Source organism: Zalophus californianus, chromosome 6, assembly GCF_009762305.2.
Source record: "Zalophus californianus isolate mZalCal1 chromosome 6, mZalCal1.pri.v2, whole genome shotgun sequence".
NCBI lineage: Eukaryota > Metazoa > Chordata > Mammalia > Carnivora > Otariidae > Zalophus > Zalophus californianus.
Window position 1 is genome coordinate 60,099,025 of NC_045600.1, and position 288,358 is coordinate 60,387,382.

The 288,358-nt window shown below is 38.5% G+C and overlaps 1 protein-coding gene and 1 long non-coding RNA gene across 17 annotated transcripts; one reads left to right on the top strand and one right to left on the bottom strand.

Annotated features, from left to right (window-relative positions):
- Positions 1-611: 611 nt before the first annotated feature.
- On the bottom strand, positions 612-223,566 carry LOC113909497. Of its 3 annotated transcripts, XR_004820133.1 has the most exons (8): positions 223,399-223,566; positions 222,022-222,103; positions 218,965-219,103; positions 119,655-119,736; positions 116,680-116,771; positions 113,004-113,174; positions 111,869-111,917; positions 612-708 (listed from the first exon to the last, which is right to left on the bottom strand). It is a non-coding gene; the product is annotated as an uncharacterized LOC113909497 (long non-coding RNA). The 3 variants fall into 3 exon arrangements; XR_004820135.1 differs by lacking the exon at positions 222,022-222,103; XR_004820134.1 differs by lacking the exons at positions 218,965-219,103; positions 222,022-222,103; positions 223,399-223,566 and adding exons at positions 128,330-128,396; positions 131,053-131,115.
- Positions 131,259-154,174, top strand: LOC113909496 (MAP3K12 binding inhibitory protein 1). 14 transcript variants are annotated; one of them, XM_027570742.2, is made up of 11 exons: positions 131,327-131,446; positions 133,059-133,165; positions 135,138-135,257; positions 135,881-135,944; positions 137,029-137,253; positions 137,334-137,430; positions 140,146-140,211; positions 140,455-140,607; positions 145,533-145,630; positions 151,596-151,634; positions 153,563-154,174. In XM_027570742.2, the coding sequence occupies exons 3-11, from the start codon at positions 135,241-135,243 to the stop codon at positions 153,668-153,670; spliced, it is 867 nt and encodes a 288-aa protein (XP_027426543.1). In that variant the 5' UTR covers positions 131,327-131,446; positions 133,059-133,165; positions 135,138-135,240; the 3' UTR covers positions 153,671-154,174. The 14 variants fall into 14 exon arrangements, with proteins under 14 accessions (XP_027426540.1, XP_027426535.1, XP_027426536.1 ...); XM_027570739.2 differs by lacking the exon at positions 133,059-133,165 and having other exon boundaries at positions 131,259-131,446; XM_027570740.2 differs by lacking the exon at positions 133,059-133,165 and having other exon boundaries at positions 131,264-131,401.
- Positions 223,567-288,358: the final 64,792 nt, after the last annotated feature.

Consider the following 288,358-nt stretch of genomic DNA (forward strand, 5'->3'; position numbering starts at 1 on the left):
GCCCAGGCCCCCTAGTCTTCAATACATTACTTTCACAAAGGTTGAACATTTGTGTTATGCCTTCAACAGAGCAGTTACCTACAGAGTCCATTATTCACCTATTTATCCTAGATTTAGAACTATTTCTAATATTTGCTGATGTCTGAGAGGGCTATGGCTTACTCCATTCATACCTAAGTCGGTATCCGGATTCACTCACTCACTCACTCGTTTGTTCATTCATTCACACATTTATTCATTCATGCATTTGTTCTATGCGGCACACAGGCTCACATGTAGCTCCCAGTGAGTCCTGCTTTCTACCCATGAGTGGGGGCAGGACCTATGACTTGCTTCGAACAGTAGAATATAGTAGAGGTGATGCAATGTCCCTTCTGTGATTGTGTTACATAATAAAGACTCTGTCTTGCTGGAAGACTCAACCTGGAGACTGACCTTGCCGGCGTGATGAAGTAAGCAGCCATGTTGGAGAAGCCCACATGGTGAGGGACTATGGGCAGCTTCCAGCCAACAGCCAGGAAGAAGCTGGGATCCTTGGTCTTAGAGCTGCAAGGAAATGAATTCTGCCAAGAATGTGAGTGAGCTTGGAAGGGGTTCCTTCCCCAATTGAGCCTCCAGATGGGAGCACAGTCCAGATGACACCTTGATTGCAGTCTTGTGACACTGTAAGTAGAGGGGCCATCTAAGCCATGCCTTGACCTGAAGAAACTGTGAGATAATAAATGGGTATTGTTTTTTAGCTACTACATACATGGTAATTTGTTGTGCAGCAATAGAAAATGAATACCTTGTGCTATGCTAAATACCATACAGGCATTCTCTCACTTAGTGCCTGAAGTAACCTCATGAGCCTGACATTAATATTATTCCCATTTTACAGATGAAGACACCGAGGCTCAGGAATTGAACTCCAGAACATTCTACTCTTAACCACTGAACTCTCACAGCATATTTCATTTTACTGTATTGCATTATTTCATAAATTCAAGTTTATCATGGTTTAAAACTTATTTCCTGATAACACCGACTATATTTAGGAAAAGCTCTACTAGGCACACCTAGTACACAAAGAAACGTTTTTATAAACTCAACATTACCAGGAACTTTCCTCTAACTCTTTTGTGCTATATTTATACCATGTATCTCACAGAAATATTAATAGATTCAAGAATAGGAAAGTTTCTCTTTTGTGTTAAAGCAGTGATAGACTGTAAACTATTTAGGAGGGAGAACAATTATGGCTGATATGAGCCACATTCCTGGGAACTGATCCGGAATTAAAACACCCAAGTAAACATCCATTAGAATGTGCTAGATCTTGGATTGTGTCTCTAAATTTGCTGCAAGACAAAAACACTTCATCTTGTGTCCTAACTTTCCCATTTTGGGTCAGGTATAGAGAAAAGTTAGGAAGTAGGGAGATTTAGACTTGCTTTTTTTCTTTTTTTTTTAACAACTATTTGGTTCAGTGTTCTGAGAAGCTGAGATAGGATTATGACCCCACTACTGTGTCTTCTAATGAGACTTCTTCCTATTCTGCATTTATCAGATGTTAATTATACATACTGCATGATTGAGGATTTTGGAGTCAGAGATTCACCTGCAATATTTGGAATACCAGTGGAGGCCTACATCAACACAGAATTTATAAAGCAGCTGGTGCTAGTCAAAGCTAATGATGGAATTTCAGTTTAATAAAAAGACCCCCAACTGAGCACACCATCTTGAAAAAAGTATACTTATCAAACGGCTTTCAATCAGTTCAAGAGAGACACCTTAATTGGGAAGAGGAAGATTTGCACAGTAGTTTGTCATTGTGCCAATTCCAGATCAATAACTGCATGTCTGCTCTTTGGTAGACATAGCTTTTGCTTTCTATGAAGTAACCACATCTATTTCATCTCCATTTGGGTAAACTCTGTTTCATTTCATAATGTTAAATAAAATGTCTTCTCTTCCCCCCCCCCAGATTTTTATTTATTTATTTGTCAGATAGAGAGAGCACAAGCAGGGGGAGGGGCAGAGGGGGAAGCAGGCCCCCTGCTGAACAAGAAGCCCCATATGGGACTCAATCCCAGGTCCGAGCTGAAGGCAGGTGCTTAACTGACTGAGCCACCCAGCGGTCCCAATAATGTCTTCTTTTAATTCACCTCTGTGTCTTCATAATAAATACAACCAAAATTAGATTTGTGATTATAAAAGTCATTTTTTTAAGTTTTAAAATAAACTTTGTATTTTGCAACAAGAAAGCAATGCTTATGGAATTCTAGCATTTTCAAAATTGTTTTGTTGAAAAAATTATATGGGTAGAACTAAATTATGGTGGTTTAACTATAAGAAGAATATGTTGAGCAATGATAATCTGGATTCATATAAAATTGTTTGGAGAAGACTGTACAGAATCATCTACTAATAAGAAACAAAAATAAAATGGGTTTACGTCTGGAGGGAAGGGTTTGGAACACTAAAGAATGTGACTCAGTCACCAGGTCTTAGTTTCCTTATTTGTTAAAAGGAGATACTCATTCAAAGTGGTGACTTTCAAACTGGTCTCAGTGGTACATTAGAGGGCATTATGGACCAGACAGGGCAGGAGGAGGCAGAGAAGGTGATGGAGCAGGGGCCCAATGTGGAGATCAAGGCAAAGCTTGGGGGTTGGGGGAGGGCTCTAGTTCCCTTTCTCACTTCAACCAGGGACGATCTTTTCTTTCCCTCCCTCGCTCCCTCCCTCCTTCCCTCCCTCCCTTGCTCCCTCCCTCCCACCCTTTCTTCCTTCCTCCCTCCATTCCTTCCTTCCCTCCCTTCTTTCTTTCTTTTTCTTCCTTCTTCTTTGGTTTTTCTCTGTCTTCCTCTCTCTCTTCTGCTTCCTTCCTTCCTTTTTTCCTCCCTCCCTCCCAAAAGCTATACCTAGTTATAAAGATCTAAATTAACATATAGAAATAGCAAGTTTCTGCCTAAGATTTCTTTTTGAAAAACAGGGTTCTACTGCTAAAATACAGTTTGGGAAAATCAGTGGACTATACAATTCTAAGTCCTTTTCCTTCTCTGAATTTCTTCCTTCTAGTAATTTTTCAATTACTGTTCGGATTCCAAGATCCAGGAACAAAATAGCAAGGGAGATTGAAAATATTTTAGAATCCACAACAAATATCTATCTTACATGAACTATAGTTCTACTAAAAGCTATGGATGAAATGGCATCTTACAGACCCCTACAGAGATATGGGATTATGACTAAAAGGTTTAGTTTATTGCAGAGTAACTACACGGAACAGAGCCATGCTCTCTTAGGCATTTCATCTACTGGACGATGTGTAGGCAGAGTGACAGAATTATGGCCTAATTTAAAAAATCAAAAGTTTCTTGCATTTAGAGAATTACATATACAAAAGTCACTGTGGGATAGTCAGTGGGGTACTCTGAGATCATTTCTCTCGTTTTATATATTCATTTATCCATTAAATTAATAAGTTTTTATTGAAACTTAGTGTGTCAGCCACTATGTTAGGTGTTGAGGTTATAGTATATTGTCCCTATCCATACAGAAATTATGTTTTAGTGGAGGAAAGAGCAATTAAACCATAATCATACACTTAAGCGTATATTACATATTTTTATGAGTGTTGTTAAGTAAAAGAGCAGGGTTCTCTGACATCACGTGTCAGAGAATACACGAGAACACTAGGCTGTAGAGGGTGAAAGTGAGTTACCTCAAGTCACTGAGTGGAGCACCACAGAGCTGGCATAGACTCAGTCACGCGTTCTCTGTCTCACCAACTTGACTGTGAAAGTTTAGGCTGAGTGATGGAAATCCAAAATCCATGAGCTCCTTTCCTGGCTTCTCCACTACTTTAAAATGTTGGGCAGCCTTGAGAGACACCTAAATATCTGCACCAAGAATGGACGCTTCAAATTTTTGAAAATTGTTTTCTTCTTTGGTTAAGATCGCTCTCTGCTTACAGTGTGGTTGACTAGAGGCTGAAAATAGTTGGCAGAGGTAACACGTCCATGATTAAAGAAAAGAAATTCCTTAGTAGCCATAGAAAGACTACTAATTATTAAAACTCCCAGGGTGCAACCACGTTCAACAGCCTCTTTGAGTCTACTTTGTTGTGAAGCAAGTGGTTTTTTTTCTTTCGAAGTTCCGGTCAAAATGTACACCAATTTCCACTACAAAGTTTTTTTAAAAAGACTTTATTTTTAAGTAATCTCTACACCCAATGTGGTGGGGCTCAGACCCATGACCCTGAGATCAAGAGTCACAGCTCTTCTGACAAAGCCAGCCAGGTGCCCCTCCATTACAAACTTTTGCCCAGATAAGTTTACCAGACCTATCAATTAGAAGAAAATCCAAGTAAAATCATCATTATTAAAATTACTAGCTAACAGCAACCGAAATGAGCCCATCCTCCTCTTTGGAAACTGAAGCAATTGGGATATGGATAGCAGCCCATACAGATAGCAGAGTTTGAGGTTATTTTCTCTTGTAAGAACCTGAAGAGCAGGGATAGGATTGTTGGTGGCAAATCCATATACTTTGGAGATCCAACAAACACACAGCCATAAAGCCTCCTTTCGGGAACACTGAGGAGCTCTGCCTGCCTACATGGATGCCATCTACCTCTGGGAAGCACCAGCCATCAGGTGGTATAGTTAAAGTCCTTTCTCGTGTTTAATGGGATAAGTGATTGACTTTCCTCAATCTAGAGCCTCAATCATAGTAAAGTGCAATTCCTTTGAACTGTTTTGTTTGTTTTTACATCTTTTTATTATAGCCAGAAATTATTTGCACATATATACTATATGTAAATCTTTGCATTAATGAGTAAATGGGATTATAGCATACATGTTGGGGGTTTTGGGGTGCACACTAATTTTTTTCCTTTTCCCTTTGCAAATCTCCTCCCTCCTCTTCTGTTTTCCTGTTACTCTGAACCCCACCACAACCCATGTCCTCACACTAGCTTGTATCTTTGCATATTTTTTCTTTTTTAAAGATTTATTTATTTATTTTAGTGAGAGAGAGCGTGAGCAGGGGGAGGGGGCAAAGGGAGAGAGAGAATCCTCAAGCAGACTCCCCGCTGAGTACAGACCCTGATTTAGGCTCCCAGGACCCTGAGACCATGACCTGAAGCCTAAATCAAGAGTTGGCCACTCAACCGAAGGAGCCACCCAGGTGCTCCATCTTTGCATATTTTTTATCCATGCTCATACAATCTTATGTAAGCATATATATGTACATAAAAGTATATATAGTCCCACATATGGGTTTTGGGCACCATTTTTTAGAAATCATTATATGCCCTTTTGACATCATATTATATACCCTTGTCCTACATTTGTCTTCTCACTAGGAAATACCTCAGGAGAATGTCTCCAAGTCAACTAATGTAGCTCTGCTTCATTTCCTGCTACTTCTGTGGTGTGCCATGTACCATGACTTATTTTGTTTTCAGTTTTCTGCTATGTTGAACAATGCTGTGATTAACTCTCTTGTACATTTGTCCCGTGTACCAGGGCTCTTATTTTTATAGAAGAGCTTTCTAGAAGTGAGAATTCTGAGTCAAAGGATGTGGCTACTTAATTTTAATAAATGTTATCAGATTGTTTTCAAAAAAAATATTATAATAATTCCCATTTCTGCCAGGAATAATGACAACATCATTTCTCCCTGCATTCATACCAGAATGTATGTTATTACTCTTTTTTAAATTTTATTTTATTATGTTACGTTAATCACCTTTTTTTTTTTTTTTTTTTGGCCAGACTAATGGGTTTAAACCTCACTGTTACTTTATTTTCACCCTAACTACTGGTGATTTAAATCTTTTCATAAATCTGGAAGCTATCTGGTTTTGCTCCTCTGCAAGTGGGCTATTTTCTTTTTATTTTGGGTTGTATGTTGGAAGAACTCATTGTATATTATATTTTTCATTTGTGTAAATTTTTTCTAGATTTCTCATTTGCCCATTTTTGTTATCATTTGAAATACATATTTTAATATACTTAAAAGTGTATATCTTCTCTTTTACAGCTTCTAGGTTTACTGTCTTAGTTACGAAAATGTCCCAAAACATGGACATTCTTGAAGCATTTTTATTCTTTTATTGTTAAGCTTTTAACCCATCTAAAATCATTTTTGTATAGTTCAACTTAATTTTTCTATACCATTTAAAAATAACCCACCCTTTTCTCACTGGATTGGTCTAACATCTTCATCATATATTAAATTCTCATATATATCAGGATCTATTTCTGGATTCTATGTCCTGTTCTAGTGATTTATCTATTCTTATGCAAATACTTGATTTGTTTTTAATGCCTTTATGAGTTCTTCTGATATTTGATAATGCATGTTACTCCTAACTATTCTTCTCTTCCTTCTATTTAAAATACGATTGCAGGGGCACCTGGGTGGCTCAGTTGTTAAGCGTCTGCCTTCAGCTCAGGTCATGATTCCAGGGTCCTGGGATCGAGCCCCACGTCGGGCTCTCTGCTCCGTGGGAAGCCTGCTTCTCCCTCTCCTACTCCCCCTGCTTGTGTTCCCTCTCTCACTGTGTCTCTCTCTGTCAAATAAATAAATAAAATCTTTAAAAAAATAAAATAAAATATGATTGGACTGTCTTGGGCACTGTTGGTGGGAATGCAAACTGGTGTAGCCACTGTGGAAAACAGTGTGGAGTTTCCTCAAAAAGTTAAAAATAGAACTCCTATGATCCAGTAATTCCACTACTGAGGATTTACCCTAAGAATACAAAAACACTACTTCAAAAAGATATGTGTACCCCTATGTTTACTGCAGCATTATTTACAATAGTCAAATTATGGAAGTAGCCCAGTGTCCTAGGAGATGAATGGATAAAGAAGATGTGACACACACACACACACACACACACACACACACACACACACACACACAGGAATATTACTCAGCCATAAAAAGAATTAAATCTTGCCATTTGCAACAACATGGATGGATCTAGAGAGTATAATGCTAAGTGAAATAAATCAGTAAAAGACAAATCCCATATGATTTTAGTCATATGTGGAATTTAAGAAACAAAACAAATGAGCAAAGGAAAAAAAGAGAGAGAGGCAAACCAAGAAACAGATTCTTCACTACAGAGAACAAACAGATGGTTACCAGAGGGGAGGCAGGTGAGGGATGGGTGAAATAAGTGATGGGGATTAAGAGCACACTTATCATGATGGGTGCTGAGTAATGTATAGCATTGTTGAGTCACTGTATTATATACCTGTAACAAATATAACACTGTATGTTAACTGTACTGGAATTAAATTTTAAAAAATACAATTCTGTTATGTTTTCAAGTATTTGTCCCTCTAAGTAAACTTTAAGGCCAATAAGTGTAAGCAAAAGCTGTGTTTCCTGGACAGAAGCTTTAGGAGCCAGAATATGATGTGCCTCATCTTCTTTTCCTATCTGGGTGATGGCAGAAGCACTGATTGAGATGAAGTTTCTTTCAGCCTGGGTTCCTAAGTAACAACGGTGAGCAGAGTCACCCTCATGATCCATGTTGGACATGTAGAATCAGTGAGAAATAAAGTTTGGTTATGTTAAATCACAGAAGCTGTGGGGTTGTTACTGCATATCACCTAGCTTGTTTTAACTCGTGGGACTGTTGTGAGGGTTGGGTCAGATAACACACGTACAAACACATATTCTAAAATGACTTGGAACTAAGTTACAGATCAATAAATGTTAGACAGTATAATTAAAATTACTAGCTAATAGAAACGAGAATGAAGCTACTCTCAAGTCTGGAGACAAGGCTTTCCGGCCATAGGGTTTCATTTCAAGTGATTATGAAGATACATGTACCAGAAGAAATACCTGACTTGCCTGCTAAATACTGTAGTTAAAAGTTTAATGCCTATAAAAATGCAAAGCATTTCACAATGATAAGATGATAGTCCATTACTATAAGGAAGGAAACTTAGAACACATTTGAAGATGGTGAGTTATATCAGCGATTGCAAACTGATGGCCCATTGCTCCAAACCTAGGCCATTAGATGTATTTACTTTGATCACAATGTTTTAAAATCAGGGAAACACACACACACACACACACACACACACACACACACACACACACACACACACACACATCTGGCTTCTCTTGGAAAAACTGGAAGATCTTGCCACTGTGAGATTATATTTCTGCATGACCCAAATCTCCAGAGCTGAGTAACGGCATTTTTGGCATTTTCTAATTTCCCAGTGCCCCCACCCAACTGTTCCCTTATACCCAGTGCACTTTACCCATTTACATTTCCTACTGGTCCAGGGTTGTGTATGAAGGTGTGACCCCTGGCTGTAGTGAATGAAAATTTGATGATTTCTCGAGTAGTGGGGTACAGTGAGGTCACTACGTATAGTGAGGTCACATAGTAACTCACTATGAAGGAAGGAAAAGTGAGGTATTGGTGCCTAAGCCCTTTGGTATCTTTTTGATAAAACTGGTTCATGGAAGAAGAGACATTTTTCTTCCTGCAGAAAAGAATAAAAATAGGTCTTTGATACCTCAGCAGCAATTTTCATCATCAACTCAGTTCCAGACCACATGGGATAATTAATTCTCTCAGCCCCCTCAGAGAGTGAGAATTTCACAAATACCATTAGTCAGAAAATGAATTTAGGGAAACATGTGCAAAATCTTGTCACCTTGGAAGAATCTTAATACAAGATACTGAATTGTCAATAAAACCTTCGAACTGAACTTCCTCCGTCTTGTTCATTTGGGAAGCAGTATCTAACGCAGAAAAGGGGTTGGACAGAAAGGTCTAGAGTCCAGATTGTTCAGTGTATAACTCCTATGCAATTGTTTCAGCATTATCTAAACTCCTTCACATTCATGTCCCTTAGAATCCCTCTAATGTTAATCACATTCATCATTTTGGCTCCATTTTCATTAAAAGAGAAAACATCTTCATATCACTACCACCTTGCAATCTGCTAATTGGCCTAGTTTTCAAAGGCAGAATCTCCCAGTAAAACTATGCCTCTTGTTACATGTGCAACCAATAAAACAAAAACAGCCTGATCAATTTTTTATTTATTTGAGGCGGGAGGGGCAGGGGGAGAGGTAAAGACAGTCTTATGCAGATTCTGTGTGGAGCGCAGAGCCTGAAGCCTGACATGGGGCTCAATCTCATGACGCTGAGACCATGACCTGAACTGAAACCAAGAGTCGGACGCTTAACCGACTGTGCCACCAGGTGCCCCTAAAAATAGCCTGTACAATTTAATGTAACCTTACTGTAGATTTCCACAATATCAGTAACTATTTTATTAATGTCCTAATTGATTCAATGTATTGGAATTTAATTTAATTTAATTCAATGCATTGGAAGCCAAGGTGAGATCAGATATTGCTCCAAAGTAATGACTGTGTTTTCTGAATTATCTGGAACTCACGCTGGGTTTGAAGGTGGGGCCTCCTTGGATCTTTAATGAGATACTTCTTTCTGTTTGCTGATATTTTAAAGGTCATGAAGAGTTCATTGAGAAAGAAGGGAACATGGAATATCTGATTTTAGATCACACAAAATTCCAATTTATCTCATCAATAAAATGCCATTCAGTTCTGCTTTTTTGTCGGACAGGAAAAGGTGGAAATTTAAAAAAGGCCTGAAGTAACCTCGTGGACTGAAGAGTGAGAGACCTCAAATCAGAGAAGAGGACTTTTCCATCTGATTTTTTCAAACACAGACTTTTTAAAAAATTACTTTAACTTTTAATTTCAATGGCTTGAGTACCTTAGAAAATTGCATTCACACTGATAAATTTCATTTATTTATTTATTTAAACACCGATACATTCAAAAATATCTTTTCTTCTTAAGACAAAATAAGGATCATTTTCATAAATCTGTTGTATAGCCTCAGATGAAATAAATACACTGGAGAAATGAGCTGTTTCCTATCTTCATTCTCATAGTGAAAAAGTTTTTCTGGATTCGGATGTTAGTAGTTTCCTTTAAAAAAATACTCTGGAAACCCCACCACAAATGAAAGGAATGTGTATAGTATGCAAATTCAAAGTGTGCTGTCCTCATTTACCCAGTGGAATTCAAAATAAGCCCCAACTTGTGAACATATTAAAGCAGATTGAAATGGATATTAGCAGGATTTGTAAGGAGAAGCACTCCAGTCAGTCAAACATGCTACGCACGAGAACTTTGATAATGTTGTTTTACTGATAATTACCTGCTGGCTGTCACCTCCAAGTGGGGATTCATGCAGGTTCCAGTATTTAAATATTACATCCAGAGCCAAGCCTGCAAAGACACTTATGCTGATCTGGCCATGTCCATTTTATTTCACAATTATCTGTGTCTTTCTTCATGAAAAGCAATGCAGTTAACTCTTTTAATTGTGTGTGATCTGTGTGGGCCAGAGCACATCATAGCACACCCCCACTTCCGCGGTCCAAGCAAGCCACTTCTACTTTCTCTCCCTCCCAGATGCCAGTGCCAGTGGGCACCCCAGAATTAATGGAAAGCAGCACGTCCGGACTGAGCAGGGATATTCATCTGATCTCAGCAACTCATCGCTGGGGCAAAGCAAACGCCGCACACTTCCATTAACTAAAGGTGGTTTAAATGGAAAGGACCAACTGACGTGGTTATCCTGGGCAGCTAGTGCCTGGGGTCTCCAGGCCTGCAGGGAACTTCCTTTTCTCTGCGCTCCCCCCCGCCCCCCGGCTGCCCCATCCCACACAAACACACCTCCCTCCCCCCACATACTGAACTCCTAATTAAATTTAACAGTTTCAAGAGTTTAAACTGTATATCTTTTTAATTGTGTCCTACTTTGTATTGGCTGATGCGCAAGTCTGAACATGGATATCACAGCTTTTTATGATATAATATCACCCTAATTGGTGCTTCATAGGCCGTGGTTGAATTCTTTTCAATTAAGCTCTAACATACAGTAACTGTTTCTCTCTGCAAATGCTGGAAAGCCATTCACAAGAGAGGACTGGTACTGCACAATTCCGAAGTACCTTAATGTGTCAAAAATGTTTTGTGAAGAAAGCTACACTGTAAATGCAATCACCTACATTGGTGTTCCCATTGTTAACTGGGAGTAAAAGTATTGCTAATTGTCCTGCGTTTTAGCTGGGTTTTTAAAGCATTATGTAGCAAGTACACCGGAGGGTCAATTTGTGAAGTGAAATACTTAGCATGCAAAGCGTAATACAAGATGCTGTGTAATACTTGACCTCTCAGCATAATAAATGTAGCAGTGAAACGCTGTGCATTCAGTATTCACTGAATAGAGCCTTCGCAGTGGAACAAAACCAGAAAATGTTCTCTTCATTCCTTTTTTTTTCACTAAGCGAAAATTATTCTTTATAATGGCCATTGCAGCAATTAGCTGGCATTTGGTAGAATAAATGTGCAGAAATAGCAATTTCTTATTTTAAATGAGATTTTGTATGGAGCCTGCAAATTACTTGAGGTATATGAATAATTGTGCCTTAGCTTTATGCTACAGAATAGGGTGTGGGTGGGTATAAAGATTTCCTATTTGCAGTTAAATGTTTAGACATTTTATTATTTTAATTTCACTCACAGTCTGCCTGGATTGACCCTGCTTTCCCATTGATCATTTTATGTGCGCCTGGAAGCAAGTGTGCAGATGGCGGGAGACTCCCAATTAGTGCACTATGTTTTTTATGAATGTGACATGTGAGTGCAATCAGGTCTCCTCTGGAGGCAAGGGTGGTATTTAGACTTTGGGATCCTAAATCGATACAGCTTAATAATCTGCATGGAATGAACATTTATCAATATTCTCTGTAGTCAAATGCAATTAGAAACTTCATTAAATTTTTATCCAAAGTTTTTCACCTTATTGAAATGCATTCTTCCAGGCATTCATGATTCATCTAATTAGCCTTAAGTAGGGTATTTTTTCCTCTCTCAAAGTGATTCAGTTAATTATGTCCATATATTCATAATTATAAGGTGGATGAGTTGGGTAAAAACTGAAATTATGAAATCTGCAGAGAGATTCTATGAGGTTCAGAATGTAGAATATAAAAGAGAGATGAGTAAAAGTCAGAGCAATGAAATACTTTGTTTTAATCCCCCTCAGCCTACTGCACCCCAACTGCCTTCTCACGGAGTTTTGTGTATTTATTTATTCACTTATCATTTGTAATCCAACAATTTCCAAAAACTGATTTGAGGCAAGTGCATAGCACTTTTTATATATATAAAAAGTAAACACTACAAATACCAAGAACTGACTAATTAATGTCTTGGAAGTTATTTTTAATTAAGAAAACTAAAGAGAATATACAGTCATGTAAAGTTTAACTCTTCAAACAGTTCCCTTCACTCACTGACCACTATCCAGATACTATCACTTAAAAAAAAATTTTGTTTATTTATTTGAGAGAGAGAAGGAGAGACAGAGATAGCAAGAGAGAGAATGAGCAGGGGGGAGAGGGAGAAGCATGCTCTCCGCTGAGCTGGGAACCTGACACAGGACTCAATCCCAGGACCCTGGGATCATGACCTGAGCTGATTGCAGATGCTTAACCGACTGAGCCACCCGGGCACGTGCAGATACTGTCACTTTAACCAGTTTCTTACATGTTGTCCTTCCACATTTTTAAGTCCTTTCTTCTAATTCTAGTCCTTCACATACTTTGCTTGCATATTATAATCATACATCTTCTATATAGTATCTTAAATTTCAAGAATTTTTGTTTTTCCCTATGCAACTTGTCTAGTTCAAGAAAAGTTGTCTTTAAAATTATATTTTTGAATTATTGTTTAGCTAAATGAAAGGACAGTCTACCTTAATTTTTATTTTACCTAAGGCCTAAGCACATACAACATTTTACTCAAACTAATTTTCTTTCTGTCATTGAGTGATGCCAAAAATTCTTCTGCCAATGTTATAATGAAGGCAACCCATTATCAAATGACATAACTCATCTGTTAATGCCAACCCGTGATACTACAAAATTGGAAATAGCCCCGATTATTTATCGTTCCTCTAATCTGGGTAAAATGATGTTCTCACCCAGCAAGCAGCTACGAATCCATCGCTCTGCAGACAAGTTGTGTCCGCCATCCTCCTTCACAACAAGCCCCAGAGAGAGTGCTGGGTCATTATATTGCTGTCTCTGCCTGACGGTCACGCTCAAGATCTTTAACGAATTGCATAGCCACCGACCAGAGAGAATTGTACAATTTCTGTCTTATTTTAACTCCTCGTGATTTTTTTCCAGTGGGGCAAATAACAAGTCACAATCATAGTTTTCACATTTGAAAATGATCTATAGTAAACTCAGGTAGCTGTCTACCAGGGAAAATCTAATTTTTAAAATTGTATATATGAAATGAAAGAATGTGAGTTATAACATTTTTCTAATTATTCCTTTCTTGAAATATTCCTCTTGAAACTTTCCAAAGGGGAAGAATGTGGTGGACTAAGGGTACAAATTTTATCCACATCTTTGTGGGGTATATGCAAGTGCTGTATATAACCATATGAGTAAAGGTACTGGTATGTTAAAACAGAAAGAGAGAAATCTTAACTGTGTTTTCATATTGCTGTTATTAAAGAATAATGCCCTGGCTATGGTGATCACTTGGATAATTCTTTTCATAAGATATTTCACGTCATTACGATCCTCTGACAAATCTTCACCATATCCCCAGAGGTGAACAGGGAGCTTTACAGTTCATTAAAAAAAAAAAAAAAAAATGACACAAATAGTGAAAATCTGCCATATATTGAACTGTTAGTCTCAGCATCATTGGAAGTTTTATTATATCCCTGCCATAACATCTAATAACAATATTTTCACCTGGAACATGCACTAAGGTACAAACTTTCTCTTCCAAAAATGGAATACAGTAGCTTTGTAGGGGCTACTTCCTGTTTTGAGTGTCTACACCGAGAAAGAACCTTTCTTTTCCTGTTAGCCAAGGGAAGTCCCAAGAGAATTCCTAGAGTTTCCTTGGGAAACGTCAATAACGCAGAGGGCTCGCCCTATATGACTGCCCACTTCCCGTATCTATTCTTGCTCTCCTTTATCCTGCCTTCAGTTGAGATGAGCCTCTTCCTTCGGGATCTTCTCCTCACTCCCACTTCTGGTTGTCCCATTCCCTTCCCTCTTTCAAGGTCTAGTTCAAACGTTCTCTCCTCCATGAAGCTTTCTCTGCTGTCCTACTTATAAGGAATCCCTTCCTCTTCTGTACCATGAGAGCAGTTTACCTTTATACCTCATGGTTATTTATGTACACTTTATCATTCCTGCTTCACTGTAGGCTTCCTGGGATTAGGATCCATGTCTGAACCAATTCCAGGGCCTTACACATTGTAAGCATTCAATAAATATCTCTTGAGTGAACAGCTTTTACCAGCAAATTCTGGTCAGCGATCCATGATTATATATGGCAAAGAGTTACAAACAACCAAAGAAATGTAAACATCCTAGGAATGACCTAATCTGTTAGCTGGAACACAGCATTGAGCTTTCCTGATATTCTTGTAAGTTTCCAGGTAGGCAATTTCTGGTGCCTTTGCTTTGTCTGAATCGGAGACAAACTAGTTTGCAACTCAGCTGGGATCTTTTGCTATCCCCAGGGCTACTGTGTAAAAAGCAATCTGGAATGTGAATTCGTTTTTAACCAGCTCTCAGTCATGAACATTGCATATATGGAGCTTTGTGAAATTAAACAAGTTGTGTAATCTTTCTAAGCCTCAGTTTCCCCATCTGTAAGTAGGGGAAAATGATGCCTTCCTCACACAATTAATCCTTAAGATTAAATGATTAAGTGCCTAATGGATAGAAAAATGGTACCATTGTAGCATGACTGTCAAGAGCCACGTGATGCCCTTTGTGTTTATTAGAAAAAAGCATCCTTTTCCCATCTAAAATTATCTAATAAATGTACAAATCAATCAACGATGTCTACAAAGTGACCAGTGCCCCTTAGAATGTGGTAATCTTTTATACTCAACTGTGCATAATGGCTCAGTATCTTGCTGATAACAATGATGATGATGTATCCTTATTTTTAACTATCTGAGAAAGTTCTCGCATTATTCCTATAACACTTCAAAGTTCTGAGGAATCAGCCTACTTTTGTTAATACATATCTCACTGTACTATAATGACTGGAAAACACTTCTGCCTTCATCACTAGACAGTGTACAAGATAAGGGCAGGAGCCAAGATCTTCTTTATCTGTGTATCCCCAGGGCCTAACTGGGGCCTGGCACATAGTAAGTGATCAATGAAAGCTGGTTAAATGAATGAATAGTTGAGTACGTATCTCTACCACACTTTAACTACTTGTTTCTTCTCAACACACCCAAGAGCTGACAGGTTGAGATGTGGTATCAGAAGATACATCACATCCACATGTGTATCCACCACAGTAAGAGCTCATCCACACACTTAGGAAATACAGTTTACTCTATTTTAACCTTGGATTATTGAGATATGGTGTCATCGATGAAAATCAGTTTCTCCTATATTGAGTATACATTAGTGTGACTAAAGTTTTTTTTACTTTAGAAAGAGAGAGTGTAGTGGGGAGGGGCAGAGGGAGTGGGGGAGAGAGTCTGAAGCAGACTCCCCACTGAGTGCAGGGCCCACACAGGGCTCCATCTCATGACCCTGAGATCACGACCTGAGCAGAAACCAAGAGTCGGTCACTTAACTGACTCCGTCACCCAGGCACCCCTAAAGTATTTTTTAAATGTACTAAGGGCTGTGAATCTTTGAGAGGTAAAAAGAAAGTCTGCATAGTACCCTGAAAGGATGGGGCTTGCTGCCTCCTTGTCCTGAGGAGACAAGGATGATTCTCTTATTTGTGGCATTCTGGACACTTCCCTGGTGTAGGACTCCTGGAAAGATACCAGAACAAACTTTTATAACATATTAAGAATGAAGCTGTGAACACATGCAGAGGAGACTTGTCAAATGGTCTCCCCACTTGGATCAGCGTCCTAGGCTTTGAAATTGTTTTTCCTTCCTTCAACATTTTTTTAAAAGATTTTATTTATTTATTTGACAGAGAGAGACACAGCGAGAGAGGGAACACAAGCAGGGGGAGTGGGAGAGGGAGAAGCATGCTTCTCGTGGAGCAGGGAGCCCGATGTGGGGCTCGATCCCAGGACCCTGGGATCATGACCTGAGCTGAAGGCAGACGCTTAACGACTGAGCCACCCAGGCACCCCTCCTTCCTTCAACATTTTAAACATTAACAAAACCCCAATTCCTTTATATTGAGTAACTACAATATAAATTTAAACTTCCCCCCAGTTCTTTCTTGATGCTTATGCTCTGTTGAGCCTGATTTTTCACATTTGTTCAGAGTCCCAAAACTTAAAGGTTCACGTAAAGTTCACTGGGTTTTCCTTGTGCCTCATTGTTGTGCCTGGAGACATGGCCAGGTTCTAACAGTGCCCCTCCTCCTATGGCAAAAGAGTTGGTGCGCCATATGGGGTACCATCGTGGGATTTCTTACTTTGTCCCATATCTGGTTAAAGGTAGATAAGCTCTAACCGACCACAGCTTCTTTCAGGAACGTTTATTTGCCATTCTCTTATCTGGCAGAAAAAGTTTATTAAAAATACATTTTAAAAACCTACCACAATAAAAGGTAACCAATACTTCTTTTGAGGGTTTTGTGCCGGGAGCTGTGCTGAAGAGTTTGCAAACATTGTCTTGTTTGATCCTTACAACACCACATGAGGGAGAAACTATTACTACCCCACATCACTGGGAGGGAACTGAGCTGAGGGATCTGCCCCCTTAGAATGTTAGGCGGCTTTCCTAAATTACATTACACTTCTGGGAAAGAGCAAAATCAGGACTTAGGTCTGTTTAGAACCATAAGCTGAGCTCTGAATCTTATTCCTTCTTTCCGGCTTCACAGTTTCCTCAGTGAACTTCCCATGGCATTGTTGAACTGCAGTGGTTTTGACACCTTTATGGGAGCTGTTTACCAAGAGCAAACCAAACCTGAGGGCCTATGGGCAATGATGCACAGGGTGTCCACAAAAACCACCATTTTCAACCAAAACTAACTGACCGAGATCACATTTCTATCTAATTTTATGTAGTGTGGATTGTGTGGGCAACAATGATGGGAATGAAAAGAGGCTGACTGAAGGCACAAATGTTTCTCTTCTCTTCTGACGGAGGGCGTTCCCCCACAACTAAGCAACAAAATGGGCTTACGCCAGGGAGGTGGACTGAGGGGTGAAAGACAGGATCTCCCCAGCCCACCTGGGAGTTGTGACTCTGGACCTGAAGCCCCAAATACCCCAAGCTCCAGGGTGTGCAAGGTGAATCCATGCTGATATTTGGAGTCCAGAACCCAGGTCCTGGAGAAGCTTTCTGCCTGGTGTTAGGAGAGAGAGAACAGTGATGCCCCTCACCCTGACATACATGTCCCAAAATACGGGAGAGAGTAAGACTAAACAACTTACTCAAAAAACAGGAAAACCCCATCTGATAAACCCACCACCGTATTCTCTTCAAGTTTTATTTATTCGGCACTTGTGCTAGCAGTTCTCAAATTCAGGGTGTCAAATAATGGGAGGAGAGGAGTTGTTAAAATGCATATAGCCAGGGGCACCTTGCTGGCTCAGTTGGAAGAGCGTGTGACTCTTGATCTTGGGGTCATGAGTTCAAGCCCCACACTGGGGGTAGAGTTTACTAAAATAAAGAAAGAAAGAAACAAATAACTTTAAAAAAATAAATAAAATGCATATACCCAGATATACCTAGATCTCCTCTCCTAAAATTCTGATTCTGTAGGTTTGGGGTGAGTTCCTAGACTCTGTATTTTAGACAACACCCAGAGACATCCTCATGTCCCCGATCAGAGAAGTAAGCTCTGAGAAAATAAGCCTGGAGTGAGGCAAGTGCTCAGAGAGCTGACGTAGTGTTGGGTTATTTAGGACGGAGCTCACCGAGGACTGTACGTCTTTGGAGAGCTGGTGATGGCTGACAATGCCTGCAGCTACTGCCAAAAAGTTACCTGTACTCCTTCAACACCTGCTTCTAGGAAAAGGACAGGACTGAGGGTGGGATGAAGGGCAGAGAAGCTTTCTCGGGTGCGTGGGTGAGAGGGTGCACCAATGAGCTCCCTGCTGGTCTTAGCTGAACGGGCCTTCCAGGCACACTCTGCGGGAGGCCGGTAGAAGGACCCCTAGGCTTCAAGGAGGGCCATCTTTTGCGGGAGAGCTCGGAGTATCTGAAGGCTCTTACAACAGATCATTCATTCATTTAATAGTTGTAGAGGCCTCATGTATCTGCTTTAGGCCCTGGGCCACGCACAGACTTTTCTCACTTTCTGGAAGGCCGCTATCCCCCAACTTCACTTAGTTAACTTTACTCTTCAACACCTGGCCTCCCTAATGAGCTCAGTTCCCCCAGATATGCTCTCATGGCATCATTAACCTATGAAATGGAGTTCCTGGATTAATGCCTGTTGCCCTCACTTGTGAGCTCCATGGAAGCAGGGACCATGTTTTGGGGTTTTTGTTTTTGTTTTAGCACTGAGTCACTTATAAAAATAATTTCCTGAAACTCAGTTTTCTGAATGACATTTTGCCACATTTAGCAATGTACCAGTTAACAGAGTGGATTATTTTTCTGTTTATAAATTATATGGCAAATTGTGTTAGATAGGATGTTTTAACAGCTTTGGATGATTTCTGTGAAGCTTTAATTTTGTCCTCAAAATAACACTTTTTTGATTAACAGCTAAAGGACACAGTATGGTTTAGCCTTTTAGAGTATATATTTATTTAATTTTTTAAAAAACATAATGACTATGTTTATTATTATTTTTTTAAGATTTTATTTGTTTGAGAGAGAGAGAGAGAGCACAAGCGGGGTGAGGGTCAGAGGGAGAAGCAGACTCCCCGCTGAGCAGGGAGCCCAATGTGGGACTCAATCCCAGGGCTCCGGGGTCATAACCTGAGTCGAAGGCAGACACGAAAGGACTGAGCCACCCAGGCACCCTTAGAGTATATATTTAATATTCAGAAAAGGGTCTTTAATAATCAGTAACCCAACTTTAGTTAAGATTAGTACCTCGATTCTAACATTTATTCCTTTAAGTATGAAACTGCTATGCAGAGATTTTAGACATTAATCGCTAGTCATATAAAATCAAGGCTGATAAGCCATTGGAGGCACTGGTAAAAGAATGAAATAATGCTTATAGAGAAATTCTAAATGACATGAAGAAAGATGGGGAAAAACTACATCAACTGAAACAATCTCATCCCATGTGTAACATGGAAATTTAAAAATTGCTAGAAACAACAATTAAGTCCACCAAGTCCATCAAGCAATTGTAAAAAGAAACCTAATTATGTTTATAATTTGAAAACAACTATAAAATTACAGAAATCACAAGTAGGTGCAGATGAAATGCTCAATTTTTATTTCCTAGCAAGGAGAAATTGAGATATTTTTACCTGGTTGTATGCAGGTAGAGGATCTGAAATGAAAGGGCAAACATGTTCAAAGATCTATAAGGGAAGTAAAGAGGCTCAGAAGGGATTGGCATAATTAACTGGATGATAAAATTTCAAATTTGATTTATATATTACCATAAAACTAAAATTTGCAAAAAAGGATTTAAAAGATGAGCTAAAAATTCTAAAGATGCTAAAAGATAGCTACAATAAAAAATTAACTAGGAAATAATGAAGCAACAACATCATATACTAAGGTCAGTATTTCTCTTAGAAATTAGACAATCCTATGGAAGCTAACTAGTTGACAAAACTGTAAGTCGCTTAAAAAAATAAATCTGTAGAAGATTGAACATTTCTAAGGAAAATAACTAAAATTTGGGGTAGAATATGAAATATTTTATGGACATAGAACGTATATATGAGAGGAGTAAACTACCTTTAGCTTTGACAAATTAAAATGTCCCAGAATGCTGTTATAAAAAGCAAAAGAAAACTGATCAATGAAGACCATATTAACAAACTGTTGTATATTGTATAGTTGAAAGAAACATGTATTTGGTAAATTTGACAAATCAGTGACTCAATAAATTGATTATTTGATGAGTTAATTTGGCAGGGTTGATTTTTGGCCAATTGGCCAGTTTCTTCTATTTGGGGTTTCTTTTATTTACCACTGTATCTTCAAAACCTGTTGCAGTGCTGAGCATGCAGAAGGTACTCAATAAATAGTTGATGAATAAATGAATGAATGAATTGTGCTGGGTGAGGGGAACTGAAAGGAAACGAGGCCATCGGGGGCTCCTGGCTTCATGGAGTTTACATTCTAAGGTGAGTTGTAGTTCAACAATTTTCGATTATTGGTTATACAACTATAGTGTGACTTTATCTACGGTGTACTTGCTCTTAAATTCATAGGAATGGGTCTCTTTTACTGTTGTGCTATATATGGAAATACAACTTTATTCCACAGACAGGTGAAAAAGCATTTTTAAATAGGCCAGAGTGAGGCAATATAACACAGAGCTGTTTAATGGTAAAGTTTCTAAGAGGTTAAAACTCTAAAGGTAAGTTCTTGTATACATGACATTCACGTGGTATTTCATCCTGTAGTGACTGTCAAACAGACGTGAGTGAGAAAAGCAGAGAGGAAGGAAGAACCAGGCCCACTCTACTCTCTACTCCGGTGAATCAAGGAGGAAATGATCATGCAAATACCATCCCCAGGAAGTCACAGCTGGGCTGAAGTCTCCCCACCCCAAGCCCCTACCCCACCCTTCACCTTGTCTCCTTGTCCCTGATCAGAAATGAAAGGAAATGAGGTAAAGGTAAACTTAGCCCAAGCTTCACAGAGTTGACGAGAGGCAGGTAGGACGTGTGAATGGAAAGCCCGGCACCTTGGGGGCCGTGCATGTTATTCTAAGCTTGTGTGGACCCGGTACAGTAAGAGCTAGAGGCTTTTCCTGTGCAGTGAGTTGGAATTAAACATGCTAATTTGAGGTCTCTTTCAAGTATTTTGTTTAACTCCATTGGCCTTTAATTCCTTTATATTGCATCATTTAAGGTAATGTTATTTATATATGAAGCATGTTATGCTTATTAACCAATGTGCAAAAATCCAAAGTACAGATTTTCTGTAATGGGCTAATTACAGGACTTTAAAGCCACCTACTGAGTTTTGCTGAGCTTCACAACAGGTTCACTGAACTGGATAAATTTATTCAAACGTGTGGAAATGAACCCCATTCTATGTGCAACGGTACTGGGAAAACACACAAATTATACCTCAATACCGGTTTAATGGGTCAAACAGTGAACCTGAATACTGAACTTATCTACATCTTAAAATAGTGGGGAAGCCTGTGGTAAGAAAGGAAGTGCCCATTCAAGGGGGTTTCTCCCTGTTTGTAAACAGTGGTAATAAAACAATAAGCCTGGCGATGAGGAGCAAGTTCTCCACACTCAGAAAACAGAGGTGTGTTGCCTTCCAGTGACCTCTGAAAATACACAACTTTCATAACTGAACCTAAGAGTGGGACAGAGTGACGAAAGCTCGGCAAACACACAGCTCCAGCACAGCCCTTTAATCTTTCCTGTTGAGAACAAGAGGCACATTTTCTCATGTTATGGTTTAGGAAGAATTCAGCACAGAGTGTTCAGAGTTAGAAATACAAATAAGGTATAAATATGTGGTGGAATTGAACACTCTCTTCAAACAAGCTTTTTTCCCCTGAGCTTAATCAAGACAATAGGGATATGCTGATCCTGTTAATATTAATTCTTCATCGATCCATTCTCAAATGCTGTTTTTTCATTTGAGAGTTCCAGAGAACTTTAGACTCAAGCTCCATAGCACCATATTTAGAACTATTATCCCATTATAAAAATACAAAGATTGTGTTGGTTTGTTGTGGGGGCGGGGGGAAGAAAATGGAGGCAGAGAGAGGTTTGAGAACCTTGCCAGAAACAAAGTTGAAAGAAAAGACCCTATTTCTTGCATTACATCATTGCCAATGGAAGCAATGTTTTCCAGTAAACACACACACACACACACACACACACACACACACACACACACACACACACACACACACACACCCCTACCCATATACGATCATTCATATGTCTGAGAGGAAGACAGACGTTGCTTTTATTCTTTGATAGGTTCCTGGGATAGATCTATTAATTGTGTCATGAAAGGGAAAAGAATGTCATTTCCAAGTCTAAAAGAGTTCCAGACTTGTCTTCAGGGCAACGTATTTACAATGTACAATCTACCCAGTGGCTGACAGTTGGGTGTTGATAACCTAATTCATGCTCATCAGGGAGACACTGGTGTGCCCAGCTCTCAAAGCAACGAAGCCTAGATTTTTCGAGCACTCTTTGCAAGTGCCATGTATACCAATAAAAAGAGAGTTCTCCAGGAAATGAGGTGTGACGCAGGCCAGCTTCACCAAGACTCTCGGACCAAGAAATAAGAATTTAAATATGAAATACTAAAATTTAATACATGACTGAAACAAAATAAATGGTGTACCATTGAAAGCATTTGAGGTAATTAATCAATGCTGTGTTTGTACATATCATTAAATATATTATACTCAGTTTAGATTTGATTTCTATGCTCCTTTTATAAAGAGTTAAAAGAAAATACATTTGAATTCACGCTGATACCGAAAACATGCTCCTAGCTTCTAGTTTTTTGGATTTCAAATCATTTCCATTAACAAACAGCTATTTGCCCTCTAATAAAATATGTCATTATGCTTTATTCATATCACACAAAAGAATCACTGAAAAATCGCCCCAATGATGGCCAATAATTACACATTTTGCTCCTGTGCTAGCGAAGAAGAAATCTGTTCATTGGAGAAAGCAGGTGCCGGGGCATCAAGCTAATAGTCAATGTGTGCCGTGGTAATTAGCCACTGCGATTGCTAAAATTAACAATTAGCTAACATGCAATTCTCTTTTTTGCAGGCTGCAGTTTACTTTGTATAATCCTTGCATGTTCTTAGTAATTATTCTGACAGCTTATTATTTTTATTTTTTCTGGTTTGAACACAGCTTTAACACTTGCATCGGGTGACCCAAATGTTCAACAGGCAGGGGTGAGACAACTGCCTGACGAGGCATTTTTCTGAGGCACACATGTGGTTGTTTTCTTAACTTTTCGTCACTGGGGAGCGCAGTGGTGGGGGTGAGATCTCTGAGTCTTTCAGAGCTATTGTCTTCTTTCCCAGGGCAGCACACTCGGTCATCCTAAAGCTTTTAGAAGGAAAACTGCCCAGTCAGCGGCAATTTAGACTCAAGGGAACAACTCCAGGGATGAAGTGCTACAGTCAAGCTGGTCAAAACATCTTCTTTTCATTCTTCTTCCCTGGAGCGTGTTCTTTGGTTAATGCATTCGCTGCCCCCGCACACAGCCCTCCACCCTGTCCGCCTTACCGCGCGAGAAAATGTAGCATCCTGTGAGGAGTGTTCTTGTCTGGGGCTATATGCTGAGATAATATTGCTAGAGCCTTTCAGTGATATAAGCCTGAATAAGCCTCAGCCTACATGTGACAGAAAAAAAAAAATTAAAAGGCAAAGGAGTCATTTGTTTCCAGAAAACCTCTGGGAGAGGGAGATGTGATGAAAGCTCTTAAAGCATTCAAATAAGATAAATTGTAGCAACAAATTTAACAAACTGCTATTCCGGACCATATTTGTTCCTGTGGCAGCCAACAAGTTACCACAAACATGGTGGTGTAAACAATACATGTTTATGATCTTACAGTTCTGGAGGTGAGAAATCCAAAACGGGTCTCACAGGGCTAGAATCCAGGAGTCGCTAGAGCTGCGTTCATTTCCGGAGCCTCTATGTCCTTGCCTTTTCCAGCTTCTAGAGGCTGCCCGCACTCCTTGGCTCGTGGTCCCTTCAAAACCGGCAACATTGCCTCTCTGTCACCATTGTTCTGTACTTAATGTCTCCCTCTGATCATAGCTGGGAAAGACTCCCCCTCTGTAAGGACTTATGTGATACGTCGGGCCCACCTGGATAATCCAGGATAATCTATCTCAAGGCCCTTACTTGAATCACATCTGCAACATCTCTTCTGCCATGGAAGGTAACGTATTCACAGGTTCCAGGGATTAGGATGTGGACATCTTTGGAAGACCATTATTCTGCCTATCAGACAAACCAATGCAAAATACACATACAGCGAATGTGTTTCTACAGTTGTGAATGAGTCCTCGCACATGTAATGTCAGGGAATTAGATTCTTTAGGAGTGGTGGGGGCCAGGATGGGGTTAATGGACTTCCGTGGCCTCCATAGACAATGACTCCTTACGGCCCTCCCCCACCAGGTTTCTTAACGTGCCCCACGGTGCCAATGTAGGCCATCCTTTGTCCTGTCGCTCTCAGGCTTCTGAGTTTGGAGGGCCTTTCCACCCTCTTGATGTGAGAGCTGCCTTCTCGAGTGCAGGCTTAGCCCGGCTAACAGCTACGGGCATGTGGACGGTGCCTTCTTATGGTGCTGGCTTGCGGGATGCTGCCTGCTGTGTGAACAAGCCACATGGACGGCTGTCCACAGAAACTCTCAACTACACAAAGGAACACTGTGCACTGCAGCCCCGACTTCTAAAATGCGGTGATGGGGGAGGCAAAATGCTAGATTCTTGAGAAGTGCTGAGCCCTTATCTGCACGTCAGTGTGAGCTGAGCGTCGGGGCTCAGCAGCCATGATGGTATGCCCAGGGAGCTGGGCCCTAGAACCGGCTGACCAGCTGCAGGCTGCAAGAGGCTGAGCAGGGCCTGGCTGACTTAGCAGCAGAGGTCAGGGAACTGAGCTGTGGCAGAGGTTGGGGCCAGGCTAGTGGCAGTACATATAGCAACATGTTCTGTTTGTTTAAGTGAGAGGAAACTGGATGAGCAGAGTCTACCCAGAATAGTTAGGAAGGCAGGAGTCTAACATCCAGAGAACAATTCACCACTGAGTTTAACTAAGGTGGATCTCACATGGTCTCAGAGGCCCCTTGCCAAGCGGCAAGAAGAGATGGGTTGTTGAGGTATGACTTGTCTTAAGAAAATCTACTCTTCTAAATAGAAATGTATTGGATTTTTTGCTTTATAAAATAATTCATCAAATAGGTTGTTGATATAGTGAGCTCTTCTTATGTGTTTAAAATGGAATTCTATCCACAAAAAAATGTACTGTCCTCCCCCAACAGCATATCTGTTGTATAAAGTAAGCCCTCCACTCAAGCCAAGCCTCTTAAAAAACAGTAGACCAAGAAAACTTTTGGGAAACATGGAGCCAAAACTTAAAAATGCTTTGCTAAAATCTCAAGGTGTTGGCCTCAACTCAAGAGGCTGGCCAAGATGTGGGGATGAAGTTTGGGAAAGACTGAACCTCTCTAGTTGTAAGGCAAGATCATTAGAATGAAGGCAATAAAGTTGGGCAATACACTTAAGGAAAAATGTGTTCCAATAAGGAGACATCTCACCAGAGGACTTCCCTTGGTTCACATAAGAACAACTGAGGCTTACAGAGAGGAACTCTGTTGGCTTAGGGCATGCATATGGCCTTCATTATCCGTGACCTGGCACTCTTTTTTCACTGCTGGCTTCTCACATTCAGGTCATTATTTTTCTGATTTACAGATGCCAAGATGCAGTGTGTCAGAAAATAGTTTGGTTTCTCAGAGGCAGGCCTGGTGGAGTTGAGAATAGAGCCTGGAATACCCGACTGTACTCTGATGTTGGTCTCCTTGGTTTGCATGTTCACAATATGGGGTAGGAGTAAAATGAGGAAGTTGGAGGGGGTGTGGACATGGAATGTGTCAGAGTGAGCAGTGGGGGAGTGACAGGGGAGAGAAAGAGACATCTGTTAGGAAACAGTAAATCATATATGCTCCTTACAGGGCAGGGGACCATGCAACCCAGGTCTTGAGCATCATGGACAATTCTCAAAGACAGGCTTCAATGAATAAAAATTATTAAACCAAAGGCTACCTTGTGGTCAGGGGTGACTAATTAATGAGAAGCTGTCAAAAGTCATTATAAAGGAAATGGAAGGACAAGCAGCTAAGTAGCCAGGGAAGGGATGACTGTCCTCATTCTAGTTTGTGTAAGTGGGGCAATAAGGGGTCAAGTTTATTCATGTTAAAATTACTTAATCAGCCTACTTGTCAAGTGCAGCACAGGATAGAAAGTATATTCCTAAAGTTCTCCAGCATAAGAAATTTTACACCCAGCCTAGAGCATTTTGTTGGGGAATGCCATGCCTCACAGGTATGCAACTAGAACCATTCCCACCTTTGCCCCCCACGTCCAAGATCCTCTGCTGTCATCCTTTAGCCTCAACAGCTCACCCCTCTATACCAGAAGATAGTTCACTATTAGAAGACACAGTGGCATTGGGAGTTGGGTATGTCACTTTAGGGAAAGAGGGCAGTATAAATGTATTATGGGTCCATTTGGATCAATGGTAGCCAGTCCACGGCAAAATATCAAATAGAAAGAACAAGAACATGGAGGAGAAGGGGTGTGTGTGTGTGTGTGTGTGTGTGTATGTGTGTGTGTGTGTGTGTGTTCTGGGGACCTTCAGAAATGCTTGCTCTCTTGATTCTTTTTCATTTGGTGTCAATCCCACTTTTTATGGGAGCTTAGTTTCCTCTGCCTCCATCTGGAACTTAGGTTGGTAAAGTTTCATTTACTCCTTGGTTTAAGCCAGGATGACAGAACAATGTCTTGTCTATGGATTCCACTTTTCCAGTGTGCTCATGCCACCTTCTTCTTTTCCTCCCAACGACTACTTTCAGAACAAGACATCCAGCACTATGCCATATTCTTAGGAAGATTTTCTGCATCTTGAGGTTACCTGGGGGTGGAATCAAGGTCAGTGAGCTCACTGGTTTCTGATCTGGCCCATGGCTTCTTCGTCTGTGACTGATGGACTTTTTCTGGTACATCAATTGTCCAAATAGCGTTCAAGAATCCCAGATTCAAATGAAGATACATTAGCGTCACAATAAAGCCATATTCGAAGGAAGACCACCACAAAATTTGACTACTGTAGGAATGGGAAATACGATTTCTATTAGATTTTGTGATAAAGAATTTAAGCTTGGATGCACTAAATCCATAGGTCCTCATTCAGGTACTATATAGGCAGCATTGATCCCAGGCTACATAACCTTGGCTTTGCAGTAGCTTGGTGAGAAGCACAGTCCCGCCACATAGTCAAATCCTACTGATTTCGTGTCTCCCTTTAAAAACTTTAGGCTGTCAGGGTATTTTAATGACACTTCTAAATGTAGAAATCTAATTTTAAATCTTACCATTAAATGTCTCCACACTAGTGTTTTGGATGATTTGGATGATTTAATGAGCGGCACCATTTATAGGACACAAGGTTATAATCTGAATTTATGAACTGTAAAGAAAGTACCAGTATGCTGACTAACTAATGAGCTTTTTAATGATGAGAAATAGATAAAGCTTAAAATGCAGAATGCTTATCAAGGACCTCAGACAATAGCAAAGTGGAGCAATTTAGAAGTACTTAGCAGGGCTACTGCTGTGACAGCGAGGAGTGAACTATTTTCTTTCATTTTAAAGCACTGCTTTTCATACATGGGAATAATTTCTATATTTTCTTAACTAAAATTAAATGTCCTGGTATAATCTTCTTTTCAATAGAGTTCAAAATATAAATAACCTATTGATACCACTTGTGATAAAGCAAGAGAAAATGCCTCTACAAAGGGGGAACATATCTGAATACCAACATGGGGTGATGGGATCCCGTGTTAAGAGGAGGTCTGTTGGGTGAGACTTCAGTCAGGGAGGCTTTCCCTTGGAGCAGCTTTAAACACAGGCGGGACTCCTGCAGAGGCCAACAGGCCCTGGTTGAGCTGACATAAGCATGACCATCTGCAGAGATTTCTAGCAAGTCTGGACTTCCAAAGAGAGAGTGTGAAGTTCACTGGCGGTTGCCTGTGTCCTTGGGCCCTGAGGCATAAGAAGTCTTAGACTAACACTTTCCCTTGCGGTAAGGGCTCTTCATCTTGGGGCTTCTAGAACATGGTTCCCCAGACATTTCCGAAATGCAGCATCATCATGGGAGACATGGGCCATTTCACAGGTCAACAGACAGCTATTGAGATCTGAAGTTGCCCTCCTCAATTTTAAAACTCCAAATCTAAATTTCCTGGACCCAGGAATAAAGGAAAGGCTGGGATATGATGTCGTGATGGGACTTTTGCTCTGTTGTTGTTAAGAAGGAACTAGATTGAGCTTGCTTTTTCCCACTCAGGAAGTGAGCTTTCCAGCTGATTAATTTAATTGCTCTCCCTTGGACAATGGAAAGGCCTCTGGAGAGTGGGGCTTTCATAGTTTTTGACATACAACACAAACTTACCAGCCCTGACGGTTTCAGTCCTCTTCAGTAAGTAGGCAATGTAAGGCATAGGGAGAAGAAAATCCTGAGTATTAATTGCTGGAGAGCTACAGATGTATGGTGGCAAGCCTGAAGTCTTTGGTGTTTATGGTTAATTGCTTAACTTCCCTGAGCCGTGGTTCCTTTATGTATTGTGAGGATGAAGCAGAAGCCTGAGCAGCCTTGGATCTCTCCATTTCAAAAGACTCATGGCAGAGTACATGTCCAGAGAGAGAGGAGGTCACTTAGTAGGTCCCCCCGAAGCTGACTTGCCCGAGAATCTCAAGCAGGGTAACTTTCTGTGCTTGTCTTTAGCCATTCTCCCTCCTGCCTTTTGACTCACCTCATTTCTCCTCCTCACCTCTTAACTCCTGCTCATCTCTTTACTTCCCTTTTGATCCTGAAAATCCTTTTTGATTTTAGGACCAATCACGAAAAACCAAACCTGCCACTTCTGAGTTCAGTTCAAATTATTTGGCCAGTGAAACAAAAGTCCTCTCACATCACTTAATTATAATTTACACTGAGATTTACTTGCCTTTTACAATACGTTAATTTAGGATTTTCAGATCAGATATAGAATAAGCACTTAAATCTGAATTCCAGGTAACAAGAACTAATTTTTAGTAGAAGTCTGCTCCATGAAATATTTGTATTTTTATTTGCTAAATCTGCCAACCCTAGTTAACTAAATGTGAGCTGAGTTCTCCTTGATGATATCTTTGTTACTTTCACCAATCCCCAGAAAGATTTTATTTCTTAATTGTATGTCTTGTCAATTTGTATGTCTTGCAACTAGACTCATATAATGAAAAGATGCACAATTCATGTGCTTGTTCTATTTTGCTTTTGCCAGGTTCTCCTCTCTCCATGTGTCCATGGTGTATGGCCTTGACTTCAACAGACCCGAGTTTTATAGATGGGGGACACTGGGAGGAGCGGAAGTTTAGGAAGGCATGGAGAACATTAATGATCCATGAAATTCTGCATACTCATATGGTGGAGGGCTCAGATCCGGGGCATCACCTGTTGGGCCTCTCCAGGGCTCATTTCCTCTCTCTTTCCCCTTTCTAGAACTGTAATGACAGGTTGCGGGGCACCTGATTGAACATTGGAAGAGGCCATTACTGTAGATGACAGGGGTCCTGTGGGTTTGTGGGTGGAATTTAGGAAGTCCATGAATTTGTATGGAAAAAATATATATCTTTTTTTAAAGTTTTTATTTATTTATTTGAAAGAGAGAGAGAGCGAGTGAGAGTGCACAGGCAGGGGGAGCAGGAGAGGGAGAAGCAGGCTCCCTGCTGAGCAGAGAGCCCAATCTGGGATTCGATCCCAGGACCCCAAGATCACCACCTGAGCCGAAGGCAAATGCTTAATAGACTGAGCCACCCAGGTGCCCTATATATCTTTACTTTTATAATCCCTTTCAATGATAGGTTCGGCAACAAAAAACAGTAACTATCAGTACCTGTGAGTGTATCATCAAGAGAAATCACAGATTTTTAAAAATAACATATTAAAGTTATTATAGATATTCAAAATTTAATTCTCACTATTACTTCAAAATTATAGGAGTGGCTAGACCTATCCATAGATCTTATTATTTAAAGCAACTAATTAATTAAATTAATTAATCTTATTATTTAAAGCAATTATTAATTAATTATTTGAAGCAATTAGTTAATAATAATAAAGAAACTGCTATATATAAATTGGGGTTTTCTAAATATTTTGATAACTTTATTTCAGTATAATTGGCTTTCTTTATAATCCTGGGTATTTTATTTTATGAATTAAAGAATCTTTTTTTTAAGAGAGAGAGAGCACACACGCAAGTGGGGGTCAGGGGGACAGAGGGAGAGGGAGAGAGAGAGAGAATCCCAAGCAGGCTCCACGCCCAGCACAGAGCCCAACGCGGGGCTCGATCTCACAACCTTGAGATCATGACCTGAGCCAAAATCAAGAGTCAGATGCTTAACTATCTGAGCCACTCAGGAGCCACTAAAGAATCAATCTGAGAAGAGGTCCACAAGCTTCATCAGATTGCCAGAGGATTCCATGGCACAGACGAGGAAAAGTTAACTCAGATTAAAGGAAGACCTGAACTCATGTATATATAATTTACTTCCCCAAATCAACTGTCTTCAAAGCAAAACAGGCAGAACTATCCACATTTTCTCTTCTAAATGCACACTTAAAACTGCAGACTACCCTGTCATGACTTCCAAGTTGCCTTTATTATTCCTTTTAACTTGAATGTTACCTGCTTAAAAATTTGGTGGAGGGCAGAGAGATTTCTGGAGAAGAAGACACTGGCTTCAGGAAGACTCACAGGAGCAAAAACAGTTAAAAGAGGAGCAAAAACAGTAAGAGAAGAAGAACTAAGAACCAGAGCCCAGGTTTACCTGCTTGGCTTCAAACCCTTGCAATCAGGATTGCTATAAAATCCATTATGCACAAAAAACTGTATTAAATAAAGACATTAAATCTATACATGCCTTGGGTAGTATGGCAAACTGTGCTTATTTGAAAAGTTTGGAGGCAATCCCTGGGCATTTGCTACTCTGAATGTAACTCCTCTCTATAACCCTGTTGATGATGTTGGGGGCTCAGGAAGAGAGGGGCTCTGGGTTAGGAAGGAGGTAACTGATACAGAGAAAGGGGAAACTTTTACTGCCCACACCCCTTTGTCATCTGTGAGCTTCCAAGGGCTCTGGGAAGGTTGTGGTTAGGCAAGGGGCCTAGAGATGGGGAACTGTGTGCTGGAAAATGGGTTGCTTGCTGGGTGGGAAGTGGGGGTGCCTGATCCTGCCTTGGAGGCAAGGGCGACTCGAATGAATGCCTGGGGGTTGGACTGGGAGAATAAAGCCACGAAGGGACCTGTCTCATTAAAGAATCCATTTCCCATTTTCAGCAGTTGGCTACATTAACAAGCTGAGCCGTGAAAGGATTAGATCCGCTAAGTGAGTGCCCGTTCCTTGCACCATTGCAAAACACATTTCAGAAAGCAGTGGATTCGCCTTAAATGAGTATCTGCTGGAGGAGCAAAGCCCTAGGAAAACAAAGGGGCACGCCAGGGTAAGCTAATAATTCCTGCTGTGCTTTGAGGGCAATGAAATGACTGCAACCCTGAGAACTTTTTCTCCCTCCCCTGCAGTTGGTATAAACATAAGGGCCATTTTGATGATCATATCGACACCTCAGCAACAAGTGCTTCCCAGGTGCCAACAAAATGTCACTTTCCAAAGGGTTAAATGAACCACAAGGCCTCGGCCTCAAATATTCTTTTTCTGCACCCATTTAGTATGCATACCTATTAAACAAAACAATGGGCACAGATTCATATCCTGTCTCCAAATAATCGAATGATACAAGAACAAATCTACCACCAGCTGCTTCGTCCCATGCTATGCTTTGACTGGGAGGGGAAAGCCAAGTTTCGAGCCAGGTCTAGCCTGACTCAGGCCCTAACTTGTGAGTCCTGCTATTCTAACCCTTTCTCTTGATCTGCTTTTCAGCCTGTCTCAGAGCACACAGCTCAGAACAGCAGGGAAGTTGCTTAGCAAAGGGCCACCCACTTGCCTATTATTCCTTCCTTGCCTGTGACATGACACAAGAACAAAGTAGACATTAACCGCTACATTAAACCCAGAAAGAAAGTAATCAGTAACCTGTTATTCCCTTAATAAAGGGAAACACATGCAGTGTGAAATCCAGAAGACTAATCAATAGCTGTGGACAATGCAACGTGCCAAACAAATTGCAAATCAATTAGAATCCTTGTTTTCTTTGAAATGGTTCACTATATCTAAAGCAATTACTCCTTCATTAGACCTAATTTAACAGCAGGACTGCCCTGGCTACAACTGGCAGCGTCTGGCTATCAAATAGAAGAATGGCAGCTTATTTCTGTCTGTCTGTGAGTCTAGCACCAATCAAAAAAAAAAAATTGAATTCCTTTATAGGAGAGAAACTTTTAATGAATATGTGGATATTTGTCGTGATCAAAATATCGATACCAGAATGAAGATGTCACCCTCCCCAGGGAAATCAGAAGAGAAGAGAACTGCAAGAATTATAGAATAAAAATCTGTGATTGAAAAAATGTATTTATTTTCTTCTTTTTATGCTAGCTTCAAAGAGATAAAAATGGCATTTAAGTAGGTAAAGTCCTTTCCGCTTTTCAATCTAACGCATGGCTTGATAACTAGTTTGAGGACTTTTGAAAAGAGAATCCTCCTGATTGTTATAAAATTTACAATATTCACATACATGATCACCCAGAAAGTACTAGTTTACTTTATGTTTAAAGCTATTGAAAAAATAGATTTATTGAGGCATGATTTAATAAAATTCACCCATTTTAAGTGTATGCTGATGAATTTTGACAAATGTATACAGTCATGTAACCACCACCTCAGCCAAGATATATTTCTATCACCCCAACAAGTTCCCAGGTACCCCTTTCCAGTTGGTCCGCTCCCCCATCCCTGGCCCCAGGCAACACGGATCCTCTGTCAGCCCATTTCGCTTTTAAGAACAGTTTTCCATCCTGTGGGGGGACTGGAAAAACTACTGAAATAAGATTTTTCTAGCCAGTTTGGGGGTAAATGGTTTCGTCCTTGTTTGAGGCGGCAAGTGACAATCTCTTAGAACTGAAGTAGGAGATTACAAACTTTCTTGAAAGTAGGTATGTTTAAAGAGATCAAAGCATTTCTGGAAGCTGAGGTAAATATTCCTAAATGAATTGAAAAAATTTTAACAGTCACAACTTATTATTGAATCGCTAACCCTCAGAGGCTGACATTTCTCTTTTTTTCTATTGGTAAACAGTCACAGCTCCAAAAGTTGTTTCTTAGTTTAATGTTGCTTCATTATTTTTTTTCTGACTATAAAATCAGTCCATTTTAATTATATGGAATTTCAACATTACACAATTACAAAAAGTAGCAAGGAAGGCCCTTATAGTTCCCTTTCTCCCAATAATTTTCAAAAGGACACAAAGCTATATGCATAAGGATGTTCTTTAATAGCATTGTGGTAATAGCAAAAAATTGGAAGCTCCGGGAGATTGAGCTTTAAATTAAGTCACACATGTTCCTGCTTCCCTTCTTCCTTCCTTTGCTTCCCTTTTAACAGCTTTTACTCCCCCTCCCCTCCCCCTAATCCTCCCTCTTCACCTCACATCAAATGGCTTTTCATTCTCTGCATCCTTTGCCTTTCTTCTTTTTTTCTTTAGAGCTCAGTGCAAGAAAATTCTTGCAGTGAGGATACTGGTATCTTTTGCAGGCCAACCAACCCATTTCCCATCTCCTTCTCCTCCAAAGAAAATTACTCTACCAAAGCTTTCACATTCTTAACATAAATCTGCACTACCCCACAGCACATCCCATCTTGCTCCCTTTATCCTTTCTCTGGTAACTCACTCAAATTATTTTTTTTTCTCTTGGTTAGACTAACAGTCATAATTTACCATAGTCAATCAATCAATGACTCAAGGAGCATTCAATGAAGGCCTGCTTCCCAGTAAAACCTGATTGGCTGGGTCTGGGAGTTGATTCGCAGCTCCAGTGAAAAGCATGTGTGATGGTGGGGGATGGCATGAGGACGTTAAGAAGTTTAATCACCTCCCAAAGGTGACTTAGTTTGGTGCTTAGACTAAGCAAAAGCGGAGGTGAAAGTAGGCAAGAAAGAGTGCATTACTCCTTTCAGCTCTCTCTACACACTAACCTTAGAGTGGACACGGCAGCTGCTTCAGTCCCACGGCTTGGGTAAAAGTGGAGTGGCCTTCGGAAGGAAGGTGCTATAACTATTTGAAGAGTATTTATTATTACGTAGGTAAAACCCTCCTTAACCCATGGATGTTTATGCTCTCCAAATTTGTGTGCAGAGAATGTAAAGACACTGTTGTCTTGACTATTCACGTGCACCCCCTCCTGGTGCTTTCCCATGGCTCCAAGACAATTATCAGCCGACCAGTAGGTGAACACTTGGGCCAGCCCCGGGGGTCGGGGGCTGGTAGTTTAGGAAGAGATGAGGGTTGGTCTCTGACCAACAACATGGTGACCACAACCTAATTAAATACTGAATAAATCAATGTGAGCACTCCTAAGGAGAGGAATGGCAAATTTTATCCTTCGGAGGCAAAAAGGCAAGGCACTTTTGAGTTTTCAGGCAGTTTCCTAAGGAAGATAAAAATAAATTGGATTTTAAAAGTTCCCACTAGAGAGTCTTGACAGAAAGCCCTTCAGTCATAATTTTATCCTGCCATATTCACTGGTTAAGTCACTGCTGGCAATTTCTGAATTGTTCATAGTCATTTAAATGTTTTGTTTTGTTTTGTTTTTTTGCAAAGCAATGTCAGACCAAAATGAACTATCTGATGGTCCTGGTTCATATGCTTTGCCTCATTTCTGCACGTGGCATGGAGACCTGATTTTCGCTGATGTGCAGAGCAAAGCCATAACAGAATGGAGACGGAAGCCCGTCCTTCAAAGTGAGCTCAGCCCTTTTGTTTGTTCTGCTATAGAAAAAATGAATAGACGGATCTTTTGCAAACTTTCCGGGTACCAACTTTTTATCCCCTACCCCTGCTCCTGGGAATACTCATTTTGGTTATTGAGGGTTTTTTTTCCTTGAATTTCATATTGACTATTAATATGAGAATTTTATCCATATGGATGAATGTTAACGAATACAGTTCTTCATACAAATGCAAACTTCCTCTTTACCAGCCTCTGGTGACTCCGCGTCTCCCACCAGTGTGGTATCATTCAGCTTCAGTTGCTATAGCATTTTCAAGAACCTCTCTGTTCTTGTCATAAATTATCTTTAAGTGAAAAAAGCTCAAAGGAGGTCTGCAGCAAACTGTATCAAATAATGAATTTGTAAGCGGTAGAAGAAAAACACTTATCTTACTTATGCTCTTCTCCCATCGATTGTTCAGTGACCCTTCTTTGGGATACAGATGAGCATAACCCTGAAAAATGTTTGTGTTGTCTTTCTTTAACTGGCAGCCTGCGGGCTGCATGATCTAATAAATATTGGCAGGGCCAAATGAAATAATATAGAAGAGCTTCTCTTCTTTAAAGTCCACAGACCAAGAGACTCTTGTCACTTGTTAATATCTCCATCAAACACTGAAGTGTTAACATATGTGATACGACCACGCAATCAAGTAAGGACCGATTTGTTGACTAATTAAACCAACACAACAAGCTCTTTAGCACCTACAAGTGACAAGTTTAGAGCAGGCAAGTGGAAACTCTCAATTGAGCCCCCTTTTATGAGACTATCATGCCAAATTCAATTCTGACTGAGTAGTATTTGAATGTACTTGACTTCCACCATGTGCTGACATGCTTACAATAATTCATCATGGGTGACAATAGCCCAATATTGGAGATTTATGATATAGACAAAACAGTTACAAATGAAATGTAGCCCTAACGTGGGTCTGCTTTCCTTACCCACTGCCTATTGATATTATAATTAATGGTCAATTACTCAGGGAAAAGAAAATAGAAAATAGTCATTACTGGTTTCAGTTACCATTGGATTTTTTTTGGCAAATTTTGGAGGTAAATGAAACCATTTCCACAGCATTTGGCGGTTGCTTCAAAAAAAAAAAAAAAATGGACAGAGAAGCCTGATGTTCATGACTCATTTTAGCAGTGAGAATGAGCTAGTGGTAATATTTTAAAGGAAACTGAATGTAAATTAAGTTGCCTGAGGAGGGGAAAACATCCCAAGGTGTATCTTTGTGTAAGTAGACAACACATATGTGTTATGTCTGTGTGCATATGTGCACCTTCCTCCCCCTACCACACATATTTTATATTTACTTTCCTTGTTTGTAAATTGAAGCAGTTCCACCAATTTATATCTAATGTCCTTCCGATCCCTAAAATTTCACAGCCTCTGATCTGACCTCTCCATACTGGGGTTAGTGAAAGAGGCAGAACACTTTCAGAACAGTTTTTGGCACGGAGTCAATCCCTCTCCCTGTCTCCTTCTTCCTCTAAACACTCACTTTTTTTATTCTTTCCATGCACATATTCAAATCTTCTGTACCAGCCCCAACCCTCTTTTGACTGACCCTGTCCTTGCCAGCTGGACAATTCTATTTGTGGAAAACCATCGAGTGTATCCATATTAACATAACACATATGCCTACAGATACATGAGTCACATTTTCCAGTCCTTTCATGCCTATAACCACATTACCACATAAAGCACATTAGCAGAGGTAATTCCTCCATGGGCTGCTGAATTAGCAGGGGAAGATACAGGTCAGAGCTATGTAATCTAGAACTGGCCTGTTTCCTGGGCCCAGCTCTGGGTGTCCTGCTATAGACAGACCCCAGGTCCTAAGCATTGCAGAGCTGCAGGTCAGTGGTCTGTATCCCAGGTACTGAACGCCTCATTGGGTCCTACTAGTGAAGAATCACTTCTCGGCCTTTTGGCTAAGATCAAGTGTGTCCTACTAGTGAAGGAGTAGCTCTGGGCCCAAATACCTGGCTGGGAGTAAGGGTGAGAACCTGGTAAGATACCAAATAGGTTCTCATCAAACTTTGAGGTTGAACCTCCACACCCTATGTGGCCACAGCCCATCGTCAAAAGAGTTGTCTGATAATTCCTCCACCTTGTGATGAAAATGACTGACACTAAGCTACCTGCCAAGTCCTCCCGTCCCCCGTCCCCTGTCCCCCATCCCCTCAAAGAGACACTCTTCTTATTATTCCCTTAATCTCTGGCTGGATTTTACCCATTTTGAATAGACGATATAGTCACATAGTTCAAAAATCAAAATGACATAAAAATAGATTCACTGAGAAGACCTGCTCATAGCTCCGTCTCTGTCCGCCCTGTTTCCCATCTCCCTTTTAGTCAATTCTTTTATTGGTTTTATGTATATCCTTCCCACGTTACTTGAGGGAAATGCAAGCAAATATATTTCTAATTTTATTTTTTCCTCCCTTGCTTAACCAAAATGTAGCATACTGTATGTTGTTCTGCCTGTTGCTTTTCTTCTTTAACAACATACACGGGAGAGATTTCCAAATCAGTATAGAGACTTCGGCATCAAAGATAAAATCTTTATTCCTCAATAGGGCTTCTTTTAGGAATCCTGGACTTACTTTCTCAGGGAACTGCGTGGAGCATAGTAAAGGGAAACTGGAATCTCTTCCTTAAGCCCGGTACAAGTGTGTAAGCCCTTCTTAAGCCCTTGAGAAGCCCTCTCCTGTTTCTGGGCCCCTAGCTCTCCATCTGCCTTCTCTCTTTTAAGAGACCACAGGACTTTCTGAAAGGTCACTACAGGAGAGGATGGTGTAGGTCAAGGTATCACAGAAGGCATGAGGGGGAGTCCAGGTCTTTAAAGTAGTCTGACATTCTCAGGATTTCCTCTGGCAATGATAACCTGTTCTTCTGAAGGTCATTTTTCCCCTCAAAACATGTCACTAAGTTCAGGGGCTGGGCTCCCCCAGGCTTGAATTTTCTCTATCTGGTTCCTGTATCCTGGACTATTCTGAGCTACTCGGGGCTTTAGTTTCTCCAAATCTACCCCCACTCTAGTTATTTTTAAAATAATACTGCTTGTTTAATTTTCTTCTTTGGATTTTGAAATTACTAAATAGTTGTCATCTGGAAATTTGGAGAACGAAGAAATGTATAAAGAAGAAAGTTAACATCACTCATAATACTGAAAAATTATGATAGAAATATATATATATTTTATATATATATTTATATATATATAAATATATAAATATAATAGAAAACTATTATGAATATTTTGGTATATGGTCTTTTGGTTTTATAAATAGGGATTATAAAAAACATACTGCTTTGTAATGTTTGATTATTTATAGTTCATATAGTTTTTTAAAAATCAACTTAATTTTGTAGAGCAGCTTTAGGTTTATAGCAAGATAAGTGGGAAGTACAGTGTTCCTATATGACCCCATAGCCTTTATTTTTCATTTAACTATGTCATGAACATTTTTGCAAGTCCTATAATTTGATTTCTTAAATATCTTCATAATATTCCATGACATGTATGTATACCACTTTAATCAATCTCCTATAGTTTAGATTGTGTTTCATATTCCTTATGTTCATTATTATAAATAATGCTACAGTCAAAATCCCTGTAAATTAATCTTTGTCCAAGTCTCTGATTATTTCCTAGGGTAGAGACTTAGAAGTAGAATTGCTAGGTCAAGGACATATGTATTTTTAAGGCTTTTGACACATATCTCCAGGTTAGTCCAGATCTATTTTAAAAGAAATATAAGGTAGTTACAGACACTGGGAAAAGCAGGCCACTCAAGTTTTCTATCTTACAACTCAGAGACCCAAAGTCACCATAAGAAAGTGAGACCCTTAACCAAGTGAGTGGGAATCCCTATCCTGGGCAATGAGAAAATGCAGGTAGGGAGAGCTGCTGGTTGCAGACCCACTCTGGGAATGCTGGGAAATATGGTCCTTTACACCAAGAACTCCGTGTGGGGCTTCAGCCTAGGAGACTGTGGACTGAATTGCAGCCCTTAATGTAGTTGGAAGGTGGGGGACAAGGCTTATTCACAGACTCCACATGCAAACAAGAAGACTCATGTGACACTTAAAAAATGGGCAATGAAATTGTATGAGCGTTCTCCAGAGAAAAACAATCAATAGGAATGAATACAGATATTATATACATTCTATTCATTCATATTATATAAAATATGTATTACTGAAAGTAGAAAATGTTCTCAAGTTAAATTGCTTTAAAACTTTTAGAGAAGGTAATTAATTTAAAAAACCTATATGATTATTCTTTTGTAACTTGGGTCATCACCATAATATAATCTCACTTTATTGTAAATGTCCCCAAATCTTATGTTTTGGCTTCAAGATGCTTCAAGAGAACGACATACATATTCCAGTTGAGAACCCTAACATAGGGTTGGAGGGATACCTCATGAGTTTCTGCACATCAAAAGCACGGAAGGCACATTATATTCCTTTTTTTTAAATTATGCACTTTTTCTTAAAGTTTATGCAGTTTGAAGAACTTTGGGTTTATGGGTTGATAAGATATTTCAAAGAAAATTTTAGCATATTTGAAAATATAGTAATTCTCTTTAGTAAATAGAGAAATCAGAAAGTTCAGCACAAGAGTGAAGTATTAGGTTTTTTTATATGTACAGACACGCACACTTTCACTTTTGTTTTTAGATGTAAATTACTGGGAGAAGGGATCTTTTCATGTTCAAAAAACTGAGAGCTTAGATTTTTAAAAAATCCATTAATTTTAGTTTCTTTCAAGGTCCAGAGGATATTTTACAGACTGCTGTTGAGATCAGATGGTCTCCAAAGAAATCAATCCAATTTCAATAGAAGAGCTATGCTGTGTTGGGATTTTTCATATAATCCAATTGCTAAATGATATCAGGGAGACTTTGATTTAAAAGAAGAAACAGAGACAACTCACTGTTCTCAATCCTCTACATTCCCACAAGATCAGCTGACCAAAAATGCTTCCCTAAAGAGAAAGAATGCATTTTTTCCAAATAAAGGAAAATCAACATTAATGAAATAATATCTGTACTGATCTAGGATGTTATTTATTTGATAATATCCAACACAGTGCTAATGCCGTAACTGAAAGCCACAAGAGTAAGGATGAAGCATTTGAAACATTTCTGCATTTTTCCTGAAATGTGACTCAATTCCTGAGACCTACAGGTGCTTCTTTAGCCTCTTGACTCAGAGGAGCCCATAACGATACTCTCCAGATTTGGCAGATAGCAAGAGAACAAGGTCATGAATAGAGAGGGTCGTCAGTCAATTTAAATCTAAGAATGCACTTCTATTGCAAAGGCAGGGGAAGTGAATTTTTATTATTACAAATCCTCCTAAACAAAAAGTTTAGAGTTCAATCTAGCAGATGCAACCAAATCTTTTATTGACAAGTTACACTGCTTTACAAGATAAAAGAACAAAAAAGAAATGGGTTTCTCTTCTCAAGTTGCTCACTTGTAATTTCCATTAAATATTCTTCACCTCCTTCACCTGTCTGTCCTTCCCTGCCCACTCCAATATATTTAATTAGTTGTCATGAAAAAGCACTTTCTAGAAGCCTCTAAATGATCGCTGTGATTTGTAATTTTGAAAATGTTTAGATTGGGTTTCATAAATTGGATTTTTTGGAACACCAGTCCTTTATGATGTTAATTGGTGTTCCATGAGAAAGGGTTCAATGTGAGACCTAGGATGGGCAAAAGGCATCCCTCAAACCCCTGACAGATGCATAGTTGAAGGAACAACTTGGAGGGATCTCAGGCTGCCTTTTGCTTAAACGCATCTTGCCTGATGAACCAAAGTTAGGATGTAACTATCTGGTGTAAAAAATAATTTTGCCATATTTTTGTCCCCTTTAATTTGTGTGTCAAGTAGTAAAAACTAAACAACACATGTTAATTACACACAAATAGAAAATATAGGTATATTTTTAGAATAAAAACCCTATATTTAACACCTAGAAATAACAACTTTAAAAATTTTTGTCTATGTTATTCTTGTTTTTTCCTAAGCACATATATATACACACATGCACACACACGTGCACATGCATGCATTTTAAAAAATGTAATCATGTCATGTCTGTGATTTTACAATTTAAGTTTGTTCATTCAATAAACGTTTTACAATATCTTCAATGACTTTATTGTATTCCATTTACAAATGACCCATAATATATAAACTTATCTCTGACTGTTAGATATTTATGGCCTTTGAAAGTTTTAGTAGCTTGAAAAAAATGTCATCAAGTTAATGAATCTAATAGGTTACAGAAGAGTTCAAAGTTAAAAAGAGGAAAACTGTTTTCTCCCTCTTTTCTGCCCTGTGATACCAAAAATATGTAACTAAAAAATCAGAAATACAGGACATTATTATTTATAACTTATGCCCCATCCAGGTCCAGAAAGAATTATATTAAAAGACCTAAATCTTCCATTATTACTTTTAAAGTAAAAGCAATCAACGTACACTCTGCCTATGGACACCGTGGTGTTTTTTTCTTTTCTTTTTTTTTAATTTAAATTCAATTAATTAACATATAATGTATTATCAGTTTCAGAGGTAGAGGTCAGTGATTCATCAGTCTTATATAATACCCAGCGCTCATTACATTACATGCCCTCCTTAATGTCCACCACCCAGTTACCCCATCCCCCTAACCCCCCACCCCTCCAGCAACCCTCAGTTTGTTTCCTATGATTAAGAGTCTCTTATGGTTTGTCTCCCTCTCTGATTTCATCTTTTTTTTTTCCTCTCCTTCCCCTATGATCCTCTGTTTTGTTTCTTAAATTCCACATATGAGTGAGATCATATGATAATTGTCTTTCTCTGATTGACTTACTTCGCTGAGCATAATACCCTCTAGTTCCATGGTATTATGGATACCATGTTTTGAAAGTGCCTATATACCAGACAAATAGCATTTAGTAAGTGTTGGCACAATTTCCATTTGAACATTAAGTCAAGTTTTCATCAATAACCAGTGGTTACCAGGGTTGCATAATAATATAAAATAATAATCTACAATGTGAAAAAGCAACGAAGTTAAGAAAGGATAGTTAAGCACTGTTTGTTATCATGTAACCATAATTGTGTTTGCCACACAATCACAGGTCCCTGTGAAATGCTCTCTCTGCAGTGACTGCCCAGCCTGTAGGTCTGGTAACACAACCAAGTGGCCCAGTCACATCCCAGAAATGCCTACGTTGCCAGTGACAGTCAAGCCAACATTCTTATCCATCTGATCTAACCAAGGTTTCCAAAAGGAAAAAGTGCTATGTAATACCTACCAAAAGCAAAGAAGCTTAATATTTTAAACTTTCTGAAATAGTGACTTAGCTCATAGACTGAAACTAGTCCCCACTTCCCATCCTCCTTTACTTCCTTTGTGGATGATAAGAAATCCTGGATCCCAATTTGGAGGAACCCACTACTACACCAACCCACCCTTGGCATTCCAGATCTTTTACAAACTGGCTCCACACTATCTTCTGAGCCTATTCTCTTCCTTCTCTTCCCTTCTACTCTCGATCTTGACCTGGTTGGTCTAGTCAAAACAGTTAGAGCGATCCTTACTGAATATGTAAGTTAAACTGCCATTCTTCTGTTCAACACCCCGCAGTGGCCCCCTCTTTTGACTGACTAAAAGCCAAAGGCCTTAAAACCCACAGCTCCCCATTATCACTTTGAGTTCATCTGCTCCTACTCTCCATATTGCTCATTCCACATTAGCCATGCTAGCCTCCTCCCTCCTGCTGCCTGAGTTTCTGGCTTCTTCCACCTCAGGATCTTTAGAAGTATTCCCTCTGTTTGGATTGTTCTTTCCCAGGATATATACATGGCTTGTTACCTGAGCCCCTCAGATCTTTATATAAATAACATCTTTTCAGTGAGGCCTTCTCTGGCCACCCTACCTATAGTAGCTTGAAAAAATAGGGTCACAACATTTTGCAGCTCCTCTCATCAAAAGCTGGAATCTGTTTCCCCATGCCTTGAATCTGAGTTGGCCTCGTGGCTAGCCTGGACCAACAGAATGTGGTGGTACTGATGTTGGTGAGTTTCAGAGCCTAGGCCTCCACAAGCTTTGCAGGCCTGCCTTCTCTGTCTTGGGATGCCCCCACTGCCATGTAGAGAAGCCTGGGCTACACACTGAAGGATGAGAGCCCACGTCAAGGGAGAGGGCTGACAGGCAGCCTGCATTCTGGCCCAGACACATGAGTGAGACAATCTTAGGTATTCTAGCCCCAGGTAAGCTGCCAGATAACTGCTGTCACATGAGTGACCCCAGGCAAGATCAGCAGAAGAACCTCCCAGATGAGCTCAGGTCTAATGGTTGACCCACTGAATTGTGAAAAATAACAAATGCTTCTTGTTTTAAGCCACTAAGTTTGGGGTGGGGGTTGTTATATAATAATAAATAAGTGAAGTACTACTTAAGATTTTACTACCTTCCCAGATACTTCTATTATTTGTATGTCCGCCTCTATTAGCTAGGCTGTATGAGGGCAGGGTTTGTTTTTTTTTGTTTGTTTGTTTTTTCTACTTTGTTCACTTTTGTATCTCCACTGCCTAGTACAGTGCCAGTTAGTAGTCTCTCACCAAATATTTGTTAAATGAATGAATGAATAATTGGATAAATGGATGAATTAAATGTAGATTTGGAAAGGGCCTTACAGATCCTCCAATAGAGTTTTGTTTTGTTTTGTTTTGTTTTTTTAAATAAGAAAACTGAAACCTAGAGATTCAGTGACAATATCAGGACTGGAATCTGGAATCTAGTACAAAAAAAAAAAAGCTCTGTTTTTTTCACCACATTTTTGCATATTAAGCTCCTCTGTGTATTAAGTGGAACTGCTAGAATTGCAAGTGACAGAAACCAGCTCAATCCAGCTTTATTTTTTTTAAAGGATAGATTTATGAATTCATGAAACTAGCAAGCCCAGAGGTGTATTTAACTTCAGACGTGGCTGTATCCAGGGGCTCCAATGACATCTTTGAAGCTCTGCCATTTTTCTCTCCATTTCTTGGGCAGACTCTACCCACTACCCGATTAGTAACTCCAGAGAGGAAAGATGGTCTTCCCTGACAGCGATTCCAGACAACTCCCAGGGTCATGTCTGGTACCCATTTCTGAACTGATCACGGGACCAGGGGCATGGCTATCCTCTCACAGGCCAGGCCTGGGTTAAGGGCCTATCCCTTTGGATGGAATTGAAAGTAGGGTCAACTCTATGTTCATCAGATGGAATGGGTTTCCCTGGGCAAGAAGGGTTCTGTGACCAGGAGAGTGGAGGTAATGTGTTCCAAACATGATTAAACTCTCGATGTCCACTTACATTCTATTAGTAGCTCTAGGTAACTAACTGTAGAGAAATCCTCCCAGATAATAGAAAATATAGATAGTGTGGATTTTCCCTTACAAAGAAGGACTTCCTTTAAAAAGACATAGATACTATTGATTTTTCCTTATGAAGCAAGAGACATTTCACGTTGGATGGGAAAGCAGATAGAAATGAATGCCAAGCTCGTTTTGGTTCTCTTGCCTGGCTCCAACCGGTTTTCCACATGGCACGTGTAGAATTCAAAGATGGGGGTGGGGAGAAGGCCACCGTGTTTGCACTCCACATCAAATAAGCCTCCATAGCAACATCTACAACCTGGAATCAAAGTGAAGTGTTTCAGAAAACCTTGCCTTGAGGAAAGAGATGGTGGGGAAAGGCACTCCATTTTATCAGGAAAAATCATCATGTTTAACAAAGATTTTGAGAACAAGCTAAAATGAGAATATACAATGTCCATTATAGGGCAGAACTGAGATGAGAGAAGGGAATCAATATGCCTCAGCAATACTTAAGAGATGTTTTTCATCTGGAAAATGATCTTAGGACCACTTTTGCTATTTTGAAATCCAGCCCAAGCACTTGTGAGAAGATGACCTTTCATATATCACATTTTGCAGAGAACTATATATAGTTGGATACAGTACCTTGACCTAAAGGGGAAAAATGAAATAGAGAGAAAAGCAGTGTTTCCGGGTTTTCAACCAGAAAGCAGTGCATAGCAGAAGAGAGGGAGCAGGGGTTGCGAACTTGGCCCCAAAGAGTACGCTGGCTAAAATGTCATTATCTGAAGGATTCTAGACATCTGCATTATTTTGCATGAGGCTCCCTCAGTAAGTGACTTAGGGCAGGGGATGGAGAGCATTGTTTTTTCATTTCTTAAAACCAGCTTGTTTCCAATTCTTGGCTTCACACGGCTTTGGGGTGGGGGTGGGGAGGTGCTGCGAAGGAGAAAAGGTCACTGATTTCCAAAAGTTAAAGATCCATTTTGTCCTTTAAAGAACAACATTTCAGCTTGATATTATGTTAGTATTTGCCACTCTGTATTGTCTTAGACCTCATCTTGGCAAAGGGCTCAGAAACAACTGCCACTTTCCGCCTTGCTGCCAAAAGGCGCCTTTTCACAATAAAGCATGCTGTGCTTTGGCAGGAAATCAATAAAGTGAAAATCTGTTCTCATCATCCATACATTTACCATCACAATCAACAATCAAAGGCAAGACCTGGGTTCTTTATCCACAGGCTCCAGCCTCCCAATTTTCTGCTATGAAAGGCAGCATAAATTAGAACCCTTGGTTCCTGTTAGCTGGGCTTAATGGGTATGATTTATGAACCATTAAATGAGGTTATGTAAATTGATCCTTAGCAAAATGCTAGCGCCCAGGTGACAGGTGCAGCGTGCTCGTCCACAAGGGTTCTGCACAAATCAGATTTCAGTGACATTCAGTTTGAGGAAAGAGAAATATGTTGTCAACAAGGAAGTGATTTAAATAGTGCCCTGGGTTTGTCAGCAATTAGGCCTTTCTTCTTAATTGCTGCAAACTATATAAATTCTAATAGGAAATAAATTAGTAATTTACCATTTAATGACAAGGGGTATAAAGGAGAAGAGCTTATATTTTAAAAGCCATATTACCAGTGAGGCCATACACTTGGGTGATTTCACTTATGCTGTTAAAGTTGAAGAGATGCTTTAGAACAGGAGTATAAACTTTGACACATGACAACTAAAATTACATTCATTGCAACAGAAAAGAAAACTGGATCCACATAGAAAATGCCCTTGCAGAGCAGCTTCATGTGTTCCATAGAAATGGAGATGTCACCAGGGTTTCATATTTTTCATCATTAATGCTCTAACTTGAAACTAATGGTCTTTTTAACCCAGGTGCAAAAAAACATGCTTTATCTTTAAAAACTTTTTGGAAACCTGGCATCTGATCGACCAACTCAAAAACACGCAATTTTAACTATATTATGAGAGCGAAGGTGAGTGATGTGGCTCGCGTGGTGGGGCTTTTAGCTCGCCTGCCTTGTTTAGACAATAGGTAGCAATAACATACTTTCTGTTCTACTCTGCAGTGAAAGGTACAGGCTTGGTGCGTAACGATGATCCCCTCACTTTGAGTCTGCAAACTGGAGGCCCAGTTAAAAAAATAAAATAACAATAATAATAATAATAATAATGAGAGCCCAGTGGAGCATATACAAATTAATTTCATTAGCTTTGAAAATGAAAAAAAAAAATCTCAAATCCATTCCTCCTCTTGGGCTTGCTGCCCCTCATCAAGAATGTGGTGGCCTCTGAGAAAGGTTTCTCCTGGGAAAGTGAGTTCAATATTATCCCCGGCTTTTGTCTGGAGCTATTATTGTGCCTGTTTCCGTGAGGCTGACCTTGTAAGAGGACACATATGGACGTGATAGTAATGTTCCCTGGTCTTTGGCTGAGCCTATTAGAGGTCCCAACAGGGAGTCTCTACCACTCTTTTTAATAGTCATTTCTGCTTCACGAGTGCAGTTGTTTATGGACAGGGGAGATGATTTGAACCACTGTGTGCCAAATGAGAGAGTGACGATGGGGCAAAGGTCGTACATTTAAAGAGCGCTGTAACTGCGGCCCACTAGGAGAGGCTCTCCCTAGGAAAGAAAAATATCAGGATGTCCTTTGTGAACTTAGAAAAGAGGCCGAGAGGCCACAAGTGAAGAATTACATGACCACTGACGTCTGCAGATGACTTTAGTGCTGCTGGGTAAAAATAATTTGGGGGTGGAGAAGGGTGATGAAAAGTAGTTTTATACCTAGTACAGGAAAAAAACACTTGGTGACCCGTGCCAGCAGTAAAGGCCCACCAGCTGTTTCAAATACTCACACCACAATTCATTAAGCATGTGGCTATGAGCAAGTTCCTTTAGATTCTAGGGTTCTGGACAACGACCCTTTCTCATAGGATTCTGTTGTGAAGATGAAATACAACAATGCATGGAAAAGTACCAACATGCAGAAGGCAGTAAGTGCTCAACATATGATAGTTTGGGGTTTATGGTGTATGTATGTATATATATATGGAGGTAGAGAGAATGAGAGAGAGAGAGAATCTCAGATTTCTCTGCTCTAGAGCCCTGAGCTACCTGCTCTCTAAATGTCTGACCATGTAAACATGCCCTTTAAAGCCAGGTCTCATGTTCCTCTCACCCAAACCAACCAAGCCTTCCCCACAACACCCCCCACTTTGGTCCTCCCTTGCCTCCTATCCTGCACTTTTGCAGAAGTGGTATGTTGATCCAAGGCATTCGTTCTGAATCAGATAATTGGCATTTACCTCACAACTTCCCTACTTAACTCTGTGACCTCGGACAAGTTACTTCATCAGTCTGGGCCTCAGATTCCTTCCCTGTAAAATGGAGATAAAAAAAAAAATAGTACCTACTGCATGCAGTTGTTCTGAAGATTGAGTGAGTTAATATACGTCATGTGCCAAGCACAGAACGTGCCACATAAGTGCCACATGCAATTATTATCGATATTATTGTCTTCATGTTCAAATATTCAATTGCTTGCACAGAAGAGAGCACTAAAATATACCGAGCCCAGACCACACGCCAGGCACTTTCCATGCACTGCTAAGATCTAAAATGTGCATCTTATCACCATTCAATAAAGCGGAGGCTCGGTGAGGTTAAATCATTTGTCAGGAATAGAAGGTAAAAAAGTAGAGAGCTGCATTCAGACCCAGGTTTGTCTGACCCCAAGCTCATGCTCTTTTCACTGCACCTCCCTGACAACACCCACATAGGATGCATGGAAACAAATGGACAGGAATACCTCTAGCAGGACTCCCCTTGTTACATGGAAAGAGCACTTGGCTCTGTCTGCCACAGCCTTTGAGTTTTAGTTTCCTCACCTATAAAAACAGAGGTGCTAGACTGGAGGCTTCCAAACCATGCTCCCCCAAGCACTTGAGTTTCTTCGAGATTGCTTAGGGGCCACTGCATAGGGAAGGCGTGGCAATTCGAACTGCACCCTTCATAAGGTGATGCTCATCTCATCTCAACAGAGTAGGCACTGAGACCCTGGAGAAGATATCTGTGAGACAATATCAAGGTCCTCTTCAGCTCTGCTATTCTGAGTATCTTTTTCAAATTATAAAGAGTGAAAAATATCCCCATCTGTACTAAAATAACATTCAATTCAATTAACATTCTCTGGTTCTATGACATGCAAAACACCGGGTTGGATGTTGAATAAGCAACCTCCCTTTCCCCTCAAATTGTCTCCTAAGAACTCCTGGCTCTACGCTGAGTGCACTCTCAAGATGCATTTCTTTCACGAATTGTGTTTTCAATTCACTTAAAAGCCAGAATGTGAAATGTTCCCCTAAATATGTTAAACTTTGTACTTTAGACCCCCATTTCCCTGAAGAATATTTTTATCCCTTCCCTTCCTCCATGTTTTATCAGTGTTTTTTTGCCTTGGGAACAGAACCCTGTGTCCTGAAGAGCCTAACACGTAGCTAATTTTTCAGTAATAATGATGATAAAATGAACAACCACTGATCTTTGGTTGCCAATATTTTTTCTGTTTGTAGAAACTCCAAGCATTGCCAATATTTTTTCTGTTTGCAGTCCAGGCACCAGTCCTTGGAGGTCCCCCCCACCCTTACTAGTGGGAGAAGTTTATTCTAGAAGGCATCACTTGCTAATTGAATTAGCCTCCCTCTTTGTGTTTTGATTCAATGGAGATTACCTCAGGGAATTCAGCGGCTCCACTGTGACTTTGTTCCTTAGAGCTAATTCTTCCCCAATGGCTCCAGAAACTATCACCCCTCCACCCCCACTTATTTTGGGGAAGGGATCAACAAGGAATGTGGATTTCAGCAACTAGTGCTTGGGGGACGACAGAATGCAAATGAAGAGCTAGCTTTAAAATGAGGACTGCAAGAAAAAGTTTCCAGTTATCCCACAAGGCAGTGAGTGAGGGCTCATCTTCGCTTAGGAAACCTGCTTTTTAAGAATGTCATGGTATTTGAGTATTTGGGAAAGATGTTATAGCGCATTAGTACTCAGCTTTAAGAAAACCCAGGAGACTCATCTTATTATGGATTAAAGAATTTAGGGATTCTGAGAGCCTGATAATCCCAGAATATCTGTGAACACTTCTGTTTGTAAGAAAAAAAAGGGCAACCTTGACGGGCTATTGCAGAAATATGTGTGTGTGTGTGTGTGTGTGTGTGTGTGTGTGTTTGCGTGTATGTGTACACACGTACACTCGTGTGTGTGGGTGTGCACCTGTTTTGTGTGAGACCATTTCAGCTTTACCATCTAAGCTAGTGGTTCACAGCTCCAGCTATGTGCCAAAGCATCTGGGGGACCTTAAAAAAAAAAGGTGACTTAGGCATAGATAAAGTTAGGCTGCATTCTTCAAGATTCAGATTCTGTGAGAGCCCTGGTAGCCCCTATCTTTGAGAAGCTCCCCAGGAGATTAGGATGCCCAACTCAGAATCACTAGTCTAAGCAAGAACAGGTGCTGGAGGCTGTCATCATGATGTCTTGGGCTCCACTTGTGGTTTTGGGCCCTGCCGAGTGTCAGTCAGGCCCATGCCACACGGTAGTGACCAGGTGTCGGACAGACTGATGCATACACAGAATATGGTCATCACTTCCTCTGGTCTGTAAATTCACTGCTCAGGGTTTATTCCTAAAATAATGTTATTTTTGGCCGAAACACTGCTAACTCCAGCAAAGGTAGAACGCTGTCTTAATTAACGCAACTGATCTCTCTTGTGAGGTCACTCCTCCCCTTGAATAACCATCAGGGCACTTGTTGGGGCCAGAGGGGAGAGTAATAACATGCATTTTGTCTCTCATACCTTCTACATCTCAGCCTTGATTTTAAAACCAAATTATTCTGTGAAATCATCTCAAACCAATATTCAAATACCCTGCACTCATCATATACTAAAAAAATAAGAGGAATATGTTCTTTTTTGTGACTTGACTTAAAAACATTTTTAATAAACAAGGTCCACTTTTCTGTTATTTCGAATTCAATCAGGTAAATTGGGAGGCTGTGATTTTAAAGGAAAGCAGTCAACAGCTTTCACTAACTTGCAAAAATCTTTGATGTATTTCTCAACCTTGCCATCCTTTCTCTACTAACTCTCCCTCTTCGTCCCCCTTTTTAAACATGCAGGCTGACCACTGTTAATGTAAGGATATAGAGCAGGACATGGGGAAAATGTCTGTCTTCCGAGCCACTCAGACAAGGCTTCCCTAGGCTGGGTGTTAAACACCCCCAGATGAAGTCCACGGAGACTCACAGGGCCCCCTTAGCTCACTGAACCAAATCATACAATCCAAGACAGTTCCCCTGAGACCTAGCTGCTGCCTCATGGCTCTTAATGTTGGTAGGGAAGGGGACGAAAGAGGGGGCAACATCTTTCTTTTCACCTTCCCGATACAGAAGAATAACTACTTTCATGACTTCCCCTTGTTCTGTCTTCATATTTTTATGTAATACTATTCACATCAGACACCATTCTCAGACACACTGCTAATATCCTCATGCAATTTTCCATGGTTTCTGAGATACTGCTTCCTAGTTCCATGGCCATGAGGACTCCACCTTCCCGGGTCACACACAGACTGCTTGCTGGTCTTTACCCCAACTGACCCTCCTGACCACAGTTCTAGCACAGGAGAAATAGATCTGCGTAATGCCCCTTCTCATTTCAAATATGTTTGCTCTTTCAGGGTAACTGGTGAGACTGTGCCAATGTGCCCTTTCAAAGAAGTCTCTTTGTAAGAGAAAACAACAACAAGCGTATCTGGAAGATGCAGTGACAAAAAATCAGAACAAATACTTAATTTAAAGCTGTTGTACATTGGAGGGGATCACTTAGGCTGAGAGAACAAAGGTCTTGTGAATTAAGGAAAAAAAATCCCTTTTATCTAGTGGCTTCCTAGGATATTATCATTATGGTGTTTCAAACCCGGCCACAATTTTGAGCCTCGGCTGGTTGGGTAGCAAGTGAAGCTACACTGTGGGTGGCACAGAGACATTTCTTTCTGCAGAAGGCCGATGCCCACTTGTCAGGAATTGTGAGCTGGCGGGTTTTGTTGGGAGAAGCAAACTCTTTGACTGACAGTATCACATTACTTTCACCCTTCCCAGGGAATGTCATTCAGGTCATTGAGAATAGTATCAATGCTAAATTTATTGGTTGTATTTATTAAATATGGGAGAATTTAAAAGGATATTGACTCCTAATGGACCAGATGCTAGTAGAACCAGCTAGGGTTTACTTTTAGGAGCTTATAAACAAAGTTAGGGAAAATAGGGATAAGTTCTAGAAAAAAAAATTTTGTTTTGTTTTGTTTTTAAATGAGGGTATACATGGTATGGAAATAGTAACAAGTCTTCCTAACACACATAAAAATTGCCTTCCGGCAAAGGACACTGAAACTGAAGACTTTGGAAACAATGTAATCTCTCACTCCCAGCTTCAGAATTCTACCTTCTGTTACCCCTTTCCCTCTACTTCCATATTTCACTTTCCATCTGATTGCATTATGTACATAGATCATCTCAAATTCTTGGGATTCAAAAGTAGGGTGTACATGAAATAAACAGGGCTCGTACCATTGATAACTTTAGGACTAGTATAAGAAGTTTTAAATATATTTCAGTGGGAATATCCTTCACAAGCCCCTCTGGAATTTAACACTGAAGTGGTTTCCCACCTCAGTGAAGAGAAGCAGGCTTCTCAGATCATGTGAGTAACCTATGGCAGCTACTATATTACACTCTTCTTTGGTCTTTTCTGCATATGCTAAATAGCAAAGTGCTCAGGCATGAGGTACCTGTTGACGAATAAATCACTAATTTGCATTTGATTACTTCATGGCATTTCTGCTCAGAACCATAAACATTTATTATTATTTTAAGGTTTGGTCTCAAGAAATCTATAAGCATATAAGTTAAAAAAAAAAAAACAGGGGCGCCTGGGTGGCTCAGATGGTTAAGCGTCTGCCTTTGGTCATGATCCCAGGGTCCTGGGATTGAGCCCCATGTTGGGCTCCCTGCTCAGTAAAGAGCCTGCTTCTCCTTCTCCCTCTGTCTCATCCCCTGCTCATGCTCTCTCTCTCTTTCTCTCTGTATCTCAGTGTCTCAAATGAATAAATAAAATCTTAAAAAAGAAGATATGCTTTAAAAAAAACATGTAAGTATACAAATATGTTGTCGTGTTGCTGCAAACCAGTTACTTTAGGAGGGGCCTGGTTACATACAAATTTTAGTGGAAGGAAGATGATAGAAAGCATTAGTTCACTCTAGCAGGGTATTAAGCATCTTAGATCCATTTCCCCAACTTTGGATTCTATCTGTAAAAGGTTGCTATCAAAGGTGAATGTCCTAATTTTTTTTTCTCTGTGCTTAGCTTGGGAATGGGGTCTCAGGAAGTTGGATTCAGTTCTTTTGCTTATACTGCTTGCAAACTCCAAATAGACTTCGCTAATGTTAAGACATTCTAGCCATACTTCACTTTGTCTTGGAGTTTACTTAAGGAGGGTGGTCTTTTGATACATCTGTAACCACTTTGAATAAGAGCCTTGACAAAGCCATCATTCTTAATATTGTAATGGCAAGGTACAGAGTACTTCATCCATGCATGCAAGAAGAGTTTTAAAAGATAATGAGTCCATTATGGACAGTTTGAGATCCTCAGCCAAAAAATAGTTGATGGATATACTATTGACCACACCAACAGTAGTCATCAAAGGCACCCTGAACTGCCTTCCTAGAGGTCTGAAGTGAGAGCAGTGACTGGAATTAGGCACACAGGAGCTAAGGGGCAGTGTGAATGACAGCAAAGTTCTCAGACACAGGCTTTGAGAGGCTTCGTCAGAGGAACTGATGTTTAAGCTGAGGCTGCAAAGGTGAGGAAGGACTGATGGAGTAATGGGAAGGGGAAGGATGTTCCAGTTGGCAGGACAGAGAGGGAAGTCTTGCACACAAAAAAGCATGGTGCATTCAAGGAACCACAAGAAGGTCAGTGCAGAATGAGAACAGTGGGAACAGGGGAAGTAGGTAGAGGCCTGAGTGTGGAGGTTCTTATAAATCATGTACAAATTAAGATATTTGAACACTGAAGGATAGTGGGAAATCATGAAGCTCTTTAACGACCAAATCGTACTTATATTATAGAAAGGGCATTCATGCACCTAGGTGGGGTGACTTATTCTTATTTCCACATATTTGCTCTATGTCCTTGAGGGTAGAGGGGCACTGACTGCCTGTGGTTATGGGGAATGACTCAGCTACACTGGTATTATGGATTCTCAGATACTTCTTTCCTTCTAAGGCCTCTACATCTGCCCAGCATGCTCTTTCTCCTCTCTTGGTTGGCTCATTCCTATCCTTGGCAGTCACCTCCTCAGAGGGGTCCTCCCTGACAATCTCTTATACTTACAAAGCTCCTCCCGCTCTATTCTCTAGTTTAGGTTTTTGCTTACTTCTCTATGTAGCACTCATCGCAAGTTGCAAATTGCGGTTATCTTGAGGACCATTTTTTTGGGGGGGCCTTTATCCCACTAATTTAAAAACTCCACAGCATTGGACTATTATACCTTGCCTGGGTTACTCACTGAAGTATCCACAGCACCCGCCTGGGAAACCAGGGAGCAGGCATTCAGGTGAGAGATACCAGTGGTCTGGACTTGGATAATGACAGTGGACTAATTCTAGCAATATTTATGAAATAGACAAAACAAGTCAACAATTGATTGGATAGTTCAAAAGAAAAAGATTAAGAATAATGCCCGGGTTTCAGGGACTCTCAGAGTTCTAGGTGCCCAAAAGGATTAAAAAAAAAAAATCAATTGTTACTAATGGAAATCATATAATAAACAATCTCAGAAAAAATGTTCCATAGCTATATAAGGGTTTTTAAAGCTATTATTTATAGCTAAACTAAAACAGTGGGTAGTATGCAGGGAAAAAGCATTGATTTATAGCCCGCAGAAGGATTTCAAACTGTTGTGATAAAAAGCGAATGATAAATGGTTTTTAGAAATATAGCAATCCCTTAGTGACTAAGATCACTGAACTTAAATGATAATCTTCAGTTACAAAATTGTGTAAAAGTGGGTTTACAATTTAAGTAATACTGTATCAGTAGAATTGAGTAAAGTTTTAGAAAAATATTAATGAATATGATTTACCTATGTGTATAACTATAAATACCAATAAAAATGTCTCTGTGAGGGGTGCCTGGGTGATGCAGTTGGTTGAGCATGAGGCTCTTGGTCTCAGCTCAAGTTGTGATCTCAGGGATGCGAGATCGAACCCCGTGTCAAAGCTCTGCACTAGGTGTGGAGCCTGCTTGGGATTTTCCCTCTCCCTCTGCCTTTCCTTCCCCCATATACGCACACTCTCTCTCTAAAATAAATAAATAATTTTTTTTAAAAAAATGTCTTCTGTGATACTTTCAAGTCTTGGAAAAAGAAATAATAATAATAACTTTATAGATATATATGGCAACAATCAGTTTACAAACCACTTACGACATAACATTATCTATTCCGACTATTGCATCCTCTTTATAGTAATTTGTGTAATGGGTTTTACTGATCCTATTTTAAAATTGGGCAGCTAGGTTCATAGAGATCAAATGACTTGCATAATGTCATACAGTTAATGAATCATTCAGTAGGACTACAGGCAGGGCAGATACTAAAACATTTTACAGATGAGAAAAAGTGCTCCAGAAACACTTGCCCAAGGCTACAGGGATTGTGATCAGTGGAAGCAGAACTAGGAAATAGCTTTTTCCTTCAGCTTGCTCTACCCTCTGTGGATCAGCACAGTGCAAAAAAGCAAGATCTGTCACAATGGGGTTTGGGAGGCTCTCTGGAGGCAGGTCAGAGCCCAGTATTTCCTCTGCCCACAGAGGCCACTCTCTGTTGCTCAGCAATCCTCATGCCCTGCTTTCTCTCTGTTCTTCTCGGAGGTCCCCCAATACTATTACCAGTCTGCCTGGAACTGGTGGGACAACAATAGAGAGGAGTCCAGGCCATGGGCTACCTGGGTGACACCTCTGGTCTCCCCATCTCTCTCATGTCCACACAGACTTTGACTCATCACCTTTTCCTTATGGCATCTCTACCCTATCACGTTTTAGCAACAGCAGCTCCTGACAAATGGCTCATTCTATTTGTAGTTCTTATTATAAATGAGAGAGACAGAGACAGAGGATCTAATGAGCCTAATTCATCTTTTTTTTTAAAAGATTTTATTTATTTGCTTGAGAGAGAGAGAGTGAGGGGGGAGAGAGAGAGCACGAGCAGTGGGAGAGGCAAAGGGAGATGGAGAAGCAGACTCCCCGCTGAGCAGGGAGCCGGATGCAGGCTTCATCCCAGGACTCCAGGATCATGACCTGAGCTGAAGGCAGATGCTTAACCGAATGAGTCACCCAGGAGCCCCTAATTCATCTTTTTAAATGAGGACATATCATGGATTACTGGTCTATGGGTGGGCTGCCCGTGTATCATGTGCTGCTCCTGGGCCAACAGTTGTGTGGTGATCACAGGATCTATGAATGGCAGAGCTATGGGGAGGGCAGTTTTCCTCAAAGTGGGATGTAGGCATGGCAGGTATTTTGAGGCTTGGTCAGTCTAGAACTGTCCAAAGGGGAGATACTTACAGTAAGTACCACCTAACTTTACAGGGATGAAGGGTTACTGTGTTTGGGGGAAGGCTAGGAAACTTCACAGGGAGAAAGGAGTTTGAGTTGGATCTTGAGGTGTAGACTTTTGACTGGCCCAGTAAGGAGAGGACTGAAAGGACAGTGCTGTAGACAGAGGAAATAGCAAGTGCAAAGGCAGAGGTTTGGCTTGAGAGAGCACAGCATGCACAGGGCAAGCAAATCATTCTGTATGGCTGGAATGCTGAGTCTGTGGAGGAGCTTAGTGGGAGATGGGGCTGGAAAGGAAGGTAAGGTTGGACTTGTGATTCTCAGCTAAAGGCAGTATTACTCCACCAGGAGCATTAGGAAATGTGAAGGGTCTTTTTTGGTTTTTGGTTGTCAGGTGACTAGGGCTTTCGTAGGTGGAACTAGGAAGAAGAAGGGCAATTCTGCACAGAGGAGAAAATTGTGACCCAGCTGTCAACAGGACCTCTACTGGGAAACACGGAGGCTAGACTATGAAGGCCCTTCAAAGCCATGCCAAAGAATTTAGATTTTAGTCTCGGAAAGTTGGTGGTGAGAATAAGAAGTCTAGAGTGGCTTCCTGGTTTGAGGTTGAGCAGTTGGGTGGGAGGTGGTTCTAACGACTGAGGTTGGGATTGTGGGGAGAGGGGAGCAGAAGTGAAACAGGGTAGGAGAGATGAGCTCTCACACTGCACATGTCACATATAGAGTCAGCTCAGATGCACTGCATAGTTCGGGAGAGAGGCTGGAGGAGAAATATTGATTTGGAAGTCCTCAGAGCATCAGGGGTAGGCGAAGTCATGAGCACAGATGAGGTCATTCCAGAGTAAGTGTGAATTTTGGATTGTTCAAGGTCAATTTTTAATTTCAGGCAGATTTTTCTGCTTCTTATTCAGTGTGTTCACAGGAAATACCAATTAAAATTAATTTCAACCTAAGTAAAACATAATTAGGAAGATAAATTTTCTGCCAAAAGTATAATGAACTCCAGAATGAAATGTAAAATTGATTTTAGCTCACTTATCTGATATGTTTAAATGAAGCTTTATCTTTCATGATTCTACAAAAACCTAGTAAGTTAGGGCAGGAAATACTTTAGAAATTTCAAGGAGATTAGGAACAGAAAGAAAACAAAACAGAAGTGAGCTGCTGCTCTTCCTTCTTAGGGCTCTCTTCCATTTTGCTGGGTGATTTGCACCATCAGTGTCTCTGATCCCTCATTTAGCTAATGGTCTTCTGACATATTACAGAGGGAAGTCTCCACTTGGTTAGAAGTTGGGAATATACCAGGACACAAACTTCACTTCTCCTTCTTCCCATGGAAATTATATTTACCCACTATTGTTAGTATGAAGCATACCTGCTTAGACAGAAGGGGCTGCATTGTGTCAATTCTTTTATGATCTAGTGATTTAAATCTTAGGTTTCAGTGGAGAAAAGTGGCCTGAATTATTGGTCCATTAACCTATAAAGAATAGCCATTGGTTAAGATCATCGATAGATGTTATTTTCAATAAGAGTAGCCATGTGTCTCACCACTTCCAGAAGCACTTAGAAGTTCTTGGGAAGAAATCCACTACTGCAGTTCAGACTAACTTAAGATTTTCAGATTGATTTCAACTGAATTGATTCAGATGGTATCACTGGGTTTAACTAGACTGGAGTTGAGATCGTTTCCCAGCACAATATTTGGCCTGCTTTTGGGTCCTCCCTGGAGAAGGTGTGGGCACAAGACTGATTAGGAGGTTTTACTTTCCTTAGATGACCTGTTATTCAATTGATCGTCACAGCAAAAGGCCCATTTTTAACTGACAGCACAGAATATTTGCACTCCCAAATTCTTGCCAGAGGGAATAAAATGGAACACTCTGTGGACAATTCTTATCAAGAACTTGGTTCTCGGAGACAATATTCACATAGAACCCTATGCCTGAAGATATACAGTCCATAATTTCCCTAGATGACTGTTTCCTAAACTAAAATTAGTTTAAAATTTCCCTGAAATGTAAACAGATACTATATTATAAGCGGATCAAATTATTTTGGTAAAACTCTGGGTTAGATAAAGTTTCTTTACTGAAAGATTTCTTAGAGCATTTAATATATGTCAGTGTGCATGCAAATATCCTAAAAGACAAATCTGATATGAATATGCAATAGTTTCTAAATACACTTGGCCACAGAAATCTTTGTTTTAGGTCATACCATAGGGAATAATCATGTTCCTCAGAACACATCTTGTTTTAGATATTCTAAATTTTATCCTTGGATCAAGCAAGGTCATCAGAATTCTGGGCACTTAGTTACATTGCCCTGGTCTCCCTGTCATAGAATTACTTTAAATTGAAGGTATGTGGTTAATCTATATTGAAGGACATTGTAAAAAATAGCCCTACAGCGTTCACTATTGTATCTAATATAGAGATACCCCGGAACACACTGTCTATAACCCAGACAGTAATTCTTTGTGAGAATCCATGGAGACATTTCTCTAAGTCAACATAGGAATAAGCTGTGTTTTACCTGAGCAACTTTTCTTTTTAAATTCAATAGGCACTATAAATTTTGTAACCGATTTTTTTTCTTTGCTTTGACGGCTACGAAGTTCATGATGCAATCTGTAGCCCACCTCTAACAGAGCTACATCACTGTATGGCAGGCACTTGGTACAAATTTTGTCTTGGTTTACATATGATTCCTTTCTCATACTTTCCACTTATTTGACTTCCAAATGTAAAAATCTGGTTCATTCATTCTTTCAACTAATATTTCTTTAGCCTCTTCTATGGGACAAGCCCTGGTCTTGGTGTTAGAAATTAAATGGTAAAAAAGATATATATGGTCTTTACTCTCCATATCTTATAGTCTAGAGTTGAATATAGACTAGCAAATATACAATACACCATATCCAGGGTGATAAGGACTTGATGGGGAAGTACAAAGGGATATCTAAACCATGTGGAGAGGGGCACCTGGGCCGTGCAGTGGCTTAAGCGGTCAACTTTTGGTTTCGGCTCAGGGCCCTGATCTCAGGGTCGTGGGGTCGACCCCCAGTTTGGGCTCCATGCTCAGCCCCAAGTCTGCTTAAGACTCTCTCTCCCTCTGCCCCTCCCTGCTCTCTCTCTCTCAAATAGATAAAAATAAATCTTAAAAAAGAAATAAAATAAACCCTGTGGAGAAATCAGGAACACTATTAAAACTGCTACCTAGAGCCATCAGAAATAAGCTTCTTCAAGTGCGTTGGCCTACAGATTGCTTTGGACCCCTCCCCTTTATCTTATTGTTTAGCACCTTGGTATCCATCCCTATGCCGCAGCCAACCATAGCATTGCTATGCTGGTTCCTCCTGCTTGGGTGCTTGGGCTCTCATTTTCTGGTAGGAGATTCCACAAAGTCCCATGGCTGAACATACCTAGCCTTGGACATTCTGTGTTTCCCACAACACACTGTCTCATCCAGTTAACTAGACAGGGAGAGGGCATAGGAGGGAGGAGAAGGGCAAGCAGACACACCCTCTGGGCAGACCTGCATTTAGGGGGAAGAAGGAAGATTAGCTAAAGAAGGATCAAGAGGAGCTGCTGTCAGAGAGACAGGAAGCCTAGAGGGGTTCACGGTCCTGGAAGCCTTGGGAGGAGAGGAATGTAATGCTTCCATTGCTACAGAGAAGTCAGGAACGTTAAAGTCTGCTATGCAGCCTTGGATTTGGTGATGCAACGGGTAACGACAAGCTCCAAAGAGCAATTTTAGCTGCATGATAAGGACGCAAAGAGTAAGGACTATATAACCCAATGTGATCGTGAGTGGTGAGGCAATGAAAACAAGTACAGACTTGCTTCCGGACAATTTGGGGAGTAGAGGGAAAGTGAGAGACCGGGTGGTACCTTAAGAGAACAGCAGGGTCAGGAGGTTGATGCTTTTTTGAATGACCAAATGCTTCACTTACATACATCGCTCATCACAAAAGACTGATGAATGTGGCTACGCCACGGTTGCTGGGCACTGAGATAATGCATACAGCCAACATTCTGAAATGCTTCTTAAAAGAGCACTTGAATCATAACCTAAATTTTTAGGAGGGGCAGTGATTTCTTATCCACCATATCTTGATCAAACGTCAGATAGCCTTAACCTAATATTTGAAAAGTGAATAGTTTAAACTCATTTGTTGAGTTGTTCTTTTGCAGTGGGGTAATAGCCAACCAGAGGATTTTGCAAGCGGAGCGCTTCCGCTGGCAACAGCAGCCCAGGGTGGCAGCTGCTCTGGATGAAAGACCTGGGTTTGAGATTGAGAGAGCAGGAAGGCTTGAAGGGTGAGGATGAGGATGGGCCACAAAATCTTCTTAGACTAAGTATATAACATAGAATAGTACTTTAGGTAAAAGGGCAATGGAGCAAAACCCCTGTGACTTGTACACACACACACACACACACACACACACACACACACACACACACAACCTGTACTACTGGTCTACCTCCATGTGTGCCTGCTGAGGCTCAAGCTTGCCCACACTCTGAGATCATTCTTCTTCCAGGGAAAAAGCAGAACTATTTCCCCAGATTCTTTGTCTCATTCTAAGGGTCTGCTGCCCAGATGGTTCCTGAACATTTGTTGCCTTCTCATTTACTCCTTCATTTCTGAGTCTGGGCTTCCTCTCATTCCCCACTGTTGATGCTTGCCCTACTGAGACTTGTTTCCTTCATTGCTCATCCTTGGGGCCTCTCCTCACCCTGCCACTTCACCCATCACCCTTGTCCTGCCTGCCTCTCTGGTAATAATGTCGGCTAACTAGTGTCTACTATGTGCCAGGCATAGTTCTAACTGCTTCATATGAATTATATCATTTTATCATCTCAACAACTCTTTGAGGTGAGGGGTTTACAGACGAGGAAACAGGAACCCCAACTTTAAGCAACTTGTCCAGGTCACACATCTAGGGAAGTTTCAGAGCTGAGAGTCTGGCTTCAGAGCCCATGTTCTTAACCCTTATATTATATTGCTTCATCCACAAGTTTAGATGAAAAGGACCAGAAACACAGACAATTTGTCTATACCACGAGGGATCAGAAGCCTAGGCAGATGCTGGGTATCAGAAGCATAGAAATCCAGGCCTAGAATTTGGGTAGCAGATCTAAAGCCTCACTAGACAGAAAGAAGCTCCACGCCATAATAGGCCAAGAGGGACCTTCCTTCAGAAAAGCCCTGCCCAGATATGGCTGAATGAGGCAGGGGAGGAATGGAGAATGGAGGAATGGAGAATGGGGAGGAATGGAGAATGAGGCAACATCTCATGGGGTGGGAAAACAGGGTGATTAGGGCTGTATCTGCCTGGTCCAGTGGGTCCCAATGTCTTTCTTGGACCCACATTAGAAGCTCTGTTGTGGACTGAATAATGTCCCTCCCAAAAGATGTTAAAGTCCTAGCCCCCAGTACCTGTGAATGTGACCTTATTTGGAAATAGGGTCTTTGCATATCAGACAGACACACGAACAGGAAGAACTCCATGTGAAGATAAAGGCAGAGGTTGGGGTGATGCATCTACAAGCCAAGGAAAACCAAAGATAGCCAGAAATCCACCAGAAGCTAAGAGAGGCTTGGAACAGTTTCTCCTTCATAGCCCTCAGAAGGAACCAATCCTGCGGACACCTTAATATTGGACTTCTAGCCTCAAGAACTGTAAGACAATAACTTTCGGCTATTTGAGCCACCCAGCATGTGATACTTGGTTATGACAGCCTTGGTTAACTAATGCCAAGATCTCGATTCCATGGAACCTTTCCATGAGACGTCTGGGCTATGGTTCACACTTATAAGTCATAAGGCTTTCTCAGGGACCCCTCTTTCCCATGACGGAAACCCTGGAATAAAATAGAAGGGAAGGGAAAAGGAAGGATATTTGTAAGGAACTGCAGCCTTCCAGAAGATAGACACACATTGAGGCAGTATTTTTAGGCTTAACATGAACTCAACTGGTACTCTGCCAGGTTTCAGCTGGTAGATCCTGTCATCTGTCCCCAGCAACACAAATCTGCAACACCCTCACTTGAAGAAATAAACACACTGCTTACAAATCAGCATGTATCAACATCCTGCACTGCAGAGTAGGATGGGCTGTGTGTCATTCTAGAGAACATGCCTTATCTTCATGTATACTTCCACCTCCCAAACTGGACTTTTCAAGACATATAGAGAAGTGGAAAATACATTTACATCTCTAGGAATTAGCAGCCATGGAAAAACCCTGTGAAATAATAGTAAGAAAGGTTGGTGTTTTATTTTAAAACTCTCTATACCACTTGAATGGCTACGCTTGTAAAGACGGGAGATTTTTTACACAAGTGACCTACATTCTGACCTCTCTAGTTTCTCCCCTCCCACCCCCACTCTTCTAGGACATTGAAGTATGCAGAGCCAGACCTATAGGGTTAGCCTTAGCAGAACACAATTCAGCTCTTCTTAGTAGAAAAATGTATCCACGCCATCAGTTTGTGAGTGTGTGTCATTATGTGGGAATCTGGGGGCGGGGGGGGGGGGGGGAAGGGACGTTGGGATCTATAAGCATATTGGTATCTTTTAAGACTTTTAGAAGCCTTGGGATGCCTGGGTGGCTCAGATTGGTTAAGCATCTGCCTTCGGCTCAGGTCATGATCTCAGGGTCCTGGGATTGAGCCCCGCATCGGACTCCCCGCTCAGTGGGAAGTCTGCTTCTCCCTCTCCCTCTGCTGCTCCCCCCGCTGGTGTTCTCGCTCTCGCTCTGTTTCTCTCACTCTCTCAATTAAGTAAATAAAATCTTTTTTTTAAAAAAAGAAGTCTCACTGGGTGCTGCAGTCATAACCACTCTCTAAGGTCTGTGAGGATTCTGGCCACAATGATGTGAAAGCCAGCAATGCTGAAACTCCCAGCCTGAGCAGTCACACAGTGATAAGCTTCATCAGAGTCCAGGTTAAGTAATCACCTGGGCCTGAGACTCAAATTAAGTTTGAGTTTGGTTTTCTCTAGGGCATAAGAAATAATCCTGGATATGGTCTGGTCAAAAGCTATCTAGACTTTCCTTTTCTTTTAGTCAAAAAAATGTGCCACCAACATATATGGACAATATTAATACTAAGAGCCTGTGTTTCTTCTAGTGGAAAGAAGACTGCCAGAAAACCAGGAGACCTGGATCCTTGTCCTGAATGTAATACCATGGGCAATTCCAGTTCTCTGGGACTCTTTTTTCATTTGTAAAAGTTGGACTTGTACCCAGTAACTTCAAAAGTAAACTCTAATTCTAAAATTTCACAGTTTTGTCTCTAACTCCAAAATATTCATATGATTGAACAAATAATGTGTGATTTTTTTAGCATATTCTCAAGTAATCATTTCAGAAATCAGAAAGAACAAAATTATTGTTGTCACAATGGAAAACACTTCACTTTTTCCTTCCATCACTTTGTGACCTAATTTAGATTATGAACATCTTATTATAAATTATCTAAGTGACTAGTAATATTGAATAAAAATTCTAGTAATAATAATACAAGGATAGAACGTTTTTCAATATCCTACTAATCCCATAAACATCTGTTTGCCAGCTATCAGTGGATGTGAATTGGGAGTAGAACGAGAGGGGAGAGCATACTTACCAAGGTTGGGGCCAATCCTTTGTTTCAATTGTTCTTGTAATTTCAATAGAGCTTTTGTAATATTCCTGCCCAGAACTACTATGTCATTTTCTTGGGTATTGTCAAAATGGCTGCCTCACTCCATCCCAGAAGACAAAATGTTTTACCAAAGTTCAAAACATCGATTTTTAATCTACAAAGTCTATGGTAGCATTTTCTCTATCATCATCATCATCACAATCATCACTATCGAAAATGAAATGTGCAATATTCAATATATATTTTCAGTGGTGTAAGCTATAGGAATTTTTACCTTATGACAAAGAGGGGAGCACAATATGGCTCCGATTACCTGCTTCCAGCATGGGAGAGCCAAGGCTTTCAGTGAATGGACTTTGTGCTGACAAGCTCTTAAAAGGTTGTATGCTTGGCCCTTAGCCTTTGAGCCTGGTGAACATTTGCCATGGATAGCAGCCTTGAAAACCCTAGGGCCCACAACAAAAGGATACTTCCCCCTTTTACAGGGTCAGGCCTATGCTGCATACTTCCCTATCAGCCCTGGCACCGCACATAGTACGGCATATGCATAAAGCCTATAATTATCAGCTGCAGGTAGTGGCCACCTGCTCATGGAATACACAGAAATGGAAAAAAAATGGAAAAATTTGTAGCAAGAATTCTCTTTTTGAATTAGCCCTGAGAGGCCCTGCCTCTGAGAGTTTGAGAATAGATACGGCTTTTAATCAGCCTCCTTTCGCTTACTGAACTGGCAATGTCAGAGTCAGAAGGTAACCATACACAGACAATTATGGCTTCAAGAACTTTCCTAACATATTCAGCCAGAGTATGGTTCCATCAAATTTCATACTACCGTATTCTCTGGGCTAACTGCATGCTACTTTCAGAGCTATGATGCATTTGCTGGTATTCATTTAGGTGTTTGATTATGTAGTAGATGCTATTGTGTGCTGCCCAGATGCCCTTTGTAAATTAAAGTAGTTATTCTCTCAGCTACCAAGAGTGTTTTCTGCTGAAGATCCATAACGGAGTCCTCCCCAGGAATTGCCTTTAGTCCAAGGGAGCTGTCTCAGACAGGTTGCACCCCCTTCCTGTGGTAGCCCAAATCCAAAGGTGGGTCTATGCAGGAATAGAAGACCCACTCCTTTATCTCAATTCTGGAAAGCTCCCAAGAGCCACCCCAGGTTCAGAGCTCCCCAAGGGATCAACTGAAGTCTCTGTTGTGACTGAATTAAATTCAAACTCTCCTTTTGCCCCATCCTGCCTCCCTTATTCCCTTAAATCTTAAAATACTTTCTGGATGAAATCACATCTGCTACAAGAATAATATGACAGAAACCAAGCTGCCATTTATCCCGTTTTCAGGATGCTAGAGAGATAAATCTGAACATAGAGAGGGCCTAATGTCATGTCCAATCTATTCCCATCTTGGGGTGAGCAGTTGGGGGTGTCAACCCTTGGTCATCTCCAAGCCAAAGAAAACTGAGAAAACCAGTCACTTCTAGGGATGACCTTGGAGATTTATTCTACCTTAGGACGTGCTCAGGAATACTTAGAAAGTAACAAATTGAGGCCAGCAAAGTTCTCAGATCCCGTGAGAACTGGTCCTAGCTTCCTCAAGTCACTTGTATTATGAACTACGTGGAAGTAGGCTAGGGTAGGTTATCCATTCTCCAGGGCTTGGGTTAGAAATGTGAATGAGGGCACAGCTGCTTACTTAACTGCCCTCTATTTTATGCTATTAAGTAGAGTTGGAGTTGATGTCAACTAAACTGTGCCCCCAAAGGTTCTGTTGTCTTTTTAGGACTCAACAAATCACACCAAAATGGCTTCTTGCTCCTCTTAGGGATTCTGTGTGGCAATCTTTTCCTATTACTACTAGACATCTATTGAGTTCTAGTTGTATGAGAGAGAAAGCCCCTGACCCCTAGGCATGTGTAGTTTGCAAGAAACAGGACACATAAAGCTCTATCAGTACTTTCCGCTACCAACTGATTGCTTACAGACCATTGCCCAAATTGCCTGTAATGCTGGGTGTCTGGGATTACCAGATTTATGTGAAATACTCATTGACCTAAACATTCCTCTGGAACAGGTTCTTTGCCTTTCTGTTCTTTCGCAAAACTATTTTATTATTTATTATTTTTTTATGATTGTTTACCAACTATTGTTGCAAAACACCCCCTCCTGCCCATCAGGAAGGTTACTCATATTTCTTTTTTTAAAAATCACTCATCCAGGGGCGCCTGGGTGGCTCAGTCATTAAGCGTCTACCTTCTGCTCAGGTCATGGTCCCAGGATCCTGGGATCGAGCCCCGCATCGGGCTCCCTGCTCCGCGGGAAGCCTGCTTCTCCCTCTCCCACTCCCCCTGCTTGTGTTCCCAATCTCTGTCAAATAAATAAATAAATTCTTTTTAAAAAATCACTCATCTGTTTTTAAAATTGACAATATAGTAGTATAGTCCAAACATCAAAAATTACAAAAATATATATAATGAAATCTCCTCTTGTCGCTATTTCTCATCTACCTAGCCAAAATCTTCATTTCACCTCAAAACTACCAAAATGAGTTAGTTTTTCTATCCTTTTGACATAACATATCATATCCACTTCTCTGCACTTTGCCTTTTTCATCTAATAATACAACATAGAGACCTTTTCTGAGTTACTGAACATTTGACAAAAGTTATGTTCTTTAAGAGTAAGAATATGCACTGAGGGACCTTTAGGAGTTGCTGAGACCTTTCAAAGATGGCATAATAAGGAAAAATTAAGAAGTTTCTTGGGGTTGGGTTGGATGCGGATGGAGTGTGGCATCTTATTTTTCTCAGTAGAGATTTAGTAGGAATACTGAAGAGGAAGAAAAAAGATAACAGCAAATCAGCCAAGGACACAGCATGAAAAAAAACCCCAAAAAACAAACAAACAAACAAACAAAAAAAAAAAAAAAAAGGAGAAGAGGGATCTAGAGCCAACTGTGCCCATGGCTGTATGGAAGCCACATAGTTTGGGTTACGAGCAAGATAGTTGACCAGGGCCAAGTTGGCCTGTAGAGCAAAGGTAAGGTCACAGCCTCTGAGTAGCTCTAGACCAACATGTTATAGAAAAGAAGAAGGGAATGTTCAGATTGCCCCAGATGCAAGGAGATAATGCTCGATCTATATTCAGAGAGAGTGGGATCAAAGCACACATATAAACTTGGAAATGAAAGTTGCATTTAAACCCCACGTGAGTTAAGCACTTTTAGGCAAATTACTTCATTTCCCCTAACCTGAGTTTTCTTATCTGTGGAATGAGAATAAGAATAATAACCATTTACAGGGTTAGCCTAGAGATTAAACAGGGTAAGGTGGCACTGTTTGAAATGTAAATTATTCTTGGAACATTTTCAGTGGGAGTTGCACTGCCCCTTTAGTGCCTTAATTTGAAAGAATTATTTTACTGCCATGATGAAATATATAAGTTTCAAAAGAACATTTATTTTTAAAAATTTATTTATTTGAGAGAGAGAGAACATGAGCAGGAGCAAGGGCAGAGAGAGAGGGAGAGAAAGTCTCAGTCAGACTCCCTGCTGAGCGTGGAGCCCAACTCGGGGCTTGATCTCATAATCCTGAGGCATTCAACTGACTGAGCCAGCCAGGTGCCCCCCAAAGAACATATTTTTGAAAAATTATGTGTCAGTGGGTTTTTCATTGATAATTGGTTTAATTTAAAATATTCAAGGTTTGTTGGACTTTCATAAATTGAGTACAATCTTTGCATTAAACTACCTGCTACAATAATGAACGACTTTATAAAATTCTGAAAAATATGAAGGTTACATCAACATAAAAGAAAATCATGGCAATGCATCTGTGATGTTTTCCAGTTAACATAGGAATTACCAGACAAATACTGTTATACTCTTGTGCAATAGCAAGATTTGATTCATGTGGGCGGTATGATTTATTGTTTATTATTTAACCAAATACCTCCTCAGTAATTTACAATGGCTTTCCAGTAATGTGTATCAAATAAGAAGCACTGGAGAACTCAGTCTTCTCTAGGATGACATGCATGTTTCAAGTGGCATTGAAAGCCACACTGATGGATATGTAATAATAAACATATCGGTTATTAATATGCTAATGACTCTGTGTTCATTTAATGAGAAATAAAAGTAATTTATGGATGGATACCTTTAAAAAACTTAAGTAAATAGGGTGATGTGTAAAAAGTGCTTAGCACAGTGCCTGGCTCACAGTAATGGATCAGTAAATTTGCACTTGTATTTTAAGTGTTAAAGTGAATAAGGGAGAAGAATATTTCCTAGAGGTCAGACAGGAGACACCAACCATCAGGTGAAAAACATTTCTGCCTCGGCTAGTGTGGTGACATCAGGGCCTTGTATGAAGAGGTCCCTTCTTCAAGGGCTAAAAACCATGAGGCACCAAGAAGCGATGGAGTGAGAACAGCCTGAGGGCCAAGCACAAAGGATCTTACTTGACCCCTAAGATGAAAGTCACCAACTAGAGATAACCAAGTCTTCCTTGGACTGGAGAGCTAGAGGATAACTTTAAAAATGGGGTGCCTGGAAGAAGCAAGATTTTTTGCTTACATTAGATTGCTTAAAGCCATTTGAAAATCTAATTTAAGTACTAATAGCTGCAAATGCTGATGTAATAGGGAAAAATGCTATTTTTAAAACATCCCCCCACTATCTTTGAAAGGTCGGGGTCTGCTGTGGGCTTTAATAGGTGTGGGCATGGAAGTCTGGAGAAAGAAGCTGGGGGAGGACTGAACCGTTCTGTATAATAGAGGGAGGAAGCTTATGAGGTTAAGGCACAATGGGCAAGAAGGGACGTCAGGGAACACATGAGTCTGATGATCAAGGCTTTTAAGTAAGTTTACCCTTCCCTGATATCCCTACAAAATCTTCAATGAAATCAACCTTGTTCACTAATGCTTATGCTGTGAATGGATCCTTTCTGGGGGAATGTAAAGTGCTGAGCTCTGTGTTAATATGCGTGAAGGATGAAAACAGAGACTGCACTTGGGGAAAGCTGCCATCAAATTTCCTGACTTTATGTTGTGACTGTATATCTATCACTTAAATCAGGCCACCTCAGGAGTTTGCTTCTTTGACTGAAGGTTTAGGAGAAATAATGCTCCTGAAAATATTCATTCAAGCAACAAATATTTATTGAGCACTGATCATGTGCTATGTGCTATGCTCTGAACCCAGGGCACAATGATAACAGAGCAGTGGTCTTTGTTATCAAGAAACTCTCAGTATGATGAGGAAGGATGAGAAATAGTGAGACAAGGGATGTGGTAGAGGTATGCAGAGGCTATGGGAGCACATAAGAGAGGTGCCAAGAAAAACCCGAGAACAAAACAAAACCCAGTGCTGATGAGCAAATCATATGAGTAAATCCTTTTCAGGGTTTTAAAAATATACGTGTTTACACATTTTTTAGCAGAAATGGGACACACTGGGGCAGCCGGGTGGCTCAGTCGGTTAAGCGTCTCCCTTCAGCTCAGGTCCTGATCCCAGGGTCCTGGGATCAAGCCCTGCGTCGGGTTCCCTGCCCAGCAGGGAGTCTGCTTCTCCCTCTCCCTCTACCCCTCCCCCCTGCTCGTGATCTCTCTCTCTCTCAAATAAATAAAATCTTCAAGAAAAAAAAAACCTGGAAAGATACACCCCAAACTATTAACAGTATTTTGTGGGGGGAGGGAGATGATCATGGGAGACTTTCATTTTTTAAATTGTATATTTGTGTAATACTGAACTGTTAGCATGAGTATGTACACGTATTACTTTTGTAGTTAGAAAACAAGAGAAAAAGAAAGGGGGGAAATATTACCTCCTCATTCTGAAGAAAATGCCAGTAAAAGGAGATTCTAAAATGTTTTAGGCAGGGGCTACATTCAGAAGTAGTTAGTGTACATTGGGAGTCTAATGCTCCTTTGGAGAGCATAGGGATCCTGGTATATTGTGAAAGAATCAGGCCTGTCAATTTAGAGCCACACCCAATGTTATGACTACTCCACAAACTCTGGTTTCATACTGTACCTGTATATGCAATCCATACATATTATAGACATACTATAGTTATTCCTTCCAGGTAAGACACAGACAGTGGTATGTGATTTAGGAGTCCCTGAGAAGGTCTCCCTGCAACAGCTCCCTTACTAGCTTGTTAGGATACCTGAAATTCCATTATTAATGAGTTTCATTTCTTCAGCTTAAGGAATTCTCTGATATTAAAATTCTGCACTAAGGGTTCTTCTTGTGTGTTCTGTCAGCATGCTGTATGCCTCTGCAAGAGAGTGTATATAGATTTTAATTGTCTGTTTTCTATTCCCACAAGACTCAGCTCCTCCCAGAAAGAACTATGTTTTGATAGCTCTGTTCCCCAGTGCATTCCACAAGGCCAGGCACACAGAGGGTCTCAGTACTTTTGCCAATTGAATGAATGCTTCTAGAGAGATTCACATGAATACTGAATACTATTCATCAGGAATATTCATATGAATACTGAACCTGTTATTCCTACTCCAACTATTGTGAAGTTCAATTGAGGAAATATATGTGAAGGTATTTTGTAAACTACGAACCATGATACAAATGCACATTATTATTAGTATTATTGGAATGTAATTTTTTCCTCACATAATTTCCAGGGGGTGTACTTCTATGGATGGAGGTATACTATGGAGTTCCTCTCCACCTGACAATGGCAACAATTCCTGACCTGTCCTCCAACTGCTTGCGTTCCAAAGAGTTCAACTTCTTGCAGGAAGGAGGACCACAGTGAAAAGTAACTACGAAGGAAATGTTTCATTTCTGTAAAAACAGGCAAGAGTGAATGGAGGGCATGGATTATATGGGAGTAAGATATAGGAAAATACAGAAAGCATGTTCTGAGAGCCTCAAATAGCACTTTTCATCTATTCCAGAATCTTTGGTCAATGACACTTTTTGACATGAGATGGAGTTCTTTGGCTCAGGGCTTTTGTCCTTGTGAAAGGCATGGCTTTCCTCTCTAGGTTGCAAAGAAAATATTTTAAAACTGGGATTTTTATCATGAGTTTCCCAGGAAACCATTTTGGTTCTGATGCTAATTTGGGTACCTGACTGTTTAATTGAAAATGAGGTGGGGGAAAGGAGGGAGCAGAGGGAAAGACTGCTTTGGGTTCCTGCCCAGCAAGAGGGGGCCAGGCAGGGAGTGCCAAGTGGACAGCAGGCTCCACCCCACACTTAGTGCCAGTTGGCACCAGGCTTCTTAACTGAGGTCACCAGAGTATGGGGCAAGGAGTTGGAGATTTATTTTCTTTTCTTAGTGCTGACCTGAGAGGCTGAGTAGAGGTTGAGCCCAGCACTCACTGAGGTTGAGATCGAAGGAGCCAGCAGACAGGCCTGAGCAAGACAAACAGCTCAGGTCTTGGAAGTGTTCTAAGTTTCCTGCTTAAGACATTTTTTAAATCTCCTCCCTCAGATGGAATGATGTCCGTAGAGGGTGTGGATACCTGGAGCTTACCTCTACCAAGGCATCTACAAATGAACTGTATTTACATTTCTGTGGCTTTTTCTTTTGGTGACTAGAGCCTCTGTAATGATGGCATTAGAGGGTGAGGCTCTGCACACCAAAGAATGCAGCCTTCTTACTTAAAGCCTTTAATGTTCCCTAAAGAGGCAGTGTATCTGAACATTTCAGCTCCAAATGCCTGGAAGAGAAGGAGGCTCAGTAGCTGCTAAGTCCTGAAGGTTCTTCGCTGGCTGTGGACAGCCGGGATGCAGGACCTTCACCATCAGACCTGCACTCACAGCTCTGCGCAGTGAATGAGACCAAGGTTAACAGTCTTGGTAAAAACCATTCCAGTGCCATCTAACCAGCAAGGGTGAACCCTGACCTAGACTGCATCTTTTCTCATGGGCAAAAGTTCTCGCATACACCTCAGTCGCATCCTCTCTCGTCTTGAATCCCGCTGTCTAATGCAGTGACCACTAGGCACATGTGGCTATGGAGCCCTTGAGATACGCTAGTCTGGTGTGCAATGTGTTAAGCATAAAATACACACTGGCGTTTTGAAGACTTAGTACGAGAAAAGAATGTAAACCATCTCAATAGTTTTTGATGTGGATTATATGTTGACATGACTATTTTGGATACACTGGGTCAAATAAAAACATATCATGAGAATTCATTTCACTTGTTTCTTGTTACTCTTTTTACTATGGCTACCAGAAAAATTTAAATTACATAATGCTCGCATTATATTTTGATTGGACAGTGCTGGTCAGAGTGAGTACCGTAACACTCATTCATTCCCTCTGTCAATGCTTACTGAGCACTCCAATGTGCTGAAATAAATAAGACCCAGGCCCTGCTCTCAGCAGGTCCCATACAGGAGAGGGGCGGGTATTTACAGAGTGATAGCCTGAGGTGAGTGCTGGAACAGAATACCATGCACCATACTGTGGGAGCCCCAAGGAAAGAAAGACACTCTCATGGAGAGCATCATCCGGGCAGGCTTCAAGGAGGAGGTGAGTTTTAGGATCCACAGGGGTTTTAGCAGTCAGAGGAAAAGAAGGCAATGATGTATCAAGAGGCAGAGATACGGGACATGCCTGGCATGTTTCAACAAAACACAAGTCGTTCTTTTGGGTGCAGCTTTTAGGACATATGGGGAGTGACTGGTTGAGATGAGGCCAATGTCCCAGGTTCTGAAGGATCTCTCGTGCCACAAGGAGTTTGCACTGACAGTGGATGAGGGGTTGTCCAATTGTAATGTGCCAAAGAATCACCTGCAGAGCTTTTTAAAGTTCCACACATCCAGAGATTTTCATCTTGATGAGTTAGGCCTCAGAATTAGCATTTTAAAATCAGCATTTCAGATGATTCTAAATCGCCACTTTGGAAAATGCTACTGCAGGTAAGGCGGTTTAGTTAAGCAGTGACGTGATCATGCCTGCATTGAAGGAAGATACTCTGAGAACAGAAGGCAGGTGGGTGGGGAAAGTTCTCCTGGGTCTGCTTCAATTATCTAGGTGAAAAGTGATGAGGGTAGGGCAGTGTAAATTCAAATGGGAATGGGAGAGGACTACCAGAGACACTTAGATAGTCAAACTGTCAAGTCTTACTGGCTAACTTGGTCTTTGCTTATACCCTTGTTCCTATCCCCTGTATCACACTGGAGTACTGGTTTTCTTGTTTATTTTCCCCAAACATTTTAGAACACAAATATCTTCTTAATGAGGCCTTCCAAGGTAAAGTTGATACAGGATTCAGTTTCTGAGAGGGCCTTCCTATTATAAAGGCATTTTTAGGGGATCTAAAGTAAACCTTCCTCTGATGCGTTTTCTAAGTTGCCCCTGGCATTCCTGATCACAGCTGCATAAAATGGATAGAACCAGAGTGGACGTGTCCCCACCTTCCCAGAGCTTCTTGGCTGCCTTTGATTCCTTACCAAGTGAAAAAAAGACTTGGCTGGCTTACATTTTTAATAGAAGAGGGAATAAGGATACTTGCTTACCTTATAAACATAACAGATTTTAATGTTTGTTTGTTTGTTTGTTTTAGAAATGCCATATAACCCTATCATAGAAAGAGACAAGCTTATTAAGTACTGGCATACAATATAAATGGCAAATGGACTGCTGTCAAGATAATAAAGACCTGAGTTTCAAATGGGCTTTTCAACTAAGGAAGGGTTAGTAATGCCCACATAGATCTTATCTACTTTGTTTACCTGAAAGTCTACTTTTTATTTACTATTTCCTTGAGAGGGCTGTCTTTAATCTCAATTTCTAAGATAGTTGATTTTCTCCAAGCAGTGGGCTCTAAGAAAAAGGAGAGGAACTGGAGCTTTGAAGCTTAGTTATTTGGGGAGTTAAACTACATGTGTCTGCTGTAAGTGAAGCATCATTTAATGGCCTGATAAACACACTCAGAGTCCACTATCTCTGGTGCCCCTTTTCTGGCCTAGGGACCCAATGTACTTCCAACTTGGCTGTTTTTCTGTATGTCTGTCTGTGGCCATTCCTGTCTGCATCTCTTGGAGTTTCTTTGCCCTCGAACAGGAACATAGTGGATTTCTCTATCCCTCCCAAGCGTGTGTTCTTGCTAGCGTTCAGGTTGGAGTGCATGTACTTTCATATTGGGAAGTTTCTACCTAGTAGGCATTTGAGAAAGACAGGAAGGTAATTAATTTCCCAAAGTAATGCTCTGTATACTTCTACCCTCAGATGACTGACACTCTGCCAGCCACCTTCTAGTCAATAATTAATTTATTAATATCTCAGTGGCAACTGATGAAATTCAACATTCATTCTTATTAAAAACCCTAATAAACTAATAAACCTTTAATAAGCTAGAAACAGAAGATGGGGCCCCTGGCTGGCTCAGTCAGTAGAGCATGCGGCTCTTGATGTCAGGGTCATGAGTTCCAGCCCCCCACTGGGTGTAGAGCTCACACACACAAAAAAAGAAAATGTTTATAAAATAATATAAAATATTTATCGGAAAAGAACCACAAACATCAAACGTAATGGTAACAAACTTCGGACGCCTTCCTTTTAAAAGGCACTCTTCTGGGGAGCCTGGGTGGCTGGTCGGTTAAGTATCTGACTCCTGATTTCGGCTCAGGTCATCTCAGGGTTGTAAGAGCTAGCCCTGAGTCCGGCATGGGGCCAGCTTAGGTTTCTTTCTCTCCCTCTCCCTCTGCCCCTCCCCACATCTCTCTCTAAAAATGAATAAATAAATAAATAAATAAATGCAATCAGACTAGTAAAATTCAGTAAAAGTAACAAACAATAAAAACATAAATAATCAATCATTTTCTAATAAAATGTCAAAAATAGAGAAAAATTCATACACAATAGCCTTCCTCCCACATGTGTAAATGTACCTCACAATCTATATCAAAGAAAACTACAGAATGTTTCTGAAGTACAAAAAATGAAAATTTGGATAATTGGAGAGAAATATCAAGTTCCTAGAGGGGAAAACTTCATGTCGTAAAGACAGCACCAGTCTCTGAATTACCCTATAAATTTAATGCAATTTTAATAAACATTCAAATCCTCACTTTTGGAGATTAGGGGATTTATAAGTTCACTTTGTTTTATCTGGAAGAATAAATGGGTGATAATCATCAAGTAGTTCTGAGGAAGAACAATACCTACATCGAAAAATAACTTCATAATTTCAAAATAGCAGGGTATTGATATCAAAATAGACATGTGGATCTTCAGAACTTAATGGGAAGTCCAAAAACAGATCCATGTGGGGGCCCCTGGGTGGCTCAGTTGGTTAAGCATCTGCATTTGGCTCAGGTCATGATCCCGGGGTCCTGGGATTTAGCCCCGCATTGAGGCCCACATTGAGTCCTGCATTGAGCTCTGCATCGAGCGCTGTGCTCAGTGGGGGAGTCTGCTTGTCCCTCTCCCTCTCGTTCTGCTCTTCACTTTTGCTTGAGCTCTCTCTCTCTCTCTCTCTCTCAAATAAATAAATCTTAAAAACAACAACAGACCCATGTGTATACTGGTATACTGGAAATTATAGTATGACAGAGAGGCATTTCAAGGTAGCAAGGAAATAAATGATGGCCTATTCAATTAAAAATATTAGATAATTAATTGTAACTTTTGAAAAAATGAGAGTCCTACTTCATATCATCCCTAAAATAAATGCCAAATGGATTGAAGATTCCAGTATAAAAGTACCGAAAACGGGGCACCTGGGTGGCTCAGTCGTTGTGTCTGCCTTCGGCTCAGGTCATGATCCCAGGGTCCTGGGATTGAGCCTGGCATCGGGTTCCCTGCTCAGCGGGAAGCCTGCTTCTCCCTCTCCCCCTGCCCCTGCTTGTGTTTCCTCTCTCGCTGTGTCTCTCTCTGTCAGATAAATAAATAAAATCTTTAAAAAAATAAAAATAAAAAAATAAAAGTATTGAAAGCTTGCATTATTTGAAGTATATATATTTTCCTCCTCCATTTATTTAGTAGCTGACGTCACAGAGGACATGTGCTAGATGCTGCGGCGTACTGCCTGGGTTCCTGCTTCAGGGCCCGGGCACTGTTCCCTCCGCTTTCAGGGGTGTTGACAGCTAATGGCTCAAAGCTACATTCTTTGTGTGAAATGCCCTCAGCTCAGTGGCTCTCAAATGGGGACAATTATGTCCCCAGAAGATATTTGGCAATATTGGGAGGCATCTTGATTGGGGGAGGGCGGGTGGGGAGGAGAGTGCTACTGAAATTTAGTAGGTAGAGGCCGGACTGCTGCTGAACATCCTAAAATGCAGGACCACCTCTCTCCCCCAGCAAGGGATTACCCAGTCCAAAATAGCAATAGAACCACTGTGAAGAAATCCTGACAGCCAGAGGAAGCTGTCTTGCCCAATGTGACACCCCCTCCTGAGTGCTATGGTACGAAAACCTGGCCCCTTTGCCTCAATTCGGGATCACTCAGAAGGACCATCTCAGCAACAGCACTTTTTATGGGATTGCCTGAAGTCTCTATTGCAACTACATTCACTGCAGTTCTATTTGTCCTTCTGCCTATTTCTGCTTCCTGTACTTTTTACAGGTGTTATTTCAAGAAATCCCCCCAGTAAATATCTTGCAAGCAAATCTGTGTCTCAGTGCGGTTCTCAGGAACCTGACCTAAGACAGGTGGCAAGGAATGATCCTAGGAAATGGATTGTAAAATAGGACTGTGAGGCTGGCTTCTGCACTGTCCAACTGGCAGACCCCACAACTGGTAGTATGTGGAGAACGGATAAGCCCTGGCACGCCATGTCAATACAGTTATAAGAACTCTTACAGGTAGTGAACCAGGCGAGATGCCAGTAGAAGGGAATGTACTGACAGGTACAATACCTCAGGTGTCTGAGAGGACCAGGAAAAGTACTCATAAGGACTATGGAATTGATTGACTGTTGCTGGGTATTATCAATATATATTTGACAAAGACAATGAAAGGCAAAGGGATAACTAACCACCAATTTAAGGTGAAGTATGAAAGTCACAGGGCCTGCATGGTTGTATATAGTTTCTCATTTCTATAGCTACAGGACAGAAAATGTTGAGAGTCAGGCCAGGACTTCATTTTAAGAGTAGAAGAGTCAGAGACAGGGTTCATTTCTTAACCCTAGCAAGTCTCCTTTACCAAGATCAGGGCCCTGACTGAGGAGTGGGATTCTGGGATTTGACACCTGTACCATTGCACTCAAGAATTTTAAAAACACAGATGAGTCTGAATCCTCTAGATCTTCAGAAGGGAACCACTCCTCCCTGCCAAAGGCTAGTGCCCTTGCACCTTACCCGAAGATGATGCAGAGGCCTCTGCTAGCTAAATCAAACGGGTCCTCCTTGGGATCGATGCCCACCTCCCTCCTGGCTACCAGATCAACAACCAGGATCAAGTCACAACACAACCCAGCTAGGGAAGTGCTTGGGACTGTAAGGGAGGAAAGGGTTATATGCTGAAGGAATTTGTGGACTGACCTACAAATGTATTGGCAGAAGCCAGGACAGTGTTATGGGATTGGATCCTAAAGATTCTGGATGAAAGGAGGTGAAATGGAAAGTTAGATAAAGGAGAGTTTATTAGTATAAGAATACTTGCCTGCACAGGATTTAATTCCTGGCAACAATCCCAGGTGTCAGTGCTAATAGGCTGTAGGAAGCTTGGAGAAAGTGATATCCCACATTAGAGGAAAGAAGTCCATCACAGATGGAATCAAAAGTCACAGAGTAATGGGTTTGTCAAAACAGATATACTACATAAGACTAGAAATCAGCACTGATAGACAGGGCCTGGGGGACACTGCGTTTGCCAAAGTGATAAGGAATGTGCTCATGAGGAGGCCACCAGCATTGTTGAGAAGCCCAGCAATGGCTGTCCTCTGTAGGCCATAGCTCATGGTAAGAAATTTATTACAACACTGGTGATAGTAGAATGGGGCTAATTATATCCTGAAAATACAGAGGCTAGATGGTGGCACTTAACTGTCAAAAGTAAGGTAAACACAAAACTAATGATGTCAGAGTGGCAGCCAGCAGAGTGTGACCTTCAGAAAAGTCTGGAGATGGTTAATAGAACACGGTGTTCCCAGGGGCAGGATAGATGTCAGCTACAAGGGAATTACTTAATTTATATACTCAAAAGAAATCAAAATGAATGACAGCAGCCATTCCAATAAAACCAAACCAAACCATGATCCTCTGCCTAGTTTCTGGACCTGAGCCAGTTCCCAGATCCTAAATCCATTCACTGAATGAAAGCTTATGACCCTGCAGTGTCACGGCTGGTAGATGTAGTAATGATCCCCATCATCCTTCCCCAGCAAGACCTATGGCCCTTTACTAACGTAACAGTAGAGTGGATGATGAGGAACACACAGATATTTCAGGGACAAGAATAGAATCCTGACCAGCTCAACCTAGGACCAATGGAACTGTCATCTAGCTAGTGGTCATTTTGCTAGTCACTGAATGTTTATTTGTAATGAACATATTTGGGAGTTGGAAGAAACTTGACTTTGGTTCATTCTTTTGTGGAGTAAGATCCATCATAGTTGGAAAGGCCAAGTGGAAGCCTCTAACCTGCTTCCCCACCTGCCAAGCTATTAATCAACCACATTATCACATCCTGGGGGAGAGGGAATGGCAGAGATTAGTGTCACCCTTAAAGACATAAAGGATGCAGGGGCAGTGATCCCCATCATATCCCCAAGTCTGGCTCAATATAAAAAAAAAAAGTGAATTCTAGAAGATGACAGTGGACTATGGCAAACTCAACCAAATAGCAGTCTCAACTGCAGCTACTATGTCAGATATGGTATCTTTGCTGGGAGAGACTAACACAGCTTTGGGTACATGGTATGAAGCCAGTGATCTGGCTAGAGGGATCAAAGTAGTGTGCATTCTTGTGGGACAAATAATGGTGTCATTTAAATTCATGGCCCTGAGTTATGTTAACTCTCCCACCCTCTCCAATAATCTGAAAGCACCTGGAAAATCAGGATAGTCCACAGAACATCATAATGATTTACTACGTTAATGGCATCCTATTAACAAGACCATTTGAGTAAAAAGTGGCACATAATTATAGAATTAGTTAAGACAAATGCAACCCAGAGGGTGAGAAATAAACCCTATGAAAATTCAGGGGCCCACCCAATTAGTGATGTTTTTAGGGGCCCAGTGGTCTGGAGTATGCCACTATATCCCTTCCAAAATAAAGGACAGATCATAGCATCTTGCACCTTCCATCACTGAAAAGGAAGCAAAACATTTGATAGGCTTCTTTGGGTTCTGGAGGCAGGATATTGCATATGTGGGAATACTGCAACAGTCACATACTGGATGACATAGAAGGTTGCCAGTTTTGAGTGAGGCCCAGAGGGGTAAAGGCTCCAAAACAGTTCTGGGTTGAGATGCAAGCAACTCTGCCATTTGGGCCAAACAACATGGTAGACCCTATGGTATTTATAGTTGGAAAAGACACCATGTGGAGTTTATGGCAACCACCAATAGAATATTTATAATGTAGAGCTCTAGGACTATAGAGCAAGGACATGCCATCTATAGTACAGAACTCCATACCATTTAAAACTAGGTCCTGGTGTGCAACAAGGTCCTGGTAGAGATGAAAACCATGAGATATAAACTGACCATACGGCAAGAGTTAAACTGGATTTTGTCAGAACCACCAAATCATAAGGACCCAGAAGAACTCTATCATAAGATGGAAGTGGTATATCTGAGATTGGGTATGAGCAGGGCTAGAGAGCATATGGTAAGCTTTTAACAGCAGTTGACCCAGAACCCAGGTCATTCACCACTGTTGCACCAGAACTTCTCCCTCAGCTCATACCTATGTCAACATGGAGGGGCTCCCTTATGACCAGGTCACAGAAGAGGAAAAAACGGACAAGCTTGGTTCATGGATGTATCACCTAGTATATGGGTACAAGCCAAAAAATGATGGCTTCTATAGATTCCTACTCACATATGGTCCTAAAAGAGAGTGCTCAGGGTAAATCCTCCCAATATACAGAACTTTGGGCCTCTACTGTGTGTGGAAAGAGAAGTGGCTTAATATAAGAATATTAATAGACTCACGGGAAGTAGCAAATGGCTTGCCTGGTTGGTCAAGAGCTTAGAAAGAAAGATTTTTAAGATTTTTAAGATCTGGGATAAGGAGATCTGGGAAAAAACATTTGGATGAACTATGGGAGGGCATGTGTCTTAGCTTGGGCTGCATGACAAAATACCATAGATTAGGTGGCTTACACAATGGAAACTTATATTCTCACAGTTCTGGAGGCTGGAATACTGAGTTCAGGGTGCCAGCATTGATCCAGAGTGGGTTCTGGTGAGAACTCTCCTTTTGGCTTGCAGATAGCCACCTCCTTGCTGTGTGCTCTTCTTCGTATGTGCAGAGAGAGTAAGAGTAAGCTCTCTGGATGTCTCTTCCCATCAGACCAGGTAGGGCCCCATCCTTGTGACTTCATCTAATCCTAATCACCTCTCAAATGTCCTGTCTCCAAATACCATCACAGTGGGAATTAGGGCTTCCCCAAGAAGTTACAAACATTCAGACCACAACAGCATGAGTGTGAAGATATTTGTATCTCAAGTTAATACCCACTAGTGAGCATCAGTAATGGAGGGCACTAAGCACCCAGAGATAAAGACTCAACAATGAAATCAGTTAATTTCTGTTATCCTGATGCTGGTACAATGGGCTTATGGGTAGTGTAGCTTTGGGGGCACAACTGGAGATGTTATGGGCCTACCAGCATGGCCTCCCCCTCACAATTCAGACCAGTTATTTCTGTTGCTGAATGTCCAACTGATAACAGAGACCAGAGCTGAGTCTCAAATAGGGCATATCACATGAGGAAACTGCACTGTGGGAACCTGAGTACACTGGCCATTTCTACCCCAGAAAGGGCAGCAATTCATCTTGATTGGAAACAATATCTATTCCAGGCACAGATTTGCCTTTCCTGCCTATGAGGCCTTGGGACGTACTTCTATCTGAGGGCTAAGAGTGATCTACCAACATGGGGTCTCACATAACATTGCCTTGCACCAAGGGTCTGTCTTTACAGTGAAGGAGAGATATCAGTAGGCAAATACTACACCGTTCATAAGATGCTGCCTGTAAAGAGTAAAGTAAAACAATAGGTAGAGAAGCCTTTTCAAGGCTGGCTGAAGTCAGCTTCTTTTGAGGCCAGTTTAGCCTCGATGTCCTGCAACTATGGGGCAGCATCCCCTAGGACAGGGTATACACCAGAAATCAATCATCATCATGTAGTTATATGTCCTTAATGGATAGAAAATATTGAACTGGGAATGAAGAAATAAAACTAGGGGTGGTTCTGCTTGCCAACACTCCCAGTGATCTGCTCTGGTTCTATGAAAATAAGAGTCCTAATTCCTAGAGGGGAATACTTCTACCAGGGGACACAATAAGAGTCACTTCAAGCTTGAAGAAATAGCTTCTGCTTGGTCACTTTGGGCATCTCATAAGAGACCAGTAAGCAAAGAAAGTCACCATCCGGACAAAGACAATTGACTTTAACCATCAGGAGAAAGCAGAACTGCTATTCTACAATGGGACTTTTAGAAGTTTGTTACTCAGATGAGTCAACAGGATTTGTTTTTGTCTTCTCCTGCCCAATTTTGACAATAAGAAGACATATGCAGTAGCCATGGTCTAAAAAGTGCATGGTAACCAGAAGTTCATACCCCTCAGGGTTGAGGGTCTAAATTACCCTGCCAGTTAAGTGATCTAGACCAGCAGAGGTGCTACCCAAGAGTAAAGGAAATCTAGAATGGGTAATACAGGAGGAAGACATGAGTATCAGATATGGTCCTTGAGACCAGTGACAGCAGCAGGGGTTGTTGTGTTTTTTTCTACTAATATTCCCCTTGGAAATGTAGCCAAGAAGCAACACCAACCAGAAACCTGGAGAAGCTGTTTCCAGATGGAGTGAACTTACTGTAAAAAGCAAATGGTTCCAAGAAGCACACAGCTGAGACTACTGTGGATACTATAGTATATTACCCAGATTCCTCCCTTCAGGACCAAGATACTCATCCCCCAATCTCCCCCCACTCCATTCCTTTCTGGAAGTTTCCCTGGGCCAAAGAGAGCTGCCTTACCCAAGGCTATGCTCCTTCCATGGAGGCAGCCTGCATCCAATGACTGGTCAATGCAGGGACATAAAAGCCAGATCCCTTGCCTCAATTTGGGGCAATTCTTAAAAACTATCCTCATCCCAGAGCACCCCAGAGGATTAGCCAAGACCTCTATTACAATTGCGTCACAGCTCAACTTCTTCCTCTGCCAAGTCTTCCTTCTCCCACTTCCTCACACTCCCCAAAAAGTCGCTTGCGTACAATCTCCAAATCAGAGTCTGTTTCTAGAGAAAATGACTTTAGCCAGCATTGAAGGCACTTACATAATAGCAGGGTGGTGTTTTCTTCCAGACTTAGACCTGCTAGACTGTATGCTCCAAGATTACAATATTTTATTTTCCATTTATTTTTTTAAGCTTCTTATCACCTGCCACATTACATTACACTCAACAGGTACTGCATAGATGATTCACAATAAGTTAGCTCACTAATTAGTCAACTCTGTTTGGTTCTCAATGGGATGTATGGAATCTATGCATTTTCCTGGATATCTCTGGAAATCTCCACTGTCCTTCAAATGCCTCTAAAAGTTTCAGCTTTATAGAAGCTTTTAAGTGTCAGACATAAAGCACTGTTAACCTGGAGGGAAGGAGAAGAGAATAGGATACTTCTTTTTTTTCTCTTCTGCCAGCTTAACCACTTAGAAGAAGGCTTTAAAGAAAGCAGAGAGTCAATCTCATAACTGAGAAAACAATCTTAAATGAAAAGGTAAGCATATTTGTTATCTGGAATAGAGAAAGAGTAGGTATTTTATAATCCTTCCTACCACACTCATTAAGCCATGGAAATTATTGAGATACCTCAGATTTGACAGACATATCCCTCCAAAATTTATTCTGATCCATAATCAAGACTGATTAAAGTTTCCTCACAGACATGGTATTGTGCTGAGGGCTGTACTATGTGAGTCAAGCAAGTGTGAATATAGTAACAAGGAAAAATCCAAGGGTAAAAATGCAGTCAATGAAAATCGCTCTTTCCTATTTGCTCACAGCAGACCTGCCTCTAGGCTAGAGTCTAGACCAGCACTGTCTATCAGCCCTGCCAAACGCCAGAGGTTGGCCCCACTGCTGCCCTCACCAAGTCTGCAAATAAGCTACAGGTGATCTCCACAGGCTTCCAACAGGCTATCGGGTCACACACAGTACTTTGCTCGGAAAAACTCACTTATGTATCTCATTGCTGATCAAATTCAAGTACTTCATATTTACAGTTTAAAAGCCTAAAATGGGTTAGTTTATCATAGCCCAGCTTCATGACACTGATGCATGTGCTTGTACAGAGTGGCTATGAGCTTGGTGCTCTTTGATTTAGGTGCAGGAAGCTTTTATTTTTGAATCTCTGCCTACTCATGGCAATACATCAAACAATCAGTTTTAATATCTTTAGGGTTAAGTGCACTCATGTAATTTAGAATTAAATGATTTTTATTAAGCACTTTTATAGACTATCTACATGCTATACAACTCCACTGATTAAGGATCATGGTGACTGGTAAAACAGCAGTCCCTATGAATTAGGGAAGCATTAGTGAAATGCATTTTCTGAATGCATTCAGTACTAAGTAACTCAAATGTCACATGAGAGTCCGAATGAAAATTTCCCTCCACAAAGCAAATACACAGGTGAACCAACTGGGCTATATTCAATTCTAATAGTGACATATCACTGGTGTGTGGTCTTTCTGCTTCTCCTGTCCTATATTCTCCCCTAATGCACTCTCACTTCAGCCCCACCCCCTTCAACTTCTAAGTTTAGTTGATTATTTCTCTTTGAGGCTGCTAGGAATGGGGCTGGAAGTGGGGTAGTAGTCAACCTACCCAGGCCCCCTTCCCCTTGTAAAAAATTTGCAGGTGAGCTGCTCACCAGCAGAGGGCAGCATAAATCTTTTGCCATGCACATGCTCAGAGAGGCTCTGGACTTGACAGCCTCTAGAGGGAAACTGGGACCTGGGGTTGTCTGGTAGGTGCCATGGGGTCACCATGTGATTCTTTGTGCTGTTGAACCCAATCACATTTCCAGTTCATGGCTACTTGATCAAAACTAATGGAAGCTTCTCTTGTCTACTCTTTCAATTGGGCATGGTTGCAGAGGCCATGGGGAGACACCTGGGTTTACTCTACAATTCTCTGAAGAATCACAGAATTTCATTTTTGACTCAGTTTTTTGTTTGTTTTCTCTTTGTTTTTGTTTCTGGGGTGTGTGGATGGGAGGAGCTTCCTCCTGAAATAGGCAAACCACACAAATTCTTGAAAGAGAAATTCAACTAGTGGCTATATAAACTGGCAAACCTTTTTCCTTACCTACATCAGAAGGATATCTGAGTCAAAGGGATCTTATTAGATATTATTGTAACTTATTATTCCAACTAGCTCAAGTGGTTGCTTTTGTAAAGCTGTCAGGTCTCAGTTGGAAGAGGAAAATGTCTCTCAGCACAGTGCTAGTTGGGGTTGATGATAGCAGTAGTCCCTAAAGGTCAAGACCAAACCAGGCAAATAGGACAAATATTCTTTCCTTTATGGAGAATTAATCTGATAAGGTGAATGATTGTTGTTACACTTACTTTACCAGTGACACATCTTTCACCAATGGGGATGACTATACTCTCATTACATTCTCTTTAAGGAAGGAAAGTATTCCTCCTCCTGATGCTATGGACTGAGTTGAGAACTTCAGCTCATATCTAGATCAAACCTGAGGCCTTGCTTGAGTTTGGAAGTGCTGGAAGGAGCCAGAAGAAGCTTCCTCCCAAGGGGTGAAGCACAGTTACACCCAGAGAGAGCAGTGGGGATCACCTACCTGGAAGTCTTGAAGAAAGATTTGAGATGGGGGCTCGGGTAGGGAGACCAGAGCAGGGAGAGGGAACTAGATTGGGAGGACACCTTTGGCAGAAGTGAGCAGTTCAGAGAGCTGGGGAGGCACTATCCTTTTGTACTCCTAATTCTGGAAGGCCGTGGCCCTTGGTTGGTACAAGGGAACATCTAAATTAAACTTTTATTTCTCCCTACAGCACCATTTAGAGAACTGCCAGACTCTTCAGTAAAGAACTTTATTTTCTGTATTATAGCCCGAAGGGCTTGGCTTCATGAAGACTGATAGGCTTGGGGCAGCAGAAAAACTACACCCTTGAAAGCTTTCAGGGCTAAAGGGCAGGAGGAACACTGTCTCTTTTCTGTGGATTGCCTTTGACTATCAGAGGCATGGAGACCAATGACTCAAAATGGTCACAAGCATGAGAAGTGCCAAGACTAATCTTTCTCAACTCTCTGCTGCTCCCTGCCTACTTCTTTGGGGTCACTCCAAGTTAAAATCATATTTTGTTTCTGACTTTCCTTCCAACTCAACCACTTCTCCCTGAAGGTTTGCCTTTTTTGGGTAGGTGCCCCTTCTCTGCACTTCCACGCCCTGTACTCACACTTGCCATAGCACTTATCAACAGTATGGAAATTTCCTTTCTAGACTGTAAGCTGCGTGAGGGCAGGGATGCTGTCGGTTTTTTCGGCTCTAGCCCTACTGCATATCATTGTGCCTGTACAAAATAGGTAACCAAGAACTACATATTAGATAAATGCGTGAGTAGATTTACTTGCCTTATCACATTTAATCCTTACAACTTTTATTATTACCACCCATTTAACAGACATGAAAGCCAAGGCTGAGGCAGTTACATAAATTTCTCAAGATTACCCAGCAAGTATATAATACAGGAGGAGGTGGTATGTGAATTGAATTGGACCTTGGAGGGTAGGTAGAATTTTAACTGGTAAAGATGTAAAAGGGACTTTCTAAGAGGAGGTAAGCACATGAATATTAAGTATGGAAACAGCAAAACAAAGAGCATATTTGGAGACTGGTTATGATTCACTTTGGGTTGCAAAAAGGTATGGAGGTTGGAGTAACAGTAGAATCACAATATAAGTGGATAACATTGAGCATTTAATACATGTCAACACAATTCTAAGCACGTATATGTAAAATATACATTTGTGAATAGTAAAAAAAAAAAAAAACTTCAGAGAAACAGAGGGTACAGTGAAGAGTAAGACTCCCTCCTCTGCCTGTATCTTCTTCTACCTCATTTCCCCTCTCCTGAAGCACCCACTGCTGATGGTTTTTTGTATATCTTTCTACAGATTCCTATTCTATGCATATGGAAACATCTGGATATATTTTTTTACACAGTCAGGTACTAATCTACTTTTCTACTCCCTTTTTGTTTCACATTTAATGCATTAGAAATCAACTCATATTATGGAGCTGCCTCTTAGTATTTCATTATATGGACATGCTATAATCTATTTAACCAATTCCTTCCTAATAGACATTTAGGATGTTGCAAATCTTTTGCTATTACGAACAACTACATCAAATATCTTTATATGTTTTGCTTTGAACTCATGTGTGAATATATCTGTAGGCAAATTCCTAAAAGTAGTATTGATGGGTTACAAGGAACATACACTTCAACTTTGCACGGATATTATAAAACTGCTCTCCAAGTATACTACCTTATACTCTTACCCACAGCAAACTTTTTGATCTTTGCCAATTCGACAGGTCAAAAATGGTTTTTCACTAGTGTTTCTAATTTGTATTTTCTCCTACTATGAATAAAATGAGCATTACTTGATATATTTTAAATATAATGAAATCTTATTTTGTAAAAATACAAATAGGACTTATAAAGTATATATAAATTTAAATATTTAAATTAATTAAAATGTAATATAAAGTTTAAATATACACAATATTTTATAAAAATAAGCATTACGTGATATATTTTTCCTTTTTTCTGTAATTGTGTTCATTTTCTGTTTTTGAAATGTTGCTTTGTTGGTCTTTTTTATTGATTTGTATGGCCTCTTTATATATTTGGGGAAATTAGCCCCTTAGTATTATATGTCTTGCATATATTTTTTCCGTTAATTTGTCATTATTCTTTCAATACTGTCCACGGTATTTTTGTGTTTTTATTTTTAAAAATGCTTTATTTCAGAAATTTTCAAACACATACAAAAATAAAGAGAATAGATTAATACATTTGTATGGACTAAATACCCAGCATTATCAATATACATACAAACTGAATTCATTTATTGCCATGCCTCCCTGTACTACCTCTCTTCCTCTGCCCTGCTGGATTATTTTAAAATAAAATATATCATTTTATGTTATTTTTTATCTATGGTAATTATAGTCCTGTAGTGACTTTAATTTTTGTGTAGTCAAACTTACTAGTCTTTCATTCTGTGGTTCTGCTATTTAGATCACCAGAAACTCCCTGAGAATATATATAGTCACAACAGATTTCTCAGGTGAATATTTTAAGATGAGTAAAACCAAGCCACAGAGAAGTTAGGGTACCTTGCCTAAGGGGACATAGCTTCTAAAGGGTAGGACTTGGGACCAAATCCTGGCCACCTAAACCAGGGTTCCATCTCTTGACCATAACACCATATCCCTGCCCAGTGAAGGTGTAATGGCCACGCTGAATGAGACAGAGACCTTGCACTGGCATTCCTGTTCATTCATGGCTGAACCTTCATGACAATCACACGTGGGCAGTCTGCTCCACATTGGCTTCTTCCATATGAGCTTTCGAAGGCGGTGCACTTTGGAGGGGAGGTGGGTGTCCCAGATCCCCCTTGAGAATCTCATGAAAGGAAGTTCCAGGACTCTGGTCATAGGAAGCATGCATATTTACACACATAGACACAAACACATGTGCGTGTGGGCGCACACACACACACACACACACACACAACCACGCACCAGCTGTAAGCACAGCCTCCAGGGATCTGCTTATCTTCATTCTGTCATCTCTGCATTAGGCAAGGAAACAGGCTCTTAATTATCATGAATCTGGATTGGATACTTACCAAGGTTTTTTGCCATTCAGTTCCCTAGAGAACAGTGCAGTTTGATTATATTTGTATTTATGGGCAGGTGAGGATGACCTATTTAATCAATACATCTAAAGGCTAAGAGGTAAGCTATATTATTCAGACTCAGTAACAAAGCTTATGCTAATTTAACCTGACATGTAGCATGTTAGGTTAATATGATTTGGATTACATGTATCATTTTTAGAAATTGATGTTTTTGTTGCTGGTTTCTCCTGACATTTTTGAACTATAATATGGAATGTAATACTCCTCCAACAAAGAAGGTAATTCTCACTAGTGAAGGTAATTAATGGTTATTTGATCATATTACAGCATAGAAATGATGTTTTTGCTACACAATAGGTTTTCTAATTGGTGATCCAAAAATGACCATGTTCATTTTCTGCCGATAGAGATTTCCTACTGTGCATGGCATTATCTCTTAATACTGTGATAGCAGCAAATGATGGTCATAGCCAGTAAGAAAATTAATTTACAATGTTTCAACAATCATTATAAAAGACCTAATAATGCTAATTTACATGTAGGATGAGTCATCTAATTAGTTAATTAAATAGGACCTTGCTGCCAGTTTCCTACAATGGAGCATACTGTGTTACAGGTGTTTGATAGAGCTGAACAATGCCAAGGGAAGGTAAATGAACACATGCTGACCCCACTAATGCATGCGATGTTTATAGTTATGAAAGCATGAGCAAAAGCAATTGCTTTACTCAAGGGAAGAACCAAACAACCAAATTTTAAATATTGTTATTTTGCTTCTATTTTATGAGAAAAAGCTTCGCCGGCTTATTTCCTAGCTTTACAACTTCCAAAATGTCTTTAAATCTTGATTTGATTTCTGAAGTTCAAAATGCTCTCACAGGTTGATTACCCTTTGGATTTCCTTAAAGAAAATAATAAAATCATTGCCATCTATTGAAAACTACCACTATCACCCTCTCTTTAATTACTCTTAGTTGTAGTACTTGTATCTAATTTATAGTATGCTCATGGAGGCCATAAACAAAAATGGGTTGCTAATTTTAATTAGCTTGTCTAGCTGGTGGTCCCACATAGCTGGGGATTCAGAAGTCCCAGTTACTTCTCCCCTTTCAGCCTTTGTTATTTCACACTAATAGGTTTTTGTATTTTTAGTCTGCCTTCATGTGAGAAGTACCCTGTCCCTTCAGTAAGTTTAGCTGCTTTTCCCTAGGCCCTGCCAGATGTCCTGATTCTTTATTTTTTGACAGGGGGAGGGGGAGGACGAGCATTGGGACAACCAAAACATCACATATGTCTCATTTGAATGCAACATAATTGCTCAGAAAGAACATCTATCTTTACCAATAATGTGAAATACTCCTTTCTAACTGACAGACTGGAGTAACTAATTTTAAGTATTTTGTATTATAGAGTTGGAATGGTTTCTTTTCTAAAAAAAGGCATTGAACATGATTACAATAAAAGCTATCTAATGACTAAATGGAAATTCAACATTTTCTTAAAGAGTTTACAAAACCACAATAGATTTTCTTTCCATCAATTCAGATATTCATAGTTCATCCAGTCTGGCCTTCTGTCACAGTGCACCTATAATTCCTTATTTTAAGATATTAATTAACTTTTAAACGTAAGTCTTTTAGCTCTGGATACAGTACTGCCTATATGAAGGAAATAACATACTGAGGTAAAGAATGGTGTTTCTTGGAATAGGTATTGTTTGCCAAGCTGTATCCAAGAGCCCTACAGAAAGTAGAAAAAGACATTATAGAAGAGTGAGCAGACATTTTTACAAGGTCACTTCATTCAGACTGGAAAGTGGCCAGCACAATGTCATTATTTACAACAGGATCTGGGAACACTTGAGGAAATTACAGACCATTTAGTTTTGATTCCATTGTGGGGGGCAAAGTCTTAGGAAGTATTTTAGGAGATTAAATGGGGAACACTGAGAAAAGCACAGCTTGATTAAAGACAGCCAATGCAGTCTCCGGAATGAAAAAGTCATGCTTCGATAATTTTTTGACTTCTTTAAGGAAGTAAATGCCAAGAAAAGCAAATGAATGCTTCAAAATTCTGTATTCTAAATTTCCAGAAGTTGTTTATTAAAGTTTTGCTTGACAAATTAGCACAAAGAAGTGGTTCTTAAAATTGGAGAAATGCAGAGACAAAGATTGATAGTGCATTAAGTTGTTTTTAAAGTGAAAAGAAATCAGGCAATTATACCTTAGGACCAAAAGAATTTTACTGGAATAAGGACAATATAATAGTCTAAGTCGACTCCATTGTATTTACTACCAACATCAGCATCATATTGTTTTGGCATTTATTATGTAGTTGTGCAGGTTTTTCCCTAAGACAGTAGGAAAACATGAAAACTCCTTTCAGGAATATACAGTCTAACAGAGACAACACTGATTCAGATAAGTAGACAAAAAACTAGAAAAACATATAATGAAAACTTAGTAAGGCTGACTCTTAGATTGCTAGTAGTGAGGAAAACATGTTGGTTTTTAAAATTCAGGACAAGCAGGGCGCCTGGGTGCCTCAGTTGGTTAAGCGACTGCCTTCGGCTCAGGTCATGATCCCAGAGTCCTGGGATTGAGTCCCACATCGGGCTCCCGGCTCAGCGGGGAGCCTGCTTCTCCCTCTGACCCTCTCCCTCTCATAAATAAATAAAATCTTAAAAAAATTTAAAAAAAATAAAATTCAGGACAAGCATTCATAGAGTTTCTTTGGGCAGCACAGGGCTACCATGAAAAGATGTTTGGTGGAAGGGTAAATCTTATAACCATCAAAGGAACAAGCACACCAGGACATTTTCTGGATGTGAGAGGGATCCTCGAACCATCTGGGAGGTCATCCAGGTTGCCCAGTCTAAAAAGAAAGTAGGAGGCAGATGGTCCCAGAAGGGTAATATACAACTATACATGAATAGGGAGCTAACTGAAAATGAATAAGAAAGACTCCAAAAATAAGAAAATGACATTAGGATATTCGACTATATACCCTTAAGTCCTTTTCAAATCTAAAACACTGTGATTTCCTAGGAGAGACACGGCAGGTTTAGTAAGGACAGGACTTCAGAGAATCTCTTTTAGTTAGCAAAGATTTCCTGGAAAAAGTGACCTAGAGATATACAACAACCTCTACAAGGCAAGACTGCAGATATAAATAAAAGGGGAAAAGAGTTCACTATACAGCTGTTGTTTACCGAGGGCTATGTCCCAGATACTATGCTAAGCATTTAACATACTTTATCATTTACTTTAACCCTCTCTAAAATTCTAATAGTTGTATATTGTAATTATCCTTATTTTACATTTGAGGACACTAAGTTAAGATTCACATAGCCAGTAAGTGAAAGGTACTAGAGCCAGTTATTTTAAACCACTATGAAAGTGTCCCAGTTCACCTGATCATAAGGTTTAATCAGAGGTGCTTGGTATAAAAACAGATATTCTAGCCCCTCCCCTGAAGCTTTTAGGAAGTAGATTCTAGGATAGGGCCTGAGAATAAAATTTTTTTACAAAGACCCTGAGTCAATTTTATGATCAGCCTTGTTTGTGAAACAGTGCTCTAATACCATAAAGCTTCTTAGGAAACCAGGTTTACTATATTCCAAAGCCTAGAAAATGCTGGAAGCTGGAAGGCTATGTGATGGAAGGTATGGAATATCTACCCTTATCAAAGGCTGGAAGCCTAGAGCCCCCACAACAGCATTAATCTATGAGGCTGTAGCCATATATTTGCCTGCAAGACGCACTCACCCTCCTGGCTCCAACCCGTGTAGGCACACAAGCACACTCTCCCTGGCTTAAAACAGGTCCTCTTATAAACCGCAGTTCAGAGAAATCCAGCATTCTTTTAAAAATGCTTACATGAAGTAAAAACACAAGAAAAATAGAACCGTGTGGAATTACCTAGGAAGGTATCCTTTCTGACCAAAAGCAGGGAAAAGGGAATATGAAATGGAACAGAGAAGATCTTAAAATATTTAATTTTAGGGAGAATGGAATTGGTTAATACTTTGAACCCAGTTATTTCTCTTCTTTGTTGTCTTTGTTAACTGAATACTGAAATAGATAAAAAGGTCTTTTTTTTCTGAATGAATGAACACATTATAATATGCAATCTATCTTCTTGATACAAGAACTCTGAAAAGATTGCACAATTAATTAGATGCATCAAACTTCAAAGAGCTGCTAAGGTATCAACACACTCTTCAAGGGATCCATGGGGAAACTACCAATTACACGTTCAAATAAACATACCTATAGCAGACTAGGGCTTATTAGTGTTCATACTTCAATCAATTCAGCAAACATTCATTGAGCCCCTACTATGCGTCAGGCACTAGGACTATGCTCTAATGGGGAACACAAAGATGAATACAATAGCCTCTACTTTAAAGAAACTTGTGATCAAATAAATAAGATAAAGTATAGACAAATGACTCTAATATAAACTGTAAATATCATGAAAAACTATAAAAAGTGTTCAAGGAGCTCAGATTTCTTCTACGCTCTAACAAGTCCTCAGGGAGAAGAAAACGTTCAAGCTAAGACTAGAGGATGGGCAAACTTTGTAAAGAGAGCTTATAAAATTCTTTTTGTACCTCAATGTTCTTATCTATAAAATAGGGATAATAATAGTTCTCACAGGTTATTCTGCAATAATTATTACACGGTCAACCTAACTTCATGGATAGTTCAGAAGCAATAGTTACTTGTCAAGGAATGTATACCCTTGCCACTGCCTATTACTAATGCATTGTTTGGATTTCCAGGATCACTTTTCAAAACACTTCAGAGTGATAAAGCATAAGCCTTAGAGCAGAAAGGTTACCTTTGGCAAACTCCACAAAAGTGTACCATAAGGATGAGTGCACAGTATAGCTGTGTACAAATCGCTGGCTCTTTGTATATTGGCTGCTATGTTGAGGTGAACCAGTTAGGTAAGCTCTTTTCTATGGGTAAAGTGTAAAGAACATATCATCCTCTTGACTTGTTCAACAAAATGCCTCTCACATCTGTCTTGACTTTTCTGGGTCTACGGCCATACCTTGGTTAAGGCCCTTATCCCTTCACTACTTGAGTACTAGATCATTTCTTCCAAATAATCTCTTGGTATCTAAACTTCCCTCTTCTGTGCTTTTACACGAACCACTATCAGACTAACTTTCCTAACACAGTGCTCTGTTCACATCACTGCTTAAAAGTCCATCAGAGGCTCTCTCCTGCTGTCCAGAGAGAATCCAGACTCCATGGATTGCCATTCTGGACTCTTCACAACCTGGGCCCAACATACTTGTCTAGTCTTAAATCCCACAACACTCTTAGGTCTGTGGATTTGCTTATGCATCTCTGACTAAAGCACTTAATCCTCATTTTCATATATCAAAATAGAAACCATCCTTCAGTGCCTGCCCAGTTCAACTCCAACCCTCCCCCAACATTCTGTGCATACTTCTTGGTACTGCACATATTTGAATACATGACTATATCCATCAGGGTAAGTAACATTAGCTGCTTACAATTATTTACAATAGCCAAATTATGGAAACAGCTCAAATGTCCATTGACTGATAAATGGATAAAGAAAATGTGATGTATACACACACACACACACACACACACACACACACGTGCGCACACACACACACACACATTGGAATATTACTCAGCCATAAAAAAGAATGAAATCTTGCCACTTGCAATGACATGGATGGAGCTAGAGAGTATAATGCTAAGTGAAATAAGTCAATCGGGAGAAAGAAAAATACCATATAATTTCACTCATGTGGAATTTAAGAAACAAAACAAACGAGAATAGGGAAGAAAAGAGAGAGGTAAACCATGAAACAGACTCTTAACTATAGAGAACAAACCGAGGGTTACCAGAGGAGAGGTGGGTGAGGGGATGGGTTAAATAGATAGTAGGGATTAAGGAGGGCACTTGTGATGAGCACCGGGTGTTCTATGTGAGTGCTGAATCACTAAATTGTACACCTGAAACCAATATTACACTGAATGTTAACTAACTGGAACTTAAATAAAAACTTTAAAAAATTAGCTGCTTACAATAAATTACAATAATACAATATTGTTTCCTGTGTAGAGCTTTGCTTATTTTATGCACTCAATAATTTAATTATATAAATATTTAGAAATAATACGATTTAACATTTATTAACTACTATGTTGCAAGTGCTGTTTAAATTCTTTGCATGTATTACATCATTCTGTCTTCTCAAGAACTCTCTGAAGTAGGTATTATTATTACCCCTATTAAGGGATGAAGAAACTGAGGTACAAAGAGTAATTTGCCCAAGGTTACACAACTAATAAGCTGGACTCAGCTGATACTCTTAATGAATATACTATGCTGGCTCTAATGTTAAGGTGTTTTACAATTTATAAAGCACTTTTACTTACATGATTTTCATCTCAGATATGGAAACTGAGGCTTAGTGGCAGGCCCAAAGTTATCCAGTGAGTTACAGAGTGAGGATCTGAGCACTAGAGGCCATTCCTTCTTTCTGCTGCAGGGAGTCACAGCAATATATTCTCACAATAAAAACAAAGGTAAGCAGATACCAAAAAACTGGAAATGTAGATGAGGAGATTTTCAAGATCAGTGTGTGAAACTGGTGCATTCCTGGTGCCAAATGGCCATCTGGCAACATGACCCAAGTAACAAAATAGAGGAGTCACACCCACTGAGCTTGCCTTTCCAATACCCCTGCCATATTCAAACTCATATTGGTTTGGGGAAGAGTATTTGCTCTTCAGTTTCTGGGAAATGCCTCTTAGTTTGGGTTACCCCCAAATAAGACAAGAATTTGGGTGAAGGTAGTTTACCTTGGAGATGATTCTAGGAAGCAGGAGTAAATGAATTGTGAGAGTGGGACAGGGAAGAAGGAGATAGCAATAAAACATGCGTTATCAAGATGGTTGCTGGGTAAAGGTAGCTCCATTATACCTGGATCATTAAGAAATATACAGAATTGCCCAACCCAAAAAGAGAAGGCTAGAGCATTTAGCCACTGCCCTTGCCCCAACTGGTTGAGAGTGCCCTGGAGGCATTAACTTCTCCCACGTCTGGACAGCCTTTGAAAGTAGGTCCAACAAGTATCTTTGGAGAAGATGCTGAGGCAGAAAGATGAACCACACAGTGCATGCTTAAAGTGAGTCACTATCAGCCTGAGTCTGCACTTGCATCTATTGTCCACCAAAACTGTGGTTGTAATCAGAAGTAGGCTGAGAGGATGCAACACAGGGCACCAGAGACCTCTGTTATACCAACTGAATTTTTACCACTGAAGAATTTTTAAATCCCTACAAGTGACCTTTGGGTTTATTTCTTCGGATTGTAACTCTTCGGCATATACTAAAAAATCCTAGGGGATGCCTGGGTGGCTCAGTTGGTTAAGCGTCTGACCTCAGTTCAGGTCATGATCTCAGGGTCCTGGAATTGAGTCCCACATGGGGCTCTGTGCTCAGCAGGGAGTCTGTTTCTTCCCCTCCGCTGCCCCTCCCCCCACTTGTGTGCTCTCTCTCTCAAATAAATAAAACCTTTAAAAAAATCCTAAACAATCAAAATATATATCCTAATCATAAAATCATACCTTCAATTACATATCCTAATCTTTTAAAGACTTCTGACTTAAAGACTGTGACCAATATAGCCTATACCAAGATAGCTCAGAACTAAAGCTACCAGTTTAGATATATCAAGTTTATTAGATTTTATGATAAATGCCTGAGGATACTATTAAGAGATGAGGGTTTAAAAATAAAAATTTATAATGTAGGAAGCAAAAATAAATTTATCAAGACACTTTGAAAAGATTTCAATTAACACTAGTTTTTTTTTTCCTTGTGAATATAGTTGAGTTATAGTAGTATGATAAAAATAAAGAGTATAAATTTTAGAATCAGATAAACCAATTAAATAAGTGGATGAATTTGAGCCCGTGTATCAGTCAGCTATTGTTGTAATAATGTTATGTAACAAATAACCCCAAAATTTCAGGGGCTTATGACAATAACCAAGTCTTTGGGCAGACTGTGATTCTGTTCAGTCAAGATTGGCTTGGATTGGCTCCAGGCTTTGAATTAGGTTCAGATCTATTTTAAGTTTCTCCTTATTCTCTTCAGAATAGGAGCTATACAGGCAGGTTCTTTTCATGGTGAACAGCAGAAGCACAAGAAAGAAACCAATTCACATAAACACATTTAATCTTTGATACACATCACTTCTGCCCACATATACTTGGTCAAAGTAAGCTGCAAGACTAACATCAACATCAATAAGATGAGGAAATATACTCTGCCCATTCTTGTGGGAAGTAATGAAAAGTCATATGGCAGAAGGAAGTAGTGCAGAATTGGGAATGACAATGCAATCTACCTGATCTATAAAGTAGGGATAATGATATTTACTTTAGCATGTGTTAGAAGGATTAAATGTAAATAAATCATGTGAAGTGGATATTATAGTTCTGGCACATAGTAATTGATTACCAAATATTAATTCCCTCTATTTTATCCCCTTCCCTACCCATTAGGGGAAAGGCAGAAGGAAGCAATGTTTCCTTTCTTTAATTAAGTAGAAAAGTAATCAATCTTGTTAGGCAAAGTGAAAAAAATACCTTTATGAATTTTTATTTCATCCTTGAATTTTTGATGTTTATTTCCTACTAGATTTCCTCCTACTTAACTGCAAAGTAATCATCAAAATCAGGAAAATAACACTGACACATTGCTACTGCCTAATTCTCAGACATTGTTCTAGTTTTCCAAAGAATTGTCTAAAGGATCCAGTTTAGAATCATGCAATGCAGGGGTGCCTGGCTGGCTGAGTCAGTGAAACATGTGACTCTTGATCTCAGGTTGTGAGTTCAAGCCCACATTGGGTGTAGAGATTACTTAGAAAAATAAAATGAAATGAAATAAAAAGAAGCATGTATTTCGTTGTCCAACACATTAATATGCTTTAATCTTGAAAGTTTCTTAGTCTTTGGCTCTCATAACTATATGAGTTTTATACACTGTATAACAATTGCTATAAACTTAGCAGTTTAAAACAATACACATTTATAATTTAAAAGTTCCTGTGGATCAGGAATCCAGGCCTAGCTTAGCTGGGTTCTATGCCTCAGGGTCTCAACAGGCTGAACTGCATTTGTCAGCCAATGCTGTGGTCTCATCAGAGGCTATACTGGGCAAATATCTGCTTCCAAGCTCCCTCAGGTTGTTAGCAGAATTCATTTTCTGCTGCTTCAGGACTGAGGCTTTAATTTCTTACTGGAAGCCACCTTTACCTCCCAGAGGCAGTCCACAGTTTCTGCCATGTGAGCTTCTCCAACATGGCCACTTACTTCATGGCAGCTTACCTCAAGGACAGTAAGTGGGAGTGTTTCTGGCACCTCTGCTAATAAGATGGAGTCTTATATACATTATATATAATTATGGAGCAACATCCCATCACCTCTGTCATATTGTATTGGTTAAAAGCAAGTTGCAATCCTGCTCAAACTGAGGGGAGGACATTACAGAGAAGTGTGAAGACCAAAGGACAGGGATCCTTTGTATGTGTGGAGTGGTCACCTTAGGTTCTGTCCACCAAAGTGACCTTGACACTTTTGAAAATTACTTTGTAGAATATTTCTCATTTTGGGGTTTTATAAGATGTTCTTCAATTTGGATTTGTTTCATGTTTCCTTATGATTCCATCATGATTAGGTAAATAATCTTTTTCTAAAATATTACAGAGATGTTGAACTCTTCACATTGCTTGGTGTCTCATGATTTCAATTTGCCCTATTACTGATATTCACATTGATAATTTGAATTAAGTGATATCTGCCATGGCATCCTCACTATAAAGTTACTCTCTTCCCTTATGTAATTAGTGTTTTGTGGAAAGATACTTTAAAACTATGTAACTATCCCCTTTCACATCTTACTTTGAATCAATTTAGGTATTTAATAACTAAATTAAAAAACTTAGTTACTTATTTAATCAGAATGGACTTATGGTTTACTGTTTGATTAAATGTGCTATAAATAATTACTAAAATTATTTATCTTGGTGCCCATTTGTCCCAGATTTAGCCATGGAGTTTCCTTCAAGTTGGCTTATGTGTTCTTTTAACATGACACCATCATTCTTAGAGTACTTCCTTACTTTCTGACATAATAAGATATCCAGGCTCATGCACTTTTCTTGCCCTAGTGGTGACATCAGCCATTACTCTAAGGAGCCCTTTACCAGTGCTCTTCGTGCAGATTCAAATTACTGCCTGGGATCACTTACTCTCAGCTTCCTTTAGTATTTCTTGTAAGTTTTTGTTTATTTGGGGGTCTTTATTTTGCCTTCATTTTTGAAAGATAGCATTGCTGAATACAGAATTCTTGGTTGAACTTTTTTTTTTAATCTTTGAATATTTTAAATATTTTAACCCACTGCCTTCTGGCCTTCATTGTTTCTGCTGAAAAGCCAGCTTATAATGTTATTGAGATTCCCTATAATTGACTAATCTCTTTTATCTTGCTGCTTTCAAGATTTCTCCGACTTTCATCATTTTTACTATGCTGTGTCTGTGGTTTTCTTTGAGTTTATCTTATTTGGATTTTGTTGAGCTTTCTGAATATGTAGGTTATTGTTTTTCAGTATATTTGACAAATTTTTGGCCATTACTTCTTCGAATATTTTTTCTTCTTATTCTCCTTTCCTTCTGATACTTCCATTACTTGTATGTTGGTGTATCTAATGGTGTCCTGATATCTCTGAGGCTCTGTTCATTTTTCTTCATTCTTTTCTTTCTCTGTTCTTCAGCTCGTATGATCCCTATCTATCTTCAAGTTCACTAATTCTTTCTTTTGCTAATTCAAATCTGTTGAGACCCTCTAGTGAGTATTTTATTTCACTTATTGTACTTTTCAACTTCAGAATTTCCATTTAGTTCATTTTTATAATTCCTCTTTATTGATATTTCCTATCTGATGTGACATTGTCATCATACCTTCCTTTGCTTCTTTAACCATTCTTTCCTTTAGTTCTGTGAATACATATATAAAGCCTACTTTGAAATATTCTTCTATTAATATTTATTAAAATATTTTTAAAATATTAATGTTTTTTATTAATTTGACATCTGGTTGCTCCCACAGGTAGTCTATGGTGACTGATTTTTTTTCCCCTGATGTATGAATCACATTCTCTTATTTTTTTTGTATGCCTCATAATTTTTTATTGGAAACTGAACATTTTGGATAATATATTGTAGCAGCTCTGGGTACTGCTACCCCCTCCCCCACAGTGAGCTTGTTATTTCATTATTTGTATACTGACAGGCTGGATTATTTTAGTGAAGTCTATTTTTCTCCCACATTGTTACACTCCTCAAGGAGGCACAACTTTGGGAATGCTCATATTTGCTCTCTCTCTGACCACACCCAGCTGTTAAACTCCACTAATTGCAGGCTGATTGCTCTATTGTTTTCAATAATGCCATAAGGGATTAATTCCTGTACAAACAAATCTAATCAAACTGTGGCTCTTTTGAAGGAATAGTTTTTGATGTCAGCATTTAATATTTGTTCTAACCCCAGAGGGTTCCTCCCACTGTCTTATTCTCCTTTCTCTCCTGCAAACTAACCATCCTCAGTCTTGGCTATATCTTCATTAGATTCATAAATCAAGTTTCTTCCCAGCTGCCTTTTACTGCACATCTACTATTTTAAAGAGCATCCTTAGGCTTAAATTTTTCCACTCTCTGTTGCAAATGAAGACAGTTACTTTGGGAAGAGATTAGGAGGTATATGTTTCATGGCCTGCCTCTTTCTTGAGACAAACTCTCTGAGGCAGGGCTCAGGAGCTGAGAGTAGGGACAACAAGGTCCTCTTAATTTGCATCTTTTGGTGAGGAACTACCATGTCAGGAGCTGGGGGAAGGGTTATCAGGACCTCAGTACTTCTAGTATGCTACCCCCAAGGTAGAGACTCTGGGCTACAAGCAGGGATTGGGCAGAAGGGATCCCCTATATCTTCCTGCACTCACTCAGGAATCAGCCTAGGCAAGAGGCAGTTGGGGACAAGGTGAGAAATGCTAGGGTCCTGCTAGTCTGAGAAAGAAAGCCCTCTAGCTGGGAGCTAGGAGGGCAAGGGTGTGGAATCTGCCTGCCTGATTTGGGATAGGAAAGAGAAGGAGTGGTTCAAATACCATAGATTTGCTTTTCCTAGGTTGTTTTTCTTTTTTTAACCTAGGTTTTCTTGAGTGGATTTTTTTTTTCATTTGCCATTTGCCTTAGGATCATTTCCAGAAGTTTTGAATGATCTATTTTTGTTTGTTTTGTTATTTTGACAAGTTTTTTAAAAAAAATTTGACCAGTTTTGACCAGTTTCAGGGGAGCAAGTCAGAAGAACTCCTCATGTTGTCATGCCAGGAATTAATCACACAGCATTTAAAAAAGTTTTAAATTAAATTTTTAATTTAACTGTGTCATTTTAGTGTAGGCATGACCCACAGCCCATATACATTTCAGAGTTTCTACATGTCAGAATTCTTTACATTATCCATAACTGCAACTTTCCCCAGACCTCTGCATTGTCTGTTCTCTCCCTAGAACTCCCTTTCTCCAGATATTTGCAAGCCTTACTCCCTCTCCTCCTTCAAATGATTGCTTGAGAATCATCTTTTTAGCAAGGCTTTCTTTCACCATCCTATTTAATGTTGAATTTTCCCCCATAAAACTTAGGGAGGCATGCTTACCCCTTTTGCATTTTTTTTCTTTTTTGGTCAGAGACTTTATTTTTATTTATTATTATTATTTTATTTATTTATTTATTTATTTATTTATTTTAGAGAGGGAGAGAGCAAATCTCAAGCAGGTTCCATGCCCAGCACAGAGCCTGCCTCAGGGCTTGATCTCACAACCCTGAGATCATGACCTAAGCCAAAATCAAGAGTCAGATGCTTAACCAACTGAGCCACCCAGGTACCCCCAGAGACTTTATTTTTAAATTTTTTTGTTCACTGCCGAATCCTCAGCATCTTAAAGTGTCCTGCACATAGTAGGCACTAAAAAAAAAGAAAGTTGTTAAAACAATATTCTTAACATTTTACATGTATTAACTCATCTAAAGCAGACCAATGATTGTAAACTGTGATAATAATTGATAGATAATAATAATGCTCCCTACTCTCCAGACATGGAAACAGAGGTACAGAGAATGAATACAATGAGGCCATGGTAAAGGCAGGATTTGAACCCATGACACATGACTATTAGATTAAACTTCCATTCAGTCTCATTCTCCTCACTCCCAGATACTGGTTTCCTTTCCAGAGCACTAACTCAACTAATTCCAGTTAACATGTTAAAAAGATACTGCTTGAAGGGGAATTCTATCAGACATTTAAAGAAGAATTAATACCTATTCTCCTGAAACTCTTCCAAAAAATAGAAATGGAAGGAAAACTTCCGAACTCATTTTATGAGGCCAGCATTACCTTGATCCCAAAACCAGACAAAGACCCCATCAAAAAGGAGAATTACAGACCAATATCCTTGATGAACATGGATGCAAAAATTCTCACCAAAATACTAGCCAATAGGATCCAACAGTACATTAAAAGGATTATTCACCACGACCAAGTGGGATTCATCCCTGGGCTGCAAGGTTGGTTCAACATCTGCAAATCAATCAACGTGATACAATACATTAAGAAAAGAAAGAACAAGAATCATATGATCCTCTCAATAGATGCAGAAAAAGCATTTGACAAAGTACAGCATCCTTTCTTGATCAAAACTCTTCAGAGTATAGGGTTAGAGGGTACATACCTCAATATCATAAAAGCCATCTATGAAAAACCTACACCGAATATCATTCTCAATGGGGAAAGGCTGAGAGCTTTTCCCCTAAGGTCAGGAACGCGGCAGGGATGTCCACTCTCACCACTGCTATTCAACATAGTATTAGAAGTCCTAGCCCCAGCAATCAGACAACAAAAAAAATCAAACGGCATCCAAATCGGCAAAGAGGAAGTCAAACTCTCACTCTTTGCAGATGATATGATACTGTATGTGGAAAACCCAAAAGACTCCACCCCAAAACTGCTAGAACTCATACAGGAATTCAGTCAAGTAGCAGGATATAAAATCAATGCACAGAAATCAGTGGCATTCCTATACACCAACAACAAGACAGAAGAGAGACAAATCAAGGAGTCGATCCCATTTACAATTGCACCCAAAACCATTAGATACCTAGGAATAAATTTAACCAAAGAGGCAAAGGATCTGTACTCAGAAAACTATAAAATACTCAGGAAAGAAATTGAAGAAGACACAAAGAAATGGAAAAACGTTCCATGCTCATGGATTGGGAGAATCAACATTGTGAAGATGTCAATGCTACCTAGAGCAATCTACACATTCAATGCAATCCCCATCCAAATACCATCCACTTTTTTCAAAGAAATGGAACAAATAATCCTAAAATTTGTATGGAACCAGAAGAGACCCTGAATAGCCAGAGGAATGTTGAAAAAGAAAAGCAAAGCTGGCGGCATCACAATTCCGGACTTCCAGCTCTATTACAAAGCTATCATCATCAAGACAGTATGGTACTGGCACAAAAACAGACACATAGATCAATGGAACAGAATCGAGAGCCCAGAAAGGGACCCTCAACTCTATGGGCAACTTATCTTTGACAAAGCAGGAAAGAATGTCCAATGGAAAAAAGACAGTCTCTTCAACAAATGGTGTTGGGAAAATTGGACAGCCACATGCAGAAGAATGAAACTGGACCATTTCCTTACACCACACACAAAAATAGACTCAAATGGTTGAAAGACCTAAACGTGAGACAGGAGTCCATCAAAATCCTAAAGGAGAACACAGGTAGCAACCTCTTCGACCTCAGCCGCAGCAACTTCTTCCTAGAAACATCGTCAAAGGCACGGGAAGCCAGGGCAAAAATGAACTATTGGGATTTCATCAAGATAAAAAGCTTTTGCACAGCAAAAGAAACAGTCCACAAAACCAAAAGACAACCGACAGAATGGGAGAAAATATTTGCAAATGACATATCAGATAAAGGGCTAGTATCCAAAATCTATAAAGAACTTATCAAACTCAACACCCAAAGAACAAATAATCCAATCAAGAAATGGGCAGAAGACATGAACAGACATTTTTCCAAAGAAGACATCCAAATGGCCAACAGGCACATGAAAAAGTGCTCAACATCGCTCGGCATCAGGGAAATCCAAATCAAAACCTCAATGAGATACCACCTCACACCCGTCAGAATGGCTAAAATTAACAAGTCAGGGAACGACAGATGTTGGCGGGGATGTGGAGAAAGGGGAATCCTCCTATACTGTTGGTGGGAATGCAAGCTGGTGCAACCACTCTGGAAAACAGTATGGAGGTTCCTCAAACAGTTGAAATTAGAGCTACCATTCGATCCAGCAATTGCACTACTGGGTATTTACCCCAAAGATACAAATGTAGGGACCCGAAGGGGTATGTGCACCCCAATGTTTATAGCAGCAATGTCCACAATAGCCAAACTGTGGAAAGAACCAAGATGTCCATCGACAGATGAATGGATAAAGAAGATGTGGTATATATACACAATGGAATATTATGCAGCCATCAAAAAGAATGAGATCTTGCCATTTGCAACAACATGGATGGAACTGGAGGGTGTTATGCTTAGTGAAATAAGTCAATCAGAGAAAGACATGTATCATATGACCTCACTGATATGAGGAATTCTTAATCTCAGGAAACAAACTGAGTGTTACTGGAGTGGTTGGGGGTGGGAGGGATGGGGTGGCTGGGTGATAGATATTGGGGAGGGTATGTGCTATGGTGAGCGCTGTGAATTGTGCAAGACTGTTGAATCACAGATCTGTACTTCTGAAACAAATAATGCAACATATTTTAAGAAAAAAGAAAAAGATAACAGAAGAGGAAGAATGAAGGGGAGTAAGTCAGAGGGGGAGAGGAACCATTAGAGACGATGGACTCTGAAAAACAAACTGAGAGTTCTAGAGGGGAGGAGGGTAAGGGGATGGGTTAGCCTGGTGATGGGTATTAAAGAGGGCACATTCTGCATGGAGCACTGGGTGTTATGAACAAACAATGAATCATGGAACACTACATCAAAAACTAACGATGTAATATATGGTGATTAACTTAACAATAAAAAATTTTTTAAAAAGAAAGAAAAAAAAGATACTGGTTGATACTAGTTAGGATTAAGATTCCATAATATTCACATTTTAATGATGAAATCTTAAAAATCAAATGCCTTCAGGGTTTTTCAAGGTAATAATTCCAACAGGAGGTAGACAGAATTATTTCTTCAAAAAAAGAAATTTGATTGGTGCTTCTCAAACAAGGAGTGGCATATCTGCCCTGTTTACGAGTATCCAGCAACATGCACTAAATTAAATGAGGTATAACAGCTGTGAAATGTATAGTTAGTACACACTCTTAATTTCTAGGAATCATGTTAATGCAGCTGCGTGTTATATCAACCAATCTCAATATAAGTGATCAAAAACCCAATATGAACAATAAAAAAATTAAAAAAAAAAACCCAATATGAAAAGCATCCCCATAAAGCTAAAGTGGAGTAGAAACTTAAAAAGATGTGTTAAAATCAACATTCTCATACTTAGCAAAATGGAGAAATAGGACTTACTGATACTACTGTTCTACTAAACAGAAATAAAAATTGTAAGATTATACCATAAACTAAATAATAAATATTATCAATAGGTATATATTGATAGTGCAATTATGGACGATTTAATTTTTTCTGTATTTTCTACATATTCAAAATAAATGTATCCTTTTTGAAACCAGCAAAAAAAGTTGGTTAAATGTTAGAAAACACTAAAGAAGCTTGTGTTCATAAGGAGACACTTTAATTGCTAAACCTGTAACTAAATCTATTTATCTCCACGTTGTGTGTGTTTTTTTTTTAAGATTTATTTATTTATTTGACAGAGAGAGACACAGCGAGAGAGGGAACACAAGCAGGGGGAGAGGGAGAAGCAGGCTTCCTGCAGAGCGGGGAGCCCGATGCGGGACTCGATCCCAGGATCCCAGGATCATGACCTGAGCCGAAGGCAGACGCTTAAGGACTGAGCCACCCCTCCATATTGTGTTTTTCTATGTGCAAGGGATAATACGGATGTTTCTACATATGTAAATACTTTAACAATTTATAGATTCATTCTATACAGGTACAGTTAAGATCTACTACTTCTGAAACATACTATATAAATAACACAAAGATATGACTATACCTTTTAAAAAATTTTATTTTATTTAAATTCAACTAATTAACATATAGGGTATTAGTTTCAGAGGCATAGTTCAGTGATTCATCACTTGCATATAGCACCCAGTACTCACCACATCACGTGCCCTCCTTAATGCCCATCACCCAGTTATCCCTTCCCCCCACCCACCTCCACTCCAGCAACCCTCAGTTTGTTTCCCATAGTTAAGAGTTTCTTATGGTTTGTCTCCCTCTCTGATTTCATCTTATTTTTTTATGTAAAGACTTCTTGGTTTAAAGTGTTAGTCTTTACTACCAGAAGTGGCAGTAGAACAGAGGTTAAGAGCTCAGGCTCCAGACCACACAGCTCAGGTGCAAACCTCAGCTCCATCACTTAGTAGCTGTGGGACAGTGAACAAGCTACTTATAGCCTCTGTGATTCAGTCTCTTCAACCATAAAATGGAGGCAATACTAACTCCTGTTTTATAGGGTTGTGGTAAGGATTAAATATGTCAAGCACTTAGAACAATGCCCAGATATGCATTTGCTATTATCAACATTACCAAGTTGGCAGGCTCTTCAAGGCAGAGGAGCTATTTTATTTACTCCTCTGTCGTACTTACTATTATCCCTTGCATATAGAAAAAAATCAATAAATGATTCTAGAATGAACGACAGGTTTAATTAATCTGAGAACTGAAATTAAAATGCTTGCTACATAGTCACTAAAACAAAAATTAGAAGGTTTCATGGACTGTCATGTGTGAACTCTCTAGTGTGAACTCTCAATATTTCTCTTTGGTTCCCTAGTAAAAGCTCTGAGAAGAGGAACCTACTTCTAATTTTTAACTGTAACTCTAGAGATTTTACTGGACACACAAACAGGAAATTTAGAATGTTAGCCAGGACTCTATATAAAAAATAACAGAACCCCAATTCTAAGTAGTTCACGTAAAAGAAGAAAAGGAGAAGCAGGTGGCTTATTTAGCCTTAACACAGGGAGAGGTGCTGAAATTGGCCTTTGGGATACCTAGAATCAGATGGGTCAGTCTGTCTGCCCAGCTGTTTCTGGATGTATTCTCTCTTAGTCTCTCTCCTCACTTTGCTTCTTGTTCTATTTCTCTCTTCCATGTTGCCTTTGTTCTCTTCCACTACAGGCAGTTTCTGTGTAGGATAGGTGACGTGGCTGCCAGCAGTCCTAAACACACATCCTCAGATCTTTTCAGAGAGGAGAGAAATCTTACCCAACATCTCCCATTATAAAATATGCCATGGAAGGCTTTCTTGGGCTGTTTAGGTATTGTGCCCATCCCTAGAGAGAAGGATTATATAAAACAGGCACTGGTCTCCCAACTCCAAGGTTTGTTATTGTTATTTGCTTGTTTATTCAGACTGTTAGGATTACTTTAGTGAATTCTTTATTCCCCCAGTGTTAAGCCTCTGATTTTATATCTCAGAGGATGTGTATACTTTTTCCATGACCACACCCAGCTGTTAAAATCCACTAATGTCTAGACGTGGAAAAGAAGTGGTTCCTGCCAAACCATGTAGACAGATAGCCCAGACAGACTTTAGGAATGCCAAATATCAGGCAACTATCTTAATTTGTGTCTACTATATGAAATAATTCAAGGGACTGTATTAAATTATGGAATGCATTACTAAGGTAGGACATAGACACTTAACTGAAAATATTCCAAAGCAGGAATATCTTAGCTCTCTATGAGGGTTATATGCAGTATTAATGTAATCAGCTAACCTCTCCCACTTCTTTAAGTTCAATGATTACGTTATGGTACTCTACCTGGAAAAAGGTAAAGCCCAACAATATTTCCAAGATTTTCTATTAAAGGAAAATGTACATGATTCTACTACCAAGGCAAAACGTAGAAATTAGTGCCTTAAATCTCTCCTCTGGGGGAGGATGAGGAAAGCTTGGAATAATTATCATGTGAAGCATGGTAAGAACTGAGGTACCAAAAGATTTCTAAGACACAGTGAACTCAAGCCAAAGGCATCCCTAGACTGGCTCACTAACACCACAGTAACCAAACACTGCCCACAACAGGCAAAGAGAGCCACTATAGACAACGGGACTGAAGGAAAAAGCAACTCAGCTACAAGAGCAGGGCATGCACATCACACATGGGAGACATCCCTGAAGTGCCAGGTTCTGATGAACAGGGAACACTGCACAGCAGCATAGGCCTCTCTTGTCTGATGAACAGGGAACACTGCACAGCATGGCACTATAGGACCTCTTCTTCATAAGGCCATTACTTTCAAGTATAGGAGATGTAGTTGTCTTTCCTAATACACAGAAACAGACCTAAAGAGACAGAGGAATTCTTCCCAAATGAAAGAACAAGACAAAACCATAGAAAGAGACCTAAGCAAAATGGAGATAAGTAACACACCTGATAGAGAATTTAAAGTAATGATCATAAAGATCTCACTGGACTTGAGAAAAGAGTGGAGTACATCAGTGAGACCCTTAACAATGAGATAAAAAAGAACCAGAGATGAAGAAGATAAAAATGAAATTTAAAAATACACTAGATGAAATAAATGGTAGACCAGAAGCAACAGAAGAACAAATCAGTGATCTGGAGGACAGAGTAATGGAAAGTCATCAAGCTGAGCAGCTGAGAGAAAAAAATAATTATGGAAAATGAGAACAGACTTAGAGAACTCAGCAATACCATCAAGTATAATAACATTCACAGTATAGGGATCCCAAAAGGAGAAGAGAAAGAAAAGGGGGCAGAAAATTTATTTGAAGAAATAATAGCTGAAAATTTCCCTAATCTGGGCAAAGAAATAGAAATCTAAATCTAGGAAGTAAGGAGATTCCCCCCCCCAAATCAACCCAAGAAGGTCCACACCAAGAAACATTGTAATTTAGATGGCAAGAAGTAGTGATAAAGAGAGAATTTTAAAAGCAGCAAAAGAAAAGAAAGCAGTTACATAGAAGGGGACACTCCATAAGGTGATCAGCTGATTTTTCAACAGAAACTTTGCAGGCCAGAAGAGAGTGGCATGATATATTCAAAGTGCTGAAAGGAAAAAATCTGCAGCCAAGAACACTATATCCAGCAAGGCTATCATTCAGAATAGAAGGAGAGATGAAGAGTTTTCCAAACAAAAGTTAAAGGAATTCATGACCACTAAATCAGCCCTCCAAGAAATGTTAAAGGGAACTCTTTGAGTGGAAAGGAAAGACCATAAGTAGGGGTAAGGAAAGTAGGAAGCACAAAAGCAGTAAAAATAAGTATATCTGTAAAAATCAATCAAGGGACTCAAAAAATAAAAGGATGTAAAGTATAACATCATATACTTAAAAGGTGGGGAGGAGAGGAATAAAGAATGGGTTAAAGCTTAAGCAATCATAAGCTTAATACTGACTGCTGTATACAAAAGATGTTATATACAAACCAAATGGTAATCACAAATAAAAAAAACAGTAATAGAGATGCAAAAAAATAAAGAGAAAGGAATCCAAGTATGCCGCTAAAGAAAGTCAACTAATCATGAGAGATCAAGAGAAGAAAGGAATGGAGAAGAACTACAAAAATAACTGTAAAACAAGTAACAACATGGCAATAAATACATACCTATCAGTAATTACTTTGAATGTAAATGGACTAAATGCTCCAATCAAAAGACATACGGTGACAGAATGGATAAAAAAACAAGACCCATCTATACACTGCCTACAAGAGATTCATTTCAGACCTAAAGACACATGCGATTGAAGTGACCAGATGGAGAAGCATTTTTCATGCAAATGAAAGTGAAAAGAAAGCTGGGTTAACAATACTTACATTTGACAAAATATACTTTAAAACTAAGATTGGAAAAAAAAACTAAGATTGGAAATAATCTAAATGTACAGTAATAGCAAATTTAAAAAGAAAGTATGGCATATCCGTGTACTAGAATATTATATAATCAGTAAAAATTGTGTTATGAAAGAATATACAATAATATATTCTCAGTATATCATAAGGTTTGTTTTAAAAGATAGTTATAAAATATTCAAATCCCATTATTTAAAATTCCATTATTTAAAATGCACATACACATTTTATATGCATATAAATGCAGAATGAAGAGTAAACATGATACAAACCAAAATACTAATAATGCTTTCGGAGTCACTGTAGTAGAATTGTGGATTATTTTGTTTTCTGTATCTTATATGTGTTTTCTAAATTTTCTATAGTAAAGAAATATTACATTTATGGAAGAAAAAATAAAATTATTATTCACTTAAAGTGAATACTGAGGCTTAAGTATTAAAAACACTTGAACATTATTGAGGATTGTAAGGAAACAATTGCCATTAGCAGACTACTTGTTCTCCTTTGTGGTGATTTCTCTGAAACATTTCATACTATTTCACAATTTGGTCCTGGACTTTTTCAAAATCCATGAAAATATATGATCTGAATAAAAATTAACAGAAATCTTCAAAAGAGGGTGCCTCAGTAGCTCAGTTGGTTAAGTGTCCATTGGCTCGGGTCATGATCTCAGGGTTGAGAAATCAAGCTCTGTGTGGGCTCCATGCTGGTCGTGGCGCCTGCTTAAGATTCTCTCTCTCCCTCTCCCTCTGCCCCTCTCCACTCACACTCTCTCTCTCTTGAAAAGAAGGAAGGAAGGAAGAAAGGAAGGAAGGAAGGAAGGAAGGAAGGAAGGAAGGAAGGAAGGAAGGAAGGAAGGAAAGAGAGAGAGAGAGAAAGAAAGAAAGAAAGAAAGAAAGAAAGAAAGAAAGAAAGAAAGAAAGAAAGAAAGAAAGAAAGATCTTCAAAACAGCTATGAGGGATATTGCTTTTGTGAACTGATGGTCAGCTCTCTGGGGACAATGTGTCCACTTTTTTTTTTTTTTAAGATTTTATTTATTTAATGGAGAGAGAAAGAACATGAGCAGGAGAGAGAAGCAGACTCCCTGCTGAGCAGGGAGCCCAATGCGGGGCTCGATCCCAGGACCCTGAGATCATGACCTGAGTGGAAGGCAGATGCTTAGCTGACTGAGCCACCCAGGCGCCCCAATGTGTCCTCTTTCTTATCTTAGATTTACTGCAGGGCTTAACAGTGCTGTGCTCCTGCCAGTGTTCATTCATTCACTGAATCAATGTTAAACGAATATTAAACTCCTGAAGTCCTCTGTAATTGCTGACAGCACCCTACAGAATTTGCTGTGAGATGTACATAAACTGTAACCTGCCAAAATAAACCCCAAAGCTGATTTGGGAGATATAATTAAGGACAACTGCCTTTGCTTTTTAGCTCTGAATTAGATTTAAAATAAACAGTGTTGATTCCAGAATGGAATGTGTATAAAGAGTTTATATTTGTCTTATTTGGTATTTTATAACAAGATTTTAATAGGTCTTCCATTTTGATCTCATTTGCTGTGATCCAATGTGACTACAATAGGTTGGACAAACTGCAAAACTCCTAAAAGAATGGAGCAGTGTGGAACAACTGTCGTGATTTCAAGTGACATCCCTTTTGCCTAGTCCATTGTCTAATTGTATTTCAGCTGCAGACATATTTTCTTAGATTTATTTTTCATCCGCAGGATATGCACAGGAGCCCTTATCTTCAGGCACGCTTTTTGCCCTATCACTTTGGCAATCTGAATCACCCACACAAGTTCAAGGAAAGTCCTGCGAACATAACAAGTCCTTATCCAAGTCCAGAGTATTTTGTTCACCTAGTTTACTGCCTTACCATCTGCCCTTCACTTCTGAAGGACTTGCAATAAAGCAGGAGCCAAAGTAAAAGCAGATACCCCACTGCTATCTATTTAACTTTCATTAAGTGAGTTGGTGCAGTGCTCAGGCGCCTTCTCAAAACCAGCCCATCATCTAAGAGTATTTACATAAGACTCTTTGCATTATATTCCGACCTCTGCAACATTAGTATTAACTACTGACATCTGCCAAGTCTGACTGGTAAGTGCTTTACAGTATCAATTCATCCCAAGCAAAAAGCATTTCTGAGTGCTGCAGTGCTCTTGTTAATGCCAATAAGAAGTATCAAGGCTCATATGACACCTAGCAGAAATTAGTACCCACATTCAAAGAAAAGTCTTTGTTATTTCCCAGAGTATTATGTGGACTTTATTGAGATGACTGCATCTGACACCTGCTGTAATATAAAATGCAGCTATAATTAGCCAACTGATGCTCACTGCAGTTTAGGTCGAATCCCTTCTGTGGGAATTATGCTTTAAAATATTCAGAACTCCAAGTGGCTCTCATTACATTTAATTTTAACTTAGAATTAGGTGGTCTAGAAAAAAAAATTTAGGATTGTAATAGCCCCCTGCTGAATGCCACACAGCAATGTGAAAACCCATAGGGTTTTTCCCCCCTCTAAATTAAAAAAAAAAAAATGAGAACAGCAGACTACACTAGAGCCTCCATTGAAGTCTGGCTTTGCTTAATTGTACTTTTTGCACTCATGAGTCTCTCCTCTTCAGAGCAAGCTACAAAAATTGCCTGAATAGCCAAAGAAAAGTTTCCCACAGTCACTGGCCACAGAAAAACACTATTGTCCTTCCTCACAGTTTGATGGACAACATTTCTATAAATGAGTAGCCAGGCTGTCAATGGTACCCTTGCTGAAAAGGCAAAAGAAGAGAACAGATTCTGCCAATATCTGACAAAGCATGTTAACGCATAATCAGGCATTCACTAGTCAGGCAGCTGCCCCTGGGACCTTCATCATACAGGTGCCTTTAAGCCATTTCCTATTCACAGATAAAGGAAACAAGCAGGAGATACCTGGGAAAGGAGCAGTCCATTATGGCTTGCCAAATGTCCATCTTCTAGGCTGTGTGTATAAAAGTAGAAAGAAGAAAAAAGGAAACTGTGGTTTCCATTGAAAAACTGTAAAACAGCAGAACATTTACAAAACCTATCATTTAAGCTGTGCTGTTTTTCCCCTTTCCTTTTCTCTTTATTTTATTTTTTTAGAAGGGGTGGATGTGTTTGTTTGTTTGTTTGTACAGCATAGAGCACTCGTGTCTAATAACAGAGGTCTGTTTTCCTCAGTGGTTTGTCAGATGCATTTGTCCAAATGTCCCTTCACATGCAGGCTGAAATACTTACCTGGTCTAATTGAGCAACAAAGTATCTACTTTGTCACCTTAAGTGATTTTTTTTTCTACACACACACACACACACACACACACACACACACACACACACACACACCACACTCACACAAACATACACACTCCATTTTAAGGTCTGACATCAGTGATGCCAAAGTGGTAATGGGGTAGATGATTCTCCAGTAAAGCAGAAACTCTGGACGATCTCTTGAGGGGTCACCAAAATAAATATTCAGGAGAATGATTACCACTGTTCATTTCTTCATAACTGCTTAGACTAAGAACATTAGTATCATACTGCTCTGATCTACCCAGTTAGAGAAAGTATCAGACCTTAATACTTCATTAAGCCAAAGGCCCTATCAGCCTATATATAGCACATTTAATAAGACAATTTCAGATTAAAATTGCATGATTACCACCTTAAGGCTGTTAAATATGAATTTCTATTTTATTTCTTCATTTTCATTTTATTTATTACCATACTTTCAGATTTCTTATACTCAATGTATGGTACAGATATGGGAAAGAACCAGGAGTACAATTTTGGGAAGTGATTAGATCCTCAGGGACCTTAGATTGACTAAATGTGGTCCTTGTGATACAATTTTAAGATCTGACACACTCATAACCATATTTTCCTCTAAGAGGCAAAGTACTATAAAACCACTGGGGAACAACAAAGTCAACACAGTGATATAAACCAAATGTCATGAATTAAAGTACTGCTTTTTCAACTAACTTCTTGAGTGTACTTATTTTCTATAGCTTCCTCATCTGAAAAATAGGAGTGCACTGCTTACCACAAACAGTTTTGGGGAGTAGTCACTGATGAAAGTTTCTGCCTTTGGTGTAGGAAGAGAGAACATCTGCTAAGTGGAACAAACCCATCAAGGATCACGAACGCTTTAGAAATATAACATTGCATTCTCTGACCTAAATTTATTTTCTTCTATTTCTTCTTTTTACTTATTCTAGAATAAAAATAATAATGAAGTAAAGTTTAGTTAATAAATCATTAATAAATTAAGATTTATTAATTTTATAATTTTTACAAATACGTGAAGACAGGAAATTTTCCTTAAATTTAACTCAATTCAATAATATTTATATTTGCTTATAATCATTGCCATTACTGCTACCATACCTATTACATGCTAGGTAATTTATATATGTTTCATTATTTAATGACAACTCTGAGGTAGATATAATTATTATTGCCATTTTATTTATTAAAAAAATTTTCAGGGACGCCTGGGTGGCTCAGTTGGTTAAGCATCTGCCTTCAGCTCAAGTGATGATCCCAGGGTCCCAGGATCGAGTCCCACATCGGGCTCCTTGCTCAGCAGGGAGCCTGCTTCTCCCTCTGCCTGCCGCTCCCCCTGCTTGTGCACTCTCTCAATCTGACAAATAAATAAATAAAATCTTTAAAAAAAATTTTTTTAGGGGTGCCTGGGTGGCTCAGTCATTAAGTGTCTGCATTTGGCTCGGGTCATGGTCCCGGGATCCTGGGATCGAGTCCCGCATCAGGCTCCCTCCCTGCTCAGTGGGAAGCCTGCTTCTCCCTCTCCGACTCCCCCTGCTTGTGTTCCCTCTCTTGCTGTCTCTTTCTGTCAAATAAATAAATAAAATCTTAAAAAATTAAAAAAATTAAAAAATTAAAAAAAATTTTTAAAAAGTAAACTCTACCCACACATGGGGCTCAAACTCACAACCCCAAATCAAGAATCGCATGCTCTACCAACTAAGCCAGATAGGTACCCTTATTATTGCCATTTTATAGTTGGGGAAATTGAGGCTCTAGAAGATAGAGTAGTTTAACCTTCTCTACTTCTCTATCAAGTTGTAGACTTTGGATATGACTCCTTCCAAAGACCATGCTTTCTCTATGAAACCATGGTTCATGTTTTAATTAATAGGACAAAATGAATTTTTGTTTTTTCATGATTTGAAAACACAATATGCTCTCTTATTAGGTAGCAATATGTACATATTTATATTTTATATATGTGTGGGTTTCTTAATCATTGTAACATAAATTAAATCAACCTCTTATCTCCAGGTAGAATAACCAAAAATTTTTCGATAATTGAAATCAAGTTTATTTTTCTTAACTATTTCTAGGGAAAGCATTTTCATCAGTGACTAAATTTATACGTGAAAATTTTAACCAAAGACTACTTTTATCTCAAAGGCATGGTCTATCTCACCAACCAAATCTTTTTCTAAAAGAAACCCAGTCTTCAGCTTTCTCAAAAATTTTTTTGTAATAAAACATAATCTCTTAGGAATTTCTTCTTCAGGTGTGTCCTTAAAACTCCTATAACTTAAAACACTCTTTTATTCTGGTTTTGGTTGAATCCACAGTTTCTTACTATTTCCCACCAGGTCAAATATAAATATTTTGGACTGGTGTTCAAGTTCACAGAAAACTAACCCTAATGGGCCACTTCAACTTTTAATTTTACCCTTTACTCCAGTTGAGCAAATCTCATCTCTGCTTCTTCCTTGCTCATTCCCATTTCTGACTTCTTAGTTGCTATGTTTCTTATTAGAAATACCTTCTTCCTTCCTTCCTCCCTCCCTCCCTCTCTCCCTCCCTCCCTCTCTCTCTCTCTCTTTCTTTCTTTCTTTTTTTCTTTCTTTCTACCTAAACCTAATATTTCATGTCCATCTAATGGTATACCTTCTTCAAGGAAATTTTAACTCACTCAACACTGATCTTTCACTTAATTTCATCAACCCTTTTGATTTTATTATATGGCCTATCACCATTCACTGGAATGATATGATAGTCTGCCTCATCCTCAGTTGTTTCACAGGACCTAGACCTATGTTCCTCACCAAATTATGGCTTCCTTGGGGGCAAAAGACCACAAGTCCATAAACAAATGAGAGAAGAATAAAAGAGTTTACCCTAATCCTTCATATAACATTCCCTTATATTTCATCCTTGAAGAAAGTTATCATCCATTGATATCCTTCTAGTTCTGCAACTAGAAAAGGAAGCAACACTCAAATCTGGCTTGAACAGAGAATGAGTTAAAAGAGTTGCCATCTCTAACCCTTTCTAGGTGGATGTGGAACTTATCAGTGCACAGAATATTTCTGGCTTTTCTCCTTCTGAGCACATGAGGGGAATATCATTCTTGACCCCATCTGAAGTTAGCACAGCCATATCCTTTGCATTAGTCAATTAATGTGATCAGAAGTAACAAGTATCACTTAGGGAGAAGCTTTAATATTTTGTGCTATTTTCCATTTTACTTTTTCCTTCCTGCAGTAATTGTGAAAGAATGGAGGTAGACCCCCTTTCTCAGCCAAGGTCTCTAAATGAGGATAATGTACAGCAGAGTCCCCAGCCAACTAATGATGTACATGTAACAGGAGCAAGAAACAAACTTGTTTTAAGCCACTAAGTGGCTTAAACCACTAAGGTTTATCACTGCAGCATAGCCTATGCTGCCTCATGTAATAGCTTTCTTAGGTCAATATGGGACTCAGAATGTCAAGATATGAGAAGACTGAAAAACTGAATGACTAAATTAAAGCATCTTAAAATATAATCCATAAATATATAAGATTAGGCATTTCATTTTTTAATCTGGTGGGTGAAGAATCAAGCTCAAAAGATCCTTCAAACATCTTACTGAGTTGTTTACAATTTCTTTTCTTTCTCCTCTTTGACATCCATCATACTTTCAAACTGTGTACATTATTTTGAAATTTTTACTGACCATAGACTCCACTAAAAATCTCAACCATCACAAAATTTAGTGTTAGAGTTCTTTAACTTCTATATATGTAATATTTCTGATCGAATATTAAATACCATTTGTGTCCTTGTAGCTACAGCTACAAAATGATATGCATATTTTGGGCATTATTTTGCTATTGACTGCTATTTGCAGTCAAAATAAGAAATCACAGATCTAGCTTTTTCATCTAGATAAAAGTTTCTTTTACCTAGTTACGGCATAAATGTACACTTTAAAAATTTTATTTATTGTTTTCTTAGATTTGTTTCAAAAAGGAAAAGCCAAAATTTCCAATATGATATATGAGGACCTACTGAATATGCTTCTTTTGTTTTTACTTTTATTCTTTTTTATATACTAATATGCTGACAAATACATTCCCCTATGACTACATTCTTCACCACACGTAAGTACTATATATTACGAATAATGAAATTTAAAAAGCACAATGAAAGAACAGAACAACTGTTTTTTTATTTCTCACTCTTGAGGACTCATTGCAATATTTCCTGCTCCATATTTAGTTTGAGAGCTTCTGAGAAGTATTCTTAGAATTCGGATCTTTTGGAAAGAATAATGATTCAATTAGAGTTTTTTTAATCATGATGATTACTTTATGATAATGATCTCATATGGCTAAGATGTTGTACTTATATCACACTTAGATGCAACATTTCATTTTAGCAAATACCAAGAATCATCCATGACTTTATTATTGTACCTGATTTTTACAAGTTCTTTATCCAAGAACCTCTTCATTCTCAATTTAAATGGGGATACTATTTGATAAAGTGCAGTGATAACCAGTACCAGCTGAAAAACATGACAAAATGAAGAATGTCAGAACCATTTGAGAGCAAACCAGAAATTCCCATTTGTAGTCTTAAAAATCCAGCTTGGAATTGGTTCAGAAACCAGTCTTTCAAAGGTGGCTCACAATTCCCTTTAAGTTTCATTGGAGGAATCTAGACTTCAGTAATACACATGATATAAGGCATTAGTTTCCTCCCACAATAAAGGCAGGGAACCAAGAATATATCACCATCACCATTTCTAATAACATCCTGCTAGCTAAAAACTGAAACTAGCCAAATTGCTGACAACTTCATTCATGGGAGTGGCAAGACATGGATAGAAAGAGCATTTAAAAGGAATTATTAGAGTGATTAAAGAAAAAAGTTTATTTTGTAAAAAGATTAACCATTTTTTTTCTTTTGCCATCCCCATTTAAGGTATTCAATTTACCAATGCTCATTCAACCAATATCTACTGAGCCCTGACTATGTTAGAGAAATGAAACCCGTGGCATTGCATAGAAGCAGGAGGTGGGTCAGGATATATGTCATAGGAGCTGCACACACAATGCTGGCCCTCTCAAGAAAGCTTCCAGTGACAGGGCCAGGGAAAGCTTAGTGTGAGAGGTGAGTCTTAAAAAATAGGTGAGACTAAAAAAAAAAAAAATAGGTGAGATTTTAGTTGGTATAGATGAGAATAATAAAACAGAGAAAATGAATGAAGAGGCCAATAGAGGTGACAAGGAAATGAGTATACTGTAGTAATTGCAGAGCACTTAAGGAAAAGGGAAGTATGAAAATGGGATGGTTACAGTCAGCAGGGTCAGAATTTTAGTTGTTGATGATGGTGATGGGTTTCGGGGTGGTGTGTTTCAATATAGCGAAGTTGTCCTCCTTTGAGGGAGTTGAATCACTTTCATAGAAGAAGAAAGGAATGGTATGAAGAGTCTAGCCCTGGAAATAAAAAAACACCTCTTTCTTTGAGATAGGAAACCATCCTTCTTTACTAAGAAAAAACATCTAGGGTCACAATATCTAATGTGCTCTCCCTTTCTTTCCTTCTCCTCTACAGTAAAGTACCTCAGCCTCTAAACCTATCTTTTCATCAACACATACATTCATTTTAACACTTATTGAGCACCTACTATGTGCCAGGAATAAGCACAAGAGCCTGTCACATGGTTGATACTCAAAGTTTGCTGCTTTAAAGTAGAGAAAAGGAAAAATGAAAGAGCACTAGGTATCTGTAAATTTCTCAGTAAAGTAGGATGGATATTATCTGGTGAGAATGGAAAGGGTAAGTAGTGAATTAGATGTGTGAGCAGAAAGATCTGAAGCACCTGCTGAGGGAAGTGTGCTGGGGAATAAATGGGAGATCAATATCAAGATTGTGAAGCAGCAATGAGAACCCAGTTGGAGTAGGTTAGATTGATTTTGCATTGGACCAGAGGAACAGATAGTGGAATGACCTTCTCCAAGAATACTATTTGAACAAAATTCTCCAAAGAACAGGAAAAGGATGAGTGAAACATATAAGGGTAGGGTGGTGACTAAAGGTCAGGTTTGGCATGGCAGAAAGATAAGGTTTAATAAATGCAAAATGGAGTTTCTCACTTTCCAAAAAGCAAGCCTTCTCTCCTCCAAATAATGTAGTGTTACATGACATTTCTCTCATATTCTTAACCCATAAAAAATGAATTAGAATTATATTCTAAACTTTCCTATTCTAAAATCACATTCTAACATGACTTCTGAAATAGTTGTATAATTAGTAAACCTGTTTTAGAATGATTTTATGTCAAAATGTCCACAGAAGTGTCCTCTTACGATAAACTTCTGTCCTAATTTTCATAAAACTATACAAATATTAAATGTAAGATGTTATAAAATTGATATTACATAAATAACATTTACTTTTCCATTGTGAGATTTTGTATGTGAGAAATCCCATACTATAAGCCTTATAAGTTATTTTTAAAAAATAAATGGGAGATCCTTTCGGATGACATTAAATCTACACAAATTAAAGAACAGCCTCTACTGATTTACCTATTATCACATTCATTTATGCTGCTCATTAGCTAGTCAGAATTTGTATATCCCATATGTCTGCATATCTGAAATGACCATAAGAAGATATGGCACAACAGTATTAGCTTATTCAAAAATGATATGATTGAATACAACACAATTCTAAAACTCTATGGCAAAATTAGTATCTTTTATTTTAAATCAATCTTCTGACACCTGGATTTTCCTCACTTTAGATGGGTTCCTAGTCTTAGATGAAAATAAGCCGACTGACTCTTGTTATTCTCAATTCTTCTCTTTCAGAAGTCAGGTAAAGTCAAAATAAGCTATTATGTAGCAGTCAGGAAAATACCATGCTAGAGGGTGAGAATTCAAAAGTTCTTCAGTGTATATATAGAGTATCTTTTCCTTTGGGAACCCTAAAATTCTCAGGATAGGGTTGGGTACACACTAGACACTAAATACTTGTGTGACTAGACTCCATACAACCCAAGGATGGATCTGTATCTGGCCTATTCATAGCTGGATCTCCATTGTCTACCAAAGCATCAGTCACATTACTGATACTAAGGAGGAAGGAAGCCGGGAGGCCCCAAAATAGTTCAATTGTAAGTAATAACATTCTCCTAGGCAGTATCTTGAAAGGGTCAGACACTAAACATCTGCATTTTAACAACTGTCTTATAATAGCACATGTTATTAAACACCAAAGGACTTTTGAAACTACTCACATTAAAAAAATTTAGAAAATTGCATTCAAATTATAGATAATCTACATATGAAATCACTTGCAGTTAATGTGTTGCTTAATAAGCATACATTTGTTCTTGTAAATTTGGTACTTTCTTTGCTGGTGATTTAACTAACTCACCTTTTAGAGGAAGTTGTAGATTTTAAATGTCAATAGTTTTATCTTTTCTTCTTCTTCTTCTTTAGGGAGATACTGCTGCTGCCTGGTAAAGAGCAGGAGGTAAAACAAGCTTAAAGAGTTTTGTTTATTATTATCACAGTAACAGTTCAAAGCAATAACAAAAAAATATATAGTTTATTATCCTTAGGGAGATTTTCCAAGTGTTTTGGAACCCCATTTGTATTGACAAAAATAAATTAGACGAAATTGGCTGAAAAGAGAGCTCTCCATAAGAAGAGTTCAAAAGATGAATTATATTACTCTTCAGTTATTGATAATAACAATAATTTAGCTTACTACTTCAGTTTATAGTTTACAACATGCTTTCACATACTCTATCTCAATTGATTTGAACAACTTGTAAGTTAAGTCATGCAGCTAATATTAGACCATTGATTTTTTTTCCTATTTCCTTGATTTTTCAAGCAATTTGGTCATTGTAGAAAATTATAGGAAAAATTGTTAGGAAAGTATACAGAAAAAGATCACTCTAAACCAATCATGGTTAATATTCTGGTGAATTTCCTTTCAGTCTTTTTTCTGTGCATTATTCTAGTGTTTGAGTTAACAATCTTTACAATTTACTATATTACATTTTTCTTTTGACATTATAACAAGCACGTTCCCATTTTGTTTGAGTCTTTAAGTATCATCTGAATAAATTCACAAGATACTTCTATAGTTTTTAAACACGTATAAATAAAAAGTATTTTGGGGAAAAAAAAGGTATTTTGGATATCTTTATGCTCAAAACTTTGTGTGTTTTAGAATAATTTCTTAGAATAGATGACAAGATTACATTTACCAAATACTAGAAGCAGCCACAGGATCAGAAGGGATTTGATTTTATGTAGTCAATATTACTGCCTTTGGGAACAATCCTATTTTTATAATCCTTAAAAGTTATAAAAAATTTTCCTTGCATCTCCCTTAAATGTTAAAGACAGAAGTCCTCAAATCAGTTTTCATTTTGTCTTATTATGTTCTCTGGTGAAGAAAGAAAACAGTTAGTTGCTATCTTAGTATAAGATACTTAAAGAATATCACCAATTTTAATTATCATTCTCTTTTCAAAAAGATAAAGAAGTTAAAATAATGATCACTAACTTTACTGAGAACTCACTATGTGCATGGCACAGTGTGCTAGCCTTTCACATGCATTAATTTAATAAAGATAATTACACAATTGAGAAAGGAAATGAAGAGTAATCACTTCAACAACTAGGTTTGGTGAGCCAATTTATCAACACAGGAAGTAGGTTTAGGCTTCCCTTAAATAAATGTAGAATATAAGAAAAACTGCTGCTAGTCAGCCAGGAGATATACCAAGAGACACTTTCTGATCTTGGGGGATATTATAGAATCTCCAATTAGGGAAGATCAAATGGAAGAAGAAAACAATTGGGAGAAGGAATGTATGACATGTGTACTTTTAATTTCTTTCTTTTTAAAGTAATAGATGGTTGAAAATAGAAGAGGTAAGGATGGGAATATCAACAAGAATCAAAGAACAGAATATAGTCAAGTGATGAAAAAAGTGCTACCACTGTCCTGTGAATTTTTTTATATTATCTAATTTCATCCAACTCTATGAAGTCAGTGGGATTATCCCCACACAATCCAAGGAAGAAATTGATCAGCAAATGCTTGACAGAATATAGAAATCTGGGTTAGAAATATTAAATGAATACACTTTATATTTTCAAAGAGATAAAAGAGGAAATCAAAAAACAAATAAAAATAGGTGATGAAACACACACAATAACCTAGTAGTTAAGAAAAATAACCAGTCAGACAACTTAGAAATAAAAACTGTATTTTATATTTTAAAAACTCAGAGAATGGGCTAAATGGCAGGGAAAATACAGATGAAAGGAAATTAATGAGTAGGAAGATAGAACTGGGGAAAGCTCCCAGCACCAAGATAAAAGAGAAATGTAATATATATAAGAGAAATGACACTAGAGTACATATTTTCAGGAGGGAAGAACAGAGAGAATGGTAGGTGGGCAATGTCTTAAAATAAAATGACTAACAATTTGGCAGAATTCTTTTAAAAAGACCCATGTGTACAGATTTAAAATAATTATCAAATGTTGATCAAAATTAAGTTTAAAAAACTTGTATCTAGGGGTGCCTGGGTGGCTCAGTCATTAAGCATCTGCCTCCGGCTCAGGTCATGATCGCAGGGTCCTGGGGTCAAGCTCTACATCGGGCTCCCTGCTCAGCGGGAAGCTTGCTTCTCCCTCTCCCACTCCCCCTGTTTGTGTTCCCTCTCTCACTGTGTCTCTCTGTCAAATAAATTTTAAAAAATCTTAAAAACAAAACAAAATAATAAAAACATATCTAAATTCATGGTGAAACTTGTGAAAAGTAAAGTATATTGTCAAGCTTCCAAAGAAAAAATACTAAATACTATAAAAAATGAGAAAATATTGTCATTATATTTCTCATCAGTAATATTAGTAGTAGGAAAAAAACAAAACCTGGAAAAATACTTGCAAGGTACTGAGGAAAAATAATAAAAACAACTTTGAACCTAGAAACCTTTGACAAGTCAAACTATCACTCAAGAGTGATGACAAAATAAAGATTTTTCAGACATATGAGAATATAGAAAGTTTAACACCCACAGATCTTTAAGATGTTTAGAGAAGTGGACTTGTAATTGTAGTTCTTTTTTTTTTTTTTTTTTTTTTTTTTTTTTTTAAAGATTTTATTTATTTATTTGAGAGAGAGAGAATGAAAGATAGCATGAGAGGGAAGAGGGTCAGAGGGAGAAGCAGACTCCCTGCTGAGCAGGGAGCCCGATGCGGGACTTGATCCCGGGACTCCAGGATCATGACCTGAGCCGAAGGCAGTCGCTTAACCAACTGAGCCACCCAGGCGCCCTGTAATTGTAGTTCTTGAAACAAACAGAACCACTCTATAAGGGGTGTTAAATCAGTCAGAGAATGAACTTTTAAAAACAGTGGAAAATTAGAAGTCGCGCCATTGTCAGGGACATCTGGGAATCGTCTGTGCTTTTCCCAACACCCTCTCCCTACAATGAAAACATAGCCTTGTTGGTACTAATGGCTTAGCATAAATTTGGCTTTCTCAATTCTGAAGGGTGTTACCTGTACCAAGTGTCACAACCATTGCATGACCCATAAGGGAATCAAAAGGCCTAATAAAAGTGACAGACCTCTACATCTGACCAAGATGGAGTAATAGGGTCCAGATTTATCCTCCCACTTAAACAACTGGGGGGGGGGGGAAGCTAAAACAGGAAAAAAAAAAAAGCAACTGTTTTTAGCTATTGGATAATAGGAAGTATAGAACTGTGATCCCTGCAAGAAAGAAAATGAAGAAGTTGAGCCCAATAATTGCACCAGTTTACTGCCCAGAGACAGTTTCCAGTCTGCAGGTCAGGAAGGTAGAATGCAAATAAAGTCTGGTTGTCTCACTGGGTTGAGGAGACAGCAAACAGAGTTTGGGGAGTCAAGGCAGTGAGAGTCGGTGGAACAGAGTACCAGAGAAAAGGGAGCTCTGCAGAGAGGGTTCTGGAGATCTGCAGAGGGGTCTCCTTGTGTCTTTGGCTGATTCAGGTATATGTGAGAGGAAAGTAGTCAAGGCTGGAAACTAATAGGCAAAACAGTTCCCAGTGTTCATAGAAGGAAAGGGATAAGAATACTTTGTTTTCACCAAAAAGAGTGAAAAGCTCTTGCAATACAAAGAACATTAACTAGAACACTCAGAATGGGTATCACCTTCATTGTGGGGCTAATTTAGCCCTATCCTAAGGCTACTCTAAACATTCCAAGACAAAGCTTAAAACCAAGTATCTAACCGATTACATATAACTTAACTGTGCATCAAAATAAAACCCTATTTAAATGAATGCTTCAAAACCCATAAAGCAACAATGTAAAATTTATAATGTCTGGCAATCAAAAAATCAGAAAAATATGACCCATAACCATAACAAAAATAAATCAGTAGAAACAGACCCAGAAATAAGAGTGATGTAAATAACAAAGATATTTAAAATAGCTAATGTAAATATACTCTATATGTTCAAGAAAATATGAGCAAACATGACCATGATGAGAAGAGATATGTAAGATATAACGATTCAAATGGAAATTTCAGAGAAGTACAATATAAAAAATGAAAAGTACACTGAATGGGATTTAAAACAAATTAAACACTTCAGAAGATGATACCAGTGAACTTGAAGACAGCAACAGAAATTATCCAAAATGTAGCACCAAGGGAAAAAGACTGGAAAAGAAATGAATAGACTTCTGGGATAATACCAGGTGGCCTAGCAGAAATAGAACTGGAGCCCCGAAAGGAAAATAGAGACAGGAGATGATAGAAAAAATATTTAAAGAATAAAAGTTTAAATTTTCTAAAACTGATGAAAACTATAAACCCACAGATCCGGGAAGCTCAATGAACTCCAATTGAAATAAAAATAAAGAAAACTATGCGAAGGCACAGCATAGACAAAATTGCTGAAAACCAGCTACAAAAAGAAAAATGTTAAAAGCAGCCAACGAGGGGCACCTGGGTGACTCAGTGGTTGGGTGTCTGCCTTTGGCTCGGGTTGTGGTCCTGGAGTCCTGGGATCGAGTCCTGCATCAGGCTCCCTGCTCGGTGGGAAGCCTGCTTCTCCCTCTCCCACTCCCCCTGCTTGTGTTCCCTCTCGCTGTGTCTCTCTCTGTCAAACAAATAAATAAAATCTTAAAAAAAAAAAAAAAAAGCAGCCAAAGGAAAAAAAGACACATATACATCAGACTTCTCAACAAACTATGAAAGCCAAAAAAATAATGGAGACACATCTCTAAAGTACTGAAAAAAAAAAAAAAACTCAGATTTCTTCGCCCAGTAAACATATTAAAAATTGAAAGCAAAATAGTTTTTCAGAAAAACAAAAACTGAACAGAAGTCATTATCAACAGATCTTCACTCAGGAAAAGTTAAAGGAAGCTCTTCAAGCAAGCAGGAAATAATACCAGATGAAAATTTGGATCCACACAAAGGAATGAAGAGCAGCAGAAAGGATGAATATGTGGGTAAATATAAAATACATTTTTTTTTGTTTCTTTAAAGGATAAATGACTGTGTAAGGTTCAATAATAATTTTTTGAGGGAGCATAACATATGGAGATTTTCCTGACTATTCTTGTCTGTTTATTTTTCCATATTAACTTAATTTTTTTAAAAGATTTTATTTATTTATTTATTTGACAGAGAGAGAGAGAGCAAGAGAGGGAACACAAGCAGGGGGAGTAGGAGAGGGAGATGCAGGTGGGAATGCTGAGCAGAGAGCCCGATGCAGGGCTCGATCCCAGAACCCTGGGACCATGACCTGGGCTGAGGGCAGATACCTAACACCCAGGAGCCCCTCCATATTAACTTTAAAATGAACTTTCCAGATCCAGAAAAAAATATGTTTGAGATTTTTATTGGAATTGTATTAACATTATACATTCATATGGGAAGAACTGTCAACCTCATGATACTTAATCCTTAGCCAAGAATGTAGGAGATCTTTTAATTTGTTCAAGTCTACTTTGTATTTCTCAAAAGCACTTTACAGTTTTCTTCATATAGATTTTGTATCTTTATTGGGAAACTTAAATCTTAATAACTACTGACTTGTGAAAATGAATTAGAAATGAAGACTCTCTCTAAAATTAAATTACAGGTCAAAGGGGAAAAGTGGGATTGAATTTGTAAAGCTTGATTTACATGACTTTTCAAGGAAAAAAAACATTTTACTATAAGGTAAGCATTTACAAAAATAAGTAAGGTGATTAATAACTGTAATAAAATAAATGTAAAATATGCCTTTCTTCCCTTGAATGAGCCATTTTCTTTTAGTTGGTATATCTTCTACTAAAATTAGCAACGTACATACTGTTTTTCTATATTTTTTACCAATTATTGAGAGAAGGATGTTGAAGTCTCCAAATATAATTGTGGATTTATATCTTTCTCCTTTCAGTTCTATCAGTTTTTGCTGAAAGTATGAAGTATTTTGGAAGAACTGTTGTTGGTACACAAACAGTACTGTTAAGTCTTCTTGGTGAATAGACCCTTTTAAAATTATAGACTGCTCTTATGATACCTACATTGTCTGATATTAAAAATATAATATAATTATATTTTTGTTATTTTCTATTTGCCCCATCTCTTTTTTGTTTCTTTCTTCTTCTTTTTCTGACTTTTTTGAATTATTTTTATGATTCCTTCATATTTCCATTATTAGCTTATTAATTATATTTCTATAAAAATATTTTAGTGGTTGCCTTAGGGCTTATAATTTACATCTTTAATTTATCACAGTTTATTTCAAATATTATATTGCTCCATGTATAAGGCAGAAAGCTTACAAGTGTACACTTAAAATTCCTCCCTCCCAATTTTTGTGCTATTGCTGTCACACATTCCTTTTATATATGCTATAACTCCACAATGAATTTGCCATTATTTTTGTTTTAGACAGTTAACTATCTTTAGAACAAGTAAAAATAAGGAAAAATTATCCTTTTTTTTTTTAAGTAGGCTCCACACCCAGTGTGGAGCTCAACATGGGGCACAAACTCACGACTCTGAGATCAAGACCTGAGCTGAAATCAGGTGGGACACGTAACTGACTTAGCCACCCAGTCACCCCAGGAAAGAATGTCTTTTATATGTCATTTTAATTTTAACTATTTCTTAAGATCTTTATTTCATTGTATAGATACAAATTTCTTTCTGGTATCATTGTCCTTTTGCCTGAAAGGCTTCCTTTAACATTTCTTATAGTGCAGTCTGCTGATAATCAAATATCTTCGTTTTGTTTACATAAAAAAGTCTTCATTTCTCCTTCATATTTGAAATGGAGGTGTGGAACCTAATCTCCCTCCTTTGAGTATGGGCCAAACATCATAACTTGCTACTGACAAACAGAACCAGATGGAAGTGACAGTGTGTGACTTGAAAGACTAGGTCCTAAAAGGCACTATGGCTTTTGCCTTGCTGGCTTTCTCCACAGTGGGTGACAAAACCACCAAGCAAAGCCACTCCTAAATTTCTGACCCACAGAAACTAGAAGACAAGAAATTTTTGTTGTTTTAAGCCACTAAATTTGGGGGTAATTTGTTACACAGCAGTATACAACTACTACTGAAGTTCTCTGGGTTTCTTGGATCTGTTGTTTGATGTTTTCATTACTTTTGGAAATTTCTCAGCCATCATCTCTCGAAATGTTTCTTCTGCCCCAATCTCTATTTTTCTTTAGGGATCTCAGCTGCATGTATGTTAGACTGTGTAGTGTTGTTCTGCAGTGCTTGGATGTTCTCTTTGCAGTTTTAAACACTTGCCAAATCAGCCTCATCACGACCTCTCACCTCTTAAGACATCAATCCCAGATGAGAGACTCCACAGGGATGTGCCTCAAAGCTCCTAAATTTTAATAATTCCAAGCTCTTCCCTTTGTTCCGCCTGCCCTAGAGGGGTTAGCTGCTTCCTGAATTTGCTAACTTTGTGATATATTATTGTTTTCTTATTACCTCTTGAGTTAACAATTTACCCTAATAACAATTTTTATTAACATTTTCTCTGTTCAAATAGCAGGTATGGTTTCTATTTTCTAACTAAACCCTGACTGACTCAGAAACTGGTATGGAGAGTCCCAGTAAACAAATCCTCAAAGATGGGATTGTAGTATTTGTTTAGTTGTGTCCTTGGACTTGATTGTAGTGTGAGCTCCTTGCTAATAGAAAGTGGAATGTTGTGATCCATTTCATGAAATGGTAACACAATTAGTTGATATTACTCCAACATACTTGGCCATGGAAACTTTTGTTAAAAGAAGCATCTTAGGGCGCCTGGGTGGCTCAGTTGGTTAAGTGACTGCCTTCGGCTCAGGTCATGATCCTGGAGTCCCGGGATCGAGTCCCACATCGGGCTCCCTGCTCAGCAGGGAGTCTGCTTCTCCCTCTGACCCTACCCCCTCTTGTGCTCTCTCTCTCTCTCATTCTCTCTCTCAAATAAATAAATAAATAAATAATCTTAAAAAAAAACTATTAAAAAAAAGAAGCATCTTACAGGACTAGTATTCAGCAGAATAAACTTTGGGAAATGCTGGCTTAGCCATACTTCTCTATTCAGTGTGTCCTCCCTAAACACATTAAGCATGTTCAAGTTGCTGCTCATGCTTTATCTAAATTGAGAAATTTATACTCATCATTTGAGCCTCAATCCATGTTATACATCAAGTGTTTAGAGCTTTTCCTGACACTGAATCCAAACACGTCCCCACAGGAACTAACTGGTAGTATTGCTTTATACATCTAAAATGATCATTCTCACATTATATCATAGTTGCTTGTTTACAAATATGCCTAGCCCACTAAAATTGGAGCTCTTTGAGAGAGTCCTTGTCTGATTCATCTTTATATCTCTCATGCTGATCAGAGTGTCTAGCATATAGAAGGTACAATTAATTGGTATGGCTATCATTCATGAGAATGGTTATGGAGGCTAGCTATATTTACTCATTAAGAAAAATTGGGGCACTTTGAATTTGGTATTATTCCAGAAGAGGATAACAGACATGCTTTGTTATTTGAAATGAATTTGTATATCATTCTTACCATGTGTTACAATTTCCTCTCAAGGGCAGAAACTTGTTTTTGTTTCCATTTTACATATCTGTTCACCCTAGACAGGCAAATAAATTCAGATCAACAAGCATATACTTGCTGTATGCCAGGTACTATAGCAAACCGTAAATACACGAACATGATACATATAAATGCTCATAGTTCAATGGGGAGACAGATTCAGAGTCAAGGAAATTTCAATATCAATATAAGTACAATAATGGAAAGTATATACAAGTTGTAGGAGTAGTTTAGCAGAAAAGATAAACTCTCTATGAGAAGAATTAAGGAAAGACTTCCCAGAGATTTCTGAGCTGTAGTTTGAAGGAGGAATAGTAGGAGTTTTACAAGCAGACCAGAGGCAAGGGCATAAATTAAAAAACAAACAAACAAACAAAACAAAACAAAAACCATGGAGGCAAAAAATAGTAAAATTTTGAAGAACTAAGAGCAGTTTCAGGAGCATTAAGCACCAGATGGTTTGTGGCAGAAAATGAGGCTGGAAATTTAGGCAAAGCCCAGATCATGAGAAGAGCCTAAGATGCCATTCTAAGGAACTTACACTTATCCATCAGGTGATGGGGAGACAGAGAAGATAAATAACATTTATTTTTCCTTTGATGAATTAGTTAAAATTTGTAATATATACATTGAACAAACATCTGTTGAGCACTATTAATACTACAGGCATTTTGCTGTGCACTGGATTATGTGGTGGAGTTGTACCTTTAGGCTCTTCATAAATGACATTTTTGTTAAGATAGATAGCCCAGATTTCATTTATACTTTCTATCCTCTCAGTTAATTCTTATCATAAACTTGCAGGACAGTATTTCTAATTTTGTTGGTAATGCTAAGACCAACACTTTGAATCATTTCTGCCAGGTAGCAGATTTTTCAGGAACCCACTTTATAAACTACAATTAGTCTTCTACAAGGGGAAAATTATTTCCTTTATTCCCTTTCTAAATGTCATAGCTTTCATCATATTTTTGTTATACATTACTATCTACATATTTCTATTTAAAGTTAGCCCAAGGAAATCCACATCTTTTCTGCCTATGAACACTTCTATTTAAAATAAATAGAAGAAAATAAGAAATTTTCTAAAATGAAGGTAATAAGCATCAGGAAGGAGTAAGAAAGGTCCTTAGAAAGTAGAAATAATGCATAAAAGAGTTAAATTCCAAGTATTATCTCAGTAAGCAATACGAAGATATAAGTGGAAGTCTGGATATCGAAACACAGAATTACATAGAGAAATTATATAAAAATCAAATGGCCATCATTTCTATAATAGAGGCTCAAGGGAACAAGTAACACTTGAAATTTCAAAATCAGTGATGGCATAGACAGGAATGAGCAGTGCCTTATTAAAGATGGTATTCTTATAATATACAAAGCATGTCCCCAACTGTTTCCTACCAGTGTCCTGAATATTGGTAAAAAGCAAAAACAAAAAAACCTTCACACCTAGATGAAAACAAATGATCTGAAACTGGTTGCTGATTTGTTACAAAAAAAATTCTAGTTACTGTTTTAATTATTCTCCTCTAAAAAGAGAACCAGAGGCAAAGAAAATTTGCTAGCACTGCAAAGAATCATGAATTTTAGTTAGATATGGAGATGAGTGCCTTGAGTGAGAAGGTTGCTCAATTTGGGATTACATATTATGAAACCTTTTTCTGCATGTTTCTAGACATAGGCGGGATTATAAATTGTATATCTTGCTGTGAGGAAGGGAACAGACAAGATTTCTCAAGATCCTGTCAAGCCTGGTGATCTTTGGAAATGAAAGCCTAATTAAGAGGCTGCCTAGGGACAGGTCAAAGGCGTTCTTTTATCTCTACTGCCCTATTCCAGATTCTTGATGCTTATTCTGCTTTCATTCAGCCTACTCTAAAACTGAAGAATACATATTGTGCAAGTTTCCACCTTTGCTTCCTCTACTGTAAATGCATTAGACTATTAGGGTTAAGAATTTTAAATACCTCGTCCCTTATCTATGAACTGATCGGTTTTGTTTTTGAATAGAGCTTAACATTTAAAAATTTTTTTCAATTGGACAACAAAACTTTTTAGACTCTGACTATAAGTCCTTCAAATATCTTTTAATAAAGCTGATAAATAATACACGTTGTCAAATTTCATTTCGGATTTATGTCTTCCTTCTAGTTTCAAATACTGTGTTGCATGCAATTACTTACTTGGGTTAAACGGTTAGAATCGTATTGAGTGTCTGACTTCTTGGAAAGCTTTAGGGCGAGTGTCTCTACAGTATCACCCAGATACGAATATCAACTGATGTACGTTTTAAAACTTAACATAATTATTTTGCAGATTTAAAGTAATTAGTGTCATGCCCTTGATAGTACACGAGGAATAGTAGGGCATTCTCTTGTTCTTTCATATCCTCCGCTCCCTCACATGAAAAATTAGTGACGTTAATTTACGTAAGTTTTGAACAACCCTGTAGAGGTGAAAATGTTCTAAGTATGACAATTCTATGTGAAAGAGTTTTCCAAAGTTTACAAGCAGGTGTGGATACTGCTGCATCCCCGACCAACAATCTTTCCTCAGACCACTCCACAGCGCCATGTTAAAAATTTTAATTTAAAAATTTAACTTCTAAAACTCTAAATTTAACTATAAGTTTCCTCTTACCAACACTCATTAGCAACATCTAAAAATAAAGATGGGCTTTGGATGCTAACCCTCAGTAGACGATCTCCCCAATCACCATCCCAAACGCTGTACACAGCCTCACTCAGGTCGGCAATTACCGGCTCCTGGTCCTTGGAGTAACGATATAGCTGCACCTGATTGGTGCACCGTCTTGTCAGTCATAACGAGAGGTGGTCCTCAAAGGCCCGGTCTAAATGAGACGCTGTGTTTTTTACGTCATCTGCCAGCGACGAAAGCAGGAAGGGGGGTTGTGAGCACAGCTTGGTGGTGGCGGGGGTAGCCTGCGAAGGTGTCATGGCCGCTGCCGCTGAGCTTAGTCGCTCGAGCAATGGTGACAGGAGTCTGGAGCGGAGCTGCAGCCCCAATCTCTCCCAAGAGGTGCTCTGCGAATTCTTTCGCTCTCTGCATAGCCTGGTGGGACAAGTGAGTGGTGATCTGTGGGAGTAGGGGTGTGGGAACTATCCGGCCCCTCCCCCCTTTTTTCCTCTAGCGGAGGCGGGGGCTGCGGAGGGCTGCCGGGGGGCTGTGGAGGGCTGCTGGGGATCGGGAGAGACTAGCTGAGGCCGGAGGAGGAGCCCGAGCCCAGCAGTCTGCGGTCGGAGTGAGGATGGCCGTACGGGCTTAGTTCAGGATGGGTTGCAGATCAGATTTCCTTGCAACTCTTCTCCCCGAGAGTGAGAGAGCGTAGTGTAAGTGAAAAACCCGCTCCGAGAAGAACTGGCTTGGAGAGAATGAACGTGTAAAAAAGCTTTGTGGGTTTGGAAGGTGCCTGGCGCTCACGATCCCCTTTCCTTCAGTGAATTCATTATAGAAATTGATAGGTTTGTACGGCCTGAGAATTTTGGAAAAGCTCTGCCCGCCTTTTTTGGGTGATTTGCTTTTAGGAGTCACTTGGTTTCTTTCTTTTTTTCCTTCTGGTCGTTGTGTGCATCTCTTACCCTTTCATATGGGGAGGAAAATAAAAGGAATTAATGTAAATACTTCTTGCATAAAGTTGGATAAGTTATCCATGGTTGATACAGTTTGCATCAGAACTGTTGTTTAATCATTTAATTATTAACTAATTTAACTGGCTGATAAATAGCTTCTGCAGAAATGTCATAATAAATTGGACTTAAATAAAAGTACTCCTTACATTCTATTCCAATCAACTCACTACTTCGTTTCATGAAGTAAAATGCAAAGCATACTATAAATGAGAAACAACTTGAAAATAAGTTTGTTTGCTTTTAAAAAGGAAATCTTTTCTCTTGTATCTTGGAATATTTTCCAGCTCTAAAAGTTTGTTATGGGGTCGGTACTAGTGCATGTAGTAGGCACAGCAGACTTTTATGTCAAAGATAATGTTAACTTTATGAAAGCAGAACATTTGTCTGATTTGTAAAAAAAAATTATTTTTAAAAGCCGTGGGTGGATGGAGAATAAATTTTTTAAAAGGTTATTTCAGTATTTTTAAAATTGTAGTATGTTTGTCGTGCCTTAAAAAAAGCATTACTCTAAGTTAAAATTTTGTTTGGTGTAACAGAACAATTATTAATAGAATCTGCTAAAAGTTGTAACTTTTGAACTCAGTTGTTTGCCATGGACTTACTAAAATTTTTTAAAGACCTGGGGACATTGATATTTTAGTCTTATCACCCAACAGCTGTAATGGTTTAACGGTTTAAGAACGTTTTATGTCCTGGACATTGGAATTTTAAGGTTTATTTGTATTTTAATGTCAGGATGAAAAAAGTTTATGCTCACCTATAATTTACAGAAGTTTTATTTTCAGTGGTGAGATATTTTTAAAGTAACATTAAGAAATAAACATTTCTTTTGAAATATATTGCATATTGAATTTTTAAAACTCATTTACAAATTTTAATACATATTTATGATTAAAGTTATGTCACCTGTCAAAAATGTTTGGAGTAAATATTTGGAAAGATAACGTGACACAGTGAAGGAGCCATCTATACGAGTGTCAAAAAATTAAATCATTGTCTCATCGGTTAAATACTAACCATTTTGATGTTACTCTTTATATTTTGAGATGTATTGTTAAAAGATAAGAATGAAAGCCACAATACTTATAAAATTGCCCCTGGAGGAAAATCACTATTTACTTTTGCAACAAGTTTACAGGATGTTTTTTTAAATGTAAGTTTAAAAAAAAGTTTCCATATGCTTAATTTCATTCTGCATAGTATCATTATATTGTTGGCTCTCCTCAATAGGAAACATAAAATTGAATGTTAAAAAGTATCCCAGATTTCAAATTTACTGGTTTTAACCTTATTGCTTGCCTCTGCATGGCTCATTTTACCAAGTTGAAGCATTATTTATTGTTAGCTTGGATTTTCATATTAATTTAAGTTTTTATTGAAAATGCATATTTAAATAGTCCTTATTAATGTCAGACTAATACATTTTTGAGTGAATGGTTTACAAGTATAAAGAGTAAAAATGCATAGAACTCATATTACTAATAGGGAATTTGTTGAATAAATAGTTGGATATATTGGGATAATTTTAAAGTTAATATCATTATTATGTGGTTTTCTTAAAAAAAACCAAGTACCTTTAATTGTGCTTGAAAGGCTTACATAATTATGTTAAATTGAAAGAATATGATCCCAACATTAAGATTTATTTTCTGTAAGTTATTATTTTCTCTAGAAAATTTGATGCTTTACTTTGGTTGAGGATTTGTCTGTGTTATCCCTAAACTCTATTCATAAATTTGTTATCAACTGATTTTCACAGTCTTAGAGGACTGTAGAAGTACAGTAATAGTTTACTTCCATACCTAAGTTGTTGTCTAATGAAATTTTTATGGGCATTAATATAAACTAAGATTAATGCAGTAATCTTAATGTAAAACCTTAGTGATTATAAACTAATCTTTGCCAGTGCAGCCTATCCAAGACTTCCTATTTCTTTATACTTATCTGATATAGACTTTTAATGTTTCTTGTCTCATGTAAAGGGTGGTAAATTTTTGTCATACAGTATTCAATATAGTGCCTCTTTTGGTAACTTTGGATCTCTGGTTTTTTGTACAGTGATTCATCTTTTTGTTTTATTATAATCACAACTCATAACATCTGTATTTGAACTAATGTAATACTTGCCTTTATTTTGTAGAAAACATGACTTTTAATAAATGATTTCTGAAAAAAACAATAAACAATTCTACCATGCAGCATATCTTTATAGTATGCTATAAACACATATACCTAGAAAAGTTTATGGAGGTTCACTTTTATTCACTTGAAAGCCTAGAGACGGAGGCTTTCCCTCTAAGATTTTCACTGATTTTGATATTAATTTTATATTTGGGTTCTTGGTAGTTTTCTGTATATAATTTATTCTAATAGGTCACACATAGCCAACTTATAAGAACTTTTATATGACAAGCCCTCACAAGTATTAGAAAATACTATTTAGCGAAAGATCTAGCCATTCCATTCAGTCTCTGACCATTTATTTCACTATTGTGGAAGACTGTTTTTCACTTTCAGATTTCCACAGCTAGATTAGTTTTTTATTTAAAGTAGATAAACATGTTGCCATTTATCCCTAGGCTTTATAATATGTATGAATAATGTTGATTTTTAAATTATTTTAAAATAGGTTAAAGTTGAAAGCAATAAAAATGTGATTCAGAAAACATCAGAATAGTGATGATATATGTCAGTTATGTCTTTGTGTACATATTTAACAAAAAGAAATGTTTATATCAGAACTTTCATAAATGTGCCTGCCCCTTCTGTTTAGTGCTCTGAGCTAGAAATACTTGGCCCTCATCCAAAGGTTTTAGATAATGAAGTATCAAAAAAGCCTCATCTTTCCATCTTTCGTGGATGGTTTCACCTGTAAGATGGTCCCATTACACAGACCCAAGAATAGAATTAGAATGAGATATCATTGCATTTTTTTCTATGAAAATTACACCTTTCTTGGCCTTTTAAAATGATAACTAGGTAGAGCATTTTAATGTATCATTAAAAATCTGATAACTTTGAGCTAAATAGGCATGTTACTCTAAAGAAATATTATTTTTGTGACATCCCATATACACAGCTTAATCGTGTAATTTTTGTGATGTTGCTGGTTTGCCCCTTTGAAGCTTAACCTCAGAGATGATGTGGTGAAAATTACAATCGATTGGAACAAGCTCCAGAGCCTCTCGGCATTCCAGCCCGCTTTGCTCTTTAGTGCACTTGAGCATCATGTTTTATATTTACAGGTAAATTTCTTGTTAAAAATGTTAAGTCAGTATTGAGAATAGAAATTAATTATAGTTAAATTATAAGCTAGAGTATTTGTCAGTTCTTACCACTGTATTAATAGTGTTATCAATAAAAGGTTACTTCAGCCACTTTAGATCCAAATCTGTTAATTTATATAGCGATCTGGACAGTCTCAGGAATATAGTTCAATAGGCCGATGTGGCTATGAAGACTGAATGAATGCAATTCTATTCAATTCTAGACTTGCACTGAAAATTCAATACAGTTGCATCTATGGTGGGTTATAATTAAGCAATAAGACACGGCAGGTGTGTGTCATGCTATGATAATGATTCCATGCCTTGGGTGAGTTTGGAGGCTCATGGAGTGCTTTCAGTGGTTCAAGAAGTGGCATTATCCCAGCATGACACATCCTGGAGTGTCTATTGCAATTAAACAGTTTCAGCATAGTTTTTAAAAAGAAAGTAATTTCTGTGACATTAATGTCTCATCTTAGTAAGTAGCCAGTCACTATTTTATCTTTTCTTTTTCTTAACAGTTTGAAATAATTCATCCTCTATTTTAGAAATCAACATTGAATTATTTAAAATAGTACTGCTATATTTTTTTAATATTTCAGTTCAGTAATTGAACAGTATTATGACCTTGCTGGTTTCCAATTGAACATCTCTGCAATTGTAATTGTAAGTTTGCAGTTTACCTCTAATCAAAGTATAAAATACAAAGTGTCAAAAGGTGAGTGGAAGAACTATTTGGATTGGCCATTTTACTGCTATTAAGATGTTATAAGGTTTCAGAAGAGTACCTGGTAGAGTAAACAACGGAAGCAAAATTACAGGTATGAAAAAATAACTGGAACACTGACAAGTATGGGTATGCTTTGATTAATGGAATAAACATTAATTTTTAGCCCTCTGTTCAGTGACTTTATGGGAAATTTTAACTGTTTCATGTTGAAATAGTTAACCCTAATATTAAAGGACAGAAATAATGAGTGATAGAACTCAGTTGAGGCCTGATTAATGGAGGAGGGGGGCTGAGTAGTATAATTTACATTATACAATAGGGTTGTTTTTTGTTTTTTTTTAACCCCCTCTAGTATAGTGATAGGCATATATCTCTTTTCGGCTGTGGAACTTGGTAGTTTTTTTTTTTTCTTGTTCATTTTCTTTTTAAAAATTTAATTTCATGACCTAAGAAGATGTCTTGCCATGTCAGGAAAAGCCTGAGTGTTCACTCAGCATAACACCTATATATTTCATGTCTATGCTCTCTCTCATTCACTTTGGCCAACTGCAGTTTCAAGTGGAGAATCTCCAGTGATACAGTGATAATGCAGGGCTTTGCTGAGTGAGAGCACTGGCTCTCATGTTAAGGAGGAAAAATACTAAGCCTTAGTGTTCTGAGGAGGCATTTGAATGACATGTTAATTAAGTGGCATTGGTGCCAGAGGCTGAGGCTTTGATTTGGCACAAAATAGAAGATGAGTGACAGAATGATTCCCTCAAAGAAAATTTTAAATTTACTTAGGTTTTCTTTCTTTCTTTTTTTTTTAACAGATTTATACCAAATGATAATGTCACAATAGCAGAGAACAGCAAACACTGACATGTGATCAGATCTATGTATCCTGATATGCCAACATTTTATATGTAGTTAATTGATACTAAATATTGTGTTTACTTAGCAGAAATTTATATAAATGTTAAATGTATAATTAATTTTGATTAGTTTGAACCTCTGCAGATGGAATTGTGTTCTTCTCAGCCTTTTTTAGCAAAACTTCAGCCTCTGATTAAAGAGGAGAATACAACTGTTGTTGGAGAGATAGAAAAAACAGAAACGGGGAACAAGAATGAAGTAAATGCCAAATTTCCCATTAGTGACCTACAAGAGGAAGAAAAGCACAAAGATTGTGATTTAGGAGATGTGAAAAAGACACAGATCCATTTTGATCCAGAAGTAGTTCAAATAAAGGCTGGAAAAGCTGAAGTAAGAAGGTTTTATTTGGGGGGGGAATATTATTTTAAATCTTATGCTCAAATTGTTAAAACATGCGTTATCGTTTATAGATTGACAGACGAATATCTGCATTTATTGAAAGAAAGCAAGCTGAAATCAATGAAAACAACGTCAGGGAATTTTGCAATGTTATTGATTGTAATCAAGGTAACTACTTGGAAGAAGTTAATTTTCAAAGGATTTTAAGCACAGTTTTTAGAGTTGCTCTGATTTTTCATTTGTGTTTAAAAATGAATAACATTAAATCACAATTTATTTCACAGGTTTATTTAGAAACTAAGGCAGCAGAAATTCTATTTAATAAGACTATATTGCAAAAATGGGCTTCAGGGTGCCTGGGTGGCTCAGTTGGTTAGGCGGCTGCCTTCGGCTCAGATCATGATCCCGGAGTCCCGGGAACGAGTCCCGCAACAGGCTCCCTTCTCGGCAGGGAGTCTACTTCTCCCTCTGACTCTACCCCCTCTTGTGCTCTCTCGCTCTCTCTCTCAAATAAAAAGAAAAATAAAATAAAAATCTTCAAAAAAAATGGGTTTCATTTTGGTTAGCAAAAATCTAATAAATGCAGACATAAAAGGGCTAATATTTACCACAGGTGAAGATTGTTTTTTAAGGTTTCTTTGGGAAATGAAGAAGATGAAGTATGGGTGGCAGCATTTTTCAGTCTCACTAATAAGGAGGAACTAAGTTACATAAATTTCGAGCCTGTAAGTGTACTTTTGAAATTGTATTAATATATAAGTAAACTTAGTAAAGTTAATACTCCTCAAGAGGGAGCAGTTTTCTCACTACTCCTGAGCTTTTTGAAATGTTTTCTGTCACGATAAAAGCAGTCTATCATCAAGACTGTGGTGTCTTAATGCTTTTTTCCTTTTTCTCATAGTGTATACATTTGCTGTTTTTCATCAGATTCTCCTTTTCCTCTTTACTTGATGCTATGGTATATTTACAGATCTGCAGATATGCTACAGAATACTGCAGAACACTGGCATAGATCTTACTCAGGCATCATAGTAATAATCAGAACAAGTAGTTCTTAGAAAAAATTATGGAGAAGAGTTCCTAATTGGAATGAACATTTTTCTTGTTGCCTCTAACATCTCTTAGCTAATTATTATGAATACAGAATTGTCAGATGAACCTAGAATTGACTCTTACATTGGTACATTGATTCTCTTAATAATGAAATAATACAGGCTCAAGTGGGTCCTAAATTCAGCCTTTTCTGCTATTAACATTATACATGCTTATCTCTAGACTTAGTATATTTTCTTGTTAGCTTTTCAGAACAGGTACAGTAGTGGCATAATCTCAGATACTACAATCCATCCAACTGCAAGCAACCCATGAGAAGGGGTTTGTTGAGGGAGTAAGCACATGTGTCACTAATGTTATTCCTCGTTCTCCCTGCTAACTCTATTATTATAAACCTCCAGGGGATAGAAATTGACAAGAATTGAAATGCTCAGCAGGATTCCTTGGCCCATTCAATCCCTTGCTGGCTCAAAACAGTGCTAGCAAGAATTGCTGTGGAGAGGGACTAGCACTCATACATTCACTATCTTCACACCATGCTGAATTTCTCACTGATGGGTCAGTTAATCTATATACTTGGAATATAACTCTGGAACGGATGATAGCTTCTTTTTTTAACCCTTAGCCCCGTGAGATGGTAAAAAGAGAATGGAGAAGTCATGGCCCTTTAAACGTATATTGATGTGTCTCAAAAGAAAAAGGAAAGAAAAAGAAAATGATTCTGTTTAGTATCTATATATAAAAGATGAATTTGGAATTACATTCACATAATTTGATTTGTCAGCAGAACTATAAAGGAAACTTAGACTGAAAAAAATATGAATGTATTGTAATGTGTTAGTGTATTCCTTTGATACCTGTCAGTCTGACTTAAGTATAAACAATAGGTTTTTTTTTTTTTAAATTCCATAGGGGAAAAAAAAATTTTCTTTCAGTATCTCTTTTACCATCTATTTTTTATTATAAATCAGGAGAATTTTTCAGGAAATTTACTGCAATGCATGGTTTTACTTAATGTCATTTTAAATACTTTATAATATTTGAAACATTTTTATATTATGTTAGCATTATTCCAGTTTTCCCCCTGGGTTTGTAATTTATTTGTTGATAACTTAATTTGAAAAAAAAATTATACCTTTCAACTTAGAAAAAAATTGGAACAAATTTTTACAACTTATTTTTCCTAAAATTGCATTTTTTGAAAAGAGTGGTCTGGAAAGAGAGATAGCTTTTTGTTAGAGATTTTTTTAAATGAGCACTGGAAACCTAAATAAAGTGGAAAAGTATGTGTTATTTTTGAGGTTTCAAGATCTCTTTGGAGTTCTGAAATAAAAATATGTTAAATGTATAATTAATCCTTTTTATTAGATGATCCTTAATTTGATCAGTAAGTAATACTAAAATGCTGAATTTTTTTAAAAAGGTTTTTCAGGAAAAGTAATGAGTTCTATTTATTTCTATGATAAAATAAAGGGAATAATGTCTCTTTGGCTTAGAATTAAAATGCTCTCTATAAAATATAAAGTATTTTCTCCAAAGACCCAGATGGTTTGGGGGGGATATTGGTATTTATTAAAAATTAAATTACGCCATTTAATGCTAAGGACTTTTCTATATGCAAATCTGAAAATTAGATAAGATTAAAGATTATAAATTTTAGAGGGGAAAGTTCACTATATTTTATCCTGTATGAGATGGTGATTTAATTACTATTATTTAAAATGATAATTCTCTTATTAGTATGTTACTATGTATTGGAAATTTGTCAAAATCTCATACATTTAAAGTTAAGAATGTACTTAAACTTATACTCATCTAAATTCTCCTAAGAAAACAGTTGTGCAAGAACTGATGCCGTTTTTACTCCTTACCCGGGATTTAAAAGTCATGTAAAAGGTAAGTATCCACTGCATATCTTCATCATTGTCAGAAGCTTATTCTAGATTATAAGCAAAATGAAGTAGAAATCACTTCCTATCTAAATTTTGTTTATTTTAAAATAAAATAAAAAGTCTTGGCTTTGTACTTGGCTTGATGGTCAGATGGTCTTTATAAAAAGAATATGAGGTACTGTTAGGGAGATAGAATTTCTGACTTTTAAGCCTATTAAATTTATATTTCAAAAGTTTCTTAATTTAGTTTCTAGAGTTGTGAATACATATGGACCACAGACTAGACCTGAAGGAATTCAAGGGTCAGGTCATAAACATAACAGCTTGCTCCGAGATTGTGGTAATCAGGCTGTCGAAGAACGACTACAAAATATTGAGGCTCACTTGAGATTGCAGACAGGTAAGCGGAATGCTGGTCGGTGCCCTATAAATGTACCTTTGTCAGTAGTTAAACTCCAATTTATTTAGTTACAAAATTTTCATTGAGTATCTGCCATGTACAAAACATTGTTCTGGTTGGTACAAAAATGAATAAGCATAGTCCTTACTCTCAGGGAATCCACAGTTCATGTGTTTATGCTCTTCTTCCTCCTCTTAAACTTCTCACCAGTTTGAGACTGTTAGTAGAATGGGAATAGATTCCAAATAGGTCCTGACATTCTCAGTTTATTAAGTCACAGCTGAAAATTAATGTAATCTTTTTCCTGCCACCAATTTCATAACCACGACTGTGTCTCATTCTTCTCACCCACTGTGCTAGGTACAAAGTATTGCTAAGTGTGATCTTAGTCCTCAAGGATCTATTCAGTCAGAATAAGCATATAAATCCGTAAATGCCATAGGGGAAGTGAACTGACATTTATTGAATAATACTAAGTGCCAGTCACTCTCAAAGTATTAATACATGTCAACTAACTTAATATTTAACAGTACTCTCAGTACCCTTGTGAGTTGTTGGTGCTGTTATTGTCAGATAAAGAAACTAAGTTCAGAGAGCTCAAGCAACATGCCCAAGGTAGTAATGACGAGTAGAAATCAAACCTCAGTCTTAACTGGCTGCAAAGCCTGAGTCTCCCTCCCCATTTAGTCACCAGATCCTGTTGATTCTGTCTTCTAATTATCTCCCAGATCTACCTACTTCTTTCTACTTCCACAGCTACTACTGTAGTTGAAGTCACTGTGTTCTCTGCCTTGGACTGATGGAAGGATATCAGCTGGTTACTTTGCCACTAGATTTCTTCCTCGAGACCAATTCTGTACCAGTGGCCAAATTGCTTTTCCTGAAGTTCTGATCTTACTGATCTTGCTACTCCCCAGCTAAAAATTCTTTCATGGTTTCCTCTTACCCTTGTATGCATACCAAACTTAGTATTTATTCATTTATTCCACAAATAGGTATTAAGTTCCTACTATAAGCCAGGTGCTATTCTAGGCACTGAGAATGCATGTGAACAAAAATTCTAGTATATAAATTATATGCTACACAAGAAGAGCTACAGATAAAAGCAGCTTGACCAAGAGAAGAGAAAGGAGCTTGAGATGGGAGGGGATTGTAATTTTAAGTAGCATGATCTACATCTATAGTTCCAGCCCCATCTCTGGGCTTCCCAACTCCCACTCATTTTGCTGTCCTAGGGCCTGCACCAAGGCTTTCTCTCCTGCCCACACTTTCCCCTCCTGATCCCAGACTGGTATGGACTCCCTTTTCATGTAGTCTCAGTAGTACCTGGTACTCCCTGCCCTCCTTTATAGCAGTTATCACAGTTGTGTGTGTTTAATATCTGTTTCCCTTGATAGATAGTAAGGTCTGCGAGAGCAAACTCATGTTCATTACCTTTGTGCTTAGTGCAGTGTCTGGCACAAAACGGGTATTCAGGAGTTTTTAAATGAACGATTGCTCATTTCACCTTTTCAGATCATATGTAAAGTACAGTGGGTACACAAAGTTAGTGTTCACCTCTTTCAGGGGAAGTCAAGAGATGGTACCCCTGGTGAAGTGACATTTGCACCCTTGAAAGATTAGTAGGAATTTGTCAGCAGGCAGGAGCAAATTATTCCAAAAAGAGGGAACACCATCTGCAAAAAGCCCTGAGGCACACAAATCTGGTTGGGGAATTTCTGAGTCCAGTCTAGCTGGAGTATTTGCTGAGTGGAAGTAAAAGAAGATGAGACTGAGTAAAACTTCAAGGGTAATAAGAGATTAGCATTAAAAATTAATCCCCTCCCCCATAACTAAATGGATTAAAAAAAAAACTGAAAAAAGGATGGATTGGCTTATTAAGTCTAATAGTATCAGGGTGCCTGGGTGACTCAGTCAGTTAAGCGTCCGACTCTTGATTTTTGGCTCAGGTCATAATCTCAGGGTCATGAGATTGAGCCCCATCAGGTTCTGCACACCAGGCATGGAACCTGCTTGGGATCCCCCCCCCCCCCCCGCCACATCTCCCTCTCTCTGCCTCTCCCCTCCCCTGGCTTGCGCGGGCTCGCTCTCTCTCTCTCTATATATAAAAGTCTAATAATATCAGGTAGTTAATTGAAAAATATCTTTTGAATGCCTGCTATGTACCAAGTGCTATTTTAGACACAAGGGATACTAAAATGATACAGTTGTGGTCCCTAGCTTCAAGAACTTTATAATCTGGAAGAAAGAATAATATTGAAGTGGAATGTTATGGGGGCTATGAAGGAAGCGTATGGTGGGGCACAAGGAGCCTCCATGTGAAGAGATTTTAGGCAGTGCTTCACTGAATCAGTGAAGTTTGAACTGGCTCTTGAAAGATACAGAGGTGAGCCATAGGGCATTCTAGGTAAAGAGGGCAGCAAGAGCAAAGTCAATTGAATAAGTTACTCATTTTACCTTACTCAAGAGCAAGAATGACCCAGATTCTAAGGTAAACATTCTCAAAAAAGAAACCTACTTCTAGATTTTTTGTATTTAACAAGTTGATACTTTTGATATGAAAATTTGCCCATATACTTTAATTGCATAATGATTATCTAATTATGTATTCATTCAGTTAGTAAATATTGAGCACCTGTTTAGTTTGTGAACTGATGGTTCCTAGGTTTGTGCAGTGCACAAGCTGCAGAGCCATACGCAATGAGCAAAACAAAATTATGCCCTCCTGGAGCTTACATTAAAGTGGAGAAATGGGCAATAAATAAAACATAGAACTATCCAGTAGTAGTAATGGTTTGGAAAAAAATTAGAGAAAGGATAGGGATTGCAGTGGGGGGGCGGGCGTGTAACACTGGTATTTTTTTTTAATAATTTTTATTGTTATGTTAATCACCATAATTACATCATTAGTTTTTGATGTAGTGTTCCATGATTCATTGTTTGTGCATAACACCCAGTGCTCCACGCAGAATGTGCCCTCTTTAATACCCATCACCAGGCTAACCCATCCCCCCACCCCCTTCCCCTCTAGAACCCTGTTTGTTTTTCAGAGTCCATCGTCTCTCATGGTTCGTCTCCCTCTCCGACTTACTCCCCTTCATTCTTCCCCTCCTGCTATCTTCTTCTTTTTTTTTCTTAACATATATTGCATTATTTGTTTCAGAAGTACAGATCCATGATTCATCAGTCTTGTACAATTCACAGTGCTCACCATAGCACATACCCTCCCCAATGTCTATCACCCAGCCACCCAATCCCTCCCACCCCCCACCACTCCAGCAACCCTCAGTTTGTTTCCTGAGATTAAGAAATCCTCATATCAGTGAGCTCATATGATACATGTCTTTCTCTGATTGACTTATTTCACTCAGCATAACACCCTCCAGTTCCATCCACGTCGTTGCAAATGGCAAGATCTCATTCCTTTTGATGGCTGCATAATATTCCATTATGTATATATACCACATCTTCTTTATCCATTCATCTGTCGATGGACATCTTAGCTCTTTCCACAGTTTGGCTATTGTGGACATTGCTGCTATAAACATTGGGGTGCACGTATCCCTTCGGATCCCTACATTTGTATCTTTGTGGTAAATACCCAGTAGTGCAATTGCTGGATCGTATGGTAGCTCTATTTTCAACTGTTTGAGGAACCTCCATACAGTTTTCCAGAGTGGTTGCACCAGCTTGCATTCCCACCAACACCACTGGTATTTTTTAAAGAGTGGTCAGAAAAGGCCTTGCTGATAAGGTAACTTTTGAGCCCAGACCTAAAGTTGGTGAGACCAAGCCTTGTGAATATGGAGGCAGAGGAAACCACATGTGAGAGTGCTTGGCCTACTTGAATAACAGAAAAAAGGAATCAAGTGGCTAGAATGATAAGGGTGTGGAGAGAATGTCCAAATTGCGTAGGACCTTGGATACTACTGTAAGTAAAGGTTCTGGTTTTTAGTCTGAGTGAGATGCAAAGGTACTAGAAGGTTTGAGCAGAGAAATGACACTATCTGACTTTTACATTTTAAAAGGGTCACTGCTGTGTTGAGAATAGACTATGGGAGCAAGGCAGAAACAAGGAGACCAATTTGAAGGTTGTGGTATCCGTAGAGAGGTGGTGGGGGTCTAGACAGAATGGTCACATTGTGGTGCAAGAAATAAGAGGATTTGGAATACAATCATAACCTTGAAATTTGAATAACCTTAATTTATCTTCCCCCTCCACAGAAAGTTTGTTAATTAAGAATTATGATAAAGCTCCTCTTTAATATTCTTTTAGGTTAAAGGAGGAAATGTGGCATGTAAGGAGAAATATAAATAGAAGAAAGTGATAAAGACATACTGCAGTCACTGAATTGAACTGTTAGGTGTCCCTGTACATTTTTCTCCTCCCAAGTGTCTATCAAAATCTGTCAGAAGTACAAATTGTTTCTGTACAGGAACTCTTCAGTAGCTTGTAATGAATTTAACATAAAATAAAACTCCTGGCAAAACAGGAAGCATAAATGGGGCTTGAGGAGAGGTACAATAGAATAATATACCCCATAATGTATAATATTGAAAATGTGAGCTAAGGATTTCATTTCATTTTACTCTTGTTCATTATCTTCTCAAGCTTAAATATTTCCCATTCCTCCGTGTAAGTATCTTCTTTGCATGTTTTTGTTTGTTTGTTTTTGTTTTTTTGAGAGAGAGCAGTGGGAGGGGCAGAAGGAGAGAGAATCCTGAAGCGGACTCCTGGCTGAGCAGGGAGCCCGACATGGGGCTCGATCCGAGGATCCTGAGATCATGACCTGAGCCAAAATCAAGAGTCATCTGCTTAACAGACTGAGCCATGCAGGCACCCCTGCCTGCATGGTATTTTAAGAATAAAATTTGTAAGAAGAATTATTCAGTAGTATCTCAGAATTTTTTCTTAATGTATTTAGGTGGTCCAGTGCCAAGAGACATTTATCAGAGAATTAAAAAACTTGAGGATAAAATCCTTGAACTGGAAGGAATCTCTCCTGAATATTTTCAATCTATAGTAAGTATAAGTGTCTTTAAAAATATATATATTGTTTATTTTACGATGCTTCATCGTATCACAGTTCAGTAATTTATCTGCTACAGGCGAAACACCGTTTTAATAATTCGATGATGAACATAGTCCTATGTAGGGAGTTACCTAGTTTTTTTAAAAAATTGTGATTCCAAGTATTATATATAGACTCGTAATTATTTTAAAGGGGGTACTTTTATTATATATTACCCAAATTCTCGAACTTGAGCCATTTCCATGGCATAATAAATCAGCCTAGGTAGTTGTCAATCCTGTCACTATGACCATGCTATCTTGTAGAACAAAGGCTTCCTCTGGGACCCTGCTCTGTCAGTTACCCTTTCTGTCTCTTTAATCCCTCCCTGTCCACAGACTCCTTCCTTCAGCTCATACATGTTTGCATTTCTCTTCCATACCAGACAAACACACACCTCCATCTGCCACCCTATCTTTTTCTTTACCTTAACCAACAAACTTTTTGAAAGACTAGTCAATATTTGTCTAATTCCTCAACTCTAGCACTTATTTATTCATTCATTCTTATCCCCTTTTCCAAGGACATTAAGAAACAATGTTGTGCTGATAAGTCTCTATTTTGTCACATCAGCAGGTTTTAGACAAGTGATCCTGAGGTCATTGTGTTATTTTCCTCAGTTTTTTGGGGTGATTATACATAACACCTGCCTTTTCTGAGGTTTGGTTTTCTTTTTTGGGGGGGCATATTTTTAAACTTTATTTTTGGTTTTCTTTTTTTTTTTTTTTAAGCAGCGCCATATTAGAAAGAACTAAATAATGTAAAAGTGAACAAAATTTTTTAATTTAGTAAATTTTTTTTTAATTTTAATTTTTTTTAAAGATTTTATTTATTTATTTGACACAGAGAGAGCCAGAGAGCAAGCACAAGCAGGGGGAGCGGCAGGCAGAGGAGAAGCAGGCTCCCAGCTGAGCAAGGAGCCCAACGTGGGGCTGTATCCCAGGACCCTGGGATCATGACCTGAGCCGAAGGCAGCTGCTTAACCAACTGAGCCATCCAGGCACCCAGTTCACTAAATTTTTAGTGAAAATTTTACTAAAACTCCTATCTCAAAAACTATGTAAAATAACTCATGTTAGCATGAATTATTATAAGTCACTGGTAAAAATATAATTAAAATTATTTTAGGTATAGCAGCAGTTTTTCCAAAGTGGCAAACTGGGTATTAGAGTAAGGTACAGAAAAGAAGTATTTCCAGATGAAGAAGGCAGGTTACATAACAAATGTGAGCAGTGAAACCCAAAGATCAAAAATTTAGAGAGAAAAAGAGTTTTAGTGATTATTCCCCTCAAATGTAAAATGAGGTTTACTAAAGTTCTAAGGGTTGAAGCAAGGATTAAGTGAGATAATACCAGTCAAGCACCTAGCACACTGCCTAGCACATGGTAAAACCTCAGTAACTACTAGCATTTAGTTAGTTTCAGAAACCGTGTATGAAGTAGCTATATAAATGTAGATAAGTCACAAAGTTCCTTTGGCTTTTAGTTGTCTAATTTAGAAGATTTCTTGGTTGTACTAAATAATTACAAAGGTCTTTCTAATTTTAGGATTATTCTTTGAATGTATCTTCCTAGAAAACTTGATAAAGACTTTATGCTTTTTCCTGTAACAGTCTACTGTATATTGTTCCCATTCAAGCTGCCTTCATTAAGTAATCCCTAGCAGGTTATTTTTCTATTTCAATTTCGTACTTTGTTAATATAGTCCTTGTTAACATAGAATTGAACTTACAAGAGAGTATCTTAGTATTAGATACCTCCAGAGAGATCTTGCTCCTTCATTAATCTCTTTGATTTTGACTTACAAAGCTTGACATCTACCTATTATTGAACTTGGTTAACAAAAGAACAGCCCTTCAAATCATAATCTTGTTTTGGGGGATCTCTTATAGACAGCATAAAATGTTTAGAGTATTTGGTTAAAGAGGTAGAATAGTCAGATTATAGAGGACCTTAAATGCTATACCCGGAAGTTTAAAGTATTTTAAGTTTAAATGCTGTTGAAAGCACTTGAGCAGGGAGGTAACTTGTGCAAATCATTTAGAAGATTTATCTAATACTGTTCTGGAAGGTAAATGAGAAGGGAGAGACTAAGATTAAGGAGACAGTATTATACTAGCTTAGATGTGAAGTGAGATCCTAAACGAAGGATAAGAGAGTGAGAATAGAAAAGATTAACACAAGAGATGATAGGAAATAAAGTTGACAAATACTGATAATTGATTGGCTGTGGAAAGAGACATAGAGCAAGGGTGAGTCCACTTTCTGATTGGAAAAATTATATACCATCATTGACAGAAATAAGAAAATCTGAAGGAGGAGATACTTGGGGAGAAAATATGAATTTAAAGTCCTATCAGGATATACAGATAGAACCATCAGGTAAGCTTTTCAAGAGTAGGACTTGTATAACTGGGAGAGTCTGTGTAGAGGTGATAGTTAAAACAGAGAATGGGGAAGAACACTAAGACTATCAGAGGCCTAAAGTCTACAACTTGGTAGACTGTTCAGCAGCAGGAAGCATTTCAAATGTAAACAGAATTGGCCTGGATGTGTTAGGTTGCCGTACCTGTGATAAAACTGGTACTTCAAAAAAATATTTCTAATTCTATTAAACAATATATATTTGATTAGAAGGATCACTCTGGATTAGTATTGGAAATGACATGTCCAAGTTAATAGTGAGCTACAAGGAAGCACAAAACACTGAAAAGGTTTAAACATTCAGATTAACTCTGTCCTCAAGGTCTATGAATAAATATGGCACAGGCCCAAAGGGAAGGAAGATCTCACTCCCTCACCCGTCTGTAATAGAATGAAGGTGCCGTCTTCAGCTCCTGCACTCCTTGCTTGCAATAGATCCAGCACTAGGAACGTAGGAATGTCCATGAGTATGAGAGGAGTTACACACACACCCTGCAGAGGACATAGCATGTTATTTATCACTCTCACCATCCTCATGCTGGGAGGACACACATGGCAATTACATATCTTTACATATCTTTCAAAGGTGTACAGAAAAGACTACATATGCTGTATAGTCTTCTAGCTTCTAAAGTTAGTAAGAGAAATTTAAGCCCGTTAAATTTCTTAAGGATTGAATTTTTGTAGAAACTGAATTCTGAACTCTGAAAAGATTTTAAATGAAATATGTTTAATTCAGATTTGCATGTAGGTGAATTCTAAACACAGGGAAGACTCGTAGTTGAATAAAGATTTGTTATGGGTAACACTGAAGCACAGCATATGAAAAGGGAAAAGCTAACAGAAAAATACGGAAATTGTATTTGATTCATAGAACAAAAATAGACTATGTGAAGTTCTTTTCAGTTATGAAGCAGACATAAAACTCCAGAAAAATGTATATAAAGCAGGAATTATAACAAAGATACAAAAGTAGACTATGTGAAGTTCTTTTCAGTAATGAAACGGACCCAGAACTCCAAAAAAAAAATGTATATAAAGCAGGAAGTATAACAAAGATTAGTATTTTGTTGCACCTTTTAATGTAACAGTTGGAAAGATCTTTACTGTTCACATTCAACATGGAAAGATTTGAATGTGGTAATGTTTTAAAATTTTTAAGGGCATCACTTAATAAACTATTTAAGACATACAATCTTTGAGTATTTCCAAAGAATTACTTACTGATTTTAAATTATGACCCTTGAAACAGTAAATATAATATGCTTCACAAGTACATTTTTATAGCACTTTGTTCATTTTATAGCACTTCTCACTTATATGTTTACACATCTGTTTTTCCACACTATATTTCGGACCTCTGAAGGGCAGGCACTGTGTCTTATTCATCTTTGAACATATAGACCGTAGTAGGCACTGAATAAATGTGCGAATGGATAGGGTTTGGCTGATAATTCACTATTGGACTTTTGAAGGTGTGTTAACTTTGTTCCAAAGCACTGACTAGGTGGAATCTTAGCTCTAGTCTATAATAGTAACTCCTGGTTGTAAAGAATAGGGAGAGGGGAGTCAGCTGCATGTGCACAGGCCATGTACGTGTCCAAGTGCATGGTGGGCCTGAAACATGAGGTGGCAGCTGGATCTGGCTGGAAAACTAAATTGCAAATGTATTTTGGAGGGCCTTGAAGGCCACACTAACCAGTTTGCATTGCCAGTATCACTAGTGCACAATTAAGTTTTTGAGAAAGAGAAACCTATAATTTAGGTTCCTATGTGGTGGCATTATGAAGTCTGAGTTGGAGAGAGATTAGAATCAGGGAAGAGAGTTTAGGAAACATATCATTGTCCATACTGGGGAGAAATGAAGATCCGAATCAAAGTGGTGGGATGGGACTCAAAAGGGAAGAAATACTTAAGACACTACACCTAAAATAAGCCCCCAAAGACCCCATTTTGCTGTTTCCAAGTTACTGAATCATTGATGTCCTTATTCTCCTCATTCTGATACTTTTTACTTTGGTTTTGTGATATTATAATAATCTGATTGTTCAGTGACATGGAAACTATCAATATCGTATAGACTAAATTCTTGGGCAGACAAGGAGAAGTACATTTTATTTAATTAATTTTTTTACAGGGGGAAGTATATTTTAATCTGGTACATGTAAAAAGGCACCTCTTGGTAAGGTAGAAAACTGAGGAGTCTTCTGACCAAAATTAAACATTAAGCCCTTACCTCCCTATGGGCCCCATCACAGCTATCCAGCTCAGTTTGGCAAAGGAAGGAACCTGTTTATATAAGCACCTTTCCCCCCATATTTAATAATTCCAACACTTAATGATTTCCCACTTACTGTAACTACTGATAAGGGGCACACCTTGGAATTCTTTGAAACACCTTCTGACACAAAGGGAAATGTGAATTTTTACCTTCTCTTCTAAATCTCAGTGGTCAGAAATGTTCATGAGAAAATTTTTGCCACCTACATTGACAGTTTCTTTGTCAAATGTACCAAAATACTAATTTGCCATTCAGAAGTTTGGGGTTCTGTGAGACTAAGAACAAAATCTAAAAAAACTCATTTGGTCAGGGTTTAAAAGGCTCGGCAGCATATCAGTGAGAATGTTGTCAGCTTAAATTGTAGACGTTTAAACTCAAACTGGCTTAAAGAGTGCGCAAGTTATAAAGTAGCAAGTTCAGCATAAGTACACCCTTCACAGTAATGGATTCATTGGCTAAATATCATGGTTGTCAAAGAATTGGGACCTTTCCCCCCCCAGTTCTGCTTGGTGTTGGCTTTTTCCCCAGGCAGATGGCAAGACAGCTACTTTCAGGTGTCCTATTTGGATACAGCATTGTCCAGAGGAACTGCCTCCTTTGAGGGCTTTCTCTTAGAAGTGAGGAAGTTTTTTCCAGAAGCTCTCCCCCTAATCCCCAGCAGACCTCTTACCCATTGGCCAGAACTGGGCCCACGCCCATTCCAGTCACTGACAAGACCAGTGGGGGTACGATCAGCATTCCCGTGAGTCCCACGGAGAAGCACACTTGCACAGATAACCAGTGATCATTAGTCAGCGGTCTGTGTGCATGTGTGTCTTTGCACCCCTTGGCCTGGGACTCTAAATTGTGTTTTCCTCTGTCTAATGCTGCTTCACTTCACTTGTTCAGTATTCTGGGATGAAAGGCTATAAAAAAGGAAACTAAGTAAAAACCCCCCAGAGCATCTCCTTCCATAATTAACCCTCATTAGAAGCTGGGAAGGAGCCAGGAGGAGCATGTTGCTTCGATGTTACTACTGTGTACTTTTAATATCATTGTTTGGAGGGTACCCTCCAAGATACAAGCAGACAGATTTCAGTGGCAGCTAGTGTTTGTGGAGAGTTGTGGGCTGTGTTTCTGCCAGGGTTCTCCATATTTTGTTAGTATTCTATAAAGGAAAATTGTTTCAATTTTCTAAGCATTGATTACTTACTTTTTTTACTTTTAATCTAGAGCTTTTCTGGAAAAAGAAGAAAAGTTCAACCACCTCAAGTAAGTTACTGAATTTTCATTGTGGCTTCTGAAGTAGTTTGATTAGTTTTATACCTCTCTTATCAATAAAAGTTACTGCTCTGGTTGCTTTTAGATCATACCCTGGCATTTAGGACTGAAAAAAAAGGGCAGTATAAATTTATGAATTTGAATTAAAGAAATAATTTTATTTCAAGGGCATGGAATCAGAGGGGTCAAATATAAAAGTGTCTAGCTGTTACTTGTAGCAAAAGTATCAGTTACAAAATGCTGAAAAATAATAAAATGCTGAGATAATTCCCCCCCCCTTTTTTTAAAGATTTATTTATTTGAGAGAGAGCTCACAAGAAGGGGAGGGGCAGAAGGGGAGGGAGAGAGAATCTCACACACACACACACACACACACACACACACACACGGGGAGGGGCAGAAGGGGAGGGAGAGAGAATCTCACACACACACACACACACACACACGGGGAGGGGCAGAAGGGGAGGGAGAGAATCACACACACACACACACACACACACACACACACACACACACACACGGGGAGGGGCAGAAGGGGAGGGAGAGAGAATCTCACACACACACACACACACACACACACGGGGAGGGGCAGAAGGGGAGGGAGAGAAACACACACACACACACACACACACACACACACACACACACACACACACACACACACACACACACACACACACACACACACACACACACACACACACACACACACACACACACACACACACACACACACACCTGCTGAGCCCAGAGCCCTATGCCCCTGGGGTTTGATCTTAGGACCCTGAAATCACGAACTTGAAATCATGACCTAAGCTGAAACCAAATCTGACCTTTCACCGACTGAGCGACCCAGCCCACCCTCTCCAACTTTTAAGTAATCTCTACACCCAACTTCGGGGTTGAACTCAGGACCCCCAAGATCAAGAGCAGCATTCTCTACCTACTGAGCCAGCCAGGCGCCCCTCCCCCTCCTCACTTGCTGACACTACTAACTAGCAGCATCTAAATCAAAAAAGGGTGAGGGGGGGTGGGGGAATGGGTTAGCCTGTGATGGATATTAAAGAGGGCACGTTCTGCGTGGATCACTGGGTGTTATGCACAAGCAATGAATCATGGAACACTAAAAAAAAAAAAGTGTTTGGCAGAGGTTGACTTCAGCCCATCACTGTCCATAGTACTACTATATTAATTAGGTTGAATCTTAATTAGTGAGGTTCTGGTAGCTGTTATGGCAGTAATGTAAAATTTTTAAGTTGGAGAAAACTAAAAAAAAATATTTTTTTCTTTAAAGATTTTACTTATTTATTTGACAGAGAGAGAGCACAAGCAGGGGGAGACTGAGAAGCAGGCTCCCCCGCTGAGCAAGGAGCCTCATGCAGGACTCCATCCCAGGACTCTGAGATCATGACCTGAGCCCGAAAGCAGAACGCTTAAACCGACTGAGCCACCGAGGCACCCCTTTGATTTATTTTTTAAGAGTAACATACTACTTATTTTTTAATTGTAAAATTTGAGGAAATTTTGAGAGCATCCATTTTTTCCAGGAGAGGTAGTTGATTGCAGTTGACCCATCAAAAGAATTTCCAGCAATTAAGCTAATCCTAAAGTTTTTTACTATTGATTATGAGAATAGTAGGTTAAAGAAAAAATTTTTACAATCCTTTCAAAGCATAAGAGGTCCAGGAGCGCTTTGTCATTAGGAAAGAGAAAGAAAGTAAGAAATATTTAAGCTTTATTGTTTTATGCCTTTAAATTTATGATATAGTCAACATATATAGTTCAATTTAAAAATTATTCTCATGAAGGAAAAAAAAGACATTTACCATATTTTAAATAGTTATAGTTCATTTAGCACTTTGTCTGCATTAAGATACTTCAGAGTCATATTCAGCAATCTGTATTCTTGTTCTTTACAGCAGAACTATTCACTGGCTGAACTTGATGAAAAAATTAGTGCCCTCAAACAAGCCCTGCTCAGAAAATCAAGAGAAGCAGAATCCCTGGCTACTCACCACCTTCCGTGAAAAACTCCTCTCATTCTTGTCATTTGACTTTTTTATATACATGTAACGTACACTGCAGTTAATTAAATGGATATGTATTCATCAGTGTAGACTTCCTTCTGAAGTCAAGCTTTCTTTTCACCTGAGTCCAGCCTGCACAGAGTTATCTTCAGATATTCCAGTGAATTTTGAAATGGTTAAGGCATTAAAAACATAATTGTCAGAATGTATTCCCTTCTGTTTTAAAGGAGGTATTTTGGAAATTGGAAAACTTAATTTGAAAGCACATCTTTGTGTGTGTGTGTGTATGTACCACAGAAAGGAAGATTTATTTTGCATAGTGATTATTTAAAAGGACTTTATATTTGTAACATCACCGTTAACCAGTTTACTAGTTTAAATCCATACTTTGTACATAAGAGCATTCAACAAATATTTATCAACTGAAATGAATTTAAATGACTGCATACACTTTTTTTTTCAAATGTCAATTTTAATGCAAATAAACAATAGATCCCACCTGTATTCCCTTACTGGCTGTGTGTCCTTAAGCAAGTTAATCTCTTTGTGCCTTAATTTCTGTATCTGCAGAATGGGATTGATAGCAGCAAAACCTAGAGTTGTCATGAACAGGTGAGATCATTCATGCACAGCTTTTGAAACTGGCCCAAGGGAAGTGCTCAGTAAATGTTAGCTATTATTACTGTATAAAACCAAGTCTGTTTTTGAAAGTCTTTAGATGTTACAAACAGTCCCTCTCTCCGAAAGCCTCACTTTTTTACAGTGTCCCAGTTATGTTAGGCAGTATATGTATTTCCATAGTTGCAAATTAAACATTTAATAAGATGCAGCTACAATCAAGGAGCAGATATTTAGGTCAAGAATTGTTTTGGCTGCAAGAATCAGAAAATCTACCTAAAATAGCCTGTAAACTGGAAGTTGTAAAAAAGAATCCAAAATCTGGAATTTAATTGCAGGAAGAATAGCTGGACATTGTGGTGTCTAGGAGGTCACCAGTAGTTCATAACTTTCTCTGTGTCTGCACTTGCCTCTGGCTGTTCCTATGTCTAGTTCTGTCTCTATCCCCTACCTTCCTTCTTTTCTGCTCGCCCTCTTCCTCTGTGCCTCTTTCCCTGTCTCTCTCCTTTGTTCTTTTTCACACCTAAGCATCTATGTGTCTGCTTTATTCTCTGTGAACTGATTTCTCTGAAAGCCTCTTCATTACTGCTCCTCCATACAGGGTAACATGTTAGCCCTGTCTCCATAGTCTTGGCATTCATGCCTTTGAGTTGCCATGATGCAGACTCTGAACCCAACTCTAGAACCTCACAACTCCACTGACTGCTCCTTACCTCTTGTATCTCTTAGTTCAGCTCCTGAGACTGAAGCCTCACTCAGTGTGATCATTGGTCTCAGTCAGTTGTGGCCAGGATGATGGGGCAGGACCTCATAGAAATAGGCAGTATGCACACATCCTTGCACAACCATTTGTGGAAGCCCTGAAAGTGGTGTCCACCTGGTAAAAATGGCTTTGGAATCATTCCCAGGAAGTGGATGTGGACTAACTAGGTCAGTTCCACTAACATCTTACTCTTTTCTGCATAACACCTCATCCTTCAAGATACATAGTCTTGCCTAACGTGATCCAGTATTCTAGGTGCAGCTACAAGTGGCTGCTGCTCAGTCCCCATCTGGTTACCATAATCACCACCCTGCCAGAATGGCCTCCTCTGGGTTTACGCCAAAAATACAATAGGAAAAACGTCAATGAAAATGATCGATTAAAAAAGCTGACTTAGAGGTAGGGAAAAAACCTAGGAAAAAAGGATCAAATACTGGTCACTAGTCTGCCCCTAAATAATAAAGGTCCCGAGTCTGTTTCTTGACCCTCTTGGCAGCAGAATAAGTTCCTAAATCATGCCTTGACGGTCCCAGGATCTGTCCATTAGAAGGATTTCCTTTTCCCATTGTCCTTCAGGCATGAAGGACATTCGCGTCGACCTCTCCACTTTAGTAAGTATTGTCTGGGGCCAGCTTCCTTTCTACTTGAGTCAGAGCCTCCAGAAGAGACTAGGACTAAACACCATGTTGCTGTGAGTTGGTATAGGTACTTGTTCAAGACTAAGGTTCTTCTAATGATAACTACTCCAGAATTTTAGTGAGCTTTCAATCGCTCTTGAGTACATCCTTGACTAAAAGGCAATGCCAGGAATTTCTGTGGGGGTAAGCTTGCTTCCTTAATTACCAGGCTACCTAATGACCATTCCCTCAGGATTTTTGTTAATTCAGCTCTTCTTAGACCTATTGTTCTTATGGCCCTGTCCTCAAGAGAATAAGGAGAAAAGTGGGAAAAGGCTGCAGAACAGAAAGCACTTCTTCCACAGTCTACCCCTAAAAATCCCTTCCCTCCACAGATTACATTCCGGTCTAAGGAAGTGATTTACTAGGGCTGATAGTAATCAACATGTTTATCCTGCAGAAAAGGGCTAGGTTTCCCAGACTATTCTAGCTACTGCTAGATACCTTCAGTTGTTAGGCTCCTGAGCCCTGAGCTTTTCCAAATTCCTAGGGAGTATCTGAACCTCATCTTCAACACTCTCAGTAGAAAGACTTCCCTTTAAGTAACATACATAATTCCTGCCTTTCCCTATCTGCTTTTAGCCAGACAACCTGGTACAGAAAATTTTTCACCACTGCATTTTAATCATGTACACAGGGAATTAACCTAACACTCCTACATTTCAACATTTGACAACTTTATTTTTAAAGATTTTATTTATTTATTTGAGAGAGAGAGAGCACATGAGAGGGGGGAGGGTCAGAGGGAGAAGCAGACTCTCTGCTGAGCAGGGAGCCCGATGTGGGACTCAATCCCAGGACTCCAGGATCATGACCTGAGCCGAAGGCAGTCGCTTAACCAACTGAGCCACCCAGGCGCCCATCATTTGACAACTTTTAAATCTGAAGCTTTGCCTTTCTTGACATGTGGTTTGGGTGCCAAGAGATTTTATACAATTGTTTAGCCATTTTGCCATCTCTTACCTCCATTCTACCAGTTTTCCGTGGAATAGGGAATCCTTTCTGTCACTCCTGCCTTTACCCCATCCCTCTGCCTTGACTCCACAGCTAGTTCATTTGCACTCAGAGTCTATTACTTGCGATCCCACTGCTGGCACTAATTTCTGTTTTAGGGATCTGTCATTCTCAAGAAACAGAAACCCAACTCTAACTTACATAAAGGGGGTATTATAAAGAATTACAAAAATTCAAATTGCAGGAAGTTCAGCCAGGTTTTGTCACCATCTCACCCTCACTGGGTCGCATTGTCTGGATTCTGAATATCTACTTCATTCTGCTTGTAGCTTGATTTCTCTGAAAATGTCTTCTTTTCTGCTGCTTTGCAATCTAGTCTTGCTTAAGACTTTGGGGTCTGTGGTACTGCTATCTCTGACCTACCTCTAGCTCCAGTGCCCCATGTTTGTTTATTATGATTCAAAATCTGAAAAAAGGAATTTGTATTCAAAACTGTCAACCCCTGGACCAATTACCTGTGGCCTGAGTTAGGATATTCTAGAACAAAGAGGTCCACATGCACCCAGTCCTTTGAGGGATGAGGAGCATTTTCAGCAAAGAAAGCATGGGCTGAAACTGCCCCTGCTGATCTCTGATCTCTGATCTAGGCCCTTTATAAAGTTTTTAGTTCTCTTAAGAAATACTTCCACCCCCAGACCCCATGACTTTATCTGAGATACTACATGGGCCCATTGAACAAAATTTTAGTTCTGGGTTTCTTTTTCTGAGCAGTCCTAACTTTATAAAGATTGATATTTCATGACTTTTAGTCTTAATATTCTCCAAGGGATAAAGAGAAAATGTGCTTTTTAAAAACTTTTATCTTTCAATTCCCATATAGGTCCACTGGACCCTTTTATAACTCTAAGATACATTATGGGATCTCAGTGATTTAATTCTTCCTACATCTTTTGAAATATTTTATTTCATCATCCCAGGAATTATTTAATCATTACGAATCAATTATTTCCAACTAGGCTTTAAAAGACTAAAATAGTAAGGAAATGGAAAATGATGGAATCCCCTATAAGAATGTAATAGTATGTAATAGTAAATAAATGATCATCCTTCAGTTTTCATATAGCATTGCCCAAAGTACTGCATTATCTTTCAAGAAGATATAAAAGTTTGGAGAGACACCATTTTTAGAATTTGGTTTTTTTTTTAAAGGCTTTTGATGATTATGGTTAACAGTTTAGAATTCTTTGTTTTGACTATAATGGCAAGTAGAAGGAAATTAACAGAAGAATTTCTACAATTATTAAAGGAATCAGAAGGTAAATGCAAAGAGACAGAGGGCAGTACTCTGGACCCTAATGATGCTGATGAGATTGACCAGGCAAGCAAAATCTCAGACCGTGATTCTAAATCAGTTCTCTGAAACTTAAGAATGGAGGAGTGAACCATATATTTCTAAGGACAATTAGAAAATCTGGTATTCTCATCCACTTATTCAACAGGATGGGCTTCATCATGCAAATTTTACAAGGACCTGCACCATTTAATTTTGCTAAATGGGTGGTGTGGCTGTATTCTTTCACTTTTTATGATGCTTATGCACCAAAATTTACTTTATAGTTCCTAAGATGAAAAATGCTGAAGACAACTATGTATACAAAGGTGACTGAAAAGAATTAAGTGATGTGGAAATGAAAAAATTATTGGATTAGTCATTGTCATTGCTTATAAATCTAAAAATTAAAATGTTTTCCAATAATTGCCATCCTTCTTCAACAAAATCGTGTCACCAGTTTTGCATTTTCAGGATGCAAGTGTAAGAACCAGAAGTAAAGATAAACTTGAACCTAATAGAAATGTATTTGGAATCTAGAGTTACTATTTCTAAGATGGATATGTTCCAGGTTCACACATGGCAAGTGATGAGCAGTTGGTCACATTCAACTGAAATTGCCTGTTTCATATTTATGTAACTCTAAAATATGTGTGTGCATATATATATATATATATCTTCAAAGCCAGAATATATGAAATAAAATTGTGTTTACAATGCTTAAATTCTTATTAAAGTTTCTAACTGAACTACCCCTTTATACTTGGTAAATTACTCATAAAATGAATTAAATATACATATATTTTTAATTTTAAGATTCACTGGACCCAGATGGTGAATGGCAATGACTATTTTTCCTGGTATATTGAAAGTTAAGATGCATTTTTAAAATCTGAAGATCTTTGGGGCACCTGGGTGGCTCAGTTGGTTAAACGACTGCCTTCGGCTCAGGTCATGATCCCGGAGTCCTGGGATCGAGTCCCACATCGGGCTCCCAGCTCAGCGGGGAGCCTACTTCTCCCTCTGACCCTCTCCCCTCTTGTGCTGTTTCTCTCTCTCTCTTGCTCTCTAATAAATAAATGAATAAAATCTTTAAAAATAAAAAATAAAATCTGAAGATCTTCATAAAATTCATATATGCCTAACAATTTTTTATAATAGTACCAAAGTTAAAAAAAAAATCATATACATAGGCAAGCTAAAATTACTTTCAAAGATTTAATTTTAAAAAATGGTTCCAAGAAATTTAAGACCTATGAGATCACTTTCTCACACACTTCTAGGAAACTTTAGTCAAAAGGAATGAATAAAACAGAAAATCCCTAGATTGCAAAATGTTCGCATGCTTCTGCTTTTTAAAAAAGTAATTTAAGTAGCTGGCACACTGCTTTCCCTGTGTAAAAAGTTGGGATCATTTCAAAAACAACCCATCCTTATAGGACAAAATGCTTCAAATGTAGCTCTTAGAACTTGCAGCTCTTGGTAAGCACAGAGCTGTCAGAGGAATTTATTACTGTGAGTACTATTTTCATGTCTTTAAATGGCCTTTCTAGGATGATGACCTTTACACTGCTATAAATCACTAGGAAACAATTTTTTTCCAAGTTATCTTAAAATTAAAAGCAATAATAAGTTTATTATTATCAAACAGAGGGGTTATTAATAGATTTTGCTACTCTAGAATTGTGGAATTAGCTTTTTTTAAAGTATGAACTATTTCAAACATATAGAAGAGTATAGGCAATAATAAATATCAGACAACCACCCAGTTTTAACAGATGCTAACACTTGCCATATATATTTCAAGTTTTTATTTTTATTTATTTTTTTTAAAGATTTTATTTATTTATTTGAGAGAGAGAGAGAGAGTGAGAGAGAGCACGCGAGGGAAGAGGGTCAGAGGGAGAAGCAGACTCCCTGCTGAGCAGGGAGCCCGAGGTGGGACTCGATCCCGGGACTCCAGGATCATGACCTGAGCCGAAGGCAGTCGCTTAACCAACTGAGCCAACCAGGTGCCCTCAAGTTTTTATTTTTAAAGGAACAGACCAAGAACAGTTACAGCAAAACCCAACTGCCCCTCCCTCCCTCCTTAGTCCTCCCTCTCCTCCCCTCTGTCTGTCTCTTTTTATAGAAGGGAACCATAATCCTGAAGTTCCTGTGCATCATTCTTATGCATTTTTTACTATTGTTCTGTTTTTAACATACTACATTAATTGTATCATGCTTGGTACTTAACTACTTTTCACTGAACACTGTTTTTGAGTTTTAACCACATTGATTTTTGTAACTATACTTTGCCTATTTTAACTACAATTTAACATTTCAAATGTATAAATAAACTAGATTGTGTCCTTCATTTGGGGGACTTCATGAGGGACATCTAAAGTGTTTCTTCTGTTTTTATTTCTTGGATGGTACCCTGAACTTTGCAACACAGCCTCTGGAGTGGTAGCTTTTCATGCGCATATCTTCCAACCTTGGAAAACAAACTACCCCAGAGATTTACTAGAATCTTATTTTTTTAAAGGGATGCAGATTATTTATAAATGAAAATATTACAGATAGAACTAGACATATCTAGTTGTTGACAGAAAAGTATGACCAAGCATAAAACGTATGTTCATGTTTAACGGTGACAATTCTGTTTCTTTCCTGTACCATCTCAGTTGATTTTAACATTTAGGGCTTAATAGCATGGGAAGTATCCTTTGAAATTCACTGTTGCTAAAGAAATTTAGCCTTCATGTGGCAGCCTATTACATAGCTGCTATTCACTGCCTTTTTTTTTCTTCTTCTTGCTCTTGGAATCCTGATCTCAATAGAAAGACAAGCATAGATGAATTCTCATGCCAATTAACAAATCTGGAGAAAAAAATATGACTGATGCTTGAAAAGTCCTGACCTCTGACCTTTATTTGCCTTTATAAGGTAAAGTTGGAACAAGGGAATTGAAAGGGCATTCTGTTAACCTTAGTCTGTTGCCTGAAGCTATCAGTCCAGTGTACCAGGATGGAAAAACAACAAAAAAGGAATTATGGAAAATTTATTCACTTAACATTTATTGAATAAGAAGCACTACAATGGGCTGGGTACACACAGATACATAAAACAGATGGAATCTCTGCCCTCAAGCCTTAACCAATGTATGCCCTTATCCACAGCACTGACAACAGCCCTAGTTGCTCCTTTTCAAGAAAACTAGGGGTATCTGGAAATGCTCAAGAAGCATAACTAACATAATCAAGAGTTTTGTACACAAATTACAGAAAACTTCTACTCAACTGGCTTAAACAATGAAAGGGGTTACTATTACACATAAAGAAAAAAAAAATCAAGCTTGGTTAATTCACTAGTTCAGTAATTGTCACTGAAGACCTAGATTCTTCCCATCTTTCTGCTGTCACTTCCAAGTCTTCATGGTGACAACATGGCTGCCACACTTCCAGGTGTCACATCTTCTGTAGCAGGACAGCAGAAGAAGCACTGTGGGACAATGTCGGCACTTCTTCTCAGGTATCTCTTTTCTTATGAGACCCCCTCTACATCTCATTGGCCAGAACCGTATCACCTGTGCCTTCCTAAAACCAATCACTGGCAAGGGGAATTACATTTCCATACCTGGCTTAGACTACTTAAGCTCAATTAAAACTATTGAGCACCCACAGGCCAAATGTTCTCTACTTTTAAGTGAAAAGACAAATACAAACAAACCAAAGGACAAGTATTATGTAAAGCTCAGGAATATGCAGACAATGATATATATGCAAAATTTAAATCTCTGTGTTAATAAATTGATCGACTGATTTGTTTTTAGTGTTCCCATCAGACTACACTAGCTATCTGCGACTGGGAGACAAGATCAACGTTGGGAGGTACCTATTCCCCCCCAATAAAGTCTTCCTGATAATTTCTTGCTCTCAGCAAAATAACTACAAACCTAAAATTTCAAATGGGAAATGTAACAGAAATTAGCCATCACTCAATATTTAAACTCTTGCTCATTTCATCAATGAAACACCATTACTGAAAGAACATTATCTTCTTTCAAGAAATACAAGTACGTCCCTGACTGTTTTATATTTTGCCAATAGCCAAATTTTATGTTTTATGTCGATGATTAGAAGGAATTCTTCTTGGATTAAATAATACCGCTGACAATAGGGAAATAATCCCTTGAATTTGTAGAGTACTTTATGCTTTCAAAGTGCTTTCTCATATGTTAATCTGAATTATATCTCATTCTTACTCTGGGAAGGGGTAAACAGCTGCAAAATTAATTCCTCATTTTAAATGTGAGAACTGGGATGTGTCAAAAGTTAAAGACTTGCCCAAAGACTTCACAGCTAAGTAGTAAAATAATCAGGATTAAAACCAAATTACTTCATTTCTAATCCAATGCTTTTGGAGCTATTTAACAAACTTTCATGTAACTTAAAATTATTTGATACTGTAAAACCCATTTAAAAAACTGTAAAAAAAAAGTTGGGATCTCTCTTGTGAATAAATTAAAATATAACATCTTCTTTTACTTTATTATTTATTTATTTTTAAAGATTTTATTTATTTGAGAGAGAGAATGAGATAGAACACGAGAGGGGGGAGGGTCAGAGGGAGAAGCAGACTCCTCGCTGAGCTGGGAGCCCGATATGGGACTCGATCCCAGGACTCCAGGGTCATGACCTGAGCTGAAGGCAGTCGCTTAACCAACTGAGCCACCCAGGCGCCCTAACGTCTTCTTTTAGATCTTATCTTCTCCAAGCCAGACCCAGTTGTTAGGTCCTTGAAATCTCCGGACCTTGGATATATTAGGTTCAAAACGTTCCTTTTTCCAAATGGTCCTATCACCTCTCCTATTAGAAATTGCTATATATTTCCTATAAACTCAGAATCCAGCAGGCCTTGGCCTAGACACTTGTGTGACTTTAAATCCTATTTATATCCTGATTCTGAAAGAGCCAAAGTCAAATTTAAAAAGAACAAGGTTACAAAAAAAAAAAAAAAGGAAAAGAAGAGAAAAAGAAAAAAACAAAACAGGATTATCTAGAATGAGATCCTCAATGACAAATTTGAGAAAAATCTCACTAGAAGGGACCTTGTGTCGGAAAAACAACTCTTCCCACTTTCCTGGGTTTCAGGAGGATTAAAAAATGAAGAAATGTTTTAAATCTATCACCCTTACCTCAGTATTTGAAAGGTGATGGATAGGTGACAGGAAATGACCTTTTCCTTACAACAGCTAGACCCCTCAAGGTCCTAGAAACCTTGCTTCCAAAATTCCTTAGAGACTTACGCTATCCCAAACCCCCTCCCGATTTGAAAGTATGTAATCAGTCACCTGTCATCACCACCACAGTACCCCCCGCCCCCCGTGCCCACGGGTCCTGTCCCCGTGCTGTAATAAAACCACCTTTTGCACGGAAAGACACTTCAAGAATTCTTTCTTGACTGTTTGCTTGGAACCCCAACATTTCCACATCACTATCACATCGGTTTGAGCCACAATCACACTATTCTTCTAGATTACACCAAAATTCTCCTGGGTTCTTCTTGCTTCTGGCCCTTGCCCCTCTGTTCTCTATTTACATCAGCCAGAGTGATCCTTTAAAATAAGTCAGTTCACTTCACGTCTTTGCTTAAAAACCCTACAGTGGATTTTTACTTAGTTCACTCAAGAGAGACAGCAAAATCTTTCCAAAGGCCTGTAAGTTCCCATGATCTACCCACTCCCTTCTTTCTCATCTCCTTATTACTCCTCGGTTCCTTGTTGCCGGGAACGCACCTGCCATACTCCCACCTACCTTGCCCTAGACTGCTGTCTCATATCCCCTTCATATCTTTGCTCAAATCTCACTCTTAATAATGGGGTGGGGGCAGTTGTGCCAGCAAACCTACAAGGCACCAGTTACATTTGAATTTCAGAATTTCAGATAAGTAATGAATAGCATCTCAGTGTAAGTACATCCCAAATACTGCATGGGACAACTGTATATTTAAAAAATTTTTCATTGTTTATCTGAAATTTACATTTAACTGGAAATCCTTTTTTTTTTTATTCTAAATCTAGCAACCCCACAATGGGTTCTACCCTGACTCAAGTATATCATGTCTTCCCTCTTCCCCCAGACTCCAGATTCCTCTCACCTGCTCTATTTTTTTTTTTCTTTCCTCATAACATTCAGTTTCTTCTAACCAACTACATAATTTACTTAAATATCACATTTACTGTCTGTCTCCCTCCTCTGGAAAATCATCTCCATGTAAGCAGTTCCGAGATTAAAAGGAAGATTTAATTTGTGGTCAAAGAATTTTATTTTTCAGCACATTTCTTTTCCACTGATTTGAAGAGTTCAAAGCTTTCCATGAAAACACTTGGGGAAACTAGGCGCTTCTGTCTCCACTCTTAACTATTCTTACACAACCAATGCATATACACATATGTTAATGTCACTGATTTCCATTTAAAGCTAACTCTTTGCTATAAATGTAGAAGTTTCTCCTCCAGAAAATACACCAGACATATAACTGACAAGATAGAAAATTCCCATGGGGGGGAAATTAACTTAAAAAAAAAAAAATTCAAACACTGTGGTACTTCCCAATTAGATCCTTTCTTTGAAAGCAGTCAAATATATATATTTTTAACAAATAAACCTTTTTTCTGCAGCAGCAAGAAGGCCATCTGTTGAATTCTATAGTTCAATAAGAGCTCTAGAATATGTAACCACCTTGCTCTTTGTTGATTCATTCGTTTACTTACTCATTCAACACACTGTCCTTGTTTAGCCACCTTGCGCAGAGCACTGCGTCATGCACTGGGGAGGGGAGAGTGGGAGAGAGATCCGTGAGAGGGAAGAAGAGCCCATGTACAAAGGGCCTGGTAAATCAGTTTAAAGAGCCAGTGGGAGGAGCAGGCAGGTGGTCCCATCAGACTAGTATGTTAGAAAAAATTACCCTAGCTTCTGGCTACAGTGTGGAGAAGAGATTACTATGCTTAGGTACATTACACTTCATTAAGAAGTTATTACTATAAACAGGGTCATAACCTTAACCTGTGGGCCTCAAAGTCAGAAAAGGACCCCTTTGAGGAAACCACAGTAGATCTGTTTTAAATATTTTTATCATGGTGTGTTTAAATGTACTTTTTAATGTTAGTATATGTAGAGCAAACATCTGCAACTGCATTCAGTCCTGTGAATTTCCACTACTGAACAGAGAAAAAGAGCTGGCATGAACTAACAATTCTGAGTGCTTCCTCAAACCACACAAAGCATAAAGGCCTTCTCATGCATTATTTCATTTAATCTTTACAATAAGCTGAGAGGTTATTGTACTACTATCCCTATTTGCAGATCAGGGATTTGAGACTCAGAAAGGTGAGTCCTGACCTCCATAAAAGACAGAGTTGGTTAACCTGCCCTCATGCTCTCTCAAGCCCATGTTCTTGCCTCTACAAAAAGCTGTCAATATATTTATAGGACAGCCATGTTAGACAGCAGCTAGGTAGGGGAAAGGCCGAGGTAATCTTGAATAAAAATAAATAAAAATAAAGAAAGAAAGAAAATGGTCAGCTAGAGCGAAGGCAAAAAATTAACTGGAAAAATAAAATTGAGGAATTATGCTTTTGAGGAGAGCAAAAAAAGGCAATTTGCTTCCCAAATGAAGAGATATAAAGCTCTGAAGATAATCAACTTTGCAATTTTTGGACTACCACAAGTACAACCACAAACATACTTTCGACTGAACTACAGAATTCAAGAGATGGCCTTCCTGCTGAGGTACTAATATTAAAGATGAAAGGCTACAGAAAAGAAATCCACTTATTAACTTATTTAATACAACCCCTCTCATCTAGCCTGGTATTTGCTTTTGGCCAAGGAAGCTTGATCAGCATGCAGACCCCTGAAAGCCAGCTATTTTTAGTAGAAGGGAACAGAGGGGTCTCCTGTCACCAAAAAAAAAAACCTTTATCCAGGTTTGTGTCAAAAATTCTAGAAGAGCAACTGTTTTTGGAGAGTGATCCAGTCACTCTGAAGCATTACTTCATACCCTTTCAAAGACACAGGGTAATCTGGGGCCAGTTAAGCAGCCAATGATCACCCACATCCTGAGATTTGAGGAACACAGCCAATGTCTCCTTCCTCAAATTAGCTTCCCTATTACTTGGTAGAGATCTTGGATTAATGTGCATGGTTGTGTCATTACCCACTTACCTCATTAATTGGCCAATCACCTACCAAAAACTACAGGGAATGGCACACAGATGTGGTACACTTTGACAGGGGGGTGTGCAAGGGGAGAATGCTGGCCCAGGGTAAATATATCTCAAAGAGAAGGCTAGCTAGCCAGGAGGCAGGTGAATCTGTTGAGGTAAAGAAGACAGGGTCTATATATTCAACATACCATGGCATGTTCTGTCCACAGTCACTACTCAATGTTTCTTGAATAATTGTTGCAGTGTTATGAAAAGTAAGGATGAGGGGAGAGCCCTCACACTAATACCTATCTAATAAGTTTTCTACTGCCTATATCTGAACAGGCAGAAAACTGCTTAGTCAAACAAAGTGATGATGCAGTGAAAGTTTTACATATATAACTGTATACACACACCCTCTCCATGGGGCATGGTGTGAGCTATGTGGGAGGTTTCCTGTTAAAAAGAAACAACAGGTCCAAGATGAAATGGAGTCACTTGTACTGAGCTCCACATCAGCAAACCAAGACTTAACACCTAACCTAATTACAGTATCAGTCCCTCCCAGGAATGTAACCTTACTGGTCAGTCTGGAATTTCCTGGTCAGCACCAGTGAGGTAATCTGCCTGACAGACCCTTTTCATGCCCTAAAAGAAAATGACCTTGCCTGAGACAATCCACTCTTTCCCCCCTTCTGCCTATAAAAGCCTTCCATTTTGTATAGCTCCTCAGAGCTCCTTTCTCCTTGCCAGATGAGATGCTGCCTGATTCATGAATCATTGAATAAAGCCAATTAGATCTTCAAATTTACTCATTTGAATTTTTTAATACTCTTCTAAATATGGGTAGATGTTTTTGTGTCCTTCTATTATTATTAACAAAGAAGCAAAGAGAAAAGATGGACGAGAAGGAGGGGGAGAGAGGCAAGACCAAATTTAGTAATTCTCTTAACCCCGTCTGGCCTCTTCTTTGGGTTTGTGGATAGAACCACTTAGGCAGGCAGGTCAAGGGCAAATCAGTACACCTTTGTCCCCAGGGTGGACTTTATTGAGGAATATATTTTTTTCTGAGAAACTCAGAGTCAAACTGGGATTAGCTACCTGGAAATGGAAGTGGAAAGTCTTTGAAAATTCTGATTCAATAAACCAACAGCCAGTACCCTGGATAAGAACAGAAGGGAAGAGAACCGTTCCCACTGCCAGAGCATTTTGCAGATAATTAAAGCCAAGACTGACTCGCAGCAGGATGATTTTAACATACCTGACACAGGGCTTGACTAGAGCTCTCTCAATGTCTCTTCCAGTGCAGTTATGCTATTAGCTTTCAGAATATACTATGTGGGGAAAAACACTTTTCCTTGAGCTATTTCATTTTTCAATTACTAAAGAGCTTTGAGTTTAAAAGTTCACCAAAAAAAACCATCATGTTCCCATCTCGGACATACCCCTTGTCTAATGGGTAGTAACGAGATCACCCTTTCAGATACTATCGTCCACATTACTTAAACATCAGGCTGCCCTATTTCACACTTGGAATAGGCTATGCAATAAATCTATTTGATCTTTTCTTTATTGTCTGTCTCGGGAATGGATGCAGGATTTTCTTCTTTGCTATAGGAACAGATTTCTCCTTTGCTGTGTAGGAAGTGATTCACCTCTAGGAGGCTAATTTCTTATAGTTGAGTGCAGGATCTTAATAAATAAACCAAAAAGTGAAGTGCTATTTTGAACAGCCCTCACACCAGCAGGAAGAATCAGTGAATGAGGAACCATGGAAGACTGTTCACTACATACCCATTTACTCCAAAATATTATTTGGATCAGCATTGGATATTTTTTAATAAATTATAAGTGATTCTTCTTTCTGTATTAATTAAGAACATACACTACTCCTCAAGTGTTTTAACTCCCCCAGTGCCAAGTTTAAGTCCTCTGGATTATTCCTGATGCATGAAGAGCTCTGAAAACATAACAATGGTAAGCAATAACCCAGGGTGATTAAGAAATCAAGATGTGTGCAGATGCTGGTAAAAAAAAAAAAATGCAGAAAGATGGCAAATGGAAATTAGAAAGACTGCCCAGACATATTGTCAGAACACGCTAAAAGTTTAAGGCTTTGAGTATGCTAGATTTATATCACATCTCACTTTAGAAGAAAGTGTGGGAGTAGGGGATGAAGCATATGAAAGATGCAAAGCTTTTAGGAGAGAGTAAATACTCAAAACAAGTTAGCATGAAACAAATGAAAAATAGTGACAAAAGATAGAGATGGAAAGAGAATAGTTTTTCTGTGGTCATTATAAGTCGAAGTGCAGCACAGAAAAGCATTTCTTGTCCAAGCTGGTAACATCTGATGAGGTATCTTAGGCATGTGTATTAGTCAGGGTTCTCCAGAGAAACAGAACCAATAGGAGAAAAAGACAGACAGGTAGGGACTTATTCAGAGGGACTGGCTCACACGATTATAGAGATTGAGGTCCAATGATCTGACCTCTGCAAGCTAGAGGCTTAGGAAAGTCAGTGGTATCGTTCTTCCCCAAACCCAAAAGACTGAGAACCAGGAGCAATTATGTCCAAGGGCAGGAGAAGATGGATTTCCCAGCTCAACAGAAAACAAATTTGCCCTTCCTCTATCTTTTAACTCCTCAAGAGAATGGATGATGCCACTGAACAATGGTGAAGATGATCTTTACTATCTACCAATTTAAATGCTAATCTCTTTCAGAAACACCCTCAGAGATAGACCTAGAAATGTTTTACCAGCTCTCTGGGTATGCCTTAGTCCAGTCAAGTTGACACAGATCTAACCATCATGGTATTACTATCAACTTACACAGTCTATTTCAGTTTAATCAGTCAAGCAATCAAATCATTCTTCCTATGCCAACATAATACTCTCTTTCTGTAATACAACCCTGTTTTTTAATGCATAGGCTTCTCTCAGTTGGGAGAACTTGTAGCCAATGGCCTCCTACCAAAGTATTCTGAGAAGATGGCCACTGGAATTTTCAGTCCAGATCTTGTGAACGGGAGGCTTCCCTGACAGAGGAGGGGGCAGGCAACCAACAGTAGGGATACTGAAGTGTTTCATCTTACAGAGAACAGAGAACCAGGACCCAAAATCTGTCCCTCAGGGCTCCCTAGTAATGATCTCCACAACAGTCTCATGGCTAGAAAAGTAATCTCAGTAAAGTTTACTTTTACAGAAGAAGAACAGTCTCAGAAAAGTTAAATGTTTCAGATTTTGCCAAACTTCATACCAACATGCAAGTTTTCTTCATTGATAGGTTTTTCATAGCAGTGATAAATACTTTAAGACTTTCTTGACAATATCCAATTTAAAGCTCAAACAGTGTTTCCTTTGGCCTCTTTCAAGGTAAGCCCCTGCCCACAAGTTCAGTGCTGATTTCTTTTTTTCCCTTCCCTTCCCTCCCTCCCTTCCTTCCTCTTTTACCTTCTTATAGAGAGAGAGGGGTGGAGGTACAGTGGGAGAGGGAGAGAGAGTCTCAAGCAGGCTCACACTCAGCGCAGAACCCGATGTGGGGCTTCATCTCACGACCCAAGCCGAAATCAAGTCAGACGCTTAACCGACTGAGCCACCCAGGCACCCCAGCGCTGATTTCTTTACATGAAATACATACTTTACTCCTTAGATAGCCAATGTTCACTTTTATCTAGGCAACTGGATTTTTAGCTTGAGTTCTAAAATGAAAAACAAATACAAGCTAATTTTATGGAGCAATCTCTCTGGGAAGGAACAAACCATATCAGAACAATCCTCTTTGTAGACCTCCTATTAAACTATGCTGTGTCACAGACAAAACACTCATCATCACCGGGAACAGAAGGGTATTGTTTCAAACCTATTATGTACAAATCACCTGATTTTTCAAGGTTAATGAGTATAATTTACCCATCTTTGGTTACTAAAGGGGTTATATATGATGAACAAAACTTAAGAGTTCATTTTATTTTGTTGATGATTCACCTACAGTTGTTTAGCTTTTATGTCCATGTAATTGATTTTGTATAATTCTGTCCAAAGCAGATGGGCAACTGCTCATGACCACTTGCAAACCATTTAGATTAATTTTGTACTGATGTTTATTCAAGGCCAAATGGAGAGAACATAAAAGGTGTGATGTTCAACTTAGCATAACAATACCATGAAAAATCTATTTGGTCTCAGCAGTAAAATAGATTCTACCAATCAGTTTCACAAGTGCAAGTGAATTACTTCTGTCTGTGCGCCTGGACTAGCTACCCAAATTAATTATGGCACAGTGTTCTAGTTCTGCAATATACTGCAAACTTTCCAAGAACATAATAAAAGGTCATCTCCAATGCTACATGATATTAAATTTCACACTGAAGACTTATACTTCTCCTCATACTTTCAAACCAGAGGATAAAAAATTATAATCACCTGTTAAAAATAAGTAAAGAGACATACACTTGATAATCCAGAGAGCCATAGTCTACTGGAATAGTTCACAGATAGTAGTGATTCTAATTTTTTTCAGTGAATAGATTTTTACCTACTTTAGTAATGCTGAACTCACACCTTTATAATCTTGCTTTGACTTATAATTAGTACCATTGAAATGCCACAATGTCTATTCAGAACATTTCACTATTTTTTTAAGAAATGGACTTATACAGATTTATATATATATATATATTTTTTTCTGTGTTTAGACTTGACGTTTGGATAAATCTAAGTTTAAGAGTCAGTGTTTATTAGGTAAATAGCAGGACACTTTTTTCTTTATGCCACTAAGATGCGGTGTTTCCCTAAAATCCAGATCACTTAAAAATGCTTTGGAAGAACTGAGTGTTTTAATTTTTTCTCCTCAAGTGGTAATAATCAACTCAGTCTACGAGACAGACCAGAGATGTCAAGACACTTAAGATGTACGCGCAAAAAGGCTAAGCTTGGAAATGTGAAATGTGTATCCCTAAGTGATGGGGAGAAAAAGCAAATGATCTCTAATCTTTTGCTAAAGATCACTGTGGCTGAGATCTGTTAGAGATTTACTAATATCATTTTATTTCTCTGGGCATAAGGGAAGACTACATTTTTCAGACTCCTTGCAGTTAGATAGGGACCATGCAACTGAGTTCTGGGTAAAGGAATGTGGGTAGAAGTGATATAAGCCATGGACATGATATAAGCCATTTTCCGTCTGGGCATAACCCTCTTCTCACCAGATTTTCTCTGAGATCAGTCCAAACATACATGGGGAAACTTAGGTCTACTTTAAAAATCAAATAGAATTTTAGGATGACATTCTCTAAACCACAAAACCTTGGAATCCTTAAAGAATTAAAGTTGTTTAGGTCAGTCCAATAAAAGCTATGAGCATCACAATAAACTCCCATTTTTTAAAGCCTGTGTACCTTGAAAATTGAAAGTTCTACTACTTATAATGCATTACTGAGTGTCAAGGATTAAGATACAAAAATGTAAAGAGGTTTTTAAAAATTCTACCAGATGTAATGCAATTTTTGATGACTATGCAGACAAGTCAGAATTCTAAATGCTGTTCACCATTCTGTGCATCAGTGTTCTTTAAATAGTACAACTGATGCAGAAGGTAAGGGTGACTTGGCTCAATCTAGAGCAGCCCATGACATTTTCTAGGTTGTATTTTTAAACAAAACCCTGAAATGCAAGGTGTTTTTTTTTTTTATTGCTTCTTTCTTTCTGTGACACTACCCAGACAAAAACACTTTGGTTATTTTAACTTTCCTATGTATTTATTGCAGATGAATGGAAATTTATTAAATATATATTAATTCAATTTATTCGTATCATAAGATCTATATTTATGTCCTTCTCGTGAACACCTGTAACTAGCCTCTTTCTCTAAGTGAAGGATTATCTAGCTTTCTGGCAATATGAGCAATGCCATGTTCTGTACATATTAATATTTAAAACCTCAATTTGAAAGGCTACAGGTTTTACAGGGAAAGATAAGATGTTCAACAACTTCCTCTAAGGTGTACTTTAAGTCTCACATTTAAGTATAAAAATTATTTTCTTTTATTCACTTGAGTATTTATAAATGCAAATCCTTTGAAATGTTTTTCTTCTTGTATTTAATATAGCTTCATCTTTTGCTTAGAAAAATAAATTGCAATATTTATCAATCTTCTGTGAAGTTCCAATAACTTTACCTTATAAAATGCTAAAGCCACAATGTAATGCTAAGTCCACAATGAAATTATGTATTTTTGTAATCCTTTTCCCTTACATGAATAATTATTGGTTAAAGAATAGTTTCTTCCTAAGAAGGTTTTTGAATGGTATGGTCCATAATGCCACACGATAACCTCAGAGGGTGAATGAGCTTGTCACTAAGGCATATAATCCTCCAGGCAAAGAAGAGGAAAATGTGTTAGGACATAATTAAATACTTACTTCTGGGGAAAATATAGGAAAAGAAACTTTATCTTTTGTCAAACACACTTTTGTTAACCCAGACTTTGCCAGATTTGCAGCATGTCAAAACTGGTCCTTTCCTTAGCCATTTAAGTACCAAGAATGCACACTCATTGTTCATGACTAGTTTCCGCTTGCTTGTGACAAAACAGCTAGCTGGAGAGTCAGCCTCGGTCAGTGTCTATTTAGGGCAAAATGTCAAAAAAGAATGTCCTGCATTTGGGGCTCAACAATAATGAACATGGCTAAATCTGAAAATTAACAAAAGAAAGTGAACAGCTTTTTAAATTCTGAAGAACATTAGATTCTGGTGTCCTTTTTGTTCTGATTGTTGTGGCTTAACATTCTGAAAAGACCACCTGTTGGGCAGCCATTTTGTGATTGTATTAAATGCAGCGATTGCATAAAAGAACACTTTCCAAAATAACCTGGCATTATTATTCACTTATTTTATAGTAAATCTGCATTTAAAACCTGCATTAAAATATGAGGCTTTTCTCCTAAGTGAAATTTAAGCTATAAGTTTGATATAAATGCATACTCAACTGCAAATGCATGATTTTATGGTCAAATGCATTATACTTAAAAATGAGTTCAAGTAAACCTTTGATATGGCAATTAGAGAGTACGCTGAATGAAGTGAAACAGTCAAAAGTGGTGCACAGTAGACAGGGAATCCCGGAGGAAATGACACAAAACTGATAGCATATAATTATTAGACTGACACAGAGAGACATAATGTAGATGGAGAAAATTACTGTTGCCTATTAAGAGAATATGATATCCTCAGCAATCCTGAAAGCATATTTTACTGGAACAATACCTCCAAATTCATGAATAAAAGAAAAGCCATATTCCAAACTCACAGGCTCTGCAATTCATTTCTGCTAAAAATCCCTCCCGGAATATGGTGGAAATAAAAATATTATTTTTTAAGTCCAACTGATGAAAATGAAAGTTGATGCCTTAAGTGACAACTAAGAAAATACAGGAAGAGAATACTAAAATGAAAAAAGAAACTGTTCCTAAGACAAAAAGATAATTTGCCATAACTTTCTAATAAGTTTTTAAAAATACATACTTTGATGTTAAATATGACACTTGGATCAAAAAGATCATATGAGATGCATGAAAAATATTCTGGTGCATGACTATTTTTGGTTTTGTGAGTACTTTAGAATTGTGTGGTGGAGATCAGTTCTGAATTCCATGATTTTTAGGGATACATGAGCCTGCAGAATTAATGCATTTTCTGAATTTGGAAAATGTAACTTTCAAAATGTTTTTTAAAATCCTACATTAAATAGTTTCTAGGATTTCCTAAATATTTCACATTTCAATTTAATTCTGATTATAGTCTTTTGCTTAAGATGAATTATTTCATTTATGTTAAATTTGCTCTACTTAATGACCTAAAGTAAGTTGGGAGGAATTAATGACTGTATTGTCACAAAAATAACCTTCCTTTGTCACTGAGATATATCCAGAAAGTTTTTCCCTAAGTTTTTCAAAGTTTCCATTCACTGACGGCTTTACCTCTATAAAGATTCACTTCTATGTTGTATTAAAAACAAGTCTTGCCTTGGAAGAGAAAAAAATAAAAGTGCTCTCCTTAAGCCTTACTTCCAAGTGGAAAAGCAACCAAAAAAGAAATTTCCAAGTTAAGTGTGTAAAAAATTTCATTGTTGATTCATACAAAATATACTGCCACATTAATCAATGCTTCAATAAGCTCCTCAACTCACAGAGACTCTTGTGTTATACAAACTGAATATTTAGTCAAAATTTAAAAAAAAAAAACCTCTCTGGGTAGATTTAAAGGAAAACTTTTTTTCTGATAATCACACTGGGATTTTACATCTTCTCTGACTTTATTTTTATTTAATATTTTTTCTGACTTTATATTATTTAAAAAACGTACAACTTCCATATCCACAAGCAAACTCCCTGGCTTTTAAGAACATTATTTTCTTTCCCTTATGTTTCAGAGTTTTGTATAGAAAAATAAACATCAAAATATAAACTTGTGGAAGAATACAACAAAAAAGCAAATATTCACAAACAGGGAAGGTACTGTAAATGAGATAACTCTCCTTCATAAATTTGGGATTTTAATGGTGAGAAATTATAAATGTACCCAAATATCATGGCCATTTTTGTGTCTGGAAGAAATTAAAATTATCTGGCAATTTAAAATTTTAGTTCATCTCTCATAAATTTAGCTTCCTAAGGATCTGTTTTCCTGACATAAGTGACACTCAATGGGATACTCATCACCTTCCCATAAGAAAAACCGTATGAACAAAATGACAGAGGACATCATGTCAATTTCAAATCATATCACAATCCAGTATTATTAGAAGTCAGTATAATTGGAAGTCAGTGACTTAGCAAGGTTATACAATATTTTATGGAGCTGTTCTATGCCCAGACTACAATATGCTCTATTCTTCTAAGGAAAAAAAGTATCTTACAAACACCCTCATAACAAAATCAAAACTATGTAATGTATGATAAATTAATAGAGAAATTCCCTGTTTGCTAAAAAGACCAAGTCCATAAATCTAGTTAATTAGAATCATGGATAGAAATTTGGGTGTATGTAGGGTGCCGGGGTGGCTCAGATGGTTAAGCGTCTGCCTTCGGCTCAGGTCATGATCCCGGGGTCCTGGGATCGAGCCCCACATCAGGCTCCTGGCTCAGCGGGGAGCCTGCTTCTCCCTCTCCCTCTCTCCCTCTCTCCCTGCTCATGCTCTCTCTCTCTCTCTTTGTATCTCTGTGTCTCAAATGAATAAATAAAATCTTTAAAAAAAAGAAATTTGGGTGTATGTAGAAAAACAGGTTAGGCTTGCAAAAAAAAAAGAGAGAGAGAGAGAGAAGTGTATCTTTACTAGAGTCACACTATACCTGGAACTGCAAGAGTTAATAAGAGGTAAGGAGGAGGTGAAGGGAAAGGAGAGATGAGGAAAATAAGAAAAACTGAGCAGGTGAAAGAAAAGATTCAATGGAAGGTATTGTTGGTCACAGCTAGGTGTCAGAAACAAAACTAGAAAAATGGTAACTGCTTCAACACTGGAAGGGAGATAAAAAAAATGAATGTATACCACATAGTAAAAGAAAAAAGAAAATAAGAAATAATAAAAAGGCTTTCAGGCATTCCACAGAGCATATCTGTGAAAAAAAATAAAGCAAGCAAGCAAGAAAACAGTGAAATTGAAATTTTCTCCAAAGGTATCTCATCTAGAAGGCTTCATTGTGCCTTTCCTTTCACATCAAGAATTTAATTTTGCATTCCCTTTGTCTGTCTAGAGGCACATTTCTAGTTTATTTCATGGATTTCTTTTTCTTTTAAAAAAATTCTCCTTATTGGCTAAAAGAAAGGAATAAAAATCAGATCCTTGCCTAATTTCTTTTGACCCAAGTTTTGGAAAGATGGGAATATCTTAGTCATCAACTTCCCTATTTGCTCATTTTCTCTGCTGCACAGATAACAAGCACCATTTTCATTGTCTTTAAGACACTCTCCTTATGATGCTAATACTAACAGACCCTCTCTTATGAATTTACCATTCATCAAGAAAGCTCCTTCTATATGTTCATGTAATCGGATATAGTAAATTGAACTCCTCTCTTCAACGCCAGGATTGTGGTTCTAATCTGAGGACACATTATATTTCTGGCCATTTGGGGTCGACCAAGGCTGCGGTGGGAAGTCCCAACCATCAGGAGGGGTGATTTATTCGGGCCACCTTAAGCCTCTTCTTGAATAAACTCAAATTCTAGATTTCACTCTGGAGCAATCCAAATCCTTCCCTGACTCTTCTGCTGGTTTTGGCCCAGGGCGCGTAAGCTTATCGAATTCTGTCCATACTTACAGCCTGGGGCTAATTCTGACCTGAGCTAACCTGCAATCAGGAAGGACACTTGGCCAGTCACTTCCCTAAGCTACAGTACTTGGGAGCAGAACCAAGACCTGGGCAACTGAATCCGATCACCAAGTGATTCTCACATTACCTGGGCAAGGAACCTCAGTTTCTCTCTTTGTAACTTCAAGGGCATCAGTTATTTCTCACTTTACCAGCATATTACAAGCATAGGGAGCCATTCTCTTCCCCTGACCAACAGTACACAGCCTTTGTAGAGGCTCATGGAATGAACAAACTACCATTCAGCTGATAATGCCAGACCCCATATATTGTGCCTCCTGCTTATGCCCATCCCCCACAAGTAACCTCAGGGAGCAGTACCGATCCTGAGCTGCTCTCTGGTGCCCATGGCAACCCCATCTATTAATGCTGAAATGTTACTGCAGTTTTTTTTTTTTTCTAGAACAGTTCTGAAATGAACTGTTGATGCTGCAGTTTTTGCACATCCTTCAACTTATGTAGAATTCACAGCCGGAACTTACCAGCCTGAATCCAATCAAGTTCTCTAAGACACACCATCTAAAAGCTGACTTATGCATTCTTACTGATTAAACCTGCCATTTAACAAAAGCGTTTTTGTATTTCAAAATTCACTTTCTTCCTTTCACTATTTTTTCTTAATTGCCATAGTAGAAAACTACTTTTGGGAGCAAACTCTCTTGCAAAATCTTACCTTAGATTTATGTGAACACACACACACACACACACACACACACACACTATGTAAGCACACGCATACATGAAATACTTGGAAGGAATAAGCATTTTAAAACTCAGACATATTCTGTATCTAGAAAGTTCTATGTAGTTTCTTTTCAATTTACCATTTCTTTGGGTAACCAATTGATATTAGTTAAGGACAGAACCTTAAAAACGCCCTCTGCAAAATATTTTATAAATCACTTATTTGCAAATTCTTTATTATCAGTTTCTGAAAAAAAGACACAAACATCAGTTTCTGTGAAGAAATTTGCTAGTGCCTAAGTTACATTTGATATATTTGATAACATTTCCTGCTTTAACTTCTTCCCTGTAGCATCCTTCTTTAGGGAACTCTCACTTTCACTGGAAATTATATATTTACTCATTTTCCCATTCTTCTGTAATAATTATTTTTAGCTTTATTTTTTTTAAAGATTTTATTTATTTATTTGACAGAGAGAGAGAGAGAGAGCACAAGCAGGGGGAGTATCAGGCAGAGGGAGAAGCAGGCTCCTTAGGAGCCGGATGTGGGACTTGATCCCAGGACCCCGGGATCATGACCTGAGCCGAAGGCAGTGGCTTAACCAACTGAGCCACCCGGGCGCCCCTCTATTAGCTTTTTTAAACCTTGTTTTAAGGGCTTCCGGGGGGCTCAATCAGTTAAGCGTCTGCCTTGGGCTCAGGTCGTGATCCTGGGATGGAGCCCACCATCGGGCTTCCTGCTCAGTGGGGAGTCTGCTTTTTCCTCTGCCTCCCTCCCACCCTGCTTGTGCTCATTCTCTCTCAAATAAATAAATGAAATCTTAAAAAAAAAAACCCTTGTTTTAAAATTATATTCATTTAGGGGAGCCTGGGTGGCTCATTTGGTTAAGCAACTGCCTTCGGCTCAGGTCATGATCCTGGAGTCCCAGGATCGAGTCACACATCCACATCGGGCTCCCTGCTCAGCAGGGAGTCTGCTTCTCCCTCTGACCCTCCCCCCTCTCATGCTCTCTATCTCATTCTCTCTCAAATAAATAAATAAAATCTTTAAAAAAATTATACTCATTTAATGTGTCTGTCTTTAAGAGTTTAAAAACCCTAAAGCTCTTTTATTTGTATGTCACCTGTTAAGGGAATATCTCTTATAAACTGCAATAGAATGTCAAGTTAGTTGGAAGAACCAGAACTCTGTCCTGGAATCACCCACCTGAAATTCAGCCACTCCTTGGATAAATAGCAGCAGCTGTGAGAAAGCACAGTGCGGCTAACACTGCACACCTGGGGAAGGCAGGAAAGGGAAATTCTCTACCTGAATTTGCAGGGTAGGATGGGAGGAAGGGGATGTTTAAGAGCTGGAATGCAATGACCCTACATGAGAATTTGAACCAAAAACTCAGGGTTAAATCTTGCCTTATAATAAAAGATGGATGAGGCCATTATCAAAGAGAGGGTCTGGCAAGCAGCAGGCGAGGGCATGTCCTTCGGGTGGAGAAAATGCTGCCTTCTACAGCATTACTGAGGGTACCAGCGGCAAGGTAATTACATTCTCTCTGTGCAGACCCAAGCAGAACCTACCAGGAATATACCCAAGAGCTGGTGGGCTGCTGCAGCAGCTGTAGGGAATCGGTTAGTCATTCCAAATGATGAGGAGCTTTCCGGCTTCTTTTAGGAAGGACTGGCATAGGCAGGAAGAAGTGAAACCTGACAGATTTGCTAAGCAAGGGCCAGGTAGTTTCAGTAAGAGATAGTCTTTTCCTGTGAAGTGCTCTATTAATTATCCATGTGGGCAGGAATTGTTTCTCTTGAGCAGTTACTGATATAGACATTCAAACAGTTAATGAAACTCCATCTGTATAGAGCTTGCAAGTGAGAGTGCAGGCTGAATTCATTAATTTCAGATGTGAGGCTTTTTTCTTTTTTTTAAAGCAAGGAGAAAACCCACAGTTTGAACAAACAGTATTTGTAAAGTTCTGAAAAGACAGTGCTACTGGAAATGGGGAGGAAAAAATGCTTTCAAGCAAACCCTACTGTGTTTAAAATGAAAAACAATGGTAAAGGTTTCCATATGTAATTAAAATCTCATTCTCAAGTTAGCACTGTCACTGGCTTCCAAAGGACTCAATTAACAGGGAACTGCAAAGAATATGATATCTTCTTTGAGATGCTTTAAGAAATGCTCCTAAGTAGACAAGAGGGTTGTATAGTAGCTTTTACTCCCAAATGATAAGTAATTGTGGTTCGTTCCAGGGTAGAAGAAAAGGCTAAGAAAAGTAGGTTTATAATATGCCAATTACATTTTCAAGTGTGCATATTTATCATTAGACCTATGCTAAAATTCAGGCTGAAAATGATATCTAACTTTACTTAGCTATGAAAATTACTTATTTCTTTAAAAATAAATACAACCACTCCCCCTTCACCTGAGAAAGGAAAGGTGCTCGCTCCACACACACTTGACCAATGTCTCCTTTTCAGACAGAGGCTTTCTTACAATTGAAGACTAAATGCATAGTCCTGGGGATCATCTAACCTTCCGAGAGTCGGGTTTCCCAGGTTCCTGCGGCACTATCGGAGTTTCATCTCAAAGTACTGAATGAGGTCTCCACTGGTTTGTGGAAATGGTAGCAAGACGGGACAACATCTGTCACTCTGCATGTTAGTGATGTTAACAACCAAGCCAGTCAACCATGGGTGATTTGCTTAAGCACTGTTTCAGGTGTCTGCCTCTTCTAGTTGCTGAAGATTGGGTCTGAGGAATTCAGCATCTGAAACAACCCACCGCATACCCAGGCACTGAGAGACTAGGGCTCCCCAGCCCTGAAGAAAGTAGACCATGTGGACACTTGGGAAAAGGCAACAGCACTGCACACCCTTGGGGTGAATGTGCCAAAGCAGGGGCTCCTGGGATATCAAAATAATTAAATTATAAATACCAGCAAGCTGTTAGCCTTTACCTGTGAGGACTAGGAAAGCTAAACACCTTAATTTCTGGACTTTCCCTTTGATCACAGAAGCAGACCCTGGGAATTTTTCGATTCCTTCTTTTCTTACAGGCCTTTTTTTTTTTTTTTGGTTCTTAATGGAGATCTTGAACTGCAGAGCCGCCGTGTCAGAACTCAGATGGTTAACATTCACTTCTTGCTGTTTTATTGCATATTACTGTGCGCGCCTGAGCAGCGGGAGCAGATTCGGGCAATTACAATCAAGTCAGGGCACACGCCGCGGCGGAGCAACACGGGCATGATGAGGATACTGATGAGGCACTTATCGAAAACCCCACATCATCCACACTCATCAGCCACAACATGTCACCCCAAATGAGGCATCAGCTGCCTTCAAAAGGCTCATTGCACAGTGTTTACCGCTTCCCTCGGACCCACTTTTGATTTTACGGTCAGAGCTGGGTTCAAACAGCAGCTGTCTGGCAAAGACAGGTCTATGGCTTCCCCCAGAATTCTGGGGCTTTGTCTGGGGAGCTTTGGGGAGCAGGGCCTGGTAAGGCGAGAGGACACGGGAAGGCAGAGAAGTGTCCAGTTCCGTTTCTCTCAAAGAGGAATCTCTTTCCCAGAAGGGGCCCTTGATTAATTTCAAGCACTAGCACACAGTGGTGGCATAATGGGGGTGGGGGTAGGGAAGCAAAAGAAGAAGCCTTTCACAGATCTCCTTAAAATAGTAACAAGGTAGGTGGGACCTCTCAGGAAGACAGTAGTCCTAGAAAGGTCAATCCCTTTGGAAAAGACAGATCCAACCAGGAAAGCCATTCAAGTGGTAATTTTTAATTCTTTCATCATCAACTCATTCTTGGGGGGTTTGGGGTGGTACTCATTAGCAATTTAAAGGAAGATTTTATTTCAAAAATCCTGTTTTTCTGCTATAGAAAGAAGTAGATATATTCCTAGGAATACTCTTTCAAACTATGTTGCTTTGGGTTAATGCAACTTACAGCTAAACACCTGGGGAAATCTATTTGTTTACTTTGAAAAAAAAAGGAAAAGCCACTGCCATCTACTTTTGTCATTCCTGGCTGGGAGAGGGAATTAGACTAATACTTCTTTGCACATTTTTTTTAATGGTTGGATTGTCAATGCCATTTATTTTAAAGCTAAATGCTCTTAATTTTGTAAAAACATCCTACAGTAAAACACCTTCCCGTTAGATCTAGATTACTGATCCAATACCAATACCAATAAAAGCCGCACAGACTTTAAATTTTTCACTCTTTTTGGCTGCACCACCCCCTCCAACCAAGCCCTAGAGAGTGCCATCTCAACCACACAAAGTGGTCAGAATGAATGGTAGCATGTGACATCAAGCCTCATGTGAGGCAAGCATGGAATAAAGGTGGGCTTTCTCTCCCCAAACAAATTATCTGTCTTGGAGATAGTGCCACATCCAGATCATCATTCAGCAAGGGGCTAGGGGAGATTAGATGGGTTCAGAGTGACAGTGTGGGCATGGGCCAGGCCACCAGGCAGAGCCATAGACCCTGATAAAGGGCCAGGATCCTGGGACTTAGGAATAATACCAAAGTACCTGTCAGTCTGAGGTGTTCCTTTCCATACCAGGTACTGGGGGTCATGAACTCTCTTTTCAGTTTAAGCACAATCATTTCTAGTTTATTTGCACGATTTTTTAAAAGTAAACTCTATGCCCAGTGTGGGACTTGAACTCACGACCCTGAGATCAGGAATTGCATGCTGACTCAAGAGTTATATTGACCGAGGCAGCCAGGCACTTCTATTTGCACTATTTTTATATGTGATTCTAAAGCAGTTGGCATTAGGCTTTTAATGGTATTTTAACATCTTTACAAAAAGTGTGGAACCAAACTCAATACTTTGGAGACTTCTGAGTTTGAATAACCGTGATAATTATGATAAATTAATCTACTTTTTCTGGTAAGTCATTTTCCTCACTCTTCAAAATTAAATTAAACCAGAAGTTGCCAGAAATTTCAGGAAAGGGGCTCCTTCACCTCCATTCTGTCTCAGACGTTGTGTTGGTTTTCTTTCTTTCTAGATCCCTTTCTCTTCTAAACCTTCTTAAACTCCTTTCATGTCTCTTACCTGATGATATTCCAGATTGGCCCTTTCCTAAATTTAAGTCCACGGGTTTGTATCACATGCTTGGATTCAAGGGAAAACACCATGACACGGTCTAGGATGGTGGCCACAAAGCTCAGAGTGGCACTAGGCTTTGTTAGCTCCTGAGGCAAGCATGTTCTTACATTTTCCTTTGTCATCTTAGACACCTCAGTGCCTCCAGTAAGAAAGAGATTTGATGTCCCAAGAACCTGTGTTTATCAGACTATGGTGAGTACTAAAAGCAATACGAAATGTAAATGCAGAAAAGAAAATGGATGGGTACTACGGAATGGTGAAGAATTTTGGAAGCTGAGGCTAAAATTAGCTCAAGAATCTCAAATCCATCTTGGTCCTTCCAAGTTTTGCTTATGACTGATTTTCACTAAGTCATGTCTTATCATTTGGAGCTCTTCAAGTAGGTGGCATCTATCGATGATAATATAGAGAGAAAATTGGGTATTTAATTAGAGTTCAGCAGCAGTTATAGAGAGGACTTATTAAGCAATCAGGTACATTTGCATGGACATTAGCAACCTTCTAACCATCAACAACACCTGCCTTGGTTACTGGTCCTAGTGGTTGCCAACATTCCTTAGAATTCTTTAGGAAATTTTAATATCATTGGTTGTGTGTGTGTGTGTGTTTAAAATTTCTACATATTGGATACCCTTCTATGTCTTTCTACTGATAGAAGGGATGGGGGGAAGGCAGGAGGACTGAAAATTAAAATGCAGCATGATAAATTCTAGGCAGTTATCCAAACCAAATGAAAAGGAATTATTCCTATAGAGTATTCACAGGAACTCACTGGTCAGATGGCTACTGAGTCTCCTAGTTTTCAATCTCTGGTTTAGGAATCGACAGAAAATCCTGCAGGATCCTTGCTGGGAGCTTCAGAGAAGATCCAGGCAAGAAAGAGACTGTTTGCATGTGTGTATTCACATGAGGCATGCACGTCTGAAGTGTGTGTGTGTGTGTGTGTGTGTGTGTGTGTGTGTGTGTATCTCTTTGTGGGGTCATCATCTAATGCTCTTTGTGATGCACATTCTAAATTAGGCAAAAGGGATGAATCTTTCAAATGCAGATCATGTTTGCATTAGAAGAGCAATGAGAACACTTGTCAGTTTCAGAACATTTATGTGCTAGAAGTACTGTTAGCAGAAGAGCAGTTTAGATAAATTCAAGACTTTTTTTGCTGATCACAAACATTAAGCTTCACACCTGAAGCCCTCAGCCCCCCGCTGTGCTCTAATCCTGGCACCATTCACCCTTAGAGACTCAGAGTGCTGTGCCTCAGCTCTCAAACCTTTGATTGCCCTTACTTTGAATGCCACCACCTGCAAAAATGCCTTTTTATTCCCTTTGAGCCTCTTGAGAAGGAAGTAAAAATGATAATTCATGACAAACATTAATTAATTGTTTACAAGATGATCTTTTCTTTTTCCAACTTCTGTTCAGCAGACATGTTGAACTGCAAGATTCCACTCGCAACGCCAGCATTCGTCAAGAGGCCTGCATTGTTGTTTCTCACTGAGGCATAGGACCGACTGCAGGCCATTGTTTCTAAAGCTCAAGTGGGCCTGTCTGGTTCGTGTTGGAAGAATAGGGGTGACATGCGTGAGTTCCCCAGTATAAAAGAACTACCAGTTCTAGAAGGGAATGGGAGTTTAGCCACTAATGCAGAGTAAATAAACATTTTTCACCACCTCTTGCTCCATGTGATGTTTTTTAAAGGTCAAGAGCTGCCATTACAGTATTTTAAAAGCTTCAAATTATGCTTAAAGAACGTATCACTAAACTCACAGAAACCTTATCAGAATTGAGGAGCCTACTGTGATTGGTCCTTGAGTTTATCATCACTGGGAGGTGAATTGTAAAAGGAATGCTGATGCCCCATTGTTTCTGATCTCCTGCAATTTGCTCAAAGTGGATGTTGCCCAACTTCCAAATTTTCTTCAAACTATGGAGAGTGCTAAGACACTTCAGTTTCCAAAATTTTATACGGTCCACATTGCAGGTCACACATTCTGGACAGGCAAGAGTAAAGTGCAGGGACCTTTCACCACAAACGTTCAAAATGCAGAGAATGGCCTGTGAAGCCTCCAAATGGGTGTGAAAGAAACAGAGAGAAGTAAAAGGCAGAAGGAGATTTCTTTTTTAAATTAAAGAATAAAAAGCTTACTTCAAGGAAGTGTAGAGTAACAGCAGAAAGACTTCCTCGGCAACTGAGGTTTTCAGATTTCAAATTAGGAGCCCTTAGATCACAGCTGCTAGGCTAAAAATCAATTCTATATTTTCTGAGTTAATACTACGGATTGCACTTAACAGACATGGAGACTAATAAGGTATGCAGAAGGAGTAAAAGCAGCGCACACACACAAATTCAGGCCTTAGTTTTGGCCATGATCCAGCACAATGATGTTTCAACCAGATTTGGAAAAAAAAAAATCAATAACATCTGTGGTATAATGGTTAATTAAAGCAGCTCTTCAGCAGAGCTCAGGAGGAGAGGCTCGGCCTGAAATTCAGACAGCTGAAGCTTGATTATCAGGAAAGAATGCTTTTTTAGCTACGAGTGGATAGGCCAAAAGCTGCAATGTGCCGAAATGGGGAGAAAAATTGCTTTTAACTTTCTTTTGGTAATCAATACATGCTTTTCACCTGTATTAGGACACTGCTCCTTTCAAAGCCTGTTACTCCACTTCAGCATAAATTCTAGCTACTGTCTTTTGAAACTTAGGTTTGAAAAGGAGCCCCCATCCCCTGCAAAGAAACAAATATGCAGGTGTGGGTGCTTGTCCTTAAGACCAGTTAAAGATCAGGCTGATGGTCTGAAGGCTTTAATCAATAAGCTATGAGCAAAGCTGACCTGACCTTGAGGTATACAGGGGGTCAAAGCCAAAGTACTTAAGGTGACACAATAAAACTACTAAAAATTCTCAAGGAAACTGTGAAGAGCAGGGTCAAATTTCCCCCCTTTTCCCATTATTCTGAGTATTGTGCTAGGGATGTTTTCCTCACCTTTTTAAAGTTAAAGGTCAAAGAATCAACACTGATGTCTCCTGGCTAGACAGCAAGGTCAGTAGGTGACTTCTCTAAAGAAAAAACTATTGGTAACAACCCATCTGACTATTGGCACCTTGCTTTGGCTTCTATCTTGACTAGAAGTGTCTACGAGGGCTACAAATTTCAAAACTCCCTCTAGTCAACTGCGCTCAGAAAAGGGGCAGAGTGAGGGTTCAGGAGCTTCATGGCAGAGTGACACTGGAGTGGAATCTTAGAGGATGAGAAAAAGTATCCATACAGACAAGGTTGAGAAAAAGGTAGAGAAGGCATTCAGAATTTATGTACACTTGTGTAAATTATAAAAACTGTTCAGATAGCAATACAAGCCTTCCCAAGAAACAAGAAAGGTCTCAAATACACAACCTAACCCTACACCTAAAGGAGCAAGAGAAAAAACAGCAAATAAAGCCTAAACCCAGCAGGAGAAGAGAAAGAATAAAGATCAGAGCAGAAATCAATGAAATAGAAACCAAAAGAACAGTAGAACAGATCAACAAAACTACGAACTGGTTCTTTGAAAGAATTAACAAGATTGATAAACCCCTGGCCAGACTTATCAAAAAGAAAAGAGAAATGACCCAAATAAATAAAATCATGAATGAAAGAGGAGAGATCACAACCAACACCAAAGAAATACAATTATAAGAACATATTATGAGCAACAATATGCCAGCAAATTAGATAATCTGGAAGAAATGGATGCATTCCTAGAGATGTATCAACTACCAAAACTGAACCAGGAAGAAATAGAAAACCTGAACAGACCTATAACCACTAAGGAAATTGAAGCAGTCATCAAAAATCTCCCAAAAAACAAAAGCCCAGAGCCAGATGGCTTCCCAGGGGAATTCTACCAAACATTTAAAGAAGAATTAATACCTATTCTTCTGAAACTGTTCCAAAAAATAGAAATGGAAGGAAAACTTCCAAACTCGTTTTATGAGGCCACCATTTCCTTGATCCCCAAACCAGACAAAGACCCCATCAAAAAGGAGAATTACAGACCAATATTCTTGATGAACATGGATGCAAAAATTCTCACCAAAATACTAGCCAATAGGATCCAACAGTACATTAAAGGGATTATTCACCACAACCAAGTGGGATTTATCCATGGGCTGCAAGGTTGGTTCAAACTCCGCAAATCAATCAATGTGATACAATACATTAATAAAAGAAAGAACAAGAACCATATGATCCTCTCAATAGATGCAGAAAAAGCACTTGACAAAGTACAGCATCCTTTCTTGATCAAAACTCTTCAGAGTATAGGGATAGAGGGTACATACCTAAATATCATAAAAGCCATCTATGAAAAACTCACAGAGAATATCATTCTCAATGGGGAAACACTGAGAGCTTTACCCCTAGGGTCAGGAACACGGCAGGGATGTCCACTCTCACCACTGCTATTCAACATAGTATTAGAAGTCCTAGCCACAACAATCAGACAACAAAAAGAAATAAAGGGCATCCAAATAGGCAAAGAAGTCAAACTCTCACTGATTGCAGATGATATGATACTTTATGTGGAAAACCCAAAAGACTCCACCCCAAAACTGCTAGAACTCATACAGGAATTCAGTCAAATGGCAGGCTATAACATCAATGCACAGAAATCAGTGGCATTCCTATACACCAACAACAAGACAGAAGAGAGAGAAATAAGGAGTTGATCCCATTTACAATTGCACCCAAAACCATAAGTTACCTAGGACTAAATCTAACCAAAGAGGCAAAGAATCTGTACTCAGAAAACTATAAAATACTCATGAAAGAAATTGAGGAAGACATAAAGAAATGGAAAAACATTCCATGTTCATGGATTGGAAGAACAAATATTGTGAAGATGTCAATGCTACCTAGAGGAATCTACACATTCAATGCAATCCCTAACAAAATACCATCCACTTTTTTCAAAGAAATGGAACAAATAATCCTAAAATTTGTATGGAACCAGAAAAGACCCCGAATAGCCAGAGGAATGTTGAAAAAGAAGAGCAAAGCTGGCGGCATCACAATTCTGGACTTCCAGCTCTATTACAAAGCTGTCATCATCAAGACAGTATGGTACTGGCACAAAAACAGACACACAGATCAATGGAACAGAATAGAGAGCCCAGAAAGGGACCCTCAACTCTATGGTCAACTAATCTTTGATGAAGCAGGAAAGAATGTCCAATGGAAAAAAGACAGTCTCTTCAACAAATGGTGTTGGGAAAACTGGACAGCTACATGCAGAAGAATGAAACTGGACCATTTCCTTACACGATACACAAAAATAGACTCCAAATGGTTGAAAGACCTAAATGTGAGATAGGAGTCCATCAAAATCCTAAAGGAGAACACAGGCAGCAACCTCTTCGACCTCAGCAACTTCTTCCTAGAAACATCGCCAAAGGCAAGGGAAGCAAGGGCAAAAATGAACTATTGGGACTTCATCAAGACAAAAAGCTTTTGCACAGCAAAAGAAACAGTCCACAAAACCAAAAGACAACCGACAGAATGAGAGAAGATATTTGCAAATGACATATCAGATAAAGGGCTAGTATCTAAAATCTATACAGAACTTATCAAACTCAACACCCAAAGAACAAATGATCCAATCAAGAAATGGGCAGAAGACATGAAGAGACATTTTTCCAAAGAAGATATCCAAATGGCCAACAGACACATGAAAAAGTGCTCAACATCGCTCGGCATCAGGGAAATCCAAATCAAAACCTCAGTGAGATATCAACTCACACTAGTCAGAATGGCTAAAATTAACAAGTCAGGAAACGACAGATGTTGGCGAGGATGCGGAGAAAGGGGAACCCTCCTACACTGTTGGTGGGAATGCAAGCTGGTGCAACCACTCTGGAAAACAGTATGGAGGTTCCTCAAAAAGTTGAATATAGAGCTACCCTACGATCCAGCAATTGCACTACTGGGTATTTACCCCAAAGACACAAATGTAGGGATCCGAAAGGGTACGTGCACCCTGATGTTTATAGCAGCAATGTCCACAATAGCCAAACTGTGGAAAGAGTGAAGATGTCCATCAACAGATGAATGGATAAAGAAGATGTGGTATACACACACACACACACACACACACACACACACACACATACACACACACACAATGGAATATTATGCAGCCATCAAAAGGCATGAAATCTTGCCATTTGCAATGACATGGATGGAATTGGAGGGTATTATGCTGAGTGAAATAAGTCAATCAGAGAAAGACATGTATCATATGACCTCACTGATATGAGGAATTCTTAATCTCAGGAAACAAACTGAGGGTTGCTGGAGTGGTGGGGGGTGGGAGGGATGGGGTGGCTGGGTGATAGACATTGGGGAGGGTATGTGCTATGGTGAGTGCTGTGAATTGTGTAAGACTGTTGAATCACAGACCTGTACCTCTGAAACAAATAATACATTATATGTTAAAAAAAAAAAAAAGAAGAAGAAGAAGAAGATAGCAGGAGGGGAAGAGTGAAGTGGGGGAAATCGGAGGGGGAGATGAACCATGAGAGACTATGGACTCTGAAAAACAAACTGAGGGTTCTAGAGGGGAGGGGGATGGGGGAATGGGTTAGCCTGGTGATGGGTATTAAAGAGGGCATGTTCTGCATGGAGCACTGGGTGTTATAGGCAAACAATGAATCGTGGAACACTACATCAAAAACTAATGATGTAGTGTATGGTGATTAACATAATAAAAAATTAAAAAAACTGTTCAGGAGAATATGTATATAAGAAGTGATACAAATGTTTTATAAAATCTTCATAATTAATCTTCATATTTTATATTGGCTCTCCTTCCTTATTTTAAAAACTATCAGGATCAGAGATTCCAATGCCTTCCTTTACAGCTATCACAATCAACTGATTCTTTCCTTCTTCCATTTGACCACAGTCTGTCACTGGAGATTGGAAAATTTATTGGTGTTTTCTTAAATTAAATGCATTCAACATCTTTAGCTCTTAACCAGGGGTCCAGAATTTATTTGCCAGCATTTAGTCATATACCTAGCAACACGGAACTGGGAGATGTAGACTTTATTCTACAGTCACTTGTTCAGCCAAAAAGTCATGTTAAAGTAACCATATTAGGCCTAAGCAGTAGCTGCTCATGCTGAGCTCAATGTTAGCAAACCAAAATTCACTCAGTTTCTATGCTTGACTCTCCCAAAAGAGGAAGGCTTGGTTGGGTCAACCAATTAGTGCTTGCCTCTCAGCATAAGTTAATATTATAAAAATATTATATTTTTCTAAAGACTTTATAAATCATGAAATAACTATAGAATTTTTTTTCATTTGGCAAGGAAAAATGCTATGAATATATATGATTCAGATATTTTTACAGGAAAAATACACACACAATTGAAGATCAAATGAACAGATATGAAAAATGCTTTGAAAATGGCATTAAGTATTATGTAAACATACATACAAACGGTTGTATTATGTTTGTTATATTAACACATTTTCATTAGGATTTCCAAAGAAAATAAAGAAGGTACCACTGGGGAAAATTTGAATGCAGACTGGCATGATAAAAAGATTTATACTGTGTAGAGAGACAGCTCATAAATGCTGAGGAAGTATTTTAGTTGAGAAATGAAATAATATATATGATGGAGTATAACTATTTCATTCAACAATGTTATCTGCAGGAAATGACAGGGAAACAGTAAGAAGGAATATTAAGCTAGAATGAACTGAATAATACAGCAAACGTGATATTAACATGACATAAAATCTTGCTGTTTGAATATTCAAAGCCTGTAGGTCAATTAAACTCTAAATCCAATTTCTAAGCAAAACTCATTTAATTTTTGTTTTCTGGGAAATTACACTTGGGAGAATACTAAAATTACTCATAACCATTTAGCTAGTAACATCACCAGCTACATATTACAGGGAATTTCAACCTTTTCTCAGGGTTTTTTCTTTGCTTTATTTTGTTTTGTTGGAGTAGCCACTGTGCACTAAATACAGCATTAGAAGAACTAATATTAATGCCTAGAACTTTTCATCTTAAGCCTTTTATGTACATCGCCAACTTAATTCAAATAACATTAGCAAGGTAGGTACTATATAAAGTCATGCCCATTTTACAGATAGCAGAATATGGCAAAATTGCTTAACTCAAGGCAACACTGACACCAGAGAAAGGTGGGGGCTGAGGTCACATGGACACAGTGAAATGAAAGAAATTCTTGGGTCCCCAAAATGTGTTCTGGAGAGTGTGTCTTTTATTTCTAAAATGCTCTTTTGAGGCGCCTAGGTGGCTCAGTGGGCTAAGCATCTGCCTTCAGCTCAGGTCATGATCTCAGGGTCCTGGGATCAAGCCCCACGTTGGGCTCCCTGCTCGGCGGGGAGTCTGCCTCTCCCTCTCCCTCTGCCCCCACCCCAGCTCATGCCACCCCCTCAAATAAATAAAATCTTAAAAAAAATGAATGCTCTTTTACCATTAGACTAAACTCAATAGACGTATGGTGTCTGATCTGCAACAAGTACTAAGGACCTACTGTGCTGTGTCTAACTCATAGTTAATTATCCTTCAGCATCATGCAAATATCCTGACTTATGACCATTTGTCTTCTTTATCATTTAGTCTCTCCGGCTCTCAGTGTCATCATATGTAAAATTTGCAGAATAGTTTCATAATTATTTATTAACCATACATACTTATCTCACATGCTTATCTGAGATAAAGGTGGTGAATGTTTGAAAACTCAACTCAATTTCCGTTGTCTTCTGCATAGCATACTCCAAACTCCCCTAAACACAAAGAAAGGAAAATTTACGCTGACTAAAAAACTAACAACTCACTGCTGGCATCTTAGAGAAATTTTTTTACTAAGTACACAACTGAGAAAGCTATAATGAGATAAATAATAATCAGCCTATGAAATGTCTCAACGAACTGAACAGCCCCTTCTCACCTACGGCCAACATTTCTGACTGGCTTATACAACACTATTTCCAAGCCCCTTCTCCCCTGCCCCAGAAACACTTTCTTTGTAGACATGCCAATGCAGCCTCCTCCTCCTTCCTTGTGCCTTCACGGGCAAAGTGCCAGAGTGGCTGTCTTAAGACCACGTGGGGACATCCATGTAGATACAAAGCCAATAGTCCAAGGATCACAGAACAGAAAGACAGAAAGCTGGTAATAGTTGAACTGCCAGGCCAATCCTGAAATTGCCGACCTCCAGACATAATGGGTAAACAAATGTTGTTACAGTCTTTAACTGTCGGATTTTCTGTTACTTGGAGCTGAAAATATTCCTGACTGAAACACCACACAGAAAGTGGTGGGGAGGAACATAGCCTCACCATGGCTATATTTCCTTTCTGGCTCAGGACAGATATAACTGGGCAGCTCTCCACTACTGTGCAGAAACTACATTTTAAAATAAATCATTTTTATATCTCTGATAACACAAAAGTAATTAGTGTGTACTGCAGAAAATATATAAAGTCCAGAAAGACACAAAGGGAAGAGAAAATCACCCATAATCTCACTACTTAGAGATAACAACTATAAATATTTTCCTATATATACCTTTCTTAAATTGTTAAAAATCAGAAGCATACATTTCTAGCTTCCGTCTGTGAAACTACAGATATATAAACCATGCATAAATATGTACATATATTATTTCACAAAATGAATCCATTATAATCCATGCAACTGTATTTTCTCTTTTAATACATGTTGAAGATATTTCCATGCTAATAAACATCTATTTGCATGGATATACATTTGACTGTATAGATACCAAATTTATTTTATCATCTAAAAATTTTAGATATTAGAGGAGCCTGGGGGGCTCAGTCGTTAAGCGTCTGCCTTCGGCTCAGGTCATGATCCCCAGGTCCTGGGATTGAGCCCCGCATCGGGCTCCCTGCTCCGCGGGAAGCCTGCTTCTCCCTCTGCCACTCCCCCTGCTTGTGTTCCTGCTCTCGCTATCTCTCTCTGTCAAATAAATAAATAAAATCTTTAAAAAAATAATAAAAATTTTAGACATTTTTAATTTGGCATTTGATTATATACATAAAATATATATATTTCTCTTGGTATAAAACCATAAATATATACTTCTGTGTATAAATACACACATATCCTTTTCAAATTTTAAACAAATTTTACATAATGCTGTACTTGCAGGTCTGATATCTTTTTCTACTGTATAATTAATATTTTATAGTTACTTAAATATTTTTTGCATTATTTTTTAAGGATTAGGTTCTAAAATTGGTATTTTTAAAAAATTTTATTTAAATTCAATAAATTAACATATAGTGTATTATTAGTTTCATAGGTAGAGTTCAGTGATTCATCAGTTGCATATAACACCCAGTGTTCATTACATTACCTTAATGGCTTTATGATACTTCACTATCTAGGAATCTTAGCATCTAATCAGTATCTCTGTTAGTCATGTAGACTATTCCCAACTTTTGTTACAAAAAGTCACCAACCCCAAACAAAATTACTTGCATGTGTGCAAGATAATTTTCTTACAGTATATTCCTAAAAGTAGAATTACTGGGGCCAAAAAGGACATTTACTTTTTTTCTTAAAAGATTTTATTTATTTATTTGTCAGAGAGAGAAAGAGAATGCACAAGCAGGGGGAGCGGCAGGCAGAGGGAGAAGCAGGCTCCGCGCTGAGCTACCCAGGCATCCCTACAGTTTTTTTAAATTAAGCTTTTTATTTTAATTCCAATATTGTTAACATACAGTGTTATATTAATTTCAGGTGTACAATATAGTGATTCAACAAATCTATATACACAACTCAGTGCTCATCATGATATGTGTACATTTTGAGCATTTACATTTTTAAAGCTTTAATGTGTATTTTGAAATGGTTTTCCAAAACCATTATAATAACTTGCACTCCTGCTAACAGTGTAAGAGTACTCATTTCCCTTAAACTGGAGCACATTTGCTGGAAGCTGAAATATTGTCCCCCACTGACCCCATATTTCCTCAACTATTCACATTTACAAAATGCCTTTGCCAGAAACCTGTAAGAAAGAAACAGAGTTGAAGGTGTTGGAAATTCCCATGGGCAGTGGTAGGCAGAGTTCTGGAAAGGGCACTCCCTCCCAATAAGCAGTCAAGGCTCGGGCACAACAGGGAAAGTGGGAAGAACAGAACCTGCTGCAGAGAGCGACGTCTGGGGGTTTCACTATTTGCACTGTCAGCAAACAGGGTGCTGCAGGGTGGTACAAGAGCCCATCTAAATGTATCATGGCTTAAAAAAAAAAAAAAAAAGGCCACTACTTTGATTCATCCTTCATGGACGATATCCAAAACACTCCTCTCCTCACACTTCTTCAAATCAAGAAAAACAAAATTTTCTACAGAGAAGAAAAAAGAGCAGCCTCAGATTTCCATTCTTCAAAGTAAATACTCAAATCATACAGAGTGAGAAGGGACAGTAGGTTATGGTCCAAGTAGATTATATTTAATGAGAACCAAATTGTCTTTCATATGTGAAACTGATAGAAAGATTCTTAGATCAAAAGTATAATATGGCGCTGCTCTAGAAGTGACAGATCCCAAATTATATAAGCATGCAATACATATTATATGCCTAGAGTCATCTTTATCAATGAGAAATTCCAATATGAACTCCATCAATGATATCTATTATCAGATTTTTAAAGAAACAATAAAATTATAAAATTCTAATTTAAAAACTGTCTAGGGGCACCTGGGTGGCTCAGTCAATTAAGCATCCAACTCTTGATTTCAGCTCCGGATATGATCTCAGCTGTGAGATGGAGCCCTGAATTGAGATTCTTTCTCTCCCTCTTCTTCTTCCCCTCCCCCTGCTCTCCCTCTCTAAAATAAAATAAAGTAAGTCTATTGAGGAGCCCAGCTAGACATGATACCTAAAAGTGGGAGACATTAGTTTGATTCACAGGTACTGGGGGCCACTGGAGGAGCTAGAGCTGGAGGCCTTAGCAACACAGTTTGTATTTCTCTTTATACATTAGAACTTCACGGGAGGGGTTTAGGCTGAGCCCTCACGTACCAGATCCATGCTTCTGAGCTCTCCCCTGGCTGGCAGGGGTCCCACTCCACTAGAAGATTTTACAGTTTCTAGCCAACGCTGATATATCCAGTGAGCACAGTAGGCACAGTGCCTTGGGCCCACAATACTTTCAAGGGCCCACAATACTTTTAAGGATCAACAAAAATGTTACTTTTTAATTTCTTTGAAAATCAGGACTAAGACAGGGTCTGGCAAAAAGAGAACAGTCCTGGGTTCTAGGCCAACTCTTCCATGAATTGGCCAGATGACCCTGAGTTCAGGATCACTTTACAGATGCTTTAGGAATTCAGAGAACTGTATCCCTGTGAACTAAGAATGTTCAATATGTGCTTGCACAGGCCTTGAAGAAATGCTAGAATCTAAACTGGTAGCCACTGAATGGCATGCATCTACAGAATAGTCAGCCTTCTAATCATCCGATTTATTGCTTCTACTTTCCTTCAGTGCCTTTTGTCAATACCTAATCTCCCTATGTTAGATCTGGACATTATGTGTGTATTCTAAGCAGGAAGCACTTTAAAAACGAAGCCATGCCTTTTAGCACCAGTTATTCACTAGAGTTTAAGAATTTCTCCTTTTCAGTGAAAAGGAACATACGGTTCTCTGGATATTGTAGCCTAAAGGAAAATGGGCTGTCAGCAAAAAGAGGTAATTTAGCCAGAATTCCTGTGCTCTGTACTTGAGCTATAAACAGGGTCTTCATAAGGGCCTTGTGCACTTTTAAACTTTAATAACTCAGGTTGTGCGTGTTAGAGAAACAATCTGTAAACGGTACTCAAAAGTAAATGTATTAAAGTTTAGGACAACTACATTACACAATTGCACACAATATGTACTCATTTCAGATCCTGTGACAAATGAAATATGGCCAGCAGAATTGAAGTTCATGACAGCTCTAAGAAGAAAATTGAATTTGCCTTTAAATTCCATTTACAGTATACTATCATGTCTACCTCGTATGCTTTTGAAGTTAAAAGTTTAATAATGGCACAGAGACTTTATAAAGATCCTGTACTTGAATTCAGTGGTAAGTATAGTCTGAGAGAACATCACACCATCTCTTAGCAAAGATAATATACCTGCTTACTTTGGCTGCTTTTAAAACAGCTTCAGAAACAGAAAGTAGACTAAGTTTCCACAGTTGGTACAACTCAGTAAACAACAATAAAACAGAATATCTGAAACCAGAGGCTAGTTCCAAGCTTTGCCAATAGGTTGGCCGGGTGACTCAGGAAAATCAGTTCCCTCTCCTGTCCCTCAGGTTTTTTTATTCCGTGATAAAAACAGAGCTACATGGGCCACCAACTCTTGGTCACCTGGTTTTTATGAGCCTCTGTGTGTACAAGGAAAGGAGTTACTCTCTTACCCTCCACATTTTCCTCGTTAAAAGTCTATTCCACTGTATCTCAATATGAGGACAAAACACTAGGAAAAAGCACAAAACAAATGGAGTTACTATTTCCTCCTAGTTCCCCAAACTGAAGGTTGCAAATCCACCAAAAAAATCTGGGTGTGTGCATTTGAGAGGGAGAACAAGAATGAGGTTCTCTTAAGGTCCTTGCTGAATACAGAGAGCCGAGAGCTGGGACAGAGTTACACAATTTGCAGATTGCTTTGGCTGGTCTCTGTGTGCTTTGCAAAATGATTCATTTCCTTTATTTGGTCAAGATAGACATTGGGCACATACAAATTTGATGTGGTTTTTGATTGGAATAGTTTATCAGATAAGTAGGTAAGATCTCATGATAGAGATGGAGAGCATTTTAACATTTAAGACCAAGGGCAGCTGGAGAAAATGGTGTAAACCAAAGGTGTCCATATTCCCAGCTTCCCCTCCGGGAAAACTTTGCTCCTCCTCATTGTTTCCCCGCTTTCCTGGAGGGGCACAAGTACTGTTCTGCTCCATCACAACTTTCTTCCTAAGGGAATCTTATAAACATCTGCACACTAAGTTGCAAGTTGCTATTAACTCCACCAGGGGTACTGTATTTTAACAGAAGCCAAGTTCAAGAAGTAAACTGACTGAATTATCAGTTTGATTGAATGACTGAATGACTTCAGGCAACCCTGGATGGAGCTGGAGAAATACTTAAGGGAAGCAAATGCAAGGAGGCAGGCAGTCTTGCTTAGGGCCCTGAAATTCTGGAGTGGGCAGTCTTCTCCCCAGTCAACTCTGCCCTCAGCAGTTAGCTAGGCTTTATCTAAAGTCGGCTGCGGTTTGCACACAGAGTTTTGGAGATAGTTTGGAAATGAAGATTTTTGGGTGAGCTGATGGGCTTCAATATTTGGAAAAAATGGGGATGACATTGCTCCCCCTGGAGTTTTTTCTTCAAAGTCCTTAGGTAAGGCTGTGGCAACTGGGAAAGTTGAAGCAGCAGCTAATACACCAATTGCTGTTGACTGCAGAACAGGCAGTGGGCTAGGCCTCTTAGTTCTAGGGCTGCAGCAGGAGGGGTCCTTGGCTCAGTAAAGTCAGGATTTACTCCACTTAACTGAACTTAATCAAACAAAGAAGTACTCTATTCTGGACTGTTTTTTGTTTTTTTGATGTAGTGTTCCATGATTCATTGTTTGCGTATAACACCCAGTGCTCCACGCAGAATGTGCCCTCTTTAATACCCATCACCAGGCTAACCCATCCCCCCACCCCCCTCCCCTCTAGAACCTCCGTTTTTCAGAGTCCATCGTCTCTCATGGTTCATCTTGGACTGTTTATTTGTAACTTTGAAGGCATGAATTAGAAAAAGTCATCTATGCTGGTATTGGCTTTAAAAGATTTTGTAGAAGGTTCTCCAGTTTTGGAATAGAATCTCTTTTCAAAGTAAATATTTTGGACTACTGAAATATGTTGTTGCCTCCACCCATTGTTTTTCATTAGGAGCTTTCCAAAAATGTTACTACTACTTATTGTATTGTTATTTGATTGGTGGTAATGTATTTGCACACTCACTCCAAACTCTCTTCCTTGGCCTATCTCTGATGCAATTGCCCTCTCTTTATAAAGAGGGCAGGCAGCCAGAATGTCTCAGACAAAAAAAGTCCCAGTTTAAATGGAGCATCAATCAAAAGTACAAAAGCCAAAGCTCTTTCTTCAAGTTCTCTGCTATCATTTGGGAAAAAGAGAACACCTAATGTATCATCCTGGATGCATATGGTCTTGCCCTCATAGGAAAAAGCTTTTAGAATGCTCAAGGCAGCATTTATAGCATTCAGACATTTTTAAAACTTTAATTCAAGTGTGTATTAGTACCGTTGATTTGTTTCTTATATCTGCTGGCAAACCTAAATGATTTTATAGGTTTGACTGGGAAGTACTTTGAGTAATGCTTGGAAAAATTTGTTCTCATCTATATTCCACCAATAGCACTGGTGTCACACCTCTAGTCCTGGTTCCTCTACCTAATCTCTCTGAAATTCAGTTTCCTTGTCTACAAAAAAATAAAGACGGAAAAACAGAGACAATAATATCAATGTGCATTACTAATTGACAGGAAAAGCCCCTACACATCAAAACACACACCTCCCAGAGGCTCTCACACAGAGCAAGAGCGAAGGCACTACACCTCTGTTCAGCATTTCCTTTATCCCCAGGTTCCTCATGGGGCATTTAGCTAATACTGGCATTCCTTCCAGACAGACTGCTAAAAGGGCTAAGGAAAAAAAAAACCCAAATTTTTATTATACTACTAAGCCAGAAAAGCCTACTTGAATGAACTTTGTGCATCTCTTTAAGAAAATGTTTACAAATACCAGGATTTCTTAGTTCCTGAATCAAATGCAGTACCAACAAGGACCACTCCCATATGAGAGAAGGAAACAGAGTCAGTGCTCAGGTGTCCCTGAACAATCCTACTGCCTTCAGCGTTGGAAACCACATTCCCCCCTAACATGGCTCAGACTGTCATAGACTTAGATGAGATAATGTTACAGTGAAGTGCTCCACTCACTCTAAAACACTCTGCAATATGGGGCACTGTTATGACTCTACCATACCTACAGCACGGCTCAGATGTTTAAAATAACCCTGATTTGCCTTTCCAGTTATATACTGAATCAGGTTGTATGTATTCTGGTACAGGAAGCTTAGACTAGCATTTTTCTTTGTAAGAAGTAGGACTGAGTTTGGAATAGGTTAGGAAAGCCCAAGAGATCTTTTCATTTCTATAGCACTTTGTTTCACATTATAGGTCTCAGAATTTGAGGCTACCTTAAAATCCCTCATACCTTGCTAAACCCTCTCTAAAATATTTCTACCTAGGCTCTTTCAGCTTGGACAGGAGTCCTTGGGGAATGGGAAACCTTCCTACCATTGCAGAGGTCCGTTCCATCTGTATACAGTTCTGACTATCGGAAAGTGTACCTCTGGGCTCTAAATTACAATCTGCCTCCTTGAAACTGTTTTTAAGAGTGTTAGGTGAAAAATCTTTTTTTTCAGATAGTAATAGTCATTCACATTTATTGTAGAAAGTTCAGAAAATGTAAAGAAAATATAAAAAAATAAAAATTACCCATTATCATAAAACCCCAAGGTAACCACTTTGCCTTTATTTTAGTGCTTACTTCCACATCTAAACTATATCATATTACATATGCAACATTCTATTCTGCTTTAAAAATTTTTGGTAAGGTGTTTGGATTTCTCTGAAAACATAATTTTTTCCAACATATTATAAAAATTTTCAACCGACAGAAAAGTTGAAAGAATTTTATGGTGAATGGCCATAAACCCACCACTGAGATTCTTCCATTAACATTTGACTATGTTTGTGTTATCACGCGTTTAGTCATCTGTTCACTTCATTAACCCATCTTATCTTTTTGATGCACTGCAGACATTGCAGATATCTCTACACTTCCTTCTAAATACTTTGGCATTCGTACTTTTAACTACAGTCCAACTATTAGTCCAACTAATGCGTTTCTATGTAAAATTTACATACAGTGAAATACACAGATCTTAAGCATATATGCATTAAGTTTTGGCAAACGCACACCTGTGTAACCCAAGCCCACATTAAGATATAGAACATTATCCTTACCCCAGAAAGTTCCCTTATGTCCAATTAATCCCTGCCTGCGTCGCCAACCCCTAGTTTTGCCAAGTTGTGAATTTCATATCATTGACTAGTCTGAAATTCGTATGGTTGGGATCATACAGTATGCACTCTTCTGTGTGAGGGTTGTCTTTCAGCATGTTTTTTTTTTTTTTTGAGATTTATCCATTTTTCTGTGTTATACGCAAGCAGCTGTTTGTTCCTTTTTACTGCTAGTTACTATTTCATTGTATGAATATACCAATTTATCCATTTTCCTATTGGACACCTGGGCTGAGCCCAGTTTTTGACCATTATGAATAAATCTGCCATAAACATTCTTAGACAAGTTATTTTGTGTATGTAAGCTTTTCTTTCACAGGAGTAAATATTTAAGCATGGAATTTCTGGATCTAGGGTGAGTATGTTTAGTTTTTAAGAAACTATGAAACTATCTAAACTGATTGTACCATTTTACATTTCCAATAGCAATGCATGAGAGTTCCAACTGGTCTACAACCTTGTCAACATTTCATACTGTAGTGTTTTTGACTACAGACATACTGGTGAGTATACAGTGGTATTTTATTATGCTTTTAATTTTAATTTGCATTGCTCTGATCACTAATGATGATGAGCATTTTCTCATGTGCTTATCTGCTATTCATACTGTTCTTTTTCTAATATGTCTTCTAAAATCTTTTGCCTATTTTTAATTGGGTGGTTTGTCTTTTTATTGTTGAGTTTAGGAGTTCATTAAATATCCTGATTCCAGTCCTTTGACATATGTTTTGTGAATATTTTCTTCTGGTCTGTGGCTCCATTTTCATTGTAAAGGATTTTAAAATATAATTGTTTAATAATTGCAAAAAATTCAATTTTATGAAATTTGTATAGTTTATTTCACCACTTCTCTACTGTTGGATACTTAGGGTTTTTCTGTTTCATTTACAAGTAACATTGCGAAGAACATTTTTGTTTTATATATTTTATATTTTAAACACTTACCCTTTGTCACATGTGTTGAAACTCTTTTCCCATGGTTTGCCAACAGTACTTCAACGTAATTAGTTTTGAACTCCAAAAATACTTGTGAGCAGAGACTTTGCATTTAGACAGGCCTATACCCAATAAATTAGCTACAGACTTGAGCAAAGTAACTTCTCTAAACATCAATTTCCTCATCTTCATGGGACTGTTGTGACAATGAGTTACAGAACTGTAGTCCTTGACATAATACCTAGTATGTAGTATGTGCTTAATAAATGTTAGATATCTTGATGATGATTTTTACTATTGCTTTTATATTCTTTAATGCATTTGTTTATTTTACCAATTTCAAGATCACTGAAATATTCACTTATATTTTCTTCTAGTTTTTGGCTTCTTAAAAAATTTTCACTCATCGATTCATATAATCTTCAAAAATCATTGTTTTTGTCTCTCCATTCCCACAGTCATAGCTCATTTTATGAATTATGTAATTGATTTGATATTGACTAGAGCTGCCTAAACAAGGGTATATTAGTTCAACATTGCTGTGTAACAAATTATCCCCCAAAACTTAGCAACTTAAAACAATAAACATTTATTATCTCAGTTTCTGAGGGTCAGGAATCCAGGAGCAGATTAGTTACGTAGTTCTGACCCAAATGTCTCATGAGATTGCTGCCGAGATATCAGGTAGGATCACAAATCATGTGAAGGCTTGATTGAGCTGGGGAATGTGCTTTCAAGATGAGTTTCAAAGAATTTGTGGACACATTTAAAAACATCAAAAATGATGAAGAAGTGTTAACAGTTAGCATTCTTTTTGTCCCCTATCTTTTATAAAAATATCTCTAGAATTTTTTTAAATACTTCTAGAATTTTTATCACGACTTAGTCTGACAGAGACATTCTTCATCATATTAGATGCATAATATTTAATTCCTATAGTTCTAATAATTTCCTTATTTTGAATAGTTTTCTTAGATTCTTTTTGACACAATCATATTATTTTCTTCCTTTAACCTGTTCATGTAACAAATAGCATTGATCCATTACCTAATGCTAGACCATTCTTGTATTCTCAAAGTAAACAGTAGCTGATTTGTTGACATTTTAGTCAGGATTTCTTTTTTCAGGATTTCTGTTTCGACATTTATATGTGAGTTCATCCTCTTATGGGTCCCTATTTTGTTTCACATACATGTCTTTTAAGCAACATGCAATTAGAATTTGATATCTGACACATAGCACAAAACATGCTTTAGCTATTAATATTTTCTGTGGCTTTAGACCTGGCTTTACATTAAAAACTATTTTTTACAATATTTTTCTTTCAAAAAATGTTTTTTTGTTTTGTTTTGTTTTGTTTTGCGTACCCCAACCACCTATGCCTCCACTCCCTCCCCGCACACGCTTGCCCTTCTCCTCAAAAAAATGTTTTATATATTGTATTCATTTCAAGGATCACATTTTCATTGATCATTTCAACCTAATTCTTTAAATGGGTCAGATGTTTATTGTTAGTCCTTTCATGGCACAATTTCTCCTATTTTTGATCTATTTTTAAATCACATTTTGTTAATTTTCATGTTAACTATTCAAAAAGGATGTACAGGTCTAGACAACTTTGCTCAGCAACACAATGAGGAGTCTCTGAGTCAGAGAGCTCCAAGGTTATAGTCTTACCAATGGGTTACAACCGTCCAGTGAGGTTTTGCAGAGAATGTGAAACAGGCAGGTTCTAAATGGTTTAAAATTTTGCTTGTTTGGGCCATGTCTAAAATAAACGGATATGTAAAAACCTGAGTGTGGTGCCAGTGAGCTTTTGAGCTAACAAATCTCAGTCTCCAAGGAAGAAATAAATAACCTAGGGGCCAATGTACAGAGGCCATCTTTGGCTCATTTATATAACATTTTTTAGTGATTTCCCCAAACTAATTTCGTAAAGTCTGAATTCTTTGTTATGTGTGGCCACTGAAGTCTCTGTTCAGTTGTTTAGTGGTCAGCTAATGACTGGATAAAGATTTTCTTAAGTGTCTGGAACCAATTAATCTCTACCTTGTACTTTATTCCCATTCTCCTGCACTAATTTCCTACCTTTTGAATAACACCTTAAGATAGTTTTCTCTTAAGGTAAACTAATAAATATTTATTTTAGAAAATTTTGAAAATCAAAGAAAATATGTTATTGATTATTGTGTTTTTTTTCTTCTACTTCACTGTCCATTCCTTTGTCTCTTTTGGCAATTATTTTTTCATCTCTCCAACCTCTACATACCCAAAGGTGGGAGAGCTCAGTCCTTGGACTTCCTCTTTATCCACACTCACTTTGTTAGTGGTATCCAGTTTTACAACTTCCAATACCATCTACCTGCTGACAACTTCTCAATTTATATCTCCAGCCTAGATCTCCCCTCCATTTGACACTTGTATATCCAGTTGTCTATGTGACATGTCCATCTAGATATCTAATAAGTAACTCACATTTAACGTACATGTTCAAAACCAAATCCTCACCTGCAGCCATACTTGTTCTCAGTCTTCCCCATTGCAGTGAATGTCAACTCTATTCTTCCAGCTACTCAGACCACAAATCTGAGGTTGTCCTTGACGCCTTTCTTTCTCGTCTCATATTTAATCTGTTAGCAATCATGCTGGCTCTCTCTTCAGGATTTATTCAGAATCCTGTCATTTTGCACTACCTCCAATTGCTATTTCCATGGTCTAAGCCACTGGTATTTTTTGTCTTGACTATTTAAATGGCCTTCTAACTGATCTCCCTGCCTCTACCATTGCTTTCCTCCCTCCAAAGTCTATTCTCACTCAAACTGCCAGAGTGATCCTTTAAAAATCCTATCAAGTTACTCCTCTGTCCCAAACCCTTCAATGGCTTTTCATCCTTCTCAGTAAAAGCCCAAATTCTTTGAATGGTCTACAAGGTCTAAGTGGTCTAGTACCTGATTATACCACTAACCTCATTCCCCAAATCTCCCCTCTTCACACTCTGCTCCAGCCATACCTGTCTCCTGGCCAGGGATACACTAGGCATGCTTGAACTTGCTGGTTCCTCTACCTAGAACCCCTGCCCCAGATATCATCCTGGCTATTTTGGGTCTTAGCTTAATACCACCTTATCGGTGACATTTCCCTGGCCATCATTTTAGAAAGTGACCTCCCTCTTCCCGTTCCAGACACTCTTTATCCCCCTTCTTTATTTTTCTTTGTTGTTCTTATTACCATCTAAAATACTACAGTTTTGGAGTACCTGGGTGGCTCAGTTGGTTGAGCGTCTGCCTTTGGCTCAGGTCATGATCCCAGGGTCCTGGGATTGAGCCCCGCATCGGGCTCCCTGCTCAGCGGGGAGTCTGCTTCTCCCTCCCCCTCTGCTTCTCCCCCTGCTCATGCGCACACATACTTTCTCTAATAAATAAATTCTTTAAAAAAAATACTACAGTTTTGTTTATATGTTTATTCTTAGTCTCCCCCAGTCTCAAATGTGAGCTCCAGAGAGCAAGGGTATTTGTTTACTGTTTTAACTTTACTATCTAGTAAAATTAAAGCAGTACTTAATAAATATTTAGTACTTTAGTACTTAATACTAGTACTTAATAAATATTTGTTTTGAAACTGGATTTGACACGTATGCAAGAAAGTTGGATTTTAGAAAATACAACATCCAATCCAACCCTAACCTGTGCCAGTCAGTTGTCTTCTCTCTTCAGCTTGCCAAGCAACATAACTTGATCAACATGTGCAAGTCAGTCCCTGATTTCAGCTAAGAGAGTAGTGCCTGGTCTCTGTGACAAGGATGCATTTAGATAGCTTTAAGATAGTACTATTTGTTCACATACATCTATATACATCATTATTCCTTCAAGTTCACTGGCACTAATTTCCTACGTTTTGAATAACACCTTAAGATAGTTTTCTTTTAAGGTAAACTAATAAACATTTATTTTAGAAAATTTTGAAAATCAAAGAAAATATGAGGGAAAAATCACTGTCTCCCTATGCAAGTACAATCATTGTTAGCATTTTATATTGCCTTATGGTCTTTTGTTGATTCATAAAATTTATATCGTTCATGTAAGCATAACTATACTGATTCTTACATTTTTCATTTGAATATATCACAAGTGAATAAAGTTTTCAAGTACTCTAAGGAGCTACAATGATTTGGGGAGACTTAAATGCTGACTTGGTAAACATTCAGCTAACCATTCTCTTGAAGGAAATCTGGATTGAGCAAATTGCTTTCCCAGAGGCAGTCTCTCTAGGACAGCTGCTTAAACCAAAGAGGCTAATAATTACATTGAAACCTGTACTGGATGGTCTTGTAAAAGGGTATCTGGTTTGCCATTAAAAATTAAAATTGCATTAACCTCATGCTTCCGGCGGTTGAAGCACTACTAAGGCTGACCTTTTTGCATTCCTTACTCATACCTACCTGTAACTGTGACTTTGCAGGGAGGGGGCCTACCTCTTGGAGGTGAGTTAAGAGGGGACTCTCCAGCTGTCATGAGTGGAATTACCACTTTAATTTAATTACAGGTTTTCTTCAATGGGCCGGATGTTGTTAACGTGATTTTGTCTGTCATTTCTCCTGAAAGTTTGTGATCAGTTTGGTTAGTCCTTAGAATATTAATAGTCTCTTTCTTGAGTCTAATTAAGTTACTAGTACCTAAGCAAAATAGCCATTAAGAGCTATGGAAATGTAATTGCTCCACCAACTGGTCAGCTCTAATATTTTATTACAGCAATAGAAATGAAAACAATACTGTTTACCTATAGAAGAACTTATAAAAAAGTAATTACACGTAAAAATAGGAACAGGTTAAGAAAAGGTCATTCTTTGAAACCCATAATTGTGAAGTTAATTGCTTTTTTTCTTCTTGTTGACATACTTTTTAAAACTTACTTTTCTAAGTTATATTCCAAATTCCAGTATGTTTATTAAATTCGTGTTCTTGTTCCTTGTGTGAGCTACTGACTGAAACAGACTTAAGGTAGGACATTTCCCAAGAGTATTTACATTAAAAGGGAACTCTTAGTTAACCCCAATGCATACCAAATTTGTTAATCTAAAATACAAAACAGGGGCTCCTGGGTGGCTCAATCGTTAAGCGTCTGCCTTCAGCTCGGGTCATGACCCCGGGGTCCTGGGATGGAGCCCCACATCGGGCTCCCTGCTCCGCAGGAAGTCTGCTTCTCCCTCTCCCACTCCCCCTGCTTGTGTTCCCTCTCTCACTGTGTCTCTCTCTGTCAAATAAACAGAATCTTTAAACAAAACAAAACACCACCCGTTTAGATACGTGTAGTCTTCATAGATACTGCTCTGCTCATGGCAATTTAAAAGAAAGAATATTCCTGACAATTTTTTTTTATATCTTTCTATTTATTTTTCCCATCCCATTAAGTCATAAGCCCCCTTCTGTGAAAAGAAAATAGTCTATTATGTTTTTGTTCCTTGGAGCTTTTTCCAAGACAGACTACTCTCAGCACTGGGACAATCCTCCATAAGGAAAAAGCTGCTCAGACATGGCTGGAGAGGAGGCGGGAAACCTGGAAGTCTGGTTTCCCCTTTGCCATCAGCCTCCTGTGTGGATTTGGGAGCCCATGGAACTTTTCTGGGCCTGAGTCTCCTTATCCATAACTTGAGGCCCTCCTATAGATCGACCTACTTCTAGCTCTAACCAATCCATGACTTCATCTTGTCCATGAGTTGCAATTACACTTATGAATAAAAAGGCATAAGATTCTTCATGAAATGGGGATGCTTTAGCCCTGTATTGAGTATTCATTATAAAAGAATTTCCGTCAAATACCACGTGAGGGATGGTTGGATTTATGCGTGTTTATATGGTGGGATACACAAGACACACACACATTTTTTTACACACACCATCCTTCTTCAATTCACCTCACATGATGCTGACAGTGGACTACAGTATTATTTTTTTCACTCAAAGTTCTCTGATGGCACGTCTTTAAATATTTAAGGCCTACCAACTAAAGGGACTTCAAAAAGTCAGCTGTCTCCATGCCTCTAGAAAGTGTGGTGGTTAAACCACCTCACAAAGATTTGTGTTTGAAGTGACCATTCATTTATTCATTCGTGATACATTTATCGAGCACTTAATGTCAGCCAGCTCCAGTGCAAGGAACAACATCCTTAAAGAAGGAGGGAAAGAATGAGGAGGAGGGGAATTCCTCAGGAAATGATGACAGAATCAGGGCAAATTACTTGGGAGTTCATCCACGAAAATTGTGGCGACTTCAAATGACCGACTTTAAATGCTGAACTTGCAAAGAAAAAAAAAATTGAGCATGAGAATGGCTTTTGCAAATTTTTGGTTACCAGAGGGGGTGTGGTGGTAAATAGGAGGTGGTGGTGGTGTTTCAAGGTATCGAGGCTATCATAATATTTGTCTGGAAAATAGAAGGTGATAAGATGTCACTTAAACATGAGGTACCAAGTAAATCGCTATGTCTCAGGAATCAGATGGGAAACAGTCACTAAAGAAGAATAAATCTGGATAAACCAAAAGTCAGAAGAAATGTAAGTACCCAAGCCTTCAGCAATTAGACTCTGCAATATGTCATTTCATCACAAAGAAATGTTGTAGACAGCAGGGGAGAAATCGTGAAGGCTCAAGGCCCCTGATTTCCTCCGATTCTTTTGTCACCCGACTTACTACCCACTAACACGAATTCTGCCTCCCCACCCACATCATCTCTCCCACCCTCTTTATTTTCAGTGCGCTGGCCGTGGCTCGTCCCACACCCCATCTTGCTCTCAAGCCTCCCTGCACAGTACACTCTTGCCACTACTTCAGGGCTCAGCTGAGCACACAAAACTGAGGCTGCTTCCATTTTCCACATTTCTCTTTCACCACGTGAGGACCATCGCTCGCCTGCCTGCTCTTCTGCAGCAGCTGGATCTGGGTGAATACCAGGGCCTGAGGGACAATGATTGCTTTCTCTTTCTTGCTACATTTTGGGGGGCATTTCTAAAGTTCCCACAGGGCTTAGCCCACCTCCCCTCTGTGCTTTTCCACAAAGCAAAATGTTACCCCATATTTCCAGAACTGCTCTTGTAGAATCAGGCCCCAAGGAGGCGTGGAAGTGCCTGCAAACTGCCTCAGAAGCCCATGCTTTTCAGGATCCAACGCGCAGTGGTAGGTGTAGCTGCCACTGCTTCCCTCTGAGCCTGAGCTGCCCAGTGCGCAGGTGTGCTTATGCTTCCCAGGCTGCTAGGTATGACTGTAGATGTTCTTTTTCTTCTAAGCTTCCCCTTTCAAAGTAATCACTGCAGGAGCTTACGCATGTATTCTAGTGACACTAAGCATATTTTTGAAATTCTTCTTTGGTAATCTGAAGAACAAATTTATATCAAGAAAATCAGGATCAATTTACAGCTGCACCCCTTTCCAAAACCAGTCCTACTCAATTTGGCTGGCCTCTGCATGAATTTCTTACTTCAGAAATGAAACCTATTTTCTCTGAAGATATTCAAAAGAAAGTGGTGTAGGCTTTGACTACCACCCCAAGAGAGGGGTTCCAAAAGTTTGTCGAGAATTGTAACACCTAGGTCTCCCAGGGATACCATTTTGATTTATTTAGATGGATTAAGTCTGGAATATTTATTTTAAGGAAATCAGGCAAACCACAATATTTGGTTTCCTGGTAGAGGATCTCATTTCTCCAAGGAGAGTCACATATCTTGGAAAAAAACCCAAGTTTCTCATTGTCTCAGAATTCCTTACACTGAAATTTGATCACTAAGTAAAATGACAGTTTATTTTTAATCAGGTTGGTTCACTTCCAATATCTTTATGAACTTGACCTTTGAACTTCTGCAACTTGGACTAAACATTCATTTAGTGTTTACTCTGGTAGGTACTATGGAAGATATATAAATGAAACTGGCCATTCTCCTTCCCTCTTTCTCATGTTTAGTGAACTTCTATTCATCCTCCAAGAACCCAGTTTGACATCTTCCAAGACAATGAACTGACATTTGACACCAAAATTTTACATACGACTCCACGTATAATCTCCACAAATTGAGGTATCACTGAGAGACAATGTAGTATATGTTTTACATCTAAAATCCTTATTATTTGACATCTGATTTCTAGAAAGGATTCTTTCCTCTTCTAAACAAGATAAACAAAATACAAACATGACAAGATGAAGCAAAAATAAAGAATCCTATATTGTCACTTCCTTTGAATTTTTTCGTATTCTATAGGAGAAAAACCACAGAAATATCTTAAACAGATAAAATTAATGGATGATTAATGTAGCAGTGATTATAGAAAAATATAGGTCAGTATTGTGGATGAATAAATGTTGCTTTCTCCCACCTCAAAACTAGTGTTCTCTATCAGTGTGTGTGTACAATGGAAGAAAGGCATCATTTCCATACAGACTTTTAAAATTTTTTTTAAATTTTTTTATTGTTATGTTAATCACCATACATTACATCATTAGTTTTTGATGTAGTGTTCCCTGATTCATTGTTTGTGCATAACACCCAGTGCTCCATGCAGAACGTGCCCTCTCTAATACCCATCACCAGGCTAGCCCATCCCCCCACCCCCCTCCCCTCTAGAACCCTGTTTGTTTTTCACAGTCCATCGTCTCTCATGGTTCGTCTCCCCCTCTGATTTACCCCCATTCATTCTTCCCCTCCAGCTATCTTCTTCTTCTTTTTTTTTCTTAACATATATTGCATTATTTGTTTTAGAGGTACAGATCTGTGATTCAACAGTCTTGCACATTTCACTGCACTCACCATAGCACATACCCTCCCCAATGTCTATCACCCAGCTACCCCATCCCCCCCACCCCCACTCCAGCAACCCTCAGTTTGTTTCCTGAGATTAAGAATTCCTCATATCAGTGAGGTCATATGATACATGTCTTTCTCTGATTGACTTATTTCACTCAGCATAATACCCTCCAGTTCCATCCACGTCATTGCAAATGGCAAGATCTCATTCCTTTTGATGGCTGCATAATATTCCATTGTATATATATCTATATACCACATCTTCTTTATCCATTCATCTGTTGATGGACATCTTCGCTCTTTCCACAGTTTGGCTATTGTGGACATTGCTGCTATAAACATTGGGGTGCACGTACCCCTTCGGGTCCCCACATTTGTATCTTTGTGGTAAATACCCAGTAGTGCAATTGCTGGATCGTAGGGTAGCTCTATATTCAACTTTTTGAGGAACTTCCATACTGTTTTCCAGAGTGGTTGCACCAACTTGCATTCCCACCAACATTGTAGGAGGGTTCCCCTTTCTCCACATCCCTGTCAACATCTGTCGTTTCCTGACTTGTTAATTTTAGCCATTCTGACTGGTGTGAGGTGGTATCTCATTGAGGTTTTGATTTGGATTTCCCTGATGCCGAGCGATCATACAGACATTTTTTTAATCCAGAGATGACACAGGGCCAGGTGATATTTCTTAAATACATTTAAAATGTTGCTTAAATAAAGCATTAATGAGTTGGATAATAATGTTAGTTTATGAGCTAGAATAACTGGGATATTCCAAAATGACAGCAGTTGGCTGATGGATGATATTAAATTCTTTCAACAATGACTTTTCCCAACATTACTAAAATTTTCAAACATAAATCAAAGTTCTAAAACTTTTACAATGAGGACCCATTTACCCACCATCTAGATTTTACCATTAACATATTTCCATACTTGCCTTATCACATACTATTACCCGTTCCTCAGTACACCTTTTTGAAGTTTTTCAAAGTAAACTGCAGTACACGTCTGTCTAAATACTTCAGCACGCATATCATTAACTGTAGTTCTATATTTATGGTTTTTCCCTTTTGAAATAAAATTTATACATGATGAAATGCACAAATCTTAAACGTACATGCACTGAGTTTTGACAAATGCAGACACCTGTGTAACACAAACCCCTATCAAAATATAAAACATTATCCTCACTGCATAAAGTTCCTTCATGTTCCTTCTTAGTTAATCCCTGCCCCAATCCCCACAAATTAGTTTTCAACATGAAGGCTTTGAAAAATTGGATGAAATTTTAATAAATTACTCTCCTCTTAATAATAATGTACTTAAAATATTTACATCAAATATGATGCGGTATGCTTGGAATTTATTAAAGTATGAGACTTGAGTTTTACTTTGTATTGTTGGTGGTGTACATCAAGAAAGAACAAGGTTCACTTAGTGGTTAATATCATTTTCTTTGCAAGATTACCAAGTAAATTATGTTGTCCCTACACTGCACCATGCCTATAAACCTTGTATGTAGAAACAACTGACCCTGGGTCTTTGTGGAATAGATTGTTTGGGAAACCTCACATAGGTGTCTTCCCCATTGCTTGGGGGCCATAAAGGGAAAGTGAGGCTGTCACATCCGTTAGCCTATTCCTCCCTGGGGTGGCCTACCTTGCCTCTGTCGGCATGAAGTTTTTTGCCTTCTTCCATCAGCTTGGAAGGGAAGGACAGGACAACTCTAGAAGTGTCCTCCAGTTGGGTTAAATAAAGGGTTCTAGAAAGGGAAGCATTAATGTTGAGAAAGCTCTTCTAGCTGAAATGGAATGAGGGAAGGAGCCATGAGTGTGTGCTTTGGCATAGTTTTGGGCCAGAGAAACAAAGGGGAAGAGGGTGAAGTTGACAGCAAAGAAAAAGGAAAGGAAAGAAAAAGATGAACACTGAGAAAACATTTGGGAGAGATTTCCTAGTTCTCTCTTTATAAGGTTATCTTCCAGCAGCTGATGTTCAGCCCAGAGGGCTGCTGACTACTAGGCTCTAACTCCTAGGACATCTCCCAGCGATCTCTGTATTTGTCCCCTTCATGCAGGACAAACTCACCAAAGCCTAGGAACTCTGGCCCCTTTCTCAGGGGGATGGGGTGACCTGATGGTTCTAGACACAGAACAGGACAGGGTAACAAGGAGCTGCAACTGTCTGGCAGTGCTTGGCACTCTACTAATGGGATGGTTTGTGTTTATGGTTGCCAAAAAATTTGCTTAGAATGAGCAAAAATATAGAATTTTGTTATACCCTTGTCTTCTTTATCTTAGCTTTAAAACACATATATTAGTTCTAATATACATAACAGATTTCTTTTTTTAATTTTATTTATTTTAAAAAAAATTTATTTTTAAGTAATCTCTACACCCAAAGTGGGGCTCAAGCCTACAGCTCCAAGACCAAGAGTTGTATGTTCCACCAACTGAGCCAGCCAGGCACCCCTACATAACAACCAATTCCTGAGCTTTGAATTGTTTGCCTTTGTAACTGTTCTATATAGACAATGTTACATATATAGACATGCATGGACAATATCAATGCCTGTATATATAATGCTATAATCATTCAAGAAACTTACTTTTAATTTATGAATTGCTTAGGGCCGTTAATGTGCCAATTCTTTTTTTTTTTTTAAGTAAGCTGTACACCCAAAGTGGGACTTGAACTCACGACCCTGAGATCAAGAGTCACATGCTCTACCAACTGAGCCAGCCAGGTACCCCAATGTGCCAATTCTAATATTTACTTTTCAAAAGATGAGATAGACTCAGGAACAGAGATACTACTCAAAGTCATCAAACTCCCAAGTTGGATGAATTCAGAAAGCTACTCTTTGGATTTTCATTATTTAGCCTCTGCCTCTTGAAAATACAATGTCCCTGCCTTAGTCAAAGCTGTTGACAATGAACCTTTTCTTTCATTTACTATTTGCCAAAAGTTCTATGACAGGAAATGTTATGCAGATCTCAACTCAACTTCCCTCACCTTACTCAACCAGTCCCCCACCACAAAAACACTCTGACTTTCCAGCAAGCCTCCTCCTCTCTCTTTTCCTGACCTATATTTCAGACTTCCCTGAAAAAGTAAATGGAAGGAATTCACAACTACCTACCACATCCAAGTCCAAAGCTCCAGATTAGAGAGCTCCTGGGCAGTGCAGGGTTTATGAAAGCAACCAAGCCTTCCTGAAAGCAGTATGATGAGCCCATTGTCTGGAATATATGAAGTACTTGATGAAAATATAAGGAATGAATGAATGAAGAATGAATGAATGAGGTCCAGTGGGCACTTAACAAAAGAAATAAAGACAATCCCTGCTCTCAAAGGGCCTATAGTCTGTTTGGAGAGAGAGAGAAAACACTAATTGAATGGCTGAAGAGTACTTAGAGAAACAACCTTTCAACACTCAAACTAATTTTGTACCAACTTGGCCCATTAAGACCAATGAATAATACCATAGATGAAGTCAATCATGAAAGAATACCTAAAGGAAGGGGATTTTGAGAGGGGTTTGAGGGTAATGAATTATGGTAACTGTTGCGGGGTGGGGGAGGAAGAAGCAATAATAAAATGTATAAAGGCTTAGGAAGAGGGGATTTGTTTATTGGAGCAAAAATTTCATTAAGAAATAATAAAAGCGAGGTTGGTGAGATGAAGAATAGAAAGAAAAAGGGATATGTCTTGATGAATCTTGAATATAATGGCTCTGTAAACTTGCAGGTTGGGGAAAAAATCCTATAAAAACATTGTTTAAAGAAAGATAAACTTGTTACTCTGTTGGTTACCATTAGGGAGGCAAGCCTAAGGATGGAAAACCAGCCTGAAGTCTTTGGGATAAAGTTAGCTCCAGGGGCGAGGTCCAGAGGAAGGAGATGGGAGATGGGAATGGAAACGAGGATCCACTTCTAAGTGAATACTGACAGCACAAGCCAGGTCATATTTAAACAAGACCTGAAAATTACCTCTGACCTACAGTATCTATCGCTTTAAAACTCCAAGCCTCCAGGTATAGATTTGCATAGAATGAACCTAATGAGGGTATGCTTTCCTCTCTGCTTGCTAGACCTTTCTCATACCCATTAAGAAAAGAACTTGCTTGCAATTGTACCTGATCTTAGCCAATCTACTTTCATCTTCTGTAAGAAGTGAATGAGAGATTTTCTTCTGGAGTCAAACCTATTCAAATTATTTTTTGACTCCTCTATGTTTCTTGATGAAGATTTTCAAAGACTATTTTAATGAAGTCTTAAATAATTTCAGATTTTAAACATACTGAAACTTAATGACATAACCATTTAAGACTTTTTGAGTAGTTACTTTAACCAAACCAATGTGATCAAGAATGCTTGAATTTATCTGAAGATTGATTTATCCCAACATTTCTGGGCCTTCTAAACTTGTAAGAGTTTAGAAGAATGTTTGATTCTGGCAGTGTTACCTGGTGGTTTTGGGCTGCCCAACTTGGATTTGAATCCTGGCTACACAACTTATTGGCCACGTAACCGTATTTACTTCTCTAAGCCTCAGTTTTTTTATTAGTAAAATGGGGACTGACAATACTTACCTCACAGTAGTTCTTAAAGTGTCGTCCTCAGATCAGCTTCATCATACCTACATCTAAGAACTTGTTAAAGATTAAAGGGGCAAATTCTCAGGCCCCACGCCAAATTTATGGAATCAGAAACTGCAGGCAGGGTCCAGCAATCTGTGCTTTAACCATCCACCAGCTGATTCTGATGCTAGTCACAATTTGAGGACCACTATTATAAGGTAGGCATTACATACTTATAGGGATTGTAATAAGTAAACAAGATAACACACCTAAAGTGTTTGGTGCAGGCTTGGCACAGATTTACTGCTCCATAATTGTCAGAGATAATTATGGAGGTGGTAGTGGGCCACAAATGGGAACACTATTCTCAGAAAAGGGAAAACTCATCCAGGTACCTCACAGGTAACCAAGCAAATGTCTGTTTTCTAAAACTGCTCAAACATGAATCTGGCCATAATTCCCATATCAACCTGTATCTGTCAGTGGCTTAGCATAGATCCCCTGAACACAAGCTAATTTGAAGTCCCAGAAAACAAGATAAAAATAAATTAGTTACAATAACTTTTATTGTTGATTCCAGGTTACCACTCTTTCCCTGACATCCTCTAACATCTATTGTCAATTTGGGATGCTTATTGTGGTTACAACTTTGAAAAACCATGATTTACCTGTTTGCATTATGGAAGATAAAAACTTAATTTCCTTCCCACCCTCCCCCTTTCCCCTTTTCTTTCTTTTTTCTTTTTTTAAAAGATTTTATTTATTCATTTATTTATTTATTTGAGAGAGAGAGTCAGACAGCAAAAGAATGCAAGCTAGGGGAGAGAGAGGGACAAGCAGAGTCTGTGCTGAGCATGGAGCCCAACGTGGAGCTCGATTTCACGACCCTGAGATCATGACCTGAGCTGAAATCAAGAGTTAGATGCTTAACCAACTGAGCAACCCAGACGCCCCCCACTCCCCTTTTCAATAAAACTTTCATTGCTCCATTACATCATTCTTGCAGCCAGAGTGAGAAGCAACCCATTAAGCAAGCAGCCTAGAAATGAGATATTCTCTGATTTCTATATGAGGAATCAAGACAACAAAATACAGACAGATTCCATGACTCTTCTGTCAACTTATTCAACAGTTTGGAGCTTCTACAATGTTCCAGTCCTGATGCTACAATGAATAAAACAACCCCTCACAAGGGGGGTGGGGGAGATAGAGAGTAATCAAATAGTCATTTAACTAAGTTAAAATTACAGTTGTGATAAATGCTATGAAGAAGAGGTATATGGTACTGTGAGAACTTGTAAGAATGAGATTAGACCCAATTCTGGTGTTGGAGGAGGTTTTCCTGAGGAAGTGAGTTAGAGTTGAGATCTATGATAGGAAGAATTCTCAATATGGCCCCACGACCTTGGCTCCCTGGTGTTGTGCCTTTATAATCTGTCCCCTTTAGTGTGAACAGGACCCAAGACTTGCTTCTCACCAATGTAATATGGCAAAAGTGATGGGAAGTCACTGTTGTGATTAGGTTGTAACATTTATCCGAGATGTGACAGTGGAAATGAAGACAAACAGATGAACTTGAAAAAAATCCAGGAAGTAAAACTGATAGGACTTTGTGACGGTTTAGAGATAAGGATGTGGAAGAGGGAAGTATCAAAGTTAACTCTTTGGTTTCTGTCTTGGTCATTCTCTGGCATGGGGAATATTGAAAAATGGTCAGATCTGAGGGAGGGGTCAATGCTAGTAAGTTTTGTTTGGGCATGCTGAGTGCCAGGTATCTTTGAGACATGCAAGAGATGAAGTTGCATGCAGCAGTCCAGGGCTGTGAGAAAAGCTCTGGGCAGAAGATGTGTAGCTGAGGGTCTTGGTAGCAACTGAAGTGTTAGTGGACATGGACATTCTTGCCCCGGGAGGTAAAGAGAAAAGAAAAGAGACCTCTACTCAAATCCTGTAGGACTCCTCCAATTAATGGCTGGCAGGGGAGGTAGAGGTCTGGTGATAAACCAAGAAGGAGCTGCCAGAGAAAAGGAGAAAATCAGCAGTGCAGTGACACTTGCTTGCATGTCTCTCCAGGTGTCTCTTAGGTGTACAGGTGTCTTTGATACAAGGATTAGTTCATTCTCCCTCCTAGATTAACCTGGAAGCACTTGTGCTCTTTGCCTTTCACATTTATTATAATTCACCAGTTCTAATAGTGTCCAGGGCACATAATAGGCACTGGCTACATATTTCTTGAATTGAATAATTTCCTTGTTGTTCAAGAAAGGGTGGAATGAATAGATGTAGAAGCCCAGTTCCTTTAAGTACATAAACAAATGAGCAGAGTACAGGATATTGTTTCATTGCGTAGATGGTAAATATACAGCTACGTGACTAAAATGGTTCAAAAGCCATTTCAGTAGTTTCTGTTGCTGAAATATGTTTAATCAAATGTTTAATCTCTTAGAGATTCAGAGAACTGATAACAAAACAGGACTTTTTGGCTGTACACTGCAATCAAAAGTTAATTATTGTTCACACTTTTGGTGTTCCTCAGGTTCTTCAAGAAGGCGAACTCCCAGTAGAAAAGGTGTTAGGGATTATTTGTTTACTTACTCAAAAAATGCATAAAGAACTTCTTACATTCATAATCAGTCCTTTACCAAAAACTGCCAGCTAGTGTCCTGGATTTGGGGTCTTTTCTAGAGTGAGTTAAGACATGCTGATGCCTTATCAGGTGCCAACAGAATATGATATAACTCTAACCAACCAACTAAATCCAAACCTCTCAGAAAATGATGCTAAGTAATACATTTTCCCAAATCAATCTGCCACCCTAGGGGCACTTATGGTCATGAACCTCAAAGAATGTGCTTGGATTTGTTTTCCTGGGCTACTAAAACAAATTACCACAAACCGCCTGTCTTAACAGAAATTTATTTACTCAGTGATGCTGGAAACCAAAAGTTTGAAATCAAGATATAAGCAGGACCAGGTGCCTAGGTGGCTCAGTTGGTTAAGCATCTGCCTTCGGCTCAGGTCATGATCCTGGAGTCCCTGGATCGAGTCCCACATCAGGCTCCCTGCTCAGCGAGGAGTCTGCTTCTTCCTCTAACCCTCCCCTGTCTCATGTACTCTCTCTCTCTCTCATTCTCACTCTCTCAAATAAATAAATAAATCTTTAAAAAAAAAAGATATAAGCAGGACTGAGCTTCCTCTGAAGGAACTAGGAGAGAATCCTTCCTTACCTCTTTCAATTTCTAGTGACCCTAGGCATTCCATGGCTTGTGGCAGCAAAACTCCAATCTCCATCTCTGTCTCATATGACATTCACCTCTATGTTTCCATGTCCTCTCCTTTTCTTTCTTTTATAAGGACATTTATCATTGGATTTAGGGCCAAACTGGTAATCCAGAATGATCTCATTTTGAGATCCCTACCTTAATTACATCTGCAAAGACCTTTATTTCAAGTAAGGTCACATTCTGAGGTTCTGGGTGGCACAACTTTTGAGGGGTTACCATTCAACTCACTATACCACTATAACTTCCTAAGAGCCAATTAAGTTAAACAAGCTCAATTATTCCCATATTAAAAGAAAAAAAAAGACTTTCCAGAATATATTTTTAAATTATCTAAAGTAACAGGGGGCTTGATTCTGAACTTTCTAAAAGGCCTGAAAAGATGATTTTTCTGGATCTAGGTAAGAAGTCCCTTCCAGGAGAGCACTTGGTGCCCGTCAAAGTGTCTTCTGACAAAAGATATCTTCAGGAACTTGGAAGCCCACCATTAGCATCACCCCTTGAAGATCTTTTAGAAACAGAGGCAAGTTAACTAAGCAAAAGGATGTGCCTGGAAAAGATGATACATTTCTGGCTAAAGCTTTAGCAGAGATCAAATTTATTTGATTAACTTATCTCGCCAAATTACCTAAATTACTATCAAATAATAAACTACATGTTTGGGAGAATCTAGTTCATGCTACCACTAATAAATTTTTTAAAGAGATATAAAATCTAGGGGCACCTGGGTGGCTTAGTCAGTTAAGTGTTTGCCTTTGGCTCAGGTCATGATCTCAGGGTCCTGGGATGGAGTCCCATGTCAGGCTCCCTGCCCAGCGGGGAGTCTGCTTCTCCCTCTCACTCTGCCCTTCCCCCTGCTTGTACATTCTCTCTCCTACCCTCCCTCTCTCAAATAAATAAATAAAATCTTAAAAAAAAGATATAAAATCTAGTCAAGACTAATTCAGTTTGCAAATCGCTCATGCCTATGAGATCCACTCACTTCTTCCTAATCTGGGGTGTTGTATTCCCAGCAATTGGTTTTTACCAGAGAAAGAGCCTTATAATGGCCTGATAGGATGAGCCTGTGCCTGTGATCCCCAAAAAGTCAAATAATCTACCAGCCTGCCACTGAACCTGTACTAGAAGACACAGCTATCATCTGTACAGACCCAGATGATAGCATGATGATTCAGTATGCATTTTTCAAAATAACTTGTGAGGTCATAGCGGCAAAGGATTGGCTTGAACTTGTTTCTCAGTGACTCATAACCTTTACAGCAATATCACAGCCCAGTTTGGAAGCAACAGAGTTCAGAGTCTACAAAACACACCTTCATGTCCCACTAATTGTGAAGAAGAGGTAAGAGTATGTAGATCATTGCTGAAAACAACCAGTCATGAGAGTCAGTTGCAGCAGAGGAAAGGAGAAAGAATGAAACTTTCTCAAGCCATTGAAAAATGACACTGCTTGTAAACTAAATATAATTAGGCATCCTGGCTCCTACTGATTGCTCCTATCAGTAAACATTTGTCCTGGGTAAAGAGGAATAAGACACTGCTCTGAGTTATGGTACAGAAGATTAGATTACAGGAAAGCAGAATGTACGACCTTAAACTTGGGCCAAAGGCATAATCTTTCTGACCCCTATCCAATGGGATTGGTCACTCTGGCCCCTAACTGGAAGGCTGAATGCAATAATGGCTTCAGAGAGGCAAGAGCTCCATAAAAGAGTGACATAAGTTGAACTCCAAAGGCATATTAACTGTGATCTGCTCAGTACCTGATGAGAGGGCAAGGACAATTCTGCACTCCACCATTACCTTGAATTTCTGGAGGCTCCAGCTCTCATCATGTCACTCTTTGGTCTAGAAATACCAAGCTCTTCCATCTCACAAGTCAAGTCCAAAGATCTTTTCTCGATAACATCAGTTGCCATTAATGTTATTAATCTGCCAAATTCTAAAAGCACAAAGAAAAAAATATCACTTCCAAATCCCAGCACATGGAGAAAACCAGTGTTTCACATAAGATTTTGGTATGTTTCTCTGGTACTGTTGAAATGCAGAAATGTATCCAGTTTAGAACAACAAATAAATGGAAATTTTAGAGTCAGTTTTCAGTTACTCCACAATATTTAATAAGCACTTACTGTAAGCTAAGCACCATGACAGACACTAGGAAGACAAAGATGAGTAAGACCATGTCATTTCCTTAATGTATTTCCCAGTTGAAAGAGAAAGAGACATATGGACAGAGGGTGGTAATTCACTCCTGTGTGAGTCTCAAGAATCAGAGATGTTAAAACTCAAGTCTTCAGAGTTCTTCTCTTGGGGCCTTTCTTCCTGGCAATATTATATAAGATCACACGGATATTCCTGAGCACAAAGACATTTCTCTCCATCTTTGTTCCTGTAGACCCCCAGTGTGAACAGTAAAATCATGGCAAGTGTCACCTTAGGTCTGAGCAAAAACTCTGACAGGCTACAGAAGGCAAAGCCAGCCAGGGAAGGAAGGGAAGAGACTTTAATTCTAGGTGAAAGCAAACAGCCCCGGAAGTCCCTCCATGTAAGAGAAAGCCATAATGAAGATGATGATAATCATATTTTACATTTGCTGAGCATTTTATGTGCTCAGCACAGTGCTAAGCTTTATATACACAATCTCATTTAAGCCTCAGAATAAAGTTATGGGGTAGGAATTAGCATTCTTGTTTTACAGATAAAAAAATCATTAAGGCCAGAGAGGTTAAATAATTTTCCTAAGATCATGCAGTTAAATGTGGCAAACTTTGCCTTGAACCCCAAATCGGTGCTCTTAATCTCAGAAAATCACAAATCAGAAGACAGGAGCTAGTCAAGAGAAGCAGCAGTGTGGAGAAGGAATTTTTTTTTTTAAAGATTTTATTTATTTATTCATGAGAGACAGAGAGAGAGAGAGAAGCGGAGGGAGAAGCAGGCTCCCCGCTGAGCAGGGAGCCTGATGCGGGGCTCAACCCCAGGACCCTGCGATCATGACCTGAGCCGAAGGCAGATGCTTAACCATCTGAGCCACCCAGGCACCCTGGAGAAGGAATTCTACAAATGGCTTCATATTCTGATTCTATACTTTCCTCTGTGAAGTCCCTTTAATAGTTTTGCTAGTTAGTTTTTCCATTTCCTTGCAGGGAGCCATATCTTATTTATCACTGGGTCCCCAACATCTACAACTAGGTCTACTGGCCTGTAGCATGCGTTCTCCAAACCTGTGTTGAATGAATGACAGATTAATACAAGAATTCAGGCAGGACAAGACTACCTATTTCTATAGGGCTGCAGCGAGAGTTGGCAATGATGTGAGCGAAATGACTCAGCTGGTACGTGCACAGTGTAGACCCCATAAGCATCAGCCTCATAATCCTACAATGAAAACAGTGTGCATGGGGGCCGCTTTTTCCCTTAGTCTGAAACCTCAGTAGAGGCCTCATCTTAAGACATATTCCAGGATGTAAAAGGCCACTGAAGGGAAATAAAAAGAGGGAGAACTAGACAGGAATGAACTCTGTTTGGAATCCCCACACAAACTGTCGTACTGCAATGCATTTCCAAGAATATAAAGTCTCTTGCCTTGATGGCCATGCACAGCACCACTGGCTTCCTAAAGCATTTTCAGAGCTAACTGCAGTGCCAGGCTCAGTGTCTGTATGCCTGTATTGTTCTCCTGAGGCACAACGAAAGTCCTTGTTGATTCCTGCTTCATCCATAGGAAAAAAAAATACACACTAGAGAAGTCCTGAGTGGAAACGGCATTGTCACCAAGCATAATAAAAACATTTTAAAGAAAAATTTCTTCCGACTGCTATGGCCTCTTATCTGGCAACTCAGAGAAGGGTGTTAAAACTGATAAGCAGATTTTCTTTGCAGTACAGTAAAATATCAGGGACTGTGTAGGAAGAATGATCACGCTTATGTTATCTAAAATAAGATCTGGCTTTTGTAAAGTGTGGTCTACTCAAGATATCACTGTTTATCTCCTACAAAGCCCATTTAGTTGTTTTCTCACCTTTTCACAATAATCTCATAAAAAACCCTCGCTTTTCATTCGAATGTGGCATGAAATCTGGCAGTAGCTCAACCGGCCTTTTTCTGGGAGGAGGCCCACCGCGGCTGATGAGCCCCTTCCAAATATCCAGTCATCAGATGCTTCACCTTTAAAGTAAGAAGCTCTTTGATTAAAAAACAAAAACAAAAACACTTTGGTCAAATTCAAGTCCTCCTCTACTCGTTGGTTTCCAAACAAGCTGTTATAACTCGCTTTCAGGGGATGTGGACTCTTCTTTATGACCAGAGGATTTCGTTCTTTTTCTCTTTGCTCACCTCTCCCTGATCACAGAAAGGAAAAGAATGATTCTACTTTGCTGCTGGCTCAGGATGCACATCAGCCAAAGTCGGAAGGACAAATCCTCCTCCAGAGGGGCTGCCGAAAGCCAACTTCTTGTGAAAATTCACTGGCTGCCTCTCACACACCACTTCCCAGGACAAATTCCAGCTGGAGGAGTTTAGAGACAGTAAAGGGTTGTTTCTCTTAAAGAACTAACATGATTTTTAAGATAAGCCAAGGAGGGCTCTGTAATTCATAGAGTTTCTCTCTTTGCGTGGCTGCTAGAAAGCTCAGAGCTGGAAACTGTACTCTTTTTGGGTAGGATTTCTTGATATCGATTTTTCTTCAGCTATCACTTCATGTTTGTTTGCTGCCCTTTAGTTTCTATCAATGAGTCTTTGTTTTATTAGAATTCCCTTCTTGCATAACTTGCCTTAATCTCTTTTTGAGAAGTAGCTGAACTATGAGTAAAAAAACATTTCAAGTGGCTATCATTATTCTGACCATGTCGTTCTTCTTACCTGTGCAAAAGGAAAATTAATCCAGGAAAAACAATATAAAATCATCTTCCCGGTGAGCGATTTCTAGCTGGAAACTGTTGGCCTAACCAAAACCAAAATGAAGAGAATAACTCACTCATTTATGTAGAAAAGTTCTCATCATTAATAAACATTTACTTATAGGCTCAAAGTAAACTCATAAAGCTGCCTCTTCTCCTTCCCTGCCGGCCATTTAAAAAAATAGCATAGAATAAAAAAGCAGCCCATTTTAGATAGGTCTACTGAGTCACAGAAGTCAAAATAATCAGATTAAGAAAATATCCTAAGTTCTAAAACAGGTAACAACTGGAGATGTTGTAGTCTAGGAAGTCTGTAGAGACAGAACTAGTTCAAAGTTGCAGACTGCAGCCTTTACAACCCCACCACAACACAAATAATTTAAATTCAGCCTTATGAAAAGTTAGGTGTCATTCCTCTTACCTCCAATTTCTCTGTGAAAATGGCAATATTACAAACATTTTACTTTTTTTTTTTTTGAGAGGAGGTTATCAGTTCCTGCTTATGACTTAATAAAATAATCCTAATTAGATTTTTTTCTGCTTAGGGGAGTGGAAGAAAAAATTGTCTTTGATAAATCAAAACCAGATAATGTGATCCATTAAAAACATCCACCAAAGTGATTAAGCGCAGCACTTAGAAAAGTACAAAAATTGTGGGAAAAATTTAATCAGAAAAATCAAGGCTGAGGTCAGTGTATGGAAAATTTATTTACAACCCAACCACTATATCTGCAATCAAGAGGTAATGTCAATATAAATGCCATTTAAAAGAGAGACATACACAATACACTCATCTCTTCGGGGATGGCAAGAATTGTGTCGGAAGTAAACCGAGGCAGTTGTGGCAGCAGGAGATGGGTAGAACATGTACTCCTAAACTCCTGTTATCTACCCACAAAACCATCATGCCCTTAAGAGTCCTTCTCCAGACATTAGAACGGACACTGCTGAAATCATGGTGCTTGATTTTGTCAAAAGGAATCGATATACCCCAGAAACATGCTACGAGGAGTGAATCATGTATGTTCCTGACATGAAGGTGGATTTCAGACAGTGTCAGCCACTAACCCAAGAGCATTCTCCCTTTATTTGTGCCTATATATTTGAAAAAAATAAGGGGGGGTGTAGATGGGGGGAAACATCCCCAAGTTTACTTTTTTAAAACTAAATAACGTTGCCTTGTGGCACTCATATTGTATCTATTACACATTTCACTTCAAAACCTCATCTCCCCTAAACCCTCTTCAATGCGCTTGAAGTAGCACAGCCAAAGGAAAGGAATTTTCTATTTAACTAGAGCACTGACATTCTGTTACACAATTCGATCTTGTCTATTTACCTGCTCTCAAAAACACAAGACACTAAACACAAAATGCTGAATGCGTGCAGTCCGCAGTGCCATAGGTGTCTGAATGCATCTGCAGCTTCCCTCTCACTCATCAGGGTAATTGTTGCCATGTTATTCCATTTTTTGATTAGTCTAGTCCCTCAAGCTCAATGCTTTTTTTCTGGCCCAACGTTCTTCTGCTGGTTGTCATGGTGATTGAATTGTTAGAGAGGAGAAAGGCTCTGTTGTCTGTCATTGTTCTGTTGTGGTTTAGGTAACGCAGGAGGCAACACAAGTGAAGTGGATGGACCTTTTTTGCTCTGCATCATTTCATAGTATTGAAAAATCTCACATAAAAAAGGAGCAAATAGGCCCAACCAAAGAAATAACCAAGCTCTTTCTAAAGGAAAGTGCACATTATTATAAAGAGGCAAATGGCACTAATGATGAACTGAGTAATCTATGAAAAATGCTGCTGAATATTACATTTATTACTAGAACAATTGCTGCAACTTAAACATCACATACAATACCTACCATTTTTGCAATTTAGAGTAAATATAGTTTTTAACTATACAATTGTAGCATCAACTCTGATTCTCAAGGCTCTGCTACTTTAACCTTATGTTCTGTTTAACCCAAAGATAGCAAGTTGGAAGTTAGGACTGAAGCAGAATTAAGAGTTGGGCAAATTTTCTTTTGGTGGTAAGATAGCGTTTACGGTCAATTTCTACTTTGAGAACGTGGAAGTCATTTTTTAAAGATTAGAGCTAACTACAAAGGAGAAGTTTTCATCAAAAGGTAACAAATGTTTTTGAAGCCAATCAAAATAAATATAATCATTCCTCAATTTAATTTTCAATTTTCCAGATTTTTTAACCAGAAAATGGAGAGACATATCATAGGTATATGATAAATGAAGGGATATTACATACACAGGGACCAAATTAGTAATAGTTCCTATGAAAAACTGCTCTTAATCTTTTTTCATCATTGCATTGGTAGACGTATACCTGATTAATCAGCAATTACTTTCATTAGTATTGGTATAATTTTTGTCACTACAAACTTTTTCATTTGTTTGTTTACTCGATTTTGGAATTATTTAATTTTTATTTAACTGTTTCATTTAATTATTTTAATGATACAAATTTTTAAGTAGGTAACATTTAGTAAAATATGATTTAAAAAATTTAAAAAGATGAAATGGTTTACTCTGACAGGTTTCCCTCCCACCCCCTGAAATCTATCTATCTAGTTCTCTCTTAATCCTCCACATACAACCATTGTTGTTAGATTCTTTTGTAATCTTCCAGAATTCCTTATGCAAATATTAGAAAATACTAATAGAGATTCTTATTCTATCTCTTCCATAGTGGTGGTGTGCTATTCAGTGCTCTACACTTTTCACTTAACCGTATATTAGGTGGTCTTTTCATATCAGAACATAGAGATCTTCCCCCTTCTCCTTTTTCTTCTTTTTTACAACAGCATAGTATTCTACCGTATAGCTGTACTATAATTTATTTAGGCAACCTCTATTAATGGACATTTAGGTTCTTCTCAACATTTTGCTTTTTATAACAAATAACCTTGTATATTTGTTATTTTTTATGTGCACAAATATAGGTAAAAGATAAAATCTCAGAAGTGAAATTTCTAGATTAAAGAATATATTTACATTTGTAAATGTAATGAAAATTGTCAAAAGGCCCTCTGTAATAGTTCCAATCTACATTCCCTCAATAGTGTACAAAAGTACCTGTTTCCGCATACCTTGCCAACAAAGGATAATATCAAACTTTTCAAATTCAGCCAATCCCATAGGTAAAAAATTGTACCATTTTATAGTTTTAATTTAAATTTCTATTATGAGTGAGGTCAAATATCTTTTCATATATTTTAGGGCCTATTGTGTTTCTTTTCCTGTTAATCCTCTCTTTTGATACTTTGCCCATATTTCTTTTAGGGTGCTGTTATTTTTCTTATTTATTTCTAGGAGCTCTCCATGTTTTTAGAAATGTGTCCTCTGTTGTGTTATGAGTTGGCAAATATTTTTCCCAACTTATCATCTCTCTTTTAACTTTGCATAGGAAGGTTTTTTCCATCGAGAAATTCTGATGTTTATGTAGTCATATAAACCTTTTGTGGTCCTGTCTTATTTCTCCATCACCGCTCCAAGGCTATGAAGAAACCCTCCCATGCATTTTTGCTGTACTTGTATGGTTTCTTTTTTCAACTTTTTCCTTTCTAAAATATTTAATATTAATATTTAAACTTAATCCTTGTGGAGGGTATAAGATATAGGTCCAACTTTAGATTTTTCCAGATGGCTATCCAGTTATCCTATCTCCGGTTCTGGAATAATCCATCTTTTCTCCCCACTGACTTGATATACTCCCTTTACCAGATGCTAAAGTCTATGTTTCTGGTCTATTTCTGGACTTCGTATTCAGTTACCTTGACCTGTGTGTCTGTCATACATTGAGTACTGGTCCATCTAACATAACAAATACAAACACAATCAAGAGTATACTATGACAGGGCACCTGGGTGGCTCAGTCGTTAAGCATCTGCCTTCGGCTCAGGTCCTGATCCCAGGGTCCTGGGATCGAGCCCCACATCAGGCTCCCTGCTCTGCGGGAAGCCTGCTTCTCCCTCTCCCACTCCCCCTGCTTGTGTTCCCTCTCTCGCTGTCTCTCTCTCTCTGTCAAATAAATAAATAAAATCTTAAAAATAAGAGTATACTATGAGAACTGTACTTAAACGCTCTTAATGATATTTGTATTTTCACACTACAAGTATTTTGCTGTATTTAGCCACTGCTCACTCCAACTCATCATCCAAATATACACGCCTTCCTTAACTGCCCCAGGAAATATATCCATTATTACATTGAAGCAGACGCTGATTGTCACTCAAGTTCTGGGAAAATACAGCTGAGACATCACCAATTTTTCAATTAAAACTACAAATTGAAGAATATGTATGGCAGAGAGTTGTTTTCTTTTTCTGAATACGCCTTTAAGGGTACAGAGTGTGGGGTGTTCGTACATCTCAGCATGCTTTCACTCAGCATCTCATAGTGGTTTACAGCCACAGAAATCTGTGAAACACGCTGCTCTCCCTTTCTGAGGGTACTCCACGATGACTTTAAAGCCTAGCCATTAAAGGCATTTGAAAGGGCACTTACTATTTAGTACCCCGTAAACATATATTTTGATTTTCTTTCATACTGTTTAATGGCATAATATTCGGCAAGGATCTGTGGAAACCAGCTAGCAATCACAACAGACACACTCCAAGGAGGAGTACCAGCACTTCCTAGATTGTGTTTCTCTCCCTTCCCACAGCAGAAGGGCTGCAGCCGATTTCATCACTGTGCCAAATATTCATAAGCTTGTTGTCTGTTATTGGTTTAATGTAGTACATTCACACAGATTGAAGTTGATTTTCAGTAAAGGTCTATAAATAACACTCTTCAGCTGTGATCTTGAGGTTTTTGAGATCAGTTTTCCAGCTTCCACCCCTCCTTCTTACCAAGCATTTCAACACTGGGGAGAAGATTAATGTCCTCTCAACAAAAGATAACTTTTGGAGCAAAACCTACCCAATAATCAGAAGTGGCAAGTAAAAGAGGGAAGGTGGTGACCTCTCTCAGTGACACGAACAAGAAGAAACTGGAGGAGCCTTTCCTTTTGGTTAGAAAGTGCCCAAACCACTCACTGCAGGAAGCGTTTGGCTACCAATCGCTTCTCAGAGACCCATTACAAAAGGTGAGCAAATCTGAAAGCTCTCCCCCTCCCTCCCCAATTAGTTCAGATTGCAGTCGACCTTCAAAGATATCCATTGCAGGGGTGTTTTTCTGGTGATGATACTTTGAAAATAATTTTCTTTTTGAAGGGCTTTCTTTCTATTCTCTCCCCAGGGCAACTTCTGAAAATTTGTGAGAACGCACACAAACCTCTTAGGCTATCTAAGAGCTCTCTAGGTGGGTGGAGCAAACGGCCGCCTTACAAAGAAGTGCGCCCAGGACAACTGCACGGTTCTGATCATTTGGGGATCTCTCTCACACAGACGCCCCCTGCAGCCCCCAATGCAGCATGAGGAATTTTTTTTAAAGTACACAATGAGATTAGTTAGGTGGATACCAAGTTGTATGTTTGCTTGTCTAAGTACAAAGTAGTTTGGCTGAACTGCTCTTCCAAATCAACAAGATAGATTCCTTACTGCACCAATATCTACATATAGCAGTGGAAGAAAGAAAGCTAGAGCACTTGTATCTTCCGGGCACATTGACACTAGAAACTGACAAGAGAGGGAATTGGTGGGAAAGATAGTCCCAAGGGTTTAGGGGAACCATGGGTTATTCAGAACTGTTGGGATATACTGGCATTAGTCCTAGCACCCAAGCTAGGGTAAGACTCATTACATCAACAGAAACCTCCCCGCATGGTGAAAGAAATCATGCACACTTCACAGTCTGGGTAAGTACTTGCCTCATTTCAAGCACTATAACTTTCCACTGATGTCTTTTCTGGGGACCCTTATTTTAAAATGCTCTTTAAATTAGGTGTAGAGAAGAAAGCAAAAGCTACAGTACACTTCAGTGTGGCATAATTTCTGGGAGTGAAAAAAAATAGCCGTTTCTATTTTATCTTTTGTGCCTCAACACCGAGTGTCATGCCGAGAATTACACGAGGGCTAGGATTTAATGGCCATGCCAGGAATTGGAAGCAGCACCTGTGGACCAGAATTTAAATCCCATGGACAATTTTTCTTGATGCTTTTATAGAGCATGAATGAGGATGTAATTTAAAAATAAGCCCTGCATCCTATTTAAAAAGATAAGAAGGAGCTGGATGTGTGTAAATGTTTGGATTAAATATGACCAAAGACTGCACCGTATTTAAATGGCTTGGCACTTTAAACATGATAGAATCAGGCTTCATAATGGTGCAAGCATCTACCTAATGGAACTAAATTTGCAATATAGGTGCATAGTGGAAAAGAAGAACAGACAAGTGGCACTGAGAATCTAAGTGAGACGGCATCAAAGAATGAAACATATTGAGTTTAATGATTGACCTTATCGGAGGCTTTCTGCTCTGACAATGAAGATGTGAATTATCCTATTATTCTAAGCAGATGGATCATCTTATTAATGCACCCTAGCCTTTCACATTTTTATTTAACTTGAAATTAAATTGAACAATCAGTAACATCCCTTCAAGGAAACAGAAACCGATTCTAGAAATATTTTCTGTAGAGCTATAATATATTTTTTTTCTTTCCAGTGACACATTTTCAGCTCTGCCACACTATAATGCTTTGGCTTTCATTTGGATATAGCTGAGGTGTCTGGAAGTTTCTCTGTAAATTCCTTCAAATCCAGAGGAGCTGAAAGAGATTCTAGGAGCCTGTGCTTTTCTTAATGACTCCACATGGAACAGCATCTTTGGAATTCTGATTTTGACATTGTCAGCCACTTGATAGCCCCTGCTACAAGGAGCAGCACGTGAGCCATATCAAATGTTTTCTGAATTCATCCTCAGTTCAACTCTCCCCTTAAACCAAAATTAAGCAGTAAAGTAATATTTGTTTAGAAACACTTAACTAGGTACCTGCTTAATACTATAAATGCTATCCTGGCAAAACCTTCATACACAAAAGAAGTATTTTACTGGAAGGTCAATATCTGCAACTACTGAAAGGAAAGGAGCTATTTCAAACTCACCGACAAAGGCTTCTGTCTTAGCCCCCATTCCACTCTCTCTCTTTTTTCCCCCCCTTTTTGGTTTTGTTTCCTTTCAGCATATTTTAGGAACTAATCAGCTTTATAAAAGGTACCACTGTTAATCTACTGTTTGTCTTGGTCTTCATTGCAGCTCCTTAAAAGATAGAGTGCAAACAAAGCAAGAATTAAGGTCATTCCATTTAAATCCTTCAGAGAGGAAGACAAGGGCTAAGTTATTGCTGAGAACTACAGAGAGGAGGGCTGGAGGAATCCAGGATAAAACAAAACAAAACAAAACAAAACCCTCATTGTTTATTATTTGCCAGCCTCAGAGCAGCCCCCATTCCCATATTTGTGAAGGGATTACCCTCCCACCTTCAGAGATTAATGGGAAGCCCAGACAAGTTCCTAGCCCACAGTCCACCCTGCTCCAAAGCTCATTCTCCAGGAAGGTGGACCTTGGAGTGCACTCACTGGGGAGACCCAGAGTAGGACATGGCTCACACCCTGCACGCAGTCTGATGTGATTCTTCCTCTGGCTGCTAGAGGAACACAAGCAAACGTAACTGTCAAGGGGATTCCATGCTTGCACAGAGGCAAAACCACATCTTAGCAGGTGGTAGCTATATATGTGAAAATCTTAGCATGTATCAGACTTAAAAAGGGGAGGGGAGCAAAAGTAAAAATAAAAATAATAATCCACGTGAAAGCATTGCAGTGGCATGTAATACTGGGCCTGTTTCTTCTACAATCCTGATTGCAACCCTACTACCAATATTTTATTTGAGACAGAAATCAGTTCAAGTGTACTTGAATTTCTTTTTTTTTTTTTAAGATTTTATTTTTTTGAGAGAGCACACAAGCGGGGGTGGGGCGTGGAGAGGCAGAGGGAGAAGCAGACTCCCCACTAAGCAGGGAGCCTGATGTGGGGGCTCAACCCCAGGACCCCGGGATCATGACCAGAGCCAAAAGGCAGAAACTTAACCAACTGAGCCACCCAGGTGCCCCTTGACTTTATTTGTTGCTGCTATAGTTGTTCATTAAAATCACTAAAATACATTAGTCTTAAAAAAATTTTTTTAATGTGGCAATGGGTTGATCTGTTTAAGTGAATGATTCACTCTAAAGTTTTGCCTTTAAAGAATTAAGGTCAGGAAGCAGAAAGCACGGTCTGTAACCAAGAGAGATGCAGATTCTTAATTCCCGGTATTTAGTAAGGCTTGACACATAGTAAATGCACAATAAGAATTTGTAACATGAAGAAAACCTGGTGTATTTTTGACTGCCGTAATAATAATAGCAATAATATTAATAATAATTAATGTTTATTGAATATTTACAATGTAAATACGTGCTAAACACTTCACTTATTTACCTTACTTAATCCTAACATCAACATCATGTGGTTATTATCCCCATTTTACAGATGAGAAAAACCAAAGCTCAATGAAGTTAAGTCACTTGCCCAAGGACACATAAGTAATCAGTAACAAGGCCAGCCTACAGGGCCAAACTGTCTTACTCAAAACCCTCTGTTCTTAATGCTATCCTGCTGCCCCTTCAAAGCAGCATTTCTTAGCTTGAGTTTAGAAAATATTCTGTGACTGTTGCTGATTCAGTGACATTCTATCAGATGAACAAATTACCCTCAGAGAGAATAAGGGTTCCATCTTTAACCAAGATATGAGACAAGAAGAGACTTCCTTCATAGTGACTTAAAATTTTGTCCTCGTCTCCCAGAAGAATTTAACTATTCACAAAATACAGTGACAATTTTGGTGCTGCTTTGTCGAGAGTCATATGAACAAATTTCCTGAAAGGGGTAATGCTCCTTAATAGATATCTTACCTCCACCAGTTATTACATATGCACACGCAGACGCACACACACACACAGTGTGTCAATTTTTCCCCAGACAGAATATCTATTTGCAAAACCCTTAGCATATGGTGGGTCTGCCTGGCTTTCTACAGTGTTTGATTATGACTGGCCTAGCTAATTCATTTCATTGTATGTTCGCCCCTCTCTGGAAACTGAACAGGATTAAACTGCATTTTTGAAGCTTTAGCAAATCACCGTGTGATTTAAATTAGAATAAAGACAAACACTGAGACAATTTTTTGAGAAAACTGTGATGGCATTTCTGGCCCAGCAGGAATGTTTGTCCAGAGACTCTTAACAGTCTCTCTTGGTCATTGGGATGCCATGTTCTAAGTATATTAACCATTCAGTAATAAATGTAGAATCCATAACCTAAGACTAAGCAGAATGAAAAGCCATACATGAAATTGATGTTTCCTCTTGAAGAATCCTAAAACCCCATCTTTAATAACAGTCCAATTTATTCTCCCTCCAAACTTTATTAGCTTACAGACTAGGCCAAAGAGGACTGAGTTATAGCCATGTATTTAATAACTTCTCCTCTTCTGAGGAAAGTGCTAAAAATATGGTATTTCTAAGTCACTAATAATAAAGTAATAGGTCCTGGAACTAAAAGCTAAGGGACACCTCTGTTGTTTTTAAATATATTTTACTGAGCTGTTCAATAATTAATTTCTAGCATGATTATTTACTCAGTCTTATCTGCACCATAGGTTGTAATACTACTGACACTTCCAAATAAAATGAATCAATCAAATAAATAGCAGGAATTAAGAAGGTGTTCTCCTTTGTAGAATCTCTAGTAGTTCTGTAACATAAAAGTTTAAATTACAGGGGCCATTTAACTTACCTAATTTCAGGTCATGGTGTTTTGCTTAGAACCTCTGGATGCTTGTTTCATGCACAATTTTTGTAGCATTTTAATATTATGAGCACCAAGCTTTTGAGGATGAGAAACGAGAGCCCACCATTGAAACAAGCATGTTTTATCCCTTTTCATTTTCAAATATAAGTCCACAGATTCTGCCATGAGTTTATGGTGATGGTGACTTGGTCTTATATTCCACAGGCAGCATGGAAGTGGTCTTCATTTTGCAGTGAAATTTATCAGGCTAGTCATTAGATGGGCTTCCAGGGTTTTCCTGCTGGATAGGCAGTTACCCCTAAAGGTGAGTTGAATATAAAATAAAATATGTTGCTATGGTAATGTAACAGCTTCCTTTAATGGACATTTCATCTTAAAGAAAACAGAGAAGATTCTTCTACCCTCATTCCCCATCCAAAATAAAGGAAAATAATAAAAAATACAGTAAACTGAACTTCTGCTTATAATTAATTCCTAGGCATCAGTGTTATTTAAATATCACATTTAGGAAATTTTGTATTGTCCGAAAGTGACTAATTTAAAAGAAAATTTGTTTTTAAAGAAATTGTCTGCAAGGTGAGACAAGCACACAGAGTGCAAACACACACCAATTTGGGGGGAAAACACTTGGAGAGATACTGAATTAGTACTTCAGGATATCAACATTCCTTTCTTCAAAATAAGGCCTACAAATGAATTGCTATTTATCAAAGTCACATGATTTTTACTATTGAAAGATTTCCAGAGGACAGTATGGTTATTTGACAATGAATCAACCCACGGCTGTACTTTGTTTGCTTTATGAAGGACAACCAATCGGCCACATGTAGTTTTGTAAGTATCCCCCTAGGGAAGTGTGGATCAAGATGGCAGACCAAACACATGCATGTACTCCTAGCCACACCCCCTGAAAACACAGATATTTTAACAGAATAGATTCATGGGTATACAAAGAAATAAAGGAAATTTTCATCTGCAGACAAAAAATTCTAAAGAACCTATAAGACAGAAAAGGAAGGGGTATGGTACTGACTGAAAATAAAACCAGAGAGAAAGAAACACAGCCAAAACCGGGCGCAGGAGAGAAGTACAGATTCAGAGAAGTCTTACGCTTAAGAGTAGGCCCTAGAAGGGTCTTGAAGGTTCACTAAAGAACTGCTGTTGGAACAACAAAGGCTAGTAGGTGTTCCCTTTCCCCTTGTTTATACAGCGCTGCTGGCAAGAGCTGCTTTTAACCCCTGGCTAAACCCTCAGAACATCTCTCTCAAGAAATATCTTGCCTACGGGCTCCCCGTGTGGGTGCAAGGCCCTGAAAAAGGAGGATAGTAGAGTGTAAGTAACTCCTGACTAGAACTGACAGGGAAAGAGGTGTGCTAAGGAAGCACCTCCACCCAGGAAGAACCTGCGCTACCTGCCTCAGCCTCAGCCTCAGAATTCAGCCCTCCTTCTTCTGGCAGTGGGGAAGGGCTGAAGGGACTACTAGTCTCTAACCTGCGGCTCGGCGCCCAGGCACCACCAAAGAAGTCTGCCAGTCTCAGTCAACCCTCCTTGTCAGGGGACAGGCTTATTTATAGGACAAACCAATAAATACCACTTCAGAGGAGAGGTGTATTGGCTGCCTACATTAACGAGCCTAGTCTTTCATCATCAATTATGTTAAATGAACAAGTGAAGTTTATGAGATATTGAAGGAAAACTAACAGCATCTTAACAACAACAGGAATAATGATGAAAAGCTTCCTAGAGGATTAAAGATAATTAAAGGAATAAAAGAAAACTGGAAAAGTAAATTCTAGTTTCTTCAAAAAAAACCTGAGGCTATTGCATCCATTAGACAAAAATAGAATACTATCTAGTGCAATAAGACCAAATAAGAAAACTATTAAAAGAGAGAAAAAAAGAAATGAGGTGCATCTACCTGAAAGGAAGAGACAGGCTGTTATTATTTGTAGACATACAATCTTCTACCTAGATGATACAAGGCAGTCAACTGAAACATTACTAAAATTACTAAGTGTTTAGCAAGCACGCTGATATCAGATCAATGAACACGAATCAATAGCTTTACTAGAAGCCAAGTGGGGAGACACTGTGGCATGGCTAACCGAACTGTCATTCACCTCCTCCTTTCCCCTTGCTGCCTCCCTTGCCACTTGAAGGTGGTGACGTGACACAGTTCTGGCTATTAAGGAGTGGGCCAACTCTGCTGCGGAGCTTTTTGCATTCCTGATACAGGAATCACACCTTGCCCATCTCTTTCTCCTTCTTGTACAAATGCTGACATGGGGCTAGATCTGCACGGAACATCTTTTGAAGATAAGGCCACAAGAGATAAAAGAAGAGACACATCCCCTGCTTAACCGAGCTGCTAAACCAACACTGGCAGCTGCTTGCCTGTGGACTTTTTGTTATGTGAGAAAAATAAGCTCCTGTTTCTTTAAGCCACATTTGAGTTTTCTATTGTTTGTGGCCAAACACACTCTTAAATATACATATGTAATAACCAATGTGCTGGAAAAAGTATTTCATGCACAAAGGAAGTAAAAACTGTAACATTAGAAATAAATACAACAAGAAATAAGCAAGACCCAGAAGAAGAAAATGACAATAAAAAAAGGCTACAAGAAAATGGATGGACTAGTTTCTGATTGGGAAGACTTCCTATGATAAAGATTTTAATTTAAAAGCTAATGTAATATTAATAAAAATTCTAATAGGATCTTTAATGGAACGTGACCAGCTGATACTAAAATTCATCTGAAAAGGAAAATGAGCAAAAATAAACCTACAAAAGTTTTGGGGAAAAAGGAAAAATGAAGACAATTTATTCTATCAGCTATCAAACATACTGTGAAATTCCATTATTTAAAACAGTGTAATCTTAGTGCAGAAATATGAAAATATACTAATGGAACAAATAGAAAATCTAAAACAGACTCTTGAATATGTGGAATTTTGTATACATAATAATGGTGGCATTTCAAACCAGCAGGAAAGAATAGGTATTTAATATGGTGTTGGAAAAGTAAAGTATCTATTTTATAAGAATAAAATTTGTTCACTATGTAACACACATAAATTCTAGATATAATGAAGACCCACATATAATAAAATTTAAAGCACTGGAATAAAATAAATGAGAATTTTTAAAACTTTATAAGGATTGCCATATATGATTGACATAAAGTCACCATAAACAAAATTAAAACACAAACCACAGCTTGAAAGAAATGCCTTCAAATGTTTTCAACATGTACAAGCAGAAAAAATATCAATATCAGTAATTATAAAGAGTTCTTACACATCAACAAAATGACAAACTCAATAGGAAAATGGACAAAGATTTTAAACAAACAAGGGTGAATAAATACAGAGTTAAAAAATACAAAAAGATATTTAATTTCATTAATAACAGAAAATTGCAAATTAATAGCAAAAGTTAGAAAGAGTGTTAATATATAGTTGTCAGGGGAGCCTGGGTGACTCAGTCAGTTGAGCAGCTGCCTTCGGCTTAGGTCATGATCCCAGGGTCCTAGGATCCAGCATGGCATCGGGCTCCCTGCTCAGCGGGGAGTCTACTTCTCCCTCTGCCCCTGCTCTCTCTCTCTCTCTCTCTCTCTCTCTCTCTGTGTGCATACTCTCTCTCTAATAAATAAAATCTTTAAAAAATATACAGTTGTCAATGGATAGAAAATTGTATACTCTCATACACAATTGTAGAAGTGAATGGATATAACCATTGTGGGGGAAGGCAATCAGATATTTCTACCCATGCTGAAAATGCACAAGCATTTTGACCCAGTGATACCATGCATTCTCTTTTAGCTCTATCACTCATCTTACTATCACAGTCAATGTTCCTGGAGGAATATTCTGTAGTCACTTCCAACAGTATAGCTTATTACCTTTGCCCACTCCCGGTTCCATTGGAACTCTTCCGGTGGGAGTCACAAATAGCTACCTGTCATACACAATGACATCTTTTAAGTGCTTGTTCTATTTGTCCTTGAAATATTTGATGCTGTGGACCATTCTTTCCTTGATATTATTTCTTCCTTTGGCTTCTAATCCTCTTCTTCTTGTTTTTTCCTTCTAACTCTCAATCTCTTTTGCTTACTCCTCTATCTTTGATCCTTCAGTTAGTGCTCCCCAAGAATCGTTGCCTGGCCTTCTCTTTCTTACTCTACCTCGAGGCTTGGTTGAGCTCAACCTATGGATTTAATTTCTATTTACAGGTTTGAGATTCTAAAATAACCACATCTTCAGTCCAAACCCCCTACTGAACTCTAGAGCCTTATTTATACCTCCATTCTAACATCTCCACCAGGCTCTTCCACAGGTATTCCACCAATCTCAATAAGATGTTTCTCTTTATATATTGTTTGTTTTGGCTGAAGCTCTACTGTCCAACCAGTTACAGTAGCTAGAATCCTGGGAGTCATCTAAGACACTCTGCCATCCCTCACTCTCATATTCAATCTGTCAAACAAGTCTTATAGCATCTTAGTTACACCTCTCATATCCACCTGTTTCTCTCTATCCTCATTGCTGCTATGTTTATTCCCTCATCATCTATTCAAGTTCTTAACCTGGAATGCATGGGCTCACATGAATCCATGGATGGACTTCAAAAGATCCATGAGCCACGTAGTATTATACATAAGAATTATATGGAAGTCACTTAAGTATTATATGTAAGTCTGTATATGCATATGTAATTCTAAAAAGGGATCTGAGGCCCCCAAAAGGTTAGTTTAATCATTGTTATAATCTCCTAGTTATTCCTCCTGCTTCTAGTCTCACCCTTCTGACCTATCCTCCATCTTGCTGTCATAATGTCTTTCCAAAATATAAATCCAACCATGGCCCTGCTATTCAAAACTGCTACAATATCTTACCATTTTAAGATTAAAACCCAAACTCATTTGTAAGGCCATCTGTGATCTGGCTTCTGTTGGCTTCTGTTGACTTCTATTGACTTCTATTGACTTCTGGAACCTTTTGTATCTCAAGGTTTTTTCCTCCTTACTCTAACTCATGATAAATTTTTAATACTTAAAATGTCCCTAATATCCTGGTTGTTTCATACCTCTTTACTTTTGCTCATATCACTTTCTTTGCCTGGATGTCCTTCTTCACAAAGCCTTTCCTGTGTTTCCTTTGCCTCTAAGCCCATCAAGGTAGAATTGACCACTTCTTCCTCTACACCCAGAGTATATTATGATACAGCATATTATATAGAGCTTTGTTATGCTCTCTATATTCCTTCATGCCACCTACTAGAGGTTACAGGTTAACTCAACTGTACTCTCTGAAGGCAGGGACAAAGTCTTGTTTTTGTCCTCTACAGCAAATAATATAGTGTGCCCTGGAAGGCCACTCTATAAATGTTAATGACTTTAAAGGGGATACCAGATTGGCTGTTTTGTTAAAAAGAAAAGAAGCGGAAAGAGGGATGAAGAGAAAAATGCATCTTAGATAACAGAATGTGACTGAAAAACTTTGCTAGGTTCTAAACAGTATCTTATGAATATCATTACTTCATTGCAAAGACCAAGAATTCTAAAACAAATATGAAACAAAGAAGATGGCAGAGAAATTTTCAACTTTTTTTTTTCCAAGTGGGCCCCACGCTAGGCATGGAGCCCAATACAGCGCTTGAACCCACAACCCTGAGATCAAGACCTGAGCTGAGATCAAGAGCCAGATGGTTAACTGACTTGAGCCACCCAGGCACCCCGAGAAATCTTCAACTTTTGTTGGGAGCTCAATATAGCTTTCTATTGCCTTCATTCAAATATTAATTTTTTAGATTTATTTCTCATAACGCTTCAGTAAAATTAAAAGATGCACAGTCCAAGGTCTATAGTAGAAAGTAGAATTAAGACATCAGTGTTTTGAGTTTACAAATCAACTAAGTGAAGTTTAGAGAATAGAAAGTAGGACTACAACAAGCAGCTTTTATATTTAACGTATAAAAATAAAACAGCCAATTCTGATTCTAGGATTTTGACATACTACATGCAAGGTTATATCTTTATCAAAATTCCTTTGCATATAAATCTTGAAAAATAATGTGGGCTCCTGAAGAATACGTATCATATTGCATTTGTGTGTGGTCAAATGTTGAAGGCAGGAAGGGAAATGGAAAGAGATGAAAGAAAATATGCTATATATGTACCTGAGGGTGGAGGGGAAGAATTTCTAAAAAATACACCAAGTTCTTGAAAAGGAAGTTTCCTACTTGCTTCAGTGAAATAACAATCTAACATAAAGAAGGCATTATCATTGCATCATGCAAATATTGACTGACTTGGCTAATCAGGGCTGTATATCCACAGCTTTTTCTCCCTGGAGTCTGCAGCGACAGCTTTGTGTACTCTGCAGTCTCTTGTGCCTGAGCCAACAACTGATAGAGTATCAGATCAAAGCCTGGATACACAGATGCCAGGCAATTTGGTATTAAACAAGCGATAAGAGTACAAAAGAAGTCTCAATGTACTTTCACCACAATTTGAACGGCAAATAGTTAATTAGGTTGATAATAGATGTCAACATTTCATATGATGTCATAGTTCTAGAAGGTATATTCTCCCATCTCAGATGAAAAACTAAATTATTCTTTTTAAAAGAAGCAAAGATGAATACTATTTCATTATTTGTGATTTTTCTCACCTGAGGCACTTAGTTAAACACAGTTTTATTTTTCTTCAAGTTTTTTTTTTCTATAGAGGGACAGAATAAAATTTTTACCTGCATAATTTAAGTGAGGTGTTTAAAAGGTGATATGATGAGCCAGTAAAGTTTGCATTCAATGCAAATAATCAAGGCTTGAATTCATTAAGAATTATGGAGATGCTGCTATTTCCAGCGTGGTTTTTTTTTTTGAGATTTCTTTTATGTGTGATTTATAAACTATCTTAACCACTCATTCCAAAAAACACAAAAAATGATGTCATGAAATAAGAAACATTTCTATCCTCCTGATACTTTTTCTAAATGAAAATAATTAACTATCTAGTTATTTTAAGCAACTAAATCAAACATCAGAAAACTGAATGCCTTAAAAAATTTTTCTGTGTGAGTATCATATTAAGAGGTCAACAGTATGAAATGCTCTCAAGTATGTTTTTCAGCTAAAAAATATATAAAGGTTATTAGAGAGACCATATATCTTCCCAGGTCTCCAATATCAAGCATGAGGTAAATAAATGCCTTTCCAATACTAAATGAATTACCAAACTCTTGGAGCAAAGTTTACAAATTGTATTAACTGTATGTGCCAAAAAAACCCAAAACACAAAAACAATCCAAAACCTCCACAGCCAGATCATGTCAGGAAAGAGGAAAATAAACATCACAGAGATTACAGAGTTGGTAGGATTTTACCAAGTAAGTGAAGTGTCACTAACTTTAGTTGGAACAACCACATAGTAAATCTCTGGAATACTACTTCCCTTTTCCAGATTTTATAATAAAATCAATGTATATTAACAGTGCCATCTACTGCTTATCAGTAACACTACAGTGCCCCAAAGTGGCCCACTGAATCCAAGACAGTTATTTTTATTTTCATTAGGGGCATCATCATTGGAACTGGTCCACAGTGCTATTCTGAGGGCACTATAAAATATGATAAATGCATACAGTCATCGACTAATTGCTTTCTTATTGTTTTTTAAAGCCAGATTTGCTTTCAAACAGTGACTCATGGGAACAACAATGTAGTGAAAAAGTACTGGAGTACAAGTCAGGGGAGCTAGGTTCTTGTTTTTTCTTCTTCCACCATTGTTTGATTTCATTTTCTGGTTAGCCTTCACAATACTTTCTAGCATTATGTTAATGAGGTAATCTTTAGAATTTATTTCTTTCAGGAAAAAATATATCATGAGGGCTCCAGAATGAAGGCATCTAAATGCCTTTGAAACCTTTTCCAAACGCTTTTCAAACTTAACGGAGATTTCTTTAGTTGAGAATTGGAATAGTTACTTCAAAACTCTCTAACATGCAAATAAAATTATTTAGATGAAAACTAAAATATACAGGCAATCGGTTTATTTAATACAGAGAATTCCAGTATCTGGGTAATTTAGTAAATATTTTCATTTGTTTATAGTCTTGCAGATAGAGCCCAAATCCAATGAGAATAGAGAAATTTACCCCCACAAAATTCACATCTTAAAAATATTTTAACTTCATGGTATCCTGTGCCTCTTGCTGTGATGCACTGAGAAGAACACAATATTACTTAGTGTAATATTCCTGCCAAAAATACATAACCTGAATAGAATCATGAGGAAACATCAGGCAAAACCAAATTAAGAGACTTTCTACAAAAAAATTGGCCTATAATTTTTTTTAAAATGTCAAGGTCATACATAACATAGAGGACTCTTCCAGATTCAAGAAGACTTTTTAAAGAGACATGGCAACTGCATGCAATGTGTTATGCTGGATTGTGTCGATCCAGGGGGAAAAAATCAACATAGAATATATTATTGGGACAACTGACAAAATTTAAATATGGACTGTTTGTTGGATAATAGTATTGAATCAATGGCAATTTTCTTGGATTTGATAAATAAATCATGGTTATATAAGAAAACATCATTATACTTAGGAAATACATTCTGAAGTATATGGAGGTAAAGGGGCACAGTGTGTGTAACCACTCTCAAATGTTTCAAAACAATAATTATATATGTATGTATATATATAAATGATAAAGCAAATGGTAAAGCTATATATATATATATATATATATATATATATATAAAGCACATGAGGCAAAATGTTAATAACTGGTTAATCTAAGTGAAGGGTAATCAGGAGTAGTTTTGTACTGTTCTTGAAACTTTTCTGTAAGTTTAAAATTATTTCAAAATAAAAAAGTAAAAAAAAATAATGGTAGATACACTGCCTTCCATTTTAAAACATAAATTTTAAAGCTGGAAGAGACTTAAAAAAAAAACAAAAAACCATGTAGCTCAAGCGTTTTATTTCATCTAAGAGGAAATTGTAGCCTAAAGGGCTAAAGAAAACTTTGTTAAGGTTCCAAAAGCAATGAGACAACTCCTATCTCCAGAGGCCCTACCTAAGTATCCTTTCCAGCAAACCACACTGACTCTATAAAAAGATGATACATCACAGATGTCAACATATCATTTCACTGGCTAAGTCACCGCTGCCAAAACCTCGCAAGTTCCTCACAGTACAAGCAATTCATCCCCAAACAGTCTGTGTCAGCACCTTGCTGGGCATGAGGAAAGACAATGGAAGACCTGGGAACTCAGAGACAGTGCAGGGAGGGGTGTCCCAGGGCATACATAACCCCAGCTGTGGCCCTTGATCTTATTTTTAAACCTGAAATTACATGTAACGGAATCAACTCTTGGATTAACAAAGCAATTATAGGCATTTTTTTTAGATAGTACATTTTGTTGGATTTTATGTCTTTTGTTACATGATAAAAGATGACAGAGTCAAAAGTACAAATGCTGGGGTTCTTAGAATCCAACATTAACATGGTTACAGGTTATTACACGGTAATAACTTTCCATATTACAGGTTTTCTTACACGGTACAATCAAAGCTCGTTAGAAGGTAAGATGAATGAGCCTATTTTCTACATTAAAGTGCCAGCAGTTACAGAGAAAGCAAAGGGAGGGGAGAAAGAAAGGGAAAAAAACACATCAAGAAAATAAGGGAGAAACAAGAGTTCCTTTAAGTAATCCACACACTTGAATTTTTTTAACTTACTAATCAAACAGTGAATTGTAAATAAATTAATAAAATACCTTTTTATGTGAAAATCAGGCTTTTTGTCTGTACCATAATATATGTATTTATGTTACCTATCACAGCCTCTAGTCAGGTATCAATAATTACTTTTATATTAGCTTATCCATTTAAAAGGCAATAATTGAGTGTTAAAGGAAAATACTGTTTTCATAATGCTCAAATGTCTGATTTTTTTTTACAGATTTTTAATTTATTAATTTGAGAGAGAGATCATGAGCAGAAGGGAGGGTCAGAGGGAGAGGGAGTAGACTCCTCGCTGAGCAGGGAGCCAGAGAGCAGGACTGATCACCAGGACCCCGGGATCACAACTGGAGCTGAAGGAAGACACTTAGCCCACCGAGCCACCCAGGTGTCCAATGTCTGACTAATTTAGTCAAAATTCTGTCAATCAACCAAAGTTTCATCTGTATTTGCTTCAGCAGCATTAACATTTGAAGCTACCAAATACGAAAAATCTGAATGATGATCCCCCATCCCCAAGTAATTTTTTTTCCTCCTGAATTGGCTAAATTTTAATCAACATATAAATCAAAGAATGAACAGTTTTAGACCTTCTGTGTATAACTGTATTTAAACCTGTGTAATAACAGAAATAACAGTGCTAGGCAGAATTCCCAGAGGCATCAAGTATTCACTTCTGGAGTATCCACTGAAAGCCGAGTGGTAATGGGAGAGGCAAGATAACATGTGGTGTGCACTATGGGTCAAGCCACCCAGTGTTGAGTCCTGGCAATGCTATCTACTATCCTCTCTATGCCTCAGTTTCCTCATCTGGAAAATAGGGTAATAAGGCAATCCAGATCATGAGTCTGGGGCACAAAATCTGGTAAATGACTGCTAGCTATTACTATGCAGTTTACTAACAATTTAAACTTTTCTTTTGTACATATTTTACAAGACCCTTTCATGAACACTAATGTTTCTCTCTCTTTTTTTTAAGATTTTATTTTTAAGTAATCTCTACCCCAATGTAGGGCTCAAAGTCACAACCCCCAAGATCAAGAGTCGCATGCTCCACCAACTGAACCAGTCAGTCCCCACCCCCACCCCCATGCTTCTTAAAGTAAGATCCATGGACCTTCTGCATCTAGCACCTGAATTTGCTAAAGTACAGATTCTGGGCCTTAACCCCAAACTGAATGGAATCTTACAGGGTAGGGGGGGTAGGGCTAGAGTCCTGGACACTGCATTAAACATTTTACGAGGAGTTTGAGAACCCAGATGTTATTCACTTATAGACCTCCATTTACTTTGCTTATTTCCAATTTAAATGTAATGCTTCACAGACCACAATGCATTATGATAACACAAAATGTAAATAAATCATCCTTGCCAAGGAATATGTATAACATACCCTAACCTAAAAATAGTGCCCTGGCCAGCAAACATTTATAAATGATGGTGGACTGATTAAAAGAACCTCAGTTAAATCTGTTCCCTAGGTTTCTGAGAAGCTCTGCATTGGCTATAATAATAGCTGGTGTTTATTGCCAAGAATGGCATTACACCTCAAGTAAGTTATGTTCTGCCCACAAAGTAGCAAAGCTAGTCTAAGAAATGCAGGGTTGCCAGTTCCCACCAGAAAGCAAAAAAGTAATAGACTTTTTATAGACCCAGAAGACTAGTTCTCTGGCTCCTCTAGGGCACTTCTCACCTGTCTTGCATTTTAGGGTTCATTCATTCATGCATGCATTCACTCAAAAAGTGTTTCCTAAGCAACCCCTTATATGAGGCACTAGTCTTATGGATGGTGGATGCCCTAAATTTGTTGATCCTGCTCTTTTGCCACCATATTTGTAAATTCAACTTCAGTTCTATATGAGAAGTTTGTGGGAATATGGGGGGGTGAGTAGAAAAGTAGAATATTTAAAAAGAAAGCATTTGCAGAACTGAAATAAACTGACATTAAGAGCTGTTGTATCTTCAACAAATGGTGTTGGACAGCAACATACAAAAGAATGAAAATGCACGCAAAAATAAATTCAAAATGGATGATAGACCTAAATGTGAGACAGGAATCCATCAAAATTCTACAGGAGAACACAGGCAGCAATCTCTTTGACCTTGGCCACAGCAACTTTTTACTAGACATGTACCCAGAGGCAAGGGAAACAAAAGTAAAAATGAACCACTGGGACTTCAGCAAGTTTTAAAGCTTCTGCACAGCGAAGGAAACAATCAACAAAACTAAAAGGCAACTAATGGGAATAAGAGAAGATATCTGCAAATGACAAAGCTGGTCAAGGGTTAGTATCCAGAATCTATAAAGAACTTACCAAACTGAATACCCAAAAAAATAATCCAATTAAAAAATGGGCAGAATACATGAATAGATATGTTTCCAAAGAAGATATCCAGATGGCTAACATACACGTGAAAAGATGCTCAACATCACTCATCATCAGGGAAATGCCACCATGAAATACCATCTCACACGGGTCAGAATGGCTAATATTAACAACACAGGAAAAAACAGATTTTGGCAATGATGCAAAGAAAGAGGAACCCTCTTACAGAGTTGGTGGGAATGCAAACTGGTGCAGCCACTCTGGAAAACAGTATGGAGATTCCTCAAAAAGTTAAAAATAGAACTACCCTATGATCCAGCAATTGCACTACTAGGTATTTAGCCAAAGGGTACAAAAATACAGATTCAAAGGAGTACATGAACCCCAATGTTTATAGCAGCATTATCAACACCAGCAAAACTATGGAAAGAGCCCAAGTATCCATCAACTGATGAATGGCTAAAGAAGATGCAGTATATATATATATATATACAATGGACTATTAGTCATCAAAAAGAATGAAAACTTGCCATTCGCAACAACACAGATGGAGTTAGAGTGTATTATGCTAACAGAAATAAGTCAGTCAGAGAAAGACAAATACCATATGACTTCACTCATATGTGGAATTTAGGAAACAAAACAGATGAACATATGGGAAGGGGAAAAAAGGGAAGCAAATAATAAGAGACTCTTAATGACAGAGAACAAACTGAGGGCTACTGGAGGGAGGTGGGTGGGGGATGGGCTAAATGGGTGATGGGTATTAAGGAGGGCACTTGTTATGATGAGCACTGGGTATTACATGGAAGTGATGAATCACTTAATTCTATTCCTGAAACCAATATTACACTGTATGTTAATTAGCTACAATTTAAATAAAAATTTAGAAGGAAAAAAAGATCTGTTTGCAATAATGTGTATTCTGGTAGATTCTCATCCTTTCTCTCTAATCATAAAAGAAAGAAAACAGATACCCAGTGCTGTATGGAGGACCACACACTTACAACTTCAGAGGCCATGGTGGAATTCTGCTGACAGCATCTTTGGGCAGGAATGAAGAGCAGAGAACTCCAATGGAAATATGGCATTATGTCTGCCCCTCCCAAATTTTGACCATATTCTCCTGCTGGATTTCCTTCATTCAAAAAAACAAGAACTCATCAGATCAAAGTGAGAAGCTATCATCTATCCAACCCCAATTTCTGACTCTTGACAGTGGCACCAAGGAATATTTGGAGCGACACCTAATGCTGACCTCAAACATGAGGAATAGACCCCTATCTAAATCTTATTAAGGGAAATTTAAGCTGTTTTTAGAGGACAGTTTGCTCAGTCTACAAGAAATAAACAAAATCAAGCTTTTACTGTTTGCTTGGATTTTCCCTAGGTAAATGCATTTATCTGAGCTAGAGTGCATTGTGTTTGTTCCTTCAAAAACATGAAATTGTGATGGCTTTATTGAAAGGATGATTTAGATTCCATTTACCACAAACATTAAGTACTTTTCCTATTTACTTTTTTCAGCTGTATTTTTAGCTGTCACTGCAAATCCCCAGTGTTGTCAAATAGACTGACCATGCCTTGAATTAAAACACAGAAACCACAATCCAAATAACCTAAGGGTTCAATGAATTTCAGAAAACGCACTGGAGAGGCCCAATTTCCCTTCTCAGTTTCTGAAATCTTCTGACAAATTTGTTTTAGAATAGCAAAATTCCAGAAGCGCATGTTGGAATTAAACTAACACTTGTTGGAAATAAAATTATGTAAGAAAAGCCAGTCTCAGTATTCAGTTATTTAGTTACCTATAATTATGGTGGTATTTGTAACTAGGACCACCCTTGTTCTCTGAATAAGTTTTTTTTTTTTTTTTTTTTGGCTTCTGAAATCATAGTCAATCTTTATCTGACATCAACTTCATGCTTGCTTTTATAAAACTTGGCAGCTAGTGCTTACTTTCAACACCACATGGTGTATCACAAAATCATTCCTCAACATACAAAAACCTCAGCTGTATTTGTTTCCCCTGGTTTCATTATTTTTTTAGGGGATATATTTCACCTCCATACCATTTCAGTTTGCTCATTTCTTTATTAAGGACTCTAAGGTATTTAGCAGGATTTTCATTTGTACATAGTCAACATACTATCTGGTTTTGCAACAAGAGTAAAGGAAAAAAAGTGGGACTTTATCACATAAAGCCAATAAAATTATAGAATTGTGTAGCCACATTTCTCCCATTTCATCTCCAAGGAAGAAGACAAATAAGGGACTACTTGCGCCTGTTCTTTTTCTCCTCATCCACAGAGAGTTCAGGATTATTTTGTCATGTCCTCCATGGAGCACTGACTGATAGAAAGAACCTGGTCTTTCGTAACTTCATGTATTTCTCTTGGGGACTAGATACAACAGAGGTGTGTCTCAGGACTATGAAAGAAATGGGAGGAAAATGTGAAAAGATTTAAAATGGAAACTGAGATTTCTTAATCTGGGATATGGAGTATCAAAAGGTAATTTAATAATAAATTTTAAATATTAAGGTTAGACCCAAAAGATATAAGCTGAAACAGTGGAGTAAGAAATTTAGATAAAAAAGTAATTTGGGGGGCACCTGGGTGGCTCAGTCATTAAGCGTCTGCCTTCAGCTAAGGTCATGATCCCAGGGTCCTGGGATTGAGCCCCGCATCAGGCTCCGTGCTCAGTGGGAGGCCTGCTTCTCCCTCTCCCACTCCCCCTGCTTGGGTTCCCTCTCTCATTGTCTCTCTCTGTCAAATAAATAAAATCTTTTAAAAAATTTAAAAAAGTAATTTCCATAAATGGAAGAAAAATAAATTACCCAAGAGGGTAGACTATTCTCCATTGTTGGTGTTCAACGAGAGGGGGGTTCATCTACTAGAAATAGTTTAAATAGAGCAGAGTATTGTGCAAGACAAATTTTTAAGATTAAAATCCATGATTCTCTGATGACAGACTAATCAGAACTTTAATATCTAGTTTAACACATCGTAATCACAATATGAATTCTAAAGCTAAGATTAGGAATAAAAGCATAATTACTTCCTTCCCAAATGGAGTTAATCTGTATCCCAAGGCTACGGTTTGGTATAACTGGGAGTGTCAACTGATTCTGTCTTTAACAAATTGAATCCTATTATTTTCTATTATCTATTACCTAGTACCTCTATTTTTTATCCTTTATACAATATAGAAAGCAAAAGAGAATGATTTGAATATACTGATGTGAAATTCTTTTGGACATCAACCAAATACCCATTTTCAGGTAACAATGAAATGTACTGTGGCATGGTCTTGGTAAGCACATTTTGTGAAAGACAATGAATAAATCAGTATAGAAAAGAAATGATGTTTGTTATAAGACTAGTGAGCAAAGAGTTCCAATTAATGGCTTTTGAATAAGATTAGCCAACAACTTAACATTTAAAAAAATTTACATCATTATGAGTTAGTAAATAGTTTGTCTAAAAAACCCGTGGCATTCATTATTTTTATTTCCTTCTGGTCACACAAGTAATAAGGTTTATTATTCAACCTGGAGATTAAAATAAAGTATAACAAATAAAATAAAAATCATTCATACTCCTACTACCGAAAGGTAACTATTAACATTTTGGACTCAATTTCTTCCCAATGTTTGAGATCATGTTTTTGGTGTTTTTTTAAGATTTTTAATTTATTTGTCAGAGAGAGAGAGGCAGGCAGAGGGAGAAGCAGGCTCCCTGTGGGACTCAATCCCAGGACCCTGGGATCATGACCTGAGCCAAAGGCAAACACCCAACCAACTGAGCCACCCAGGCATCCCTTGAGATCATGTTTTATCAGCAGGTTTTTTTCCTTTAAAATTCCTCTCCTCTCTTTTTTTTCCCCATGAGATAAACATCTGTATCATTACATCTTCCTTCCTTCAGAATGTTATTTTTGATTTCTGCAAGATAGCCCATCAAAGGGATATACTATATTTAACCTTTCATTATTACTGGAGATTTTAGCCAGTCCTCATGAAGAGTCAGGAGACAGAAACCTCTCTACCTATGTTAGGCAGAAAGGCATTTAATACAAAGAATTAGAACTCTAGGCTGGGTCCTGGGAATGATTCCTAGAACACCATGACAGAACTGATGCATCTGGGAATCAGGATATCAATCCTATAGGTAAGGGATATTAGCTTTCCAGTCTCTGCAGAGCAGAGGGGCCGACAAGAACAAGGTTGGAAGGATGTTGAGCCTTAACCCACCATGTCTACTATAACTATTGTTAATAATGCTACAAGAAAAGTCTTTGACATGGATCTTTGTCTACACTCCTGTTTACTTCCTGAGGGTAGATTCCTGGAAGTGAAGTTACTAAGCCAAAGAATAGAAACTGTTTAGCCTCTTGATGTATAAATATTGCCAAATTGCTTTCCAGAAAAGCTGTATCACTATATACACATAAAGCAAGACATGAAAGTGCCCATCTCACCATACACTTACCAGTACCAACTACCGAATCTCTTTTAAAAAATCTTCAAGATCACCATCAATGGTGGAAATCTGATCCTAATAGTCTGGTTATCCTTGTATTAGTAAGAGAAACCAAGACTTTCTCTAGGATATCCAAGGACTTATTAGATTATACATATTCTTTATATATATCCATTATGCATGAATTCCCCAACGACATAGCCAGTCATACGGTGTGCCTTTAGAAAAGGCACTTCACAGAGAGCCTGTGCAGGACCTCTGACAGAAAAGAACCCTGGTCTGGGATGCAAGCAGAGACTGTGCAATAATGGTCATTGCTGAGGTAAAAGGCAAGGGATGGCATAGAGATATTTGAAGCTGTTTTTCCTACTAGAAACCAATAGCAGTGTTGAGGTGTCAACGAGGCCTTCATTATCCATCCACCTATACTTTCCATCAGCACTTCTAAGTCACATCTATTAGACAAATAATCTAAATAAAAACAGTCTCTTGCTAGGCAAATAGAACTTCACAGCAAGTCTTTCTGGTTGTCTCAGTTCTAGTCAGACTAAAGCCCTTAAGTCATTCCTATATACAAATTCTGTAGCTGCACTCTTGGGACATATATTACCACTTCTACCCCTGTCCCAGGAAGAGGAGAGTGTAAAAAATTCTTTAAAGAACCTTTACCTCCACCCCTGGGTAGGTTCCAATAGCTCCAATTATATACAGCACATAGAACTAACAACGTTGTCCTGAAAAATGACCATAATCATCATTTCTCTGTAGGGTGGGTTCATTTCGTTTCATGAATGAAAGCCCCTCAGGTGTGGTCGATCTCTCTCACACTGGCTTCCTCTCTCTCTCAACCATACTCTGTGTTTCTAAACACATTCTCCTCTTGCTAATCACCAGCTAATCTCCTCAGATGTCCACTCTGGACCAATCGGTGGCCACTTCTTCCCAAAGAAAGGTCTACCACTGCTTCTGAGCTGAGGGCTTGGAGGCTGTTTTCGAAGAACAGTTGTTCTCAGAATGTAGCACTGGACAAGCGGCAGCAGAAGCATCTGGGAACTTTTGAGAAAAGCAAATTTTCGGCCTCTACAACAACCCTACTGGATCAAAACTAGTTGGAGCCCAGCCATCCGTGCTTAATAAGCCATCCAGGTGGTTCTTCTGCACATTAAGTTTGGGTACCACTGGACTAAAAGATACAGGTGTGGGTGGCACTATGACAGATGCACATGGTATGGTATCCTAGGGGAAATAATTTCGCTTGGATTATACGGTCAGGAGAGTGCACCCACGGCAAAGTCATTTTATAAGAGAAAAAAAACATGCAGCAACTTATGTGTCCCCATGTACTTCGGTCAACCCATTCTTCTCACCAAAAGAGAAAAAAGATTTGACATTCAAGTGTCAATGCCTGTAGCAGGGCAAAAAGGGAAACAGAGTTCAGGATAAAATGTTAATGTGGAGTTCCATTTTTAAAATTTATAAAAGAGGATGGTACTGGGATTTTTCAAAGGAAGACAGCAGTGGTCTTTAATGCTTTAACTACTGTCTGATGTGGTAGAGTAGAGCCCCAGACTGGAAGTCATAGGACCTGGGTTCCAGTCTTCACTCTGCTGTTCAGTTATTTTATCATCTTGGGCAAATCAGGACTTCAGTTTCTTCACTTGTAAAATGAACATTAACTAAGGTCACATTCAGTTCTAGAATTACTTTATCTGCCTATGGGACTCTTGGAGATGGATCTAAAACTTACCCTGACAGTCGCCTTTACCCCTGAGATTTTTGTGGTTCTAAATAGAGGATGGAGCCCTCCAAGTGGACATCAGGACATGGATTGTCAAGAGTTCCCTTTGTGTGAAGTCATGACTTTAAGAAAGGATCCTAGAACCAAGCAGGACATGGTGGTATCAGGAAAGGAAAGACTGGGGGTAATCTGAGTTATTAGGAAAGCCCAGGCAGGGCCCAGTGAAAAGAGAAAAAAGAAATTACAGACATAAGGAATTCCAGTCTAGGCTTCACAGCTAGAGCTTCAACTCACTAGTAAATAAGGCTGGCTGAAGATTCCCTTGGACAAAGTCTGAAGGCACCAGCAGAAGATGGTGCGAGCACGACAGGAACAACATAATTAAGGGAAAAAACATAGAAATAGTCAAGCATTGACTATGTCACTTCCAGCAAAGCGAATGGCTTTCTAAGGAACTCTGAACAATTCACAAGTTCTCTAAGCCTATGTTTCCTCCTCTCCAAAAACAGAAAGTCAAGGTCAAGTGAAGTTTGTAGCATTTTCTTGGCACAAAAGTATCTCCTTTCTCTGCCTCCCATCCAACCCCACGAAAGAAGTGACTTCTCCAAGGCCACAAGGAAGAACCAGGACCCAATGCTAGCCTCACGACTCATAAAACTCCTTTCCAACAGCACCAGTCTACACCCATTTCACATTCCACCCTATTACCCACTTGGCTCAAAATATCAACCTTATTTGATCTCTGTTTTAGTTTAGAAACAAAATGCACACACATAAATTCAACCTTATGGGTACCATATAAAGTTGTAATGCATACACTGGTTTCTCCCAGCACTAACCTGATTTCCTAAGGAAAAAAAAAAATCATACATCTATCTCATTTTCATCATTGTCCATTGTAGGAAAAAGTAAATTTTATTAGTGTTTCATGTTTACGTGAAGGTTTGAGATGATTTTTTCAAAGGCTAATTTTCTCAGAGAAGTTTGCCTGGATTAGCAATTCTAAAAAGTTGTTATGCATTATTTTAATCTCTTGCCCGACAGAATAATTTCTGCACAGATAAAAGCATAAGTGAAAGGCAGCTATTGTGTATGCACAGTAGCATATTTTTAAACCCTATCCTATTAAGAAAGACAGAATAACAACAAAATGTGCCCTAAGAATCAAGGTCCATACTTTACATTACTGAGTTATGCCGTTAAATCAATGCATGCTGGGTGGAAACTTTTCCCCTAATGTGTGTACAATTTTATAGGTTCTTCAACTACAGAGTAAAATGCTCAGGTACTGTGAGGCTTCTTAAGTCTATAATTCTTTAATAGCTTTTGCTTTTAGTGTTTCCCTCCCCATCTGTTCAGTAAATGGTTCATTTTATACTGCAAGTCAAAGATAATTGAGCACAAAAGTGTCGACTTGATATTCTTCCTTCAAGGGTCAATGACCAATGGGCAGCTAGTTGAAATTAAAGTAGGTGAGAAGAGGAGGTGGTGCTGGGCTGTACCTTAAAAACTGTTCCATTTTGGGGGAGATTGACTATATCTGGTGATCTCTGAACCAAAATCAATGCTGATATATGACATTGGAAACCAGACCCTAACAAAGGTGGTGTAATCTCTTTAGTCTCTATCTTACCGGGGTCATAGGGAACTGGGAGGGGTTCAATACGGAGCAACAGAGATGATTACAGGATATTAAAAAAGGAAGGCCCCAAAAAGTTCTATAAAGAAGATAAAGATCCAATGTTCCTACTTCTACTGAAGGAGAGGAAATAGCATGGCCTAGAGCTAACACGATATTTCCTAAACTTGGCTGGGAAAACTGGCTAAATTAAAAAGACTAGGTGGCAGGGGGTTGGGGGGTGGGGGGTGCCTCAGTGGCTTAGTTGGTTGAGTGCCTTTGGCTCAGGTTGTGACCTCAGGTCCTAGGATCAAGTCCCACATCGGGCTCCCTGCTCAGCAGGGAGTCTGCTTCTCCTTCTGCCTCTGCCCCTCTGCTTGTGCTCTCTCTCTCGCTTTCTCTTTCTCAAATAAATAAAATGTTAAAAAAAAAGACTAGGTAGGTATAAATTTGATACAAGAAAGAGTAGTCAAGGTAGCAAAAATTATTATAGAGGTGAGGAAAGAAAAAAGAGAGCTAGAGTATCCTAGTGGATGAAGAGGAGATATCAAGGTTTCCAAATGGGAGAGAACACATTCATCTTCAACCTGCACACACTTCTCCGCCTGCCAAATGAAATTTGCAGAATCATGGCAAACTTTTCTACAGATGCCGGCAAATACCGCAAATTTGGAAAGTGACTCCTGTCCAAACCAAACATCTAAAGGGGGTTCTCTACTCAGAGATCTAGAGATAATTCTTCTCCGTGGAATGTTTAGTTATAACCAGTCCAGAGCTGCAGATGTCTGACAGCTGAAGAGGCTCCAAAGAGCAAGCTGAGTGCCTTAGCAAAGGCAGCTGTGATGACATTCAGCCTCAGCAGCCAGGTTACCCACCAGGCCAGACAAATCCTTAAAGAGACACATACGTGTTCATTGCAAGAGGAAAGGGAAGAAATCACTCATGCAGAAATGGGGAGTTTGAGCTTTCTGTTTAATTAAGACATTTACCTGTAAAGCTCTGAGAACTGAAATGAGATTGCTTTTGCTTTATTCTCCTTAAACAGTACTTTTCATTCTTCGGTCACAGTTTACTTAAAGAAAAAAGAAATAGGAACTAGATAATTCAAGAAAGGAATTCTGCCTGTCAACATTCTCCAAATGCAGACCAGTGCTACTGTTCACCTATACCCAGATGAATCTAAGAATCCCATCTGTTTGTTCAACATGGTACGTATTTTGCAACCCAAAATGTGTTCCGGGAATGAATTTACTAAAGCAGGAGTTGGGAACTGGAACACACAAAGGAAGTTAGAAATCCTGGGGCCATCTTGTCTTTGGTTCTTTCTTTCATACCTCTCTTTTTATTACAGGTTCTAGCCCTTAATTTCTCTGCTAGAAAAAAATACGGTGTAATTCCATCCCCTGCCTAACTTAGAGAAATGCTGCGAGATTTAATGAGCCATCACTCATGAAAAAACCTTTGAGCTCTTGATAAAAAGGTACTGGATAAATTCAACATTACTGTTCTAATTATTTTCATTATGCACACCTTTCCTTTGGCTGAGGCCTATGTATAACATGTTATTATTGTCCCTTTGGGTTAATAACAGCTTTGTCCTTTTTTCCTGTCACTCTTAGCACCCAATGCAGTAATAATAAAATGCTTGTGCATTTCCAAAATTTTTCCTACCAATTGCCATTAGGCTATTTAATGCTTATATCTCATTCAATGTATCACATACAACAGTATTAGTATAACATAGAACTAGCAAATACATTAATCCACTAATGAAAATAAAACCATACTACCCATTTTCTCCATCCCTGATCCATAAGGTAATAATATGCTGATGACAGATATCTGAAAATATGGATTTATTTTTCTCTTTTTGAGTATAGTTTTTCAAAGCATCTTTGTTTTGAAATTTGGTTCAGATAATCTAGATTCTCTCATTCTACGGAAGACAATGTGTTCATTACTGAGCTCTCAATTCTTTAAGATTAAAACTTCAGTAACCAGAATAAATGTTTTGTTTCATTGGAAGGAATTAAACCAATTCTAGTTGCCAGGGAGAAGTGAATACACATTGATATCAGATATCAAATATCAGTTTTGCAACTACCAGAGGGCCAGTTTCTCTGAGCTAGTCTATGAACCATACTCATCAGAATCTCCAGAGTTTGTTAAGAGGCAGATACTTGGGCCCCAGGCCAGACCTACTAAATTCAAAACCATGTTGGGGCTTCAGTTACCAGATTTAACAAACAAAAATACAAGTACAAAAATACACATAAAACATGCCCTAGGTGGGGCCCAGGAGTATATAGTTTAATAAGTACTCCAGGTGGATCTTAAGCACCCCTAAGCTTGAAAAACACTGGCCTACGCAATGCAGATTAGAAATCACAATGAAATATCATTACACACCCTCCAGAATGGCAAAAATCACAAAAGACTCATAGCACTAAAAGTTGGTTGAGGATGCAGAGCAACTGGAATCCTCATACGCTAGTTGTGAGAGCATAAAATGGTATAAGCACTTTGTAAAAAGGTCTGACAGTTGCTCATAAAACTAAACATATCCCTACTCAATCACTTAGCAATTGCACTCCTAAGTATTCCCTCAATAGAAATGAAAACATTATGTTTACACAAAGACTTGGACAAGAATGTTTACAGCAACTTTATTCACAATAGCCAACACTGAAAACAGGCCAGGTATTTGTCAATAGCAGAATGGTCCAACACACTGTCACATATTTATTCCATGGCAATAAGACTTGGGAATAAGAATAAAAGTGAACAAAGTATTGATATATGCAACAATAGGGATGAATCTCAAAAACATGCTAAAAGAAACCTTATACAAGAGTATATACTGTATGACTTCATTTATTTGACATTCTAGAACAAGTAGAACTGTTCTATGGTAGAAAAAAATTTAAAAGGTGGTTTCTTCTGGTAGAGAGGAGGTAGGGGTTAACTGGAAAGGGGTATGAAAGAACTTTCTGGAGTGATGGTAATGTTCTGTATCTTGCTAGTAAGCATTTGAATTAAAAAGATGTATGCAGTTGTTAAAATTAACTGAATAGTACACTTAAGAGCTCTGCATTTCATTCTTTGTAAATGTTACCTCAAAAGCAAAACTGTAAACCAATTTTCAATTCTAGTTATGATGTATATGCTTAAGTATTTAAGGAGAAGTATACTAATGTCTGAAACTTTCAAATGCATCAAAAAAAAAGATGAATAGAAGGTGGGGTATACATACACACACTAAAACAATAAGAGTAAGATGTTAATAGTAGGGCCTAGATGATGGAATTTGAGTGTTTACTAGAAAATTCTTTTACCTTCTCTGTTGGAATTTTTCAAAAATATTGGAGAAAAAAAATCAGTGACCTAGAAGAACCACAGTTTTCTGATTGAGGACATCAATTTTATTTTATTTTATTTATTATTATTATTATTTTAAAAGATTTTATTTATTTAATTGACAGAGAGAGAGAGAGAGACAGCGAGAGAGGGAACACAAGCAGGGGGAGAGGGAGAGGGAGAAGCAGGCTTCCCGTGGAGCAGGGAGCCCGATGCGGGGCCCGATCCCAGGACCCTGGGACCATGACCTGAGCCGAAGGCAGACGCTTAACAGACTGAGCCACTCAGGCGCCCCGAGGACACCAACTTTAAAGAGGCTTCTTCTATCTCCATATTTAGGTACCTCTCCCTCAGCACCTAAGGGAAGCCCAGAATCACCCTCTGGAAAGAACTTGTCCTTGTTGTCACAGTCCTTCCTTCACCCCCTCTAAACACTCACTTTGATTCTCTTTTTCCTTATGGACTTGAACTTTCTGCACCTGCTTTTGTTTTCTACTGAGGAACTCTTTTTTCTTTTTTTACTCGTCTAAGTCATGACATAGAAAGCTGTTCTTCAAACACTTGAACCTTCACCTTTAGCAGGGTGACCAACTTACACTTAACACACATGAATGGTGCTCGCTTCAAGAGAGAGAGCAAATAGCTCACAGTGTAGCTTTTGGCTCCCATAGCTCTTAGCTCTGGGTTCTCAAGTAGCATCAGAGTCTTGGAGGTAGTTCCATAGCTCTCTCAGATAATCACTCAAGGAATAGCTTTGGTGAACAATCCTTTATACCGGCCACACTCTGATGAACACAGGAGATGAGAGTTTTCTTTTTATGTTCTGTTTGTGATTTGTCTTACCTGATTTCTCTCTTTCAGATCAGGCATAATTAGCTCGCAATTGCTAGCAAAGTACTGGCAATTATCAGTCTGCTATCCGCTCACTCTGTAATAGCCACACTATGATAATCCATTAAGCAAACAGGGTTCCTGAATTCTTTAAAAGAAATCATTTCTTCCTGAATCAAGACCCAGCTAGGTCTTGTTTACTTGAGGTTCTGGTCTATCATTGTGGGCTAAAAGATCATTTTAGTGGGTAGGAGCCAGAAAAAGTATACCTGTACAACAAGGACTGCTGAAGGTCAAGTTAATGCTTTTACATCTCTGGAGGATGCATCCCTGGTTTAAAAGAGATTAGCACGGAGAGAAGGGTAGTCTTATTTGAAAGCTTTCTCATTTTCTGATTACATTTGCAACATTTACACTTTAGCTTTCTACTTAATTATAAAAGTATTATATGCTTAACACAGAACATTTGGAAAACACAGAAAAGCACAAAGCAAAAATAACAAAATTTATCTATCATTTCACCACTCAAGATAAGCACTATTGTCCTTTTGATATATGCCATGTTTTGTTTGTTTTGTTTCAATTATTACTCTCCAGTAATTACTGACTTCTACACATAAGAATTATTAACTATTTGTTTTTATTATCTCCTATTCCAGGAAATGTTCAAGGCACTCTAAGTCACTAAACTATGTGCACAATTTTTACATTGAGTATTATTTTTTATTGATTATAAAAATAATAAGAAATTCTGAAAAACATTCAAATTTTTGAAAAATATACTCATCAGGAAAGGTATATCTCCCACTGCCCCATACTCTATAGCAATATCATCAGCAAACTGACACCTTTTCAACTAACTCTGCTGATGAAACTATACATATATAATTTTTATAAAAAATGAGATTATGCTTGGGGCACTTGGATGACTCAGTAGGTTAAGCATCCAACTCTTGATTTTTGGCTCAGGTCATGATCTCAGGGTTGTAAGATCAGAGCCCCAAGTCAGGCTCCACACTAGGTGGGAGCCTGCTTAAGATTCTTTCTCTGCCTTTCCCTCTGCCCCTCCCTACCCTGTCTGCCTCTCAAAAGAAATGAGATTATCCTCTACACATCGCTCTATAAATAACTTATTAGTGGACATTTAGATTATTTTTAATTCCTAGCTATTACAAATAATGCTGCAACAGTTATCTTTCAACAGAATTAAATTGCATATATCTGAATAGAGTTTTATTCTGTGATAATCAACCTCAATGTCTCAGCTTCTTAAAAGACAAAACCTATTGCTTGTATACATCACAGCCTAACATAGATTGATAAGCAATAGTGGTAATGGTCTCTGCTCCACATAGTCTTACATCTTACAACTCCACTCTTCTTTGGGTCCTCTGTATGCCGCCCATGGTTGAGGAAATCAAGCAATAATTGAGAATGTGCTCTGCTCACAATCACCTCAACCTGGAGGTGACCTATATCACTTCCATTCATATTCCATTGGAATAAGTAGCCACATGGCTCTATGTATATGGAAGTCAGGTGTATGCTAGTAAGGAAGGAGCACAAATAGTGAACAACATAACAGCTCGCATGACATGTTTACTAAACTTTCCCCAAAGGATACATTCATAAACATGGGATTATTGAGTCAAAGGTTATGAACACCTGAATTTTGATAATGTCAAACTACGCTCTATGAAAACTGAACCAATTTATATTCTGCTAATAACGTGTTAAGAATGTCTCTTACCCCACATTTTGTCAACACAACACATTTTCATTGTTTTAAGTAACTGTCAATTTGAAAGATAAAAAGTACTATTTTTGGAGTTTCATTTGTATTTATTTATTTGTAAGTGAGGGTATATATCTTTTCATACATTTTAGTAATTTACATGAGCCCGTTCCTGTCTTTTGGCATTTTTCTTTTGGGTTGTTCATATTATTTGTTGATTTATAGTAGATATTTATGAATAGCATTAACTTCTGTCATATATTTTATAACTATTTCCACAGCAGTTATGATTTTGTTAACTTATATTTATCATGCTTAATGTTAATAGTGTAGATGTGTTTAATATGTACGTTTTTCAGTTTATGGTTTCCAACTTTAGTGTCCTACTTAGGCCTTCCCAAACAACAAGTTATAAAAATACTCACTAATGTTCCCTTATAGTACTTTTATAGCTTTATTTTCTACACTTGAACGGATGTAATAAACTTGGAAAACAAGTAAGGACACTGGAAAAGAGAAAAATCATTGCCAATCCAGACCTAAAGATAACTGTTATAAACATTTAGGGTATGTCTCTTCACCTGGTTTTACAATGATGCAAGATCACCCAGCTGAAAAGACAATACCCATATACCATTTTACATCGTGATATATTCCAGAAAAGTGTTAAGGCAACTAGGTTAAGCATATGCTACAAATAGACATTTTAAAAAGTTTTGCTTGGCTTTTATAAAACATAAAAAAAAATTATCACATTGAACACAGAAAAATAATTCAGTTGACAATGTGTATGAAAGTGAAGTTGTAAACAGAAAGTTTTGTTACCAGTGATGTAAAAGGCAAGAGAAAGTAAATTCAAAACAAGAACCATGAATCTGACTTTACTGTTTTTGAATAGCTGTCCTCACTAGGAAAAAAGTCTTCCTATTCTGATTCCAAAAACTTTTTACAAACCTTTTGTTAGGTATTCTTTCATATCTATTTTTAAATGAGGCAATGAATGCAAAATACATAGATAGTTACTAAGACAGTGTTGGAATGTGTAGGGAGATTATACCTAAGAGTAGTCATACTTTCTTTTTTTTTATCGAAGTATAATTATCATACATTATGGTCATACATTCTTTATATATTTGTAATAATTATATGCCTTGTGTAAGCAACCTTGAAAATTTTTATAAATTTCTCCAGGCAATTTATTTAATGGAGTATTCCCACAGGATAAACTTCCCTTTCCCAACATTCCCAGAAATCCCTGAAATACAGAAGTACTCCTGACAAAGTTATTTTAATTGAAGTAATAAAGAGAATTTAGTATCTTATACGATAACAATGAGGATGTAGATGACATGCAGGCTAACCCCAGTCCACAAAACCCACTCTCCTGCACCCTGCACCAGGCCCATGTGAGTGGAGTCCTAAGGTGACCCAGGCAGTGAGACTGCCTCTGAGAGTAGCCTTTCAGCGCCCCATGCCTCAACTGCCTTCCTGGAATATGAGAAGTCACCAGGAATTCCTGCTCACCCTCCCTAGCCTGAACTGAAATTTCATCTTGTCTTTGTGGACACTGGTTCCACAGTGACTTAACTTTAGATTGCTTTGTTTTTCAAGTTGTGAGAACCTGCACACAACTTGGACAACTGTTGCTGCCTGTCTACTATCATCTTCCACACATGGCTTAGGTCGCTGCATGAAAGAGAGAGTAATCACAAACTCTTCCCCTTCTTCTACATACAACTTCTCCTGCCATAGTCAGAACCACCTTCCTTGATAAGGCCCTCCACCCTTATTTATCACTTTGTTAAATCTTCCATCAAATGACTCTATTAAAATATTTAAAATATTATGTAAACTTATTTTTAGAGAAATAATGGCAATAACTAAAAATAAGTTTTTTTTTTTTAAAGCTGACAGCCATTTTTGTTGGTTGCTCTAGGACAGCAGCAGAATTCTTCTTGAAGAGAAAACTGCTCTTTTATTTGGGAGTGCATTCAATGGGCTTTTTTAAGCGAGTGAAGATGGACCCCAGGAGAGTCTGGACAGGAGAGGGTAAGCCTAAGGGAGAGCCAAATTTCTCTGCATCATAAAGTTACAGGAATTTTGGAGTGGGTTCCTCCCACCATTGCAGGGCTGAGGCGGATCAGACCATGAAAGAGGGATTGAAAACAAAAAGTTTTCTTAGTTAGAGTCCAGAGAGCAAAGAGCAGGCCCCAGAAGTGCATAGATGTCAAGAAGGAGTCCTTGAACTAGAGATTTCAGATAACTTTAGCAGTAGTACTGCCCAGTATTCAGTTTTAAGTGATTCCCTGTTTTGTGCTATAATTCCTCTATATTATGCATATAACACAAATAACGAAATAAAACACTGCTATTCAAAACAGCATCATCATGAAAGGGAGAGCAGTGAGTCTGTATTTTGAAGCAAAGCAGACTTGCATGGCCTGGGGCAGCCTGTAAGAGCCATGGACAGATGGAGAGAAGAAATCAGAAGCAAGAGTTTGGAGCAAGAAAAACTTGGAAGACTAACTCTCAACTGAAGAATCAGCAGAGGAGTTAGAGAACACACTGAACTTCCAACAATATATAGTATGATTATTAAACAAAAGATGACCTTGGAAGGATCAAGGAGTTTGGACTTTGGTTTTATGAATAATCTTTATATGGAATATTATACTTTCTCACTGCTTAAAAACCAATAGCCTCGAGCAGTTACTGGCAGTGAACTACACCACAGGCACAAAAAATTGAGGAAGAGCTGTGTCCCTGCAGTTAGTCCCATTAAACTAAAGTAGTGAAGGCAGGAAACCTCACATATGATCACATATAATAACGAGAAAAAGTTCAACAGAAAGTAATTATGCAACATTCAGAATTTATGTAATGTCCAAAGATGCTATTGAGTTGGTTCACTTTAATACTGTGATTTGTTCTCTCATTTCTTTGCAGGATATTTGTAGTTATAGCTACCCCACCTCTATTTCTGCATCAATCTAGAACAGTGTTGCAAGCAGGACTAGGCTCAGTTCCAGAAATTTGTCTGCAATACCTTCAAACATGAAGGAATTTTTTTTTTTTTCCAGCAGAAATATCAGAGGCCAGGGAGCTCATAAAAACTCCCTCTTCAAGCATCTCAGTACCTAAAGCATCTTAAATTTTTGAGAACTGAAGTATAAAATATACTGGGGGGGTGAATTAGTGATGGCCCAGGAAAAAATACGGGGATTAAATTTTTTCTCTAGAGCGAAACAGGATTCGTAACTGAAAGATGAATGGAGAAAAAGAAAAAAAATGATCTGAGACCTAATGTATTTCTTTTCATCTTACTTCTACTCCACGTATGAGAGAAAATTGTTCTGGAAAAGGCAACTTGAGGCACCAGACCAAAGGTTGAATGGAACAAGTATCAAACCTAAGACTTCGCAATGAGAGGGAACACTCAATCGCGTTGATAAGCACTTTGTCTATAATCTGCTAGTGTTCTTTAGACAATGACATTTCAGCTTGTGTTGTGGCCTCCTGGTTATTAGCTCACGGCTACTGCATCTTTGATGTTTCACCCAAAGGTATAATTATACTGTATCAGTATACCATTTTGGTCCACTGAGACCTTAATACTGTTCTCTAGAAAAATGACAATCTAATCACTCATGATATTATGTATACGTATATGTATTTATATCATTTTCTTTATTGAAAATCCTCCTCCCACCTCTTTGATACTATCAAACTGCTATTTGCTGAGATTTTCCTTCTGTCATTGTTTCTTTTTCTTTCTAGATGAATTCAATATAATTATGGAAGTAAAGCTCTTTGGGAAATTAGGAAAGCCCTCCAAAGCTATCATCCCAGTTGCCAAACTGGAAACCTGTTGAATTTTGTAACAAAACTACAGTGATATTTAATTTCAGAAAGTATCTTTCAGAAGATATAGCCAAGGCAGGTTACAAATATAAATTTAGAACTAGATCTTAGAGTAAGTTGATAGATAAGTCATATTTCTATGGCGTGGGTTCTTCTTCCCACTTTCTTTTATATACAGCAAATAATTTAATAATTCATAAAAGAACACATTTGTGCCAGGCACTTTGCTGGGAATGGCCTAGGTGATTTTGAGTTTGAAATAATTTAACAGGAACTTTTACTTGAGTTTTTATTAAGTGAGGTGGAGATTTAATGACAACTCATAGAAAATGCCATGGTGCCTGTGTTTCTGCCCAATGCAGAATGTGATTTCAGGTAGGACTGCAAACAAGAATTCACCCTCGAACTTCTACTTACAACCATTATGGGGTGACTGACCCTGAATGAAACTCAAACAATTCCCAAATTGGACAAAAGATGTGAGTCAGCTGATTTCAGACACTATCTAACAAGCAATGAAAGGCTGTGATTCTTGAGAGGGGATATGCATGAGGTAAGCAGCACAACTGCCCCAGTTGTCTGCCTGGAGACAATCTCCTGCTCACAGGATAGCTATCTGCAGTCTGAGTGGAACATGGTGCTCCTACTGAGCTGAGCAGGCAGGTATCAGAGTTAACGGTAACCGAAGCAGTTACAACCTGTGGAGGAGGGAGCAGTGCAGAGAAGGGATCCGGGAAACCTATTAGGGATCTCCTGAAAATCCATGGCTGGGAGCTGGATTATACATGTGCAGGGTAAGGCAACCTGAGCCTATCAGCTCCTGTGGAGTTGAAAGTAAAACCAAGATACTAGAGGTTGAGCAGTGCTTGGGGAAGAACAGTGGGAGGGGATGTCAGAGTCCTAGCCTTGCCAGAGTAAAGAGATATTGACACCTCATTTAAACTGCTGACATCTAGCTGTAACGCCATAAGGTCACATTTTAGGAATAAGGGACATGCCACAGAGAGAGACCTACTCTAATAAAGTCTAAAACCAAACCAAACCTCAAAACGATCTGTGGAGAAGGCACAGTTTGGAAAAGTAAGTACTGCCAAGTTAGAGAAGTTTGGGAAATGCCTGGGGCTTCTACAGATCTACATTAACAATGCAAAACACCAAATCATACAAGTTAAAGTGATCAGCCAGTAAATGAACTGCCTGCTTAAAAAAGAATCAACTTTCTTCAGAGGAAGATTACATAATCTAGAATCACTAGAATCTGTTATCCACAAAGTCCAATATTTGATAAAAAATCACTATACATAATAAATGATTAAAGGAAAATTAGGTTAAAAGGTTAAAATTCAACGAAAAATTCTATCTTAGTTGGGAGATCAAACAGGAACTCTCAGGAGGAAATGGAGATTATAAATACAATCAATCAAGCAAAAATTCTAGAACTAAAAAGTACAGTAACTGAAATAAAAAATTGATGGGCTTAACAGCAAGTCAAAGTTAGTAGAACAGTGAACTTAGCTACCAGCCAACAGAAATCCATAGAATAAAAAGAAAAAAGACTGTAGAAAAATAAACATTAAACAATAATGAGATACCACTACACACCTATTATTAGAATGGCCAAAATCCAGAACACTCTCAACACCAAATGCTGACAAGGATGTGGAGCTACAAGAACTCTTATTCATTGATGGTAGGAATGAAAACTGGTACAGTAACTCTGGAAGACAGTTTGGCAGTTTCTTACAAAATGAAACACATTCTTGGGAATGCCTAGGTGACTCAGTCAGTGAAGCTTCCGACTCTTGATTTTGGCTCAGGTCATGATCACAGGGTCATGAGACTGAGCCACACCCTGGACTCTGCACTGGGCGTGGAGCCCACTTAAGATTCTCCCTCTCCCCTGCCCACATGTGGGTGCATGCATGCGCTGAAAGAAAGGAAGGAAGGAAGGGAGGGAGGGAGGGAGGGAGGGAGGGAGGAAGGGAGGGAGGGAGGGAGGGAGGGAGGGAGGGAGGAAGGAAGGAAGGAAGGAAGGAAGGAAGGAAGGAAGGAAGGAAGGAAGAAAGAAAAGAAAGAAAGAAAGAAAGAAAGAAAGAAGGAGACTCTTATCATATGATCCAGCAGTTGTGCTCCTTGGTATTTATCCAAAGCTGCACATTGATGTTTATATCAGCTTTATTCATAATTGCCATAACTTGGAAGGAACCAAGATGTCTTTCAGTAGATGAATGAATAAACTGTGATACAGCCAGACAATGGAATATCATCCAATGCTAAAAAGAAATGAGCTATCAAGCCATGAAAAGACATGGAGAAAACTTAAATGAATGTTACTAAGTGAAAGAAGCTAATCTGAAAAGGTACATATACTGTATGATTCCAACTATATGACATTCTGGGTAAGGCAGAACTATAAAGACAGTAAAAAGATCAGTGCTTACCAGGGACTGGGATGGAAGGAGGGATGAATAAGTAGAACACAGAGAATCTGGGGGGCAGTGAAACTACTCTGCATGATACTATAACTATGGATACATGTCCTTATAAAATGTGTTCAAATCCATAGAAGGTATAACACAAGAGTGAATCATATGTAAACTATGGACTTTGGGTGATAATGATGTGTCAATATGGGTTCATCAATTGTAATAAATGTACCACTCTGGTGGGGAGATGCTGATGATGTGAGAGCAGAGAGTATATGGGAAGTCTCTGTACCTTCTAGTCAGTTTTGCTGTGAACCTAAAACTGCTCTAAAAAATAAAGTTTATTTAAAAAATTAAGATAAAAATAAATTTTAAAAGCCTCAGGGACCTATGAGAGTATCAGTCAGCCTAGCAAGAGAGTAACTGAGTAACAGAAGATAACAATATAAGGACAAAAATAATATGAATAATGACCCCAAACTCCCAGGGGTCAGAAAAACCCTGACTTAGAAATACAAGAATTTCAATGAATCCACACAGGAGAAATACAAAGAAAACCAGAGCAAGATGCATCGTAGCCAAACTGCTGAAAACCAAAGATAAAGATAAAATCTTGAAAGCAGCCAGAGAGAAAAGAAGGCACTTTCTATACAGGAGACCAAGAATAAGAATAATCACTGACTTCTCATCAGAAACAATGGAGGCCAGAGGCAATGAAATAAATTCTTTAAAGTGCTGAAAGAAAAAAGACCCAGCAACCCAGAATTTCATATCTAACAAAAATAGCTTTCCCAAGCAAGAATTAAAAAAAACACTTTCTGAAGAATGGAAGCTGAGAAGATTTGTTTCCAGCCTACCTGCACTATCTGAAGGATATCTTTCAGGTCAAAAAGAAACTGGATCTATAAGAGAAAGGAAGAACAACAGAAATAGTAAACAAAAGTAGACGGGCAGCTGAAATATGATTGGACAAATTTCCTCAGGATCATGGTAAAGACAGAGCTCAGGATGCAACTGAAGTTCCCAACAGACTTAATTTCAAATTACCTCTACCTAAGAATTAACTATCTTAATATCCAGCCCTTGTAACCAGGATGATGCTGAATGGTAGCTGGGAAGTTTTTAAGATTAAGGTATTCTTTTCCAATCTTGCCTGGGAATTTACCACTTAATTTAACTTAACATTGAATATAAAGAGTTCAGAGTCTACTTTCATAGTACCCATCTACTTCCTTTGGCTGACAGAACAGGATTATAATTCCACAAATACTTAGTAAGAGAGTGACTTGTCTAATGTGTGCAGAGTTTCACACTTTTTGTTTTATATTTTTGAAAATTCTTCTATAACCTTGAAATAGTCAGGAGTTATTTTAACTCATAAAAAGAAACATAGGAACTAGTACAGAAACAGATTATCCTCTAATGTGTACTTAGACTTATCCCTTTTATTTATTTAAGATTTTATTTATTTATTTGAGAGAGAGAGCATGAGAGGGGGTAGGGTCAGAGGGAGAAGCAGACTCCCTGCTGAGCAGGGAGCCCGATGCGGGACTCAATGCCGGGACTCCAGGATCATGACCTGAGCCGAAGGCAGCTGCTTAACCAACTGAGCCACCCAGGCACCCGAGTTATCCCTTTTAAATACCTAATTTTGCTTTAAAGAGGAAGCACACAGTTCATCAAAGTTTAAATGGAGAATCGAATAAAAGGGCCCACTGTAAGGGTTTAATATTTTTATTTCATTTTTTAAAGCACCTACTCGTCTTACTCATCCTTTACTTATCTTGGTAACTCCAGAACAGTTTTTCTGTTCTGGCAAAAAGATAGGTAGAATCCTAAGAACTACTTTAATAAGGATATAATCAGGGGCACCTGGATGGCTGAGTCGTTAAGTGCCTGCCTTCAGCTCAGGTCACGATCCCAGGGTCCTGGGATCAAGCCCCGCATCGAGCTCCCTGCTCCGGATCAAGCCCCGCATCGAGCTCCCTGCTCCGCGGGAAGCCTGCTTCTCCCTCTCCCACTCCCCCTGCTTGTGTTCCCTCTCTCGCTGTCTCTTTCTGTCAAATAAATAAATAAAATCTTAAAAAAAAAATAAGGACATGATCATACTCAAAGCAAATCTTACGTTTTTTTTATATTAATGAGAGCCAATTATTTTATGATGAACATAGTATTTTGCTGCTAAGACAAAACGAGGAGGCTCTTTGGGATAGGAGAACATAAGAATTGGCTGGAATCCTAAGTTATTGGGTTAAAGTGCTATTGGGGGTAAGGAGGAGACTGCATTAGACCAATCAGATACTGAGGTATATAAAACTAAGCACCAAGAAATGAATGGAGTACAGATGTCATAAATAAAGAAATCAAAATACATACTTTATGAGACACTATAAATGCAGTACTTAAAATATAGTACTTAAAATGTAGTTGGAAGGCTATGGGGAGATCATTTGAAAACAAGGAACATTAAGCAAATGTTCAGAATTGGTGGGGGGAATGAGAAACCTCTTCAGATATTACCATAATTTTCTATAAATTTCTAGTGGCTCTGGTAGTTACAGAGTTATTTACATATTTTTATGCCTGGAAATTAAATGATACCATTTTTTATTTTCCTGTTAATTTAAGAAAAGAACTAATCAAAGATCATTAGAAATTTTTGAGCTAGACTCTGATATAAATTTTTTAAATTCTAATTACTAAAGATCAAAATCAAAATCCTCTATATTTTTAGTTGTCAGAGTAGATGAGCACAATAAATAGCTTATACATTTTCATGGGTTAGTACATTAACTAAAAATACTAAAAAAATATATCTAACCATCTATAGTTTTAAATATATTTACATGTCCAATCCAGCCCTGGAAACCCACTAAAACACAAATTCAGATTGCAATCCAGTTACAATGCAAGCCAGGCACAAAAGCCTTCTAATGATCTTTGATTAGTTCTTTATTAAATTCATCAAGGGAGCAAAGAAAATTTAATAATCTTCACCAGTTGTCATCTTTCTGATTAGAGTTTTGATTAGAACTTTCAGCTTTTATTTTTCTCCTCGCTAGCCTCTGCCAGAGCTTTGCTCTTGCTTCTAGTTGGAGAGGAAGAACAAGGCAGATGGAACATGTTTAATACCTCACATTTACTAAAATTCCCTAGGTATGCATGTCAGGAGTTTATGAGAAAGTTCTCTTGGAGCACTCTCTGTGGATTCCCCTCCCCATCGCCCAGCCATCTCAGATAGTGAACCTCTTGCTTTCACCAGCTTTTTGTCCAGGAATGCATTTTTTTTATTTTTTATTGTTATGTTAATCACCATATATTACATCATTAGTTTTTGATTCCAGGAATGCATTTTGCTTGCTGTTGACAGTTATTTCCCCCAGGAGTTGAAACTAATTTTTTTCATCCTGTTAAGTTTACAAATAAAAATCATATTGGGGAGTTGGTTAGTGATACTATACACATTTCATGAGTGAAAGCAGTGGCATTATAGGAGCGAACCATCCATAGGTATTTGAGAAATGCCCATTAGATTGTTCAGAATAAAGGACTCTGAAAGGTCACTCAAGCTGGCATAAAAGGAGTAAGATGAACAATAATGATGTTTACATTTTTCTTCTTCATACAGCATGTGGGAGAATAATGACATTCAGATTTCTATATAGCACATTCTTCCTAGTATTCACAAATATCGCCTCAATTATTTTCCTATCATTGCTGAAAAGTAGGAAATGTGTAGCTATTATCATCTCTGTTTCCTATTATAGTCTATCATGCTATTTTAGTGCCTGCTACCTGAAAAGAAGGGCAGCTAGGCAGTGTGTTTATAATCGCACTCTATCACCATTTAGACCTCAGCACTGGAGAGAGATAACAGGAAAGAAAGTAAAAAAGAAATAATGAAAATGCAAACATAGGAAATCCTTAACCTACAAAAAGGTTGTATTCCAAAAGTTCATTTATTAAGCTATTTTGTGTGGAACTCAAAAATCTGTATTTCCATGGAAACAATATTATAACCAGTGGTTAGGTTCCTAGGCTAGCCCATTACAGCCTATTTATTTATGTAGTTGAAAATACAATTATTACAAAGATTATAGTGGCAGAAAACTGTTTGGTTGGAAACATACGGTATTTTAACTACACAGAAGATTAAATTAACTTTTAAAGAATAACATAATAGCCAAATGTCTCTTCGTAACCCAGACTCAGTGCTTTGGACACTGGCAACAGTCAATGATGCTGTGATAACTGCTAAAGGTCTAGGAAACTCACAACCGCAAACTCACAAACTCACAACCGTAGGACCCTCAGAAAGAACTGCCTGACAACCCATCAAATAGGCCATCTCACCCTTTCTTTATTTCCCAAAGCCACAACAAACAGTGGGCAACCTAGGAAAAGGCACCTGGTGTCAAAATTTCATTCCAGGATCCCAAGGGAAGCTCTCCTCCTTCTCACTTCAAATATGGTACAGGTTTCTGATTCCAATGGGTTTCTTTCCGGTTGATTAAACTTGGGGTTATTATCAAAATATATTAGTTGCATACAACATGCCAGGCACCACAGTGTGAACAGAATACTAAAAATTTTAATTTTGATACCTAATAACTTAGAATTTAAATGCAAAAAATGTTTAAAAATATAGTACATAATATTTTAGGATTAGGGTATTTAAAGGGTGTTAAAATTAATGTCTAGTTTCATCAACTCCAATGAGCAAATGAAAATCTAACTAAAAAGAATTGGTTGAATCAATTGTTAGACTAATAGGTGTTTCTGTTCCAAATACTAAACTGAGACTATTCTTTCCTTGCTGCTACTGAGAAATTGATTTGAACTCATACTATTAGTCATTCAATATGTGTTACGCACCTTCTATTTGCTAACAACATTTCCAAAATGAAATAAGCATAAATAATACCCTCCCCAGCATCAAAAAGCTCTAGCATTTTGAAGACACAAACATAAAGCTGAACATCTCAAAAGACATGACCTATTCCCCAGCATACACCATATCATTTCCAGGCACAGTTCAACATTCTAGACCTTATGGTCCTAGATTTCTGGCATATCTCTATGACAGCAGTTAATATATTATACCATAAGTCTTTGTTATAAATGTAATTCATCCACTTGTCTAGGAGCTCTTAAAGGGCAAGGACTATGTTTTACTTATTATTGTATATTCAGTGCCTTGCATAATGCCTGGGCCACAGTAGGAGGTCACTAAGTGGAGAAGGGACATTTTTCCCAATGCTTTATGTTCCCTTCCATGGGCATAGAGCTCTGACACTTTTTCTCTCCCAGCTGGCTCTTCTATTTATTTTGTTCAGAACCTGCAAGGGCAAAAAAGTGCTATTTATTGCTCTCCCAAACCCAACCAGATCTATAGGTGGAAAGATGATAGGACAAATAAGTTAACCTACCCCACATTCCTACTTTGCTTTAAATTGTCATTGAATATATAATCACCAACTAGAAAAAGAGAGCAAACACTTCTAAACTTCAAAAAGCTATTCTGGTCAAAGCAGATGCCAGAAATAGACAAAAGAGTTTCAGAGATTCTGATTGTACCTGAATCCATTTGCTCCTCTTTCTCACAAAGGAATTTGTGTACTTACAACCACACACACACACACACACACACACACACACACACACACACACACAATACTCATTAGAGATCTAAGACATCATTAATAATGGTAATACATATTCATAAATGTTTTTTAAAGTGTATCATTTAGCAATCGACATAAATAGATCTTTGAGTGCTATTTTAATCTTATATTACAATTATATATTTAGGACACATTACCCATAGATTCAAAAATTTAGAAAAATATTTTAAAATGTGCTATGTTTGCCTCACAGATGAGTTTTAAAATGGTGCATTCCAGATTCCACATGTAAAATTGGAAGATCTCTGACTGAATCAAATGACACATTCGGTACCCTCTACTACTGATTCCGTTATGTGATTTGGGACAGACTTCTAATTTCTCTGCACCTCATGTTTCTTAATGTATAAAATGAGGGGTCAATTAGTTAGTCTCATAAGGTCTCTGTTTTAGCTCTAAAGTTTTATCTTTCTAATTATGGTACTTGTATTTTTTTACTACAGTCCTAAGCTAGTCTTAAAACCTTCTTTTTTTTTAATCTTTGAGTTTCTGCTAATATTATTTCACTCCAGTGGACAGTGCTCTGGTTATGTTATCTATAAAGTTTTGGAAAGATTCTAATTCCAACATATAATTAGGGTAATAACAAAGAATTTCTACAGCCATGTAAAAAATAGAAATTAACTTATTAAATACCAGAATCAACAGCTTAATTAAACTACCAGTAATAGGTTATAATGGAAGGAATGTAAGAACATGATGGTTTATTAAAGAGGGGACATCCTTTTGTATAGGTAGGGATAATAGAAATGGAACCAACAGGCCGTTGATTCCACCTTCCAGAACATAGACAATGTACATGAAACTGGCCTGACAAAAAGCGGTCTATTCAGCCTAAGTCATACAGAGAAAATATCATGATAGAAAATAAGCCATTCAGCAGTAACATTCCGAGCATCGTGTGCAATAGTATTATTGGCGGGAGCTTTACCTTCAAGCTACCAGCCTTATTGGAATTTCAAAATTATACAATTCACATGCCTGGGAACATGCCGGACATCAGCAGGGGAGGGAGGCAGTGTCTTTTTGTAAGAAAGCTTGAAATTTTTTAAAAGGTACATTATGAAATGGCTCGGCAGAAGCTTGGCATGTAAATACTAAGGTTAGCATATTCTTTGTTGTAGCTCTACAGAATGTTAAGCACTGTATTTTAAAAATCTTAACATTTTAGAGTACTTAAAATGAGTACTCTTCCCATTTAATTGGAGCCTTTTTTCTCCTCTGATGGGCAGACTATGAGGTTTTCTAAGAGCTTTCCCTAAGTCTTAGAATCAAAGAGGTTTGATTGGTTCTTTCCTTCACCAGCTTATTTTATTGTGTTGGATGGTGACTTGGCTTTTCATGTAACCCTGAGAGACAGGGATTTGTTTACACTCCCCTGGGCTTTGGGAGGAGACTCAGGCCCCTGGGGATAGAAGGCAGGTCTGGCTAACATTGAGAAGCTAGGGTTTGGTAGTACAGTTGCAGAATGAGACCGCATTTTACCCAGGACTGAACACAACTGGCAGAGTTAACCAACTCCAAGCACTTGATGCAGAAGTTAAAGTTGGTTCAGTCTTCTTTGTGAATGAAATTGTATTCTTTTTCCTGTGGTTCTGGATGCCCAGCTAGAATAAACCATTTATAATGACATAATTGATCATGGCATCTATGGAAATTATACATCAACATCTTTCACCAGAGTGCAAAGGAGGCAAGAGAACTAGCACAACAGAAGGAAATAGACCAGCTGCTTCTTCCATTCTTTGTAATTTATTAGAAAATGATTAAACTTTCAATATAAAATATATTGGTGAAACTGTAATAGGATTAATCATCCTGCAAAGAGGAGAAAACTATTAAAATAACTTTGCATTCAGCATTGCCTGATTTCAAATGGTTTTACTGAGGCACTTGTTCTAATATACAAGAGTTTAACCTCAGCCACAAAGCTAATCAACCATGAAACTCATTATCCCAGAGAGAGAGAGAATACGATATATCCCTTATCAATCACCTTCGAATTTATAGCCAGAAGATATGTATTGCCTGTCCTAAGCCAATTTGTCAGTCACTATAAAGTTCAGATGACATTTTCCCCAATGACAACTGTATCAGGAGAACTGCAATTTTAACCTTCTTATGCAGGCAACAATGTTTACATTTTTGTCTATGTTAACTTTTCAACTCTTCAGTAGGACAGAAATTGAGAATGAAAACCACCAGAAAATTGTCAATCCCTCTACAGTTGCCTTACAACATTCAGTATTAGTCAAGATGAATATCATAGTTTCTCTTTCTGCCTGATACATGAATAAGACTATTAAACCTATGATAAAAGTACATTCCCTAGTGACCACAGAGACTGCAATGATGAAGGAATGAACTCCTAGATGTATTAAGTGCAAAAAGAGGAATGCAGAAAAATACATACAACAGTCTGACATAAAAACTATGGAAATGTGTATATTTCCATCTGTAAGGATACACACCAAACACCCGGGCTGGGAAACAGCACTTTTGCTTTGTCAGGAATATTTTAATTTTTAACAAATTAAATAGATTAATGTATTACTTGCATTAAAACAAAAATGATTTATAACATTTAGCCCTAAAACTTCAGACACAGCCAAGACTTAATAATTCACACATATTCTGCTCTGCTTTGGAAGGATTATGTTTAGTCATTACATTCTCTGTGGCATATTTTATTGAAAAGGCATCAAGAACTTAGTCTAAAGTCAAAGGAAATTTGTGAGCATGCTGTTGCTCTATAGTACCTAGAATACTCTAGCATACCACCTAGCATTACATCATGCACACCATAGACACTGGATGGATAAATGAACAACAGATAGAAAAACAGATGGATGGACAAAGCAATAATAGTAAGACTTTTTGAATTTACCATTCATCTTGGTTGACTGACAGGAGAAACAAACATTTTGGGATGGTAGTTCTTTTGAGCAATTTTGATTTTGCAGTAGGTTTAGAATTGCTAGTTTTTACAGTGCCTCTAACTGCATTTGAAAGAGAATTTCTCATCCTGTTCACTGATAGCTTTTCAATGTTTGATATGCTCCAGGAGTCACAAAACCACTGAGCAAATTTTCAAGAGCTTTCAAAAGCAGTAAGCCCTGTAAAAATTATATTTGCCTCACCAAATGTGAAACTTCCTCCCGTGGGTTCTTCTACTGTCCCAAATCACTAGTTTCATTATCTTCCTGTAGCAGATGTTCAAAGATTCCATCAATTTCTACAAAAACCAAAAAGGAAAAATAAATAGATCAAGGCACACTTGTCTAATTGTTTCATTAGAGTTAAGGGACAGGTAATCAGTAAAATACCTACAACATTTCCAGTTTTCTTTAAATAATTGTGGTAACTATCTTTCTTTTTTACTCATTCTGAAATTTAAATGCTTTTTGAGATTAGAAGCAAGTTATTTATAATTTTATTGTGATAGGAACACTTAACATAAGACCTTATCCTCTTAAACAGATTGTTTTTTTAAAGATTTTTTTTTTTTAAGATTTTATTTATTTGACAGAGAGAGACACAGCGAGACAGGGAACACAAGCAGGGGGAGTGGGAGAGGGAGAAGCAGGCCTCCCATGGAGCAGGGAGCTCGATGCAGGGCTCGATCCCAGGACCCTGGGATCATGACCCGAGCCGAAGGCGGACGCCTAAAGACTGAGCCACCCAGGTGCCCCTTTTAAAAGCTTTTATTCATTTATTTGACAGAGACACAGTGAGAGAGGAAACACAAACAGGGGGAGTGGGAGAGGGAGAAGCAGGCTTCCTGCTGAGCAGGGAGCCCGACGCAGGGCTTGATCCCAGGACCCCGGGATCATGACCCGAGACAAAGGCAGACGCTTAACAACTGAGCCACCCAGGCGCCCCCATCTTAAACAGATTTTTAAGTGCATAATACAGACTGTAAATTATAAGCACAGAACTGTAGAATTTATTCATCTTGCATGACTAAAACTTAATACCTGTTGATTAGCAGTTTCCCATTTCCCCCTCCCCCTAGTTCCTGAAAACCACCATTCAATTTCCTACTTCTATGAGTTTGACTATTTTAGATGCCTTACATAAGTAGAATCATGCTTACATGATCCAATCAAATCAAAGAATATTTGTCTTCTGTGACTGGCTTATTTCACTTAGCATAATGTCCTCAAGGTTCATCCAAGTTGTCATACATTGCAGGATTCCTTCCTTCCTTCCTTCCTTCGTTCTTCCTTCCTTCCTCCCTCCCTCGGAGCCTCCCTTTCTTTCTCTTTTGTTAACTCTCAATCTGTTGTCATTATGAGGGGGGTAAATAAATGAGGTAACAGCCAAAATGTAAATAATCACACACACACACACACACACACACACACACACACACACAGCCAGTTGAGTCACTAGAGAGTAGGAGAGACAGAAAGACCATAGGACTTCAGAAAAACATGTAGGCAGGTTCTAACACTGGGGCAGAATACTGCATGGTGTGGTGGGGGCATGTACACAAAAAAGACACCACCCTCTGAATACCTTCTCTAAGCATCACATTCTTGCTCTTTCACTGTTTGCTCCAACGTCCTTTCATCATAGTCTTAACATAGTCTTATGAACTGTTCCATCTACTTCTCACTCCCTCCACTTCCAGCTATGCTGCTTTTCACTTGGGATCCCAGAGAATATTCCCTCACTAGCTGTGTGATCTTGGAGTAGTCAATGAACCACTGTGGCTCCTTACCTGTAAATAAGAGTATCAGCCTGGACAGACCAAGGTTACTTCCGGGAATAACATTTGATATTTTCATGCCTTTTACAGAATTATTTCAGATGTAAACATCAAGGCTTATCTCCATTTAACATCCCATCTCTTATTTTACTGCTTCTCTCTCTTGTTAATAACTACTGGCAGACCTCAGACAGTCCTCACGAGCCCTGTCTCAACAATTCAGATGTTCTGGAATGTCTATTGATTATTGAATCCAATCAGGATAATATGCCAATGGCTCATGGTCACAAGGATTAAAAGATAACACATATGGGCATGTTATAACACAGACTGATGTTACTGATAAATGTTTACATTAGTAACATTACCACTGAAATGATAATAGTGGCAAAGGGTTGGTCGACATTATGTAGATTCAGGACTGGGTGAATTCATCTTTAAGAGAGCTTTAATTAATAAACCTTTAAGCATTGTGAATCTATGACTACCAATACATTGTTCTAGTAACGGAGCGAAATAACTGGGACTGGCTTCCACATTCTGGTCAAAGATGTGATGTTACCTGAAGAAATAACATGTTCTATGACATTAACTTCATCAACAGTAAATTACCAAAACTATGAAAATATCATCCTTCCAGTTATTTATATTGTGAAAATACTGTCTGATGACTACTGGCAGCAATGCAGAACTACTGAGCAATTTAGTTAAAGGCATGGGAACATAGGCTACAGTGGAGAAATGTATAGATTGAGGTAACCAGTGTTTTTTAATTATCTGTCTAGATCTGAAAATTGAGAATCAATAAATCTACAAGTACCTAAGTATGGATAGCTGTTTTAAAAAATACTTCTAATTTTAACCCATTAAGCATGATGAAAAGAATGACTAACTTTCAAAGTGCACTTGAATGGCAAATTCCCCTTATAAGAAAATAACACATGAATGCAAGCCTAGTTCAAGACTGCAACTTATAAATTGTCTAAAATCTTTTCTACCAATGAACACTGAAATTCATTCATAACTATTTATATTCCTCTTTACAAACAAATGCTTTAACCTTAGTATTTTTATAGCTCCTTCCTTTACATCCTCACAAATAAAATCTCTTACTTTCAGACAAACATTTAGTAAAAATATAATTCATCTTGCCTATCTCATTCTATCCATATGGCCTCTCAGTCTTACAAGTACAGGTGGAACTTGTCCACAAAAAATTGTTCCTGTCTATAGTTTTCCGAATATTTCAGTGTTCAATTAACCAGAGTTTAAATTAATCAGAACATCCAGGAAATGAACACTGGTGAGACTGAATGAGGCCGAAAATTTGATTGTGTTATACATGGAATTCAGCTATTCAGTGAAATTCTCCAATTGTGGTAATTCCACTGTCCTGATTACAATTATTTCATCTATGTGGTGCATATATATTTTAATCTTCTCCTGACACTGTCTGTTGTTATAAATGAATTTGTCTTCCCAGCTATTCACAAATACATTTGCATTACTGAGGTCATGTCCGACTATAGGGCTTGGTCCCATGATTTAAACAATACTTAATCTTAGCTCCTGGGATTATTTTTGCATTAGATAATAACTGATTGGAATCCACTGACAATAAAGATATCATTTTCTGTTAATGAGTTTGACAAGGGATTCACATCCTTGTATTTTTAAAAGAAACATTTCTTGACCTTGAATACATTAATAAAACTCCTTTATATCATTAAACGTTCCTAACAGAATGTTAAATTTCACAGTTTTTAGTCAAAAGTCCCTCTAGGTATGGGCAGAGTTCCTCTAAAATCAGAGCCCAAATGTTTTCAGCCTATGTGGCCTTAACCTTTGGAAGTTAGTCCATTGCTGTTATATTCTGTGTCCAGATTTTCCTTCCTTCTATCCTTTTTTCTTACTGCCCTCCCTCCCTCCCTTCCTTCCTTCTTTCTGTCCTTCTTTTTTTTTTTTTTAAGATTTTATTTATTTATTTGACGGACACAGCGAGAGAGGGAACACAAGCAGGGGGAGCGGCAGAGGGAGAAGCAGGCTCCCCAAGGAGCAGGGAGCCCGACGCGGGGCTCGATCCCAGGAACCCGGGACCATGACCCAAGTCGAACACTTAACTGACTCAGCCACCCAGGTGCCCTACTTCCTTTCTTAATGCCTTTTTTTCTTTGTTCTTCCTTCCTTTCTTTCTCCACTGGGTGTCAAAATTGCTTTTTCCACTTTCCAATGTTGAGGCTGGATTTCATAGGGAAAAGGTTAAAAAAAAAAAGCGAAAACTGTAACCTGATCAGAAAAACAAGAAAGATATGGGGGCAAGTGACATATTCTTTAGTGTCCCCTTTTAATTCCTCCCAACTTATGCTTTTATTTTATATTTCACTCAATTTATACAACAAAACCTAAGATAAGCACTCTTGCATTAGGTTTTAACCTTGTTTCATTTTTCAATTCTCAAGCAGCTATTTATGTAAAGATTGTTAAATTTTTCTTCAAAAATAAAAGATTGCCATCATTCATATTTTACTGAAATTCTGGTAAGTTAAAAACATTTCTGTTGGAGAACTGACATGGTCTTGAATCAGTATCTAGATGTTCCCAGTATCGGTCCAAACTCCATTACGGATTGACGACAGCATGGTCTTAGAAATCATATAACTTCCTTATTAGATTTTGTTGCCCAAAGCAGGGACAGTGATAACATCCTAAGAAAAAAAGTACAAGTGATTTGTTATAAATTGTCTACGAATACAAATTTCTTTCATTGACAAATTGGTCATACAACTTAATAACCAAGCCCTAAATGATACTGCCATCACCCTGGGCATCCAAGTCTAAGGATTACTTTGTAAAGTTGCGTAGGGCACAGAGAAAGAGATTTTCAATCAAGTAAATCTAACAAGATTTGGCAGACTCAACTGTGCAACTGGGTTGAAATTTGGACTTCTTCCACTTTTAATAGTCTTTATTCTTGTGTCATCTAAGGGCGATGATCTATTCAGATTGTCTCTTATGCTGCAAATGATTATAATTTAAAAACTAACGATATACAGGTAATTAATCGTCACACAGAGCAGAAGCTGGAAGAGAAATACCAGCAGAGAGGTGTGGGTAAACCTACATGTTTGAAAAGCACCAGAGAATTCAGCATGTTTCTAGTCAGCTTTTATTAGTCGTGTATATAAGATCATTTACGTGCATAATTAATATATAATCACCCTGACACGTTCTTCACATTAGAGGGTGTCAGATGCGTAGTGACGGGAAGTTCTGTATGTGGGAGCCACCCATGAGCCATCAGGGCCCGGATGGGGTTTGTCACGCGCAAGAAATGTGAGTGAGTGGCTGTAGGACGGAGTGCTGGTGAACGTCCACCTGTTGGGGCTGTGAGTGACATCACCGGCCGGTGCTGCCGCTAGTGGGAGCCACGTGTGGTGTGATGGGGACCCTCAGCTGTGCCCCTGTTGTCCTCGCTTCTGTCTGTGGCCCGGGTTTGGGTTTACGCCTCCTGCACTGTCCCTGTCTGGGAACCTCCTTCAGCAGGAGTGGCTTTGTGGACTTTTCCTGTCTGCCATCTTATTGCAGTCTCTGTGTCTTCAGCCGGCAAACTAAATTAAGCCATTTTGAGATAATGAACATCAAGTATAATTTGATTTTTCTTTGTCTCCTTTGGATCTTGCCGTTGTGTTTATTAAAATGTAATGTTTTACATAGTTTATTCTTTTTACGTTTTCTTGTGGAAAGTGCCTTGAAATAAATAAAATTTGAGAATATTCTGGTACTATATGTTCCTGATTTCATGAAGTTGTGTGAGGAATAACCCCTAGTTTGGAATCTTTACGCAGCATAAGGATTATTGCAAATCCAACAAGAGCTAATATATTTTGCCATGTGAATTAAGGTTTCCAGCCTCTAGAAAAGGCAGATGTGTTTTGGGACTGGTCTTTCGGATGGACTGAAGACCCTGTGTGTGAGTCCTTGGGGACAAAGAGGTGGCTCTTCCCTGCAGTCAGGATGCCTCTTCCGAGGGCAGTCTTTGTCAGGCAGGGTGAGAGGGCTGTTTCCTTGGACAGTGTTACTTTGGGGGAGGGGTAGAGCCAGGGGTTTCAGAAAGAACTGTATACATTTTGTGTTAAAGGCAATCGTGCGGGGCGGAGCAAGATGGCAGAGGAGTAGGAGACCTAGATTTCGTCTGGTCTCAGGAATTCAGCTGAATAGGGATCAAACCATTCTGAACACCTACGAACTCAACAGGAGATCGAAGAGGAGAGTAGCAACAACTCTCTGAACAGAGAAGCGACCACTTACTGGAAGGTAGGACGTGCGGAGAAGTGAATCCGAGGTGATATTCAGGAGGATAGACGGCGGGGGAGGGGCCTCTGCCGGCCGCTTCTGGCAAGTGATAGAGCCGCGGAGCACAAAATCAGAACTGTTAGAAGTCGGCTCCGCTGAGGGACGTCGCTGCAGTGCTAAGCAGGGGGTGGAATCCTCCCGGGACAGTGTGGTCTCAGGACCCTTGGGGTCACAGAAAGACCGGGGGTGCCTGAGTGCGCCAGAGCTCCCAGGTATCGGAGCGGGGAAGCCGACTGCAGAGACGGAGCCAAGGCACGGGCTCTCAGCTCGGGGTTGCCATAAACTGTGATCCACGGCCCAGTCAGGCCACTGCTCCTCCAGCAGGGACCCAACAACCGGCAAAGCCAGGGAGACTCCCCTTCCTTCCCAGGGAGGAGTGGAGCGGGAACACACCGCAGGGATCTGCTGGGTTTGGAGACTCCACAGGGGGTTGGGTACCAGAGATAGCAACGCTCGGTCACAGGCTGGGTGAGCACAGAGTGCGGCCGGGGACATGGGAGTGACTGCTTTTCTCTGGGGGCGCACTGAGGAGCGGGCCCCCGAGTTCTCAGCTCCTCCGGGTGGAGATTGGGAGGCCACCATTTTTGCCCTAGTCCTCCAAGGCTGTACGGAGAGCTTGCAGGGAACAAAATCTCCTGAGATCAAACCCGAGCAGCTTGCTTAGCCCGGACCGACAAGGGCGGGGCAATTCAGCCTCCGGCAAAGACATTTGGAAACCACAGCAGCAGGCCCCTCCCCCAGAAGATCAGCACGAACAGCCAGCAAGCCAAGACCAAGTTTACCCATCAAGGAGAACGGGAGAACTCCAGCGCTAGGGGAATACTGCACATAGAATTCATGGCTTTTTTTACCATGATTCATTAGTTCATCAAAGTTCATTTTTGTTACCTGTTTTTTTTTATTTTTCTTTTTCCCTTTTTCAACCAACATCTTATCAATCTCTTTTTAAAAAAAAAACATTTTTTATTTTTCATTTTTAGAGTCATATTTTAACCCTTCATAGTAGTTACCCTTATTTTTGGCATATATATATATAAGTTGTTCTCTCTTTAAAATTCTGAGATACAGTTTCTTCTAACAGATCAAAATATACCCTAAATCACTAGTGTATGGCTCTGTTCTAGTCTCCTGCCTGATCACATTCTCTCCCTTTTTTCTTTTTCTTAAATCTTTTTCTCTCTTTTTTCAAACTTCTTATCAAATCCTTTTATAAAATCGTTTATAATTTTCATCTTTACCGTCATCTTCCATCTCTTCATTGTATCAACCCTTATTTTGTACATATATGTCTTTCTTCCTTTAAAATTTTAGGAGGCACTTTTTTCTAACAGACCAAAATACGCCCAAAATCTAGTGTGTGGCACTGATCTATGCACTAGCCTGATCATATTTGATCATATTCTGCTTTTTTTGTATTGTTCTTTTTGTTTTTATCTTTTTTTCTTTTTTTTCTCTTTCTTTTTTCTTTCTTTCCCTTTCTTTTCCCCTGGTTTCAGGTCTTTTCTGATTTGTATACAGTATATTTGCTGGGGACGTTGTAAACCTGTTAGCATTTTGTTCTCTCATTCATCTATTCTCCTCTGGACAAAATGACAAGATGAAAAAAATCACCTCAGCAAAAAGAACAAGAGGTAGTACCGTCAGCCAGGGACCTACTCAATACGGACATTAGTACGATGTCAGACCTAGAGTTCAGAATCATGACTTTAAAGATACTAGCTGGGCTTGAAAAAAGCGTGCAAGTTATTAGAGAAACCCTTTCTGGAGAAATAAAAGAACTAAAATCTAACCAAGTCGAAATCAAAAAGGCTATTCATGAGGTGCAATCAAAAACGGGGGCACTAACTGCTAGGATAAATGAGGCAGAAGAGAGAATCAGTGATATAGAAGACCAAATGATGGAAAATAAAGAGGCTGAGAAAAAGAGAAACAACTACAGGATCACGAGGGCAGAATTCGAAGGATAAGTGATACGATAAGATGAAACAACATTAGAATAATTGGGATCCCAGAAGAAGAAGAAAGAGAGAGAGGGGCAGAAGGTATATTGGAGCAAATAATAGCAGAGAACTTCCCTAATGTGAGGAAGGAAACAGGCATCAAAATCCAGGAGGCATAGAGAACCCCTCTCAAAATCAATAATAATAGGTCAACACCCCGACATCTAATAGTAAAACTTACGAGTCTCAGAGACAAAGAGAAAATCCTGAAAGCAGCTCGGGAGAAGAGATATGTAACCTACAATGGTAAAAATATTAGATTGGCAACAGACCTATCCACAGAGACCTGGCAGGCCAGAAAGGACTGGCAAGATATCTTCAGAGCACTAAACGAGAAAAATATGCAGCCAAGAATACTATATCCAGCTAGGCTGTCATTGAAAATCGAAGGAGAGATAAAAAGCTTCCAGAACAAACAAAAACTAAAGGAATTTGCAAACACGAAACCAGCCCTCCAAGAAATATTGAAAGGGGTCCTCTAAGCAAAGAGAGAGCCTAAAAGCAGCACAGATCAGAAAGGAACACAGACAACATACAGTAACAGTCACCTTACAGGCAATACAATGGCACTAAATTCATACCTTTCAATAGTTACCCTGAATGTAAATGGGCTAAATGCCCCAATCAAAAGACACAGGCTATCAGATTGGATTAAAACACAAGACCCATCCATATGCTGTCTGCAAGAGACTCATTTTAGACCCAAAGACACCCCCAGATTGAAAGTGAGGGGGTGGAAAACCATTTACCATGCTAATGGACACCAAAAGAAAGCTGGGGTGGCAATCCTTATATCAGACAAATTAGATTTTAAAACAAAGACTGTAATAAGAGATGAGGAAAGACACTATATCCTACTTAAAGGGTCTATCCAACAAGAAGATCTAACAATTGTAAATATCTATGCCCTGAACATGGGAGCAGCCAATTATATAAGGCAATTAATAACAAAAGCAAAGAAACACATTGACAACAATACAATAATAGTGGGGGACTTTAACACCCCCCTGACTGAAATGGACAGATCATCTAAGCAAAAGATCAACAAGGAAATAAAGACTTTAAATGACACACTGGACCAAATGGACTTCACAGACATATTCAGAACATTCCATCCCAAAGCAACGGAATACACATTCTTCTCTAGTGCCCATGGAACATTCTCCAGAATCGATCACATCCTAGGTCACAAATCAGGTCTCAACCGGTACCAAAAGATTGGGATCATTCCCTGCATATTTTCAGACCACAATGCTTTGAAACTAGAACTCAATCACAAGAGGAAAATCGGAAAGAACTCAAATACATGGAGGCTAAAGAGCATCCTACTAAAGAATGAATGGGTCAACCAGGAAATTAAAGAAGAATTTAAAAAATTCATGGAAACCAATGAAAATGAAAACACAACTGTCCAAAATCTTTGGGATACAGCAAAGGCAGTCCTGAGAGGAAAGTATATAGCAATACAAGCCTTTCTCAAGAAACAAGAAAGGTCTCAAATACACAGCATAACCCTACACCTAAAGGAGCTGGAGAAAGAACAGCAAATAAAGCCTAAACCCAGAAGGAGAAGAGAAATAATAAAGATCAGAGCAGAAATCAATGAACTAGAAACCAAAAGAACAGCAGAACAGATCAACGAAACCAGGTTCGTTGGTTCTTTGAAAGAATTAACAAGATTGATAAACCCCTGGCCAGACTGATCAAAAAGAAAAGAGAAATGACCCAAATCAACAAAATCATGAATGAAAGAGGAGAGATCACAACCAACACCAAAGAAATACAAACAATTATAAGAACATATTATGAGCAACTCTATGCCAGCAAAATAACCTGGAAGAAATGGGTGCATTCCTAGAGATGTATCAACTACCAAAACCGAACCAGGAAGAAATAGAAAACCTGAACAGACCTATAACCACTAAGGAAATTGAAGCAGTCATCAAAAATCTCCCAAGAAACAAAAGTCCAGGGCCAGACGGCTTCCCAGGGGAATTCTATCAGACATTTAAGAAGAATTAATACCTATTCTCCTGAAACTGTTCCAAAAAATAGAAATGGAAGGAAAACTTCCAAATTCATTTTATGAGGCCACCATTACCTTGATCCCAAAACCAGACAAAGACCCCATCAAAAAGGAGAATTACAGACCAATATCCTTGATGAACATGGATGCAAAAATTCTTACCAAAATACTAGCCAATAGGATCCAACAATACATTAAAAGGATTATTCACCACGACCAAGTGGGATTTATCCCTGGGCTGCAAGGCTGGTTCAACATCCGCAAATCAATCAACGTGATACAATACATTAACAAAAGAAAGAACAAGAATCATATGATCCTCTCAATAGATGCAGAAAAAGCATTTGACAAAGTACAGCATCCTTTCTTGATCAAAACTCTTCAGAGTATAGGGATAGAGGGTACATACCTCAATATCATAAAAGCCATCTATGAAAAACCTACAGCGAATATCATTCTCAATGGGGAAAGGCTGAGAGCTTTTCCCCTAAGGTCAGGAACGCGGCAGGGATGTCCACTCTCACCACTGCTATTCAACATAGTATTAGAAGTCCTAGCCACAGCAATCAGACAACAAAAAGAAATCAAAGGCATCCAAATCGGCAAAGAGGAAGTCAGACTCTCATTTTTTGAAGATGATATGATACTGTATGTGGAAAACCCAAAAGACTCCACCCCAAAACTGCTAGAACTCATACAGGAATTCAGTCAAGTAGCAGGCTATAACATCAATGCACAGAAATCAGTGGCATTCCTATACACCAACAACAAGACAGAAGAGAGACAAATCAAGGAGTCGATCCCATTCACAATTGCACCCAAAACCATAAGATACCTAGGAATAAATTTAACCAAAGAGGCAAAGGATCTGTACTCAGAAAACTAGAAAATACTCAGGAAAGAAATTGAAGAAGACACAAAGAAATGGAAAAACGTTCCATGCTCATGGATAGGGAGAACCAACATTGTGAAGATGTCAATGCTACCTAGAGCAATCTACACATTCAATGCAATCCCCATCCAAATACCATCCACTTTTTTCAAAGAAATGGAACAAATAATCCTAAAATTTGTATGGAACCAGAAGAGACCCCGAATAGCCAGAGGAATATTGAAAAAGAAAAGCAAAGCTGGCGGCATCACAATTCCGGACTTCCAGCTCTATTACAAAGCTGTCATCATCAAGACAGTATGGTACTGGCACAAAAACAGACACATAGATCAATGGAACAGAATCAAGAGCCCAGGAATGGACCCTCAACTCTATGGTCAACTTATCTTTGACAAAGCAGGAAAGAATGTCCAATGGAAAAAAGACAGTCTCTTCAACAAATGGTGTTGGGAAAATTGGACAGCCACATGCAGAAAAATGGAACTGGACCATTTCCTTACACCACACACAAAAATAGACTCCAAATGGTTGAAAGACCTAAACGTGAGACAGGAGTCCATCAAAATCCTAAAGGAGAACACAGGTAGCAACCTCTTCGACCTCAGCCACAGCAACTTCTTCCTAGAAACATCGCCAAGGCACGGGAAGCCAGGGCAAAAATGAACTATTGGGATTTCATCAAGATAAAAAGCTTTTGCACAGCAAAAGAAACAGTCCACAAAACCAAAAGACAACCGACAGAATGGGAGAAAATATTTGCAAATGACATATCAGATAAAGGGCTAGTATCCAAAATCTATAAAGAGCTTATCAAACTCAACACCCAAAGAACAAATAATCCAATCAAGAAATGGGCAGAAGACATGAACAGACATTTTTCCAAAGAAGACATCCAAATGGCCAACAGGCACATGAAAAAGTGCTCAACATCGCTCGGCATCAGGGAAATCCAAATCAAAACCTCAATGAGATACCACCTCACACCAGTCAGAATGGCTAAAATTAACAAGTCAGGGAACGACAGATGTTGGCGGGGATGTGGAGAAAGGGGAACCCTCCTACACTGTTGGTGGGAATGCAAGCTGGTGCAACCACTCTGGAAAACTGTATGGAGGTTCCTCAAACAGTTGAAATTAGAGCTACCATTCGATCCAGCAATTGCACTACTGGGTAATTACCCCAAAGATACAAATGTAGGGACCCGAAGGGGTACGTGCACCCCAATGTTTATAGCAGCAATGTCCACAATAGCCAAACTGTGGAAAGAGCCAAGATGTCCATCGACAGATGAATGGATAAAGAAGATGTGGTATATATACACAATGGAATATTATGCAGCCATCAAAAGGAATGAGATCTTGCCATTTGCAACGACATGGATGGAACTGGAGGGTGTTATGCTTAGTGAAATAAGTCAATCAGAGAAAGACATGTATCATATGACCTCACTGATATGAGGAATTCTTAATCTCAGGAACAAACTGAGTGTTACTGGAGTGGTTGGGGGTGGGAGGGATGGGGTGGCTGGGTGATAGACATTGGGGAGGGTATGTGCTACGGTGAGCACTATGAATTGTGCAAGACTGTTGAATCACAGATCTGTACTTCTGAAACAAATAACGCAACATATTTTAAGAAAAAAGAAAAAGAAGAAGACAGCAGGAGAGGAAGAATGAAGGGGAGTAAGTCAGAGGGGGAGACGAACCATGAGAGATGATGGACTCTGAAAAACAAACTGAGGGTTCTAGAGGGGAGGAGGGTAGGGGGATGGGTTAGCCTGGTGATGGGTATTAAAGAGGGCACATTCCGCATGGAGCATTGGGTGTTATGAACAAACAATGAATCATGGAACACTACAACAAAAACAAATGATGCAATATATGGTGATTAACATAACAATAAAAAATTAAAAAAAATAAAATAAAATATCAAATAAAAAAAATAAAAAAAATAAAGGCAATCATGCCTTTGGGGTAATGGGGCAGGACCCGCTTCTGGGAGTTAACGTGGAGTCCCAGCGGGAGCAGAAGGCCAGACCGAAACCATTAGGCCGGCTTGCCTGCCAGCCACCGGAGACACTGAGCCGTGCACAGTAGGACATCAGGGGCCAGGCTGCGCAGCCTTAGAAGCCCTATGGTGCAGCATTTTGATAGGTTATTCTGACACCACGTGCTTTGTTTTTACAGCAGGTATGTTTGTTTCAGAAATGCGTTGCTTTTTCAGATTTAAGAATAAATTGTATTGTCCGCATTGGTCATGTGACTTTCGTATGAGCCTCTGTGCACCCCTGGTTCCGAGTCTGCTTTGTTCCTGAGGGTGTGTGTGCCCACCACAGCATCTTCTGAAAAATGCAGAGTAGGTTGCTTTTGCTGCCTGTTCTTAATTTCATAGTACAACTTTTATGTTTTTCTCAGAGGGGTTATCTGGAAGGTCTTTTGTATTTTTCCCCGTAAAGATACTCTAATAAGAATATTCAATATGATAAAAAATAAATAAATAAATAAATAAAAACTAATGATATATATAAAAATGTATATAAAAAATAATGTGTAAGAGCCACTCATGAACTCCTGCGGAGTCGGGGTAGCAACCAGCTACTTTATACCTAAAGTAGCTTGTATATCATCATCTGATTAGGTTTTCTTGATAAGGAAAGTTTTTATTGTGTAATCTCAAATTGTTATTAAGACTTCTTTCTTCTATCTCAATACCTTTTCACACTGGGTGTATAGATGGAAAAGGAAGAAAAATATTTCTTAGTCATATAAATACCTTGGAACTCCAACAGTTTAATTTTTAAACTCCAAAATCTTTGATAACAATGTAATTATAGCCCTTGGTCATTTAATCTTCATCTCTATAGTTTTGTAGTTCTTGCAGGAATTTGTGCCTTTTTTCTGAGGGGGAAATTTGTGCCATAAAAATTCACCTTAAGTGGGATAAAGCATCAGTGGACAGCATGGGATACTCATTAAGACACTTGTTTCTCACTTACATAAATGATATAAGGAACTCTTGTGTAAAGGTGGGTGCTACACATAAAATGATTTCATTTGCTGACTCACTTTACTGAGGCAGATTTTGGAAACTATCAAAAGACAACCATAAATGTTGAAATTAGACATCTGAACTGTTTATGAAACATCTCTACCTGGGTATCCCAAAGGGCACTGAATCCCAACATGTTTCAACAAAGTCTTTTTGTTGTTGCTGTTATTGTTTTTGTTAGAGAGGGAGAGTGGGGGAGGAACAGAGGGAGAGGGAGAGGTAATTTTAAGCAGGCTCCATGCCCAGTGCAGAGCCCGATACAGGGCTTGATGTCACAACCCTGAGATAAAGACCTGAGCCAAAATCAAGAGTCTGACGCTTAAATGACTGAACCACCCAGGTGCCCCACTGACGTGTTTCAAACGGAGCCCTCCCCTGCCCACAGTCAAACCTGCTACTCCTCTGCACTCCTGATTTCAGCTTACTGTGCCAGCTTCTCTAACCAAACTACCTCAGTTCAGGCCCTCCTCACCTCTCACATGGCTATTGTGAGTAACTCCTGATCCCTCATTCTTACCTCTTCCCAACCCATCCCACATACCGCTTCCATGGCAGTCTTTATTGTGAGTAGTATTTAATAATACTTCCTTTTTCTCTTTCCTTTCCTTTTTTTTTTTTTTTTTTTGGATGTCCTCTTTGGGAAGTACCTGGTCAAGACTTCAGTCCATTTTAAAAATTGGGCTGTCTTTTTCTTTTTGATTTGTATAAGTTCTCATACTCTGAATATAAGTCTTTGGTGTAGGAGTTCTTTATACTAGATATTAATCCTTATTTGTACTGTAAATATCTTTTCCTACTCTGTAGTTGTATTTTCACCATCTCAATGATGTCCATTGATGAACAGAAGTTTTAAATTTTATTTTTTTAGAAGTTTTAAATTCTAATGAAGTCCAATTTATCCATCTTTTCCTTTATAACTAGTGCTTTTTTTGACCTGTTTAAGAATACCTGTCTACCTCAAGTCATGAAGATATAATTTTATGTGATTACTACAGAAGTTCTATTAGTTTACTTTTCATATTTAGATCTAAATTCCACATAGAAGGCTTTTGGTTTTCACTCCAACATGTAAAGAGCTTGGAAGTCATCACTCTTGTTCTCACAACAAGAAATCTGAACAAACTAAAAATCAGTAACTCTTCTTAGATCCATAAGAAAATTTTGATCACAGAGCAAACCACTTCCTCAAAAACTGGAGACAGGTAAATACAGAGACTCATCACTTATCAGGAACAGAAGCTACTGTCTGGAGCCAGCACCCACAGGAACGCTTAAATTGTAATCGACAAATTGCTGGACACTCAGTGTGAACTGGCTTGAAAGTTAAAAATATCAGAGGGCCTAGCCTTAGGGAGATCTCCATACTTTCATGAGTTTTACCTTCAAGAGACCCATCAGGTTGTCATGGTGAGCATTTGAGAAAAATCCTCTCTTGCTTCCAGCACTGGAAGGAGGAAAAGTAATCATTTTGAAATATACACAGGGGGAAATTACCCATTTTGAAATATGCCTAGAGCATTCTATTTTTCTTTCTGTTTTCTGTAACAAAGACCAGCTCCCAAGGGAAACTACTTTGCAAAAGCTTTATTTGACCAGAGCAAAGACAATGAACCAATGCCAGCCTCTGCTAGTC

What these genes read in the sequence shown, in the direction of transcription:
- LOC113909496 (XM_027570731.2), top strand. Translation starts at nt 131,318, where the DNA reads ATGGCCGCTGCCGCTGAGCTTAGTCGCTCGAGCAATGGTGACAGGAGT. An exon ending in TAAAGGCTGGAAAAGCTGAA is followed by an intron (nt 137,254 to 137,333) that starts GTAAGAAGGTTT and finishes TATCGTTTATAG; the next exon opens with ATTGACAGACGAATATCTGC. An exon ending in CTGAATATTTTCAATCTATA is followed by an intron (nt 145,631 to 151,595) that starts GTAAGTATAAGT and finishes CTTTTAATCTAG; the next exon opens with AGCTTTTCTGGAAAAAGAAG.